The following is a 287,297-nucleotide window of genomic DNA, read 5'->3' on the forward strand; positions in this document are numbered from 1 at the left end:
GGTTTCTAGGCCAACACTATTGCTAAAAGAAAGTTTAACAAACTTTTCCTCTTTCCCACGAGGTTGAGTGGCCAGCTGAACAGCTGTAAAGAGAGTGATCTGACTGGCTGAAGATTCTGATATACCCTAGGCAAAAACAGGCATTTTGGCTTATTTTGGGAGAACAGCTCATTTATTTCTTAATGAAGTGTATACGCTGCAGTGCATTCTGTCATTTAGCAGAGAAGGGATGTTAATCTTTGAATAATGTGAAATGTGGGAAAGATCAATGGTTTTTGACGTCCGGATGTAAACGATAAAATATTTTGCCTTAGAAAAGGGGCAAAACTTGTTCTTTGACGACTTTGGCTTTATGAGGATGGAACGGCAGTGAGGAAAGCCCTGCTGAGATAACCCCTCAGGGGGAAGCGGGCGTCAAAGACGTGGGGTTTCCGCGTTGCCTGTTGCCCCTGCTTTGGAATCGGAGCCGAGCCGAGCCGCGGCGCAGCGTTCGTGCGTGTCTGGGGCGCTGGATCAGCCCTGCACGGGGAATTTCCCTTCGCAGAGTGTCTGCGGGTGGTTTCTGAGAAGGCGGATGAGCGTGGCTTTAGCAATAACGTATACGCTTTCTTGTCTCAAAACCCCAACTGCGGCTGGAAGGCGGCAAGTCTTCCGAACCCTGGTGGAGAGCTTAGGAGTGAAAGCAGTATGTGTCTGAACGAAATAAGGAATTGCACAAGAACGTGAACCTGAATGAATTAAGAAGTTGTTCAGGCTTTGCACGGGGAATGCTTGCTTGTTCCGCACAAATCCGTTGCTCCCGGTCTTCGCTCGCGTGTCTCGTTTCTCCCGCAGTCGGCCTAGTTAGGCCGGGGCCTGCTCCTCAGCAGGGTCCCGCGGCGTGAAACTGCGCGGAAGCAGGCTTCGGGCGCCGATAGGGCGAGCGAGCGCCAGCGCGGGGCCTGAACACCAGCCGATATCGTGCGCCGTCTCCGCACGCCGCGTGTAGTGCAGCAAGAGCGGCCCCCGGAGAGCCCGTGACCCGTCCCGCGGCCCTCGGCGCAGGGAGGGCTTTCCTTCCCTGGGGTCGTGACGCCGCAGAAGGCGGCAGGCCGGCGGGCGCCTGGCGGGGAGGCGTGCGGGTGAGGCGGTGGCGGCCCCCTCGGTGCCCCGCGGGTGAGGTCGTGCGGTCTCCACCTCCTCCCGCAGCATCCGGGCTCGTTCCCCTCCTGTCTCGAACGCCGCAGCCTCTCACCTGCCGAGGGGAGCGCGGTGTTTTACCGGGCTTTGAAATCCGCTTTGCAATGCAGCGCTTCCCGTAACAAAGCAGCGAGGCAGCGGCGCGTAGGTCCAGCCGTAGTAGTTAACTTGGATTTTTAAATTAACAATTTGATCTGCTTTGTGCAATCGCTTCCGATAGCGCTTGGCTTTCTGTACACCACGGCTTTTATGCTTTTAAAGACCTTCCATACCGAGTTGTATCCTATCGATTTTCCATGGTTAACCACCCTGTAACAAGCCTTTTGGGCTGCGTGAGTAGACACAAAGCAGAATTATGTTAACATCGTTTACAACCAGTGGGCATAGAGTTATTTCTGAAACCTAGAAGAAGTTAAAACGCCAAAATATGTGAAAGGTGGTTGAATTTGGAAATGCTATCCGTGAATAGAGTTCTTTGAAATAAATTAAAAAAAAAAAAAAAGGCTGGAGCAACACTGTTAATGGTTAAAAAAAAAAATTCTGTAACTGGTGTTGTATACTTCAGAGGTGATGTTTTGTTTTCAGAAATAAAGTCTGGGACATAAATAACATATTGAAGAAAATCAGCACCATCCTTTTTTTTTTTTTTTTTAATTGCAGTCACAATTTTGTTAGACAACTTTTCACAGAGGAGGGAAAACTGAACGCGAGTCCCAGGGTTTCTGAGATTAAAAGACACCTCAGTGGCAGAAGGCGCGACATCTAACACGCAGGCCAGCAGAAAGCAGGCAAGCCTGGTTTTCCCCTAGTCGTTTAGGTTGCTCATGTTCATAGTGAGACTACAGCTACAGAGTAGAAACATGCTTTAAAGTAAAAATAGGCAAAACCAGCAAACAAAAATTAACGGGAAGTGACACAGCGCGTAAGCCGAAAGCGGTGGCCGCCCGCTGGTGTTGGCGGTCTCCTGAGCAGAACGGGACGGCTCGTCTTGGGGTGCAGGGGCCGGGTTAAGACCTTCACACTTTTCCCTTCCTCACAGCTGCCACACGCAGTTCTCTGAAACCTGATATTTTTCATTAAAAAGTGATTCTTATTTTCCATCTGAGTACACTAATCAATTTTACCGTGCAGAGCTCAGCGCATATTAACTGTCCGTTACTCCTAATTAATACTGAAGGCAGACAAAGAGGGAAAATGAAATAATCGACACTATTCAATGCAGAGTGTCTACCCTCATTTTGTTTCCTTTGCAGAAAATGCTTTTGGTCCTTGTTCAAGATTTCAGCACTGGCCCGTGTTATGTTTTGTTTCAAAAGGTTGCTTGAATGGCATTTTATTATTCAAGACAATAAATTAAACTTCTGAAAGCCGGAGAGTTCTGATAGTGCTGGTACAGTCTATTTTTGCCAGAAGGAACACACTGAAGTCTGATTCATCCCAACTGTTGTTTTTTAATGTAAGAAAAATAAATAAAACCTCCTCTATATCTTTGGAGTTGCATTAAAATTTCTTTAGCATAGAAGTTTGGATACATTCAGGAAAAAGTGAATAACATCCATTGCAAAATAGACGCTGAAAACTTCTAGGTCAAAATGTGCCGCACATTGCTTCCGTGTGACTGTACCCAGATTATGGCTTAGTATTAAAGTCTGATTTCAAAGAGATCGTGAAAAGAGCGTGGTGTTCTTTGATGTTTCATGTTTAAATTAAACATGACCAAAAAGGGACATGGGAGCATTGCTCTTGCTCCACTGAAACCGGGAATGCTTTGCAGCACGCTTTAGCAACAGCGGGATTAGATCTGTGTTTCATAAGATTCATGTATAATGTATGTATACCAGTAATATGTGTGGGTATGTAAACAATAGGAATTTATAACATTTATATACTTTTAAAATATACATTAAAGTAAAACTGAAAAAGAGGCCTAAGTATACAGTTATGTAATGTATGTCATAGGAAAACCACAGCGGTTCTGATTTTCTAATAAAAATTCTGATTAAAAAAAAAAAACAAAGATATTTCTTATTGCTCCAGATTTCTTTCTTTTCTTTTACGTATTTGTGGGAAAGAGAAAATAAATCTTATCGGCTGCCTTTGATAGGAGTTATTCCAGTGTATCTCCTCGTGCGCTGCTGTGCTGCGGTGGTTAGTAGTGCACATCCTTTAAACAACCTTTGGAGGAGGTGGTGACCCTGGATTAGTTACGAAATGATCGTGCTGCTCCTTTGTGACTTCTGGTGCCGAGCCGGCGCTTTTGAGCTGGCCTAGGGTGCAAACAAGAGCTCAGATTTATCTGCGCGATTGGTGCAGCCTGGGCCATTACTGTTACGAACTCTGACTAGTATTCACCTAGAGACTTAAATGACTAATATGATTTTTTTTTTAATTGAACTTTTCAAATATGTCACTGGGATGAATATTCAGAAACAAATGGATAAAAGGCTGGATTGTAATATTTTAGGTTTTTTCCTCGAGCGGCAGTCTTTTCTCTGAGCACAAATGAAACTACTTAGAAATAAAAATCCTTCTTAGCGCTTCAGCCTCTCTACAGTTATGTCATTTTCCTGTCTACAAACCAAAGATATTACCTTTGTAAAAATGCTTTTATACTGTCGTATATTACTGTGAAATAGTAATAGATATGGCTTATTCAAATGAGGAATTATCTGCCTACCACATTATGCTTCCTACTTTCAACATATAAATGACAACTGCGGTGCCTCCAGGCAGCGCCAGACACCGATACGCTCAAGCGTCTTGTTTTCGTAGCGGTTAACAAGGCCATGCGGGAAACGCATTAGCAGAAGGTGCGCTGAGATATTACTGTAATATCTTCTCTAGTAAGTCCTATACATGCCAAGGATTATTTTTCGGTTGGCATTTGTCCTTTGTGACGGCGTAAAAAGCCTTGGACGGGCTTCTGCCTTCGTTCTCGCGTTCCATTTTCCTTGAAGGCTGCAGTTTCCTGTTTTTCCCTAGATTAGGCTGAGGTCTGCAGGCAGCGCTGCTCAGCGCCTGTGCGAGGAGGGCGGCCGGGAGCACGGGGCAGGTGCAGCGCTGCGCCACCCGCCACTGCCCCCGTGCCAAGCCCTGTCCGGCGCCGCCGGTCTTCCCGGAGGGTCGCGTTACCGCCTGCCTGGCTTTTTCTCCCACTTTTGCCCTCCCCGAATGCGTCCCGCGCTCCGGGGCAGGGGCAGCCGGCGGCTGCATGACCACCGGAGCAGACTTAGTGCGTAAGGCATGTTCCCGCGTGGGCTTAATCCGCAGAGACAGCGACCTGCTGTGGCCCCTCATCAGAAACACGCAACGTGTTAAATGTCGTGGAGCAAGATGACAGCTTCCCAGACCTCTGAAAACTATCACCTGTGACCTCGGTTTTAGGTATTATAGTCTTCCTTCGGTAGACTCTGTCCTCTACTTAAGAGGAGTCGAACTTTGCCTGACGAAGTGTTTATGGGGAGATGCATTAAATGAAGAAAAGCAGAAGATAAGCCCAACATACAGCCTGGAATTACATGCAATGCAAGAAGCCTGTTTCCAGGGTAAAAGGTACACTGAATAACAGGGAGAGGAAGCGTGAAGGCCACTGTGGACTTGGGCTACCTGTTTTTGCTGTTCTCGCGTGGTAAACTGGGATTGTCCTCCATGGTACTGGCATCAGCACTTGAAAGTTAGTAAAATAAGAAGAAACAAATGTTGCCATAAAGAACCCAAAACACATAGTTGATTTTAAACAAATAATCCGAAACATCACCTCCCAGAACTGTGTAACAGGAGTCCTTAATAAGAAATCTCACCAGAGAGGATCCAGCCTCTTACTCCTGCAGCTGCAAGCGGGACAGCTGCTTTTTGTTAGCAGAAGTAATTGTCAGGGACAAAAGGATCTGGTCTCTTCGGCTCGAAAATCCAGACCAGCGGGGTGGAAGAGATGTCCTTGGATTACTGGTGTTTTAAGAGACAGTAGAAGGGCATATCATGCACCCCTTCTTGGGAACTGTCTTAAATCTATTTGGCATTTTCATTGATGACTTGGGTGAATGAAGCATCCATTAGCTCTGCAGATAGTGCCAAGAGGAGAGGATTTACAAGTGCTTTGGAGGCAGCATAGGAATCCAGAGTAATCCTGACAAACTGGATCCGAAATAACTTGGATGCACCCTTGATGAGGCCAATATGCAACAGTGGTTAAAAATCCATTGGGCAGTCAACGTGAGAAAGGACCGTGCCAGCCTGTGCTGTGGGAAGTCAGAGGAGACGACCTCCAGGGATCCCTCCCAGGTGCCCTCTCTGTGGTTCTCAGGTGGGCAATAGCTCTTCAGGAAAGGGGCTGGATGTAATGGTGGACCTCAGGGTTGTGCTGCTATGGAAGAAGAAATCGCAGGGGGCATTATGGGCAAGTGCAATGCATGAGACATGCAGAAAGGAGGACTGAAGGAGCTGGGATGGTTTTAGAGAAGACATGGTAGCAGCTGCAGGAGGACAGGAGGAGCGGGTCTCAGTGTGCACTGAGAGGATGGCACAAGGCAAACGGCTTAAACTGTTAGCAGAGATCAGGAATAGATGTTAGGAACAACTTTCTAAGAGCCAGGAGAGCTGAGCAATGAATTGTCCCTGGAGGGCGCGAAATCTCCACCCAGGAGGGTCTAAAGAGCCGATGACGCAAATACGTCAGGAATGGCCGAGTTCTGCTTCATCCGGCCCCAGGAGCTGCTCCAACCATCCTCCTGAGATCACTTCTGATTTTATTTGTGTGATCACAGCCACGACCCGACACGGAGCTGCTGTGTTCGCCTCTTCCCCTTGTCCCTTTACCAGTGGCAATCGCCTGGCGTCTCCGCGTATAAACAACGGCAGAGAGCAGTTTGGCTGGAAGTCTCGAAGGAGCAGAAAGGACTCTCGGTAGGAGTCAAGCACTTCACTCTTTCATCAGCTTGGTCAACCTCGCGCTTAGCAGCTTTGTGGTAACATTTTACATTTCATCTTCCTGCTGACTCTCAGGTTGGATGATTGTCCAGATAATAGAGTTTATCATTACCAAGCATATGCAAAACTCTCTTGGCAAAGTACATGTGTACATTGGCTGGGGTTTTGTTTCACTCCCTCAGTAGTATAATGGAGGACTTTAAAAAACATTATTTGGGAAAAGAAGGGTTTTACTTCTAGTTTATAAATGTATTAAGTAGCTTAAGATTTTTAGTGCTCCCCATCATTAGCTGAATTTACTGTGAGACATGATCTTATTTTTTTTTAAATCTATTCTAGTCAGAACTCAGCAAAGAAAAAGTTCTGCTGCAGATGATTTCAGAGCTTAAATTATAAAGGTTATAATTTATATAATTATATAAAATATAAAGGTATATTTTCCTCCTTTCAGCAGACTTTCCAAGCTTTTCTGACCCAGAAAGTCATTTCACTACACCCAAAGAAAATATTTTTTGTGGAGCCGCAGAGAAAGAGAATACTGATTTTAGTATCAGCCGGATACAGTCTAGCAGTATAGGAAAGGGTTCCTACGTTCATTTTGTAACCAATGAACAATCTTTATTGACCTAAGTGCTGATTTTATTCAACAAGCAAAAATGGATTTTAAAGCCTATATTCTTACTGGGATCAGCAAAACAGCGCAACTTAAAATATCGTTCCAATAATTAGTCTATTCTAACAAAGACATATGTTGTTGAGATTGCTGAATTTTGTGTCTTTACTTACACCAGTGTTTGAAATGCAGCTTTGCAGCTCCCTTAATTCAAGAGGCCAAATTCTGTCCTTACATACAAACAGTTAACCCTACTGGAGTAAAATAGTGCATTTTTATTTGAAGGCTAGGTTTACCCCTGGTATCTTACTAGCTTCATCTGTATAACAATTGATATATTTTTACATTTTTGATTTGCTCTTTTAGTACCGCAGCAATTGTTCTGAATGAGTTTAGAGAACGCAGCCCCATGTGTTTTGAATAAATATGTGTTACAGGGAAGGGCTGTTCACACTTCTGCATAACAGAATATGACCGAGTTTGTGCTTGGATAATTAGAAAATGGTTCTCTTTGATGTGTTCAAGAGTCCTGAAATAAAAATTCAAAGTTTTCTAACTGTGTTAGATAAACTGATTTAGAAAAGGTTTGAATGGATGAAAACCAGCATGCAAACAAATACAGTGTCATAAATCTAATAGGAATAGTATGCTAATGCAGAGTAGTCATACCTTTAGAATACTGAAGTATCTCAAAAGCCTTGGCCATTTTAATTAAAAAATGGGCAGTGTAATAGAGATATCTTGGAAAAAAAGTGTGCATTTTGAAACTTTTCAGAATGAAAAATATTAAAAGATTTATCTTTCAAAGATTTGGACGGGAAGATGTAGTTAAATGTGAAGCCAAATGTGTAATATGTGGGGGAGGGAATGCAAAATCTTGGAAGCCATGCAAGCTTCATGCAGGAAGCAAAACCACAAAATCTGCACAGCTTTGAATTAGTCTGTTTTTTTGATGTATTCAAACTCATACTCTATACAGCATTTCAAATATTTGTGTATATAAAAACTTCCTGAATAACTAGTAGCAGCTAAGATCATATCTTTCTTAGTTGTTTTTTTATTTCTTGATTTCAGAAGGTGCCAGGCAACACTTTAAAATCCTTAATTTTGTCCATTGAAACTCAGGCTCCAGGTTATTTGTCTGCTCTAATAGACATGTTCTGTGTTCAGCCTTTTCATCACTCTCGTAGAAGGATTACTCCAATAATCCGGCAGTCTAGATGCTTTACTTTGGACGCTGCGTGTTGCTCGCTGTGCTTGGATGCTAAAAGCATAATAAGGATTACAGGGGGAGCAGATGGGCTCCACTGATTTATGGCGATAGAGCTCTGCCAGTGCTTGCCTTTTCCTTTTGAGCGTCGCGATCTTGGATGTATTTCTTCAACCGTTCGCTCCCGGAGCCGTGCAAAAATGTGTGTGGTTGGTGCAATTCCTCATGGAAACGGCACATGAGCCACCCGGGCTGTTGCTGGTTTTTTTAGGAGGGAAGGAGCATCCTGTCCTTGCCGGCCGTGCAGAGGTGCCCGCTGGGGTAGCCCAAGTGCTAAATAAATAAACAAGCCAAGGGGGCGCTTGCGAGCGCAAACCCTTCTGGGTGCGCGAGGGAGACGGTGCGGGAAGCGCGGGGGTCCTCAGCGCGGCAGCGCGCTGGTCTCGGCTCGGGGGCTGGCGGGGACCCCCGTCGGGGCATGGGCATGCGGTTGTCCAAACGGCATTTTGTATTTCTGGAGACAGATGCGCCGTGCAGTTGCTAGTGGAAGTTAAACGTTAAATATGAAACCCATTCATTTTCTCTTAGTCATACTTGGGAGTTAAGCAGATGTTTCTCTAATTTGTGGTTTTCCAGTGTAGCATGCTGACAAGACATTTATCACTAACTGCAACTTCACCCGTGCAGTTTAGCAAATTGGCCAATTATTAACAGGGAGTGTGGCATGGCCGTTGATGCCCAGCTCCTGCTGCTCGGAAAGGCCTAAATTGAAACTTAATACGTTTTTACAGGACAAATTAATTGAGCTTTGGACCACATCCCTGTTATTCAGCAGTACTCTTGCTCTCATTTTAACGACAAGCGGCCGTTTGTAACGTGTTGAGTAGCTGTGCCGCCTGTTAGCAGAGGCTGCTGGCGACGGCGAAAGCCACGGCTGACGTTTCTCCGGTGGGGCGTGAAGACGGCCGGTGGGATGCGCAGGGGGGGCTGCGTGAGCCCCGGAGGGGGCCTCCGAGGGTGCAGCGCCGCCAGCGCGGGCAGGGTGGCTGCAGCTGCCTGGAGCGGCGGTTGCCTAACGTTTTCCATTATAAGATTTCACTCGCTTATAACTTTGCTAGACTTTACCCATTTGGGATGATCTTTTCTTCTGTTATAGGTCCACAGGCAGCTTTTTCTTTTCTTTTTTTTTTGGGGGGGGGTGAACTGGGGAGATATCCCTGCTATTCCCAGGGGCTCTTCCCAAAGCTGGGAACCACTGTATGCCGGAAACCGTCGTCTCCTATTTTCCTGGTTCAGGAATTGAAGCAGGCATTGCAGTCCTTATATATTCGTCCCATTTAAGAGCCTTAAAGAAGAACACTCAATGCACCTCTGGTTTCTAGAAAGACCTTGATTTTGTCCAGCTGACCCTGTAGAAATTTTGTCTTACGTCCCAGCTGAACTGTGAAAACTTTTCAAGATGGTTTGTTCATCATTCTAGTTGCTGCCATTTCTGTTTCTGAAATAGCTTCTGAAATAGCTGAACAAGTCTCTGATACAAATATTTTTCTTCGTGCTTCTAACATTAGTTTTTGCTCTAGCTTCTGCCAAATCGTTTGCTTTTTTTCCTCCTCTGTATTGCCCTCCACATAATAGGGAGGCTGTTTACTTTTTTACAGAATGGGCTGCTGTGAGCATTAATTAAATGAGAATTGTAAACAGTTAAAATAATTACGAGTGTGATGGTATCGTAGCCTCCTAAATATGTAAGGTGTGAAGTACTTATTGGGTTGGCTTTATAGTCCCATTTTGTGTTTCTTTCTTCTGTGGGAAAAGGGTGACCCTTGTTCTTAGTGGACATGATGGTAACCTCACAAAATCAGGCGTCTCAGCAGGGAGATCAAAGGCTGCATAAGTCAGAAACAGAGCAAAAACCTTAGATGTGGGGGTGGTCTGGGAGGGCTTGTGTTGCCCCTGTCGTTCTGCGTTTTAGGCCTGAATCCTACAGATATTTTAAATGAGCTGAAGGCCAATCCAGAGCTCTCAAGGGGTGGGGAAGGATGAAATGGGGACTTCAAGAGATCCTTTTAAATCAAATTGTTATAGGAAGACAAATAAGTCAAAGATACGGCAGCGGATGCTTAAGCAAAGAGGATGGGTTAAGGCTCTGCTTTTAATCACCATCTTGCTTTTCCTGGGTTTAGGTAAGCTAGATCTCCAAAAGTGGCTGTTTATCCCATGCCACGCTTTAGGAAGAAGCAACCACAGTTAAAATTTAGGTTGATTTAGCTAACCCCTGTCCCGATCCGTTCCAGCGCTGCCAAGCTCCTGGAGAAGACGCCGTTCTCTGTCAGCACCCCGAACCCGCTGCTTCCTTCCCCTGCAAGTCTTCAGCTCGCCCAGCTCCAGGCTCAGCTTACGCTGCACAGGCTAAAGCTGGCCCAGACAGCGGTGACCAGCAACCCAGCGGCTGCCACCGTTCTCAACCAGGTCCTCTCCAAAGTGGCTATGTCTCAGCCGCTCTTTAACCAGCTCAGGCACCCTTCCGTGATGAACGCCCCTCAGGGGCACGCCGCGGGACCGCCGCAGGGGCCTGGCATCGCTAACGCCAGGTTCCCGTCCGGCGGGCTGGCTTTCCCCGCGCAGGGTCCGGCGCTGGCAGCGCCAGGAGGGGGGAGCCTGGGGCCCGTCGGGAGCGCCCCGGCCCAAACCCCGAGCGCTCTCGTCGTGAGCCCCTTCGGGGGCGTGATGGCTGCCGCTCCCCGCCAGCAGGCCGCGGTCGTGGGCCTGAGCAAGGCTGGCCGTTCCTCCGCGGCGGGCGGGTTTTATGAGTACGGCAAGCAAAACGTCCCTGCCCCTCAGGCGTACGCTGCGGACGCGGATCAGTCCAGCCAGCACGGCTTCCTGGCCGGCGGGCCGCATCCCGCCGCCTCCTCCGCCGGCGTCCGCTACGAGGGTCAGTTCGGCCCTTCGAGCCAGCCCGAGCGCGACGGCCAGCCCGGCTTCCAGGAGGACGTCTACGGCGCGGGCGCGAAGGGCCAGCACGCGGCGGCGCTGGCTTTCCCCAGCGAACTGCACGCCAACTCCCATCAGAAGGGAGATCCAGGCCCCGGTACAAACAACCAGTGGGAAAATATCCCTAATTTCGCCAGCCAAAACAAGCCTGACCTCGTGCCCGGCGACAGCGTGTGGCCATCAACAAGTCAGCAGTACGAAATAAGAAACGAGCTGTACAACCCCGAGGAGCCGACGCCTGACACAAAGTTCGGTGCCGTCGCTCCCCCCGCTTTTAACAGGCTCAACAGCGGTAAACAGAGTTTCGGCAGCCCTCGCATGAGGCGGAGCGAGGAGCTGGGCAGCGACGCACCCGCTTTGCCCCCGCGGTCGCTCCAGCCTCACGAGCTGAACGACTTCCACGGCGTAGCCCCGCTTCACTTCCCGCACGTCTGCGCCATATGCGACAAAAAAACCTTTGACCCGAAGGTGAGTGATTTTCCCGGGCTCAGAAGCGTGACCTGAAAAGCGATTCGGTTAATGGGCTTGGAAGGGGCGTTACCCAGGTGTGTGTGTGGCAGTCCGTGGCTGAGAGGTTTTGGTCCTGGCGTGAGAAATGCGAGATCCGGGCTCGAGTCGTTACTCAGCTCTGATCGCTCCGAGTCAGGCAGGGAGGAGCCTGGACTCGATCCCGCGCTTCTCAAGCCAGCGCTGCGACTGCACATCTGCGGCGTCAGCTGGTTCCCCCTTTGCCCTTGTGTTCCTAATCCCAAAGCCTTCCTAATAAAAGCCTCGCGGAAACGGTTTGCTTCAACAAAATAGCACGTTTTGATAAAACGACTCTGCTGGGATGTCCTCCTGCGGAAGCAGGAGGAGCAGCCCTGAGAAAAATGCAGGATTCAGGGGTCCCCAGTAACTTGCCAGGGAAGCCAGAAGCTGCTGAGGACGTGTAGCACAAACCGTGATCCCGATTCTTCCCCATCGCTGGCCCCTTCTGCTTTTTGTGGCCATGTTCACGCCATCGCAGGAGCTCCAAATTCAAGCTTACGCTTGAGAAGAAACTTCCTGATCGTCTGGAGAGCCTGTGCGTAGGATCCCGTCGTAGGTCGGGTCTGGAGAGAGCCGGTGGCCCTTCGAGCCCCGCTGCTGTCGTGGGCTCTGGGGTGGCTCTGCCCTCCCGGGGAGCCCGGCTGAACACGACTTATATCACACTTTTTATATTGCACCGCAGGACCGGTACCTCATGGCACAGGCATGTGTTTTCGTGCTGATGGTGGCCTGACAGAAGTGTGTTATAAAAGCCTGTGTATAGGAAGGGAGAAGGCCAGCAAATGGAATAGTGCCTGATGCTTAAAATCCAATATCTTCTATTGGAACCGGATATTTATTAGCTGGGCTGTGCGCACACCTTCTAGCTGTGGGGTGTTTGAATGTATTTGGCTCTTGCGTGTTTCCCTTTTGCTCTTTGAGCGGCTGCTTGCAAAATTGTCTGTCGTGGTGACTGCTGCAGCGGTGTGAGATAGCCCTGCTTGGGGCAGGCTGGCCTCTCTTGTCATTAGGCCTTTAAAAGTGGGAGGAACGTCACGGTGAGGCTCGGTTGCTCTGTTTGTTGGTGTTTGATACACTGACTCATTTGGTTCATAGAAATGTAAAAAAAAAAAAAAAAAAGAAAAAAAAGAAAAGCTAAATGCATTTCCTTTACTTCCTAATTTCCTAAGCTTTCCTTATCAATCGAAATGAATAGGGGATATCCTGCGTGCTGAGCACCCTTTCTATGGACATTAAAGGAGCTGAGGATGCTCAGTGCCTTGCAGGATGAGCTCTTCAGCTAGCATAAATTAACTGATTTAATAGAAATAAACATTGGTTTAACAGCCAATAGAGAGAAGATCTCCTTTTGTAAAGTAACTGACAGTTTAACCTACAAATAACGTATTTGTAAATGTACTGGGTGAAAGCGTACTTGGCTCCAGTACCTTTCAGTTTGATCTTCAACATGTCAGTATGCTTTTTAGAATAAGGTAAGCTGCATGGAGAAGCAGTCGCTTGTAAATTTGTCTCAGGGTTTTTTCCTGTGCTCATCATCTCTTTGTTTCAACGTAGGACTGGGATCAGCACACTAAGGGAAGTCTTCACATCCAAAAATGTATGGCTTTTTCAGATAAGTAAGTATTATTTTAGAGGCAATCTTCCAACTGAATTTCTAATGGAGCATCCCTTATTTCATTGGCTTTACACCAGGAATTTACTGTCTAATAATTAAGTTTCTGATATTTATGGCACATAATGCATGTTCCTAAAGTTCTTCTTTTTCTTTTTCAGCACTGGTATCCGGTGCGTATTAAGTTCAGGAGATGGAACATTGCATTTATCTCCAAATAATGCATCAGTTTTCAACCCATCTAGTATTGAAGGTGAATGGTTGTGTGTGCAATAACTAAAAATACTTTTTTTAATTAAAAGGAAAGTCAGTCTTTGGGGGAAAAGTGGACATATTTATTAAATAAAATATGATAAAAGCTTTCAAGGTAAACAATTAATAGAAGATGTGCACGGAGAGACTAAAAGGCAAGATTGTGCCTTTAAAGTGTGAATTTATCTTTCTTTCAAACAACAAAGCAGTGTATAATTTAGTACCAAAACTAGAAAATGAGATCTTATATAAATGGAGCATTTCCTACTGAGCACATTAATGCAGCTAATACGAGTCAAGATTTTCATGAAATGTGTGTAATCCATTATTTAGATTATCCACCAAATGTCGGCTCATCTTTTATCACTACGTCAGCAAGATCCTTTGGCCAGCCAGGTCCTACATTTTCTTCTCTTCCATCAGGGGTAAGAGTGAGTATCTAAGCTGATTGACCTCCCTGTTTACATCCTTGTAGAAACCACTTTCTGCTTGCTTGAATTAAAAATATATCAGTTTTAGGCTTCCTTTTAGACAATAATCTAAACATTAGGGTTATTATTTAAATTTACCTGCAGCTCTTTTATGCTTTTGGTTTGGGTCATATAAGAACTTCGTTGTGGATTTTTTTCCATGCTGAAAAGGGGGATAGATTGCTGTGTGTTTACCCATAGAGCTTTATTCCTCATTTTGTGGGACTTTTTGACCCAGGGGGGTCAGCTTCAGCTTGAAATTAAGATTTGGGTTAGTTTTTACTTTTTCAGAGTACTGCTCCCAGGGAGCAACCCGTCGTCTCTCCAGTTATTTACCTTGTAGCAATTGTTTTCTGCCTCCCCCACGCTGGGATCCTTCTCCCAGGTAGCAATAACGGCAGAGGCAGCGGCTGCAGCTCGCTAACCGTTACTCGCTTGGGGCTCCCAGTTCAGTTAAGGGTGATTCATTATGTTGGACTAGCTTTTTCTTTTTTCTTTTCTTTTTTTTAGCGTGTTATTTATGTCATCTGCTGCCACTTTGGTTTGCTTCGGTGCACAGCCTTCGTGTTCTCAGTTTATAAGTCCCCCCAGCATTCGACCCAGGTCCCCAGTGGTGCGTCCCTTCTAGTGCGTGCTTGAATTGCTACCCCAGCGAGCAAAAAGTGCCAGACTGAAGCGAACATTAAAAGTGGTTCTTACACTGAGGAAGCAGAGGGATTATAAAAGAACAGAAATCACAAGAATAAGAACTCCTCATGCACATAATGCAAGTACGAAGGCGTTAGGGTTAAAATGAAGCTCAGCATATTTTGGAAATCTACAGTTAGTGCTGGAGACGTCCAGGGCTCACGTTAGCGTGTCTGTGGAACAGCAGCCGTAATCCAGCGGTTCACATTTTCACCTCGTTGCTTTTGTGTGTATCTTGCCGTGGTCTCCGACATGCCGGAAACCTGGGCTGGCTCGTGACCTCGTGTCGCTGCAGTTTGCCCCAGGCAACATTGACAGAAATGTCACCCAGATTTGTTTAATCGGGTCAGTTCTGCTCCCCGCTGCTTTGCTGCGACGGGGTGTTTGCGGGGGCTTTCGCGCCCGCCTGGCGCAGAAGGCAGGAGCGTGGGGGGGCGCAGAGCCGAGCAGCCGCCTCCGAGGTCAGAGGTGCAGTGGCGGCGGCGGCTGCGGAGGAAGGCTCCTTTTCATCATGTCTGTCAAGCCAGCAGCAAATGAAATTACTGCTAACACCAGTATCATTTCTCCTTAGAATCTGTCGCTATTTGTCATTTAAGCTGCCTGCAGAAGTCCTCCTTCTGAATGATCTGCCCTACTATGAGAGAGAGAAGAACTAATAGCTTTTGGTTTTTCTGGGCTATGTAAATCCCTTTTTTCTTCAGAAGCTCATTGGGGAGACAGGGAGCTATATTAGAGGTGTTAAGACTGAGTTTACCAGCTGTTATTCACCCCACAACCCAGGTGGTTTATAATTTATCACACCTTTGCACGGTAGTATTCACTTTCAGCTAAGCTGCTGCCATTTAACTGAGCAGTGGGAGATTGTACTTGACCCTGCAGGTATCATAAACAAAGTATTCAGATTTCTGGAAGAGCTTGCTACATGCCATCTGTTTGCAAATAACTCTATCCCTCCACAAAAGGCAATTAGAGTGCTACAAGCCTTCACTCAGGCGTGGAGGGCCACTGGCAGCGCAGGGATGGGACTCTCAATTTTCTTATTACCTGTAGAAAAGATTCATGCAAAGATCAAGAAAGGGATAAAGAGTTTGAATAGCAAGAAAGCAAGAAATGGTAAAAAAAAAAAAAAAAAAAAAAAAAATTGTAGGGGGGAAATAATATGGCAAACTGTATGAGGTGCATTTCCATGTTATGCATCAAATAATTTGTTCAACAGATTATCTTTGTAGTAGCTGCCCAAGTGCACTAGCAAGACCCTGTAGAAACTGATTGCAGGGAAAGTTAACTTATAAACTTGTTAAAAATTACGCTCAGTACCCAACACGTAACAGCTCCTTTCAGTTACCGAGTGCAGCTATGGAAGGTGGCTATTCCTTTCCTGGCTGTCATTTACAGCTGTAATTAATGAATGGAGCCAGTTTAACTTCAATCAGCTGACAAGGTTTTTTTGCCTGGTACAGCTCATCCCTTCCTGTAGTATGAGTGTCTGACCGCTTCCTAAGCATGAATTATTGCAGTTTTACAGCACAGCATTTTAATTTAAGTCATTGCAAATTTTGGGGAGGTGGTAACATCTTCCAGTGATCTGATTTAATGCACTGCTGAGTATTTGTCAGAACAGCAGCTAAATCTTTCCAATCCTATATGTGCTTAACATACCATCTCTTAACAAGTGTAACAAAACAAAGAAAAGGAAATATATTTAGGTAGAGAACAGCAGAAGGACTTGAATTCAGCCCCTGGTACCCTGAATACCCCTGTAGTTACCTTTTGTGGAAATATCATTAAACCTGTTGGAACTAGAGCCTCTCTCCTAGAAATCCTGTCTGGACTTTGTCATGTCCTGGCAGGGAGACTCCATTGCGAGCTGTGCTTCAGTTAAAGATACAAATGGAAATGTGGAATGGATGTGTTTAAACTAGGATGTTAAACTATAAGATTTTAAAGAAGGATATTTGTCCTTAATAACAAGTACACAGAGCAGAACAGAACATTTCATTTTTTGCAGAAATGCAAGGTCTTACTGAGTAGCTGGAATATCTAAGATAAAAATGTATTTTGTTTTTTTTTTCAGTTTCCCCAGAGGAAATCTACACTGGGTCGAGTGGTTCACATCTGCAACCTGCCCGAGGGAAGCTGCACAGAGAACGATGTCATTAATCTGGGACTTCCATTTGGGAAAGTCACCAACTATATCCTCATGAAGTCTACTAACCAGGTACGGCACCTTTGGGGCCACTGGTACTGACATATAAATCTGTGGGGAAGAGCTCTTTGTAACAGAAACGTAAGTATATGAAGCCTGCTCTTGAAGTTATAAAAAAGCTGTTCTCTGAAAGACATGATGGCATAAACATGCCCACTGTCCTGCTAGGCATGCTTAAAAAAAATCTCTGAATTAAGAAGAGAAATGTTGTAAAAATATACTTTTTTTTTTCTTTTAATTTGAAAAATATGAATAACTCTGCCGCCTTCTCCCAGTGACTTGTTAGGGTTATTTTCAAACTTCTGTGGTTCTGTTTTGGAGTATTTCTTGCTTTCTCACCCATCGTTGTAGAGCTGCACGAGGCAGGGAAGAGTCACTTACACCCTGTTCTGATTCAGCTGCCCTCCCGAGGCTGAACTGTTGCTCCAGCAAAGGCAGGTCGGGCAGTGGTGCAAGCAGGGGCGAGCAGCAGAGCCCCCAAGGCAGGGCTGCGCTGCGCGACCTGGAGCACGGTGCTGGAGGAGGCTGCTGCCCGCTCACCCCTTTAATCTGCACCAGGTTGTGGCAGAGCTCAACCTTCAAGGTGGTTTTAGACCCCAGGAGGTTAAGCCTACTAGCGGTGGCAGTGGGCAAATCTTCTCTCACATACTCGCAGCAGGCAGAACGGATGGATGTGGAATTCACTCCAGTGGGAGATGTGTGAGATCCCAGCACGTTTCCAAATGCAGTCAACACACAGCTGTGAGTTTTCGTCGGTCAGTTGAACCAAAGTCACATCAAACACAATTTTCCTGTAAATAAAAGTGCTGGTTAACAGCATTCAGATTTTTTATTCTTTTTGGCTTTTGTTGCTCTGGCTCCTCACGTCCTGGTATTCTGCTTTTTTCTGAATACTGGGTGGTTCTGCGGCCGGCAGCCTCGGGAGCAGCGCGTGCTGCAGCGTGGCAGCTCTGCACCCTGGCAGCAGCTCGCCACGAGCGCAAGGACCAGTGGCGAAGCTGGGAAAAGGTGATGTTTTCATCTATCAAGAAAGATTAGATTCCAGTCATTTAGATTTTAACTGAACTGGCTTCTTCAATCTGTGCTTTTAAGTTGCATATCAGCTTTCATAGTTGGGCTGAAACCATTATTTTTAGTTAAAAGGAGGGTGAGCAGAGGATCATGTGTTATTATTTTAGTTCCAGGACTTAAAAGCTACCCAGTTCTGTACTACCAGCAAATTTTACATAAGAAGAATCCAAATGAAAATTATTGAGCTGCCTTTTCTCTCTTATACTCTGTAGTTTTAATATGTAGTAGATTTTAAAGCTCTCCCCTTTTGTGCTAGGCCTTTCTGGAAATGGCTTACAGTGAAGCAGCACAAGCCATGGTGCAGTACTACAAAGAAAAACCTGCTATGATAAATGATGACAAATTACTTATTAGGATGTCTAAAAGATACAAGGAATTGCAGCTGAAGGTAAGAGCAGATTCCTGAGTTACCATGGCATGTCCATAAGAATACATCTAAAAATCTTTGCTGAACACTGATTTCTAATTAATGCTTTGATATTTTGGAAAAAGAAATGAAGAAAGATAAATTAATCAATGTATGTTAATGATCTTATATACTTAGCTGCTTGCTGTTGTTCTGCATTTTAACCATTTGAAGAGATCCCATTTTCTCTGGTTTTCTCATACCATTACTTCAAATTCCCTTCCAAGCCTCCTTCTGAGCAGGCTCCCCCAATTGCTTGTCTAGCAAAGGTCTAAAACACAGCCAAGTGCGAAGTGCTATAGCTCAGCAAAAGTAAGAGGGTCCCATCCTTCTAGGCAGGCATCAAGCCTGGTGCAGTGCTTTCCACTGCTTGCGTGCTCGAGCTGTTAATGCAATCTCCATGCCTGGCAGAGGAGGCAGCGCTAAGCACCACACTGAGTATTTGGGTTTTGTTTTTCCTGTGACTGAGCAAGAAGTAACTGAACTACCTGAAAAGCGAGACGTTTTACAGAGATTCAGGGCAGAGGAATATTTGGTCTTTGGACGTTCTGTAGGGAGTGTGACACTTGTGATGTGAACACCTGAGTGATCTCCAAAAATCAGTGCTCTTGAGAGCTTATTTATGGGAGCTTATGTACTGTCATATATAATGCTATGGAAATAACGTTTCTTATGAAGACCTGGACTGGAACTGGTGATGCAGAGCTGAAAGGCTTCATATTATCTTACCCAACACAGCATAAGGTTATTTTATAAAATAACTCTGTAGTGCTCCAAGTTAAGAGGTTAAGAGCCCTTTCATGAGCTTTGAGGAAAAATAAATAACTCAGATGATCTGCTTTCACCTTTGGAAAAAATCTCTGTCTCTCCTGTATGCATATAAGAGTTTAAGGAGACTTAAAGGAGTTGCCAGAAGTCCATGAACTGGGACAGTCTTTCTTATTGTGGTATTGTGAGGCATTCAGGGGTAAGGTAGTGGAGACTGTACATCTTAGCGTAGGGGCTGAACAGGAATTGCCTAGCCGAGTGCAACAGTTTGGCTATACTTCAGGAAGATTTTCAGCAGTTCCAGTGACAGTTTTTCAGGTCATGGAATTATTTTTCTCTGCCTTAGCAAAAGCTGTTTTTCTTTCTTTTTTCTTTTTTTTTTTTTAAAGGACAGCAACATGAAAGAGGGAACATGCATGAACTATTTACTGCTACAGCCTGCTCTGAGTTCTTGCATGATAATGTTGCTCAGCTGCGTATACTCCAAGTGCCTGATGAATTGCATGCACTCCGGTCTGGAGTAGTGCATCTTTTGTAAATGATCTTCAGTCTAAAGTAATCAACATTTCCTGTGCGCATCTTTCTTGCACCTTGTTTTTCTGAAGCTTCTGTGTCTATACATACTCTTTTAGTGCCATACTCCAGAATGAGCTAAACCCTGAAATGAGGTGAAGGCAGTTCATTCCTAGGGGCAGAGAGAGGCTGATATATCTATTTTATTCAGGTATTAGAATGATGGTCTGATTCATTTCCTCTTGCATCCAATTCCTAGAAAACATACTGTAGTGAATGCCTAACAGAGATGTACAAGCTAGTTTTCACAGCCTATTATAGAAGCCTTTCTTCTATTATAGAAATATATGGAGACAGTGCTACAGTGTAACAGAGCAATTTTTCCATTTGTACCATTTTACTGCTTTGATTATTTTATTGAGATACCAGTTGTAGAAAAGACTGTAACAAGAACACCGAATCCAAACATTTCTCAATGGTAGTATAATGAAATGATGCATGAATGCTGTTTCTTACAGGATGCATCACCTAAAATAGCTTGGAGAGTAGTGCAGCATGCTAAACAGTGCCTTTGTCTTGCTTAGAAACCAGGTAAGAACGTGGCTGCTATCATCCAGGACATCCATTCGCAGAGGGAGAGGGACCTGCTCCGGGAAGCAGACAGGTAACTCTCGGCAGTGGCAGCCCTGCCTGCTGGCTTGACCTGGGGTATTCCCTGCTCTCCGGACAGGGGGCCGCAAGTCTGGGCAATGCAGAAAGTTTCTGCATGGTTTGGGATTGGGACTCGCATAAGTCTGTAGCCTGAAAGTAGAATAAGAATAAGCCTTGTCTGTGTGCTTCCCTCTCCATCTCATTTTCTTTATTTTGGATTTCATTTTCAATCACTGAAAAGATACAAGTGGGTACAATAGTAGGTGCAGGACCTAGGTAATAAGATGAGATTGAAACTGTGCATGTTATGAAAACAAATTAAATATTTTACTCACTGCTCTTTACCAGTTACTGCTACCGATGATGATTATTATTATTCAGAAAATTCACTTGGCATTTGAAGAACACACAAATCAAGCTATTCCCCTCTCCTCCCCCTTGAATGAGAAACGTAAAGGCTAGGGGTGCTGGAAGACCTAGAGAGACAGTTCAGATTAAAATGTATTTGGGTGTATTTCTGATCAGACTGGCTTCCATTAGTAGTTTCCGGACCTTCCAGCAGAAATGGAGAGAAATCACAATCTTACAACGTCTCCTTTTAAACAGGTGACCTGTGTCACTTTTGCCTCAGAGACGCTCTAGATGGTTGAGCAGGCTGTCGTTGTAAGGCTACTCACATATTACAAGCTTTTAATGCTAAACCCCTATGAGAGGTTTTTAGGAATGAATGAATATATATCTGTGGGGATTTGGTTAAGCTCTGTGGATATGAGCATGGCACTGCCTTTTCTCCTGCTCACTATGCCTGCGGCTGTGCAGTGCATGTATGCGAAAGGCCTGGGGTGTTAAAGGGGTTGTCCCCGATGGTCTCAGGTGCACACGTATCAGTGTAGTTCCCGGTGTGTTCCCAGCGTACAAGGACTCAGTGTGGATCACAGTGGGTCAGACAGAGTCACAGCTGCCTTCTCCCTCTCCAACAGGTACGGCACGGAGAGGCCCCGCTCTCGCAGCCCCATAAGCCGCTCCCTGTCGCCCAGATCCCACACTCCCAGCTTTACCTCCTGCAGTTCACCCCACAGCCCACTGGGAACCAGCAGGACAGACTGGGGGAACGGCAGAGAGTCATGGGATCAGTCCCCGTATTTGAGAAGGGAAGAGGAAAGAGACAGCAGAGAATGGCGAGAAAATGGGGACGAGAAGAGGGATAGGACTGACACATGGGTACATGAGAGGAAACATTATTCCCGACAGCTGGACAAGTTTGATTTGGATGAACGGATTGAGGGAAGCAGAGGGCACAGGGAAAAATATTCAAGGAGTGGTTCTCCTGGCTCCCTTCACCCTTTATCTGGCTACAAGAGCAGGGAAGATGACTATTACAGAAAAACCTCTAAGTCAAAATCCGACAAGTTTCAAAGGCAGCTGCAGGAGTTACCTGGGAGATCTAAGAGAAAGGAAGAGGCAAAGTTAAGGGAGCGGAGACATTCTTACAGTGAGGACGCTGCGAGGGAGGAGACGGCTGAACAGAAGCACAGCAAAGCATCTGAGGGCTCCAGGCAAAAACTCAGCGATAAGAATAAAGTTAAGAAAGCTGACAGAGACCAAGAGGAAGATGCTGCTGCTGAAGGCAGTGACGTGAAGGAAACCAAGCCTCCTGAGAATGAGGTAAATAGAGATCCCAAACTGTACGTACAAAGAAGGTAAATGATGAAATAGTGTATTTTCTGAAGTATTTTAGACCAGTTGTTATTGGTGTGGTGCTGGGGACATGCAAGGTTTTACCATTATGTAATCAGGGAATATATTCCTAAAAGAGACCTTGTGAGGCCATCTCATCCACCTCTTTGCGCCCATCTGTGCAGATCTCTTACGGCATTCCTATCTTGGGTACCTGGATGTCATCTTTCCATTTCATGCACCGAGCCTCCAGGTAACCAGTAAGAAAATGGGGACGGACAACTGAAAACAAAACCAAATGAAAATCTACTGCTTGCATGCAGGTTGTACATGTAGGGACAAGTTGGCTCACAGCTCTCTCTTCCAAGCCTGTGTGTTTCCCCGCTCCAGCTGCTCTCTCTGCATCTGTCACCTCCTTTCCCCTGCCTGTGATGTGGAGCAAGTTATCTGGGAATTTAGTGGTACTTTACAGGGATAGGAAATATTTGTAGGAAAATACAGGGAATTGGTCGTTATACTGCCAAAATGGGGAATGAACTTTTAAATCCAATGTGACACTTTTTTTCCGTCAGCTCAGCAGAGCAGCTGGTATCTAGTAATTGTATGTTCCTACCCTCAACAGCAGAGTGAAGGGAGTGGTGGAAGAGACCCCTTGGCAGAAGCATTGAATCAGCTTTCCCATAAAGTTATGAGATGTCTGGGATAAAACTCCCAGTTGGTGAAGTAACAGTGTCCTCTGAGAAGGAGTGGAGAGGGAATGGTTCAGGGATGCCTCATTCACTCAGTCCCAGCACAGCTCATGCTCATGTCCCCACCTTACGGGGATCTTGTTACTGGCTTATGGCCACCTTGCCTCCCCCAGGCCTTCCTGGGGATACGCTCCCTCCATCCGCCCACAGGGACGCTGGCACCAGAGGCTGCAGAGCTGCTATGCTGACTGGGGTCCATCTGTCGCTTGCGACTTTGTGTTGCCAGGGCTGTCTTTAGTTGACCTTGCATTCTTTCTTCTCATGCAGGGGAAAGCTTGGTAGAGATCTCTAGATCATGTAACTCAGCTAGTCTCTGTAACAGGCAGCAACACTATCTCATGCCGTAGACGTGTGTCCGTACCAGCTTTTGTCATCTTTCTCTTTTGGTTGGTATTTCACTGTGATGGATGGCTCCTTGGGAGGATATTTCTCTCTTATGTACAGAAATGTCAGACCAAGCTTCCCGAATCACCAGTGTCGCACACTCCTCTGTATATTTTTCAAGTCATTTTGAATTGGCACTGTTAAAGGCACACCTCTCTGGGGACTACTGCTAACAATTTAATAGGGAGTAATAGAGCTGGCTGCTCTTGAACTCACACTTTTGCTCCATCCCTCTTTTACCAAGTGTTAGGTAATACTGTGATTTTTTGTTCTTCCAAAGTATGAACTGTGCAAGCAGTTGCATTCTCGACTGATCCAACATTAATAAACAAAACAGTTGAGGTCTTTGCAGAGTTTTAACAGTGCTGCTCTCCTAACCAAGTCTGAGCCAACATAACAGATGTGGGTAGAGAACAGAAGAGAGGAGGCTGGAAATTTTAATGAATTCACATTCTTCCCCACCTGTCTTCCAGCCAATTCTATGATATAAATTACATCTCTCTAATTTTGTTTCAATTTCTTTTTCTTAATTCTTATTTGTGCAGCTTTGCTAATGGAATCCAATTCTTGGGTCTTTTCCCACAGTCCAGTTGACTTGCATAAACTTTAGAAATAAAGAATGTGACCGTGTGAGTGACTTTGCTTCTGTAGACCCAGAATAGAAACATAATAGAAGAATAGAAACATAATAGAAACACCACTGTGTGTTGCTATATGTGTATATAATGTATTTATTTTAGCTTGGAAAAAAGGAGCAAGTTCCAGAGAAGAGCTCGCCTTCAGCTAATAAACAAGGAAAAGAATCTGGAGAGATTCTGGAAAACACAAGAAAAGAGAAGGTTAGTTGCACATTGTTGGTTTACCTTCCACGATAAAGTGAGTGAAAACCCAGATTTGGTAGCACATTTTCCTAATTGAATTATTAAACCCCCAAAGAAAGTCATGTAGACAGTTTACAGAAGAGGGTTGTCTAAATTAACTTGCCTTATCTTGACCTCTGCTTTAAGGAGTAGCTTCTTCTGAACTCCCAGAGCTCTTTTTTTAGTTGCTCTTTGCCCATGTACATTGCTTCACATGCATAGCCCTTGGCACTGGCAACTGTAAGTAACGTATGCCCAAATGAACTGTGTAACTTTGCAAACTGTGCCCAAAAGTAGGAGACATGGTCACTTAGTAGAGAAAGAGGAGATTAACAATGAAAACTTTTCAGAATATCAGCCCTAAATAGACTATAGATAGTAGCCTCTTTTGATTGTTTCTGTTTTTAATTAGATGATGTCTTTATAGCACCCCTGCTGCAGCATCGCAGTAGGGTACAGCAATGTCCTTGGAATTCCTCCAGCTTCATATCTCTAGGGTCATGGATTGATGGTCAGATATGGAAGCTATTGATATCTGTTGCTGTAGAAAACTGATCTCCTGGCAAGAATGGTGTCGACTCCCAGAGTTTTTGTGCTGTTTTAGGATTCTAGGAGGGGAAGTGTGGGAATGGCTACACAGAAGGGGAATACAGATTATTAATAGATTATGTGCACACGATGATTCTGGGACTTGAAATCTAAGTTGCACCAAGTGTGTATTGAAAGTCATATATACCTTATAATTCTAATTCTTCTGAAATCCAATATTAGTGTCTGAGAATCCTAAGTCTATAACTGCATGTATGAGGTATTTCAGATTATAAACCTTTGAGTATAACTGTAAAACTGATTTTTCTCAAGGTCTAGGCCAACCTCTACCAACACAGTCCCTGGCAGAGGGCTCTTGCTGGTGGAAGGAAATGACTACAGAAGGTAGCCACATTTTCTCAGTCGTTGTAGGAAATTAAAGGACCTAATCCAGCAAAGTAAAAGCTACAATGGCTAGATTGGGGTTCAGTATATTCTCGTTGTGGTGCCTATTTCTGGTCATCTTGGGATGGAGGTAGAGAAAGGGGAGAGGATAATTTCCTTGGGGTCACACAGCGGAGTATGACTAGTGTGACAGGTTGTGCCTTGTTCTGCTGTTTACAGGAAAGCAGGAAGTGGGAGACGGAAGAGTCATTCTTCCCCAGGGCAGTTACAGGATCTCCCTAAAGTGAAGCTTATATGATTATTTTTAAAAGATTGCTTGTTCTTGTAAGGTTTAAAATCATAGCACCAAGGCATGTTGTTCTTTGGATCTAGAATAGAAGAGGGGTTAGGCATGGCCAGTTCAAAATTTTCCCTGGTTACTGATGTTCAAAGCCCACTTTTAACAATGATGATCTGTAATCACTGATTTCTCAAATTTTTTTACATCTTCGTGACAGGAAAGAGACTGGGAGAGTGGAAGTGAGATAGAAGGTGAGACCTGGTATCCTGCTAACATGGAGGAGTTAGTGACAGTAGATGAAGTGGGAGAAGATGATCTAATTATGGAGCCTGATATAACTGAGCTTGAAGAAATAGTACCCGTTGATCAAAAAAATAAAGCCATCTCAGAAACATGTCCCTGTATGTCAACCATGTTAGAACTGAAAAATGATCATAGCCACTTAACCAGGAGTGAAGACAAATTTGCCCATAAAGCTTTAGAAACAAACTTCAGATCAGCAAAGGGCAGTGTAGCTTCTTCCGGTGGCTGTCAGGATGATGAGGATGATGAGGATGATGATGCGGTTACTGAAGCATCAAGTCTAAAACTGGACCCTGAGCAGAAGCCAGAGGAATCACAAGAAGACCAACCTGCTAAGGAGTCTGATCACCAGCAGAAGAAAGGAAAAATTGATAAAAGCTCTGACGTTCATTTAGAGCCTGAAGATCACCATATACCTTCTGTTCAGTTGAAAGAAGAGACTCTCCAGCTCCCTGACACATTTATAGATGATTACAAACAGATGGGATCACAAGGAGCTGAGAGTAGAGAAGTCATGGAAATGCTTGTTAAAAACGCGGGTGAAGAAACAAGACATGGAAGCCAAGAGAGTTCAGAGGCCAAGGGTAACTATCGTTTTTTTTCTTTTCAGCCTGCAGAGAGCTTTGCATGTTTTCTCTGACAGTAGATTGAAATTTATTGCTAACCAGAATAAATGTTGCTAATAGAATCAAGACTTGTCCTTGGAGCAGCTCAATAAAAGAACCCCACTGCCTTTCGCCAAGCTAAATCATTAGAGGCTTTTAGCTGAATAGTGTAAAGGAAACATGATAAGCAGCTTGCAAGCTTTCTTCAAGGCATAAGATGCTATAATTGTCAACTCAAGGTTCACATGAGTTTAGCTGAAGTCTTTCAGTGCCCTGCTAAATTTACTTTGAATTGTCAATGAAATGAGTGACAGTCTCTGAAGGTCAGCAGAGAGGTCTCTCTCATGTCTGGCTGGCTCCTAGTCAAGGTGGGTATTCTTACGTGCTGTACAGAAGTGTTAGTAACATGGAAATCATTTGTAGATTGTTACTTCTTGGTCCCTCTTCACACAAATACATGCCTTTTGTCAGGACTTGCCCTATCATCTTCTGTTATCTACCGCATGCTGCCTTTAATATAACTGATATGACATGCTGTGAGATAGTGCCAATAAATGTAATCATAGCTGCCTATTAGTATTTTTGCTGTCAGAAAAAAAGTCTTGAGTGTCTAAAATTCACTTCAGTTCCCTGTCACTCCTTCAAATGAAACACAAGTGAATGGACTGGGCATAATGAAAGGAAGTGGAAAACAGCATATATCATGTTTGCCAGGAATGCTCTTTTTTGGTTGTTACTGTAGCCTGTGTGATGGAGAAGAATTTGTGAACAGAAGTTGCTGGAAATTTCCTGAGTGTGCCATTTTTCCACCAGAAAATGCAGAAACATTTAATGTAAATGTCTCACTTTGAACAAACTTCTTCCACCAGGACAGGTTTGAAACTCACTTGGTTTTCAAAACTCATCTGCCTGGCCTGAAGACAGCTTGCCAAGCTTTGCACCTTTGGAGATAACACTGCCTTGCGAATTCCTCGGGACTGGGGACCACAAAGTTTCCAGGCTTTTGGGCCAGCTGGCTCTCCTGGGCTGCCCACTTCACGGGCAGTCAGCTGACATGAGAGTTGGGTATCCCAAGAGACAGTGACTTGGGCGTTTTCAGCATCTAAGCTTCCAACTTCTTGGAAGGGAACCTGGAAACTCCAGGGGAGCTTGTGCTTCCCAGGCTTCTGCCTGGACTTGATGTCTGGGATCCTTGGTGCAAGGCAGGGTCTTCGGGCTCTAGGCTCTCTGCTAATGCAGCTGCCAGTTCAGGAGGCCTAGAAATCAACTTAGGCAGGACTTAAGTTGCAGCAAAGGCCCTGGGTGTCCTGCAAACACCCATCTGACACTCACGGGTTTTCCAGGATCTGTTCTGCAGAGCTGGAAACCTGCGATGGGCTTAAAGTTAACTTGAAAGCCAACCAGTCAGGATTTTATATTATTTTCTTTTAAATCATGTACTAGGCGTATTTAAAACAATGGAGAGAATTTCATTCTCATAGCCAGAAATTGCAGATCTTTGAACTACAGGCTTGAAAGGCAGGAAGGGTTTGGTTTGGGCAAAAATATATTTGTTTTATGAGAAAACATATCCCTCATCTAGGTGAAATTTGCAATGCAAGAGGAATTTTGTCAGGGTAAGGAAACCAGTTCTTTGATGTAAGAACTGAAGAATGGGAATCAGACCAGTTTATTTGTAATTCTGTTGCTCTGTGATAGCGACTTTCTCTTTTTTTTTAATAAAAGAAATTCACATATTGGGAAGGGAGAATGTCCATCATTCTAACTGGCTTTATCCTCCTCAGCAAATCAATTCACTGTTTTCCATACCTTGAATCTCCTGCCTGTCTGTTAATTTTGATCAGCAGTGACCAAACATCCCATCCCTGCTGGCCACAAAGCAAAATCTTTGAGGGGCCAGGAGCCATAAAGCAGAACCCATCCCTTAGGGAGCTGAGGATGGGAGCAGAGTGCTCCATGGCAGCGGTCCCTGGGGGTCCTGCTAGAGGAAGGTTTGCTCTGCATATGCAGCTAGCTCCTGAGGCACTTTGGTGATTTGCGCTCAGCAGGTCCTGCTGGCTCCCCGCTTTCTCAGCAGCCCTGTGTTAGGGCAGCTCCGGCTCTGGTCGTAAAGCACAGCCCTGCCACAGGGCCCTGTTTGAGCCACATGTGGCTGCAGAGCTGCGGTCTGACCATGCTTGTGCCAGAGGCCTGTATAATATTGTAGATCCACTGAGAGTTTAAAATGTGCAAAGAAAAAAACATAATGAGCGTGCAGTTAGGAACAGAAAAATGATCTACTGGGAGAAAGAGGGGTGTGTGCATCAGTGTAGTCTTGCTGTTGTGAGTTGCACTGAGTAGGCATCCTGTTTGAATAGAAAAGCATTTTTCCAGATTTTACTTAATTTATGGCTCCACCCAGAAAGTATTTCCAAGAAGTTTACGAATGTCTCTTTAAATGAATAAACTGTTTTCATTCAATACATTTGTTCATTTGTTAAGCAAATTCTAGGTACCTGGAAATGAGATCTCTTGAATACCCGGAGGTAGACTCTAAGCGAACCCATTCTCCGCCAGGCTGGGAACAAGAGGACGTGTTCACAGAACTCAGCATTCCCCTAGGTAGGGTCCCTCTCCATCCGCAGGAGATGCCGCCCACTGCAATACCTAGAAGTTACAACAAGATGTCACTTTAAGGCTACTTGCTGTGTTTATTTCTCAGCTCACATGTGAGGAGAATGAAGGGACAGTGTGTATAAAAGAGCAGTGGCTGTTGAAAGAACCGGGCTCTCAATTCTAGATCATTATTAATTTCATTCCAGATAAACGGCATAAGGTAGCATTAATATCAGTAATGAGGTGAAATAAGCTCCCTTGGACTGAACTTTGTCTCTGACCTGAGCCTGATGCAGGGAATATCTGCAGTAACAAAGCAGCAGGATCAATCAGCCTGGGGAGCCCTGGGGAGCCCCAGTTGCTTTGGCTGCTGTTAACACTTTTGAGACCGCAGGGCAGGCACATGCACATCCCTACGGTGACACAAGTCTAAGACATATGGTATGAACAATACTTAGTAATTCAAAAGTCTTTGTCATAAAAGTGTTGGTTATACTTTTTAGTATAACCAAAAGTATTGGTTATACTGTGTGAACACTGGTCATGAGTGAAACACCTGGGAGAACTACATCTTTAAGGATAATTTGCCTAACTTAAGCATGAATTTGCCACTAATAAGTACTGTAGCTATTCCAGCCCTTGAAGTTACACAGTGAAGTTTCCAGTCAATATTATGTGAGAGAAGGTACATTTTAAAATATATATATTATCTGAGAAAGGAGATGTGCGAGGTGTATTTGCAATGCACATGATTTTAAACTGCGGGTCAGTATTGCAAAATTAGGTAAATCAAAGAAGAGAATTCAGTATTCACAGTCTTCAAATCTATGTCACTTAACTAAATAGCATCTTTTTTCTTTAAAAGCAAGTTTACTGTTGGGGGAAGGGTTTCAACTGACATCCTAATGTAATTCAAAATCTCTCTATAGGTGTGGAATTTGTGGTGCCCAGAACGGGGTTTTACTGTAAGCTCTGTGGACTCTTCTACACAAATGAAGAGACAGCAAAGACAAGTCACTGCAGAAGTACTGTTCACTACAAAAATCTTCAGGTAAAAACAGTCTTGAAACTAGCTGACAACTAGCTATTGGGGTGGATTGCGTTCAAGTTCCACAGTGCTGTAAAAAATTACTTTTTATGGTGTGGACAGAATTCAGAAGAAGTTAAGTATACATAAGCAAGACATTGCAGTAGTTGTGAATATTAGCACACTAATCTCTCACTCCTGGGTCCTTGAAATCAACTTATGAATCATAAATAAAATGGGTCCAGGAGATCATTTTCTTATTTCATTTATATTTGGTCCTTGTCACCAGCACAGCGTGCAACTCAGACCATTTAATTCTCTGTTCTTGAGAGTTCCAGACGTTGGTGTCGCTGGGAATGAGCCCAGCAGCCTTTCTTATTTCTTAATTTCATTAGCATTAAACATGCCACTTCTTTAATAAGGATGCTAGTTTTATTTTTGCATTAATGTGAATTTCTGTAGTATGTTTCATCACACAATATTACATGATGCACAGGTATCCAGGGCATTTCCTGTGACCCACAGAAATCTCTCTCTTCTACAGAACAGCACAGAGCACCACTAGTGAATAATTTCTATTAGGATATGCAGATGAGTGTAATTTCTTGTGTAATTACTTGTATGGTTTCAGTAAACCTATACCACTATATTTGATAATAGCACACAGAGACCCCGGGCACTTGCAGTTAAAGCAAAAAACCCTACCTTGGTCACTTTTCAGATGTCCAGTTGCTAGTATAAGTCATTGCAGTTCATGACAGCATGAGCATTAACTGCCCAGTGTGGTGGACTCCTCAGAAGAGGCAGCGTTGCCCCTCATCTCGTTGAGTCTCTGCCTGTGTGCAGTGGTGCAGACACTGCAGAAGACACATTTGCTAGCAATGCCTTTGGCATTTGCACACTTTCAGCAAAAGGCATAAAAGAACAAGGTTGCCTCTTCTTTCTCTGCTCCTTCCCCCTGCGCATCGTAAACACTGGAGCTCTGCTTCTCTTCAAGCAATAGCCATCCTTCCCTAGCTGACTAATAGGTATTAACTTTTCTGTGAATAGTTTTCTTTAAGTGACAGGAAGTCAAATCATTTCCCTGGGAGAATTTTCTTCTTGGCTTTCCTGAAGTTACTTGGCTCTAATCATACAAAGGCCTCTGGCTTTTAAAGATTTTGCCTGCAGAGCAGCTGTTTGCTAGTAATGCATCTTCCAAGTGTAAGCCTGAAGAACAGGTGCCCAGTTTGCATGTCTTTTTTGTGTTTCATACAAGAAAATCCAGAGGGATTCAACAAAGGTAGCACCACTTGGTGCAGGCCACATGTCCCATGTGAGTCTGTCCCAAAGAAACTTATGGTGCTTAGGGAAGGATTGCCCGTCTACCCCCTGCCCCGGCAACTGGCACTGTAGAAGAGGCATTTTTTCCATTTTCTAAATTATTTTGTCAAAGTCATGGAAAACATGTCCAATTAAAACAAAGTCAGCATGAAGAAAATTTTTTTTCTCACCTTTAAGACATTTCCCATGAGCACTGTGGTAGATTTCTAAAACTGACTTGAGATAAAAGCACAAAGACTGCAAGACCAGTTAAAATTAAATCTGTCAAAGATGGTAATGAAAACACTCTGTTCTGTGGAGCCGTAGCTCTTATCTTACTAAATTGAGGAAGTTAAATGTCTGATAAATAACCATACAACATTTGTCCATTCAAGTGGAAACACAGCAAATTTAAAATAATTGTTCTGCATTACTAGAACCCTTTTTGTTGTAGTATGGCTCATTTATGCACTCTGCAAGAAACTTCAGTCTTCTCCTATGATGAAGCAATTTAATGAGTGTACCTACCAATTTAAGAGCTATGGAATCTAACTTTCACCATATCTTAACCTATGGGAGTACTACTGCAGCCTGTGTCTTCCTGTTGTCATGTCTACATTACAAATATCATTGCCCAGTGACAACAACATTGTCCCAGGTGCTCTCATGGCTATGCGTCTTTCTGTTTGATTTGCTACATGTTGTCTTTCACATGATCTCCTTGGAACCATATCCAAAATATAAGACCAGTGTTTGGAATTTTACACAAGCTGAACAGTTTATTTGCCAAATTTCTTCCAAAAGCCTCATTTCCATAAAGATGAGGATTTTGTCTTGAAGTAGAACAGTCAACTTCATCTGTGTATGGTGCCTCCTGAAGAATAACAATCACTGGAAAAAACTTCAACTGTTTCTTCACCAGCCTGGTAGACTTTTTGCAATTTTCCATCCTCTTCAGCATAACAAATAATTTCCCAGGTGGTATTTGTATTTACAGATCCACTGCATTTTCAATATCCAAAAAACCCACCATTTGGCCATCCCTCCCACCACTACTACAAAAAGCTTTCAGATTCATCTAGTGTAAGCTACCATTGGGCAAATCAGTGCAGCATTTTATTTTGTTTTCCTCTGTTTTTTTGCAGTATTCATCAAAAACTTGTATTTAAAAGAAAAATATTTCTTCCTTTACTGCCATTTTATTATAATCTGAATTTCTGGTTTGTGAACTTCAAAACTGGTGATTGTGTTACTCATGATAGCTGACATTAAGATCCACCAAAGGTGGTGGCTAAGCCCTTTATTATCTTTGAAAACCTCAGTCTTAATTTGGTGGGTAATTATTAAAAAACAAAAAGCATGGTTTATCTGATCCAATGACAAGTGTTAGTGATTTATTACAGTTCATGGAGTACGGAACACTCCTCCCAACCTTTACAGTTTTTATATCTCTGTATGCTACAGTAGCATTTACTCTGGCCTTCAGCCATGTGGAATTTTGTACTCTAGGATCAAGATTAAGAGTTGTGTAATTTCCATAGCCAAATCTCTCTATTCAGAGTAACAGGGGTGTAGTCATCGTTTTGTCAAAGGTATGCCTACCTTGAACCTTTACTGAGTCCCTTTCAGATGTACCTCTTACCTCCAAAACTTGTATTTACCTGAGACAACCTGTTCTAGCACACCCAGAAAGTCCCTAGTTTCTTTACACCTGTTTCTCATTCCACCTCTTCTCCATGGATGTCAAAGAGTAAACTCCGCTTGGGGGAGTCCTGCAACTAGACAGTGTTTTGCAGTGACTTGAAATGGCCTTTTCAAAACAAACCAGAATGCTTAAACAGTTCGAAAGGAGAGTTTTAGGATCCTAATAACACTCAGGTCAGTTATTCTTGCATGTGGTGTGTGTCTGTAACAATGGGTATAAGTCATTAATAAGACCATCTCTACATCATTGTATGGGTATTTCCCATGAGTCTCTCAAAACTAGGTGCTGGTGAAGAAGCTTCTTTCCATTCTGTTCCTACGTCAGTTGACCTTGAATAAACGCTTTGTGCACCACTTTCAGGCACACATCAGTTCATCTTCCATTTTGTGTGCATCTCTGCCAACTAAGAATACTGCCAGAAGGTTCAAGGCCTCACTGGCCACTTCTGTATTTTCAAATCACCCTGGGTATTTAGAGCTCTGAAATGCTTTATCTTAAAGCAGCACAATATATGTAAATGCTCGAGCCAGATTGCTAAATTGCGTTAATTGTTACTGAGTTTGATTCTTCCCTTAAAATGCTCTCATGAACATGGTATATGTCTGAAAATGTAATGTATATGCTTTAAATTATGACTCAGAAACTCCATCTACTCTGTCACACCAGTTTTATCCTAGCATAATTCAGCTGACTTAATGGTGTTAGTCCTTGCCCTATAGTTTATGGGAGTAGTAAGTAGTCAGTTTATGTTTGCCAGGAGAAAAGGTGAGGTCTAGCTACACAGACTGATGAGGAATCATGGTCGTTGTCCTCCTGGTTCTGTCACCAATTCGCCTTATGGCACAGAGTTAATCACTGAACTTCTTAGGCTCCCTGTGTGTTAAAGTAGTTTGTCTGACACAGCTATATTACCTGGCTTGAAATTTCACCAAAATAGGGCTTCTATGTGTTTTCTTCCCCTGTGAGGTGTTGGGAGAGTGTAAGAGCTCTGAAGAGGTGTAAGCATCCTGTGTCGAGTTTCTTCAGCTTTTGTACAGATGCTTTGTTTTTGATGTGATTGCAGAAGTATCTATCCCAGCTTGCAGAAGAGAGTCTGAAAATGAACGAAGAAGGCAGCAGTCTGCGGCAGGATGACGCTGGAATTGTTCCTCACTTTGAGAAGAAAAAACTATGATGTGGATGAACTGGAAGAGCTATAATGAGTGAATGCTGATACTTCTTTTTTTATTTCTATGATAAAACTGTCAATTTGCACTGTACAGAGGAGGGGAAATAAAGAGCATGTTCCATGCATCTATGCCCAGAGTGCCATTAAAAACCAAAATGCCTGAAACAGTTTCCCACGGTGAAGCAATGCTGGCATATCTGTAACAAGTGGAGCAATTCTTTCTCACACTGTGAGCTGGGAGTGGTTTCCTAGATTAAATCAGAATTCTCAGGGATTCTTAAAGTTTTAATTCTGATGTGACACATCAGATCAGGCAGAGTATTTAGAAAGACTCAGCATCCTCCAGTGGATGCTGGAAGGAAAGGAAATGTGACTATAAATAGTCTTTAATGTTGCTTAAAATATTTTCAGCCACTCATTACCCCAGTGAGAAGTAGGATTTGCATAGGACATCTAAAACCATTGTGCTAAACCTAATCAGTAGATGGCGTAATATAAACCCCATTGGCATCCATCTCCATGTGTCTCAAGAGCTTGGAGGAATGATAAATATCTGTGTCATTGGGCATTGACTGTACTTCATGTTAAATGAATGCAGAGGGAGCCACAGTCTCTGTCCCAGCGAGCTTATAGCCTGAACCCAGCACAGCGAGAACAGTTCACATGCATGTGCTGACAGCTAACTTGCTCCAGTTCTCAACATCTTCCGTGGTGTGATCAAGATGTTCTCCATTTGTCCTTGTGTTTAGAACTCTTCCTGATCATTCTAGAGGGTGCTAACTTTGAGTGTTACAGACTTGAAACTCCCACAAGAGGCTTTTAAAGCGCCACATGTTTGGACCACGTTACTTGTAGACATATTTAGTCAAGATGCTTGCTTTTGGGGTCATCTTTGGTTTTTTTTCAAACCTGTTTTTCCTCAGTTTGGCAACCTTGAATTTTCCTGGTCTGCATGGAAAGACGCCAGACTTTTAATATTGTTGTTATATTTTACTTCCCTGAATTTTTTAGGCAAATACAACTGATGGCTCCCAGAGTACTGCACTGAGAACACAGGATGCACCAGCAGCTCTGGCATTATTACGAGCTATTGTTTCTGCACAGTTGTTGCTTAGTATTTTGCAAAGTCCCTTTGAAATGCACTGTACAAGTTTCTGGTTCACTTCAATAGGGCTTTGTGTAGTAAAGTGAATACGTATGCAAACCATTGCCAGAATTGATCCTGGAGTTATGCTTTTATAAAATGCACCGTGCAATCTAGACAGATGGGGATTTGCAGACGTTTTTCTATTCTTTGCCTGACTCTAATATTCATCACAATATGTTCTGCACAAACGGTTGGTGTTAGATGTCCTGTTTAGATGTTGTGCGGAGGAAATAGTTTTTCAGAAGGTTCTAGCCATCCCTAAGAATGACATGGGGGTCAAAAAATATTGCACAGTGACTAAATTGCCAAAATTGCTTTCACCGAAGTATTTGGTCCATGATTACCTGTGCTAGCAGCCATACTCTTTTTCTGAAATACCTCTTAGCCGGGCAGTGTCTCCCCTGGGTAACTGGTGTTGTTGTGTTGGGCTCTGTTCCATGTCATGGCCTGTGTTTTCCATTCATTTTTACCAGAGGTGGGTTCAGATTTCATAGCTGGAATTCATATTTCTCACAAGTTCAGGGATTCTTTGCATCCCAAATTTAGACATGGCCCATTTCAAAGAAAGTGGGAAATTAAAAACATTACAGCATAAATCCTCCTTTGTCCAGACTTGAAATACATTAAAATTTGGGTCCATCTGTCATTTAAAACAGCTTTTTTTGGTTTTCCCTATGTAAAAAAATATTGCAAAACAAGTTAATTTTCCTTCAAGGGTTGGGTTTTTCTTTGACTGTTTTTTTTTCACATTGCAGTGAAATTTGAGCACAAAGCAAGAGCTCGTATTGCAAGGTGTAAGATTACAAAAATGGCAGTAAAGATTGTGCAATTGTCTTTTAAAGCACAGCTCTCAAGGTGGTCATGTATCATCTGAATATGAAGTTCCCTTCATGCCCGTCAGCACAATCTGAGCATAAGGAAAGGAAATCACTCCAAATGCAAGCATCCAATCTTTGAAGCCTACCCTGCTATCAAACTGGGTCTCTCAGTGGCCTAATGGGAGCTTGTTAGACCACGTGGTTAGGCTTAATTGGAACTGAGACATGGCTGACTGTATATCAAAGTCATATGCCTCCAGCAACTTTATCCCTAGGTAACCTCAAATGAGAAAAGTATCACTGTTATTATTCTTTATTTGTATTGCAGTAGAAGCTACGGGTCCACGGCCTTTATTATAGGCACAGCGCAAATCCACAACAAAGACTTTCCCAGGCCAAAGAGCTTTAAATCAGCCTTTTAGAAAACAGACAACAGGTGGATACAAGCAGGCAGGGAAAGCAATAGGTAACCATGAGATTTTGACTGGCAGCAGCAGAATTATTAAAAGGAGTGTTTGCCCAGGGGCTCATTTTTGGATTTAAGGGAGATGATTCAAACTACTTCCCTCCTCCTCAAATTCTGACACCAGGTTCACTCCCATCATTCACAACTTGCATATTTAACCTCCTTTTTTTCCTGACCAGTTGCATTAGACATGCCAAAATCTCTTCTTTACAGTGTGGGCCTTGGTATCCTACAGACCCTGGCTGAGATGTGCTCACCTCAGTTTCGGCCTCCATCCCGGTCTCCAAAAGCTGGAGTCTTGACCAAGCTCACCAGGAATTGTCCAGGCTCCATACGACTTGTTTGGGTCACTGGTCCCTTGCTTGCCACTGAGGAAGCCAGAAGCTCCAGGTGGCATCTCTTCTGTATGTAGAGTCCTCTTCTGGAAGCAGGTGACTCAAGTGGGTGATGCAGGTGCAGTGCCCAGCCCCACAAATGTGATCAAATCCAGGTATTTGTAGAGGAGATTTGGATTCCTCACTCCTTTGGGCTCTCTCCTGCATGACAGCATTCTGTAAAATCTTGGGTACAGCCACACAGGCAGCTCTCCTTCTGAGAAGGTCCTTTCTCCCCTTAAAATCCAACATTTTTAAGCAGTTAAAAGCAATTCCAAGTCTTGACTAACTCCTAACAATCCCTATGGTCTGTTTTCAGCCTGATGCACTTTGAGATCTCAGAGAAAATCTCCTTCCCCCCCTCCAATGAGGCGTCATACAATGCTGACAGGCACTCAGCTCCTCAGCTTCTCTCTATTACCCATTCTGCTGAGGAAGAACACTGTGGGCAGCCACTTAACTTTCTCAGCTTGTGTAAAAATGCATTGTTTCTTTCAATTTATTATATTCAAAATCTTTACTTTTCCTAGCTGGCATAATTCATCATCACTATAATACATGCTGTTTATTAATACATATATATATATATAGCACAAAGCAGGCTCAGGTCTAGCCAAAAAAGTATTGATATTTTAAAAAGAGCTTCCTTAATATATACAGATCATTTCAACACATCTCAACCAAAGATTGCACTTTTTGAATAGGGGCTATGTTTTTCATCATCTGTGTAAAATCTGTATTGATCTCAAATAGTCTTTAATGTCAATTTGCAACTTACTTTCTTTGAGGTAAAAATAAAAAAAAATAAACACTTGCCCGATAAGATTTGACAAAGTTTCATATTGGCTTTAACACTAAATTAGTGTTAGGCTGGTTATATTCAGGGTTTTTCTATTCTCTGAGGATTAAGGCTGTGATTTGTTCAATTATACTTGAACTGGACCAGATATACTATTTATTGAGCTTATATAATCTCTTTAATTTAAGTTTTGGCTTGTAAACAGTTGGAATTTGTAGTACTTGTTTAATTATATAGGATCTGTCACCAATATAAACTGATCTGTGTAACTGATTGCAAAGTGTTTCAATTTGTGTTTCTTAAAAAGAAAGATTTTAATAAAGAGAATTATAAAGCATATCGGCAGGCGACTGTCCCAACAACAACATGCTTCTAGCTTTCCAGGGGAGCTATTAAAAAACAAAACGAATAAAAGACCGTTTGGGGGGTAGGATGGAAGCAGGAGGCCAAAATGTTCGGTTTTAAATATAATTTCTTGAAGTTGTGATTCTTACCATGTAATTCCTGCTGTAAGGGTGAGTGCAGCCTTCTGGTGCAGAAGTTGGAATGAACGCAGTCAGCGTTTGACTCAGTAATTATTAATAATTGTTGCTACCCCTCCCTGTCCCTCTGCTATGTCCTCAGTTCCCTTTTTATTCCCAAATGTCCTAGGCAAGCTGTCTGTCCCCACTGGCTCTAGCTTTTCTTTTCATCCTTCTGAAACCACCATAAAGTGTTACCAAAATTATTGTCCCCAGCAGAGCCCACGTACCCCTTGCCCACCGGAGCTCAACCTAAGTTCTCCTGTTTGACCCCATGCGCCGCTTCCCCTCTCGCCCTTGCCCTTCCTGACACGCTCTCCCTTGCGCTTTGCTGATTTTTCCTCTTTTCGTCGGACCGTCCTCCCTGTTTCCCTCCCGGCTCCTCTCTCACGGGCAGTCCTTCCCTCCGGCTCCCCTAAAACACTCGCGATCGGAGCTCCCTGCGAGTAAATACCCAGCCCCGGGTAGGGCCGTGTAAAGAAGGATCCGTATGAAATATTTAAAGAACGCCACGAGGACAAAAGCAGAGAGGAAACTTAGCCACGAGCTTCGGTGAAGTCACCCAGTGGAAAACCCTAGGAGGAAAATTTCCTGCGACAAGGCAGACTGGCGTGGGGAGGCCAGAAAGGGGAACTGAGGCAGCTCTGCCCTCTCCCGGGCAGCGGGTCGTCCCTCGGCTCGCTGCGCGCACCGCGCGGCTCCGGCTTGGGAAGGAAGCGCCTGAAAGGATGTGAAAAGGAGAGAGCTTGACTTTCAGGCCTGATTTCTGTGCAAGCAGCACAGCGATGTCAGCTAGTGTAAACACGGGCTTGGCAAGCAAAAGACTTCTGTCGGTCCAGTTTATTTGTTACTGGGTTGGCGCTAACTACGCTGGCAGTGGAAACATTTTGCCGCTCTAATGAGATTTGGCCAGCCAAAGGCTTCTGCAAAGGCTTCCAAGTTTAAGCAAGGCCTGAGCTGGCAAAATGAGCTGGTGCAGCGGCTGGATTCCTTCTCACCTGTGCCAGCCGCTGTCATCAGAGAAACGGCCCCGTCGCCGCTAGAAATGAGTTAATTCGTGGCTTTCCGTGCTGCCCCCAGTGCTCCCAGCAGACGTGGCTGCCCGGGACGCTTGTGGGCAGCTCGGTCCGTCCTGCTGCAGGCAGGAGCTCCAGAAACAGCTCCTGAGCTGTGCTGCGGTCCGGCAGCTGGAAAAGTAGAAATCCGACTCCAGGTATGGAAACTAGTGACAGCAAGGTCAGCTCTGGGAAGAAGGCGAGAGTATGTTTGCGTGCAAGAGAGGGGAAAGGCTGCTGTCAAAGAATGCATTAAGCTTCCTACCATGAGCTGAGGGAGTGAAAGGCTGTCATCCCTCACTGAATGGCTGGGGAAATGAGTCACAGGCGAGAAAAAAATGGAACTCATGTTTTCTGACTCCTCAGGTCTTTAAATCAGTGCTTTAGCCTCTTTCAAATAAGTGTTTTGCAGCTGAGGTGCACGTGTAATGTATTTTAAGCACAAATGGTTTCAGTTCTTCTGCCCCGGATGTTGTGAAACCTTCATATGTGCGATTCTGTTATGATCTCATTGCAGCTAGGAATCTGTCTTGCTCTAAAAATTAGGAAAATTCATTTTATAAGTGTTACCTTTGCATCATATATCTATAATAAAAAAATCCAAATTGTGTTGTTCAAAGTGTAATGAGCTTTCCAATCAGGATTTTGCCAGTTTTATTGGCAGAAAGGGAAACTCTCAGGTTTGAAAGACTTCAAAAGTGAACACAAGTCCACATCCAAATATCAGCTTTGCCATTTTACATAAAGCTGTGACTGACCTCTTTTTAGTAGCCACATTATCACCGAGTGATCCTGTCTGATCTGGCACTGCGAGCAAGGTCAAGCCTGTCCAAAAATGGGAGACCTCCATGGGAAAGGTGACCAGCGAGGGCAGGCCCGTTCAGGAAACCCGGGATGGTGCTGTCTCCTCTGAAGCAATACTACGGTGGTGCTCGGCCTGCAGCTCAGCTGTCCTCGCACAAACCAGGCTGGGCTGGCTGGAGGCTCATTGCAGCAGGCCCTGGTTGATACTGCTGCAAAGGTGGTTACGGCCGGCTGGACCAATCTCGTTTTGAGAGGATGTAAAGGTGGGATCTGGGTTAGCTAGCCTGGCTAAGGGGGGGCTATCAGCAGATCAGCTTCCCTTCATCTGCTTTTTAGTGTTGATTAAGTCTGGGACTCTGCAGTGTTTGTCCAGGTGGCAGTGAAGGGTTGCCTGAAAGAACAGGTTTGACTTCGCTTACTTTTCTATGCCTGTCTCCACCAATCTCTGCTTATCTGTGTCAATATGTTGAGCACTCCTCATGTGTTTGGCCTGTCTGATGCAATGCTGCAACTTTAAGCCACGGGAATACATGGTACTTATTTTTGGAGACAAGATTCCCATTTTGTCGAGAACAGTGGGGAATGGACAAGACCCAGGGATTTTTCACACACCATCTAGGCAGTCCTGTAGTTGAACTGGGTATTGCAGTGGTGAAACAGCAAGTATCCTTTCACCCTTGCAGAAAAGAAATATCCGTAAGAATTAGCCTCCTCGCTGCAGGGCAAAACTTTCACGTGAGAGCCTGGCCTTATGGGCACGGATGGCAGAAACGCCTGGGTTTCTCCGCAGCTGGGAATCCGCTCCTCCTTACGTGATATTTCACACGTCCCCTTTGCCCGACTTCAGCGGCACTAAGGTGATTTACAGCACTGAAAATCTGCCCCTAACCTTTCTGAAACGCGCTGTCTCGTGGTAACCTAATATATTCATAGCACCATGGAGACACGGTGCTTGTGAGCTGCTCCCCAGATGATGAAGTGAAACAAGCAGAGGTCGTTTTCATCGCTCTCTTCCTCTCTCTCCCCTTTCGCTGCCGACACCGCTGAGGCGCAGGAGGACCTGTCAGAAGCCACAGGGGCTGGGAAGCGGGCAGGGGCACTGCTGGGCCAGCAAGGCCCATTCCGTACGTTAGGAAGACGTTTTTTTCTTAGGGCTCGTCTGCACACAATTGCATCAGACTACTTAAGGGTGAGATTTTTGAATCAGATAGATACTCAAGCTGATTAAAGCTGATGAGCTCTTGTTTCAGCTTACACCACACTTATTCTGGTTTAAACAACAGTCTGCCAGGAGCAAGGTTTAGCCACCCGAAGAAAACTTATTTTAAACAGAAATAGGAGTGTACATCAGTTTTTAATTAGCTGGTTCAAATTTGAACAAGTGAATTGCTCATAGTGGGCATGTCCAGAAGCTTTTTGTGAACTAGAGAGCTCCACAGGGCAGGCTGAATCCAGCCCATTAAATGTTTAAATAATTACCAGGCAGCATTCATGGGCCAATATTCCTTAAGCTAAGACCATAAGTGTTAGCAGGACAACCTTGGGTTGGGAGGCAGCTTTCCTATCTCGATTTCTTCCCAGAGCCTCAGAAACCAAGGTTCCCAATTATAAGCTGTCTTCCCCTTACTCCTGAGACTTGTTTGAGGACATGTATATTAGTTCCACCTTCTTCAAACACAGTCTTTGTGTCTTCAGAGGGCACAGGAAGCCTGCTTTGTTTGTGGGTTTTTTCTTTGGCTTGGCTGTGTTTGCACTGCAGCTAGTTTATCTTAGGCAGATAGCAACGTGTTCTTGGCAGCAAACTTTCACCTTGAGCTCAGGGGGTGTTGCCATGCAATGTTTTGCACACCTGTGATGGGAAGTTAGAAAAAATTTGCCTGTTTGTATCACTGTTGAGATGTTAAAACTGGTTTCCCAACAGTGCTACTGGTGAGTGCTTAACAGACCTCCTGACTCTCAAGACCCGGGCATGTTGGAAGGCAGCATGCGTGCGTGTGTGTGTGTGCATGTGCGTGCCTGAGCAAAACTTGCACTGCCTTGCATGCATTTTATCATTAAGCAGCTGGCAATCTGACATACTTCACCAGCATTACAATCCTTACAATTACAATAATAAATTTTTTGGTGTGTGCCCAGGTTGAGTTTCTAACCTCTTTACCTGCCCTGTTCACTCTTCCTTCCCCTCCCACTGTACCTGTAGATACCAACTGCAGCAGCAAGCTTGCTGATCCAGACAGTGGGTGCATTGAGATGTATAAGGGGCTGGCACCTGTGTTCCCAGATGTGCCCTTGCCAGAAAGTGCAAGGTCTCTGGAAACAAGGCAGACCCCAAACAAGCGTTAATATTAATGCTATGTGAGTTGTCATAGGCTGCTAAAACAATCTTTTCCCACAGCTTTTCTCATGTCAGCATTTCTAGAGCTCCAACGCACTGCAGCTGCTATTGTTATGGAAGACTTCGGGAATGGCTGCAGAGCTCAAAGGCATCCTGGCAACCCCTGGGACCGAAAAGACAGGAGTCAGCCCAAGCCCTGCTCCCGTTCCCAAGTTTGCCAGCTATTTCTTTTCCAACTTTTTGTTGCTGTTGTTGTTAGGCAGTAAACTTTGGGATCTTTTTATTCATCTCCCAGTATTTCAGCATTTAGGTTGCACTAGTTTCACGTTTTCAAATCTTTCATCCACCACCTTGAGGGCTAGCAACATACTTTGTTTATAAATGAAAGCTACAATTCCCATGTTCCAAGGATCTGGGATTTTAGGATATATTTCCCAAAGCACAAAAGTCCTGATAAAATCACGAATGTTGCCAGCAGTGCACAGAGTATCCTCTGTTTTGGAAGAGGAGGCTTTGGACTGCAGTCAGCTGCAGGCATCAGCTCTAGCTACTGTTGTTTTAGTGAGTCAAATAAAAATAACATCGTGGTTAAACACAGGCTCTCCAGGCCTAACTAAAGATGACAACCTCATCTTTTTCTAGCTGCAGTGCTACACAAAAGAGCTCCCTTTGTAATCCTCCAGATTAATTTTCACATTCAAGTTTTTTGCCCCCACAAGGACCCTGCACCCCTGGGAATGCACTTTTTGGAGTGTAAAGCCCTCCCTGACACGCAGAGCTGACTGGTTCCAGCCAGGCACTTCCTGCGACGTGTGTCTGCCTGTTTCCAACGGGGAGCATTTCAGCCTAAGAGATCTTCACTTTTTCTCTCTCTTTTCTCTTAACTGTTGCTTTAATTGCAGCTTCATGGTGCCTTTCACGTAGCCCCCCTCAGCTTGCATCAGATTCCTATTGTCTGTGTTGTAAACACAGCTGTTTAAAACCCTTCCCCCAAATGCCCCTGCAGCCCAGAAAGCGCCTATCTGCAAGGACCAGGTGCCGTTCAGTTTGCAGCTTCTTGTCAGGTCACAGGCTCAGGTCTCCATGGACCAGGATGAGGTCAAAACGGAGGCAAACTCAGGAAAATCCTCCACTTCAGCAGAGCTGACTGCATGCTTGTGACTTTGCAGTGCTCCAGCCTCCCTGAGACTGAAGGGCAATGCAGAGCAGAGCAAATGATTAGCATTATTAAAAATGCTTTGCAATTATGCAGCGTCTTTTCATCTAAAGATTTCAAAGCTTCGTAGCACTCACACAAAGTTAGTTATTATCCCGGGTGTTTAGCAGAGTCAGGAAATGAAGGAAAGCAGCTAAGTGACTTGCCTTAGGTCATGCGTCAGAGGTGGGAACTCTGCTGACTCTTCGGCTCATGCCCTAGCGCAAGTCCACACCTCTGCTTTTGCTGTGCCAAGCCATCTCCTTGGGGAGCGCAGAGGAAGCGGCCGCCCTGCTCGGAGGGTCAGTTCAGCCTGGGCAACGCTCAGGAGGCACCTGGTACTGCTGCCCGGGAGCTGCCCTGCGGCTCAGAGCAGCACCAGCGGTTCCCAAGCCCGTCTCCCCCCAAGGAGCCCCACACAGGCAGCGGAGGCGTCCCTGCAGGCTTTGTCATGCCTGAGGTTTTAATGCACCTTGGCAGATGGCGCTGCGTGGCCAGTGGCCGCTGCTCGTAGGGCAGACCCCTGAGGGCAGCCCCGGTGCGGTCGGTCTGCTGCGGGTGCATTTAGCACAGCCTTGCAGCCGCCAGGCCGAACACCGCTGCTTCAGCCCCCGGTTTCCAGCGTGCTCCCTGCAGCCCGCCGGCCCTATGCACATGGGGAGGCTACAAAGACCTTCCTTTACAGGAGACATTTCCAGAAAGCCACTTCAACGTTCGTACCCCAGAACCAGCTATACAGGGAAGGACTAGGAGTGGTTTTGCCTGTATCACTGCAGCCAGACAGCAGAATATGCAGGAATAGCCAGGCTGCTACTCACCTGCTAGCCACGTCCCAACAGCAGTGAGGGTGCAGCAACGCAGACTCCAGTCCAGGTGGTCCAAGCCTTCCGAGGCACCTAGGGATACACGCGGACACCTGCAAGGAGATCAGAAATACACTTCTAAAATGTTATGCTCTTTGGCTGGCCCAGCTGGCTGTGCTGAGATGGATGCGCAAGGTGCCAAATCTACGTGACTTGCAGCAATAGAGCTGAGAAATCGAAGCCCTTCAACGCTGTCACGTCTCTAACTTCCAGTTGAGTTTGGGGACTTTGAGGCATTGTGTCAGCATGGAGGAAGGCAAGAAGGAGGGATTGAAGAGGAAAAGACATAAGAGAGTGAGAGAGCCGAGCAGAAGAGAAAGAGGGTGAAGAGAGATGTGTAGACAAAAATGATGAGTAAAATGTTCACAAAAATGTGAATAACCACAAAAGGTGACCTGCGCAGTTATATTTTTACAGTAATAATTTGTTTCTAAAAAGAGCAACTAATTACATCTGCTCGTTCATTCTGTTTTGCCTATTTTTACCCTAGAAGTACCGGGAAAGTCCACTTTTGTCTTCTCAACTTTTTTTCTGGAAAACTCAAGATCCTTTTGTTTTTCTAAAGATAAACCCTTCTTAAAACATTATAGCCCTGTGATCGAGGCAGGTGTGACTGACACAGCTTCAGACTTCCAAGGGGCACATTTAAATAAATAACAGGAACTAATCAATATAGTCAGCTTTCCTTAAGAGCTAGGGGATTTATACATAGAAGAGGCTGTCTAAATTTTATTGGGATAAAACTCCAGGACTGGCAATAAACTGCCAGTTAATTAAGCCTAAGTTCCCTCTGGATAAAACACAAGCAAGGGGAAAATCTTGAAGGAAGAGGCTGCAGTTGAATCAATTGCAACCTCAGAAATGATATTGCGAATAAAAAGTGATTAAAAGGAGCAGTTTTAAAAAAGCAAAATGATCGATCGTTTAAAAAAGCTATGTTTCATAAGTCAGGCAGATTTCAGTCTTCTAAATGATATTAATACGAATGGGAAAATACTTTTCCTGGATGAATATAGCCGAAGAAAACAGGGAAAGAAAAAGAGCGGTTACTATACAGTAAGGATGGAATAGAGGCTAGTGTTAAATTCGGTATGTGCAAAATCCAAATTCCTACTTTGCCTTAACTTTCACTGAGGGTGAGGATGTTAATCACAAGGCTGAAGATGAGAGGGATAAGGGGATGGGGATATGGAAACAAGCACAACCAGGATAGAAGCAAATCTCAGGGAGGCTTCCTGCACTGCAGGCAGAGGAACGGGATAATCCGCATGCCAGAGCTCTGGAAGAACTAGCCCTAATGCCTTTACCAGATCCCTCCGTTCAGGGACAGAATAGCAAGCATGGGCCTTACACGTAAGAAGCGAGAAGGAACTGATCTGGACAAGAACAGGCATGAAAGTTTCAACTTATTAGTATATGGAAGGCTTCACAACAAATTGTGAAGGAAAGGATGGTTACAGAGAGAGAGGTAAATGGCATGAGATTAAATGGGTTTATCAAATCCATTTATCTTCTTGGATAAGGTAAGTGATTTGCTTAGTGAAGGAAATGGGGTGGATCTCACCTATCTGGACTTTAGTTACACATTTCATGTGGTGCCATGTGAAAGTTCTTAGGTAAAGGGAGAAGTGATTTAGCACAAGGGTTAAATTCAGTGAAGACTTGCTGTGAGAGCAGTGCAGGAAAGACTATTAGGTTAGAGGGAAGTTATTGGGTGAGTGTTGAAAGATCACTCTTGGAGATATAGCATAGTGTTTTTGTAAATGAGCTTGGCAGAAATGTTAGTGGAGAACTGGTGAAATTGCTGATGACAGAAAATATGAGGCATCATCAGGACAAAGCAGTCCTGAGATGCTATACGGAAAAAAACAGCCAACCGCAAGAGAGAAATCAGCAGAGAGGCACAAAATGGAAGGTCAAAGGCACAAATGATCAAACCCTTTGACAGACGCTGGTTGGCAGCTCACTGCGTTGCCAACAGGATGGAAACAAGAAAAAAGCTAAACGCAGTCCTAGCAGGCGACAGGAAGGGCCTGCGGTGATGGCTGGGGGACGGAAGGAGAGGCTACCTTGTGGGATTTTGCAAAGTGAACACTGAGAGCAACAGGATTTCTGTAAATACATCATGGAAGGATCTCCCAGGAAGGGAGAGGGAAGAGCTAATGATGCTAAAGGCCAGTGCTGGTACAGAATAAAGGGTCGAAAAGGGGTATCAGACATTTTGACTGGACGATTGTTACTAACTGTTTGACTATCTGGTTCAGGAACAAGCCTCCCAATTGTACTCATGTCTGCAAAATACTAAATCACTTTGAGGACAGAACTTGGTAAGTTTATAAAAAGGATTATATCACATGGAGCCTGTGATAGGAGACCCAGTGGCCCAGAAGTTCCTGCCAGTCCTATGCACATAGGTAAATATTTTGTAACCCTCCGTGAATATAGAGGTGTGCTTGTACACACACAGAAAAGCAGGCACATGATTTATTAATTACATATATATCACAGGACCTCAGCTTGTCAAACAGTAATTACAAGGCAATAACACACCTTGTTATAATAAATGACTCCCTAAGATTTTCTCCCACAGTAAACCAGGTAAAAAGGACAATTATTCTGAGGTTAAGACAGTATTACGTGTATCTGATTATTAGCTTTTAAATGAACTCACTGTCTGGAATTCTATACAGCCAAATGAAGCACTCCATTTTCCTGCACATTGGACAAGTTCAGCCCTTTCCAGAAAATGTCTTTTCGAATGCATGACTGCCTTTTGTTAAGGCAAGAATGAACACATGACAACTGTAACGCAATGGAGACATGCCTGTATCAGTTTTACAAAGCAAACCCAATTCTAAACTTTCTGCCAGGAGGGTGTACTCCGAAATATGAAGAGGGAAGGGGTTTTGTGCACTCTCAGTAGCAAGTCTGGGAAAGACAAGCAAGAGACAGACATAGCGACAAGCAAGCTGTGGTCTGGGAAAGGTTTTTGTCCAAAGCCATTTCAGTGAGTGGCGCTTCGGTTCTCCCACTCAGGCAAACCTGAGCCTTCCATCGCATGCAGATGCCCACCCTCGGCAGGCGCCGCACGCGCAGGTCTGCAGTGCAGCCCAGTCCGAAGTCTGTGGAGGGAACCGCGGGAAGATGTTCAAAAGCAACTCAAATTACTGAGCACTAAAAAAGCAAAGGCAGATTTTAGTATCCTTTCAACCTGGAGCTGACGCTGATTGATGGGATTGCTGTGCTTGCAGTTCATTTTATGAATGCACCTTGAAGCCAGTGCAGAAGATGCAAAATAGAAGTACTTTGAAGGAAAAGAAACCAGAAGGCCAAGAGACAGGCAACTGAACAGAGCAGATTGATTTAACAGATATGATACGTTTTTTTGCTGTCTGCATTATGTGTGGAAATGTATACTCTAAGTGACATAGTAACAGACTAGATGGTAATCAAACAGAACTGCTGAGATGTCAGGATCACAGATGCTGCCTTTTGAAAATATCTAAAACAGAAAGTAAAATGTTGAAAAAATCCACCGTGGGGAGTACAATGAAAATGCTCTATGACATTTCTAACCATTTCTTTCTGCTTTTTACTGGTCTCTCTGGTGCTGGAGGTCTGATGACCTAAGCGAGTAACAACAGCTACAGTTCAAATAAACCTTGATGAAAAGCAAAGGCTGGTAGCGAACTGGCCAGGGCAGCCCGGAGCCACACGGTGTCTATTGTGCACTAGACACTGGACGGGGGGAAGGGCTGCTCCACGCGTTTTGGGGAACTTCAGCCAATGGATTCCTCCCCTGGGTGTTACGGGAGGGCTTGGCCAGCATGTGAGAAAGGGAGGGGAGAGTTTGAAAACAACCCAGCAGGCTCTACGGAAGGAAGAAGGCTAGAAAGTGACCCGCTTGCCTCTGCTCGAGCACTTTGCTCCAGGAGCTCAGCGGCGTTAGGGGTGGGAGCGCAGGAGGAGCCCGCTGGCGTGGGTCAGCGCGGTGGAGGTCCTGGGTGCAGGTAACCCCCGAGCCGCAGGTGTCGGGGAGCTGGTGGAGAGCAGCGCGGCTCACGCAGGGCGCGCTGAACTGCGAATCGGCTAGAAGCTGTCGGAAGAGGGTTTTTTTTCTAAGAATAACTGAACTTGGTCTGAATGATAAATGGGAGGGGAGGAGGGAAATTCTGCTGTTCTGTTTTTATGGGGAATTTGGCAGTATGCTTGCTATTAAGATAGCTGGAGGAGGGAGGGAGAGAGACAGGGAGGGAGGGAGCAGCTCTGTACAGCTCAGGGATTGATGTGTGATTTGGCTGTGTCCTTTAAACGTTACAGGTCATTTTGAGGCTAGAAAGGCAGAAAGAAGTGGTATCTTTTATTAGATTGGCTGATAGAGTGGGAAAATACAAATGAGCTTTCGTGCACATCAGCCCTTTTTCAGGTCACAGTGTTTTAGAAATCAGAAAGCACATACAGTCAAAGCTAAATGAGATTTTCAGTGGTTGATACCCAAGCCGCTAAGAGGCATTTAGCAGAAGAAAGAAAAAAAACGCAACTTTTTCTTGTCTGGAGGTGCACTGGATGGCTCAGGGAGTTTCATCTTTTTTTGATTAATGACCCCACTTTTGGGCCTCTTGGAAGTGGTCCCGTCCTCAATTTTACCAGAAAATCCTCCAGCAATTTTACGCAGTGCTTTAAAATATTTAGTAACAATTGGCATGATGCACGGATGTGGTACTTTGTTGTGTATTCTCTTGTGCAGATTCTTTTTACTGTTTCAGTCTGGTATCTCTGCCATCTCTCCCCTCCTCACTGCAAAATCCCTTTAAGCCTTATCTTCTTTCTTACAGGGGGAAAGTTAATTCCATTATATTTGTTAATAGCCAGAATTTACTTTTCAAATTTCAGTAATGTCACTGTGGTGTTTTGCCTTGCACATGCTAATCAGTGGAGGTGCAAAGAGCAAACTGGAAATTATTTTTTGATTGATGGGAAAGCAACATCTTTGGAGGGTGCCTCTAGGTTGCATGTGAAAATAGTCTTGTATGAACATGCTGAACTTCCCCGACTAGAAAATGTCTGGAACTTAGTGTCTTCATGAACAAGAAAGATTTTCCATTATTTGTCTGATGGGGGAAGTGTTTTTTTCATCACTAAAATATAGCAGTCAAAGAGGATGGCTGAGTAAAAATATTGTGCTGCACAGTCTTTTTAGTAGAATATCATTTGTTGTTTTAATTCTTAAACCTGCTTATGATGATTCATGCAAAGCCAGGCCAATAAATGAGTTTAGAGGCTCTAATACAAGGAAAGTTTGGCTCTTAATTCAGTCAAATCTACACTGATTCAGAGTAGAAATACAGTGGAGTAATATGTAAAGATACTATAAAAGTCAAGTCATAATGAATCAACTGAGGGGGATTCTCTTGCTGGTAGCTGAAAAATCCTGCAATGCAGAAGCACTAAAGCAGAATTGAGGTATATTTTATTCCCTCATAGCACTGAACTGCTATTGCTTAGGCTCTCAGAAGTGAGAAATTAGAGGGAAAACAAGGGATTAGCTGAGGTTTTAGGAGACACTGTGAATGGGGGCAAAATATTTGACAATGAAATGGGACCATCATTTCTAATTAGGTCTCCTTAGGCAGTGTACATAGAATAAACAGGGTAAGTGTAAAGTAATATAAAGTAGAAAATTTGGAGGGCTTTGGATGGACACACATGGTTCAGCTACCAACCCTAAATGTGTGCTGTGTTAAAGAATTTTAGCAATGGAGAAGACTGGCTGCAGCATCTTTTACCTGTCAGCTTCCCTGAAATGAATGAGTCCTATCTGCCGACTTTGAGGCAGTTGTGGTGTCCTCCTGCCAGAATCCCTAAACTGCTGTCCTGTAACACCGAATACAGCAGACAGGGAGCAGGTACGTGGGTCCTGCATGAAGAGGGAACAAAAAAGATCTGAAACCCTGGTGTTAGTCTAGAATAACATAAAGAAGAAGTTTTATATATATATAATATATATTTTGCCTACAAAAATGTAATGGTTTCTAAGTAAAGGAGTAGGACACAGTGCTGAATGGCAGTCAGGAAGAGCTGTCAAAGGCCCCACAGCTATCTTGGTCGTTAGTTTTTGCGCAGGACTCCATCCTCCTTGGTGAGCTTTTGTAGCTCAACCTGCAAAACACCCGTTCATCCCTTCCCGTTTGCTCAGGGAGCAGCTGCTCTCCCACATTCCAGGTTTTGCCATTTCAGATCTAATCTAAAACCTGTTAAAGGCATTGCTAATTGACACTAATGAGCCCCTGAAATGTTAGCAGTCAGGAGATAACGATAAGTGCAGCTTTACCGGTGGGTTGGGGCAGTTAATGGTGTGTTAGATGGGAAAACGTAACTAGCTGGCCTGTGACATGTGCGTTACCCCCCAGGGCACCGCCCCACCCCTGCGCAGGGGATATATATAGCTTTATTCCAGCGTTATTCCAGGTTTGCCTGCGTCCCAGGGCTGCGCACGGGGGGCAGCACAGCCTCCGCGGCTCCCCTGCCCGAGCAGGTACTTCCCTAACCCCCTTCCCCGCCGCCTGCGCCTCCGCGGGCGGGACGAGGCTCAGCGGGAGCCTGCTGCCGGCGAGGCGGCGGCCGTTGCGGCGGCCGGGGGGCCGCGGGGCTGCGCGGCGGCAGGCGAGGCCGTTACCGCCCTGCGCGCCCCGGGGGCGCCTCGCAGCCCCCCGAGGAGCCGCACGTCTCTCCTCGGCGGCCCGGCCGCAGCCCCCCGCGGAGCAAATGGCGCCCCCGGCCTCTCTGTAGCAGGTCGCGCCCCGCTCTCCGGTGGGGCCTCCCCTCCCCCTCCCCGCACGAATGGTTCCTCCCCCCCCGCCGCTCACGCGGCTGAGATGGTTTCGCCCCCCCCCCCCCGCTCTCCCTTCCCTTTCCTGAGGGCTGAGCCCCCCTCCAACCTCCCCGCCGTCCCCACCCACCGGCATCCCCGCCCGCGGATTGGCTGCGCCGGCGGGAGGGAGCCAGCCAATCGGCGGCGGCCGCCCGGGCCCGTGTCGCTGGGGGGAAGAAAACACAAACAAGCAGGGCAGCGGCGGGGCGGGGCGGCACCGCGGGTCGGCGCCGCCGGTAACGGTCCGGCCCGGGGCGGGCGGCGGGCGCGGCGCGAGGCGGCCGGTTGGCGGTTGCCGAGGTGGGGTGGGAGCGGGTCCCCCGGGCGCCCCCCGCGATCACCGCCGCCGGTGCCCCGGGGGTGGCGGCCGCGCTCCGCCGCGCCGGTCGGTGAGAGCGTGAGGCGCCGCGGCGGGCGCTGCTGGGTCGCGGCAGCGCCGAGGGGCCAACGGCCGCGGGCACCTGCGCGCTCGCCATCTTGTCGCGAGCCGCAGCCGCGCCGGGCGCTGCGGCCCCGCCTCGGCCCCCCGCGCTGCATCGCGCCGGCAGCGGCTCTCGGCGGGGCTGCCCGGACCCCGTTTGGCCGCCGTGGGGGTGACGGCCTCTAGCTTGAAGTGATGGGGCAGAGAAAAACCGTGTAAGCGATGCGAGAGTTGCTCCAGGATGTTTCGCACGGGCTAAGGTTGGGGGAAGCTTTGGAGCTTCCCTGAGCCCTCTTGAGGTGCCTCTGCCCCCCCGGTGAGGTAGAAGTGCTCGTGTTGGCTTTCGTGCGTGTGCTCGCGGTGGGTACGGAGACAACGTCTGCGTGTGGCTGTGCGCCTTTCATTGGTGGTTTTCAGTGGCTTCGGAAGTACTCTGGTCTTCTGAACTACTTTAAAGATACTTTTCATATCACCGAGTCATCTTAAGATCTCTTGCATCATTCTCTTTCTCTAGACACTTAAATTTACTTTTTCTTCTGTCCATTTTGGTCCAGTTTTAGCTCTTCTAATGTAAGCTTTGGGTTTATTTATTCTGTTGTTTTTTAATGCGTGTTTTGAGATCTTGTTCTGTGGTTGATCGGTAATAGTGTAGCGCAACTTAGCAAAATATGATTTTTTTGGATACAGAGATAAATACCAGCATTCTGAAGTTTGAGCAGGCCCTCTACCTTGAATTAACAAGAGTCTAGGCTGGGAGAGTGCCTTCCTAAACTGAGGCTATGTCACCTGCTCAGTATAACAGTATGAATTGTAAAGCTCCATTATCCCATCATCCTTGTTATGTGTGAAGCAGGGTACTGATCAGGGTGGATCTCAAAACAGTAGATAAAAGTTGTCTTGTTCTTTGTGTAGCCGTAGGTGGAGAATTACAGCTAGAGCCCTATTTGGAAAAAGCGTTCCCTCACCTGGAAGTTAAACTTGATTACAGATGATGAAATACTTTCTCTTGGTTGTTATTTAATATTTCTTTTTGTTCTTTGTCGTCTTTTTTTTAAAGAAGTGGACAACTGATGGAACATTCCACTGGGAAGAATAAAACTGTTCTTACATGGTAGCTTGCTCAGACTAGACTGAGATCCGTACAAGAAAGCTCTCTAAACAGCAGTGACTTGGAACACTTGGACTCCTGAATGACTGAGGTAATTGAAAGACCTTTGCCTAAAAAATGGTGTGGGGCAGGGAGGACTTTGTATTACACAAAGTCGTTAACTGTTTGGAATTAGGGTTGACATTAGGAAATATAAGATTGTGACAACTTGATACTGTGTCCTAAACCAGAATTTCTTAACTTTCAACCACTTGTGATGAATCATTTGCAGTTAATAGGTCTGTGGTACGGTGGACAGGAGGGGGGAAAACAAGGGAAGAGAAGAAAAGCGGAAGGGAGTGATGTCGTTTGATGTCACAATCTTGCCACTCATCAGTGAGCTGTTTTCAGGGCAGCAGTAGATGAGAAAGGGAAAGGAGAGCTGCTGAATTCTCATATACCAGTAGTATTTACTAGACTACAGAGTGGTTCATGTAAACACTGCAGGTAAGAGTGTGTGATGAATGCTGGAGCCACTTTATTTTTTTTGTGTGCATAAAGGAAAGATGGATGATGCCATCACAGCGTTGACCTGTGCTGGTCTGTAGAACAGCAGCTGCTAGGGAGACAGGGAGAAAGTAGCAGAAAAAGAGGAGTTTCCAACTTTATCCCTTGCTGATTGAATAGTGGGTGTGAAGAGGGTTTGGAGTGTCCAGAAGCACAGATGTGAGAGCTTGACAGCTATATATACATAAGCAGTAAAATGGAACAAAAATGCCTCTTTTGAGGGTTTGTCTGAACTTGATAAAGTAGTACCATATTATCAGTATAGTTAAACCTGAAGAATATTTCTCTTGTGGTTTCAAATATAACATTGATACTGTATGCTTATATAGATAATCCCTTTGCAGAAGGGTTCAGTCTAAGCTGATAGAAGTGACTTTTATCAACTAAAGCTGCCCACAGAGGTCTTTTACCCGTAAAATAACGGCTTTCATCCTGCTGCCTCCTTTATAAGCGACAGAACTGGTACTGCGAAGACATCAAGGTCTCATTCTCGATGTCATAATTTTGTGCTATTAATTATGACATCTAGATAGATGTGTTTAAGGGTGGTGCTGTCTCATGTTACATTTTTTGCTTTCCCAAGGAACTTTTGAGTGATTACAGTTAGTTAATTACATATTTAGTGAGTGAAGCTTTTGCAGCTTTTTACTCATTTAGGATTTAGTCCAGCACTTTTCTTCCTCTAAGCTTCTCTATTTCTGTTTAGGCCTTCAGAGGAAAACGTTAAGACTTTGTGTTTTGTTGTCAATTCAGTTAAGCAACTATGGAAATAGAAAACAAGCACGTTTATGTTAACCCTGCAGGTAAGTGATATATTCAGTATTTTGTATTTAAAATTGCTTGGCTGGCCTGAAGTGTTCTCTGGTTTAAGTTGTATTGCCTGGGGTTTGGTTTGGTTTTAAGAATAAATTCAAAAGTAAAATGTGTAGGTGCATTTGAGAGGGACAAATTCTGCTTTTATGTAGCTGTTTATCTTAAAATTAGAGGAAGAAAATGATGAAAGATTTGACTGGAAGCAGGCTGGAATGGGAAAACTTTACTCAATATGTGTTAGAGACCATCCTGAAATTGACTGTTTTGTCCATATCGCAAATGTATTTTTTAACAGGGTGGTGTTAATGCAGTATCAAGTTTTTATGTCTTCCAAAGGTTGTAATGATTTGCACTGACCTTCTTATACCAAAGAGGAGTTGTGGGCTTCTGATGTTTTTCAGAGGAGGGAGAAAAAAAAGAGATTATGTAATGCAATTGAAGTTGCAACATGCTGTAGATGAACTGTTATTTTAATATTACTACCAGAATTTAATTAAATACTGTGGCAGATGCATTGCCTCTCAACATTTTAGAGTTACATTTGGATAAAGATGTGAGACTGCTAGATATCTAAATTCAGCTAATTTGGCCAAATGAAATTTCTGTGTAGATAAGTATTTGCTGAATGTTCTTTTTGTTATTTAAAGTAGCTCTATATAAGCACAGATCTTAAGTGTGCCTGCTAGGGATTATAGGAGGTTAGTAAGACTGATTTGGATAACTTCAATATATAGCAAGCAAAGCCTTAAAGTTTTTAGAACACTATTCCTGCTTATATGTGCTTACGTGTATGTTATATGATGTAAAAACGTGAAACTGAAAGGAAGATCAGCCTCATTTTATTTGTACTTTTGATTTTATGAAATTACTGATTTTATAAACTCTTCAAAATAAATGCTGTAAAGAAATAATTTGAAGGTCGGCTTAACATCTTGATGTAATTTTGTGGTAGAAGATGGCAGTTTAGAATATACTCATGCATCAGTGGCACACACATCAAAACTAGTATAACCATTTAATCTATTTGTTCATCATAACTTGGTAACTAATAGTGGAGGGTCGGTTGGTCACAGAATTATGTAGAAGGAGTCAGGTTTCAGGTGGAAGTAATAGTGTTATATTAAAAAAAATGATGTTTAGTAATGCAATGAGAAATACTGAGTCTTATGGTTGGGATGTTTCCTGTGGAGGATTTCCTTTAGTCTCAAACCTGAGATCAGGATTGTTTAAGGAGGTTGAACGATAGTCTGCCCCTTTTTTCCTTGGTAGTCAGATTCAGGACTGACTTGTGTTTGTTAATTCTAGAACAGTTTATTTGAAAACAGAGGGAAGTGGTCATTGAGGAATGTAGGTCCTGGACAGCCAGATTGCAGGTCTAAGCTGGAGAAATTAAGATTGGGCATGAAGAAGAATTTTAATTCAGTTGTTCTCTGAGATGAGCTGGTTGTGCTGATGGATGGGTGAAGGAAACCTGTTCTGTTTGGTTTAGCTTCCCCTCTCCCCACTAGGTTTATGCAAATCTATCCTTATTTTATTAAAATATTAGACAAACTGAGAAAGCTTGTTGTGGGAATTTTTTTCCGGACATGATGCATACTTTATTTTGCTTGCTGCATGCATAAAAGGAATGCTTTGTGGGAGTAATGAGTGGAAAGATGAAGCTTAGACTGGAATGACTGCATTATTGTTCAGCTGAAGTATTCCCATCTGTGAACACCGATAGCTACCTGTTACTACTTTGATCATAAAGAAGGCAATTGCATTAAGCTTTCTTCTTTCTGTAGTGTAGTATCCTCTTTGATATTGGTAAGTGCTTTGAGGTTGGAAATGTTTCATTAGTGCACTTTGTTTTCAAAACTTTTCATGAACCTATTTTTAATTGAAAAAAAAATACAGTTTTGAGAAATATGGCCAAGTGAACATTGTTAATCACCATGTATAGAAATGGTGAGGTAAAACATTTCAGGTAAGTTCAAATACAAGTTTAAAATATTCTTCATGTTCTGAGCTGATGCTGTGAACTTTTCTGTAAAGTAGGCTTGGTACAGCTGGAAAAGCATCTTCTGCATGCCTCACCAATGTTCTTCCTAAGACTGGGGCTGTAGGTTTTTCTTAGACTCTAGTGAATCAACAGGAAAAGGGCTTTATAACAGAACTTAAGGCTTTTGCCTTTATGCATGTTTGTTCTAATTTGCAGGACTTTCCAGGGTATTAACTGGAATGTTAAATAGGTCCCCTTTTTTATGGGTTAAGAAAGGGGAGGAAGAAATTCTAAAGGCTGTTTTAATAAAAGTCTGCTTAATAATTGAGTTCATGTGGAGAAGATTATAATTTTGTGAAGTAAGGACCTTAGGTCCAAATATCAAATGTGTATTAGCTTCCTGAAAGAGTGAAAATTACTGCACTTCTGAGTGCCCTGAGATATTCACAGATCCTTAAGTTGAGAGGTGGGTTTTGGGGATGGGGAGAGGGATGATACTTGTACAGTGTAGGAAGAAGGTTTTAATAGGCAATTAGCTTTGTTTCATTTTATTTATGGTAGGGCTGAGGAATAAACAGCAATTTTAGAAACAGGCTTGACATAGCCCACGATAAAAGACGGTGCCTTTTCTGGGCCTGTAAAAGGAATATAGTTGGTGTGGGGAGTGTTTTTGTTTTCTTTTGTTTTTAAGATGATAGCTCCAGTGAAATTGTAGAGTAAGCATTTGTTACAATAATTACTCTAATCTTATTTGTTGTATGAGCTGGTGTTTGGATTTTGCTAGGTAAGTAAGCACTTAGGGTTTGCAAAAAATGGCAGACTGAAAAACACTGGAGGCTTCATCCTGCAGGATACTGGTGTATCATAGGAGGTTAAGGTGGTGGAATTGTTACATCAGGACTTGTAGTCTTGGGCCTTATTTGTTATCCTGTTTAACTCATTCATTTCTCTCCCTCTTTCATCCCCTCTCCTTCTTTTCAAGGCTAGAAAGAATCAATCCTGTTTAATCTCCTGATTTGGAGGGTGGGAACCTAGCAAAGAAAAGGGAATTGATCACATTTTTTCAAAATTCTTTTTTTTTTTTTTAGTGAGTCTTTGTTACCAAACTCTGGGCTTTGTATGGAACTGCATTTTTTTTCATAGCTTCAGTAACAAAAGAAAACAGAGTGAACTTGTGTATGTATTCCTATGAGTCTAAATCATTGCTTTCCCGGCAGGTGGTCTGTGTTAAAAATCCTCAAATGAGAGGAATGTTGGTTGATGATTTAGGAAATTAATTTCACTTTGGTGAATAATCTGTTAACATTAGTGAGTTCTTACAGAATTTACTGCACTGGCAGTTTTGTTTGTTTCTAAATCAAGAGATGAGTGGGTGGCATGATAACTAGGCACTTGGATCTTAAGCACTTAGGAATTCTGATAGACTTTGTTTAACAAGGGTGGAGTTTTACAAACAGTTAAACCACAGAAATGGTTTATTTGCTTTCCCTCTCTTGACCTGTGCTCTATTTAGGTTGTGGATAACCTGTGTTGGGGAGTAAGGAACTCCTTATTACTGTGATGTGTAGACATATTAAAGAAAAAGTCTGTCTTAAAGCTGTTGGAAGTAAAAGAGTTCTATTTAATTTTAGTGTTGTAATCCATTTTAAATACACAATGGTTTTGGTAGTTTGACAGAAAATTGTTTAAAACAATAAATGAGATTTTTACTGTGTCTCTCTTTAAGAACTCAATCTAAGTGATGCACCATTTTCTGGTGATGAAGAAAATGGTGGGTCTGAGGAGCAAAAGAGTGAAATCAATGGAAATTGGATTCCTGCAACTTCAATTACTGAAGCTAAAATAAATGCTAGAGCAAAAAGACGATTGCGGAAGAATTCTTCTCGAGATTCTGGGAGAGGAGACTCTGTTAGTGACAATGGAGAGACACCGAAGACTGGAGTTGTTGTACCAACAAGCCCAAAGGGGAAAGTCCTGGACAGGCGATCCCGGTCTGGAAAGGGAAGGGGTCTACCAAAGAAAGGTAGGTGTAGCCTAGCAAAGAAAGCACCATTAGATTCTGTCCAAAAGCATAGCATTTTTTTCCCATTGGGAATCATTTTTGTAAACAGCGATCTCTGTGCAGGCGCTTGGTTCTTTGTTAGGTACAGCAATAGCAGATAGCAATCTTGGACAGAATTTTGTATCTGTATCATTAAAGAACTTCTGTCTTTAAGGTATGTACCTTTTATGAGTATATTTAATACACAGATTTGAACGGTTGTGGTGGAGGTGATTCACAGGACTATTACTAATGCAAACCTGAAAGCATGGTTATATTTTGAAAGCACAGTTGTTTCAGTTTTCAGTTATTCTTGTGTTGTTTTGCACTGCTAGTATCCTACTGGAAGGAGGTTAAACGCTAATCGCTAAAGTGAGAACATGTCAGACAAACACTTCTGCCCTTTTCAGCATATACCCTGCAAAGTAAGAGATGGGCACAAGCTGTGGTATATTGTCTTTGAGTACAGGATTGTTGTGTTCAGTTAAAAGTATTCTTTGTAAGCTAGCTGTTCTCACTGTCCTGTTTTGCCAGGTGGAGCAGGTGGTAAAGGAGTCTGGGGAACACCAGGTCAAGTGTATGATTTGGAAGAAGTAGATATTAAGGATCCTAATTATGATGATGACCAGGTAGGCAAATACCTTCTTTGCACAATGTGCATTTTGATTTCCTTTATTCATTACAATTGCTGTGATGTTCATACTAATGAAAGTGTGGCCTTGCGAGTTATGTGAACGTTGGCCTGGCCATACTAAGTGCTCATTTTTATGTTCAAGAATGGATTATTGACTAGTTAAAGACGACTGCTGTATAAGTATGGTAGTGTAACATTCACAGATCTTACTTCAAGCTTATTTCCTCTTCCTTTGCCCCACTAGGCAGCACCCTTTTTGAAGGTGTGTTCTTCTAGTGCTGGTCCTCATGGAGGCGAATGTTGCAGTGCTTCCCTAAACTGCAAATCAGCACCACGTTAAAAATGCAGACTTTCTCATGATGGGAGATTTTGGTCTTGGGGGAAAAAGATCTCTTATGGATTTTTCTCTTCCATCTTCTCCCATCCCTCCCCACATCTTACATTTTTGTTGTATAAACACTCTCAATTAGTGCAAGCTAGATAGCCTGGATTTTTTTCGTTATGTATTTATTTAGGATTTGTTGTGGAAGGTTGCCCCTCACAACAATATTGTTGGCAAGGGTCGGGGCGGGGGAGTAAAGCTCACTGGTCAAATGATGCTTAATAAACTTAAGTCATTAAGGAAAGGAGAATTACAAACACTGATTGCTGAAGTCTCTAAGATCAATACATTTGTGAGATCCTAAGTAAATTCTTTATAACTTAAAGCAACCACCATCACTCTGCTTGAGCAGAGACTGTAGCCATAGCTGCTAAGAGGGTGAATGTGGTACATCAGAACCTTGCCTTCAGAATCTTTTTTTCCCAGCAATTCAAAGAATTACCTTAGCAGAGATAGCTATTGAATGAAGCTGCTGATTGCATAAAAGAAAGCTGAATGAATATTGCATGGGACTCCATTCCATGATTAGCTTCACTGAGGTTGTTAACAGAGGCTGGTGTGGTGGAAGAACAGGCATTTTGCCTTCTCCTGTAATTCTTGGTCATGGAAGGCTGCTTTTGAAAAAGCATTAGTTGGAAACTTCTTTGTTTAGATTTCTTTGATCTGTAGTATTGCTCTGAATGTTACTACTGTGCTCTGTGAGGAGTGGGGAGCTGAATTATGGTGGGAGATGTGGCTGTACTGGAAGTCTGGTCTTACACACAGTGCTCTACAGGACCAGGTTGTACAGGGGGCATTTGCTGTGCGATTCTTTTTTTCCCCTTAGGGAATGTTTTCACTCAAATACCCTGAAAATGCCTTTTCTCTGTCACGCAGATGTGTACATGCTAGTGCCTGTCTGGTCACGCAGTCGCTAGGGAAGGGGGAAATGGGCAGGCTTGCTGTCAGGGACTGGAATGCAGCTTGCAGGGAAAGATGCTAGAAGTCAAATCTTGTGCTGTGGCACAGCTACCTCTGCTGCGCTGGTACAGGAGTTTCCGCTGCCCTCCTTTCAGTACGCGGTGCCTAAGTACTTGATCTCTGTGTTCATGCAGCGTCAGCAGAATCCCAGGAGTACTGTGGAGTGCTCACCATTGTGTGACAGTAAATTCAGCTTTCTGGTTGAATTCAGCTAACAGTAAATTCAAACTATAAGGAGCATGACATTTAGCCAGCTTTATTGACTTCCCGCAGTTTAACTGTAGAGACGTAATCTATTAGTTTCTGATAGAATCTTGACTGGCAGGAGCATGCAGAAAGCATTAATGATTTAGAAGATATTTTCATGCTAGCAAAACTGTGTAAGATCTAAGAAGATGCAATATTGTTTACAAAAGTGTATATGTTTTTGTTGCCTTTTAAAATAGGAGAACTGTGTCTATGAAACGGTAGTTTTGCCTCTGGATGAAAGAGCATTTGAGAAAACTTTAACACCAATCATACAGGAATATTTTGAACATGGAGATACTAATGAAGTTTCGGTATGTCACATGTTTATTTGTTTATTTTAGGAGGCAGCCCTGTAGTGTACACAGGAGTCCAACAGCTAGCTATTAATGGATATATAAAGATGTTGGCAAGGAATGTGCAATTAGAATACCTAAATAGTTGCTTCTGCTCATGCAATAAAAATAAAGATGTGTGTATATGTGTGTGTATATACAAAATGTCATAGTTTTTTTATATTATATATAAAAAAATATATATTTTTAAATCTGTTTTATTTTTCAAATCTTATTTAGGAAATGCTAAAGGATTTAAACCTCGGAGAAATGAAATACAGTGTGCCGGTGTTGGCTGTTTCCTTGGCATTAGAGGGGAAGGCTAGTCACAGGGAGATGACATCCAAGCTTCTCTCTGACCTTTGTGGGACAGTAGTAAGCAAAACTGATGTGGAAAAATCATTTGATAGACTACTTAAAGATTTACCTGAATTGGTTTTGGATTCTCCCAAAGCACCACAGGTATATCTGAATTTTTTCCTGCTTGTATTCAAAAGCTTTTTAATTTTGGTTAAAACTGATCAAGTAGACTGAAATAGGCTCTGTGTCTGAAAAATACGCATGCATTGTCTTTGTCTCTAATCCCCTATCTAATTTCGCAGGCTGTGTTTTTACTTTGAGATGACTCATTTAATAAATGAAACCTGAAAACCAAGTGTGTTAGAATTGTCTGTTTAGAACTGCTTTGAAATTCAAGGTTTATTTAAAAAGTGCCTCTGTTTTGTTGCAGTTGATGGGCCAGTTTATTGCTAGAGCTGTTGGAGATGGGATTTTAAGCAGTACTTATATAGATGGCTACAAAGGCACTGTGGATTGCACCCAAGCTCGGTAATTTACTTGCTTTCTATAGTTGCAGTTTTCAGTTTCAAAGGCCAAGCAAATAGATTGAAAATTTAGGACTTTAGGATAAATCATGTGGTTCTTTATTAATTCTTCTTGTTTAATTTAAAATGAACTGAAAGAAATGCACAGAGAGTGTCTGTCACAAAAGAAAAAAAAATCCAGAATGACTCAGATCAGAGGAGAAATATTGCAAGTGCTTGAAGAATAATGTTAATACATTTGAATTCAGTCAGTGAGGTTTGTTGTCCAGCTTATGTTTAATTAAAAAAAAAAGGGCTGAAACAAGAAGTGACTATAGAAGGCTTTGTCTTAGAAAAAGCTTTAATGTGACTAATGAGTAAATATAGCATCAGGACAACTGCTGTAAATATGGTGTGAAATTCTATTCTGTTTGCAGTGATTGTAGTTGGATACTTTAAAAAAGGAGGTCAATGCTTAGTTGCCTAACTTGAGGGTTAAAGTTGTGCAAATTATCAGTAATATAAATGTCTCATGCAGTTTTAAACATTTTAGCCTGCACAGTGCACATCTGGTATGCTTGCCCGTCTCTGCTATTTCTTGGACAGTCTGCTGCTTGGTAATTCTGGCTCTTGCATATAGTAGTTGTTACTGGCTAGCCTTAGTGTGAGCAATGGGACACAACTATTCCTGCTTTAGTTGAATGGTACTTAATTGGATCTGAGATTTTTTTTTTTTCTTGCCCCAATTCCTTTTTTCTTCCTTTTTCTCAGTGAACTGACAAGCTTCCTTAATTTACTGTGTCTCCTTGCAACTACATATTTGCTTTCCAAAGGAGTATTTTGACTTAAATTCCCAAGGTTTCACAGCTCTTTAGACCGAAACAGAAAATAATGTTTCAGCAGAGAAGCCATTCTTTAGCTCAGAAGCAATTCAAGCCTTGTTTGAGATTCACATGCCAAGCTGCATGCTTGGAGGAGCCCAAATAGAATTCATCTCTGCATAAGAAAATATTAAGTTCTCTCATAAAAATGTTGCAGGTTCTGCACTGATGACTGAGATCCGCTATCAGTGCAGGACTACTGTCTGTCCTGAGCATGGTATAACCAGAAGTGTAAAATTTGTGGAAAGAGAAATTGGGGAGCTAGCTTGCTGGCTTTTTGATTGAGATGTCTGCATGGAGTTACTAATGAAGTCTTCCCAGAGATCTGGTCACTGACTTTAGCATGAGCACTGTGCCTAAAAAGGAATGGAAGGGGGAAAGTGTAGATATTACAGATTTTCTGTTAAGTTTTGTAATAACTTCCTAAAACACAAACTTTGCTTTCTAGAGCTGCACTTGACCGAGCTACTGTGTTGCTGAGTATGACGAAGGGTGGAAAGCGTATAGACAACGTGTGGGGGTCAGGAGGTGGCCAGCAGTCTGTGAAACACCTTGTGAAAGAGGTAGCTGACTTGTACAAAACTCTTGAGTTTACTGCTTGTCTAAGCTTATGTTTGGGATGGAGCAGAGAGATGCATATATCCTGTAACAAAATGATGTCAGAGTGGGTTTTTGTAGTTCTTAAACTGATGTTTTGTTGATTGAAATGGATGCCTAATATTAGTCAGTGCTGAGAACATACCGGCAATGCAGAATATGAACTAGGATACATTTATTTTTGCTTACAGCTTTAAGAGTTTACAATGGAAAAGGTAGAGTAATAGAAGAGCCAAGGTAAAAGCTGGCAGTATCAGTTTGTTTTTTGACATCATTGATTAAAAACACAGTAGAAACAAAATTGGAGGAAGAATCAGGAAACTTCAGAGATCCAAACTAAGGAGTAGGGAAAGGTTTAAAGGAAACAGTCATGTTATAATTTCTAGGTTGTGAGCATAACAGATGAGAGGAGGAAGAGTTCAGGGGAGAAAAACTTGATCATAGCCATGTTAAGATTCCCATCACCATGAAAGGTTATCAAGCAGCATTTCTAGTGCTTGTGTGTCTGTATACACTATGGATAAGTATTTGGCTTATTTTGTGTTTCACATTGCTGATAGCACTCAATTTAATGCCATTTATTAGAAGAAAAAAAATAGCTGCAAGTTTTGGGAACTAACTTGCTGCTAGGTGGGTTGCAGATTATCAAAACAGTTAACAGCTTTTAAATTTTTATATCTAATTAGCATTGGTTTTTTGTTTGTTTTAAAATTCAATAGATTGATATGTTACTGAAGGAATATTTGCTTTCTGGAGATGTATTGGAAGCTGAACGTTGCCTTCAGGAGCTGGAAGTACCCCATTTCCACCATGAACTTGTATATGAAGTAAGGAGAAATCAGAGTCCCTCTAATGATTGTCAGTAATAAAAACAGACTTTGTTTTGTTTTGATGTGGGCGTGTAAATAATGTAACTTGAATCTGAAGCTCAGGTTGCATGTTCTGATGTTATTTGAATAACTAAAGTGAAGTTTGTGTACTCATTTGTGTGCACTTTGTACAACAAGTAAACCATTGGTCCCTCTGGGAAGATCCAGAATTAAATTTTGTTTGTTGGGTAAATAGGTGCATTCAGAGAGTTAGAGATTATTGAAATAGAGCTTTTTTTTTTCTACTAAGGAATAGCAGCAAAAAGCATACTTTTGTTTTAGTGTTTCCTTTTAGTTGCAAACTTACTACAACAGATTTCAGACATCTGGATATTCTAAATTGTATGTTTTAAATTACACAGCTTCCTTTGCATGGTGGAATTGTTCCATCTAGTACGTTTGTAAAAGCTTTGAGTATATGAGAGAAAGATCTTCCTCTGCTGCATCTGGAAGATTGTTCTTATTTGTATTCTTTTTACCTGCTAAATCAAGAAGTGCTTGTTTACCATTAAAACTGAACACCCACAATCTAAAACAGTCTGCATTTTCTCTTTTGAGTAACTTGACTCCATTTAGCAAATTTCTTAGGAATAAAAAATAATCTTTTTTGCTTGTTGGAGCTTTTGGAGATTGGCAGATTTTTAAACCTCTTTCAGATTCTTCTAAGATCATAGATAAAAATTTCACAAAATTAATTTCCATCTATAGTGCAGCAACCGTATGAATATGGTCATGTATCTCAAGTCAGGCAATGCTCTTTACTCTGTCTACTCCTTTCTCATTTTTCATCGCTTGTATCTTTATTCGAGTAACTTTCCATCAGTCTTTCTTTTCAAACGATAATATACTGGAATTGTGAGTCCTTACAACAAATGGACTTACCTCCCCAGAAAATGCACAATACTGCATCTATTGTTATTAATTTTTGCACTTTATATGCTTGCACAAGATGTGCTTGAACCACTGTTGTCTTTTTAGTTAAAAGGCTTGCATAATTTGTTTCAGGCAGTGGTGATGGTTTTGGAGTCAACTGGAGAAAAGACTTTTAAAATGATACTGGATTTGTTGAAATCTCTCTGGGGGTCTTCTGTCGTTACTATGGACCAAATGAAGAGGGTAAGTGTGTCATTTGGAGAATATTGGGTAAGGTCTCCCCAAATTTGTGCAGTTTTTACTGCCTCCCTCCTCCCCCCCCGTCCTTCTGTATCCTATGCAAAAACCTGTCACTGATGTATACAATATGTAACAGTGCTTGCCATGTGCCAGAGGAAATACAAATGAATTCTGAGCAGTAGTTCATTGTAGAACTGAGGGGAACTGAATTTTTAAATTTTCTGTTGAAGAATTTCAACTGATCTTATGCAATTAAATGATTAAAAACTAATCATTTAAAATGCTACAATATGGCTTCATTTTTTTAAAAAAATTTCTTTTTAACCAGTAGTTCTTCATAATTGAAGAAGTATAATGAGACCCACTTAATTAGAAATATCAACTAGAACAGTATATAGAAGCCTATATTTTACTAAATTAGCATAATTCGTGACTTTGCTTCCAGCTATGAACACTGGACAGTTGTGCTATCCTGGGGCAAACTGGGTACCAGACTAAGACTCGTGGCAAACTTTCCCCAATCATCCTGCTGGAGGGAAGTGATGAAGTCATCTCTGGTTGGCACAAATATTTCCCTTGCTGCATAGTGGTGGAGATTTGCGGCCTGTATTTTTTTTATTTACCTGGCATAAATAGTAAGTTTTCTTCCATGCGATAGCCACCAGGCTAATACATATGTTCTGTACTGCCTGGTTTTATAATTTTTTTTCGGAGTCTTAAAAATTCTGCTAGTGTTTTTATGTTTGTAGGTAGTTGTGTAATACCATGATATTGACTGGTATTATACCTTGTTTTTCTGCTAACTTGCAGCTCCTCTGGTTTAGGTTTGTTGAAACTGTTTATAGAATACATGAAATTACATGAAAATTTATCCTACAAAAAATTGTAGTGAAATCATAGAATAACCACATCATTTGAATTGTTACACTGCAGGGCTATGAACGAGTTTACTGTGAAATCCCAGATATTAACCTGGATGTGCCACACTCCTATTCTGTGCTTGAGCGGTTTGTAGAGGAATGCTTTCAGGCTGGAATAATTTCCAAACCACTGAGAGACCTCTGTCCTTCAAGGTACTTGTTTTATTATAGATAGGTGAAGGCATAGGAATAGGGGAATAGAGGAATAGGGGTTGGACTGGGAAGGAAAGGAGTTTATTGTAAAGGTGCATTGGTTTGAAGCCTGTTACATGGAGACTGTGATAAATAGTTGAGGAAAGTAAGCCTCTGGAGAGTCTCGGGCAGCGTGCCTGCCTGTCTGCTTTCCAGAGGAGGAAGACCTGCTTCTTCTGTTTTGTTAGTTTGCTTGGCAGAGATCAGCGCAGTCCTGAGATGCAAGATTTGGGTGTCCCAATGACTCACGTAGTGACAGTGGGAAATCAGACAACTATTTGCAATTTGCTTTTAAAAAACTGTTTAAATGAACATACTAAAATGCATTAATAGAGTTCTAAAATCAATCAGATTGATTATGTCAAAGGGAATAGGCCATTTATGTGGTATAAGCTCTGAACGCCTAATCCTTTACGATCTGTGTATCATGTGGTTTGTATAGTGTTGTTTTGTTATTGTTTACTTATTCATAGCATAAATAATCATGTCTGATCTGCAAGTACTCGGTATTCTGTTTTCTCCTTACTGGTCACTATAGATCCATAAATTCTTCTTTCTGTGGAGAATAAACACAGTTTTGTTAAATTTGATGTTAACATTTTTTTTCCCCAATTGTGTGTGTTGGGAATACTATTTGTTAGATGGATCTTTTCCAGTCTGGGTGTGTTGTTAGACTACTTAAACATTATCATCTTCCCAGCTGGCAATTGGTTTAGGTTTTGAAATTTTGGCAACTTTATCAGAGACAGCCCCTACTTGTGGATTCTGGACTTAAAATTGAGCTTGTGTATATCTTTATGATATTAAATGTTTTGCAAGCCTGGGGTGTGGGAGGGTTGAAAGTCATCTCCGCAACAAAAGCGTGATTATACTTCAGTACCAGTAAATATACTGAGATGCATTTTTGACTTGCATACTTCTGCTTTGGTTAGAAAATGCCACTTCTAGGCCTTCAAGCCAGCATTTTTTGCATGTGTTAATGATAATGTTAAATATTTAAAGATCAGCAAAGCAGAAAATAATTGAGAATGCAAGTTTTGAAAAGCTTCTTACAAACACACCTATATGTATTTAAATATTGACAGATTTAAGCAATTTATCAAGTGATGAAGACTTTATTAGCTAATCTTGCTGAACTTGTACATCTCGTATTGACTCCCAAGACCAAGTGAAGATTTTCAGTAATAGATAAGAAAATACAACTGATGCTACTTTGAACTTTCTAAAAAGACACTTTCTATTTTCTTACAGGGGCAGAAAGCGTTTTGTGAGTGAAGGAGATGGAGGTCGTCTTAAACTAGAAAGTTACTGAATGTGAAAACCAACTCCTGAAGCCTTAAAAGTTTAAAGGGAAGAAAGATGTGTATATATATACACATATATATGTGTGTATGTGTACCCATACACACACATAATACACCAAAATTTTAACGAGTTGCTTAGCACAGTTCATATTTTTTTAAAAGCATGTGTTTTGGGAACAAATCATTTTTTAAATAGTTTTATAAATTTCAGGAAGAAAACTCTTTGGGCATGTAGTAAAACAACTGGCCACTCCGCTGTGGTGGTGCCTTCAAATAAGCTATCTTTTTATAAGTGCCATATGTTTATGACCTAATCATTCCATGTTTGCATCGATGTCTAACTGCCGCTCTTTCTTTCAAAGACAGTGTTTTCATCATAAAATCACTGGTTTATACAAAGCTTTACAGAAGGGTCAAGTTATGCTGCTGTGACCCCATTTTCATTGCTGCTGAAGAAATACTGTGCTTTGGGAGGAAAAATAGTTGTTTCTTTGTTTTAAAGAGCCCAGGAAAATGGGGTTGGGTCATAAGATGAATTCATCTGTTCCAGAAGAGAAGACTGGTAGGTTTTAGATTTTCTAGCTACCACTTACCAAACTGGTCTTTTTTTTTTTTATGTAACTGGAAAAGTGAAAAGTTCTGGTAGAACATATTAAAAAAATTTTTTTTGTGAAGCTGTCCTTTCTGCCTCCTGTTTTTTAAACATTTTTTTATGAAGACGGGGTTTCTAAACTCCATGCACTAGAGCTTTGCATCTAACACCACCTTTTTTGTATTACAGCATACAGAAGAGCACTGACTGATTAAGCGAATGGTAAATATTTACTAAAAATGCTTTTGAAACCACCTGTGGCTTGCATAGGAGTATCGGGGAGGGGGGGAGATATTTTGGTATCGCGCACAGTGCTGCTCTGACAAGCCGGTGAACAGGGGCAGGGCTGTTTCACGGCACCGCGCCGTAGCGGCCTCCCCCCGCCGTGTTTCGGTTTTGTTGGGCGACACCGGCTGCCGCGGCGCTGCCCGGGGCCGGGCCGGGCCTAGGGCCGCGCCGCCTCCTGCTGCTGCGCCGCCTCCAGCGCCGCGCGCTGCAGCTTCTCCAGCTTCTCCAGCGACACCGACTTGAGCGGCAGCAGCTTGGGCTTGCACAGCACCATGGCGGGCGCGTCCTCCACCGACAGCTGCCCTGCAGCGGGAGAGAAGCGCTGTCCGTGAGCGCCGCGCCCGCGCCGCCGCCCCTCAGCGCCCGCCGCCGCCGCCCGCCCGCGCCGCCGGTACCTTGCTTGGGCAGCACCTCCCGGAACGCGGCCTTCCCCTCCGGCATGGCGGCGGCGGCGCCCACGGGCATGCGCAGGGCTGAGGGGGCGGGCTGGCTAGCGGGGTGAAAACTACACTTCCCAGCATGCTCTGCGCTGAGTCGGCGCCCTCAAGAGGCTGGCGCCGATTCCCGCGCCCCAGCGCATGCTGGGGGTTGTAGTCCTTGAAAGGGCGGGCCGACGGCGGCCGGGGAGGGGCTTGCCCAGCTGCACGCCCAGCATTGTATTCGCGGCGGCGGAGCCACCCCGGCCGCCGCGGACCTGGGGCGGGTGCAGCCCTTCGGGCCGCCCGCGCTTCTCATCCGCTCTGCTTTTGCGTTTTTTTTAATAAAATCCCAGCAGACACCGTCCAACAGCTGGGCTTTGCCAGGGCTCAAATGCTCTGGGGTTCGTTTTTAGGCAGTGCCTCAGGATTTGCAGGGTGAATTATGCTGGTGTTCAAAGCGTAAACAGCAGCAAAAGGGGGTGTGTTTCAATACGCTGCGGGTGCAAATGCAGCAAAACCAGATTTGCCAGTGCTCCTCTGATGCTTGTGCACATGAGCGGCTCGTCTGCGTTTTGGGAGACTCTTTGCCCTTCCTGGCACCTTCCCGCAGACGGTGGCGATTCCCCGGTAGCACGGGGCTTCGGGCGGCTTTCCTCACGGTGCTGCTTGGGCACTGGCACGGGTAAAAGCAGGGGTGAATAAAGTAAAGGGCAAGCTACGTCCTGCGATGGAAAATGAGAGAGAAAGTGATTTTTGCTCGTCATCCTTCCCCCTTCTGCCCTGCTGTGGCTGGTCGCATGTTTCCCCCTGCAGCCCAGACCCCTGTGGACCATGGACCTGTCGGCTGTGGTATCCAGGGCGTTCTTGGGGTTACAGCGAAGCCTGCGATGAAACGCTCGCTTCCAGTAAGCAGCACCTCTTGATAGCTATTTAAAGCCTGTCCGCATTGTTCCCGGACGGTTTCCTTTTTCCTCTACGGCAACCTACAGTCGGGAGCTGCCGGTCCCTCAGGTAGCCCGCTTCCGTGTCGCCCGAAGCGCTGCCCGCTCGCGACGCTCGAGGCCAGCAGAGCGGCCGGGAGCGTGTCCCCGGCTTCCGGCCTTTTGTGCGCCCGGCCAAAGATAGCACGTGAGTTTGGCCCGGGACGGCACGAAGGTGGGCCCATTTCTGCTGTGATTCACGTATTCCACCTTCGGGTCAGAAGGTGAGGCTATAAAATGGTTGTGCTTTCTTGGGACATCCTTCTCTACCCTTTGAAGTCCGCAGAAGCGTTCCCGCTGATCTCGGTGGAGGCAGCTTCCCCTTTTGCCTGGGGTGCCGGCTGCTGTGCCGGTGAGTGTTTCCTACCGACTGGAGGTGAAGAGGACGGGGCACTGAGTGCGGCTGCTTGTAGATGAGGGCATTTTACACAGTACGTGCGATTTACAAATCAATAATTTGGTAGTTTTTTTTTTTAACTGATCCGGTCAGCATCTTAGCTAAAAATGAACTGTAAAAGACAGCAGTAGTTTTTGCAAGATGCCAATTATGAATGAAAACCTCGCTCCGCGAGACCAGCAGTTATTCCTGTGAAAACATATACGGCTTGCAGAGCAACAGAAGATTAAATGAAAGCAAGACATTGGAATCAAATCCAGGTTAGGCTTTCTTGACAGTGTCCTTCAGAGCGTAGATGACCACCTGGAGTCCAGCCGTACGTGAGGACTGGCATTTACAGCAACCAGAGCCCATCTCAGTCGCGCAGGGAATCACTTTCCAAAACAGTTTTCCTGCCAACAGGGTTTGTTTGCTCGGTGATGAGAAACAATGGTCAATTCAGTTTGTTCCTTGAGCGTTTTAGTGATTGAGAAGTGGCATCTGGCACTGTGCTAAATCCATTTTCTTAGCTAGCCAAATGCCAACTTGGCAGCCTATCTAGAAAGCTGATAGCAGTGAGACGGGTGATTACGGGGATTGTTTTCAGCAGTCTCTAGTAACTCTGTTTTTGCACCTCTTTGACACCTCTTTCCATTGGGAAAAAAAACATAGTTACCATCTGCAGGACTGGAAGGACTGGACGAGAGAGAAGAGAGAGGCATGGACATAGTCTGGAGCTTAATATTGTGCTATTTTGCACCTTCTGTCTGAGGATTTCAGAGTGCCTCAAAGACTGTAATGGGTTCAGCTTTGAGTTAGGCTGGGATTCATTCGCTAGAGCAACGTTAACTGGAGCTGACAAAGGGACAAAGCGTGGCACAGAGAACCTGCCTCCAACCTTGTGTTAGAAGAGCAACAACAAGAGAAGATGAGTTTCCCAATTACATATGAAGGACCCAATCTTTTATTTTGCTAAGAAAGCGGTGTTCTCACAGTGTGAGGGTAGGATACGAGAAGGGGGAAACGCACTTTAGGTTCCATCCTTATTTTACGGATGTCACAAACAAGTTATTCTTGTGCACTGCAGAAAGCCTCACAACCACAAAGCCAGCAATAACTTTATAAATGATAAGCTTGTTTTCCTCCTCCTCTTCCCAGATATTCTCAGTACGGCAGACAGCAAAGAGATGAGCGTTGCTGGAATCCAGAGAGTTTCATAACGTGGCAGCCGCTTGCTGAAAGCCCTGCAGACACAAAACAACACTTATTTTAAGTCTTGAGAAACATCTTCTCCTACCAGGTATAAGAAAAAAAAAGGATTTAGGTGAAGCAATATTGCCAGTCCCATAGGTTTATGAGGCTTGTTTTTTTTTTTTTTGTCTTTGCACATTTTAAGTGCTTTTTATTTTTACTCTGCTTTTTGAGTCTTTCAAGTTCATGTTTTCCATTTTTTTGGGTGGTGGTGGTGTTTGTTTTCATACAAGAAAATCTGGAATCAGGTCATTACTTTAAAAACAAAAACCTTATTGAGAGTACCATATAAACACATAACTCCAGACGTGGGATGTTTAAAAATAAAGCCAGTTTCATGAGAATTGCCCATCTTGAGGGTGATTTTCTGTTCTAAGTAAACACTTTATTGACCGTTTTAAGAAGCTTTTAATAACACTTGATCTGTGTCTGCTTTCCAAGCAGATCTCTCTCTCTTTCTTTCTTTCTTTTCTAAATATCTAGAACTCTTTTCATCTCTATAATTGCTGATGAGGCCAGAAATGCAGTGTTGCAGCATGACTTTGTGACATGTGTTGAATAGCACATACCACACTTTCAAAAATACATGTGGAGGTTTGTTTTTTTCATGCATTTGTCCCCTTAAGCTGCTGACTAGTACCATAGGATACAGGACATGAAGAAGAAGGTCGTTCTGGGTGAGGGAGCAGGGGAGTGGGGACAAAAAGCCTAGGGTGGCTTTCTGAGGTGTTCCTGTGAGGACACCTCACACGTGTCTTCAGAGCCTGAAGACAGCTGAAATTAAAAACAGTCCTTGTTTTTGAAAGGGAGTTGAAAGATGAGTGTATTTCTTTGAGTTCAACTTGATAAATATACTTATCTTAAAATCTTTTGGTATTCTGATGCAGCGGTACTTTCAAGCCGTACACACCAAGGCAAGAATAAAAGGTGGAAGGAGAAGTCCTTATTCAGTGTAAAGATTTGTATTTCACTGCTCCATTTGTGCCAAGTGCCTGGAAATATATTGTCCAAGGGACACAGAAGCAGCTTTTTGACTGGCTGCTCTTTCTGTTCTCCCTCTATCAATAACGTCCGGTAAATGCCGCGATCTGACGGCCTGTCTTAGTGCTACGCGTAAATCCCATTCTGGGCTCCCAAGCCAGATGCTCTAGACTGGCGTTTCTAGGAGGTTACTGCTCTACTTGTGTGGTTCGAATCGCTTAAGTCTTTGGCCTTGTGCCGTAAAGTGCCAGCAGAGGCATGCTGTAATTGCCCGTAAATGCACCGTCTGTCATATTATTGTTTAATTATTCCAGCTTCTCAGCACCACACACTGCTTAGTGTCTCTCTTGCTATCTTTATTTAATTGAGTGGAAAAAATCGGAGACTTGTGCTTCACTCACGTCACTTTGTATTTATCCAGTATCACTGGATCCTACTCTGAGGCCCCAGCTTTCGTATGCAGAAGCCAGCCTTTTATATAGTCAATAATGTCAATATTTAAAGCATATGTTAGAAACAGAATCAATATTTTAACACATGGTAAACTCAGGCCATAAATCTCTTAACACAGTGAAATGATTGTATTATTATCCTTTGAAACACCCCTCCTCCCCCTGGGAAACAAGGAGGGGAAAGAAAACTCTTGAATAACCAAGTCCTTGTTCGTACAATGCAGGACTGTTCCTAGCTTGTCACTTTGTCTGTGTCACTTCTTTCTTTTCTGTCTACCAAACCTCCCTTTTCTTTTGTGTTAAATGCCTTCATCTTCATGAGCCTTCATTTCCTAGCCCATCGCTACTGATGTTTTAGTTTATTACAGGGGTGTCAGCTCTTTCTTGAGATCGCCTTGTGATGACGAGCTCCACTGCCCACTTCTTACCCTTTCAAACACCGCTCTGCTTTCTCCCATGCTTGCAGGGAACCCCTTATTAATGTGTGTTAAAAAAGAAAAAAAAAAGAAAAAAAAGTCTTTCACAGCTCTCTCCAACACTCTCCTTCCCTCTGTGGCTACGCAAAGTTGTCTGCACATCGGCTGCTTTTCTTTCCTCGTGCTTCCCCTGTCTATGACAAGTGCATGTCATTTTTCTGGTCTAACGTTTAGCTTACAGGCTGTTCGAGTCAATCTTCTTGGACATCACCTAGCATATAAGATCAAGATCAGGCTGCTATGCATTACCACAGCAATAATAAATATTGAGGTTGTTAGCACTCACTCTGTCCTAGTTTTCATGTCTCTAGGCTGAAGGAGTTTCATGATGTCCTTTTGGAAAATCATTCCACACCTGAATAGATCTAGTTTTTCAGGACTTTTTTTTTCATGAATCCTCAGCTGAAATGTTCCTTTACAGGTGGACTTTATATAATGCCCTGACTGAGCCAACATCATTGTTGGGGTTGTACTTTTGGCTTCCCGTAAGTGAACTGGAAGATTATTCATTTCGTATTATTTTCTGGTGTGACTGATTTTTCATCCATCTCTTTCCTGCAGGAAAGAGCAATTTATATAATGATTTCACTGTGGAACTGACTGCAGGCCTGACTGCTATTTGTCACCATTCAGGAAATCCATCCCTGGCTCCAGAGGAACACTCAGTCCCTGCTGAGAGCCTGGAAGAGGGGGGGAGAATCGATAGCAGAGCTGCAGCTATTAAGACCAACAGGCAAATGTTTTATTCAAACTTAATTTCCCTTCCCATATACCTTTTACATGAAAATTATCTCTTTAAAAGAATTTGAATTTGGGTTGTTTTGGGTCAATTGTGTGCAATTGATTTTTTTTTTTTTTTTCCTGGGGACTCTCCTGTTCTGCTGAGCTGCATGTTTTCCACATTTCAGACAGTGGAGTTTGCAACACTGACGAGTTGTAATCCTGATTAAAACTGCTTTTGCCGGTGGCCTTGGTTAACCTATTGGCAATGCTACTTGCCTGGGCATGGGGCAGCTGGCTTTTTTACACAGCTCAGCATGGATGTGCTGCCACTCCCAGCCACTTTTAGGACGCAGCTGAGTTGGTTACAGTAACCTTAAGCAAAACATGCAATAAAATTGTTCTGCCGTTCTGGGGCCACCACTCCCAGAGACCTTTCCCCTTTCTTGGCTACTGTGGAAGCCTCTTTCCTTCTGCTTCACACCTTTATCGGCTAAAAATGATAAGAGTGCAGAACTGCTGGCTTCGGACCGCCCTCTTTGCAGGAGAGGCTACCCGGCTACGCCGTCGTGCCTGTTGGGAGATCACAGGGCTGACGGGGAAGTAGGAGCCTGCCCCCTCTTTCGTCTAGAGCAGAGGCAGGATGGAGCCTTTTATGAAGTTCAGCATGGAAAAATTTAGGCTACTTTTATACTAGCGTTCCTACATACCAGTCAGCCTGGCACTAATCTTCACGGACCTTTGAAGGCATGATGCAACATGCTGTGTAAATGAAATCTAAGCCACATCATGGCAGGTTATTGGTGCCAGCCAGTTTGGGAAGCCCGGCGCGGGAGGCACAGGTTCGCTGGCAGGAGAGGCCAGGTCCCACCCGCAGGCATGCAGCCCTACGGCGCTCAGGGAGCGTCGGGGAACGAGAGCAAGTGGGCAGCATGCGGAAAGCCGGTGAACCCAGAGCCGCGTTAGGCTCGAAAGCACTTTCTCGGGGAGCAGGTGGCTTTTCCCGCGGAACGGTCAATTCCCCAGGGTCCCCATGAGGTCACTGGCAAAAGGGATGTCTGCAGAACAGGATTCAGAGTGCCTAAGCACAGGTTTGTCTCTGTGGACTACAGAGGAAGCTTAACACCTCTGTGGGTTTAAACTAGCTTTTGTGAATACCCCGTCTCTCTTGCTCCTTAGTTTTGGCAGTTAATCTAGCCTTGGAGCCACTGCCTAGGAAATTCAGGTGCTGCAGACCCAAGCCAAGAAAAGCTGGTCCACTGGAGAGTTTTGTGTTGGATCCTGCTTTGTGCTTTTGGGTTATCCTGGGACGTCAGCAAGTATCAGAAGAATGAAATTAAGCTGAGAAAGGTTGGTTTCTCTACAGATAGCCTGACTGGAGTTGGAAAAATCGGCATCTGTTTCTGTTTAACTCAGTTTTCATTCCGTCTTTCCCCTTTCGAAGTACAGATAACTGAATCCTTTAATTTGTCCTGTCTTCCACTGTAGAGAAAAGGAGGAGTTCATAACAGCTGATACTATCCTGTCTAGAATAACTACACTAAAAACATATACATTTATTTTCTGTTGTAAATAAAAATCTCTTGCTCATTTCTATTGTTTGTAATGTTGACTTTGAAAGATAAACTGTTTGAACTGGTTGACTCTCAGATTGTATAACTGAAGATTAACTTTCTGCTAACCTATGGATTTGCAGTTTTCTTTTGCACTGAATAAACTGAAGGACTACTAACCCTGAGGCAGTTAGGACACAGCACAGACTTGAAAAAGTTTATGTGCATGATAATAAATAAGAAAAACTAATATCTCATGCATGGCGTTTTGGATGTGCTATTTCAGAGCTGATGCGTCCTGTTTTTCCACCTGGAAGAGCCCCTGTAGACCTAGGAAGCATGTTTAAAAACACGCCAAGGGCCTGACGCACACAGATATGTCGCTAATGAGTTGAAAGCTAAAGCTGGAAGGACCAGATTTTTTTTTTTACATGATAGTTTTACAACTCTTAACTCATACTGCCCAGTTTTTGAGAGCGCAGGCACCTTCAACAAACTCTGTCTCATATGTATATTTGCGTGGTAGAACCAACAGGAGGAAAAAACAAAAAGAATTTCTTGTCGCTCAAGTAAGCAGATCAGACTCTGAACATACACAAGGAACAGATGGTAAAAATAGCAACATCTTACTATACCATAGTCCTTCAACAGAGAACCACATTTTGAGGTTCCCCTTCTTTGTATCCTTCTTCGTATTGCAACAGCATCTCACCCTCAGCAGAAGTTTTCATGATGGTGGGTTAGTCTCTGTTTTCAGTGTGGCAAATCTTCTTGTCGGCCGCTCGCTTGGAGTATTAGCTCCTGGAAGCTGCCATGGCTCTGAACATCTATCTGCATCCTCAAGATACGGTTTCTCTGCCCACCCCAGCTCAGTACCAACTCTCGCCAGCCTCCCTGGGAGTTTTTGTACGCCTGTGACCAAAGCAGTGGAGCCGAGATTACATGCAAGGTGAAGACAGAAAAGCAGCGACAAAGGCACAGGCTCTTTTCAGGTTTGGTGTGATGCCTGCAAAATGAAATGGGCTTTGTTGTGCCACCCGCCGTCGAAGCGCACTTCCCTTCCACAGAGCAACCGAGCACGCTGCAGCCCTCCGTGCAAGGCTGAAACCAAACTGCTGGTAAAGTGATGATTCAAGAGAAGGGAAGGGGATAAAATAGGGCAGGAAGGTCTGGCTAGACTGAGGGGCAGATGAGAGGAAGATAAAACCTAGGACTGGGAATGTGGATGTTTGAGACCTGATAGCAGGAGCTTGAGGTTCACAAAGAAACTGAAACTGGGAATTAGAGGAGTTTTATGCTGAGACTGGCTGTGCAAGGAACGGGCAGCAGGGGAGGGACAGAAGACACAGCAGAACTGAGGAACTGAGTTCACTGGGATGAAGACACTAGAAAAAAAGAGGCAGGAAAGTCACTGAGAATAGAAGGTCAGACAAAGAACCAGACAAAGAAGATTGAACTTGGACCTGGTGAGGGGAACAGAAGTTGGAGGCACTCTTGGAGGTAAAGAGAGGGGTGACAGAGTGGGTAAGGAGCAGGTGATCGAAGCCTGGAAGCAGAGATTTGGCAGAGGCAAAAAGGAAGGAAACTGAGTACTGTATGAGAGATGTGGGAGGCTGTTCCACGCAGGACTGAGCAAAAGGGAAAACTAGTGGAAAGGGGCACGGTGGGGTGTGCTCCTGAGGACATCCTTACTGCCAGAGCTGGAAGTGGGACAGAGCTTTCCTGAGGCTGACCCCTCACTTCTCCCCAGTGAGTAACCACCAACCCAGCTGGCTCTTGTGCCCCCCACCCTACTCCCTCGTATAGAAATGGCAAGAATTTAGTGTCCTTGGACAAGACGGCAGCTGCTGCATGCCTGAGGGAGGTGAGAGGACTCCCTTCTAGTTAGAGGACAAAAATTTTACAATTTAGAGGAGGTAATGAAAAGGCCAAGTGAGAAGGTCATGAGAAAAAGGGTCAATTCATTAGTCCGTCAGCTGCTAAGCTAAGAAAAGGCAAGGGAGGCTATTATATTAGAGGTATACAAATTCAGCTGAAGATGATTCTGAAGTTGCTGGACTGATCTCATGGTCAGCTTAGGCAAGCTTAACTAATTAATTGTTTTATTTTAGTTCATTGGGTAAGAGCTGGCTCCTAATAAATCACACTGCCTTGTAGAAACATGCTTGAAACAACTGTGTAAATACTAAATAGCCTTAGGAATGGTCTTATGAATCCACTGAATAATCCAGATTCCAACACTCATCCCCCTCCGCTGCTGGTCTAGATAGAAGGTAACAGTCCCCTATTGTTATCGGTTTCTCTTTTAGTAAGAGGGGCAGAGGTCTGGGTCAGCACTGTTGATAACCCATGGAAGTGCTGTGATGCCACGTGATCCTGCACTGATGGTTTTCCTTTTTAACAGCACATAAAACACCACACATATTAAAGGAACATTATTAAGGTTGCAAAGCCAAGCGTTTAAAAGTTAGGCAATGTCCAAATGAAAGTTGCCTGTGAAACCTTAATTCAGATCCTGTATGCATGTAGATTATGAAATGCTCTTTAATTGTTTCCCATGCTGTTCATCTCAGTTTGAATGGCAGTAATTCAAGATCCTCTCACAATTTTATAGGTTTTTCTAAGGAAATGGAGACAAAGAAACTTCTGACTTACTGTCTGTGGATATATCTTTAAGGAAAGGTATGCAGTCACGCTACCACAAGGTTCAAAACATGGGCCTGTCTGTGTAGCCTCCTGAGGCTGACAAGGGGCCATTAACTAATACTTCTAAGAAAAGTGAATATTATACTCGTCTTCTACACTGGATCAGGCATGTGACACAAGATCTGGGGAGAAATGGTGCTGATAGAGGCTGAGATTAGGATGGAACTAAGCTACCCAACATCCAATATGAGGGTATAAAATTAACTACTCCATTTGTGCAGATTAAAAACAAATCCTGCATGTATGAATTCTGCCTTTGCAAAAATGTCTGTTAGTTTTGATTGTTGGCACAGCTATTAGGGTAGTATTGGTCTAATCTCATATGACATATTTAAGGAATTGCAAGAGAAGGGTGGAGTTATCAGTGTGAAATTAGTTGGCTGATTCCCTGCCCAGTAACAGTGGTCCTGCTCTGCTTTATTTCAGCTTTTCAGTTTTGTTTCATCATGCAAAGAGCAAAACAAGCTTCTTGACTATAATATTTTATTAGATTTCCAAACCTGTTTTTGAAAGTGAAGCATGTAGAAACGGAAGTAAAATGTCTAACGGACTCAGAGTACACACAGCATCTCTGCTTTGTACATACTTCTCCAATCCTAAATGCAAAAGGGCTGTGGCACTTTGCACAAAAAGGGCCTTAGAAATGTAAAGGTGCCATATGCAGTCAACAAGACGTACAGATTCTCCTTATGTATGCTGAATACACACTATGATCTTTTAATATAGAAGATAGCACTATATGTAGAAATCTGTGTGTGCTCAAATAAACTGCACAAGAAAAATATTCTTTCAAATTTTAAGCTTTTCAAGGCAAAGAATATATCTGCATTTATCTTGTAGGGGACTGGTGTACTGCTGGCACTCAATTGCTACTGAATCATAACAACAAATAAATATCCACTCATTGTAAGAAATATTGTCCCTAGGAAATTATACCTGGTATATTGGTTTCTAACCTGTGACCCAAGATGCTGAAAAGCTAATTCTGCTTTTAACACCGTCCAGCATTACTAGTGAAAAAGCATGTAACCAGATTGAAATGTCTAATTTGCCAAAGAATCACATAAAAGAAACTGGCAGAACCCAGATAATCGAATGTGAATAGCCTTATTGAACTCAAACTGGCCTCGATGGTTGCCAAAAATTGTGAAAAACTGATGGAAATAGTGGATACCTAGATCTGATAATCTGATGTAGGAAATAGCTCCCAAAGTTATTCCTGGTTTTGATTCTGCTGAGATGGCTGTTGTTCATTTTAAATGCGAGACTTCAGCAGGACCAGTCCAGATCCACAACTACTGTGATCAATTAACAGACTCCCACTAGCTTTAATGTGTTTGAGAAAATTAAAGTTAAGCTACTACTGCCATAAAGAATCCAGCTGGGCTTGAAAGGGGAAGTGATTGCAACTGCCTGAGAATTTAGCAGTATCAACCCTTCTTAACAAAATAACAAAAGATCAGTTATAATATGCCATCAAAGAACTAGCTTTTAAATCCCATCTAAAATCAAATAACTACAGATAGCAGATGCTCTGTCACACTCCAGAGTATTTGTCTACTCCCAGGGATAGTTGCCACTTTCTGAACAGCTACTAGCACTTCTTGCAGCTCCCATATATTCCTTTTAAGGGTAGCCTGATCTTGCTTAGCCTGTGATAAAGAATACAAAGCGCATTGGTGCAAGGTTATAGCAACTGCCAACCAGGGATAGTCCCTGTTTTGTTGCAAAAACAAGGATTAGAACATAGCATTCTTCTGGTCCATCTCTTTCATAATGTTTTCCAGTGCAATATGTCTCAGCAATTAAAAGTGACCAGCAACAAGCAGGTAGTCATCTAATATATGTACAGTATTAAGAAAGTTTCTTGTAATTGTTCATTATATTAGAATTTCTGATCATGTTTATCCTGGGAGGCAAACTCTTCAGTTAAATTGCTGCACTGGCGGGAAAATATTTCCTATTATTTGTTGTAATATTATAATGAACTGCAATCAGCAACTGCCTGAAGCTTAGTTATGGACACTCCTAGTCATTCAGGGAAATCTTAATAAAAGCTTTTTTTTTTTTTTAATCTGTGTCAAAGCAGCTACACAAATGGAAAGTTTCACCAGGTGTGTGGCCTGGGGACCATGTGGTCTCAGGTGTGAATGAGAGAAGGGGTTACGCTCCTCGACTGCTCAAATTGGACTGCGCCGAACAGTTGCAATTGCAAACAGCGAGTGGTTGTTGCTGAGATGGCACGTTCATGACTGCAGTCACTTTTCACCGTGAGGCTGCATGGGACCTTTGGGACAAATGGCAGAGGAAGGCTGCTGCTGCTTTAGAGGGGAGCCCTGCCTAAATGCCGCTCACTGTCACTTCAGCTTTTGAAAAAAACACGCATAGCTTGTGAATAACCATGTGGGGTAAGCAAATGTCTGACGGTGTCATCCGTTTTGGACAAGAAACGAGTCAGAAAAGTGGTTAAAAACTCTGAAAAGGCGGCATCTCTTGGAGGAGTGATGACGACTGTGTTCCCCTTGCCAGCACTAGCAGCTGTGACGCCCGAGCGAAGGCCCGGGGCCCCTGCAGGGCAGGGAGGGCAGGAGCGGGGCCCTCCCTGACGGCCTGGCGGGGCCACCCAGGGCAGCGGGCCCTGCCGGGCACGAGCCGTTCGGCCCCGAGCAGCGGGCCGCCGCGGCAGTAAGGCCTGTCGGCTCCGCCGCCCGGGCCAGACCTGGAGGTTGGCCTGGAAACGGCGGGGTCCGGGCCCTCCCTCGGCTCGCTCGGGCGCCCCGGGCCCCTGCCCGCCCGCGGGGGCGGCGCGCCCAGGCCGCACCGGCCTCCCGGCGGCGTCGCGGCGGGCCCGGCCCGGCCCGGGGCGCTGCGGCCGCGCCCCACCCCCGCCGCCTCGCCGTCGCCCGGGGCAACGGGGCCCACTTCCGCCCGCGGCCAAGATGGCGGCGGCGGCGGCGGCGCGACCCGGAAGCGCTCTCTCGCTCCGTCCCTCCGTCGGCGGCGCCCTCCTCTATGGTGCCGCGGGAGGTCTGTGGGCGGGGAGTCCCGTGACGGCTCGGTGCGCAGAGACGGTGGCCGGCAGGGGCGGCGGGCGGACGGGCGGGGGCCGAGCGCGGCGGCGGAGGATGGCGGAGCCCGCACGGTACGGTACGAGGCCGCCGGGGCCGGGGCGGAGGCCAGGGCCGGGGCCGGGGCGGGCCGGCGGCGGCGGCGGCGGGCTCGCCGCAGGCGGGCGGCGGCTGACAGCGGGCGGGCCCGGCGGCGGGAGGCCGCGGCACAAAGGCGGGGAGGGCCCGGCGGGCAGGTGGCGGCGCGGGGGGCGCCCGGCCCCGGGGAGGCCCGGGCCCGCGGCGGGTTGGGGCTGGGGCCGGGGCCGGGGCGGCGGTGGCGGGGCGCCCCCCGGGGCCGGGGCAGCGGCGGCGCCCGGAGGAGGAAGCGGCGTCGTGCGGCCGCGGCGCGGCCCCGCCGGCTGCGGGGACTTCGCGTGCGTGTGAGTGCGTGTGAGTGCGTGTGCGTGTGCCGCTGACGCGCGGGCACCGAGCGCCTTGGCGCCGGTGCGGGTGAGCGCGCTGCCCCCCGACGAGCGGCTCCTTTCCCCTTCCCCCTCGCTAGTCGCGGCGGAGCCGGGGAGCCTCCCCGTGCCCAGGTCGTCGCCTTCCCCCGTAGCCGAGCGGTTTCCCTGGCGTTTGAAACGTAGAGGTGTCGCAGGGAAGGCTGAGTGACAGCTTCCCACACGTGTTTGTGCTCCAGGCTGGGCTCTCCCCGAGTTGTGCCCGTCTCTCCGTAGGGGATGGCTAAAAAACAGCGGCAGCCCTGAGTGAGGTGAGCGGTTATGTGTATTTGGCTTAGGCTGTGTTTGTGGATGAGCTGTACAGTAACTCAGCAGCACTGAACTTTAGTGAAACTACTGCTTTCTGACTTTACGGGTTTATTTAAGGATAGGTACAGAAATGGCATAAAAGTCATGATGTGTCACAAAACAGTTAAAAAGTGCTACAAATATTAATTCTAATTTTTAATCCGTGTATTTGAGATGGGGCAGTGAAGGCATGCGTTTTATGCAATTCCACACATGTGCGTACACAAAGGCACTTTCAGTGCAGAATGTTAATGATGATGGAGTTTTAATTGTGTGTATTGCAATTTCTGCAGTACTTACTTTTTTTTTTGGAACTATCAAAATATGGATTAAACAGTGTTTCTAATAATTAGATTCAGAGTCATAATTTTCTACCATTTACTTGTTTGTATGTGACAAATGTTTGATTTACTACTACTTATTTCCCCTTTTTACCTTCTAAGCAGTAGGTTTTTATCATTAGACATTATTGGATGCTTCTATTTATAAAATCAAGGGCTTAAAAGTAGGTGGTGGTCAAATTAAGTCACACTTATTTACAGCCATATTTCAGGCATATGTTGTATGATGATCTTGATATAATCCTAGCCTGGTTTTGGGGAAGATTTACTGTATCCTATGAATTTGTTAATACACTGTTGTGCATGCATTTTAATTTTAGTAACACCCTTATCTTGTTTGTTAATTCCTCTTGAATGATTTGGGCTTGACTATTTTGGTTTTCTGTGTAATTTTTCTTTGCTCCGGATGACTAAAATGGAAGATTATTTTAGTAATTTGAAGGTGGATTCCTTTTAATTTAGGCTAATGTTTGCCAGCCGTCAGGGTTTCTGTACGTGTGGCAAGGCAAAACACGTACATCGGACAAAACTGATTTTTATATATAATCTTGTAATACCGAAAGGTGATTCCAGACAAAGCTTTCCTTGCATCCGCAGCCCTCCTTTGAGGAATACGGAGGAATTCTGTCTTCTGCCGTGCCCTTTTTGTCCTGCTGTTCTTTATTCTGCTCTTTCCAGGGACCTTAAACAATCCCCCAACACTATTTCCTGAAGGGTAATAGCAAGGGTAGGGCTGATAAACAGTGTTGGCCGTGAGTAGCTGCTGTCGCCGGTGTAGTTTCTCCTTCCCGGAGTGACACGGGGGCAAGGCAGGAGGCGCTGGCAGGGGCGTTCCTTTGTTGTGTTGACACTCAAATCGCGCTGACACCCGTATTGTCCTCCAAGAACTGTGGAGGGGGGAGAGGATTCCGGCAGACGAGGAGGTATTTTCTTTAGCTGCCGTCGTGCACTCCTAGTTTAAAGGCAGACATGAATTTCTCGGAAGCCTGCGCTGCGTGTTCCTTTTAGGAAGCCCTGGATTTATTGTTGCTTGGCTGTGGCTTTCTAGAAAAGAGTGTTTCTGCTGAAGCAATGTGCCGTGATCCTTGCTTGTCACCGTGAGGCCCAACTGGGATTAATTTGTGTATAACACCCATGAAATAGGTGGATGTTTGTGTTTGTATGTGTGTCTGCATGCACGCTGCTCATGCATATTAATTGGATTAAGACTGTGAAAGTATCTTCTATTTGTTATGAATGAGAAGGATCAAATTTGATCTTTTCCTGATCAGGCTGGGGAAGCTATGCAGATAACTGTCTCAGTGCGACGATAAGGAAATCAAACTGCATTAAGAGATTTCAGACGCTTCTAAAGCTTCATCACCGGGGATCGGGGTAGGTACGAGAAATGCAGCTTCTCTCTGGCAGCGGCTTTTCCTTCGCGTCCGAGGAAAGGTGGAAACTTGTGCGGGGAAGGGAAGGCGGCGAGTGCGGCGCCCGCAGCAGCCCCCGGCGCTGCCCCCCCGGCGCTGCCCCCCCGGCAAGTCCTGCTGCCCCGGGGCCGGGGCCGGGGCCGCAGGGCTCCGCGCTGCTCCGCGCTGCTCCGCCTGCGGCGAGCGGCCTGCGCGGGGCGACCCGCCACCGGCACCGGCAGCGCCGCCAGCCCGGCCCCGGGCGCCTCGGGGCTCCTCGTCCTTATTTTATTATTATTATTATTATTTCCCCCCCCCCCCCCCGGGGTGGCTCTGTGGCTGCTCTTTCAGTTGAGCCCCTTCTCGCTTTCCTCGCTGTTCTTGGAAAACCTCCTATTTGTTTTCATTGCCTGCAGCTCTGCCTCGCCGAGGGGTGTTTCTGCCCCTTCTCCGGGTGGGTTTGTGCGTGTGGGTGGGAGGGCTGGGAGCACACGGGGGGGGGGGAGGATTAAACAGCCACTTGTAGCTGGATTGTGCAGATAGAAAGAAGCCGTGTTTACGTTAAGATTGTACCGGCTGACATATTTCAGGCTGTTTGATACAGTTGTCTGGGTATGTTACAAAATGTACTGAGATAAAATGTAACAGGTTGTATAATAAGAAGGTAATGTTTGCGGTATTAGCCGTTGACCTTAATTTGCTCGGGTTTTTTTTGCTTCATCGCTTGGGCTTGACCGTATTGTGAAATACAAATAACCTGCTATTAAATCTGGGCATTCCCCGGCACTAAATTTTGTTCAGCAAAGGCATTTTCAATACAGCAAAACAATAATCGCTTGGTGAAAAGGGGATTTTAATTACTAAAAATGTTTGCATTTTAAACCTCTAGGTAATGGATGTGCTTTGTACTGAAATTATGCAGTGTTTATGCATATGTGTATATATATATATATTTAAACATAACTTTATGCCACATAGTTAATTTTGGCCTGTGTAAAGATCGTTGCAGTTTAAGAAGTACTTAATCTGTATTGTACTACAAGAGAAATACATTTGAGTACACAGTCTATCATATAATTGTAGACATGCTGATTAGCCTGAGAGTATGTTAAGAGGCTGTGAATTAGTGTAGATAAATACTATGATGCGTGGTCAAGGAACTTTCTGTAACAGTCTGGCATGCCTATATACTTGGGTCTTTTAGTATTGTTTTACTCTTAACGTGGACACGTTACAAAAAAGAAAAAGGAAGACTTGAACATATTTCTTTGCTTTTTGGTTTCCCTACCAAAAGGTAGCCTGTGTTCTCAAAGTGGCTGTACATTAGATCTTAATTTGGACCCTGCCCCCCTTTTTTGTTACAAAAATCCTGCTGGAGAGCATTTTTTGCCACAGGAAAGTATGTAGCTCTGTGTGCGTGTGGTTTGTGTGCGTGTGTTTTAACATAGTTGAAAGTTTGCTGCTTGTCTGGTAGTGGTGTCAGGGTTTTGCAGCGCTGGTGGTGCGAGCTGTGCTCCAGCCCAGTGCTTCATCTGGAGAAACATTTGACCGTGGTCACAGTAACGTGGACGTGGCTCGCTCTTACCTTGGCCACGCTAATCCCATATGTGCTTTTTGCTTGTATCTTTAACTGATTCATATTCTAAGTGCGAGCAGGAGATATGGAGTGATCCAAAAGGCTATTTCCACGGAGCCCTGGTGATCGCATGGATGCTGCATGTGGCTGGGTGGACCTGGATGCCCCCGCTGGCTGCTCTGCATGTCTCCTGGTTGTCTTTCCTGCTGGCTTCGTGCGGGACTGGAGGGGCTGCGCACCAATGCAAATGGCCTTTCCAATACCTCCCGCATTTGCATTATAATGGCTACATAAATATTGCAGCACATCTCAGTTCTTGCTCGCACTGCTTTGACTGCTGGGGTTTAAAATAGTTTCTTTCTGTAGCGTAGATCTTGTTCGTGGCTGGCACTGCTTTAGAGAGGGCTTCTGAAGCGCATCTTTATTAAATAGTGAAGCCTGTTTGCCATGAGGTGCAATTTTAACTTATCCATGTTCTAGTCTCCCACTCCTTCAGCCCACAGGTTGATACAGGCAATTGGAGGAAAAAAAATTAAAGCATGAGCATTTTTTCCACCAACTATTTCTAAACTGACTTTATATTTGGGGCTGCAAAGCATGTTTGCTCGAGACTTAGTTCTGCATTTCTTCCATTTCAAAAACTCCTATAGGTATCTAGGAGAATATTTTATGTGTAAGAAATGCAAAATATGGTGCCACCATTGTTGTGGTGCTGAAATATTCAATGATTTATGACTAACTCTACCAAATGCACTCTGAATTCCCTTTAAAAGTGTAAATACAGTGATGTGACTGGAACTAGGCACTCTTTTTGAGAACTGGCAACAGATTGCCATTGCCTATCTGTCATAAGATTGCTTTTCAAAGTTGTTAAACGGCACAATGATTGACGATACTCACCTGACTCTTACCAGTTAGTAGATGCATAGTGGCTTTTTTCAACTAACATGGAATGCCAGATTTTAAAGATTTGAACTCATTTCATGTAGCTAGAACCTTGTTATTGATGTATTATTTGTCAAATTTTGGGATGGGTAAGGTGTTAAGCTGTAATTTATTTATTTTTTTGCTAAGCAGTTATAATCTTAGAGTTCACTCTGTCTTACGTGGTTCATGAAAGCAGCACCAAGAAAGGTATATTAAATCAAATTTATTTTTTCCACCTGATGTTAGTAGATTGCCACCCTTTCATATGTTTACACATTTCAAAGAGGTAGTAATTGTTCAGGTTAATGGTATGATGAATGACCCTGTTATTAAAGCTGTGAAAACACAATTTTCTGAAACAGTGAGTGATAGTATTTCAAGAAACCATAATTTTGCTTTGAACTTACATGTGGTCATAGATCTCTTAAGCATTCTGCACAGTGCTGCAAACAGTATATTACAGTATATTACTAAAATACCGCATTTTTAACACTTATGTGTATGTCGTGACAACTTGAGGTGTAGAAGAAGTATTCTTAGTGGCAGACGTGGAAACATAAGGTTAAAGAATGTTAAATGAAAGAAGAATCATGAAACCCTTACACCTGAGAAACTTTGGATGTAGTATGTTTGTACTATACATGTGCATGGATTTTAATCATCCATTGGGTATTAATGATAATGTTGGTTTTAGTACCTTGAGCAGCACTGCAAAACCACTTTAGGGTTTGCCATTGGATTTAGGTCTGTACTTGCAGTGTTTCCATTCTAATGGGAATTAATACTAATCCTACTAATTGAAGAGGTGGTTCTTGAAATTTTGAATGGTCAGAAAGATCCATTGGTCTTTCACGTTGTGTTGACTGGAGAGAAAAATTAACACGTTTGTTTATTACTCTTAGTGATGAAGAGTTACCTTCCTGACAACCCAAAAGACCAAGGTCCTTTATTTATTCTTAGACTAGGGGCAGCATCAGTCAGACATCTCTCTTTCTCTTTTCCTTTTTCTTGTCTGCGCCCAGTCATCTAAACCTTGGCAAATAGAGGGTTTTGCTCTGTTCTGTTCAGTATAAGGCTTCTGTCCTGTGTCTGGCAGTAATGGCAACCTGTGTAATTGTGGTACGTGAGCTGTCCAGTCTTTTGTATAATAAGATTTTTTTACTGTTGTATTTTTTTTTTGATGCTGAAAGTTAGGTTGTAAACTATGTTGTAATAATTTTATGTTGTAAAATTAATCATGCTTATTGATTATTGTTCTGGAAGGAAATAGTCATGTTGTATCAAAATGCTTGGAGTAAAAAAAAAAAAAAATATATATATATATTTGTTTAACTGCCTTGGGGTGGGGGGAGGAGAAAGGAGCTTACATGGAACAGTGTTTTTTATTTTTATTTTTTTAGCCAAGAGAAAGCAATTCAGTATGTCATTGTAATTTCAAGGTTGGTATGGTAAAGCAGTGAAGTTCCTAGTAGGTTTGTAAATAATTGGCTGAATCTATACGTACGGTAACTGCAGGTAACTGAGTAATGTGCAGGTTCAGGTTCTTCCCTGAGCTTCAGTTTTTTTTTCCTTCATGTTACATGTAATCCAGTAAAATACTGAAGTTTGTTCAATTCTCATTTAAAAAAAAATCCTTTAACCACAAAAAAAAAAAAAAAACCGCAAACACCCACCCCTCAGTTGTCCAAGGAAAATAACTGAACAGTCCTCGTTTTCTTCTTTCTATGTTGTATTTCTGAAATTGTAACTGTAGAGTTTTGTGCTTTTTGGACAGTGCTTTTATATAACCCCCTCCCACCCCCCCCTCCGGCTTGAGTCAGCTGCTGCAGAAAAGCAGAACTATGCTTTTCTTTTCAGTCTAAGGGATGCCCGTGCAGAGGAGTCATCCATAAATTTTAAGTTCTGTTTAGAAGCTTTTAGTAACATGGAGTTCACTGAGTGTAGCAGAGAGAAGATGACTTCACTGGCAAACTATATGGCTCCTGGAGGCATCAGGTGGCTTAGTGTGTAAACAAAAGCCCATAGCAGTCCAAAATAGGTCTTCATAAAAATAAACAGTGCAAAAAGTGACCTCCTAAACAAGGAAGTGAAGGGCTACCAGAGGATCCATCTATTAGTCCTGCAAAATGCCGATCACAGCAGCATATGGAGGACTTGTCATGAAAATCTATTTTGCTGTTGCCTCTGGCATAGCACTTAATTACATATATTTTTTACTCTGTTTATTGTAGACAAATGGTTGTACAATCAAAAAGTTGAAAAGCAGGAAAAATCCTATAAAATACAAATTTTGGAGTGATTTACGTGATTTTCTTGCTGAAGGGATAGATAGGTCAAATGAAGCCTAAGTTCAAATGTCCCTGTTAATGCGTTAAATCTGTAACAGTTACTTTTCTAGTAGACTCTAAATTCTAACGACTATGCGTAATATACAGTATTTGCAAAACCTAAAATATTTCTAATCAAAGAGAATTTTATAATACTGACAGGTTATGTGAATTATAGTGAAGATTATTGATAGTTTATCTCTTTTCATGAGAAAAGAAATGTGTCAGTATGTAGTATGCATTAAGGTACCTGAGAACTTGCGTTTGTGCGGCCAGTTTTGTTCTGGCGAGTCCCTCTGACTCTTGAGCTCTCGTACGGTGCTGCGCGTTAAGGGACATTTCAGACTATCCTACTCTTTTTCATAGTGGGCTACGCATTTGCTTTTTGGAATATCTGAACAATTGCTTGGCAGCTTTCTCGAGAACATATTGTGTGTGGCAGGCCTAGCTAGGAGAGAAACAAAAGTTTTAGTGTTACTGTGAGTGGTGATTCGTATAATAAATAAAACAACCTGGATTTTTTTCATGACTTCAGCTGTAATTTTTTTTCCTGTGTTTTAGCTTATCATTAGTCATTATTTCTCCCCTCCCTTCCCCAGAAGTCTTCAGAGAACTGTTGGTAGTTATTTCTTGCACATAAGCTGTATACTGTCTTGCCTTTTAAAATGGCTTTTTGCAATCTGCTCTTTCGAGAAGCTCCAAGTCATATCCAAACAGATATCGAGGTTTCAGTTACATGCTTAACTGTAATATTATATGTTTTATTCTTCTTCTAAATGAAGATTCTGTTTATTGAACCAATTAGCTGTTGGGTGTAAGCCAGAACTTTCCCCTGAAATCAGAATTAATGAATAAACAAATTACACTGGAAAGATTTTTATTCTCAAAGGACAGTGACAGTTGCTGTGTGGCAAGGATGTGGTTCATACCCTGCCGCCTGCGTGTGCGCGCAGTCGGCCCTGCTGAAATCAGTGGGGTAAACTTAGAGTATGGATCGCACGTCTGCATCGTATAGCTGGTGGTGCGTCTATCTCGGCGTGCTTCTGAACCCCTTCCAGCTCTCCCGTAGCAAGCAGATGGGATGCACACGCCTTCATTAGCAAGCAGTTAGCTCGGCTGGTAGGGCTGAGCTTTCCTCACGCTCCGGGTCTCTGACTTGGCTCTTTCTGCTTGCCAGCTCCCACTGCTGCTTCTGCTCTCTCTAAGAAGAAATCGGTAATGCCGTTACATACTCCTGCCCTCCTGTGGTAATGAAAACCTAAACGTTCTTCTCGAAAACCAGGCTGTGTAAAAATAAAAGGGAAAGAGGTGAGAATAAGGAACAACTACTTCTCTTCTGCAACGGCCGCTTGCATCTCTCAAACTGTATGTTTGCTTTTGGCTGCGTTCTGCTTCAGAAGCACTATAGAAAACCCGAGTCATTTCTAAACTTGCTTTTATGGTATCTGCCATCAAAAATATCTTGTAGACAGTAATAGCTTTGAATTAACCTTCTGACCTTTTTTTCTGAAATGTGCTGTCCCTTTTGTGTTAAAATAGAGAAGCTAAGGCACAGAAATTATAGGGAAGATTTTTAAAAGCAGAAATGGGACTTAACTGCTCTGCTTTTGGTGCTGTGAGTCAGTGGGAGTCGAATACCCGACTCTAACGTGTGCCCGCAGCCCGGCCTGGCTGGCGACCTGCTCCACGGGAGGAAGGAGCGGAGGTGGATCGCAGCCCAGGGCTCCGTGCTGCTTGCTAACAAGGGAAAGGCAGAGCAAGGCAAATGGGTGCAAAACGTTTACTGCTGTGAAATTCATGTCAAGAATTAAAGCCAGGCAGAGTAACACATGAGGTATTTGGCATGGTACAATATGTGGCATGAGAACAGGTAGTAATGGTGCCTGAAAGGCTCCTGAAGCAGTAGTGGTATGTACGTAACCTCTTGTTCTTTAATGTGAAAAGGCTCTTTTTCTGTTTTTTTTCTATCCTACCTCTTTGTGTTGCAGAAATACTTTCTGCCAAGATTGGTTGGTCTCAAATGTGACCTGCCTATTCTTTAAAAATAATTTCTATTCATAAACATGTGAGTCTGAGAGAATGTATTGATCATCTTTACTAATAATACTAAAAGAAGGGTAGCTTTTTAACTTCTTAGTTTCGTATTAGTTTCAGAGTTAATGGTGTGTGTAAACTGTGGATACACAACTTAGTTTCTTTAGGCAAATGTTTATGCATTATTTGCATCATGTAAAGTTGTGTAATGAGAAATCTATGTCCTGTGACTTCAGTGTCTACTAAAACTATATACATACATACATATAGATCTAAAATTACTTAAACCTGCTTTGTGTAAGCAGGCAGACTTTAACAATTTGCACACTGCTACTTCTCTTGGGCCAGCTTGTTGGCTCTTTGAGGTATGGTTTCAAGAATATGTAATGTAAAGTGGTCAATTTTATACAACTGTAATCTAAAAATGTATTTCTAGAGCTGCATCTACTGATTTTTTTCCCATCACATTTTGTAGTTTTACAGTGCCCTTTTTTTGTCACTCTTTATCTTTGAAGCCTTTCCACAACAGTGAAAATATACTGCACAAAGCTCTGACAAATAAGAATGCTCCAAAATAAGTTTCCATAATTTTTGTTGTAAATATCCATTTTTTGGCACATGAACAACTTAAAGCAAGGTAAGGCAGCATGACGTCAGAGCGTGAAAGCCACTCGCCAAAACTGCTTGTCTGCATTCTCCTGTCGCAGGGTAGTGTGAGGTGTATTGCCTCCGTTCGCCTTCCCCAAGAGTAAGCGTGTGCATGCCCGAACTTTCTGCGAGTAACTGCTACGGAGGAGCCGCCGACCCTGCGGTAGCTCTGCTTGTGAGCCTCTCGGAGGAGCAGGGGCTTTCAGACAAGAGCAGGGGCGGGGAGAGCGGAAGGTTTGTACGCGAGTGGTAGCTTTAAAATGCTGCTGGCTGTTATGTAGTGCTTTTTCTAAAAAGAAGTCTTAAGAATGGTTTGAACTTTTCACTTGCTTTTTCTCAGTAACGCACGCGTGACTTGCGCGGCGTTTCGAGAGGCTGAGCGGAGGATGCTGCGCGGCAGAGTTGACTCCTGCGCGGGTTGGGTTTGGCTTGTAGAAGCTCGTGCGCCGAGTTTCGGGTCACTGCCTAAGCGCAGGGTGTGAAGCGACTGCTCAGACCTTTGCATCCTGATAGAGAGTAAGTTTTCTTTCCTCCTAAGCAGCTTTCTCGAGCAGCGGGGGTGAGACGGGTGAAAGCCTTGGTTATCTATTTTAATTAAATTTTTTGTATAAGTTCTGTGTGGTGTAAATAGTTTTATGAACTAACGGAGGGACGAACGGACTGGTTAACAAGTTTACATTTTTGCAGATCGTACTGTGGCTCTTCCAGATGTACTGCAGGTGTGTGTGTATACTCATTCAGTACAAGTGCACACCGCTGTTCAGTAACCAAAAGTAAATGGTCAGAACTTGATTAATGCTGGAAATGTTCCTTTAGGCCCCGTTTTTGATCACTTATAAAGTGGCCACTCAATATGAAGTATACGTTGATCAATTATAGAGATGATAATTTCAGATTTCCAAAATGTAGCAGTTGGCTGGATTCTGATTTTCCTTGCTTCCAGCTTGCTGGTTAGTAGCTAGTGAGCAATATAAATCCTGTTACCAGTCAGATCCTGGGGGGCTGGTTGGATCATCCATTTTTTTCATCTAATGTGACCGTGGGCACTTTAAATCTGAGCGTACTGTTTGGTTTCTGATTATTATTAATATGCAGCTTCTAGCACTGCCTAGTATTTGCAGCCGAATGTAAATAAAATATCCAGACTTTACAAATAGTGACAACTTGAAATGATTTTTTCTGACATGAAAGCTTAAACGTGTGATCGCAGGGCAGACTGATCAGCCAGCGGAATTTGATTCTTTTAACTCACGTTTTTCGTTTGCCTGTAAAGCTTGCTCTTCGGTGTGAGGTGTTGGAAGCTTGTGTCTGAGATGCTGATATTCCTGTAGTTGTACCATGACCTTTTTTTTTTTAATTTCTTTTTAAAGCTTATTTCACACAGTGGTTTGCAGAGTTTGCTACATTCTTTGCTGGGTGACTCACAGTTCTCTTTTGATACTTCTGATGATGTGTAGTGGTTCTTGAAGTAGTAGTGTGCATTTTATGCAAGTCTTCTAATATATGAAACAATATATAGAAATAATAACTAGCAAACTGAGAACTCCTGACACTAATATAGGCAACGAAGAGATTTTAACTGGAACAAATGGTAATTTTTTTTTCAACTTGTTTTGACTTTGCTGTTTACTTATTTATTTATTTTTTAAAGTAAAACTTTAAGACTTCAGCATGCTCATTGTAATAGTCTTGCTCTCTGGAGACGCCTGAAGTTTTGCCCTGTATTTTTAATTTTTCTTTGAGCTTGATACATCCTTTAAGTTAAGCAGTTCTGCTGATTCGGTGTTTGAAAAACTATTTAAAAGGAAAATCCAGGTAATGCTGAGTTGATTTGGGGATACAGTCACAGCTTCTACTTCTTGTTGAAGTGTTTATGCTACTTTTCCTAAGAAGATATTTTAGTTATTAGGTCCCTAATAGCTAAAATCCAGTTAAAGCACAGATTTTAAGGTCTAAAAAAGCCACTTAGCCAAGTATGATTTCATTTTCTTGCAGTAGTCTCAAACTTCAGTATTTTTCTTGAGATAACCATGGCAAACAGCTAGGCTTCCTAACATAGTTTGTTTAGTGAAAAGATTTAGGTGTTCTCTGTTTGCTTAATGACTCTAGGGGCATGTGCAAGTTTTTGAATCTTCTCATAAAAGATGACAGAAAAGTACTATGTCATGCGAAATAGTAAAATTTTCTCATTTTACTTTAGCATTACAGTAAATAATGATTTTGTTGAAAGCAAGCCTATTTCACTGTTGACTGAGTGGTGCTTTTTTCTGGGAGTTGTTTCCCTAGTTCTGCATCTGCATTTAGGAACTTTTTGTTGATATATAAATCCAGGTCCCCAAAATAGTGATCAAATGCAATTATTATTTGCAAATATTTTTTATTCCAGTGGGGAGCCCAAATAGGTGCAACCTGTAGGTTTCTTTCTTGTCCTAGGAGCCTGTACTAGTTGCAGTTTTATAGCAAACTGGATGTGTACTGGTATTTGAGCTGGTTGCTGATAGTCGATAACTGAAATCCAAATTCAGAGAAAGGTCAAAATATAATTAATATATACTTTTTTTCTTTTTGTAGATGCTGATTTTCTTGTTGTTGATCTAATGTAGGATAGAAAGTGAAATGGACACTTTTTTTCCCCCTTTTTTTCTGGTTTCTTCCAGCCATTCAAAATATTGCATTCATGGTGCCATCCCAAGACATCCAAGGTCTGATGTAGGGCCATATGAACTCTGTCAGGTTTTTCTGCTTAAACAAACAAAATTTCAAACCTTTTAAGCATAATTTAAAAACTGCTAGTTTTTCAGTTTCACTTCTGCTGAAGTTATTTTATGGATATCTTTCATTTCTTCATCTTGCTCTCATTCATCTTGAAAAATGTCATCTACTAAATGGTGAAAGTAAGTTCTGTTGCATTTTAGAGGTTTTGATTTCAGTGTTTAAAGCTCAAGCCTGTGTTTCTCTTTTCGCAACTTAATGTATTGTGTATGCAAGCATGAATATCATGTTCTAGTGCACAGGGCAGAATAGCTCAGTAGCATCCACAGGTCAGAACTGGCCTGCAGGATACAAATAATTTGCTTCCTTTTTCTGAAGGAGAGGTGGCAGAGCTATTTGGACAACAGATACTTCACAAGCACTGAACTTTTCCTTAGATACCTCTTTGTAGCCTCATCCAGGTTGCTGCATGTGTTCCTACCATGGTCAAAGGACAGAAGGGCCAGGGCATCTTCTAGCAGCTTCCGGCAGATTATGGTGTGACTGTAAATGTAAGAGAGGAAGTGGACCCACAAAATATCTCATTAAGATATCACAGTCTTCTGGGGAGAGATTAAGAGCTCTTGAATTACAAGTTTATTAATAAATGGTAGAAAGTAGGAAAGTGACATGGTTATATACTGTAAAAAAAAAAAAAAAATTAAGTATGCTGAATACAGCCTGCAGTAGTGAGCCTGGTGATGGTAGGGATCTTCTGGCCTGCATTTAGTGGTAACATTATTTGCTCTGTAGAGTAAACTAGAGGTTGTTCGTGAGGAGAAGAGAGCAGTGAAAGAATGTCATTTGCACAGATCTGATATGAGGAATCATACGAGGAGTTAGAGGACAACACAAAAAGTGTCAAATAATAGAGGATGTGGTGGAAAACTTCTCCCACTTAAACTTCCAACTGCCAGTCCCTACTACCGCAGAGAAAACGTAGCCTTGACCTGCAAGAATGTTTAGTTTAAAATTTCTTTGTACACATTATGTCTGAATTTGATCCCCATAGGATACTGATTTCATATAAGCTGATTTTATGTATACATCTTCATTTTTTTATTTAAGGCATATGTTTATAGCATTTAATTATACTTTAATGCCAAGCTAATGCCAACAGTCGTCAGAGCAGTTGTGTTGCTCATTGTCTCTGTAAGAATGACAGAAGCTTTGTGTGATGCACATGGGGGATGCTCAGCTCTCTGGACTGTAGCCACTTCTCCACCTTCTGTTTGAAGAGTTGTTGTCGGAGAATGGAAGAAGGGGAGAAAGGAGGAGTCATCGGGTAGAGAAGTTGCCACGATTTGCACAAGCTCCTGCCCAAGGATCGGGGGAGCTGGAGGCTGGCAGGGAGGGGAAGGTTTCAAGGGACACGTGCCAATCCTTCAGTCCCATGGAGGAATGAGAGGCTTCACATGATCTGGCTGTTTCTTGTCTTGCAGCGAAGAGAGGGATCAGGAAAGGTCTGGGGCAGGGTGGAGGCACTCAGCAGCGGCACTTTGCACCTCGCTGCGGAGGGCATTTAGGCTGAGGAGGTGGCCTTGGCCCTCTCCTGAGGCAGGGGACGTCCTGAGGAAAGATGTGTGCCGTGCCTGGCCGCTCGGCTTTGCCCTCCCACCTGGCTCCCCAGGTCTTCCCTGCTTCTGTTGTCCCGCCTGCCTGTCTTCCACCGCGCTCTGATGGTTACTGCTGCAGGTTGTCTCACCTGTAGTTCCTTGGGGTTTGCACCGAGCCCTCCTGCCCTTGCCTTGGGGAGACGGCGGTGGCTGCTGCCTATCTTCTACCTGTGCTCCTGCTCCCTTTTCTGGTGCTGTTTTCCTAGGAAGCGCCGTTCTTTGTCTTTTCTTCCCTTCCCACTGTTTTGAGAATGGTTGAGTAAAAAAGGAACAAATAGGTAGGAAGTAGATGTAATAACTAGTGTATCAACTTCCTTGTTAAACTTAAAAAAAAAAAAAATTTTTTTCCAGAGGTTTATGAATCTCTCCAGTGCTTTTAGTTTTTTCTTCCCCCTTCTGTTTGGGAGCTCTTTTCTCCCTTCCTCAGATATTCGCCTTGTATCCTTGCGGTGCTCTTATATAATTATAGTGCCCTGATTTTGAACATGTTGTTCTGGGGAATATTGCCATACTGAAAGCTGTTCAGTCCTCCGAGTAGGCTTGTGAGTCTGTATACTGTTTCTGAATCCTCTCTGCATATATCGCGTACGGTTTTGGATTGCGCTTGTTCTGAGAAGGGCTAATTCTCTTTTAACCTGGTTTACTTCACCTTCGTCGCCGCTAGCTTGAGCGCCGCTCAGGCGGTTGAAATACTCGGGTCCGTCTGCCCAAGGTGCCTCGAAGCAGAGATCCGCCGGCAGGGCGCTGTGCGGGGAGCCGCGGCGCGGGCGCGGGGGGCTCGCAGCGGCGCTCGCCTCCGTGCCGTTCGGGGAGTGGACGTGGGTGATCCGCCAGCAGTGACTCATGTTCTCGGCGTGCTCGGTCCCTCTGACCCCTTCCTTTGATGCGGGCAGATACCGCGTGATACGAGTGTCTGGAGACAAGTGCCTCTGATGAGGCGCTGTCTTGCGTTACGCTGCACCGAGGAAACGCGTTACGCTGGGATGTGTTTTGTACCGCTCGCGAGTCTCTCAGACCCAAATACATCTGCTCTTTGAATGCGTGTCAGTCAATCTCGCGTCCTCTGTTTCTGACTTAATTGCTGTTGAAAATGTGCTGAGCTAGTGTAAAGGTTGCATTTTTCTTTGTTAGTCACTTGTTTTATTATAACTTTTAAGTGCTCATGAACAGATCAGATGATTCTTTGCTGAGTTACTTAAGTATTTCCAAATGACATGTTTTTTGTCTTACGTGAAGGGCAGCAAGGTGCAAGAATATGTTATTCATTACAAATATGCACCCAGCAAAATTTTCCTGTTCTTATTTTGCCTAAGTAGTGGTATGAGCTTCCATGTTGCACTGAGCTATCCTGCTTTATTTATCAGTCTTTCAGATTTCCATTATCTTATTTAAGTTATGAGAAAGCGATAAGTTAAAAGGCTTGTTATTGTGTGGCAGGTGTACGGTATTGTTCAGTTCAGTTTGTGCCTGAATTTTTTTCCGTGACCTTTTTCTCGATTAAACAGCTAAGAATTTTTCAGTCCTATGTTTTTGCTACTATATTCTCTTACAATACGCAAACCTTTCAAGCACCCTAAGAGTGTATTGTGCAGTTGGTTTTTGGCAAGCAGAAATCATATGTTTTTCACTATTTCTAGTAAAAATGTCATTGAAGGCATTTGTTTCAAAAAAAAAAAAAAAAAAAGCAGCCTCATCTGAACAGATTTTGAAGAGTCTGTTTGGAAAGGATCATAGTCTTTTTTTTTTTTTTTTTGTCTTTTGAAAGAAAACATCTTGTTCCTGTGAAGATACCCAATTTATCATGCGTTTTCCAAAACTGTTATTGTATGTGAAATAATCTTTTAATCAGGCTCCTAGTTACGAGCAGAATAGCGTTCACACTGCTGTTAACTTGTTAATTTGCAGTCATTTTTTACTTTAAAGTGTTTTGGTGCTCGTTGCTGTATTTCAAATAACTCTTCTTGTTTAGCTGTGGGATCAGCAACACGAAAAATAACATAAGAACGTAAATCTTGCAAAACCTTTTTCTTTATTTTTCATATTTAGAAAGACTAGTAGTTTAGGCTAAAAATTTGACCTCTCTTAGACTTCTGTAATCTTTTAGCTAACGTTTGAAAGGAGTACTCTACAAGATTGTATATATATATTATTTTTTTTAACAAGCTAATGTAGAAATGCAGAGGTGCATAAAGGAAGCATAAGGTGACCTAAGATTTCTTCCTTTCCCTGTGTGACACTAAGTTAATTTGCATTTAATCAGTAAAATCACATTTGCATGTTGCTTCTGCGGAGCGGCTGGTGTGCAGGAAGTTCAAATTCTAGCTTGTTTGTTTTCTTATCCCTGAAATTACGTCTCGTTCTGTTTTTGAAAATGCTGGTGGAAATGGAGTCCCCATTTAATATTCCCCCCTCTAAGACAGTGAACGTCATCTTTAGCCATATGAATGTCCATATCTGTGGGTTTTTTTGTTTTTTTGTTTTTTTTTTTTTAAAGAAACCACCGTGGCTGGTCTCGTGCCTTACTGCAGCTAGTTAGCATGTGGTGATGGTTGCCTAAAGAAGTGAAGGTTTCAGCCTGGGCCTTAAAACGTCGTGTGGCTGAGGCTCTTCTGTAGCACGAATGAGCACGAGGAGCGGTGGCTGCAGGTCTGGGCTTCTCCTGGTTCTTCATGGAAAGGTGAACAGGGTTCTCTTGCTCTTCTGTGTTTATTTTGATTTTTGTCCTCTGTACTGGGAAAGAAATCTCTGTGATCCTGGCTGGAATCCCTAAGAGCATGAATGAACTTGCAGGAAACTCAGATGTTGTCATTCTTGTTTTTTAGTGCTAAAGCATTAAACATTGATTTGGAAAAAAACATGTCAAAACTAAATAAGGTAAAGATACTGTATCTAAGGAGTTACAAAAATTGTTTGCCATATGAAGCAGTCAAAACTAGACAAGCTTGAATAAGATTGCCTCTAGTGCTTTGCGTGACCCACACTTTTCAGACTGTCTTTAATAAATCTTTAATTACTTCATACTTATGTCTTTCCTCTCGGACCTCTACTTCATTTAGCGTGCAGGAGGAATGGTGCTCACCGAATGTGTACTGTCTCAATACTTTTGTATCTGTGAGATTACTTGGACTTCCTACCAACTCCCTCGTCCGCCACCCGTGCCTTCAGCCTCCTGTCCCCGTTCCTTTTCAGCTCCTGCCCACTTCTTGCTTCCCGGTGTTTCGCAGCTTGCTGTGCTCCAGGCAGGCTGCTGGCTCTTTTCTCCTCGCTTGGCCCCAGTGACCCCGTGGAGAGGGTGGAGGAGTGTAGGAGAAAGTTTCCCAGCCAGGTGGGAGAGGCCTGTTCAGCCACCGCGCGTTTGACTCGCTCTGTGGGAATACCTTCTATCAAAAGACGCGGGCGTGTAGGAGTTGAGGAGGTGAAACGGGCTCAGGGCTTATGAAATAGTCGGTTCTGAGTTGCTGGACTAAGAATTCTTTACTGAGCACCTATAAATAAATTACAGGGCTTTCTTAGAGGTTTCAGAGCGGCCAAAAGTGAGTATCTGGTGACATTCACCGTGACACCGGCACAACTTCTTAAGAGACTTCAGGCCCCTAATCCGAAACAAAATTATGCCATAGCTTTTTATGAAATCAGTGTAAGAATTACCTTCAAGATGAACAAAGCAACATACTTCTGCTGGCTCTCAGTCTTATAAACAGCCGAGCCTTTTAAATTCAGTTCTTATCTTGCCTCCTCTCTCTTCTCGCAGCCCCCAACCCCAAGTGTTGGCAGACAGCTGCAGGTAAATATCAGGCTTGAGAAGTGAAGTCTGGAAAAGTTCAACATGATTAAAGAAGCTTTTACCACAGATAGCACTGCTTGAGTATGGCTATATGCGGTGCCACCTGAATCACCTGTAATATGAATCTATTTGCTTAAATAATGTTTCACTGCTTTATGTCATTATGTTTAAAACTGTTTTGCTCTTGGGAGAAAACATCTGAAAGCTTTGAAAAAGGCTTGGGAGCAATTTTATTCTGCATCACCTTATCGTGGTGTATCATGAGCCCGCATTTCTGTGGTGCCATTAATTTACAAAGTTCCCAGAGGTATTTCTAAGTTGCATTTGTTTCTCGAGCTGTGTTTAAGCGTGTTTTCCAGCAGCGCTGCAGGACACCGTCTTTTCAGTGGAACATGGAGGCAGTTTAACAACGCGCAGCAAGGTAGCACGAGGGGTAAGGACGACAAGTGAATAATACAATATCCCGCTGAAGCTGCAGGGAGAATTTGGGCAGGCAGAATGCAGTTGACCTTAGAAATATATGTAGCAGTTAATGATTAGTTTGGCTGGAGTGAACCAACGTATTGCAGGAAAAATATTTCTCTTTGGCAATTTGTTGTTAGCGTACTGGTTCTTGCATCTGAATAAGGGTACCCGTAAGGCAGGGTGGTCCATCTCATCATGTTTCAGCAAATATTTGCTGAACAAAAAGAGACTAGAGTGTTATAATTTACATTCGATTATCTGAAACATGACAGTTTCTTTGTACTCTTACTCTATGCATATACTAACTTGGCCTGAATCAGTTTGATTTCAGCAGGTATAATATATTTATCTGAAATGATCAGATTACAAAAATAAACAAAAAAAGACTCCATCCAAACATTAGTTAGGCAGTAATGGGGGCAAATGTGTATATCTTTTTTAAATTAAATTTTATTTAGAATATTCTAAATTTGCTAAGTTTTGGTTTCCTGTAGCCCTTAATATTTAAGCATATAATGTAAACTCATGGAAAGTATGATATCCTGAAGAAAACAGCCTTAGCTGATCGTTGTGCTGTTTTCAAATGTTTTTTTCTTTTTTTTAAATGTAATTGTAATGAAGCTAAAATGTACATTTCAGTTGGGGAAAATTTGAATATGATTATGGTTGTTATGCTTTCTCTGTGAAAAATGCTAATCTTTTCTAGGAGGAGTTTGTTTTCTCAGAGAGGTTAGATGCATAATGTGTTAATGATTACAAAAAGAGGATAGATTTATAATTGGAAACTTCTAAATAAGTATGTATTTTGGGGGGCTTTATCAGCCATTTATGTGTCTTCCAAACACACCTGTATGGGTTGGAAAGTAAATCTTACTGTGTATGTCCTCTTCTATATGTTAATCATTTAAACTAGCTGCTTAGTGAAATGACTAAATCAAAGCTTTTGTCTTCCAAGCTGAAGATCAAGAACTACAAATAATCTTAGCTAGAAAAAAACTTAACAGGGGGCAGATATTGCGCACTGACAAGCTGCTCTATATTGTGGCGTAGGTTCTTTACATCGTATATTCTACCAATCACCCCTTCTTCTCTTGTTGTTCAGACTTCTGTTCGAAGCATGTTTTAAGCTGATTTTCAGATAGGCTGTTTTCTTAGCAGAGTAACCCTCTGTGAAGGGATCTCGTGACTTCCACAGTCATTAATTATGGTCGGAAAATTCAAGGGACTGAAAGTCATCCAGCACTGAACTTTGTGAAATGGGTCAAAATTATTGTATAAAAGCATTTTGAAGATGGCAAGCGAACTTAGTGGATCAAATTTAGAGACAAAGAAATAAGGAGAAATGCTGCAGTAAACAGTATTCTTGTTTTTTTGCTAGGTAGTTTTGTGTTGTTGGTAGAAACTAAGATGGGATGCTGCCTTGGATATTAATAGAGCAATGTTTTATTTAGCTGAATTGGGATTTAGCATGTGGTTAGTTCCTATTTCTGTAGGATCAGCATAACAAGGTAGTTGGTAAATATATTGCCCCGTTGTTGCTGTGTGTGTGTTACTTTCTCTCCTACCCATCGTTCTCTTTTCATCTCTTGTTTGGTTGGTTTTGTTTTGATATGTTGTTTTTAATTGTTGAGAGGAAACGATGAACAAAAGAAAAATACTTGATAGTGGTTTAAAATCTCGCGCTGTCACCCCAGCAGTGAGAGCGATGACATTTTGTATCAGGTTTGTAACCACGGGGGGTGGTGGGTTTGCTGCCGCGTTCAAGGGACTTGTCAGGGGACCGGAGCGGCGGCGCTGGGCGCTGCGCGGGGCTAACGGCGAAGTTTCTTTTGCTGCGGGAAGAAGTCAGCTCTTGCTGCAGCGAGGTGATCTGTGATCCGAGGAGGGTAAAGGGTGGCTTGTGCCACTTGTTTTTGTGGAAGACAATTTACTGCTGTTGATGCAGAATTTGCGTATTAACAAAATGAGATAACAAAATATTAACAAAAATGAGATAACATGCAGGTAAAGCAGATGCTATTTTTTTTCCTTGTTCTTAAATGTATCTCAGTCCTAGTCTCCACTAATGTAATTTGTACCTATTTTGTTCTTGGACTTTCCTAAACCAAGATGTCTGTTTTGGGTAATGTATTTTTTTAGACATACCTAGTTATTAGGTCCTGTACTAAGACACAGAAATCTGTCTAGCAAGTTAAGATTTTTGGATTTCATGTATTATGCAGGATTGCGCTGCCTGCTGCTACTACAGGTTGCCATGGCACCAAGACGTGCCACCAGGAGGGACGCGCTGAGGGACCACACGTGCGGGGGCTCCCTGGTCACGTTTTAAAATCGGCTGCCTCGTGGCATTAGCAGAAGTCTTCCTGCCTGCTCTTAGAGCCTCTTTCTGCAAAAACATGAAATGGCATTTTATAATTTGGCCAACAAATAGTGTTCTTTTTTTCTGTAAAAAAGAAGGCCAAAATGCTTCATAAAATAGTATTGGAGCACGTATAAAATGAATCATGGATCATGGTCAGTATATATTTTTGTACTTTGTGGTCAGTCAGAGTTATACTATGCTAGATGAGTTCATGAGGGCACAAAAGATTACTTCTACCCCCTAAGGACTTAAAGCATAGGCGATTCTCTATTTACTAGTGTGTAACCTTCTTGTCATGACAGATTTGGACTTTGGTACGTGACCTGGCATACAGTGCAAGCGAGGACTTCCAGCAAGTGGCAAATCTGGTGACCAGTGAATGAAAAGACAAACTCTGAAGCTCAGTTATGGACAGCAGCGTCTGTGTACGGGCTGCGTAATTGAGTGGTTGCGTAGGGATCTGCAGTAAGATGCGCTGTATGATGTGCCTGACTTTTGAAGTACAAAGTGATCAACCTACAAACACCTCTTGAAACTGATCTGCTTATTTATAGTAATTTCAGCTTTAATTGCACATACGTTTGTAATTACATATTCACAGTTACAGATTTGTCTGCAGATTTAAGAAACTACAAGTAAAAACATATGCAAGCCTTAAAATGGTATATTTGTCAGCACTCTTCTAATGTTTGTCCAGTCCTTCCCTCTACCTCCAGGTTTTGCTTTAAAGCAAGATCAGGTTGTGCTTGGCTGCCCTGCATCCTCGGGAGTAGCAGGGGGCCGGGAATAGTCTTGGCTGCCATCCTTTAGCAGATGAAGATATCCGAAAGGGCTTAGCGGGCTGTCATGGTTTGTGCCTACTCGCTTCCCCAGCTCCACCGCCTCGGGCCCGGCGTGCGCAGGGGGAGCTTGCTCCCCCTGTGCGAGGGGACTGGGAGCGAGTGCGGCCGCAGGCAGATCTGCTGAAATCGGACTGGACCGGTAGTCTGCGAACTACCGTCTGCTGGCCGTTCCCTTACGGGACTGAGATGAATTTAACAGTCTTGTCTTCTCTACTGAATAAACCAACCGTTGCAGTTGGCACTGAAGACCGTCGCAGTATTGTGCTGCTGCCATTGACAGTCCTATACCCTGAAATAAAGGATTTTTCTTTCCAAAGAAGAAAAAAAATGTGGCTGGCTGGCATATTTCAGGAGCACTGCATTTGTCAACATAGATGAGGCTACTTTTTTGATCTACGGCTTTGTGATGGCTGGTTATTCTCATGCTGTCTCCATACCTTCTCAGTGAGGTTTTGTGTTTAAAGGAGTAATGCAACCACTTGGTGACTGATTCAGCAATTTGCTGCCAGCTGGGCTGGTGGTGGCTGCAGCAGCAGAAGCTCAAATGCACTTATGCAGATGAAAACTCTGTAGGTCAGATGTTTGCAGCTGGTAAATTGTGGGAGAGAATTTGCTTTGTTTGCAAGTGACTAGCTGAATTAAGCTTTTTGGGTTTTGAAATGAAAGTAGTGACAATCTTTTTTTTGCATATGTGGTATTGAGAATGGAAAGTCTTTGTAGCCACTTTGGCTAAGCTTGAAATCTCATCCATTGCTTATTGATGTGTTCTAGTTTGTGGTGTAGTGGAATATTTTTGATATATCCCATGCTCTTCCATGTAAATGGTAAATACTTTTAAGAAGGTTTTTTTTTAATCTGCTATTTGTTTGTGAACAGGCATTGCTGAAATTACTAGAGAGCATTTGAACTCTGCCTTGTTGTTAAAAACCACTTAGGTCTGACTAATTAGAATTTACTAGATCAGAATTGCCACCTCAAAACACTTATTTTTAACCTATGTAATGGAATCATTGCTTGCTTACTCTGGAGTGTCAAGTATGAGGTGATTTCTTATTGTTTCCTTTGACGTGTTTAATATTCTGGATGATCCTCCTCTATTATTTGTTTTGAAGAGTCCAAGCCATGGTGTGCCCCCCATTGGGTTAAGTTTAGTACAAAAATAGAACCAAGAGAAAAATCATTCCTATTCCATGATACAAAATTACGCGTGTAATGAAGTATTCTTCTTTTCTATGCTGGTTTATAGACTTGCTGCTACGTTATAGAAGGAGTCCTGTTTTATTTGAGTTTAATGTATTAAACTTTAGTGAAAATGGTGCCTTAAATTTTGAATATGCTGAGCATGTAATATATTTGGGTTTGAAAGTGTTTTGTCTTGTGAAAGGTACAGCAGGAACCTGTAAACGTTAAAGCAGAGCTGTAAAGGGACTGTTTGAAAGATGTGCCGTGGTGATTTTCCTTTTGCAGCAAGGACTGCTGGTGGTTGCGGTCTCACCAGCCAAGAAAGAGGGGATATGTAAGCGGTGGGGGAACACTTTATTTTAGTTAAAGACTTCTGCCAGCCCCCTCTCTGCACATACAGGACATGTCCATCTCGCTGAAAGCCACAAGATAGGTAGAGCGTCCTCCAAGGATGGCGACTGCTGGGAGCAACTCTCGCACAGGGGCCCCTTCCTGAGGGGCCGCCGCCACAGCCGGGCGGCAGCGGGGAGACTTGGGGGCCCCAGTGCGGCTCAGCGCGGTGGCCTTGGCCGTCCTGGCTGGCTTGCCTCTGCCCGCGGCGGCTCCGGGGCGGCCCTGCCACTAGCCGCGACACGGCGCTTCGTTAGGGAGCTGTGCTCACGCTGCTCGGGAGCTCCTTGTGGCTCCAGCTCTAGGTTGGCCACCCTCAGCCCATATCTGAGAATCAAAACATCATTTTAAGTAACTAAATATCTCTTAATTGAATGGTCAAATTCTTCTCCAAGACCTGTGTATCAATTCCCCCCCTAACGCGCTGTGCTCGGCTTTTGTAATGAATGACTGCAAGCCCTTGGAGCTCTGCAAAGCCCAAGGGGTTACCGAGAGGTCTGCTGTGAATCTTGAGGCAGAACTGTGCCTTTAGACACTTTGTACACTTTTTTAAAAAATTCACATAAAACCATCTTTAAAAGTCTTTTAAAGTCTTTACTGAGCTGTGAGGTAATACTGGCGGTGATTTTTGTTGTAGAATTACTTTATCGCAGTGGGTAGGAGACAGTTAAGTCTTTCACAGCCTTCCTTGCGTAGCAATTGGGTGAAATCCTTTATCTCAGGGCTCATATTGTATTAGATAATGACCAGGAAACATGAGTATTTATATGACCAAGATGCAGGTGATTAGTTTAATATTATTCTTAGAATTGCAGACATTATTGTTCCTACTTTATCAAGTTTTTTATAATGTAATTACTACATGGATGTTTTGGGTTATATTGCTCAGAGTAAGAGAAATCTCTTTTCAATTACTCATGCATATTAAAATAATGAGCAAAACTATGCAAGAATGATGTGTCATTCTTTTTCAAGCAGCTAAAGAAGTGATACAGTTTAGTTTGAAATTGTTTGTTTCTAAAGTTTCCTCAGTTACAACTGACAGAAACAAATAAATAAATAAATCTGGGTTATACCAACCATAAGAATGAGCGAATCAAAATTCCGATGCTGGTTGTTTATAGCTATTTAAAAATTTTACTTTAAAAAAAAATTATTCAGAACAGGAAAGAGATTTTTTCCTTAACTTTTCTAAGACTTTTATTTTCCTTTATACACTGCACCAAGCAAGAGTCTTATTCAGTTTTCCAAGTTCTTCAGCACATAATAGTTAAATGTTTTTATGTCAATTAATATTGACAGGAAGTCAGTTTGAACAGCATTGGAAAATGGAAGTAGTTGGCAGAACTGGCTAATTTCACTGAATTTCCTTTTGCTAAAAATAACTCTAAAAGAAGCTCTCCTTTTGAGATACAATGAGCGCTTGTTGGAGTAAAGTTTAGAATTGATGGTGACTCTTGTCCTTTAATCAAAAGGGCTTGAAAAATATGAATAACCTTTTGAAAAATATTCAGCTTCCTCTGTAGTATATGTAATTAAGCTCATGTCCTCCAAAAGTTTACATACATGTATGTGAGTAACCCCAGTAGCTTGAGTGAACTGCCGTGGAAATGAAAGCTCTCTAGAAATATAAGGTATATTCTCATTTATCTCGTATGTGAATATGCTAAAATAATTCTAGGCAGTTTGCAATGCCCAGTGCTACAAGTTACGAAGCAGTAGCCATGAAATTATTTTCACGTTCTTGGGTCCTTTTGTGCCCCTGCAGCGTGGCGCGGGAACACCTCGCGGCCCTGGCGGGAATGCCCACGGTGTTAGTGCCCACGGTGTTAGTGCCCCAGCTGGGCCCGCTCGGGCCGAAAGTCGGCGTTGGTGAGCTAGGAAGAGCTGCGCTCGCCCACCTCTTGCCCGTTGTGGAAGGCAGCGTATGGCGCCTGGGAGGGCCGTGGGGAGAGAAAGGGCTGAAGGGCTCCCCCGAACCCCGTGTCCCCCCCCCGTGCCCTGCTCCCTTGCTTTCGGGACGCCCCCGAGATAAAGCCGCGCGCGAGGGAGCCGGCCCAGGTGCGTCGGCGGTGACGCCGCGCTGCGGCAGAGGCGTTTGCCGCTTCACGGGACGAGCGGGTGCGAGCCAGGCGCTGGCGCGGCGCGGCACCCGAGTCGTGGCCCTGGGGCCGGCGGGGAGCGGGGCCTCGGCCCCGGAGCGGAGGCGCGCAGGTATATTTAGCTGTTACCTTTTTTGTCATTCTCAACAGGGTATGTGTTTTGAATAGCTGCTGCTTGGCTCTAGTTTGTGCGTGTTAGAAAACCGCGGCCGCCTGTTGCTTGCACGCGAGTTGGCTGCCTCCTGCTATCTCCAACTTTGAAGAAAGTGGAAGTGTCTGGTAGTGACCCTTCATATCGCTCTGATTTTGTGCCAGGAATTTTCTTTATGTGTTTCAGATGATGTTTTAACTCTTCTTATTTTTTTTCCCTTATTTTTATCCTTTTATATAGGCAGAAGTATATTTTTATTCCTTCCTGGAATATAAATGTTAATCTGGAGTATTGTAATGGGGGAGGGCTTCTCTCCCCCTTTTTAGGTACCAGTACGAGTAATTGCTAACTAAGACACTGACATGTGTGAAGATTATCTGGAATATTTGCATTACTGAGCTCCTTTCACCAGTACTAATCTCCAACTGACTTTCCTTTCTGAGTCTCCTTCAAAACCGATGTCTGCTGTACTGCATACAAGAAATTAGCCAAATCTCTTCTGGTATGTCTTAAATTTGATTAAACTGAAAGCTCATGAGAACAGCGACTTCTTGGGTTTTTTGCTCTTTAGGTATTGGATTAGTGATAGTAGCTGTTTGGCACTGCTGCATTACTACAGTTTTCTCTGTATTTATCAGAATGGCGAAACCGCGTGTGTTGGTACTCGGCTGTGTTTGTGGCACCTTCCAAATGCAGCGAAGCCGAGCTGGCAGGCAGTGGAGGCTCTTACCCTTTAGGCGGGTGCTATCCCCCTGCGTTCTTGCATTTCAGGGTAATTACATTTGCTGCTGCTGGAGTTTTGCAAGTATATAGCTTATACAGTGCTGAAAACACAGTTTCAAATACAACGCAGAGAGGTTGGTAATCCTGAGAATAGCAGAGGTTGGTGGATGGTGTGAGAGCTGGACGGAAATCTGAAGTATGCATCAAGAAACTGGCTTGGATTTGGAGAGCTCTGCGCTGGAGAAGATTTCAAAGTTGAAAGCTGTCTGCGCTGGGCTGCTGCTAGCAAGCTGCTCTTGTCCTTTACAGCCAAGTCCTTTGAAACCTCGCAACTGGAGGCAGTGGGGTTATTTGATGTTACGGGTTTTGTAGCGTGCACTTTGCGATGCTGCCACAGTAATGAACCCGAGCAAAGGCCTGGAAGTTACCTCCTGGGGTTTCCTTTTCTGAGCTTTGGTCCTGAGCAGCTTGAAATGCGGCTGAGGCGAAGTGGCTTGCCTTTCTTACGCTATTCCTAAATAGATTCTTCTTAGGTTTGGTTTTTAAATGGATGAATATCCTGAGCGAAATGTGTGCCCGTGTGCTTTTTGAGCACATGTGCACACTTGAAGGTAAGCATAGATAGGTAACTGTGCAATTAAGAATACAGGTATTTGAGCTTTGCTAAAAGATGTTTGTATCTCCTGTTCTTGCTGGTGGCTTACTTAAGTATACAAAATATTATTTCACTGATTTTGACTGGGAACTTTATGAACTGATGTGGAAAAGGGAGTGTCTGAAGAGGGGCAGAGTTCCTGTGGTGGTTTTAAGAGGATTTTTACATATATCTTGTGGCTGGGTGCTTTTCTTAAATGCAAATAAAATTTTCGTCATCAGTGAATACTGCATAACAAAGCAAAACTGATTTTAGGCTAAAAGGTGGACTAACATGGGAACACAAAATTACTGTTGCCATTGATTGACCATTTATTTTCTTCCACGAAAATGCATTCACAAACCTCTTCAGAGTATTCTGAATCTTGAAGTTCTTGCGTGTTTCATGGGTTCTGAATTGAAACAGGAATCAAAACTGACTTTCTGTGATGCCTGATGATTTTATAAGAGTGTGGAAAGGACTCTAGGTTTCAGCCCATCCCTTCAGTAATTAGCGTGCATCATATTCCTTGGGGAAAGACTCAAGATACTGTTTGCTTTTACGATATGTTGTATCCTACTCTCATGAGAAATTCCTTCCTAATTTTGCTTGTCTTGAAGCGTAATGTATTATATTCCTTCTGAGCTTTCAGTTGACTTTTTGGTAGGATTATTCCAAAATGGACTACTTCGAATTTTTAAAATTCTTTGTGTTTGCATCTTCAAAGTGTACAAACCTGGTGATCGCTGGCCAGCGCTCTGCTTCATGTTAAAGGCAGAGAACTGTGATTCAGAACAGGCCAGAAGAGAGGTCTTGCAGTGACGTGTTCACATTACAGTACCATATATTATGTCACTGTAGATCGAGTTGAGGACCTTTGGTGCCAAAAGAATGAGGCTCTACAGGTTTGCTTGAAGAGACAGGCACTTAAAGTTGTAGCAGATCCTTACTGACTGATGGGGCGTGGAGGGGAGAGGGAATATTTATGTTGATGCCCAGGGTGTTACACTAAGACATCGCTAACACATAAGACTAGTGACAGAAGCTAGTCACTAAAGCGTACCAATGAAGGCAATATTTTGTTTCAGAATTGTATTTTTTCTTTCCTTCTGTATGCTAGTAAGTATAGCTTCTTTACCGCATTGGGTCTCCTGATCAATATGCACAGTATTTTTGTATTAGCACTGGGTTTTTCGTTGGCATTTGAAGACAAGCAAATTATTAACGTGAGTCAGCAAGCGCAGGCTTGGTGTAGAAACATTCAACATCTAATTGGAAGATAAGTTTTATATTTACACTAACTTTGGCTTCTTTTCTCTCCTGTGTTACAGAAATACTAATATGGAGCGTTTGACCTTCTAATCTCCAACAGTTGAATCTTCTGATATCAGGATTAGGAAAGAGTGCCTTCAGAACCAATATGTAGCAAATGGGTATCGCACCTCCGACGCTCCTCCCTTGGTTCAACACTTGTACGTTTTAAGGATCCTTGTAGCCTCAGCAGTGAATTGTTAACGTCAGAAACGGATTTCATGTGGTGCTTGCTAAACACGGAGTCACCATGAGTAGTAATCTAGGAAAAGAAAAAGACTGCAAAGAGAAGGATCCAAAAGTCCCATCGTCAAAAGAAAGGGAGAAGGAGGCCAAAGCCTCTGGAGGGTTTGGGAAAGAGGGCAAAGAAAAGGAGCCTAAGACCAAAGGGAAAGATGCCAAAGATGGAAAGAAGGACTCCAGTAGCACGCAGCCTGGGGTAGCCTTTTCAGTGGACAATACGATAAAACGACCTAATCCAGCCACAGGTACCCGCAAAAAATCCAGCAATGCTGAAGTGATCAAAGAGCTAAATAAATGCCGGGAAGAGAATTCAATGCGCTTGGACTTGTCCAAGAGGTCTATACACATGCTTCCATCAGCTGTCAAAGAGTTAACGCAATTAACGGAACTTTATTTATACAGTAACAAATTGCAGTCTCTGCCAGCGGAGGTGGGCTGTCTTGTGAACCTGGTGACACTGGCCCTGAGTGAAAACTCACTCACCAGTTTGCCTGACTCTCTCGATAACTTGAAGAAACTGCGCATGCTTGACCTGCGGCATAACAAACTTAGAGAAATTCCCTCGGTGGTGTATAGGCTAAACTCTCTCGCCACTCTTTACCTACGCTTTAATCGTATAACTACTGTGGAAAAGGATATCAAAAACTTGTCAAAACTCACCATGCTTAGCATACGAGAGAACAAAATCAAGCAACTACCTGCTGAAATTGGTAAGCGATTACACTGATTGAAAGTTTAATTTTTTGCTTAAGTTCATCTAGCGATTCAGTTAAGTATGCATAAACTACCGCTTCTTGAGGTGCCTTTCTGCATTTAAAACTTGCATAAAATTGTGCTCTTGATCGCACTGTTGCAATGTTAGCTTATACTGAGAATAGTCAATATATATTTCTTAATATATTTCTTAAACAAAACCCCTTTCTCCTCATCTGTGATCATAAAAATCAGCTATAACTTTTACCGTGTTTGCCTTGTTCTATCACATGTTGTGTCTTCAGAGACCAAATAGTTTTAAAGAACAAAGATACAGAGTCAGATTTTATTTTAAGATTTCTTTAGGAATCATTTATGAACTGTTGTAAATTATTAAAAGTTATAAACGCATTATGGGCATGAGTAATATGGTACAGAGGGGTATGACCATGGTAATAGAAGGCAGAATAGGTAGCTACATGCTATTGTCGTGAGTAAGCTGTTGGAAGCCAAAGCAGTTGATAATGTAGGTTAATGATTCATGAAAGCAACTACCTTTTATAAGTCATGAATATATTATGTTAATACGTGGAATCTTAATATAAAGTGACCAAAAGTTGTATGTGTTGTTGATGATTCTTATTTTTTCTTAAGAAATTATGTCTATTTTTTTCCAAAAACTGTTACAAAATTTTGACGGATAAATGTGAAATGGTGTAAAAGTGGCTTATTGATTTAAATAGTGTATCTCCAAAGTTGCATCTAGTGGGTTCTGATGCATGAAAACTTCTCCTTATTAGACTGTTCTCATGCAATATTCCGGTACTATTTATGTTCCTCATAAAAAGGAGATTATATCACAAACTTTTTTTCTATCTCCAGATTTTCAAATAAAAGCATAGCTTAGTGCATTTAGGGGGAGGAGGAAGAGAAACTTCATGCATTTAAGAAACTGCTTTAAGTGTAGAAAAAAACCTTGCAAAAGATGCTTAGACCATGCTGCACTGCTAGTAATAATTCCTGTGTCCTATTTTTAAAAACTGGTACGGGACTTTTTCCTGTTAATGTACTCTTGCATGGCTGGGTTAAGCATCACTGAAATTTGTCCCTATATTCAATAATTTTTGCAAAGTTTGGGAAATGCACTTTGGATCCCTTACTGATCTTTCATACCAGCAGTGCTGGCTTCTTTCTCCTGCACCTTGATATATAAGAGATATAAGATAACATGTTCTTGATGGCAGGAAATGCTGGGGACTTCTCAAACTGCTAGTCAAGTTACCAGCCATGTCCTGCACAGCCAGCTTCTGCAGGATGACAGGCCCTGAAGATGTGTAATGAAACTGTCAATTCTTAGTCTCAGTCTCTGGTTCCCTGCAGGTATATTTGTAACATATTCTATCGTAGCCACAGAAACATTTTTTCTCTAGGCAAGAATTAAACAGTTAACTTGGTATGCCTTCTGGTAAAAATGATTTTCCAGTTGGCACTAGCATCTCGGCAATCCTGGGAATTTCCCCTGGGAGAACTAAGGAATTGTAAGCTTGACCTATTATTTTGACATTTCAGTTTAAATCTAACAGTCTCTTTGAATCTTTCACTGATCAGAAAACCATTCTGGAAACCATGGGGCTGGCATTTGCAACAAAAAACATCCTCTCTGATTCTAGCTGTGTGGAAAAAATGCTTACCGATACAGCCAGCTGAGTTGCATCACATGTTATTGTCAGTACTTTACCTGGGTCTGTTTTGTGACTCAGTTATTAAATATAATCTAGCAAAGAGTCAGCCTCTGAAGTTCAACCGGGGATAGTTCTGCCTAAATTCAAATTAATACTAGTGCGTGAAGAAAAAACTTTTGTGAGATGTTGCAGTCCAGTGTTCAATGTTGCCCTATAAAGCCTTTTTTTGGTGTGTTTGATACTGCAGACATTATTTGCCTTGGAGCATTATATCTCATGGAGCAACTTTGTTTCTCACCTATTTGTTTATTGAATTCTTACAGTTAAGTTTCCATTAAAATACATATTTTCTATATGTATTGGTTCTCAATAGTCTTGGAAGAAATTGTGTATAATTGTTTAATGGAGAAATAGCAGATATATGTATTGCTTCCATCTTTCATATTCCATTTTTTTTAATTCTTATTGTGACCTGTTTACTGGCAGTATTCTCAGCTCTTTATTAAACCCTAGCTTGAGAACGGTAAGTGATTCACTTTTGTCCCTGTATCCAAAAGTTAGTTATTTGTATTTGTTTTTGTGTTGTGATAATGCCTTTATTTCTTGTTATGGATCAGCACCTCCTGTGGTAATCGTTTTACAAGCACAAAGCAAAAAGACTGTCACTCTTCTGAAGAATTTCAAAGGGGTTTTGCTGTGTTTAACAGCACTTTTTAAATGTAAAATGAATTTCTTTGACTAGGTTGCTTGCAAATGAATCGACTTGAAAAATCAATTTATTTAAAGGATTTCTAAGTTCAAGTAACACGTAATTTTACCCTGCCAAAATATGCAAAACAGATATTTGAAAACCTTTTTCTTCAAATAATAAAAACAGACAAGATGGTTTCACTTTTGTACTTGATTTCTGCTCCCTTGCATGTAACAGCGTTCTGGTACAAAAATGGAATGTTTGAGTTGGAAATGCAGCTGAGAAATGAAACTGCTGAGAAATGTAGTTTTTACTTTCCAAAGGAATTTTTGTCAGTTTCTTTAAACATTTGTTTTATCTGTTTTGCATGCGCGTGGTTTAAAAAAAAAAAAAAAAGTCTTTTAAGTCAGAATGATTTAAATCCCTTTTTGCATTTATAATACAGTTCCTAAATACTATATACAAAGCTGAACTTAAAAGTAAACAGTCTTGTATTATCAGCTGGTAAATAACAGAAAGTTCTGTTGCTGCAAAGCAGGAAGTAAAATGAGGCCATTATCTTTTATAAAGCGCTATCAGGCGGAGCATTTCAGATTCTTTTTTAGAAGTGCTCCATTGTTCTGAGGCCCAAGGCTCACGTATCTGTTGGGAAGCTCTGGTGGGCCTGTTCGTATCTTCAAAAATTCAAAGCTTGTGTAACCCACTGACTTGTTCAGCGAGGAAAAGTCTTCCAGCTATTAGCTAGGACTTGTTCATTTAGCTATTCAGGAAGGCAACTGCGCTAAAAAACCTTGGTTTTCATTACTTTGTCTTTTGGTAGCAGACGGGCTACAAAAAGTTGCCTGGGACAAAAGAGAAACTTCAGCTTGAGAGGTGGGATGTTGCTGCCGCTCCTTAGCGAGAAGGAGCAACCATTTAAGATCTGGGCTTGAGTGTGATGAAATGAAAGTTTAATGAGTGCTCTTATCCTGCTGCAAGAGAGTTGCTGATGGCCTTCACTCCTGCTGAACGCAAAATATCAGTCGTGTATAATTATAAAAGGTTTTCCACGAGAAAAACTTTAGAAGCTTGCTGACTTAAGAAGAAAGTCACGTGCTTTGCAAGCAGTCATCCCATATAATTATTTTTCTAAAAACCTTTAGTCTACAGCGTTGTCAATAAAGTTTATTTTCCTTCTGCTCTCATTCAAAGGAACTGAAAGTAGGTCCCAGAGTCTAAGTGCTCTGATACTTGAGACCTTTCTTCCAACATCCAGTATGTTTATGGTCGGTTTATTTTTGTGCCAGTGATGTTGCTTTGCTCTTAGATAAAGTGATTTTCCTCTGTTCTTAGCATTTGCTCTCCCGTTGTATTTGTAGACAGCAATTATATCGTCTCTTAGCCATTACTTGGACTGGAATATTTAGTCTTGTGTAAAATCTCCATTCCTACAGTCACCATCTATTTTCTACATCATCTTGTGTTTTGCCTGGTGAGTGTGCGTGCCTAGTTTGCATGTGCTGTTCCAGGTGAGCGTTTCCCTGTTTGGGCTGGAGGTACCTCTATCGATGCAGTCTGATGATCGTATAGCTGGGTCCCGCTGGTGTTGCACAAATACCCTTGTGGTCCTCTAAAACACCTGCATTCTTTGCCTTCTCTGTTCTCCTCCAGTGATCAGCCCTGAGATCTTAGTAGAAATGTAGACTTCAAGTGTACGGCTTTACTTTTTTGTGCTATTGAATTTCATGCGGTGTCTGTTAGTTCAGTTACCTCTTTCTTCCAGTGCCTCCAAGTTCCTGGAAGACCCTCACTTTCTTTACACAGTCATTGCTAAATACTGCACAAGGTTGGTCTTGAGGTGGATTCCTTAAGAATCCTGAAGGGGTGACTCCCACCAATCTGGTATTTTACTTTCAGTCCTGTTATCTGCATAACAACTTGTGGGCAATTCCTTAACTGTCTTGACTTCTTGTAGCAGTTGCTATCTGAGTTTTCTAGTGATTTTCTACATGCTGCTCCATCAGACATCTTTGTGGAGTCTAAATGGACTAGACTGAATAAACCAGATTTTTGTACTATATTTTTTTTGTACAATATTGTTCATATCTTTGTTCATATAGTGCAGAACTAATTTAATATTTTATTGGTTTACTTTTTTTGGAATCCTGTGTTTTGCCTCTGTTTTCTACTTACATTCATGCCTTTTGTATTCTGCAAAATGTGTTGCTTTGTGTAGTGGTCAGGTGAACCTAAGGGCGTTCAGATGCTCCCACTGTTTCTTCTTCTTTCTTAAGCATTGAATTGGTATTCTCCAATCCTGTGGTATTGTTTCTTGTTTGATAGAAGTCTTGCAGAAACTGTACTACTGGTCATGTGATTTGAAAATAGATTTCTAGAAATACTTATCTAGAACATCTACTGCTGCACAAGCGTACAGTATTAGTACTTGTTAGAGATTCCTTTCAGGGAAGCCTGGGATTAACTCTAAAACACTTCTTAAAAGCCTGAGTGAGGGTAAAACATTTTACAAAATGTTGTTTGCAAAACATGTAGTTGATCAGATCTTAAGTGTTGCTGGAAACTGCTTTAAAAAAACTGGAACTGTCACAGTATGTGACACTGTCTTGAAGAAAATCTAGAAGAGGTGAACCCACGCAGCACTAAACTGTTAGAAAGTAACCTAGTATTTGTCTGGTTCCCTTTTGGCTTTTAGACTGCCTTTAGTAGTTAAACGACACAAACTTAAGTGAGGTGAGTACAGTGTGGGGGAAACAGTTGATTTGCATTTAAAACAAACAGTTTTATTAAAGAAGAGGAAGTATCATCTGTAGTTAGTAAGATGGTGTGTTTGCTTCTGGTCGTTGTGTCCTTTAAAGATTTTCTTCCTTTTTCCAGAATGTAATACATCTCATTCCCTTGTGTTTAGTTTGTTTTACTATAGGTAGGATGATGACAATAAGCTTTCCTGTCTTTTCAACATTCAGAAGGTTTCTTAACTTTAAATAACCATTTACTGAACTGAACTTGCTCAATAAACCAAAAATGAAAATGTTTCTGTACTTTGGAAGACAGTAGTCCCTTAGTAGCTCAGTGGGTTCAGGCTCTGGGCACTTAGCAGGTCATTGCTACCAGTCATTTATTGCACCTTCCTTAACACTTTTCCAGTAACATATATATTGCTTATATGTTTTTAATGTGATTGAAATGAATTTAATAGACTGCATAGTAAGCTGAGGTTTTGATGTGCGTTGTTGTAATTTCAGATATAAATAGACTCGTTTGATTAAGAATACATTTAAGAATGCATTTAACTGAAAACATAGTCAGAGGTTTTTTTTTATCCATTCTTTTTTGCATGTTTAGCCAAAAGCTCATTTCAAGAATAGCTGAATTAGGAGAAGTTTTCGTGAAATGGCTGTGCTGCTGTGTAACAGCTTCATGATGCTGTAAGGGGCAGTATCCACTCCCTTCCTCCTAACTTCCCAGCTGCTCAGTCCTCCTGCCTCCTTCATCCGAATTGTTCCTTGGTGAGCTGATTTATCTCACTAAACTGGCAGAAAACTATGCGTGTTTTTGCTGCTTTTATTTTCTATTAATTTAGTGAGTTGAATTCAGTGAGGTTTCAGGTAAGACCAGAACTGCTATAAGAGGAACAGTGGGACAGCATGGATTGGACTGGAATGAGGAAGGAAAGCAGGGCCTCTTTCCCCCTGCCAGCACTGAGCTGTTAAATCAGCTAGGCTTGCTTTAATTCACTTGTGAAATCTCAGTTAGGATTGCTTATGTTGTATCAAAGCGTGTAAAATGCACTGCAACTGGTCTGATGAAGAATGATTTACTGTCTGCAGAAAGCCATTGAAAATGCACCATGTTTCATTTTCAGAATCTCTCTTCTTCTTTCCTGCTGCTTTCCCATCTCTTGTTCCACAAAATCCCGTGCAAGTTATTGGAGTCCTGATAGCATCAACTCACCCCCACCATCCTGAAGCAATTTTTGTTACATTTTTGTGTTTAGTGGTCAGAATTAGTTTATGCAAGTTTCTTGATGGCAAAACTATTCTCTTGTCTAGTCTTTCTTGCATCCTACATTACAATGGCCATGCATTTGCAGACCAGGAGTGCCTCTTGCCAAGTAGCCTGCTTCCAGCAGTAGCCTAAGCAAATGTCTGTAAAAACAGGGTAAGTGTATATGAGGCTTGCCCAGAGTCTTTTCCCAGATCCCAGCTATTTTCAGTTCAGCGATTTGCTGAGTCTGGTGCAGCTTGTCTATTTAGTAGACTTCTCTTCCAAGTACTTGCCTGTTTTTTCCTTTTAAACTCATATAAACTATTCGCATGCTTGGCAAACTCCACAGATTTGCCTTAAGGGTGGCTCTTGATAGCTTCATTTAATGGCCCCTAGCTCTCACATTCAAAGAGATGGTCAGCAGTCATCCTTATCTCTGTGGTGTTCACGATTTTTAAATCTTCCCTCCAAGTCTTGCTTCTGAGTGTTAAGGGGTGGTTTGGAGCACATCACTTCTTATGTGAAGCTAGATTTGGGTTGTCCCTAGTCCCCCACAGTCATTGCTTTACATTATCTGCATTGAATTTCATCCATCATTCTGTCACCCAGGCACTTAGTCTTGTAAAGTTCTGCAGTTTTCACTCTGCCCTAGTGCTTACTGTCATGCAAAGTTTAGTATCAGTCAGCAGAGGACTTCTATTGCTGCTCAGCCCTTTCTCCTAGGTCGTTGCTATGCGCGTGTCAAGTATGTATACATACAAACTGCAAAAGCAGAACTTACCCGTTCAATTGGGTGTTGAATCTGTGGTAGCATCGATGAAGGACAACGTTAATGGAAAGATCCCTATGTGGAAGCTTTGCCAAAAGACAAACTCCAAGGATAACTGTGGCAATTAATTCACAAGGTGGGCTCCAGCTTCATCACCGTATCTGGTAACTTGTCCGTTCCACTGAGATCAGAAAGTTGAAGATTAGAATGGAAGAATGTGAAAGCTACGGTGAGTCAGACGGTGAGCACGAGAACAAGGAAAGCCAGAGGAACTGTCTTGGAACGAGGCCAAGCAAATGCTTCAATTTGCAGTCTGTTACTTCAGCTAACCTTTTGCATTTCTTACATCTAGGTTTTTGTTGCATTCTTCCATATTGTGGTGAAGGAATTGTTTTGCACAAACAATTTGACAATATTTTCTTTACAAAGACAAATACAAGTTTTTCTTTTTGTTGTAACACACAGATCAAGAATAGATTGTCAACACGGTTGAAATTGCATTCGCATAGTTTCTGTAAGTTTCTAAAGACTCCAAATATTGTGTTTTCTGTCTGTGAATGCAACTCTTATTCTATGGAGAATCTGGTCAGGGCTGTTCTGCAAGGGAAATATTTTTAGATTGTAATTCAGGGAATCTGCCTACACCAGACTTGGAATGTCTCTAAGACTTTCTTCTGTTCTTCCCTTCCCCCATCTACCCAATATTTAGATCATTTGTGGTTTCTGTGCTACTTTGAAACTCTTTTTCATAACACTTGCACCTGTTTGGTTTTCAGTAGTGGAAACAGCAAACCAGATGCGTGCAGCTGCGTTAGTGCATGTCTACTCACTCCATCCTGAATGTACTGCCTCCTTATTCAATGACTTTTTAGTTGTGGAGCTTCTTAGTGATACTCTGAATTTAATTTTCCTCTGTTCTAGCAGACCTGATGATACAGAGAAATTTATTTAAGTATATTTTTTGTATCTGAGAACCCTTTCTGTTTCAGCAGTTTGGAAGAAACCAAGTTGTCTCTTGGACTTGGTTGTCACACCAGTATCTGCAAACACAAAGGTTTACAGTATTTTTGTGTATTTGCATTCTAATGTGATTAAAGCCTAAAATCAGGAACAGAAGCATAATAAATACAGGCATTGATAGGTATGTGCTGTTCCCTAGAAATTAGAGAAAATGACTCCATATTGGATCTGGTTCTGGTTGCTTTCTTGAGTTGCAGCAAGAGCCTGACTTTGGGCAGCTGCAGTTTTGATGTCTGGGATCTAATTCCTGTGAAAGCTCAAGTGGGGATTCAGTTTTGTGTCTTGTCAGCTAGTCAAATTCCTCCTCTGATTGCATTTTCTGCAGGCTGGCTTTAGGATAATGACTAAGTAGTCCTGCCTTTTTGATCTACTTGCAAAGCTAATTGGGATGGTGCCCCAAATGTAATTCCAATGAATACTGACAGCTTGTAACAAGTCCAGCGTTTGAGCTTTTTTTAATATCAGTTGTACAGTTATTTTAACTGTTTGAATACTTTTACAAGTGCAAAACAGAGGAGAATGATCACTTCCTTCAGCCTGCTCTTGCTAATGGAGCCCAGTATGTGGTTAGTCTTGGTCATTGCGAGAGCACGCTGTTGACTCACGTTCAACATGGACAGGAGCCAAGATGCGGCCCCAGGTTCAACTCCACCAGGACCCCCAGGTCCTTACCTGCAGAACTGTTCCTTCGCTAGCTGGTCCCCAGGTTATACTGTTTTACGTGGTTACACCATCCTGGGTACAAGACTTTGCATTTGTCCTTGCTGATCTTTGAGGTTTCTGTCAGTTTATTCTACTGCCCATCTCAAATCTTGTCTTGAGCGCTTGCTAAGACTGTTTCTTTTCAGATTTTAAAGTGTTGCTTCAACATGTTTTTAATTTTATTTTTTTAATTTTATTTGTTTATAACTGAAAGTAACAAAAAGTCTTCTGCTTTTGTATGTCTTGTGCAAGTTTGTCTTAAACCAGATTTTTAGTTTTTTCTTTTTGTTGAACTTAGCTTCACTGCTTTTTGAGTGCTTCCCATAACTAGATCCTGCTGTAAGTTGTGCAAGTTTTAAATATTTTACTGCACTTAATGCCTATTTATATGAATATTTTAACTTTGGTAAAGAAAGCTAAATCATTTGTGACCATATAAAAATTATATTCCTTTACTCAGTAACTTTTCTGCATAAGTTGTATTTGTGTAGTGATAATTCAAAATAGCTCTTATTTCTTAATCATTTGTTTGCGCAGTTGGTAATAAGCAGCAAAAAGTTCATCCTGTCTCAATGGCATGAGTACCTCTCAATGATGTACTCAGATCTGATTGAGAGGGAAAAGGTTATTTTGTTCTGAAATTGTAGAATTGTTTTAAATTTTTTCTAAAATCGGGACACTTACCTGAAACAGTTCTTTGGACAGACTGAAAATTCTTTTACCTTATTTTGTTAGCAGATAATCTAGTGAGAGAATAATTACTACCAGAGTTGTGGGAAATACTTGTAATTTGTTGCTAGCATTGCTAATTTTAGATAATTTTTCTTTAGAAAAAAATTAACTTACAAGTAGTGTTCTGACACCCCAGTGAGGTGCCACCAGTACCTGCGCTCTCCTCTTCCTTATACTTTCCAGTAAGAGTCTTTATCCTCTTGCTGTGTCATCTGGCCCAGGGTTTATCACGTTGTAAAGTATTTCACAATATTCAATCTGCTTAAGCAGGCGCAGGCATGCATTTAATCCAGGGGAAAACAGGTTATATTACAAATTGTGTTTGCTATCCAAGATGTTACCCGCTGAGTGAGTTGATGGTAGGAGTCACAGAAGCCTATTTGACATTGGCACATACTCTTTCCCTACATTACTCTTAACTTATGTGTGCTTATATATTTATGTATTTAACAAACCTGTATCTTGTTTTTTAAATGGACAGGAATAATTTTCACAATTTTAGAAGTCAGGGCACGTAACTTGGTCCTCTTGTCCCACCAGGCTTTTGAGGTTAGCTATGTAATGGGACTGTAATTCTGCCTCACTGTGGAGAAAATATTAGTCTCTTCATAATGCTGTGTTTTTCAGCATGTATATTTAGCTTTATCCTACTATAACATTTAATCTTGGTGTGTATGAGAAGAACATCGAGATGATTGTTTTTATTAAAAAAAAAATCTGTAATTCATTTTAAGGACATTGTTAGATGTATACTTCAGGCTGTTTTTAATTGGAAGGTCATTGGGAATCTTCTAGAAATCACTTTCTATGAAAAATACATATAATTATCTAAAATTTTTTACCTTTTAAAATGTTTTAAGATACAAGTTTTTAAACACTACATAGTAGACTTAATTAAGCTTTTTGTGAAGATTATTTTACTTATAGAGAAATTGTTTTGTGTATTTCATGTGGGCATTACTTTTATTTTAACCTCTTTTCCTGTCAAACCAGGTAGTGCATAAATTTTTGTCTGCTTTCTTGACATACCTTAAGCTTCAATAGCTCCCCCCCGTCAATTACAGTGAAAGATATTATTAAAAATAACCTTCAAAACCCAGAAACTTCCTAGTTTATATTGTACTTGTCCTGAGGATGCTCCTCTCTTCCATGCAGCTGGAATAGTCCAGCGAATCCTTTATTCACTACTGTTAGCTTAAGATTCGTATATTTTGTCCATTATTTGGGGCTGAAAGAGTAAGTTCATTTTACCTGTGATTAGTATTTCCCGAAATTACTGCTTGAATTGCTCAGCGATTGCTGGTGTTTGAACAGTCTTTTGGGAGAGTGATTCTGGAATTGCCTATGTGGTAAGGGGAGCGTGTTTTTTGTTAGTAAACCGTTTTCTTGGTAAAGCTTATTTCAAGCTGGGGCAGCACATTTCTAGATAGCATCTTTCTGTTAAGTTGGTTAAGATACAAACATATTTCAGCAAAGTTTGTCAGTGTAGTACACTAGAAAAGAGTCAGCAAGTTTTGATTCTTTTAATATGAATATCATGAGTTCATCGTTCATCAGCCTTTTTTCTTCTCATGACTGTGTAAATCGTTTTTTTTAGGAAAACTTTCATACTGATTTTTGACATATGCTTCTTACCCTGGCTGAGCAAAAAATGCAAGACTGCAGTCTTGGTGAAACTTATTTTCACCTTTTTGAGAAGCTTTTTCTTCAGCACAGTGGCCACCATTCAGGCGAGAGGGACATTTTTCATCGCTGAAACAAGTTGTCTTTATATCTGGTCCTAGGAACAACTCTGTGCAGATGGCAAGATGTTTGGCCTCAAGTTTGGCCTCTTTGTTCTTGCAGCTCATTATTTGTTGTATCGATTGTTTATGCCATGTGTTTATCCTGGCATCGTTTTTGAAAGAACCGCTGTTGTGCAGCAGGGCAGCGGACAGTGTATCCATTCATCGGGTGAATTACTGCTGTCAGTTGGCCATTGAAAGAGCAGTCCGTGTTCTTTAACCGCTGACCTGACAACAGCCTGCTTTCAGTGCATTAAGTGATTATCGTCTGGGGTAGTGGAACGCTTTCCATATTTTTGGTTGCATTAACTGCAGTGTTTTTTGTTAGGGGCTGCTGAATCTGGCAGCCTGGTAGAGGTGAGGCTGCCGCAGCTCCGCAGGTCCAACCGGTGGCGAGGCTGCGCAGGTACTCCCGATAGGTACTCTCACAAACTCACGTATGCAGTGCATGCACAGCTGGGCACACAGATCAACACAGACAGAATCGCAGTCTGTGCAGTAACTGGCCCTGCATCCTTGGTCTCCCCAGCTGCTGATATCTGGACATATGACCCCTGAGGCCCGCAGCCCCACTCCAGCTCCTGGCACAGACCCCCTTGCTCACAGACATGGACACAGGCACATGTACCACCCCCCCCCCCTCCCAAAAAAAAAAATCTCGTGCACATGTGCGCACACACACGTCTCAGTTGAGCTTCAGGCCTTCCAGTCTCTCCAGTAGTTGGCCCGGACCTCCTGGCCCCTCCAGCAGCCAGCTCCTCCAGTTGTCTCACTCAGACACACATGGATCTGGCCTAGACTTATGGCCAGTTTGATACGTGGCTCCCAAGTCACTTAACCTACTTGCTGGCAGGTTCGGCTTGATAATGTGATCACACCCTGACATATGTACCCTCACTTGTTTCAGTTGCTGCTACCCTGGACACATGGGCCCCTACAACCCATGATCTGACTCCAGTTGCTGGCCCTCAGACCTTTGTACTCACATGCACACGGAACAGAGCCCCTCACCCAGGAGAATGGTTAGAAGTGGGGTTTAATGAGAACACAGGCCAGACTGCAGTGATCAGGCACATGACATGGCCGGAAAAACTTAGCAACCAGCATCTAGGTGCAAGAGAGACATGGATTTACTGGAGCGAGTCCAGCAAAGGGCCACAGAGATGATTAAGAAACTGGAGCATCTCTCATACAAGGAAAGGCTGGGAGCTGGGTCTGTTTAGCCTGGAGAAGAGAAGGTTCAGGGAGGATCTTATCAATGTGTATAAATACCTGAGGGGAGGGTGTAAAGAGGATGGGGCCAGAGTCTTCCTAGTGGTGCCCAGTGGCAGGACAAGAGGTGATGGGCACAAGCTGAAACACATGAAATTCCACTTGAACGTAATAAAACACTTCCTTACTGTGAAAGTGGTTGAACACTGGAACAAGTTGCCCAGAGAGGTTGTGGAGTCTCCATCCGTGGAGATATTCAAAGCCTGTGGTCCTGGGCAACCTGCTGTAGGTGGCCCTGTTTGAGCAGGGGGTTGGACCGGATCTCCAGAGATGCCTTCCAACCCCAACTGCTCTATGATTCTGTGATCTGTTTACATGGCACTGGACCCTTTTATTGCCTTATCGCTCTGTCTTCCCATGCTTGTTCCTCCCCAAACCACCTTGATTCTTCCCTGCTCCCCTGCCTTTGGTTTCCCTAAACATCCCATGAGAAGTCAATCCCAAAATGTTCTTCCCTGCATCCCATAGTAAGTCTCTAAGCCCCATAGGTAGTAACACCCATCAGTCTGAAAGATGCCTTTCTGTTTACTCATTGTGGTGAGTCTCACCTCTGGACCATGGGGCTCATGGCTCTCCTGGGAGAGTCCTGGGAGTAACCAGGGCAGGGTATTCGGGTTCACCCCGCCTTATCCTCTGTGCTCCTTTGTGTGTGTGTGTGTGTGTGTGTGTGTGGAGATAAGCCTTTTATCGCATATCACATAAGGTTTTTCACCTTGGAAAGAGGAGCATACCTGATTTAAGATTTTTTCCTTATGCCATAGAGAACAACAGGACAAATTTACCTTATGTGCTTTTTGTTGACTTGCACATTGACTTGGATTGTTGAGACCAAAACAAAGAAAATACTGAAGAGTTTCAGGGCCAACAACAGTTCATCTCCCCTCTTCTCCTTCTCCCCTTCTGCCTTTAGGGGAAAAAGGGTATTAAAATGAAGTTTCACTTCACTTTGGACCATTTTGGTGACATGCTGTCAAACCACAAGCATTATCATGTCTCTTTAGTGAGCAATGTTTGAGTAATGAGCAATGGCTCTATTAGGTATGGCTGTACAAATTAAACCAAAATGTTAGCTTGCCTTTAATTGGCTAAACAAACTTGGGCATCTATTTTTTTTCTTCCAGAATTAGATATTGAGATGTTTGTGGCAAACATGTCTTGTTGTCAGAGTCTTCAGCAGGTGCAAAAAGGAAGTGCAGCAAATGTTACTGCAAAAACCCAAGTGTCTCTTCAACTTCAGCAGATGTAGAGTGGGAAAAGTCAAATAAAAGAGAAATCAGCGTGATGAAATGGAATTTATGCTGTGTTTTGAATTTGACATCATTGGTTTAGGTCTGAAGTGAAAACAAATGAAAAGAAGAATGCCAGGTCTGAACTTAGTCATGAATTGAAAACTGCTGCCCTAAAGTTCTGCAAAAAATATGGGATTATCTTTGTAAAGATTTGTGGATTTTTTGGTTTGTTTCCTTGTTTAAAAAGGGGGGGGGATTTAAAAGTCTTGTTCTAGCTTTTCTTCCACCTCCTATTGCCTTCTACACTTCTCTACAGTTTTGTTATTCATGAAACAAGTGGGCAAACAGACCCTACCACCGCAGAACATTGTGTCTTGCTCAACCTCTTAATTTGCTTTCTTCTGCGTGTTAATGGAATTGCAGCACATGTGGCTTATGCAGTGCTGGATCCAATATGATTGAGACTCGGCTCTGGGATTGCCCAGACTAGACTTGAATTCTGACTGAAGAGAGGGGAGTGCGCTCATTGTGACGGAGCAGCTACTCAAGCACCACCTTTACGTTTTCATCTGCAGATCTTCTGGAAAGTCTATCCTGATTTGGGTCAATAAATGCAGAAAATAAGATCAGTTGTATATAAACAATCTATGAAAAGCAGAATAATGAAGCTGTTGGGTTTTTGTTTTTGTTTTGTTTTTTTGCTGAACTTTCATAATTTTTTAGATGCAGAGTAAGTATTGTGGATATAGGCCATCTGCAACTTAGATACAGAGTATGAGTTCATAAATACATTGCCTTTTAGTAACTCATGATTTGTGCTAGCGGTGATGACCGGCTGATCTGATGGGTAGGCAGTCTCTGCTTCAGAACTTGCCCAACGTAGTTCTATAGGTCTATGGGAAAATCCTTAAAGGGTTGGGTCAAAAATGTAATGTTGGGGTTTAAAATAGACATTCACTCCTCAACAGGAATATGCTGCTTTTCCGAAGTTGTTACTCACTGAGTGATGTGCTTTACACGAATGCAGTGACCTCATCTTTACTGGATAGAGTTGAAGCTATTAAAGTAACTCACATTAATTTCACCTCCACGAGAAGCAAAGAATACAAATGCATACACCCATGAGTACGTGCACCTGCACACACACGTTTAGGTGTTTTCTTTTTCTTCTTTTTTTTTTTTTTTAAAGTAACAAACCCAACAAACTGCTGCTTTGAATGCAGTACGTTTGTCATTAAATCAGTGGAACTAGAGTAGGTAGCAAGTTGTGCCTAGTTCTACTTTTAAACTCATGCATAAAGTTCAGGAATGAAAATGTTTAGTGTAAAGTAGCTTTAAAATCTAAGCAAGTCCAGTCTTTTTTTTTTTTTTTTTTTTTTTTTTTTAAGCCTTTTATTTCAAACTTCTATTAGCTTTAACTGTGCTTGCATATTTAAAGTATAATAATATATAGAAATAGGTTTAGAGTTTAGTTATTATAAATTGCCGTGTGTGTAATGATTAAAAATAGCACTCGGGACTTTGGGGGAGTTTTCTAGGTTGTCAGAAAAATAATTTTGATGTCTCTTAACTGTCGATTGTGTGCCTGAAAGTAATTCATGCTATAAAAAGAGATCTGAATTTCTCCAAATTCAGTACAAACCACTTACTCCATGATGTTTTAAACTTCTGGTCAACCTGAAACAAGTATGAGGTGTAGTTTCTTTTTTACTCTTCGTGTTTCACACCTTAAACTGTCAAAAGAAAATCAGTAAATAGATAAGTGAGATTTCTTCAGAGAATCTATAAAGCTCTATCTGAGCTTTTAAAAATTGTTGTTCAGGTTTTAGATCTGACTGATAAAATTATGATCCTGTAATGCCTTATTTTGTATCTATGATTTTATGGTAGCAGGTTTTTTTTCAGATTATTGCTAACTGTATTGATCCCTATGTGGAAGTTAGTTTATCTCTGTGTGAATACAACTGTTCATTAAAATAAAGAATGTGATGTTTTAACTTTCTTGTGTGCTCTTAGGTGAGTTGTGTAACCTCATAACGCTGGATGTAGCGCACAATCAGCTTGAACATCTTCCAGAAGAGATTGGAAGTTGCACGCAGATCACCAACCTTGACTTGCAGCACAATGAGCTCTTGGACCTGCCGGAAACCATAGGTATGTAAGGAGGTCGGGAAGGGGAAAATAAATCACTATTTCAGTACGCTCAGTAAGAGGAACAAATTTAAGGATGAGTATTTGGTTGGTGACTGTAGAATGAATGGTGTTCTGCTCAGGGCAGCTTCACGCTTGAGATCAAAAGCAAGGTGTGCGTGTGCTGCTTTAAATGTAGCTTCCAGATTTCCGAATTCTGTTATTAAGTCTAGCTGTGATGGGGACTGTGGCATTGTCTGTGCATAGGAGTTACAAGAAAATCCATCACTTCTGACTCTGATTTAAGCTGTTCTGTGATTATATATAAATATCTGCAGCTTGTCTATCCACTCTGTAGTGAAACTGGTCTTTTATAAAGGCTAAAGGCTATTAGTTAATACTTTGGCAGATATTTTTAACTCTCATCTTTAGCTAGAGGAAAACAGAGAAGACTAAGAGGATAAACATTTTAAATGAATTCTTTGTTTTACGCTCTTTAGCAGAACTATTTGAAAACTTTCTTCAGAGTCCGCAAAGTTATCACGCTCTAACGCGGTAAAATACAGGGTTCTCCAACTTAGTTTAGGAATGATAGACTGAAATAAACATATCTTTTCTTAGCTGGTTTCAGAATCTCATATAGGATGAGACAACAAAAGATGACTTTCCTGTTTAATTAAATTCGTTTTGAACAGATAGCAGAAAAAGATGCATGCTATGTATTTAGAGAGACAAAAAACAAGGCAATAATGATTTTAAGCTCTTATTCGTGCCCAAAACATTTATGGGAAACAAAATGTTACCACTTGGACAATACTTATTATTAAACTTTTCATTAATATACTTTAAAGCATAGTGAAGAAGTGAATGAGCAGAAGAGTGAGGAAGCACTTAATAACACTTCTGCTTTTCTTTTAGCAGTAAATTGTTGACTGTGGAGTTACTGTAGCTTTTTATTTAGAAAGTTTGACCTGAACAGAGTTTACACTGATGAAGTATACACTGTAGCTAAATTTCCTTCCTGGATTGATGATATTTTTAAACTCTGAAGATCTCTTTCCATCTGGAATTTGCATTTAACTTACACCATTCATAAGTACAGCCTTATTTTTGTAGCTATTTTTTGTCAATCTTAATGAAAGCTGTTTTTAAATAAAGTCTACACATGCTGTACATGTCATATTTAGGGAGCTGGTTCTCTGGATGAACTACTTCTTATGGAAAAAAATTTCTGATAAGTTGATGATATTCTTCGTCAGAGTTAGTAGACCGCTATTGTTGTTTCTTGCACAGAATATTAGTATAATTTATTGAGATATCTAAGGACTGGCAGTCATTAAGCTTCTCAGAGGAACACAAAAATCTTACTTATAATATGCTGTGAGAGTGCTTACAGAAAAAGGTCTTTGGATAGACGATTGCACAATAGTTACTTAGCCAGTTAAGTCGTTTGAGATAGGAAATTACTGAGAATGCAGTCAAAATGGTTTGAGTCATCTATTTCTTTTCTTTTATTTTTTTTTTAATTTATTGTAACTTTAGGTTGTTTATGGTGAGTCATGTTTGTACCCGGAGAGACTGGATTTCTGCAAATTTTTGCTATTTTGTTTTCCCATTGCATTTTTTAAGGCATTTTCATAATGTTTTGAAGTTACTTATTTTTAAATGTATATAGCTATCTCTTTGCTTTGCTTATCTGAGCAGAACATCAATGCTTTATAGCTGAACAAACTATCAAAGGCAGACAAATAATAATAACGAGACAACAGTGTACTATCCTATCGTTAACTTTATGCTTGTTTTTGCTAAGTTTTTATGCTTTATGCTAAGTTTTTGCACCGCTGGAAAACATCTGTTCTTTGTATTGACCAACATGAGTATTTTTGTTTAAAGTAAAAACTTAAAACCAGAAGTCAGTATTTGTGCCACATAAAATATAGTTCAGAAGCAGCCAGAATTGAATACTTAAGGGGAAAAATTTAAACTCCAGTTTAAATGATAATGATCAACCTACATTTATGCATGTTACAAAAAAGGCAGCCGTAGCCAGTTCAGCAACATTGGCTTTATTTCTTAGTCATCACAGTTTTGGTTCAACATTAAAGCAAGTTGTGGCTTGATTTTTAGATTACAGCTTACTCTGTGGTTAGGATTGTTCAGCCAGAGACTTTTAGTACCGAGAAAAACACCCGGGGTAAATCGCATGTGGCCCCGGGAGCAGAGGCCGGCCTGCGCCCTTCCTAAGCCGTTGTAGCCGTGCCGAGGTGCCGAGGGGCCTCTCCAGCTCCCGAGCTTTCCTCTCTTGAGCGTCTCTGTCCGTCTGTCCGTGGACCGTCCCCCGCTGCTTGGCCTCACGAGCCCTGCCAGGCTCCAGCACGCTTTTGAGGTTCAAGCGCTGTTAATGTTTCCCCAGTTTAGTCGAATGCGGGGGGGGGTCACAGACTGGGTACAAGAGGGACCAAACGCATTTGCTCATTATAAATATTTAATGTACTACGAGCCTCCCGTTATGGAAAAGACTTTCCATTACTGCTGGATCAATCCCCTCCTCCCCCAGCCAAGCCCCCCTGATGGCGAGGGCTGCTCTGCCCAGCCGCTTGGCGAAGCAGCCACCCCCCTGCCTGCCCTACGTCCTCCCCCCGGCCTGCAAAAAAATAAATCCCAGAGCAAAAAACCCCCAGAAAAACAGGTGAAGTGCTGCTTAAATTTGCTGCTGGACTATCTAACCACAGAGATTGCTGGACCTGCTGTAAGATTGCTTAAAAAAAAAAAAAAAAAAAAAAAGGAAAAAGAGGCTTGTTTTCTAACTGCTCATCCAGTACTGAAATGCAGAGGAGCTGTAGGGAAAGGATGTTGGGAGCGACATGCGGGGAGTGCTAGGGACAGGATTAGGCATCCGCAGCGATTGCAGAGCTAGCAGAGCCAATATATCCACTCTGCACAAATCTAAAGTTCTTGTTGCAATTAATACTTTATAAGCACACTCTTTCATACAGTAACTAATGTCAATTTTAGATATTAGTTGTCAGGAAGTGACCTAATGTCTTGCTTTACAGATATTGGCTTAATACATTCATATCTGTATTTCTGTTGATTGAAAATTGCAAGTACTTTGTATATTAGATCACTTCCTGCAAGAAAAATGAGCTTTGTGGAACGGCTTAGCACACTCCTAGAGCCTCAAGTCCAGAATCAAAATCAAAGTGGGATCTCAGTGTTTTAGTTGCAGATCCCCCCCGCCCCGGCTTTTTTTTGGGCGGGGGGGTGCAGGGAGGAAATTATGAACTGCTTTTATTTAAACAATGTCTTATCTCTGTATGCCTAGCTGGCACACTAATAAGAGGGGATATCCAAAAGATACTTAAACGGAGGTAAATAACACACCATTTATATTAAAATTAATACTTGGAATTTTGAGACGGAGAGAAAGCAAGTTTTGGGTGGAGTAAAGCATTTCTGTTAGCTAGCCCATTGGATTACAAGCCAGTTTAAAAATATTGTTCTGCAAATACCACATTGTGAGTGCTCTCTCTTTGAAAATTTAATTAATTTTAGCATTCTGGATAAATGTGCTTGTAATTTCTTATTTAAAAATACAAAACCAGTTATTTGAGAAAGAAATTCAAGAGAAACAAAATTACAACATTAAAAAAATAAGATTCTTCATCTATTTTGTAATTTTCATGCAGTCTGATTATAGTCAAATGTGGCATATTCATGAACATTTAAAGCAACAGACATTTTAGTAGGAAAAATTCAGCTGTAAATGCTCCAAAATGACGCTTTAAAAGCACAAACAATTCCATCACTGGACACACTTTTCAGTGTCTGACATGGCTTCGTTCCTAAAAGATGGTTAGGAAAATCAGAAGACTATTCAGAGCCGGGAATCCCTGCCCTTGGCTGGGACAGACGAGCTCCAAGCTGAACACTTGCATGAAGCGAACGTTACACGGCGAGGCTTTGTCGTTTTTGCTGGCTGAAACCGTGCTGCAAACTGTGCTTCTAACAGCTTTAACCTCAGTGCTTACCTCCCAGATCGCTGTCGTGCTTTTATGAAAAACAGGTGATAAGCATTGTGAACTGAGATAGGAATATGCAACTGATACAGCTCAGATTATACCAATTGCGGTCAAAAGCTTTGAGTCCTTAGAATATTAGTAAAGATCTTTCTGTAGAGAAGGGGAAGCGCTTAAAAATGGCTTTTTAAGTATACCAGGCTTAACAAATGCATCTGTAAGGGACTAACTCCGGGAGAATTTTTGTTCTGAAAGTTGTGACGAGTGTGCTGGTCTCTGTGAAAGCAGCAGAGTGTCTTCGAGGCTTAGGGGTGCTGCTCTGGCTGTCCACAACTGATGGGTTTGATGTTTCTAGTTGCTGGTTGCTCTGACGGAGCCCAGCATATAGGCTTCTGCTCCAATTTTGATGGCACTATTCCTGTTCTTAAAATTGAAGCACATGACCACATCTTTGATCAGTCAGGGTCTACGAGGGTGCAGCACTTTGCAGGACCAAGTCCATCTCCGTAGACTCATGATGAGAGCTCTGGTCAGTGTTTGGTGCTCTACGTAGAGTGCTGTTCTTGGACTGTGCTGTTAATGACATGTTTTGTATTAGATTCTGCTATAATTTGTCAATCACAAGACACTCTACCTTTTCTTTACCTCCTGGAAAGCAGTAGCTCTCACTCTCTTAGTCTAGAGACTCTTGACCGTTGACATTTTGTGTTATTATAAGCCTTTGCTAGTGCTCACTGTATTCTCATAAACAGAATGAAGCTTCTGGTTCTTGGTTTCACTTCTATATTTGGTTAAATATATAGCAGTGAAATTGTCTAGAAAATCATGAGTAACAGGGAGAAGGTAAATGGGAAGTGACTCTTCACTGTCTCGTCTAATGGCAGAACTGGTGGCTATGAAGCAAAGCCGCAAGGTGTCAACCTCAAAACAGTTAAGAGCAGGATGTACTCCTTGCAGTGGGAAGGTAATGCTTGTGTGTCAGGGTTCACGCAGGTTGCTGTAGATGATAAAAGTCCCCGGGCTCACAGGGCAACTTGACAATTTTGCAGAAGAAAAGTGTATCTGTTGCTGCTAAATTTAGGAAGTCCTTGAGCCACGTACTGTTGAATGCTCCTCAGACTCTTGGGGAAGTTTCATGGTGTGCTTTCCCTCTTCTTAGATTCTTCTCTTGGCATCTGCTGCTGGGCATTTTTTCCAGAGAAAAGGTATTTGGCTAGATAGATCTGTGGTCTGAGTGCAATTGGTCTCACTTTCCTTAGTTAGCTAAAAAATTAGACATGTATGTTCACCTATTATATACTTTTATATGCTTTCTCTGTATAGCTGGGCAGACTTAAAAATTACACACATCTATCACGTAAGAAATATTTAACATTTTTCTTCATTGCCAATTAGTTGTAAATTGTTCTTTGGTGAATTATATTGATATAAATCTTTAATTTCACAAAAAAATTTTAATATTCCATTCAAAAGAAAAATATGACTACCAATGAAAAATACAATGAAATAAATTTCAGTTGCTTTGGGTTAGGAAATATGAATTGAGTAAAATTTAATGATTGAGTAAAACATAATGATTTAATTGAAAATCTGAAATAAAAGTCCCAACTGTTGCTTTTGACTCCGTTGCAACGTGCAGTGTTTTGTATGATTTTTGTATCATTTTCAGTTTTGAAATGCAAGCTAATTATAATTTTCCTTTATTGTCTTAATAAATAAATCTATGATCCAACATTACACAGTTAAATATGTACTATTCTTCTGTAAAAAATTAGGCTAGCTTCTCTTGGCTTATTAACTCTCAGTTCATTTATTGGATGTTTCTTTGTGAAACTCTTTCGTGCGTTTTCTATTTTGGCTGTATACTCCTTATGGTAGAATTCTGATGGGGACAGTTTATTTTAGGGAATGTATATACCGTCACACCATATTTAGATATGGAGACCAATAGGTATGGACATGTTATAACTGAAGCTCTGCCTTTTCAGAATGATTTGTATGCTGTAGAAAGAAAAAGAAACCCATAATCTTATTTTGTTTATGTAAGAAGCAGGCATGAGAGAGGAGTGATTCAAAGGAACCCATCAGAATCAAGACAAGCAGGTCTATTACAGTTACATGCATTTTGATGAAAGCGTGTTAAGTGAAGTTAAATTTTCATAGCTTAGAGACCATTTCAGAAATGTGTCACTAAGACTTTGTGCTCCATAACCTGATACAGGCATTGTGTATAGTGCATGTCAGATACTTTAGTCTCTGTCACTCGATTTTTGCCAGCATCTTGCATGCATCTTTCATACATACGCAGTTTGTGATGATTATGGTCTTGAACCAGAACTGAAAAATAAATAACTGCTGAAATAGTCATGCTTTAGTCTTAATCTTGAAATAATGAGGGAAACCTGTGTTTGGCTGAAACTATTAGATTGAAAATAGAGAGGAATTGCATTGCTCTCTTCAAATAGCATTTAAACCGATAAAGGTGTTAGAGATTCATTTTGAAGTGATATTAGTTGTTATTTTTTAATAGATTAAAATTAACCTGTCTTTTAGGAGATTTTCTAGGCTTTGTGCGAGAAGGATAATGCACTTGGGTTTGAACAGGACAAAAATGGTGGACCCTTCTGACCTTGTAATTTGTGAGTCTGAGTCCGCCTTCTACACTAACCTGGTATACCAAGGAGGGATTGGTGGCTGGAAAGAAAAATTAAAATACATTAAAAACATCTAGCTGTTAAGTCAATAAAATCCAGAGTTCCTAAATAAAGTGTTATTTGTGTTGCGCTCAGCACTCTTAAACTTCCTGCACCTTTGCCTTTGGAAGAGTGTAATTACATGTCATGCTTTGGCTTTGGTGGTTGGTAGCACTGATCAGGAGGGATTCCCTCCCCTCCTACAGTTTTCCTGAGTCCTGTCCCCATCCCAACTCTTCCTAAAACATCAGATATTAACCAGAGGATATTAAATGGGATGTTCCAGCCATGCAAGTTACAGAGAGGATTTGCCTGCTCTTAGATGATTGATTGGTAAAAGCTGGTTTAGACCCTTACAAATCTAAAAGCTTTGGTTTAGGAAGGAGTTTCCCCCAGATCAGTTGAGTAAAGATTTAGGATTTTGTTATGCTTTCCTCTGCAACATGATTACTGAGAACATTTTCAGGATATCTTGCCTGACCAGTCATTTCTCACTGTAGCAGTGCTGGACATTGATAGACACTGTCTTTGCTTGCAGAATGCAGTTTAAGATTAGAATGGTTTAATCAGAAGTCTTTCATTTTACTCTATAGCTATCAGGTAAGATGTCTTGATTTCTGCAAAAGGTTAGATTAGGCATGTCAATAGCTTCTTTAACCTAAAAATCTGTGAAGCTGTTCAACGCTTGCCATGGAGCATGGCTGACATCTGGAAAAACTAATATATAATAAGTACAGAGTATCTTCTAACCTGCTTTATGGTTATTTTAGGCTAGGAGCACTGCTGAAATATTTGAATGCAGTATTTAATCTCTATACATCGTTGGCCACCTCTAGACTGTCCAATCTCTACTAGAAAGTTTTCAACTCTTTTAAAGTCTTTAGGTCCCATCTGCTTTGGGTTTTTTTATATTCAGTTGTAACATCTAATACGCACTGAACCTCTTTGACTTTTTCTTCCATATTGTCATCCTTGATATTCTCCTTACTGAATTAAGGTGATGTGCTATATTAAGTTTACTGCGATGTATGTTCGGTTTTTGAAAAATGGCATGAAGTTTGGATTAGATTATTTCTGGATATGCTTCTTGTTTTCTGTCTGTTAGAAATGGCATCTGGTAACTTCTGTAGGCAAAACAGCAATATATGTTCCTTAGGAGATGATCCCTTAGTGAACTGTGCTCTATGAAATATGAAATGTGTAGTAATGTGAAATATGCTCTTTAATAGATGGCTACTTATAACATGCAAAGTTTAATCAAACCAAAATCTAAGAATATTTATAAAAGTTAGAAATTCTGAAATAGAGCCATGTGGTTTGTAGCAAGCAGTTGTAATTTTCTACTGCACGCTAAAGTTTATGTATACTTTTGATTGCAATCTTAAGGGAAGGGTTTTTGGTATCCACAGCTCTTATGAGTCCGCTTTATGTTTGAATGTTATCTGTAGAAAGGATTTTCTCTAATGAACAGATTTTAAGTTGATTTATGTGTTTCTGGTATATTTAAGAAAAAGGAACTGATCCTGATATTAAACTAGCTTGATGAAGTTGAATAAAATGGATTAATTATTCCATGTTTTGTGGTGTAGTAATATTTTGCTATTAAGAAATGACCCTTTATCTAAGGGTAGAGAATTTGAAGGATTATTTGAATTGAGGGAGGGAAGGGGTTGTGTGTGTGGATCTTGGAAAAAGAGAGCATTTGTCAGTCCCTTTAGAAGATGCTAGTAATGACTTTGAATTAGGGATTTGGATTTCTTTGTATTATTCAACACACCTGATTCTGTTTCTCTTGATTTTGAAATATTGGAGAAAGATTTATTGCTCCTAATGACAGAACCACTTCAGGTGGTATTTTTGTGAGCATGGTTTTCTGATGCATTTCCATTCTTCCCTTCTTATTGGGATTGGCAAACACCCATTTTTATTTGACTAATATTTTTGAGATATCTTTAATAAAGAACTTAATTTAAACAATTTATTTAGAGTCCCATTTCTAGTAACAGGATTTGGTGTAATGTGTTTTTTTGGATTTGCCTTCTTACTCATTTCTGTGCAAATTAAACAGCTAACCCCGAGAGACGTGTAATCACAGCAGTGAAGCGATTGCAAATTCTGTGCTTGCGTTGCTTCAAACGCATTCAGGGAAGAGGTGTCGCACTGGGAGGAGTGCGGCCTCCTGATAGGTGTTAATACACTTTGCGTGTAGTGAAATGGGACTGAAACAACTGCTACACAAGTGGCTGTATGAAATCTGATTCCCAAGACTGTTTGACTCTCATGCAAAAAGCTGAACTAAAACAATTTTGCAGTGACTTCCATATGCCTGGCATTTTGTACTAAGAAAAAAATAAGTTTAAGGCTTAGTTATGCTTTAATATCTTATTTTCAGAAGTACCAATGGACTGGGCAATTGAGTTTAAAACACTTTTTTTTATTTTTTATTTTTTATATTTTTTTGTAACGGGCTTCCTAGAGAAAAGAATTGGAAAGGTTTTTGCTTGTCACTTTTGCTGCCCGTAGCTGCTTTTCCGTTGTGGTTATCAAACGGCCACGTTTGGGAACATCTACTAGCACTGCTCTTCTCCGAGTCGTCCTGCCTGAGAGCCTGCGAGGTTATGCTATGGGAGAGCCACTGAGGAGCCGTTTCAGTGACAGCAGCGCGGCTGCAAATGGTCGCGATGATTTTGTGACTGACTGGATTGATCGGGATCAGCCGTTACCTCTAACGGGGCGGATTTAGTCCGGCAGTATGTCGGTGAAGCGCTCGATATGGTGTGGTAGCGGAAATCGGTAGGTAACCCGGAGATCAGTACAGGGCTTGTAGAGCAAGCGAAGACCTGGCTGAGGAAAGGAGACGGCGGGTTGCGCTGCGAGGGGAGGTGTGGGCCCGGGGGAGCTCAGTCGTGCAGCTCTTCCAGGGCTGACTGAGGACAGTCCTGGTAATAATTTCACTAATGCTTTTGACACCAAAAGTAAACACCTGTAAATGAAACTTGCTGATGATGCAAAAAAAAAGGGTGAGGGTGGGGGTGGATGGAACGTGCAGAAGAACTGGATGATGATCCTGAGATCAGAGCGCTGTACGTGGGATCATTTTTATTTGTGCAAATGTGCAAGCTCTGCTGTTTAGGAGCTTGCAGTAATTCCTGTTATAAACTGGAGTTTATCACTTGGACGTCGGAGAGTATAAAAGACCTGTGCGTGTTCGTGAACGGCCCGATGCCTGGGCCGAGGCGCCCAACCGTTCTGCGCCGCAGAGCAGGCGGCCAGAATAGCGCTTGGATAGACTGGGAAATATTTGCGGGATAGTGGGGGCAAGTCTTACCATCATTGGACTGGATCTAAATCTGACCTCCTCCTCCTTAAAAATTCTGGCCTCTCCTTTTAGGGGGAAAAAAAAAAAAAAAAAAAGGAGGGGGTAAATTTTAATAAGCTGAGCATAGGGAAGAGCTATAGCTCTATAGGATCATTTTGTTTTGTGAAGAAGAGCCTAAGCGATCTGGCTTGTCCAGCTTATCAAAATAAAAGCTGATAAAGCACGCAGGTGCTCACCAGCATACGTTCACAGTGATGGATGAATATAAACTCTGAGGTTGAAAAGATATTTAAGTTAAAGTTTAGCATTGGCACAAGAATAAATGACAGTAAATTAGTCATAAATAAATTCCGACTTGGAATTAGCAAGCAGCTGCTCCGGCCTGGATCAGTCGGACTGCAGGATGGCCTTTCCAGGAGCAGCCCTAGAGGCACCGCTACTGCTGATGCTCCCGCTTAAATCTTACTAGTGAAGGAAGTTTTACGGCATATTGCCTGCGATAATGCAGGGCTGGACTCGGAGCACGCAGGAGGTCCAGTCCCCTGTTCCTGGGTGAATTTTACTTAAAGAACTGAATTTTACAGCTGCAGATTTTACACTGCTGCGTTTGCTGCTGCTCTCGGGATGGGCTGCATTTATTGCTGTGGGGCGCAAAGCAGTCGCCAAGCGCGCGGCACACATCGGGCGCGCGTTCTGTTGCACCCGTGGCATGTCTTTCCCACGGAGGACAAAGATCGCTAGGAAAGAGGAATAACGATAAAATCTTCTTGAGAGAAGCTATTTCTACCTGCTTTCCGCCCATGCCAGGAGGATAGCCAGGGTGCATGTTCTCTCCTGGAAAATTATGGTATCCTTTGACTCTCCGCGCTGGCTGCTTTGCTCCGTTTCTCTGCAGTGCCCCGTTGCTGGTGGGAGCAGAGCCGTGTGCTGTGCACAGCCCGGCGTAACAAGCTGGAAGGCAGCAGAGCTGCAGCGTAGCGCTAAGCAGCAGCTGGCGCCGAGCATCGCTCTGCCTGCTCGAGCTGCCTCCTGTTCGCTCTCCGCGAGAGCGCCTGAGGAAAAATCAGGATCGGCATCTCCTTCCAGGTTTTAGCAGTGCAGAACGATGCATTGATATACATACATACACGCTTGTTTGTGTAACATTTGTCTGTCACTCATTTAGTGAGTAAACTGTTAAACACTAATTCAGAGAAGCGCCGTCAACGCGCTTTTCCCGTCCCTGGAGCGCTGAATCCCGATGCTCCTGGTGCCATGGATGTGCATCGTGTGCAGTGCAGCGAGGCCTGTTTCTTGTGCAGCCAGGCCTTACCGAGCATGGCTTCAAGTAACTGTTTTACTTACGAATGTGTAACCTCGGTGTATATTAGTGGAATGTAGGATCAAAATAGTTCGTTACAATTATTCTGTTTAGCCTGTATACGCATTTTAGAATTGCTCCTCAGAAGGCCAACATTTATGCTTCTGAGAGCAATATTGCTAGCTCTGGATTTTAAATGCCTTTTTTTTTTTTTGGATAAAGGAAGACTCACTCTGCTGCTCTGCAAAAGAGAATTGGATACTTGCTCTGAAAGAAAACATTTAAAAATATAAATAAAAATGCCAATGGAAATACTACTAGTTCAGTAGCTCCAGACTGCTACCTGTTGTTTTAACCTGTGTTTTGTTATTGGCAATCAAATGAAAACTCGTTTCAGATTTCAGAATTTCAGATTCAGAATTTCAGATATGCACTGAAAATTTATCTTTGACTCTTTCTTGATTTGTGAGATCTGGATAATTTTGTTCTATGTGGGGTTTTTGTGGTAACTTTTTGCCATTCACTGTTCTTGTGAATCTCCATTTTGGTAACTACTGTTAATCATAAAAATTGAACTTTGGGAATGTTGTATTAGATACACTCACAGTCTAGCTACTCAGTGATTTAGGGTCATTCTTAAAGTTTATTCTGACCAGTCTAGAGAAGCTGAAGAAAGAAGCGTTTTGCCACTCTCCTTGTTGAGACTTCCTCAGCTTAGTAGGTTCCCATTGTATCATCTGCATTAATTTTCATTCTTCATTTCTTTTTTATTTAATTTCATCCATAGCTTCCAAGCATATCTCAAATACTCCAGCTGCTTTTTCCTTTGCTGTTTCAATAACCTTTGTGTATTTCCGTATGTACAGACATTCATATATCTTCCATTTAATGAGTAATTACCCAGACTACACATACTGATCTCCCTTGATGTTTTTGAGTAACTTCTGTGTATTCTTGCCGCTCTTTGTTAAATCTTCTGTCCCTTTTTAATGCATCTTTCTGGTATTTCAATTTGCAGAATGAATGTGTTGTCCTACTAGTGGCTGTAAAATTTAGTATAAAATGGTGAATACTTGCAAGGGCCTAATTGTGTGAATCTGTTCCAAAGCTCCCGCTAGTGCAACGTATGTGTGTGTGCACAGATACGTTTTCTAATCCCCGGGATGAGCCAGGAGACTTAGCACTGCTCTTTATACTATTTGCCGGCTGACTTTTCAGTGAAGTTCAAGGTCTTTTTCCTTGTAGGAGAGTCCTAAATGCCCTTGGTACCATACGGTTCAAAGACATCCTTAAGCAGTTGATTTTGGTCCTGAGTACCTGTTAAGTGTTTAAAGGTTGCGGCTAAAGGCAGTTTCAGATGGGAAATTTTCAAGTCTCAAGTTTTGCAGGGATTTTTTTTTTCCTGACAGAAATGTACGTCAACTGGGACTGTTGGCCTGGCAATATTCAGAAATATTTTTAAATGCACTATTGTCCAGATTTTTGCGGATTTCCTCCAGACTTTTCCTTTGGTATCATTCAGCAAACTTGGAAGAGTATTTTTTCTATCTCTTTTTAAAGACTGTGTTGCTTTTGGAGGATAGTAAAGGGTTTTTTGTCCCTGTAGAGGAAATTGTTTTGCCAGAACCTGAGCTGTGTAAAGTGTGCCCAAGTTTTGGTAATATGAGTCATGCCATGAGTGATGATGTCTGCAATTAAAAAAGTTATTTTGGGGACATCTGGAAAACTAAAGAGTTGTTTGTTGGTAGAAAGATCAGGATAGAAGAGCATCTACAGTGGGACGTAGGCTTTGCTTCCTCACCATATCATGCCAAACTTAAGCATGCGTAATATGCATAATATACTTTTATTGTATGTTGTACCTGAGTATTAGAAAAAACAGTAAACACTATGATTATCCTGTTTTGGGGTGATAGTTCCCTTTCATCATTTGAAAAGCTTGAGGTGTAGAGGGGTTGTGTTTCTTGTCTACTTCCACACAGTGAGACGGCAGAAGATTCAGACATCAAACTTCCTCCTGTTCCTTAGTGTTAATCCAATGATGCATTAATAACTGTTCTGTACTTGTAGGAAATCTGTCCAGTCTAAGTCGTCTTGGCCTAAGGTACAACAGGCTGTCGGCAATTCCCAAGTCCTTAGCAAAATGCAGTGAACTCGATGAACTGAACCTGGAGAACAACAACATTTCTACTTTACCGGAGGTGAGTTGCAGGGAGTTGATGTGGGAGGGAATGTTGTTTTTCGTCTCGTAAGGAATCTCGCAGTTTTGCAGAGGGGTTGGACCATGTAAAAGTATTTCGTCTTGCATCACAACTCTGAGGAATACTCTTCATTTTAATCTACATGTGTGTAATATGAGATAGTGCAATTCTGTAGATATTAGGTATATCTAACCAGCTAGTAGAGAGGAGCCTATGTCTTTCAACTTGTGGTTAATTGAGAACAGTGCATGTTAATGCATTCATTTTCCTGAATCTCTCATGACAGCCTATAACAGGGAGTCCAGGTTCCCATTGTTCAAGCTGGACAAGAGGCTGTCAGTGCTGCTGCTTCATGCAGGTGGAAGAAGTAGAAAAATAAAAATGAAGGAGGGGGATCTTTATCCCCTTCTAACTGAGGCAAGAATGACCTTTAAAGACTGGATAAAGTCTGTCGTAGCTACTTGGCCTTAGCATTCTAATTTTAATGTGAAAAAGACTATGCTGTTGACGCCAATGTGGCATTGTCTAGCAATTCATTGACACATCGTCCATCAGTTATGGGAAAAAAAAAATCAGGTAATTTTTATGTTTCCAAGTGACCCTGTGAGGATCAGGGGAGAAGGAGGAAAAGAAGCAGTTCTCTCACTTTTCCTCTTTTTGTAGTTGCTGCACTTGATTGTCATATTCTCTTCTCTTTTGCTTCAAGCTCAGTTTAGGAGCAAAGAAAATAGCAATAGTTAGAAGTTTTGGAGCCACCTTTTGAGTCTATGGAAGTAACACATTGCCTGAACTGAGTGCTTTGTTGTTAGATCTGAGGTGGACAGACAGAAAGTCCTAGTCACTGGTGCATCTTTACCTTTCTCCATACTCCTCAGCTAGAATTCTCCAAAATGTGCCCCTGTAGTCTCCAATTTCACATTGCTGGGGAGCCGGAGTAGTTGGTTACAGAGCATTTAAAAAAAAAAAAAACAACAACAAAAAACTGTTTAGATATCTGCAGACTTTGAAAATATTTAGACTGCTGGATTATACTTTCTTTTTTTTGTTTTGTTTGTTTTTTTGCAGTTTCTTGAGACTGCTTGGTGCTAAACATATAGAGAAAAATCTTTTCACTGTATTTTTAAGCTTTCCTAACCTGTTCAAAACAAGAGTTGTGTATATATTACTAATATTAAATATTTAAAATGTATGTAACAGGGAATATAGGAAACTATGCATAGAGGGGGGGAAAAAAACCTATATGCATCTGGAGTTAGGCAAAGCATTCATAGCAACCAAGTGCAGTCACTACTTTCCTTCAGATAAATTACTCAACAGGAATGATAGCCTGAAAACATAGAATTTAATAAATGTTCAGGTAAAACTGTCATTTAAGAAAAAAGTATTGAGTGAAAGCTACCAGGCTGCTTTTAAGGCGAGAGCTAAACTCGCCCACCCCACCGAGACATATTATAAAAGCAACTAGGGTGTAATTACAAATGGATACTGTGAGAGGTGATTACTTGCTCTGAAATATGTTCAGTCATAATACAAAACTCCTTGAGATTGTGCTGCCTTCTGCATATATATTTGCCAACAATATGTTAACACTTAAGCTGCTACTTTGCAGCAGTGTATAATTTAGTAGTGCAATCTGTCTAAAAGGAAACATTCTTTGCCATGATAAAAAGAAGTACGTTTGCAGAAGAAACTTCTGAATTTCAAAACATAGCTGAAGCTGCTGACAATGCCTAATAAATATTTCATCTTAGAAGGATGGGCTGGGAGAAGGCAGCACTGCCGCAGTTTTCACAGATACCAAGAGCACTGCTCCCTTTGCACTGCCACTGTTCCATTTCCTCCCTTCAAATGTGTGTGTTTGATTACTCTAGGCTATTAGAGTGTATTAGCTAACATATTTTTCATATTTTTGTATGGATGCAAACTTCAAAAATGAGTTTTAGAAATGCCAAGATCCATTTGAAGCAATAGAGTGTGTTTGTAGCAGAGCTCAGAGACTGCCTAACTCTAGGAAGAAGAGTATCAGTTAAATAAAGAATAGCTAGAAGCAGGATTTCGTAATCAAAGATTATACTAGCTAACGATTAGATTTTAATGACTAGTACTGATTTAAAGATCTATTGTTTGATCCTTAGGGGGAAAATTGCTTCACTAGTATTTGTTGAGATGCCCCAAGAATTTTATTTCAATTCTTTGAAGTTTTAGCCATGACATGTAGTAGACAAGTCCCTACTTAATCCATTTTGTTTATGGTAATGTTAATAAACTATTTAGAAAAGGGAAAGTAACCAAAACTTTCCTGGTAAAAGCCTCAAAACCATGTTCTTAAAGTTTTTAAGGTGAATATAGCACTAAAATTGCAACCCAGGCATACTGACATTAAGAATACAGTTGGAATCATTATCTTGTTACTGCTCTTTCCTGATTGCAGATGTTGCATTATTTATGGCATGTAATGCCATGCATAAATCTCTAATTTCTGTAATACTTAAGCAAATAGGGCTGAATTCTAGTTGGCATCGTGATAAGCAAAGGTGATGCTTCAGCAGTAATTTAGCTCTCATTATTCATCTCCATAGTTCCAGCAAAACTTGCTTGGCACATAACCGACAGATAAACTGAGATCCATGCTGCTGAGATTTTATAAGCTAATAAGATTAGGAAGAAGAATAGAATGAGACTGTGGATTCAACAAATAATGATATCTTGTTTAACTCCAGGATCGTTGCTTTTCGTTTCTTGGGGGGGGGGGGGGGGAAGGTGGAGTAATATCACTTAGGAGTATGTTTGAAAACAGAAAAAAAGCTGGAATTTCTGAAACCGTCACTGAATAACCCTTCTGAACCCTCCCGTTCTTTCACTTTGCCCTGCCCAGTTGCTTGAAACAGTTATGGCCAAAAGGAAACTTCTCATTTGCAATATAGGGTTTTTTTGAATTATTATTGTTAAATTAACAAAGATTTGTGCTGGAAGTATCAAACACACATTTGAAAAAACAGTGCATGCCCTTGATGCTTACTTGAGCCCCAGTCTCACCTGTGAGCAGACACCGATATTAAATGAACTGCAGTTCAGCAGCGCTGGCCACACTTCTTTTAAAACTGGTGTTGGTACTTGGGCGACTGGGCCTGCCAGGGACGAACGGTCTTCAGCGCCGCCCAGGATGCAGCAACGTGTTACGTGAAATTCCTTTTAGAGGAGAAAAGGGTTACAAAACCTCCTAGGACTGTGCTTTTAAATGTGATATGTTTGCTTTCTCATATCTGCCAACATATAAGGAGAAAGGGAGAAATAGCATAAAGTCTAACAATTATGAGGGTGAGATTGTTGCTAATAGGACTTTTATCAAATGTAACTCTGGTTTATGTGCTACAACAGTTTGTATTTAGGGGATGGACTTGGGGGGGGGGCATTTCTAATTAGACCCATGTGGGAAAGGATATGGGTTCAAATAAACCTGTCCTAAGTTCCTGGGTGGTTTTCTTCTCTCTGCAGGGTCTTTTATCCAGTCTTGTCAAATTGACTAGTTTAACACTGGCCAGGAACTGCTTCCAGTCCTATCCTGTGGGTGGCCCGTCCCAGTTCTCCACAATCTACTCTCTCAATATGGAGCACAACCGCATCAATAAAATCCCCTTTGGAATTTTCTCTAGAGCTAAAGTTTTAAGTAAGCTGAACATGAAGGTGAGGCACAGACGCTACTGTTTGTAAAATCAATGAGGAGCAGAGTTTCTTCTTCCATGAATTCCGGAAATCTTAATTATATAAGGAATAAATTTATGACACTGAGATGGACACTGCTGCTGTCAGATACAGAAGCAATTCTGTATGAGTTTTGAGAAGTACTGTTGAAATGTTGATTTGTCTCTATTTTTGTTAATTCAGCTTTTGACACATTTTGCTTGCGTTTGAACAATGAAAGCAACGTAGCTGGTTGCAGAGTTCTCTAATATTCAAATGAGTCACAAGTGTGCAGAAAGTGGCTTATTTCTTTCTCTCCTCTACTCTTGTGGTTTAGATTAAAAATAAAATTATGTAAAATATCTGGTAGGGTTTTTTTGGACATACTCCTTCAAAATCTTAAGTTTGGAGACTTTTGGTGGTAGTTGCAGAGCACACAGAAAGAGGACCTTGGAGTGTGTGCCACATGGAGTGAAGAGCTAGGGAAAAGCAAGGATGTTCTTCTCTGAATGTGTTTAAGTTCTGGTAAACGCAAGTACAGATGATAAAACCTGTTTCAGCAGTAGCCAAGCTCAGCTACTATTTTTGAATGTTTTTGGCACAAATGTGTTCTTAATTTGCATTATGATTGTTGTTGTTATTTAGCATATACTTGTCTGTTATTCTACATGTTTACCGGTTGTTTGAATAACCTATTTTTTTTTAGAGTTTATGGTGTTTGGTCTAAATCAAATTTCACAGCAACATTTTGAACAGTAAGATGTTCAGATTCATTTCAGATGTGTTTACTCTGAGCCATTAAGGTATATTTACTGGTTGCTTTGGGGGATTTTTGTTTTCTAAACCACGTGTACCTGTTGTTTTCAGACCTGAGCTATGAAGCATTGCTGGCTGTTCCCTGTGTCCCAGCTCAGCCAAGCAGCCAGAACCTTGAGTAATGTCTTTGATGCTTATGTTGTTTTGTAACTGTACATGACCTTTTTATTACTGGTTGGGAACAAAGGAGTTGGAGTTCTTTTGTTTTGTTTTTTATAGCAAACTTCATATGTTTTTAGGATTCTAGCATTACTGATAGCACCTGTGCAAGTTATGGTGAATTTTAAGTTTGTTTTTTTGCCTCTGTTGTATTCAACACAGAAAAGACAAAAATATTAACTATTGGGACATCTGAAATCTTGAGAATTATGTACCTCTAATTATTCCACTTCAGTTCAATTAGTAACACAGAGTTGATTCTGTAACTCTAGATTGCTCATTCTGTTTTGAGGAATTTGAAAAATATTTGGCCAATTATAAACATTTATTTAATTTTATTTAATATTATTTAATTATCTCCACCTTTATTATCAATTATTTTATAAGCAGTTTGTTTAATCCCTCAAATACCTTGTTGACCTCTTGTAAATGCAAGCCCTAAATGTTCGATGTGTTAAATCACAGGACAATCAGCTGACCTCACTGCCCTTGGACTTCGGGACTTGGACTAGTATGGTAGAACTGAACCTAGCTACTAACCAGCTCACAAAAATCCCTGAGGATGTATCTGGGCTTGTTTCTCTTGAGGTGAGAAGAGTATAAATGAAGGGCTGACTAGGTGAATCCATGCAAATAGGCATTTTCTACTTTAGGTTTAATTCATGGTGTTTTGGGTCATCTTGGGAAGAATGTCAAATGAATACAAATATGTATGCTATTTAAATATATGCTTATGAGTGTGTTGAATAGCTTTTTGGATGTTGTTCTTTAGCCTTCTGATGTGTATCTCTGCACAAAGGGTTAAGTGTGTGTGTGTGTGTAGTTATGTGTGTGTGTGTATATATCTATATTTAACTAAGTAGACAGAAAATCTTCTCAACAGAAAATGAGTGTTGCAACTGAAATTCAAACTGACTTTGGGGCCCAGAGAGACTGGCATGTAAATGAAGGGGATCAAAAAAATGTAACGAAATGGCGTACAGCGGAGCTGGCTTGACTGTAGCGCTGTGAACCTTGTAGGCAGCCGTGCGGGGAATCAGCTGGACCCTCGAGGGGGAAGAACCCTGTAGGTGGAAACCGTGAACTAATCCTGTCTCGTCCCCTAGTCCTGTTTCCTGAGGCAGCATCAGGAGAGACAGTCCGGGACGTACAGATAGAGGTGCTTTTTTGGACAACTCTGACATACTGTTAAAGGGATTTTATAGCCTCTGTGAGTCACTGGGAAAAATCTGTTGAAGTGCAATAGCAAATGGCATGTTTGAAATTGCAAGTTTCCAGTATGACTACTGCTCTGAATAACTAATAATTTCCTATAGTTTGATGCAAAAATGATATGGCAGATTAATAGCTATTTATTAGCCCAGTTTTCTTTAAGGCTCTTGTTGGTTTGATTGGGAAGCTAGTAACCTCTGACACCTGGAGCTGGTGGGTGTCCTGCAGGCTGCTTGGATTAGAGCTGCACAGAGCGCAAGACCCTGAGCGCTGTTTTTCTCTGTAATTAAAGAATCAAATACAAAGCTCGGTTTGGGCAGTGTTTACACAAAAGCCAAGGTTCCCACAGCAGCACTAAGTCAGCCGCATTGCGTATAGGTAGTATTTTCTGTTCCTGCCTTTGTTTCTTGATACGCGATTAGTGTTACTATTCTTATTGTTGTGTGTCTGTCTTAGAACATAAAGGAAGGCCGCCTTAATAGCGTTCGTGGTAGTGTTGAGTTTCTGGCTTTTATTCATTTTGATTTTTCGCTTTGATTTTAGACTGGCTTTCTATGCTGTCCCTGCCTTTCGTGTTTCCAGGCTAGATGAAGCTAGTTAGAGCCGGGGTTATCAGAATCGAGGCTCTTGCGAGCTTGGCTGGCTCGACGGGGAGTGGCGAGTGGCTCGGAGGAGTGTCTTTGCTGGCGCTCTTTCACATCCTTGGGTTTCAATGCGCCTTATTAAAAAACTAGATAACAACAGTGTTTAAGCAGTAATTACCTTACTACTCACTGGGTTGCTATGAGGCCTGATTATTTCTAAGGACTGGTTGAGCTTCTCTGGAGAAAAATGGTATACTAGTATAAACCCGGCTATTTTATTCACTTGTGTCAAAATGAATAACTTTGTTAATTGACACTGCAAGTAAGGATACATTCCCTGAATCTAGGATGTTTATAATTCAACTTGGAAATGAGCAGAAACATGAGAGGATAGTACTCTAGTGGAGGCTACAGAGCGATAGGAGACCATTCTGGAAAGCCAGTGGATATCTGTGCAGTGTTCTGCTTAGGTGCTTTGCTCTGTAGGTTTATTTGCTGCTCCTTCAAACCAAGGGGACATATGGAGAGATTAGGATTTTCAAGGAGGATTTAGCAAGCACAGCAAAGAGATAGCTGTAAGGAAGGATAACAAAGTGATAGGGAAATCCAGGAAAAAATGTTTTTCTTTCTTCATTTGAAGAAATAAGGTGTTCTTTTGTTCTTTTGTTTTTGTTCCGCATTTATCATCACGTAAATTAGTATTTGAAAGAATTCTATCATAAAGCTATGCTTTTGGATCACTAATTCAGACTGCTTTTTAGTAAAAATCATGTTAATCACTGATTTGATTTTCTTATCTTTTCAGTTTGCTTCAATAATTTGATTGTAGGCTAATCTTGCACTTGATTACTTGAAAAATATAAAAAGATCCTGTCTTAATTCTTATTTAATTATTGTGTTACTGAAATTCTGTCTGTAATTTTTTTTTTAAGGTTCTTATCTTGTCAAACAATCTTCTAAAGAAACTTCCCCATGGAATTGGAAATCTACGGAAACTCCGAGAGTTAGATCTAGAGGAAAACAAACTGGAATCCTTGCCAAATGAAATAGCTTACCTCAAGGATCTGCAGGTGAAACAATAATTGGCAGAGATAAACATCTTATGTCCTTTATTTACACTATGCTGATTTAATTATAGGCTAGTTTAATGAGGGAAACTATTCAGGACTGGAACCAAGAGTTAAGAATCTCACTCAGCTTCCTCCACGGTTTATCCCCACTAATTCTTCTACAGACTCATGAGCTGATTTTGAACAAACAAACTTTAAAGAGCCTAACCATGTTGTCCCATGAGTTCAATACTACGGCAGGAGTAGCCTCTGATTTCAGTAATGTTCATAAAAGCTTTTATATTTTGGGTGGAAGACACTTGTTTTATGCACTTTTTTTCATGCACTACCCTCTTCTTAAGTTTGGTGATGCTTAATAGAGGTCTGAAATGTTGTAGAAGAGTAGAACATCTTTTGTTCAATTGCTGAAGGGTAGAATCCATCAATTATCAGCTGCAGATCTCATTATTTGCTGTTATGTGAAGTCAAAAGTTAAGCTAATTTTTAAAAATGTGTTTTTCCCTTAGAAATTGGTTCTGACTAATAATCAGTTGACCACCCTTCCGAGAGGTATTGGTCACCTTACCAATCTGACGCACCTTGGGCTTGGAGAGAATCTTCTCACACACCTTCCTGAAGAAATTGGTAAGAGTCTTTTTTCTGGTTTCATGCAGTGTGGCTGAGCCAAAGCAGTTCCTGACACAGAAGATAGGCATCTACTGGGCTTGCAATAGAGGCCACAAAATTCATGTGAAATTTCCAGAAATACACAACCTGACGTGAAACATGTGGCACAGGAACAGCGCTATAGTATGTCATCTTTATCATCTTGTTGAACTGTTATGAAATGAATGATCTAGCTTTTTTCAGTTCTTCATGCAAAAAGCTGCCAAACACGCATTAACTTGGAATGGCGAGAGTCCTTTTCTCTCAAAATTCTCCCACAAGACTGTGTATTATCAGTCACTTCATAAACATATTCTTGGAAAGAGCTCAGTGTAAGAAAGGAAATGCACTGGTCCTAGTCACTCTTAATTACATGGTGTAGTCAAAAACCTTGTGTAAGATATAGACAGCTGAAGGAAACGTTTTTGCTGATAGTCCTTCTGCACACACTGCCATTTGTAAAGCCTCATATTGTTTTTCGCCTTGACGAAATAAGAAAAGGAAGTGAAGGGGAGGAGATCTGCAGAAGGAAAGAGATGAGTAAGATTCTTTCCATCTACTTGAGACATCCAGAATGAGCAGGATTCAGAGCACACAAAACTGAGAGGCCAAGCTTCTGAATAGTCAGTTGCAAGCACCTCCAGAGCATGATTCTGAGTACTTAAGTTACAGTGTCAAAGTGTCTAGAAGTTAGAGTTTTTTATAGAGGCAAAAAATGATGGGAGAACCTACGCAAAGCAAAATATGGTCAGAAACATAGCAATGTGCAGATGGGGGAGCTGGGACATGGTCTGTCTCTCCCAGCATCTCTAGTGAAGAACCATTACAGCTTCTGCTTATCGTGTAGGTGTTTCAGTGTGAGAAGGGCCTAAAACAATCTAAATATGGAGCTGTCCTTGTAATTTAGTTCACAAATTAGTGGAGAGAGCTCTTATGCTTTGTAAACTACCTGCAGAATTTAAATCAGTGAGTACCTTTGAAATATTGTAGTGTGTAATAATTGGTTATTAAAGCTGGTATTTTTAACAGATTACAGGTCAGTTGGCTATTCCAGAAACAAATGCTTCATCTAAAATTATCAGCCATCTCTCATTATTTCTTCTATATGCTTTCCATCTTGTTGGTTTTCCATGTCTTGAGCCCTGACTGCTCCTCTTTTTCTTGTGGAAGATTAAATAGTTTATTACATTATAGGAGATGTCTATGATATATAAAAACTTGATGGGGAATGTTGTGAAGAAAGGACTTGCATGTTTGGAGTGTATTTCAAAGACAGGGATTTATTTTGATATGATGTGGAGGAACGGAAGACTTAAGGAGGAAATTACTCTGTTTTCAGCTTCTGGTTAATCTATGTTACAGTATCTGTAGTAAAGACAAATTGTAAAGTTTGAAATTGTGAGGAATTTTTTCACCCAGGTTTGTTCCGTTTAATAAATTCACTGCTGTGTAGAGTTCCCCCTTTCTTCCTGTGGCACATTATAGTTATAGGTCTTTAATATATAGGTTCTAATTACACAAAAAGTATGGTATAGATATTTTTATATAGCAACTGTGTGGTATAAATATTGTCTAGGCCCTTCCAACTAGATAGATATTCAATGTGGCCTGCAATTGCAAAGGGCTAGACTGAATAATTGAGGTGTAATCCCTCTCAGTTCTGTTATTCTGTGTGGTCTCAGCTGTTATCTAAAGGAGATGTTGTAATGGACGTTTTTACAGAAGACTGAAACAAGTGTAGTTCCAAAAGTTGCTGTGCTTGAAAATAGAAGTTTAGATGAGTCACTGAATATAGATATAGTAAAAAAATCTCTAAGCAGAGCAGACTTGATCTTTCAAGTTTTAGAGCTTCAGTCTAAAAGTTGTAAGCTGTGTGAACCAAAAAGATTGTTTCTTTACATTATTTTATTTTAACCAGGTACACTGGAGAATCTGGAAGAACTGTATTTGAATGACAACCCCAATCTGCACAGCCTTCCCTTTGAGCTGGCTCTTTGCAGCAAACTGTCAATAATGAGTATTGAGAACTGCCCGCTCAGCCACCTTCCACCTCAGATTGTTGCGGGAGGACCCTCCTTCATCATCCAGTTCCTAAAAATGCAGGGACCATATCGTGCCATGGTCTGATGCTAATCGGATTGTCCAATACACTGTACAAAATACAAACTGCATTAATGTTGTAATTGTCTGTATATGTATATATAATATAATATGTGGTTATATTATATTATATATATATATAAATATATAAATAATATAAAAAGGCAAATTTAAGACTGCATTATGTGTTTCTGCTAATAGAGGAATCATAGCCATTTAGATTTTTTTTTTTTTATCTGTAAAAATGCTTGTCTAAGTTTTCTTTGCTGAATTGATGGAAGCTGTCTGAGTAATCTGGAAATACCAGTTCATTTAAAGCAATTGCCAATGAACTCAAAGTTTAAATTTAAGGGACAAAAATAGTTTTGCTTAGATTTACTTTCAGTTAAGAAAAATGTATAACCTTTATATAATGAACTTTTCTGTTATCCTCCCTCTCTTTTGTGTCAAAACCTAAAAGGGTCACATGTCCTGAGGTTGGGATTTTCTTTTAACTTATTTTGAGATTTGAAGCAAATGGTGTTTTTTATATTGTTTACAGTCAGAGTAAATCACTGGATTTTGTTTTATTTTGATTTGCTCTGTTTTAATCAATCATATCTACAATTTATATGCCTCTGCTGATGAAATTTTATCAACCGGTTCGTGTACTAAAACCATACTCATCAGAACAACTGGCAGGTGAAAAGGATGCAGTCAAAACAAAAGAAAAAGAAAGAAAAAAAGCTTGAATTCTTTTAAGTCTTGTTTCCCTGAGTTATCAGTTGCAGGCATAACATATCTGAACTGAGCCTTTTGCGGTTGGTCTTTTCTAGCACAAGTAAACCTTTTCAGATTGGTAAAAATGTTGAGTATTCTCAGTGAAGAGCAGTTTTCATTTTGTGAAGTAACAATTCCATGAGGTCTAACAGTACAGTTAAGTGGCAAGGAAATAATATATATGTACATTTTTATTACAATGTTGAGTCATAAACTACCACGGGCAATTTTAAGGATTCCTTATAGTCCTTGTACAATAAGTGAATGTGTCTTACTTTTAAACACTGCAATATATGTAAGTTTTAAGGTTGGTTAACAATGTACTATGGTTTTATATCTTGACTTGCCTTGTACCTCCTTCCATTATGGAACTTCTGTGTCCAAGCACAATATCTTCACACTGTGCTGTTTTGCTGCTGAACTAAATGCACTTTTCCCCACAGCTGGGGCACTTGCTTCAAAATATTCAGTTCAGTATCCTGAGTATTCTTCTTTTAACTTCATCCTATCTGTTTCAGTATTAAACCGATCTATTAAAAAAGAGGCACCTTTTTCATTTGTGCATAGATGTTGATAGCTCAAGAGAAACACTGTAAGTAGTAGACATTCAGTTTTACCTTGACTTTCTTGGTTGCTTAAAAGGCAGAAGATGCTTCAGGGAAACTTACACTATTGCTGCGCTTGTAGGGCCAGTTGACCTCTCTTAGGAGGACAGAAGCTGTAGAGGCGGTTGCATTCCACCCGTATACTGAAGAACTCTCCAGTTGATGCTCGTTGCAATTGCTGCTGGGGTAGTGTGGCTTGGAGGACTGTATCTTTTGAACAAAATCCAATCAACTGATGCCATGAGAAATCTATTTCGCCTGCAGAAGTTTGGGGAATAATATTTCTGGCTTTCAGGCATGCTTAATTATATGTATTGCCTTGATCTAGTTTTTTCCGGCATTGCAATCTGTTTTCTTTAACAAGGAGTAAGTTTAAATGGAAGGCAGGTGGAGATATAAAACTTTAGAGGGCTTAAACATGCTGTAAAACTATTGTAGATGTCACTGGATTTTACTAAGTAATGTCCTTCTCTTTCTCTCTCACACTGTCTCTTTTTTTTTTCCATCTACTGTAGCTTTCAGTTTAGACTTTAGTTTATAAAAGGCTAGTTTCTTACAGTTCTGCCTGAATTTAATCTTTCTCAGCATTAAGTTGTTAAAATATGAAGATGCTGAAATGTGTAATTTCAAGACTGTAATCTAACTTCTGAATTTACTGCTAAACCTGTACTTTGTGCCCTCAGGTTACCAGGGGAAACTGGTTTGATTAATGGTTCCTTAAAGCAAAGGTGGCGACCCCTTGTGTTTTAAAGTATCTTGGTCTTGTTCCCTGTCTGCTCCTCAATCCCATTTTTATGAGTTGACGGGATTAAAGTTGTTAGTTTGTAAATATGTTGATTATTCACCTTGTTAAGGTACACGGTTAATGACTGTATGATTGGAGTTGACACTCTCTCACATAAATCCTTGTGGAGCAGAAGTTGGCTACCAAAGTAGTGCTCGATACACTTGCTTAAAAACAAAGTATTCTTTTCATTACACTTATAGGAATAAATAAAGCTATGTTTTAATTCATTATGATATTAAAAACAGGATATTTTTTCAAACTATCTTTGTGCTAGCATGGTTGTTGCAATGCCAGATACTCCTGAGCCCTCTTTTAGGAATCAATGTTATACATTTTGAGGTGAACACTTGCTTTTTTGGCGTCTCGAGAGATTTGAGTAAAAGCAGTGTGAGAGAAGTTCTGCTACAGGAAAAATTGAATCAGAGAAAGAAATTGAAAAGTTCTTCTTTAAAATTAGCCTGAAGTTTAAGTGTTAAATATGTGTCATGGATTGGGAATAGGTGCATTTAAATCCATATATATACATATCTGGATTTATATCCAGATCCATACAAATCCAGCTTCTGACAGCTTGATTGTTCAAAACAGTTTTACATCCTGACGTAACAGACTTCTGCATTTCCCAGGATGCTGAATTATTAACTGGTGTGGTTTCTAGGCTGTATTTAATGCCTGATGACATTCACTTGGACATATGCTGGTTTATACACATTTAAGAATTTGGTTTGGCGTACTCAATTAAAATATGAATGGAAGGAACTTCATCCTGACCAGAGTGAGTATGTGGATGTATATGTGTATAAATACATACGTACATATATATATGTATGTATGAAATCATAGACAAGGTGGAGAAATTAAATTTTTAGGATGTCTTTGATAAACAGGGTGGATAAACAGGTGATTCCCAGAAACTTGTATTAAAAATGTTATGACCCCCTTGCTGAACTGTTGTCTTTCAAATATCCCTTCTAAATTACTTTGAAGTGTGACAGTCTTTAGTTTGGGTGAAAATCATGACCTTTATGGCTTTCCCATAGACAAAATATTATCAGTTTGGTATGTGTCTGTGCTTGTGTACATATGAGTATATACACATATATGTATATGTGCATATACACATGCTGTATAAAGACACTATCCAGAATCATGCCATGATTTAACAGAAGCTAAATTACTGTACTGAGGACTAAATAGTACTATGAGAATCTGATCAGGTATAAAGCAGATTAGGGATTTACTAAATAATGAAAAGAAGGAATAATTGCCAATGTGACTCAGATTTTGATCACATATTACATTTAAATCTGCTAAATTAGAAAGTTGGTTGCTAATTCTTGGCTGCAAAAATGTTTTCTTTTAGTATAAATAGTATAAAACTATTGAAGTTCTGTTTCTGGGCTACTTAACTTCCTAAACAAAATCGTCTGTAATATAAATGCAGTGGAAATACTGCATGCAAAGTTGGGTCACATGGCTATGTAATCGGCACTCTTTTGTCAGATGCTGTTGGAAACTTTTAAATTCGTACTCCCTTTTTAGAACGAGTTTTGTGTTGTAGAATACTTGCTTCAGTGCCTCTCTTGGATTTAGGTTTTCTCTGCAGTTTGTCCATCTTTTGCTAATGTTGTGTGAGAAAGTGCATGTTCAGACTTTTTGAAGGTTGTGTTTGCCCATGTACATGATTTAGTAAAACATTACTCAAACTGTCTAACTGGTTAGCACTTAAACCCATTCTGTCACCTGAAATTCAAGTACCATCTTTAATCCTGGGAGTTTCAAAGATACCTTTTATTTAAAAATTAGAAAACTTTATCAGAGGTTATTTGTCCTTTTTTTTTTTTTTTTTTAATTTCTGAATCAGTACAAACTCGTATCGGGGAGGATTTGTCTTCATATCTTGATGCAGCTAAGTATTTTTGTACAGTCAATATCACACCTCAGTTGTATCAAATCGGCATGCCAGAATTGCTTTTAATTAGATGCGCAGTTGGCAGTAATTTGCACAACACACAAACTCAAGGCACAGTAAAGATAATTACAAACAAATGATAATATCTACAAATGGTATCCAACAGTTTTTGTTTTTATGCTAGCAAAGATCAGAAAATTATGTTTATTATTCTGATGTTTAGGTCTTAACCAGGACTGCACAGGAATTTGCTGTGGAAAAATACAAGACCACACTAATTTTGTGGTTAAAAGCTAAACAAGAGTGTAAACAGTCTACAAAAATGTACTTTTAATCTGAATTATTGTAATGTTGATTGTTATGTCTATATAAAAGATTGCCTTGCTTTTTTATAAGAGTCATTCTGTATCAATGCATTCATTATAAATAGTATATTTGTAAATGAGCTGCCACTGAGTCTTTTGAAAGTTTTCTAGTGTTTCTAGTCTAACTTAACCTGGGTGTAAGTCATACTCATTCAGTGTCCCAAATTACTGAGAACTGCTTTCTCATGATATACTCTGCACTCTTTAAAAGATGTATTTTCAAGTAAAATACAAATTTTCATGTATAGCAATTACAGGGAACTTCAAAAGTTGCATGACAGTAACTGCTTTATGCATAAAAGACATGTAAATTGCTCACCTTTATAAAGCAAATGTTGGTAAAATCTTTTACTTTCATTTTGTTATAGTACAGTAAGGCATAAAGTAAAAGAAAATAGAATAATCTTTCTCTTTGAAAAGGAAAATTAATCTTGAAGATGGCTTTTAGTGCAAAATGCTTTTCAGCAACAACAACAACAAAATGAAATAGGTATGGAATTGCAGTGCCTCAGCGACAGTCACCTGTATTATTTAATCTTCTGGTTTAATAAAAGATAGTATTTCCAAGCTGACATTTCATAACTGTAAAAGGTTATCTTTTAACTCTGCAAAACTCATTACAATAGACACTGCTTCCAGAAGGTCATGCTTACATCATGTTCTACAAGCAAAAAAAATGCTTGTGTCCTGTGAAATCAGAATAGAAAGGCTTCAGGAGCTCAGATGTGATGGTGACGAGGAGGGCACCAGTGTCAAAATACTTGCGATGGTGCTTGTCTTTGAAATAGGGGACCAGATTCGCAGAGTGTGCAGCAGTCGTTATCGCGATGATCTGAACGTCTGTCCGCGTACACTCATGTCGGATCTTTGCTGATTAAAATCAGCAGAGGGTCTGGTCACGCTGCTGAAGAGTCTGTCTCTGAGCTGAGCATCAGTCCCTGTTACTGTGAGAGATCTAGCGATCTGAACGCAGCCTAAGGGATGCTTCAGGCTCCTCGTGAGAGCGGCTGCCCTGTCCTGCACCGCGCGGCGCCAGGCCATGTGCCAGCCACCTCCCGTCTGACAGCGCTGGACAGCGGGTGTGTAAGGAAAGTGAGAGGGACGTGCATAGATGGATACTTCCTCTGGCATACTTCTCCCAGAGCTCGCCAACTAGGATTCGAAGGATTTCCTAAGAGGGAAGTAGCGTCTGCATCATGGCACGTAGTAGCCCTTGCTAGGTTAGGCAAATTCACAGAAGAAAGTGCTTTTTTTTTTTTTTTTTTAATCTATTGGTATACCTGGCCTCCACAACATCCTGTGTCTAGTAATTCCACAATATAATTACGTGCTGGATTAAAAAGTACTTCCTTTGTGTTTGCTTCAACCCGCAACACCTTATTTCATTTGGTGAACCCTAGTTCTTACATTCTGAGAAACTTATGAACACTTATTTTCCGGTTCATCTGTTCTTTACTGTTCTTGAATTTATTTATTTATTCATTCATTCATTTATTTATAAATGATTCAACTTAAAATCTGGGGAGTGTCTTTTCTCCGGGCCATAGTTGTAGTTATTTCGCTTCTCTTCAGACAGAAGCTCTTCCATTCTGTGATAATCCTTGTAGCCTTCCTCTGCTGTTTTCTAGTCCCATCTCTTAATTTGTTTTCATTCTTTATGGCCTTTGGCAAGTTATTTTGTTCTTTGCATACTTCCTCTAGTTTGTGAGGTAAAAGTACAGCTCTTTTATGAAAATTAAAGTTGAGTGGGTGATGAAGTTTAGTGCTAAATTCCAATGAGGAAATAATTCCACTGTAAAATGATCAAATTGGGGTTTATATCTCAGATGCAAGCCACCCACTACAATCATAAATTGTTTCCTCTGATTAGCTATAATACTGTGACTTTCATTGTCTCTTGCAAGTAGGTTTGAGAGACCAAAATTAAAGTTAAACTTCATATAAATATACTGATTTATACGATGCCAACACTTAAAATACTCTATTCATAGTAGTAAAATACTTTTCTTTTTCTATACATCGGGTTAAGGGTCCATAGTGCTGGAGGAAGTGACTTCTGAAGATTCGAGTTGGCCTTTTTAAACTGTCAAAGCTCGACAGTTTCTGAAAGTATTGAGAGATCACTAGTGTTGCAGTTTATTTATTTTTTTTAATTTGGAGATTGACAGTGCGCTGGTCGAGTTTCATTTTCCTCCTCGGAGCCTCTGCAGAATAGCTCTGTATGTAAGAAATTCCCGTGGTAAAAACATTCCCCCCCCACCCCGTAATGCACTCGCGATAATCAATGCGAGCCAGGCAGCGCTCAGCAGCCACTGAGACCGAGACCGGGGCGAACTCGCCAGTCGTGACCGCTTTCTATTCAAAGGACGGAGCAAACATCCACCAATGAGCCTGGCCTCAGAAGAGCAACACAGTTTGTCTCTGAGCGGGAAATGAAGAAAATATCAGTTTCTGGCATCCAGTGTCCTAACCACTGTAGTAAGGCCTGTAAAAATGTCCAGGTGGGGTCGTGGGTGACTCTGGTGAGACAAAAGGATTGCATTTGTATAACTAATCAGGCATAAAGTGCTTTCAATCAGGTATAAAGTGCTTTGGGGTGGTTAGTCTCACGAGAGGGCTGTCCTGTGCCACCAATTTCCACCGGTGGAAGCTACTGATTTAGGTACCTAGTGTATGCTGAAATGCTTAGCGGCCAAATACTGTCAAAAGTCTGGGCCCCAAGGAGCTTTTTAGATTACAGCTAGTCCTCTGAATTGTATGCGGTGGCAAATGGCAACCCATGTCAGGAAAAAAAGGTGTTAAAGGGCTGGAGATGGTTAGCTCTGATACAGGTAGAAGAGGTTGAGTGCCCTGAAAGCTAATTTGTTTTGGTTTCGAAAGCCATCTCAGTTAGTCAAATAAAATATATCATCTCTTCATACAAGCCTTGCCTCACTTAGGATTGTAGAGTGGGAGATAATTAGATTGCCAGGATCAAATGATGAGGTTTTAGAGGAGGAGCCATCTGGAGTATCTGAGTGAGCAGCTGGCAGCCTGGGCTGCACAGTTAATTAGCTGACTGTATGCCTCGCAACTCTTTTTTCCAGTGAAAAACCTTTTAAGAGTCTTTAGAGATCAATCTACCCCACTGCCTCTGAGTAAGATGCTATCTGCAAAATTGCGCACAAGTGTTCCCTTTTAAAAGCTCTTTTCACAGCATCATCTTTTTCTTTCTATTGGTGTAACATTTTGATGTCAAAACTCAATAACGAATCCTTAATTTGCTGCGTGTTCGCAAGTTACTTCACTTGGCCTAGTGGTTGGCTTTCTTTTCGTCCTGCCTTATTACAATTGTGCTGCCTGAAGTGCTTCCCAAACTTCATGTGAACAATTTTAATGGAAACGTATTCTTTCCATGGAAATCGTAAAACGTTGTTTGAAAACAGCCATGGTAAGAATAGCACAGTAAAACTCTCCTCTCTGTTTCTCTATATGACCCCAGGGTTTTGGACGTCTTTTAGCTCTTCTTGTCCTTGCCTAGTATGTTACCTGAGTGGGAAGTTACAACTGAGAAGTTTGAACCCTCTCTCCCTGCCAGCACGGCAAAGAGCAAGGAGTCGGTAAGGAGCTGATGGTTAGTGAGGCTGCTCTGATTTCAGGCTCGCTCGTCGTCTCTAGGCACCGCGCTACTTCTGGGGCCCTTCCTGCCTCTCGAGAAGCCGTACCACGGAGCACGGCACGGTACGGGCGTGGGAGACGAGGAGAGACTCCCAGCAGAGACAGGCCGTCGGAGGTTTGCCCGGAAGCGGTGAAAGGGACTGGAGGAAATTCCCTGAAAGTCACTTGAGCAAAGTGGTAAGTGGGTCCCCAGCGGCCAGCGTTTCCTGGTTTGCGCCTTTGATAGCTCACAGCCGAGCTTCGTGGCAACGTCAGGCTCCAGGGATAGCCTGTCGGGCAGAATACGCTGGAGCCACCGTTCCTGGGCCTGTGGCTCCGCCGGATGGATGGGCCTGGAGCCGGGCCACCGCTTCTTGTGAAGAAGCTTTTGAAATTTGAGGGAGGCTGGTGTTGCACTAAAATAGAACCATATTTGGAAGCAGCAGAATCTGCCGTGGAAAGGAGGGGCTTTTCCAGCACTGCCTGGTTTTCTTGCAAGCTCCTTCCATGTGACTTCTGATCTCATTCTCCACTTGCCTCCTACCTCCCATCTCTCCTACTTCAGGTTTCCCTCTTTCTGCAAAAAGCCTGGTATCTCCCCCCTGTGCTTTCCATACTGCGCCGGGCTGAAGTAGGTGGAGCAGGACAGAGGGAACAAGTAAGAGATGTGGGACCTGCGGCCTCTGGTCCAGGTACCTGTCGGTGCCAGCTCCTGCTGTGAATTTGCTTCCTATCGGTTACAAACCCCTTTTCTCTAGTTCTGTTGGTGAATGGAGACACCAGGAAAAAAACAGGGTTTGGGAACAGGTGTCTGGGAGGAGGCGAAATAAAAGAAGCATCCGATGATGCCTGGCACAGCTGTGTGTTGTTTTTTGGCTTGCCTTGTTAATCCATTGGACAGCTGGTTTCTAGAGCACAACTGGCTTTTTCACAGGGTCTCGGAGATAACCTAAGTCTCTGCGAAGGGTTTTGATGTCTGAGCACTTACTGAATAGAAGATTTGGTCTGGAGTAGATATCCAGAGTCAGACAAGAATGAACTTTGATTAAGTAACAATTCTATGGCCAATCGGTGTCCCAAACCATTTAGGAATAAGGATGAATGTCTTAGTTCTTGAGATGACACAGAACAATTAACGTTCCTTAAAGAGTTCTTAAGTATGCATAATATTTAATAATACTCATCACTTTTATTTTAGGAGAACCCATGTGCTCCTACAGCTAAATTGTTAGTGAAATATTAATCAGGAAGATGACATTCTCATTTCATACACGCATTTAATTCCCCAGAAATGTTAAAAAATTTAGATTTTTTTTTAAAGCTATTTGTTAAAGTTGCAGCAATTGCTTTTTACCACTCATCCCTTGCTCTGCTTAAGGAAAATTGAGACTGGATTGTAGTGAGGAATCAACGGTGATTTTTCAAACAGTGGCTTCAATGCCAGAGGACTACGTTGGCCGGGGGAGGTGTCCCCGCATTCGGAGACCTGGGAATGCTGTTCCGTTGCACGTGAGTCTGCACGAGGCAGGTTCCTGGGGGGGTGGCTGGTCCCTCCCGCACGGACTGTCCATGGCCAGAGGCTGGTTGCCATGTGGCCTAGGAAGGCGTCCTTAGCAAAACAGTTTTGAGGGGCTGTCAATTAAAGTCAGCTGAAATCTGAAACGAGCTTTCTTCCCGAGGATTTGGGGGATGTTTTTGGCTCAGCTGAACTGAGGGGCTGCTGCAAGTCTTGAGCTTGAGGTTGTCCTGTTTTCCGGTCAATGCACGTGACTGCGTATGGGACCAGGCTTCCCCTGCTGCTTGGGCGCTGCCTGACAGCTGCCACCTCCTCGCAGCCGTGACCCAGCAAACTGCTCGGACTGAACAAGTGGAAAGAAGAGGTCAGGGAGAGTTCAGCTCTGACCATCTGTAGGGAAGTTCAAGCCTTTCTCACAAATTTTATCTTCCCTTCCAACCCTTCTGCTGTTAACTCGCACTGACAGGCTGAGCCGTAATCGAAATAGCAGCGATTTCTCCTTTCCCTCCCGCCCTGCGGCTCCCATCAGTTGCGCAGAGAGGCTAAGGCTGCTAAGGACGTGGGGATTTGTGGTGATGGTGCTCATCCCGTGCTGATGAGAGCACTGACCTGCAGCATCCTTCGTCTGGGCGCAAAGGCAAAACCACGGCAGAATTGGCTGCCGCTGCTCTGTGCCGGGGCGCAAACGACTTCTCGGGAAAGAAGGGAAGGGAGGTTGTAGCAGCAGAGATTAATCCTTGCTGGTATGCGCTTAGTTTTATGCGACACTTCAGGCCAAGATGTGGATTATTTTGCTGCTGAATTTTGTATAGCAGGAATTTCCCTTGCTAACTATGATGTTTCCAGGGAAAAGGGAAATTGGAATCGAAAAAGCACCAGTTGAGATGCATTATAACTCATCTCTCAGCACCCTGTGTATCAGCCTGCCTTCTCTCGCTGCTCGGTCCTGATTATATATTACCCTCGGTGTAGTATTCCCAGACAGGATAAACATTTCCCGGGGAGAGAGCTATTTTGTATTGCTGAAACGCAACTGATAGTGCTGAATAAGTAAATAAATCAAAAGCTGGTGTTTAAACTTAATTTGAGCTTCTCAGAGGAAGAAAAAAAAAAAAGCCGTACCTTGTAATCTACATAGGGCTAATTGCATTGTAGGCAATGAGGGAAGGAGCGCAGTAACGGTGATGGATTTCCCTCTGCAGCACGTTGCATGCAGGATCTGCAAACCCCTGCCTGCAAGGATGGAAACCCCTGGCTTTGGAAAGAAGGATCCTCCCCCCGGTGTGCACCAGATGACGAACGTTTCCGTCCGCTTTCCCCTCGCCTGGCTATTATCAGGCGGGCTGGGAAGGTGCGGGACCACCCGCCGGCCGGAGTTCAGCCGCGGGGCAGCTCGTGGCCCTGCAGCGAGGGCTGCGTGCGCCGTGCGAACCCCCTCTCGGGCGCTTTTTGGGGGGGCCCTCGGCCTTGCAGCAGGCAGCGCTGCGATCTCCGCCAGCGAGGGGCTCGGCGCGGGGCGCGGGCGCTGCGGCAGCCGGGGAGCCCGGGGGCGGCCGGGGGCGGCCGGGGGCGCTGGGCGCCGTGTGCGGCTGCGGCGGCAGCCGGGGGCAGCCGGGGCCGGGAGAAGGCCGCTTCCAGGGCGGGCTGCCGCTCCGGGACGGTTCCTCGGCACTATCTGCTTTTGCCACTAGATGGTGAAGTAAGTGAAATGCGCGGGCAGCCTCCCTGCTTGCAAAATCACGCTGATGCGCTCGCTTTCTGGGAAGCCAGCGATTGCAGGCAATTATCCCGTGGATATTTTACATGGCTCAGCCTTCAAAAAATGCTGCTGCCACCCTAGCTCTTTGATCTTTTTAACTCTGGTGCTGCCACGCTTGATTCATTTAGCTGCATCAAGCTGGGTTAAACAGGGAGCGTAAATCCACCTGATGCAAGCGTGCACCAAAGCTGTCTCCTCCCGAAAGCTCGGTGCAGCAGCTTGCAGAGGTCGGTCTGGTTGTAGAAGGGGATGCGTGATCCACTCCCCTGTTTCTCCCTCTTTTCTCTCGATGACCTGAAACTGCCATGGGATTTACATGGTGCCAGGTGGCAACTGCAGCTTTCAGTCCCCACTTGGCTACTTTGCTTTGTCTCCTGTCTTTTCAGAGCTGTTTGCTCCTGACCCTTTTGCTGGCAGCTTTGCTCCAGCTGTGCCCAAGGACCTTCCCGGAGCATTGTGCAATGAAAAGGGGAGTGATGGAAAGTGACGGGATGTTTCTCCTGGAGCATTTCTGAATTCAAAAGAGGAATTGACGGAATATTGCTGACTGCAGCCCCTGAGCAGAGGTAGTGTCACTGTGCTGAAGTCCTGGACGGAGGAGGTGAAGAACAAGGAGGGAGAGGGCAGAGACATGGCCCTGGGGAGTGAAACTTGAATGAGTTACTGCTTCTCAGCTGAGTAATTAAATGTTGGCCTGTCCCAGTCGTGAAATTAAATGCTTTAAAGTGAAGCAGCCTCGCTTTTGCCTTCCAGCTGGGCCAGCTCTGCGGATGAAAGGTGACTTGTGGAGCTGCGAAAACTTGATGGTTTTCATTTAGGGGAAGGTTGCAGAGAAAGTTAGAGGCAGAGTTCGTCGTCTGTTAGGTTTGTTTCTTGCTGTGCCGCTGCCCTTAGCGGCTGGTCCTAGTGGGATCTGCCTTGTGAGCAGGCGGGATGGGAAGCCCAGAGAGGGGGACGGAGCTGTTCCCCCCTGCTGAAAGGGACGGTCCCACACACGTTGACTTTGGCCATGCTGTAGCACGCAGGGAGGATGGAGGATCCCAGCCGGGAAGCTGGATAGGGAAAGTTGGACTGGGTAAAAACACACACATGCATACGTGCACAAGTGCTGTAGAGAGAAAATGCACATTTTTCTCTCCCTTTGCCCCTAGGCACGAAGCGCCCGAGGGGCGTGATGCCAGCTACAGGCCCGCGGCAGGCAGGCAGCCCGTGAGCTTTCTTGTTGCCCATCGTTTCCTCCGCAGAGCTGAAACGAGCCCTTAACGCTGCAGAGGCCCCCGGCCGCGGGGGAAGCTTTGCCGCTTCCCGAGCCCGGGCGGCCCTGCGGGACGGCCCCGGCACGGCTGTGCAAGGCGGGCACCTCTCCAGGGCGCCGCAGCGAGAGGGGCCCCCGCTGCTCTGCTCCTGCGCGGAGCCGGCTGGTCGTCTGCCGCTCCGGGAGCTAGGCACGCTGGCGTCTCGCCAGCCAAACCAGCGGCAGCGCGAGCCTGGGGTTTGTCGGCAGGGAGGCAGCTGCCCCCATCCGCCACTCCTCACGGACCTCGGGAGCAGACCCGGGGAGAAGCAGAAGAGGGAAAATAATGGATAAATAAAGCCGAGGCGCGCACGAGTGCTATCCCTGCTCCTCAGCCTCACCCCGAACCCTGACACGCTGTAATCCGCAGCGTGGAAGTGTTTCTCTTGGCCAGACAGCTGTTGGTTTAGGGCTGTGCAATCAAACCTGGTAGTTAAAATCCTGCTGAGCAGGGCAGGCAACCTGAACGCCGGCTAACGAGGAAACGCAAGCCGAGCTTTAAAGCGGCTTGCAAAAACACGGGAGGAGCAGGTGGTCACGTTTGATCCATCTTGTGCTGGTGCGAGCCAGCTTTCTGCAAATCGTGGGGACAGTCAAGAACTGCCCCAGTAGGTAATATTCAGCGCGCCTTCTTGTCTGAACATCTGATACCAGCAGCAGCATCCCTGCTCGCGAGGGGATTAGGTGCTAGCACAGAACACTGTCACAGCTATCTCTTTCATACTGATTTATTCAAATGACTGGGAAAAGTACATCCAGCAGCTGAGTCCAGACAAACTCTGTGGAGAAACATGGCTCTGTAGAAGCAATTGCTGCGAGATCTATGAAAAGAGCAAAATCCAAATCTACAAGCGCAGCACTTGGATGGGAAAGGAAGGTCCACAGATTTCAATATGTGTGCAGGAGGGCAGAGCGCCTGAGTTCCCAAAACAGCTGGTGGTGACAGCTGGATGGGCAGTCAGATCAGGCAAGCTTGTGGTTATAAAAAAAATAAAAAAAATAAAATAAAAGAAGATGACTAAACACAACATCTACAACATCTCCCTGGAAATGGATGCTTGTGCTTGCTGACATCTATATCACTTTGTTGTGATACCATGAGTATCCCCAGCTGGGCCAAGTTTGCCTGCAGAGGAGCTGTACCTCTTCCCCGATAGATCCTCTCTCCCTAAGATACTTTTCCTCCAGGGGCTGAAGCAGGAAGAGGGATACGCATTCTTATTTTGTGCCGCTTCGGCGTATCTCAGCCAGCTGCTTGCCTGGAGGAAAAGTGGCCAACTCAAAGCTGCCATGAAGGGCTGCTCAATCATTAGTCTACGGAGAGTTGCAACCCACAGGATTTCACTGTACGGCCCCAGAGGAGCCCAGTTACTAAAGCAAATCTTGCTGAAACACACCCCGTTTCGATTTATTCAAACACGTCCAGCCAGCCCAGGCACCGCAGCTGGGCAGCTCCAGTGAGGGCTTCCTGCCGTGTACGCGCCAGTACTGAGATCAGTGCAAAGGAGCTAAGCGCCGCTCTCCTCGTACAGAGCAACCTGGACCTGCCCTTCCCCTCGGGGCGCAGAGCGCACCTGGCTCCGAAGCGAAGGCTCCCCCGCTCCTTCATGGTTTGTGTCAAGTCAGCACGGAGAGGTTCTTGAAAGCTTCTTCAAAGAAAGTATTTCTGCACCTTGTCTAACGTTTGCCCCTTTGGTATGATCCCCCCGGGAACCCTTACTTAACTGAGGTGCCTTGAGCCGACCTGTCCTTAGGTTTGCCCGGCCTTTGTAACCCTGAACCAGACCGTCCCACCCGTACCAAAACCAAGAACAGCTCTCGGCCCTTTAGTATCTACCGCTGCTTCTTTTCGTGTCAGAATCTCACCGCTGTTCTGGAAGTAAACAATTCCTGGGACTGCTTGTTCAAAACATACATTTTGCAGCCTTATTACCATAATGATTCTTTCCGGAGATTATCTCCCCATATGTGATTTGCTCCACGCTGTGAGCAGCTCTGAGACCCCCTGAGCGTTTCCTAGCTCCCTCTCCCTGCGAGGCACCTGGGAAGGTGGTCCCAGCTCCCCCCGCCTCTGCTGGAAGCAACGCCGGAGCTGGCTGGCAAAGAGCTGTATAAATATGGAAGCAGTGTGCCTAATTAATGACCTGAAACCGTCCGTAAAGGTTATCTTGTTTACGAAGAACGTACTTCAGGTACACGTGCTGAATGAGAACTTCTCAGCGGCACCTCGGAAAGGGCACGGACGCCCGCCCTGGGATGGGAGGCTGGCGGAGGGGAGCTGTCAGCAGGAGGATCGATAACGTTCAGTCTCGCTCATTAGTGCAGAACGAGAACACGGTCAGAAAAGCGGGGCCCCCCTCGCCCGGCGAGCCGGGCTCCGCGCGGGGCTCCGCGGTGAAACCAGCCTGCTTTCCCAGGCAAGCGGCAAGTTCTTGCAGCAGTTCGATGCGTGATGCCGCTAGAGCGGCGGGAGAACAAGCTGTTTCTGGGCTCTCTCATCAGGCACTTGTTGACTGAGTCTGAACTGCAGAATCCTTATGACTTGTATCAATATTGTCAGCAGCGCGCGTTCAAAAATTGAGCATCTGGGTGCAAATGTCAGAAGATGGATACAAAAATCTTATTTACTTTTTTTTTTCCCCTGAAGCTTTTCTCTAGTCTTCCAGAGGCTGCAAATTTGAGATTCTAATCTAACCCCAGGACTCTGAGAGTTGAGGCTTTATGAATATTGCAAATTACCACGCAGCAGGGGATAGACTTGTAAAGATGGCCATCCTGCAGGACAAGGTGCACCAAAGGCTGTCACGTGAGATCTAAGGGTCCTTTCCCTGGCCGTTTCTGACTACCATACATCTCGAGAACTGGGCAGAGCCATGACATGACCTGGAGAGAAAATAAAGGGGAGATTTGACATCACTGAGTCACTTTGCAGACAGCACTGAGTGCTGCTTTAGCTCCAGAGGTGTCAATAAAATCACAAAGATGTCTCGCGCACAAAGATGGTAATGGTGCGAGGAAAGTGCTTTTGCTAACGCAGGTCTCTCTCTCATCTTTTCTCTCTCGGACGTGAGCACAATGAGATCACAGCTGTCCCCAGCTTGCAGAGAGCTCTCTTTGCAGCTGTGCTGCTGGAACAAGCCCTCTTCAGGCTTTTGGCCTCGCGTGTCCCTCTCGCAGTCTTCGTCCCAGCAAAGAGCCTTGATCAAAGCTCTCCTTTCGTGATGTTGTGCCTCGGGAGCAGTGTTGGCCGCGTTTAGCTTCGGGCATACGAATGGCGTTCAGCCATCTACCAACGGGAGACAGCAAAATCCAGGCAGCTGATAACGTTTCATTATTTATACGTGTTCTCTGCTCCTGTCAGGGAATGCAGCTTAGGTTTATAGGGAGCAGGAGTGCAGACTGGGCACATCCAGAAAGGCACCAGCCCAGGTCCAGAGCAAAGGATCTCTGACAGCCTGCGACTGCGCTAGCTTTGGTGCACTGTTACGACTGAGGTCAAGCTGGGCCAGAGTAGGGGTTATGTATTTCAAGCACTGCATAGCCTGCACCCTCTCTTTCCCGGGTCCTTCCACCCCAGCAGTGACCATGGAGGCCTCCTCTGTTGGGGGAGATCACAGAGACCTGCAGATCCCACATCCAAGGGAGAACAAAACTCACTCCAGGATCCAGAGCTACTGCTCCTACAGAGCATGCAGGTCCCCCCTGCAACAAGCAGAAAGCAGAAGATGGCCCAGTTCAGCATCTCCTCGATGCCTTCCCTGGTCTTGCCACAGACTTTGGTGAGTCTCTTCATCCTTTGCGTCTTCACTTGCCCCTAGCAAAGTCTGTGGCTATACCGTGGCCCTGGATCAGTAGTAGAGTCCAGGGCACCTCGTAATACTTTGAAGGGGCTCCCTATGCAGTTGATCTTGTTGTTAATGGCCACTGTAGTTCTTGCCCCTGCTCTTCCGGCCTTGGGAAGATGCCAACGCGCTGCGGTTGTTTTCTTACATGCACACACCCATGCACTTGTGTGTTCACTCTCTGCTAGGGATTTTTACAATGGGCAGTCAAGTGAACGTCAGTCACCTCAAGTTCAATTTCCAGGTTGTAAATCACATCTGTAGATTGCTCTTCTCCCAGGCAAAACAGCACAGTGACTCCTGTGCTCGCTTTCTCAGCCAGTGGGATTCCCCCCTTGCTCTCCCCTCCCTCGGTCCCTGGCCGGCTCTCAGCGGCTGTGCTCTCCAGCTCTCAGACCCAGCCTCTTCCCACCCTGCTCCGTCTCTCCTGGGTGTCATCAGGCAGCCTGGGCCTGGCTTATAACACGGTGTGTGGTGCAGGGACAAGGATGACAGGGCGTCCTCCATCTCGCAAAGGAAATAACATTCATTGGCCCATGCGTTCAGCACGGCAATTAATTGAAGCTGCCTGAATCCGCAGCACCAAGTGAGCGTCATTAAAGCCATCTGAAAATGAGGGAGAAAGAGAAGAGACCATGAGCATGAGGGACCAGGGCTGGAGTCAATGTGCCGTATTGGTGAGTAATCTGTGCATGCTCAGAGCTGACAGCTTTTGAGGCTGGACCGACTTCCAGGTACGTCACTGTTGCTCTTTCTCTATTAAAAAACGTTCTGCGCTGCCGTTCCAGCCGCGACGGCGGGTGATGGTAGCCTCCGTGCGGCTGCTGCTTCCAGGTCAGCGAGGAGCCTGGAGGGGCCCGAGGATGGTCCCCCAGAGCTGGGGCTGGGTAGGGCATTGCGGGCAATCCCCCACCTCGGCCTGCTGCCTGTCTCCCCTCCTCCTTGCGTGGGCCAGCGAGGAGCGCGTCAGCAGCAGGGTGGGGGGAGGCCACACGGCAGGCGATGCTCCACAGAGGGGCTGTGTCTTCTGGTGGCCTGGTGGCCTCTGTCTCCTGCCGCCGTGTGAGGGAGGCAGCCATCTCACGGCGCAGGACTTGTGGGTGCTGTTGGGCTTGAGGCCCGCGTAGCCAAGAGTGTGCAAGGTTTGGGGGCTGACAGCAGGGGCGGCGGCAGGGATGCTGGCCGCAGCCCAGAGGACGGTGCGCCCCGTGGGGTCCTGTCCTTCCTGCTGCCTCGTTTGGCCGCAGGGCCTGCTCAGCTGGGGTGGCAGAAGCGTTTTTATGGGAGATGTGCTGGGGCTCCTTCTGGAGTGACCAACTGGGTGGCTGCCCAGACCCATGTGCGGCGAAGCAGACGCTCCTCTCCCGAACCTCCTTGCTCGAGCGCGGGGGAGCGGATGCTCCTCTCCCAAACCTCCTTGCTCGAGCGCGGGGGAAAGACGCTCCTCTCCCGAACCTCCTTGCTCGAGGGCGGGCATGGGGTTGCCCCGGTCGGGCGAGGGCGAGCGGTGGGGCTGCCCCCCCGCTGGCGGCTGCGGGGTCCCGGGCGGAGGGGCGCAGCCGGCCCTGCGCGGGGGGCTTGGGCGCGGCGGCAGCAGGGACCCGGCTACGGCCCGGGCGCGGAGGGGGAGCGGGGCAGCGAGCACCGCCCCGGCCCGTCCCTTGTCACCGCTCCCCTCCGGCCCGGCGGGACCCGGCGGTTCGGCCCGGCGCGGCACGGCTCGGCGGTGCGTGCAGTGCGGCGCCGCCGCCAGCAGGTGCCACTGCCCCCCCGCGCTGCCCGGGGCCGCGCCGCCGCCGCCGCGCCCGGCCCGGTTCGGTTCGGCTCGGTTCGGCTCGGTTCGGCGCGGCTCCGCCCGGCCCGGCCGCCCTCGCTGCCCGCCCGCGGCGGCGCTGCCGCCTCGGCTCCGCTCCGCTCCCTCGCCCGGCGGTCGGTGCGCGGAGGCTCGGCGCGGGGTTTGGGGAGGGCGATGCCCCTCACCGCTGCCTCGGGCCTCCGCGGCACCCACCGGGCGGCCCCGCACGCGGCGTCGGTGCGGGGCGCTGCCGCCACTCCCGGCGCGCCTGCAGCCGCGCAGCGCTGCTCCCCGCCGGCCTCCTCCAGCCGGCTCCCGGCCTCCCCTTCCCATCGTTTCCCTTCCCGCCGGGCGCTTCCTGCCTGCCGCCTCCCCTGCCGCCCTCCCGGGGTGCCCGGCGCTGCCGGCCCCGGTGCCGAGCCCCGGGCAGAGGCCGCCGCTGGCTGCAGGCCATCCAAAACAGCCACCGGCAGCGGCGGGTGCCGCCCGGCCAGCTGCACTCGCTTGGGCCGAAACCGGTGCCTGCGCGGAGCGGGACCCCGCCGGGGCCGTGGGGCCGGGCAGATGCCACCACCCGCTGCCTTCGAGGGGCGCATGGGGCGCATCCGCACGCGCTTGCACGTGGCGAAGCGGCAGCGCGCAGGGACTGCGGCCGACGCCAGCAGGCAGCCACGTGCCGAGGCGGCGCGTCGACGCCTCCAGCCGCGTGGGAGCGCGGTCAAGCGCGGCCGCTGCTCCCCGGGGCCCAGCTGCGCCCAGCGCGGGCCTGCGCTGACGCGTGCCCTCTCCACGTCCGGGAAGAGCGGGGCTCCCGCGCACCCAAGTTAGCGTGGAGGCGCAGCCCCCTCGCTCTGGCGCGCGGCGCAGGGTTCACGAGCCGGCGCGCGCCCCCACGGGCACCAACGCCGAACATCCTTCCTGGGCCTCTGCCCGCAGCCCCTTCGCTGCACGCACCCATGCGCAACGCGGGTTGTTCAGAGACCGCCAAAAACCCAGGGGATGAAGAGCCACCCCCCCGTGAGCCCCCTCAAACCCCTCTCCACTGCACCCGCCCTCCTTGCGCCCCCATGGGTGCGACCTGCCGTGCACGGCGCTGCTCTTCTCTCACGCAGGCTGGCGCTGCTGGTGCCGCCGCGGCCTTGGCAGGTCCCGGGGGGGCCCGAGCCAGGAGGAGCCACGGGGCCGGCTGGGGAGTGGTGGCGGGCCCAGGTGTCCGGCAGGTAGGGCAGGCGGGGGTGTCTGCGGCGCTGAGCAGCGGCGCGGGCAGGGGCGCGTGTGCGTGCGAGCTGAGCAGGTGGGCATCCACGCTGAGCGGGGTCAGTGTGTGGGGCTGAGCGCGTGGGGCTGAGCGCGTGGGGCTGAGCAGAGCAGGGGTGTGCACGAAGGCAGCGCGACAGGCTGCGTGTGCATGTGAAGTGCGGGAAGGGCTGGGCTGTGTGTGCGTGTGTGTGCGCGTCTGTGTGTGTGTGCACAACACTGTGCCGGTGGGTGCGAACACCGAGCAGGGCGAGTGTGCAACGGGCTGAGGTGAGAGGCTGTGAGTGCCTGTGGGGTGAGCAGGGAAGGGGTGTGGGTGTGTGTGGGTGTGTGCACACTGTGTGCACTGTGTGTGTGCACCGTGTGTGTGTGTGGGTGCGCGCGCGGTGCGTGTGTGCACTGTGTGTGTGTGTGTGTGTGTGAGTGCGCGCAGCGGGGCAGCTCCCCACGTGGGGCTGACGCGGCAGCCCCGGCCCGATCCGGGGCTATAAAGCGGCTCGGCGGCGAGCGAGGCAGAGCAGCCGCCGCCGGCTGCAGCCCCGCCGCCCGCGCCGCTCCGTGCTCCGCTCCGCGCCCCGCGCCCCGCTCCGCGCCCAGGTAAGCGGCGCTGCCGCGGCCGGCCGCGCTCCCCCGCGCTCCCCCGCGCTCCCCCGCGGCGGCGCCCCGGATGCGCCGCGGAGCCCCGCGCCGGCGGGCGGCGGAGTAGCAGCGCGGAGCCCCGCGGAGCCGAGCGCGGCAGCGCGGCAGCGCGGAGCCCGGGCGGGGCAGCGCCGGGGCGGAGGGCGGGGGTTTGCGCGCAGCCGGGGTTGATGTTTAACCTGGAGCGCCCGTTCACGGAGAGGGGCCACTTCTTCCCCTCCATGGAGTACCAGCGGCAGCTGGAGGAGGAGGAGGGCTACCCGCCGCCCGGCGCCAACGGGACCTTCAACGACAGCGGGGCCGGGCCGGGCTGGGGCACGCCGTACCCCCTGCACACCACCGTCACCCTCATCAGCCTGGCGGGCTTGCTCATGCTCTTCACCGTCTTCGGCAATGTCCTGGTCATCATTGCCGTCTTCACCAGCCGGGCGCTCAAAGCCCCCCAGAACCTCTTCCTGGTCTCCTTAGCCTCGGCAGACATCCTGGTGGCCACGCTGGTCATCCCCTTCTCCCTGGCAAACGAGGTCATGGGATACTGGTACTTTGGCAAGGTCTGGTGCGAGATCTACCTGGCCTTGGATGTCCTCTTCTGTACCTCCTCCATTGTGCACTTGTGTGCCATCAGCCTTGACCGCTACTGGTCCATCACGCAAGCCATCGAGTACAACCTCAAGCGTACCCCGCGCCGCATCAAGTGCATCATTTTTATTGTCTGGGTCATCTCGGCTGTCATCTCCTTCCCACCACTCATCTCCATTGAGAAGAAGAGTGGGCAGCAGGCCAACCAGGGGGTGGCAGAGTGCAAGATCAATGATGAGAAGTGGTACATCATCTCTTCCTGCATCGGCTCCTTCTTTGCCCCCTGCCTCATCATGATCCTGGTGTACATGCGCATCTACCAGATAGCCAAGAGGCGGACCAGGGTACCACCGAGCAGACGGGCAGAGTGCCCCGAGAAGAGGCAGAATGGCTTGGCTGACAAGGAGGACCTGCCAGCAACAGCCCAGCTCAACGGGGAGAAGGCAGCAGGAGGCAGCGGTGGGCAGGAGGGAGAGGGAGAGGTCAACGGCATAGACATGGAGGAGACCTCCTCCTCTGAGCACCAGGAGAACAACCAGTGTAAGAAGTCAGACAAACCAGCGAGGGGCAAGGCCAAGACTAAGTTGAGCCAGATTAAGCCTGGGGACAGTTTGCCCAGGAAGGCGGAGGAGGAGAGGAACACCAAAGGATCCCGGTGGAGGGGCAGGCAGAACCGGGAGAAGCGCTTTACCTTCGTGCTGGCGGTGGTGATCGGGGTCTTTGTCATCTGCTGGTTCCCCTTCTTCTTCACCTACACGCTGATGGCCGTCTGCAAGAGCTGCTCCGTGCCCGACACCCTCTTCAAGTTCTTCTTCTGGTTCGGTTACTGCAATAGCTCCTTGAACCCTGTCATCTATACCATTTTCAACCATGACTTCAGACGGGCATTCAAAAGGATCCTCTGCAGGATAGAGAGGAAAAGGATTGTTTGAAAGACCCTTTGCTACCAGCAGGACTAAATGATTCAAGACTTCGTGGGAGAGTAAGGCATGGGTCTCTTGGGCTGTGCTTGCATGGGATGGTTTCCTTCAGCTTGCACGCTGGAAGCCTTTAAAACCTGAGACGAGCCTGTCAAAACGCCGGGCAGCAGCAGCAGCGAGGAGCAGCAGGCAAGTGGAAGTCTGAGCCGTGGCATTCGGCTTTCCAGGGGAGGATGGCTTTTGACTTGCTTGGTTATTTTGTTAGTCTTTCTTTCTTTTTTTTTTTCCTTTTGCCAGAATCTCTCAGTGGATATTTTTGTGACTGCTCAGTTTGACTCTTTAAAGACAAAACAACTGATGTGCAACTCCATGAGATGAACAACAAAGAGGGAGAGCACCACCTCAGAGGTGTTGGCTTTTTTATGTTGCTGTATCTTTTTTTTTTTTTAATGTTGGGTGTGTAATTAATTTTAAACCCCTTGTAAAATACAGTATTGTATCCCTGAATCTGAATGTCTTAATTTTTGTAAGGCAAGCAGCTTTGAAACTGTGAATGCTTTAGTAATCTTTGACACCTTAAAAGTTGCTCTCTTTCTCCTTCCCCCATTCCCCCCCAAACAGTTAGGGTCATTTCCCCTGCCTGGCAGTTTGATAACATTACCAAAATTTCAAATGCCCTGTTGGTTTTTTGGCTATAAAGCTTAGACTCACAGACCACACAATACTCGTGTTTCTTTTTTTTTTTTTAATATCATACCTGATTCTGTTTAATTTTTGTGTTGTCTGTGATACAATACAGTTGAGATAAACTAGCAACAAGAGGAGCGTTACTAAAACAGATGCTAATAGACCGGCGGTTCTGCGCGTAGTCAGGGATGAGCAGGGGGCTGTGACCGGCTGCTTCTCCTGCACCGCGAGGCTTGGGACCTGGCCGAGCTCCAGCGAGTTGATCTCCGCTCGTACTACGCCGCCCTGCAGCACTGAAATGTGCTCGATGCTAACTCGCTTCCCCCACCTCCGACTGTAAATAGATAACGTTTCAGAGCGGGTATCAGGGCTCCGCGTACCGTGTTATCTGATTTGCATTGATTTCTGACGTTTTCACTCCGGCGGGATTTCCTGCGGCGGGGGGTTGTGCACGGAGGCCGTTCTACCTTGCTGAATTACGCGACAAGAGTTAAGTTTTTTATCGGCCGCTCTCATCTTTTGTAGGAGATACTGAACCGTCCCGTCCCTCTTCCAATCTCAGTCTTATACAGGGCAAAACGCTGAAATGGGAAACTCACTGACAGGTTTCCTAGTATTTTATAGTGTAATCATGCTTTAAAAAAAAAAAAGAAATATGTAAATATTATGAGACTGGAGCAGGAGAGAAAGTGTTAATACTGCTCTTTCTTACACTCCTTTCCTGAAATGTCTTTCAGCTCTATCTGCTACAAAAAAAAACACCCCAAACCCCCCCAAACCGAACAGAACAAATCTAACATCCTTGTGCCATGAAGAAGTGTCTGGAGAATATTAGAAGGAAAAACTTTTTTTGTTTGTTACAGTAAATGAGTTGGAAAGCCTTTTAATGTTATAACAACAGCTTTATTGTATACTGACTCACTGAAACTGTTTGGAAAAAGCAAAGTTTATTTAAGTCTCTTGTATAAAGTGAATTTGTCTATACTGGAGTTGTACGGTGCACAGAAAGAGACTTGGAAAAAAATAATACCTTTTTACTTTTGGAAGTGTTTTGTTGATTTTGCTCTCTCTTTGGACTGTGTAATTAACTCCAAGGGTCCCTGGATGCATTTTGGGACCTGGAGAGCAATGTTTACATTCACTTACATTTTCAGAATTGAATCCTCAAGAGGTGAGGAAAGCAAATAAGCTGTGCTTTACTGAAGAAAAAAAAAAAAGGAAATTGCTATAATGGATGATTATTTTTATTAAATAAAAAAAGCATTTACAAATCAAGTGTGAAAACCCTCTGAATAATGTTAGCTGTATTTTTTTTTTTTTCAGCTGCTTGCCAGTTCTCCAGCAGCTGTGGTCTTGACATCTTTTAAAGAACGTACTGGGAAAAGCACTTGTGTTTTCTGAAAGGCATTGTTTTACCGGATAAGAAACAATGGCTCAGTTCATTGCGCAGTGGCATAATAACGAATGAGTCCTTGATATTTCTTTTTTTGTTTTTTCTCCCCCCCCCCCCCCCCTTTCATGCCACAGTAAGTGCATTCTTGTGCTTCTTAGAAAAGAGGAGCTTAGGGTTTCACGGTGCGGTTTGCTCCCTGGAAGCGTAGCCTGGCACCCTTTCTGCCCCTCGGTGGGAACGTCTGGCTGGGGCAGCATTTACAGCTGCTTATTAAGGAGGTTTCTAATAATTATGTCACAGATGGGATTAGAAACGATTCGGCCAGAAGGCAGGCAGGGGGATTTCTTGATATAGGCAAGGGTCTCCATCCGACTAGAGATGTGGGCTTTGTTTCCAGGCCCTGAGAGCAGGATGTCCGGGCTTGCTGTCGTTGAGCCAACGCTGCTGAGACCTGTCCTTGCGGGAGGGTGGTGGGAGGTTGTTCTCCGGCTGAACGTGACGGTGCTGTGTTGACACCTGCCTTGGGATCCGGATCAGCACCCTCTTCTGCTGTGCTCCTTCACTGCCCCAAAAGCCAGGTGGCTCCAAAGGCAGGATCCTGCGGGTGCTTTGTTTTGCCCGGCACCACGCGTAACCGTGTGGCTGAGCTTGTGTGCAGTTGTTTGCAGGTTGAGGACCTCCAGGAGGTAACTTTTTGGAGGTAAATTCCCGCTGTTTCAGCTGGAAGGGGAACGAGGGACGTATTCAAGGGGCTTGCTTCCAAGAGGTGCTACATGCCTTCCCCTTCCACTGGTGTTCAGGAGCTTTCTGGCTCCCAGTCTTCCCACTGCCTTGGCTGTTTGGGCACCTGAAGTCACCCGACATCCACGCTCTGCCTCTGGTTTGGTGGAAAGTAAGTGAACAGAGACTTGTGCTGGAGCTGGTGTGCTGGGGCATGCAGCCACAGGGGCCAGCTCTGCACTGCGGTTGCGGTCGCAGGCGCTTGGGCAAGTCTGGGGACGGGCCAGAGCTGCTGAGCAGCGTTGCTGTTTGGTGTAGGCGCTCTGTGGTGTCCCAGGCTGAACCTCACGAGAGGTGGGGTGAGGATGAGTGGACGGTGACAGAGAGGGCATACCCCAGGGCTCCTGTGGAGGGAAGACCCTGATTTTCGGTTGTGACCTTGTCATCCCCAGAGACGTCTCCATGTCCCAGCTCATCGTCTCTCAGCCCACCTGGATTGTGCAAATGATCCAGGCTCTGAGTCTCTGTGGCCAAAGTGGGAAGGTGTCCGTGAGGGTTCACACTAGTAAACGAACTGGTTTAGGGGTGGGCTGCTGCCGCTGCCCCGGCCTCCTTGTGGGGGCTGTTGCAGGCCAGGAGGGCTTGATCCAGGCACTGTGTCCTACTCTCTGTCTCCCTCATCTCAGCTGGCACCGTTGACCCTGGAGGGTTTTCCGGAGCTGACAGGAGCCCTCCTGGGCACTGTAGGGGATGGTGCACCGGGTGCAGGAGGTCATCCAGCGCCATCGGCTACGCTCGCCCCGTCCCTCTGATGCTCTGTCTTCTTCATGGCCAAATCTCTAGCATGGGCTGGAGAGCGATAGGGTTGAGGGTGGTGATGGGACTTTAATGGACTTGTAGTTAACGAAGCTTTGTGCAACTGAACTGTGTCCAATTGCTCCCGACTTTCCATCAAAGGTGAAAGCAAAGTGGAAATAACCGGAACAGTGCCTTCGGGGTTGTGTCGCTCCCGCTATCAGCATGTTCCTTGCGGTTCAGCCCAGTCAAATAAAGCCTCCAAAGGGCTGTTTCCCTCGGGGGCAGCGACTCCCTGGGTCTGACATGGCGGAGCTGCCTGCCCGTCCTTGTGGCCAGCGTCTGAATTTCCAACTTGTTGCTTCTTTTGCCACTTCTGACAGAGCCTTTATTTTGCTGTCCCTGAATTGCTGGTCCTTGCAGTCTCCGCCGTGTCCGCGGCCCTTTGCTCCTGCTGGGGAAGGGCCCGTCCAGGCTGCGGGGCCCTGCGGGAACCGATTCCTCCCTGCGAGCGGGAGAGCGCCGCCTCGGTGCTCCAAGCTCGTTCCCGTGCCAATGGCACGTTATGGGGCGTAACGAACTTTGGCTGATTTTTATAACCTTTTATTTCGGGGCTCAAAGGTTAACGGCGCACGGGCGGGGAGGGGGGACCTGCCTCCCCGTGCGGCGCGGGCGTCATCCGGGGCGGCACTGCCGACGGCGCAGCCCGGCCCCGGTGCGCGGAGATGCCGTGGCCGGGCCTGGCGGGTTTCCGTGCGGCGCGGGGCAGCCTGCGGCAGCACCCCCGGGTGCAGCCCCGAGGCGCCAGCTCGGCGACACGCGGCGGGTCCCGCCGGGCGCTCTGGCCTGGCGGCGTCCCGAATGTCCCCGGGGAGCGGCAGGGCTGCACCCTGCTTGGGGCTTCCAGGTCGCCGCGGAGGAGAGCAGCGACTGCCTGCGCCCGTCTCCGAATCCCTCGTCCTGCTAAGGCACCCGCTCGTTTCTGCGGGGTTTGGGCCCCCGTTCGCAGAGGGGCGAGAGGCTGCTCGCAGGCGGGAGCCGCTCGGAGGTGTCCCAAGGGCAGCGCGCCTGGGCGAGGAACAACCTTGGCCTGGGACTCTGCTCACATGATGAAATGAGTTTCCCAGGCCTTGGGGCCCCCCACAGGTTTCGGCCCATGTCCGTCACTACGCTGTGCCGTGAGTACCCCCCCCCTTCCCAACCAGCCCCCCTGCTCCTCACCCAGGGCTTGCTGGGCCTCCTGCCCTTGGGGTGTCCCTCGGGGTTTGGTGGTTGGCACAGGTGAGAGGGAGCCGGGTGAGGTTCTCATCCGCTGGAGCATTTTATTTTATATTATATTATATTATATTATATTATATATTTTATTTTATTTTGTTTTGTTTTATTTTATTTTATTTCTTAACGTTGCCTGTTCTTTCACCCCTGGAGGAGTTCAAAGTCTGTGGAGATTAGTTCTTTATTACAGCCAGTGCCCTGGCAAATGGCTACACTTGAGCTCTATTGCTGTTTCTACAGTGAACCTCACTTTGTAGCTGGTTTATAATAACATTTTTGCGACTTGTTAAATATTTGTAGCTGCAATTGCTGTGCCTTATCCCAAGTTGCAGAAGTGGAGTGAAGAGAGACTGTGATCAGCAGAGAGCCCGTCGCTGGCATTAGCTGCTAATGCTCAATCAGTCCACAGACGCTCTGTCGAGGGATACGCAGGGCCAGACCTGGCCGCTCCTTGACCGAAGAGGACTGTAGTCTGAGCCCTGAGGGATGAGCAGAAACACTGTAAAACACCCTGCTCGCGGCTGGAGCAAGGCTCAGGCGGCCTGGCTGGTCCCAGGAGGGGGACGTCCCTCAGCCGGCTGTAGCAGAGCCCCCGTACGGGCTCGGTGGGGGTGCGTCTGCGTGGCCTGGCAAGCCCAGGCAGACATGGTGTTGGACCCCTCTCCGGGAGGTGGGTCGGGTGTCGGATGGAGACGTTGATATTTGAGCTGGTCATTTAACATCCCTTCCTGGTCAAGAGACCTTCTTGGCCACCGGACGGTTCCCCAGGAGTGCCTGTTCCCTCGGGGACCACCAGCATCTGGGGCCATCCAGCCTCGGACCTGGAGGTGCACAGGGAGGCGAGATGGGCTCCGGCACCTGAAATCCAACAGAGAGGTGTGAGGACAAGCCATAGGAGCAGGAAGGCATCTCCCTCACTTGAGTGGAGGCGCAGAAGTGTATCAGTAAAGGAGTAAACGTCTCTGGCTGTGTTTTAGTCTGTTAGTGCAACGGGGCTAAATTCCAGTTTGGTCAAGTTTACGAGAGGTTGTCAGTGCTAGGTCGGGTCTAAGGTCCTGCTCGCCCTCCGTGGCTCGGAGAGTGGCCTGCAGCAGATTTCAGGGAATACAGAGGAACAACGTCCCTTCCCGGGAGGCTCTGGAGTGATTAGACAGTTAGGGATTTCCTGGGGCCAGCGGTGCATTTTGCACTAATAGAGAAATTCTGTTAACATGTGTTTCCTTTCAGCGATGCCCTAGATTGGGAGATCTGGATGGCTTTCAAAAACGTGCTCGAGTCAAACGCCAGTAGCTGACTCTGTGCAAGAGGAATGGGGTGAAACTCGGGCTGGTGAGTGCTGCCAGCGGTGAGACAAACTGACCCAACCGTCCTTGGCTTCCCCGCATGGGAAACAGTGAGCTTCTCGCAGCGTTTGGCCCTTATTGGCGTAAGCACAGCTCGGAGCACGGCGTTTGCAAGAGCAGCCTTGCAGTCCTCCCAGGCTGTGTGACCTGCTGTGGCGTTTGCTCCCAGAGATGAAAAACATTTGCTTTAAATCAGCTGCTACATGAAAGAATTTGATTGCTCCTTTGCTGATTGAAACAGTTGTGCTTTGCCGTACCGTGACTTTATGGCCTTATTCCTGTTTTGTTTTTCAGTTGCTCTCCATTAAAAAAAGAAAAAAAAGAAGAACTTCCCACTGCTGGACATCTCTGGTGAAATAATTCCTGCTCAGGACTGCTTTGCCTTCATCTGCAAGCTTGGAGTTGCTGCAAAGCATTCTTTTGAAGCTGGAAACCCTACGGTGTTACTGAAAAATCCCTGGGTTAAAAAATAAAATAAATGTAAAGATAAATATTTAACACTCTGCAGCCAACCTTCTGCTTTTCAGAATTAACTGAACTTTTTTTGAAGAGTAAAATGCTGAATTCTGGCCTTTTATCACCAGAATGACTTTTGCCACCACCAAAACGCTCACAAACGGTTCCTGTCCCAGACCCAAAAGTGCAGGGTTAGACCCCGAGCGAGGCAGGCCCCCGGAGCTGAACCGGAGCGCTGCTGATTTACACCCGCGGCGCGGCTTCTCCTGCCCCTGCGGTTATCCTGGCATTCGCGATCGCCGGGTAATTGAGCGGTAAGGCGTCTCGGTGCGAAGCTGGGTTTGTTCTTGGTTTTGCGATGCAGACATCTGACCTGAAACGGCTCCCTGAGCGTGCTTTGCCAGGAGGAGCTTCCCGTTAATTTAGGCAGGGCTGCGCTGGCGCTTTGCAGCCTCGCCGCGGCACGGCTCAGCCTCTCCCTGCTCGTAGGCGCTGCTGCAAACTGACAGCACTATTAGCCAGAAAGGCCCATTTCTGCAGGGGGCTCCAGATAAATTACTAAGGATTTCTGTTTCCCAGAGGGGTATCCGAGGCACGGAGCTGTAACGTGACTGTCGTCGGCCGAGGCTGGACAGCCGGCGGCTGACGTGAGGAGAGAGCAGGGTCCCCGGGGCGCCGACCCACCGCTTCCACCCTGCCTGCCGCGAGGCTCGCAGGACTTCATGGTTTTCTTCACACCCCAAATGCAGAAGTCGTAGGGGGAGAGAGGAACCTACTGCAGGTTAAAGGGAAGGAAAAAAAGGGAAAAATTGTTTCTGTATCTCTTGGCTGTGCGTTTGACCAGTAACCTAAGCACAATCCAAAGACTTCAACTTCAGAGAAGTTAGTTAAAATCCTACATTTACTGTTTTCAAAGCACCTTTTTGGCTTTTAAGCCAGTCTAAAATTTTGGGGAGGTCAGAAGAGTTAAAATGGCCAGTTCAAACTGAATAATCCGACTTCCTTACAGTGAAGGATTTATCATCACAGGGCCTCTGCCGTTGCTGTCTCAGGATAATGAAGACACATTCAACACATTCTGAACAGCAGTGTAATTATTTAAAGTACGCTGGTCAACCTTTGGATGAGATGGTTTTAAAACAATGCAGCAAAGAGGAAAAGAAAAGCCGAACGCTGCTCTGCTAAACTGGGCATGCACCGAGGAAAGCAAGGTAGGTAGTGCTGTAGGTAGGGAAATCGTTTGTGACTGGTGGCTCTAGCAGGGCTAATCACCGAAGAGAAAATGTGTTTGGCCAGTGTGACTGGTATGAATGGGCTTTGGTCTGATTAGGGTTTCTTGCAGCAAAACTAGACAATTCTAGCTGCAGGTGCAATGGTGGCAGCTGTCAGTCCAGTCCAGTGTTAATTGGCTTAAGTCCTTTGCAATGGAAACGACCCGCTCCTATGTTAGGTATTGCTTGGCGTCCCCAGAAACGCCCCTTCGTGCCTATGCTGGTGTGTGAGTCTCAGGGAAACGTCTTCTCTGAGACCCGCAGCCGGGTAAGGAGGGTTGCCCAGACACTTCAAGGGCACTGTCGGGAAATGGTTCGCATCAGCCACGTCCATCCGTGGTGCGGATGGATTTTTTTTCCTCTTAGTCAAATAACTTTTCTCATCACCTTAGTTCCATGGATTACTACTGCTGATGATACAACATTGACAGGGAGTGGGAAGAAGGAATGCATTTGTGGGGATACAAATGAAATGCATGGAAAATGAGAGGTGGCAAAGCAGCGTGGGGAAATGCTTGGTGTAAAGCAGATGATATTGCAGTACATCCAGACATGAAAGATCCAGCCTAAAAGGCTAGAAGAGGCCAATGGGATGTTTTTCCCATTTCTCCAAACCGAACCATTTTGAGAATTTAGGACTTAAATGCTTTTACGCTAGTACCCGTGCCAGTGCCTTTCGATATGGGACTCTGTCACGAAGCATTTGCCTAGGCAGTGACGAGGGAAGGTTTGTATCTTGCTCAGCACTAACCACAGCTGAAGCTCAGCCACAGCCAGCTGCAGGAAAGGCCTCCACGTGTGCAGCATATTGCGCAGAAACATTAAGGACGTGATCAGCCACGAGAGCAGTGGCAACCTGGAGCCTTGGGGAGGCAATTCGGGCTTCGCAGAGGAAGAGCAAACAGCCCTGAGCTGTCGAAGATGCAGCAAGAGGGGGGTGGTGCAATCAGTGGCCATGTGTGGGACATGTAAGTACAGTCAGAGGCATCAGAAGACATGAGAAAATGTGACCTCGGTGTGTAACGGATCTCTCCCATGCGTGTGCTGAGTCAGGTCTTCTCTGGCGTTAGCAGTGCCGACAGGCACCAGCTCCTCTCGGCGCTGGTGAGCTAACGTTGATATGGGAGCGGGACGGGGATGCTCAGTGGGCGTTCACAGCACCACAGTGCTGCTGACTGGGGCACAGCGGCAGGGTTTGGTGCAGGAAGTGGGAGACAACCTTCCTTGGCTTTTGCAGGGTGTGAGGAACCTGCCTGCCAGAGCCGCGTGTGCTCAGCCTTGGGGGCCAGTGCCGGGCCTGTGCTTCAGTCGATCGATGCCCTGGAATGACTCTTACGGGGGCGGATCAACCCTTTAATTGCAACTTCCTGCACCTGCAATCAAGCCGCCTCTTTTAGGAGATCCTTGGCCATACCCTGGGCTTCCTTTCCCTTTGCTAGCTGGCGGCTCAGTGCAGGGCTGAGAGCAGGGCATGCGAGCTGCTGCCTGCCGGCAGGAAAGACCTCTGCCTGGGTGCGTAGTGCTTAATTAGCAAAGAAAACAGCTAATAAAACTCAACACAGACAGCTGGCATTTTGCTTTCTGTCAAATCTGAGGAAGAAACCCACAGCAAAACCACCCTCTCAGCCCTCAGCTGTTTGCTTGCAGCACAGTTTGAATAAGCCAGAGATGAACTAGATTATCCGGAAATTCGTTATAAACCTCAGGTAAGGTCTTGTGATTTGGACAAAGCCCACTTGGCTCCTGCCCTGTTACCTCCTTATGCTAGTCAGTTTGTGCTGGTTGGATTATTTATTGTCTACGCATTACCTAACAAAATGAGCTTTGCCTCTCCCCCTGTGGTTTTCCAAAACTCTCCTTTGGGCAGGGTTTGACTTGTTTTGCTTGTGGCTTATTACCTTTGGAAGCGCTAAGGCCTTGCTACACACCTTTGTCGCTCTGTCCCCCCTGCTCAAGGCTTTATATGTAGCTGTCAGAAATCAACTGCTTGGTCTTGGATGTAGATACTTAAATAGAAATCTCATTTGCCTAAATACATCTGCCAGTGAATGAGGAATGAAAAAATAGGTCTACATTTTGATCAGACCAAAGGTCTGCTCAGGACTGAGGGCCCTGCCTGCTGGCAAAGAGTTTGATATAGTTACCTATAGATGAGAGGGGAAATCAAGTCTCATTTATAAAATAAATTCAGGTGTCTTATAAATATTGCAGCATCCTACTTTATCTATAAGAGCCTGACATTGCTTAAAACCTGCAATGGCAAACAAATCCACTCTGTTCCTGCAGGAGTAGATACAATTTCATTTGTTAGCATAAAAAGGCACTTACTTAGGTAAATTATTTAGAGTTTTTCATGTGAATTAAGGCACTTTGGATTATCAGTCATGTGCAATCATGTCCTCTCTCTAGCCACTTAAAGCAGGAGGGAGATATGTAGGTTATGTGTCCCAAGAGCACTTCAATCAGGTTTGCTCACTCTTTTGCTAGGTGTTGTGTTTGATCATGCTTGGCATTGATGGGCAGGGTCATGCCATCTCCACGTGACTGACGCTGAAGTAGTGCCAGACCTGTGAGGTCTCACACATCATCACAGATGGTACAGAAATGTCTCTCCCTGAAGATCTTGCATGCAGGTGGTCAGCACAGACAGGTGTTGGAAAGGCAAATGATGAATAAAAATAATAGGATGTGCATAGCTTGTGGGAGATAGTTGAACCCTTAAGAGGTCTTTGGCTGAGGCTAGTTCCCCAGGGAGAGTAAATTGATGAAGCCCTGTTGAAGTCACCTATCTTTAAGTCTGGTGTCTGCCTTTGGTCCACAATTTGCAGAAGGTGGGATGGCAATGATTTAGAGTTTTCCCCCGAGGGCTAGAAGGTGGATTAGATTATTTCCCAAAGTCCTTTTCAGCCTGATTTTTTGCGGTCTTTATGTGCAGCCCTCTCATGGCTTTGCAGTATTGCAACTCCTGTCATATACCCAGGATGCTGGTAATGGTTGATGATAGACACTAGAAGGAGATGGGCTGGGGATATATGACCCTCACTGCTCAGGTTTTTAGTGCCCCTACCCTAGTACAATTCTATTCTCTCCATCTACCTTGTCCTATGGCAGTATTTTAGCTGATCTGTGTTTGGTTTTAGGTACAGTAAGCTGTGCTTTAAAAGTATGTGCAAGACCTCAGCAGGAGTTTTCTAAATAAAATTATTGTCAGGACACAGCAATATGATCTGTATGTTTAGATAAGCTGCCCATTAAGCATGTGGATAAATACAGTGCTCTAATTATCCAGCAGACCAGTTCCATCTGCTGGCATCTGAAATGCTTCAGAAGCATTAGCAGATTAATGGCTTGTCCCTCTCATCACCTCCTGCGTGGGGATGAAGCTAGCGAAACCCATTCAGAGAGGTGAAGTGACTTGAAAAAGGTCAAGCAAAAAAGCTGTAGCAAAAAAGTGGGGATTCAGAGTCCTTGCTATCACCCGCCTGAAGATGTTGCTCTGCCTTTAAGAGTGGGTCATTCCCTTGGACACAGAGACCGTGGGTAGATGCAATGTTTCAATAAATCAGTGCAGGCCAGTTGATAAAGCTTACCAGCGTGAGTCAGAAAGCCAACATTCAACTTGCTTTTACTGCTCCTGAAAGCAGTGCCGCAGACAGAAATGGGATGAACCCTGTGGCCCTTTCGGCAGAGGGTAGGCCAGACCTCTTGCCAAGGTCCTCTCTGGGGTTTCAGGCTCAGTGGGCACGTTTGCTCGTCCCCTTGCTAATGTGTCCGTGGTTACTGGGAGCAGCACGGGAACAGGGAGTTTGCTGCCTGCCTGCAGGCAGGAGTGTTTAGCATGATGGTGCTTGGCCCCTGTGGCCTCCAGCGTCTTTACGGTCAGGCACGGTTTCTCCTTTGGTTTCCTATCTCTCCTTTCTCGGCAGGTTTTGCAGCCCAGCTGGTTTCTGCTGTCGCAGAGCCCCCAGGCACAGCAAACGGCACTGCTGAAGGGCACCCGCTGGCCTGGGCTGGCTCGTGGGGCCGTGCATGGTCTCCTCCCGCCCGGGGAAGGGAAGATTTGCACCCTGCTGGCAGTGGGGAAGGGAGCCTTGCTACAGGCTTGAGGTGGCCCAGGGGCAACGGTCCTTGCTCCGGGCAGAGGCATCCTTGCAACACTGAGAGAAGAAGTGTCAGATCTGTCATCCTCCCTGTGGCTGCAGGATGCCCTGCGGGCGAACGCTCAAGAAGGAGCCAAACCCCGGGACTCTCTTTGCCTTATTCTGCTTTTCTGTTCCTGTGGCTGCAGATTGCCCGAAGCTCTGCACTGGCCCATCCTCAGAGACACAAGGCTCCCATGTCCTCCTTTCCTCTGGACATCGCTGCAAGACCTCATTAAGCCCAGGCCCCTTTTTTTTCAGGAATCTGCTGAAAAATCTGTCTTTGTTTTTATTGCTTGCTCTCTGTGTTGCTTAATTGCCTCAGGCTTCATTCCTAGCCCACAGTGGAGCCTCCACAGCCAGCAGGGATCTCTTTTCCCTCACCCTGCCAGGCTTTCAGCAGAGCCAAAAATGTAGCCAAGCAGAGGAAACAGTTCCCAAAGTAGATTTCTGAGACCCCCCACAAAAACGGAGCCAGATGGGCAGATCCAGCACCTGGCAAATACCAGCCCTGGCCCCGTGGGCACTGCTGGCAGCTCTCCTTTCCGTTTGATGGATTGCACCAGGCTGTCAATCAGCGTTTTTCAACTAGTGAGGTACTTGCAAGCGTAGGCGATGGTGATGGATCAGTCTTGGGAAGCTGCTCCTCTTGATGCGTGGACATCAGCAGCACGCAGCTAACACTGAATGAATCTGTTGTCACCCATACACGGCTTTCAGATTGGGGCTTCATCCATGGGGTAACAACACTGGGTTATGGCTCAGCTGATCATGCTTTTGCCTTCTGACATAGAGAAAGACATAAGCAACAGGAGCGCAAGGAGAGTCTTTTTAGCGCTCTTCCAGGACTGGATTGTCTAACACAAACAGTTTTAGAAATATGACTATAGTAGGAAAAGAAACTTGGAAAAGACCCCATTTGGGATAAAAACACAGAAGGCTATTTTTTGCAAATACCAATACAGCTTCTTCTAAAAATATTATCTTGAATGTCTGTTAGAAAATGAGAACCAAATGTGATTCTGAATAGTCTAACACAGCTTGTCACTTCAGAGGAGGAGGGATGGAGAGCTCTCACTGGAGGCAAGAGATGTGCTTGTAGGCATGGGAAAAGCTGTCCAGAGAAAGTGTGCACGGACCGTTTTCCGAATGTGATGCCTTCAGCCTTGGAGGGAGCTTGGATACAAGTGAGCAGGGTTTGCCTGCAGGAGAGGCCGATGAATCGCGAGCTCCTACTTTGCCATGTTGGCAACCATCTTTAGTCATAGTTCTGGGATGTTTGTGAGTGTATGCAAGAGTTTCTAAGAATCAGGAGAATGGCGTGTGGACATCTATACCTTCCCATAAGTGATGGTATTTTACATACTCAAGAAAAGGAGTCACATGTTATTAACTTCTCTTCTTTTGGGTTTATTTGTTTTTTTTTTAAAGCAGAAGCAGGAGCAACATTAAGGGATGGGGGACAAGAGGGAATGATCCACACAGGAGAGGCCAGATCAGAGCTATCTTGCTGTTCAATCCCCAGTAGCCTTTTTTGCAGTCCTTTCCCTGTTAACCAAACCTCTCTGGTGCGCTGTTCCCGAGAATCCTGCAAAAGCAGAGAGGTAGGTTTCTCTCCTTTTCTCACATTTCTTTGCCTCAGCTTCTCAAGTGGTTTCTTAAGCCAATAGCTCCAACTGCTGCTGGGAACACTGTGTTCAAAGTGAATTCAGGTTGCAAGCATAGATGCTGGTGCCAGAGCCCTGCAAATGATTGACAACCTGTAGGGTGCTCTTCAGTACTCTTTCAAACAGCTTACAAGTGGTCTTGGAGGGTTTTCCGTTTAAACTTCTCACTAATCTGATATTAATCTCTGCTCCAGCTTTGCTCTTTCCAAGCAGTGATCCAACAGACCTCTAGAACTCCTTCTAAAAGCTTACAGAGGAATTTTTTTCCAGTAGAGCTGATGAACGTGAGCTTGTTTTATTCACAATGTACTGATCAGAGTACTCCACCTCAGGCTGCAGTACAGACACGCGCACCCTACAAAGTGCACACTTCTCCATCCCTGCCTGATGATTTTGCCTTGTCTTTTAGATGTTTGTCAGCAAAGGTCCTGGATACCTTTACAACCAGTGTCTATGGAGAACGCAATGAGGAGAAGACCCTGGATCCGCTGGCCTAAGGAACTTTTACATTGTGCAGAACTGGAGGCTTTCCTAAGCAGCTTGTCTGAAACAGAGTACGTCTCTGGAGGGAAAATTTTATTCTCAGACCTGCTTGCTGGGGTTCAGTTCATCTCCTTCTGCCTGTGTGAAAACGTAAATGATGTCATGATGGGACTGAGAAGTCAAGATCACATCAGGAGTTGGCAATGCATGATCTAATGGAGAAGGTTAGTAAGTGTCAGCTCCATTTCTTGAGGGAGTTTTTAGGGGCCTGAACTATTACCACATTTGTTAGACAATTACACAAATCCTTTAGTACGATGCATAAGTCCAAGAGAGCTGTAAGATGGCACTGGGAGGGCCAGGCGGTCAAGTCCACCAAGTCCCCTGGGTTGGGGGTGGTGAGCAATGCAAGCTCTTCACCTTGCAAGCTCAGAGCATCCTCTGTGCCATTGCCTGGCAGGCTGGTCCCCAAAGATGACTCATCCAGGAACACATTAACACAGGACTTAAATAGACCCTTAACCTTGGTCTTTTAACCCAGAATGTCTTGCATTCTGGGTTAAACTCTGGACTTCTGCAAAAGAATTCCTCACTACTGAGGAGTCATTCCAGCCCAAAAAACAGTCTGATCAATATCGTAGGGAGAAAGCTGCAGTATTTCTTTGAGCTGTTTTAAACAGATCAAATAACTGATGGGAGCATTGGGAGCTTTTCAGAACCCAACTGGGATACCCCTTACAAAATCAACACCAGAAGGCATTTTTCTTGTGACATGTTTTGGCTCTGCCACTGTGTGTAATTTTTGTGATCATTTTTGCTTTGCCCAACTGCTTTGCTCTAGGCATGATGGGGAGGAAAATCCATCTTTCAGTAAATACTCCTCAAGCCACCTGCTGTCACAGCAGATTGCTGCAAGTAACTCCAGAGACGAGTTGCTTGGCTAGGTCTGTATTCCCAGAGAACCAAACCATTGAAAGTCTGAGATTTCAGGCCATGTTGCGTACCTGCTGACAGCCTGATCCACATCACAGCGCAAAATTCTCTGCAGGTTTTGGGTGCAGCTCTTACAGCATTCAAAGGCTAACAAAACCCAGATGGGGAAGAGGTGCAGAACACGAACTTCCCATGCAGACAGCTTATGAGGATGTGGATTTCCCAGGTGCTGGAATAAGAGGAGCATCCTTCAGCAATAATACATCTCCAAAACCTTGTTTTTATATCTCTCAGACACTTTCAGCAGGGGGAGAGACTTTTGCACTTGCCTGGGAAGAACTCACACACCGTGTACTCAGTTCTTAGACATGCACATCTTAAATCTTCTGCCATGGGAGATGAGAAGTGTGCGTGTGTGTGTGTGTGTGCGCGCGTGCTTGCTTAGCTGCATTAATAGCTTTTGAATGCTTTCTATTTGACCTGTGGGTTTTCCCTCTTCCGAGTCCCTACTGTCTAGCTTTGCTCTGCAAATACAGAGACTAGAAACAAGCTCCTGTGTCAAAACTGAAAGCTGAGCTTCTCAGTGGCTGTATCTATGCACAAAGCAGCTGGCTTCTTAGGCAAAGGTTTACCTATGTTTATGCCCGTCACAGCTTATTAGTGTATGGCATGACCACAATGCATCTGGAAATAGCCCAGCTCTAACTGCTCATTTTCTGCCTAGTTACCAAATCCTTTCTGCCAGGACATCTCCACTTCATATCTGCTTTCTTTGGAATGCAATTTTTTTTTTTAAGTGCCAGTAAGGCTACTGGCAAAAGAAAAGGAAAATGGAAAAGTCTTCCTGGCAGAAACTATTCTTTCGATGCAGCAGTTGCTGTGGAGGAGCAGTCGGAGAAGTTTATAGATCAGAGCTTGTGCTTCTCTCCTTGCTTGGTAGCACAGGCTGCCTCCCTGCAGAGAATAGTTATGACCAAACCAAGCCTTAAATTTTACATTCAAAGCTCTAAATTAGACATCCATGGTTTCACTTCATCTCCTGAATCCCAGCCAAGTGGGTGATGTTCTTCTAAGGCCTCCCAAAAGGAGGTCTAGGAATCTCCTCGGTGATGTGAGCAGTCAGTTCAGGGCTTGATGGATGCGATCTGTTTTAAATCCCTGCCTTAAGATGAGTTGAATCACTCTCTGCGCGTTCGCCTTCTCTCGGTTGTCAGCGAAGGGAACCTCCCAGCCAGCTCAGAGGGGAACCCTTGCGCTGTAGAGTGGCAAGTTGGGAGAGAGAAATCCTGTCAAGGAGGGAACAGTCTGCTTTCCTCCTGCTTTTTGTCCTGGTGGACTCCATCCAAATTTAACACAACAGACCAACCATTTACTTTTATTAAGCCTTTACAGAATATTTTAATAAGCAGAGCTATAGTTGAAAAAGGAGTAGCTGGGCTGGTATTTCTTGTGCACCTCATGTTTGGATATATAAGCCTAGAGCAGAGCTTTGGACAAGGACTGGAATATGACTGCAGAAGCTGACAGCAGCTGCCTATGGCATCTGTCTGGATTTTGTGAACTGAGGAAGCTTACAGCCTCTAGTGCAGGCTGCAGCGCCATGCTCCCCTTTGCAATGGGCTGCATCATCTCTACCAAAGCCCCATTTCACGGTGAACTCACCACCTTATTTTCATAACTCCTCAACATTTTGCTCTCTTGCTCCGATGAGCTGAAAGCCGTACTTAACTTTCAAGCAAAGGGCTTCTTCCCCCATCTCCTCACCTTCGTCTGCTCCCCATTGCACCTGCTGTTATTTGCACCGGCAGGATGCCCTCCAGGCTGACACTACTCTAACTGCAGGGCGAGAGGAGGGTGCTGAGAGGGAACAGCGGGCTGTGCGTTTTCCTTCACTAGCCTGATTTGACCGTGATTAGTGCACATGGAAAGTAATCAGCACATTCAGCCTAATTCTCCAGGATTATTAAAGGGACGATAACAAGGGAGAGGAGAGATTTTGCTGCTTTTATTCCATTTTTTGGAAGGGGGCCAGCTGCTGTGTGAACATGGTCAGCTTTGATCAGGCATATCATTTTTAAGGCAGGGAGCAGAATTTGTCATTGTTTTTTTTTTCTTTTTTTTTCTTTTTTTTTTGAGAAGGTGGTTTTAGTGTGAGCTTTGGAGATCTCCTGTTGCTGCCCTAGACAGGATCAAAAGGAACTCATTTGTTGTTAAACCAACACGGCCTGTATGAAAGGGATTCAGTGGAGCAGTTGTAAACCTCAGCAGGAGATGGGCAGGAAGACCGAGGAGCTCGCCGGCTCCATTGCTAGGTCACGAGGCTGCTGGGGGTGATGGCGTAACACTGTGGGTCTGGTACGGGCGTCGCAGCACGGCTGCCGCGGTCGTGCGGACCTGGTGGCCATCGCCCCGCTGGAGCATCCTCCGCTACAAGGCGCGAGGGCAGGGCGCGTACCCGAGGTGGTACCGCCTCCGGGACCGGGGGGAAGGCACGGGGGGTCCCCTCCTGCCCCAGACCTGCCCCGGGCACCCCGAGGTTTGGGGGGAAGGGCCCGGCCCCACGGGCACGCGGCGCTCTGCCGGCGGGCTGGGGTCTGCTCCAGCTCCAGCTCCGGTCGGCGGCTGCGGGGCTGGGTGGACCGGCTGGCTGCCGCGGACCCCGCTGGCATTTCCTTCGGTGCTTTGAAAAGCCAGGCCACCTTCTGCTGTTCCCGCAGGGCACTGGTGGCTTCCTTTGCTCAGCAGGGGTAAATGCCGCTCCGGGGCGAGTGACACCCTGCAGGAGCAGGCACGGATGCAATTTGGGGAGAGCCGCAGGGAATACGCACTGCGCTAAGCTTTACGACAGGCTGGGTGCGCCGGGGTCTGCCGTGCCGCCTGGAGCGTCCTGGTGCCCGTCCGCCCTGCAGCTGCCACCAAAGCTATTCTGCTCAAATCTGAGGCAGATACAGCTACATGTGCTGTGACCACACGTTCGGCAAGGGCATCTTATTGACCATTCCTCATGATGGTAAATTCACAGCTTACAGGCATAAACTTTCTGTACCACATTAGAAAGAAAAGCATTATCTTCTTTTATAAGCTGGAGTTTTTGTAAATCTCTCTTCTCCTCATGTCTTTAAAAATAAATAATAAGACATTGGTTTGCTGGAGGGATGGTAATATTCTCCAGATTTTCTGATGCACAACAAAAAAATGACTGATATGATAAATACGAGAAAAGTCTGTTCTGTGATTATAATTGCATCCCATTCTGATGCAGGAAAGTATGTCAGCTGCTTCTTTTAACTGGTCTTTTTATGACTTTGAATTTGCATTTTTATTTATTTTCCATTTTCCTGTAATTCCCATTTACCAACACTAAATTAACACTTCTTGTTACTGAGCTTATTGTTATTGATTTTTCTCTTTAGTTTTCTAATTTTGTGAACATTAACTAGTTTTTTTTGCCTGTTAGGTTTCTACAAGTGTCCGTGCATGATCAGAGAAATTATTGCTTATAAGTGCTTAATCCCACAGTCCACAGATCTCATTTAAGCCAGAGACAGGAATCTTTTGATCTCTGAATCAAACTGTAAAAAGCAATTAGGTGCCATGGCATTTAACAGCCAGGCTCTTGGTTATTGCCCTATCACAGCCAGAAAGCCTGCAGGTGCCTCTTGCTTTGCAGGACAGGTGGAGGTGGTGTGGGTGCCTGGCCGCCTCGGCGCTGGCGGGGCCCCCGGGGGGTTTTGAGGGCTGGAGCTGGGAGCAGGAGGTGGTGATGGGGCCACGTGGGAGGCTGGTGTTGCCGGCCGGAGATGTGGCAGCCCCTGGGGCACAGCGTGAACCGCTGTCAGGGTTGGGTTTCGGGTGGCAGCCCGGCCACGCGAGACCATACGTCATGTCATGGTTGCATTTCCTCTTTCCGCAGATACTCTGCAGCGGTCCCTTCTGGCTGCAGCATGAGAACTTGCCTTTGCTCTCGCAGAGAGCACCCTCTGCAAGAGAGGTGGGTGCCCTGCCCCGGCCAGGAGGGAGCAGAGGGAGGGGGACAGGGGCTGCAGAGAAACCTCAGTCTGCCGGTATGCTCAGCCGGGCCCAGCTGAGCACTTCTGCAGCGCTCACCCAAGGCATGGCTCTCCAGCACCAACTCCTCCCCAAACTGCTGTCCATCAGGTTGTTGCAGAAAGCTAAGAAAAATAAGGCAGCTGCATTAACTCCACACTTAGCAATAGGAGCCTTTTCCCACTTTAGGGGGCAATTTCAGGGCTCAGCTCTTTAAAACCAATGCCCTGAAACTAGAGTGCGCTGCCCGTGGGGAGCGCTTGCCCCTTGGTGAGAGTGACTGCATAAATTTGGGCTGAAAGGACCAGTAGTGGCTGGATGGAAGAAGGGGATGGTAGGGTCGTGGAAGGAGGGAGTGAGAGAGAGAGAGACCTGCGCGCACCCACACACCGGAAGGGAATGATGTTCTCTTCACTTGCAATTAGCCAGCTCAGACAACAGATCCCAGTGAGCCGCGGCAGCAGGGAGCTCAGCACTGGCCAAGCGTTCGTGCAGCATCTTGCGTGGGCAGTACAGCATCATTATCTCCTTGCCCTGGTGCCAGATGTGCAGCGCCTCAAGTCCCACCTGGGTGACAAATCTGGCAGGAAAGGCAGAGGAAGCATTTCCACGTGTACCGAAGGAAATGAGGGCAGTTCCCGGCCACCATAAAACCTCAGTGCTGTTGGCCTGTGTCCTGCGGGAAGGCAGAAAGTGCTGCATGGCCACCAGGATGTTTGGAGAGGTTCCAGGGCAGGAATAGTATTCCAGTGACAGCTTAGAAATAGGCAGAATATTTTTCTGCTGTCAGGTCAGCTTCAATACCATGCTGGAAGTATGGGAATTGAAATGGAGATTATAACTAAGCATTGGAAGCTTAGGATGTAAGAACTAGTATTACGCCTAAACCTCTGCTTGCCAGATCTAATAACCCAATATCAGTGAACAGGGCAATCTCAGGGGCTCTGCCATGCGAAGAGTCTTTCTCAGGAGGTCAAAGACACTCAGCAGCTCAAGAATGAGGAAAGAGATGTTTTCAGGTGCTCTGCCTCAGGTCTGACCCTCCTTGGAGTCATTTTGCTCAGACTGGCAGCAATTAGCTATCAGGTGGCTCTTCAGTGGCCCAAATGAAGTAGCTCAGCGGTCCTTGCTGGAGACGTGTCTGGGCAGCAGTAGAGCATTCATGTGATCTCCACAAAGAGACCACCTGATGAAGGGACATGGACTCCTTCTGCCCTGACACACAGGAAAAGTGCTGGAGTTGTTTGGGCAGTTGTTTTCTAAATGGGTGAATGTGAACTGTCCCTTCAGGGTATGTTAGCCTGGTACTTTCCCAATGAGATTTGTTTTTTATTGGTGAAACCTTCCCTTGTGGAATAAACCCACTGACACTTTTTTTTGTCTTTCGTGATAAGAATGAGAGTTTGCCATGGTCACAAGATCACTTCAGCAACATCCTGACTCAAACAGCTTGATGTGCTGTTTGTAAAAGTCCAATTTTCTTTTTGAGGAAAATCAATACAGCTCATTACTTAGCTGAGAAAAGATGCCTGTGTCAAGCAGCTATTCATTCCACTGGAAGGCAGCCCCTGAGCAGGCTCAGATGCTTTTCCTAACCTGGACAACAGACTGATAGTCTTTGTCTTAAATTATCCCTGCTGAACTAAAACTGCCCCACTGAGAAGACTGATCAGCTTCCCGCAGACCACCAAAGAGCTGCTCAGCAAGTGAACACCATCAGCCTGGGGCAACATAACCCCTGGAAAGAAAAGAAAGACAATATTGTTACAGCTGGTGTGATGACTGCAAGTCCTCATGCTGCTTCCACATTACATCCTTTCTTCTGTGCTCTGGCTATGTCATTACCATTTTTGACTTGAGTGCTAGGATGTGGCATTTAGTACTAGGAGGCTGGAAGCTAAATCTTCTTTGTCTAGCTTGTCTTGAGTGGTGAGATGGAGCTCAAGTGCTTGGTTCAAACTTTTAGTGAGTTAAAGACCTTTCTGCAAGTGCGCAAGATGTTTTAAAGGAGTTTTAAAGGACCGCTAGCGGTCACTGTGTTTGTGTAGGACCTGGCCTGGGGGCATTCTCACCCACCCTCCCCAATAGATACATACTTTGACTAATCATATAAATATATAACTAGTGAAAATTACTCCCTGCTGCAGATGAGCTTCAGATTCCAAGACTAAGCCCAGTCTATCTGGAAAAGGGTGGGGGGGGGAAGCCAATTTCTGGTGGTAGGCCTACCTAAAGTAAGCGCATTCCTGTGTCAGAAATTGCTAGTTTGAAGAGAAAATGCTCCTGTATAAAATGGAGAAGGAGGGAGAAATGTTGATTGTGATAGCTAGGGGAGTAAAATCAGGGAATAGTCATCTTTTTGTTTTTTGCTTAGATTCTGAGACAAGACTAACAGTCATTTTGACAGATACATTCTGTAAGGTAAGGTAAGTGATAAGATAAGGTCAGTGTGATAACAGAGACAAGTGAATGGAGAATTTCTTGGAAGAAAGTTCTAGCGAGTTACCTAACTGTTAGGGTGAATGTTCAGCTAACCAGGAACAGCTATAAGGAAGGATGCAGGTAAATTCTGTTAAACAGATTATCTGTCTTGCAGAAGGACTGTTTCTTCTAAAACCAGAGTGGGTAACAAAAGGAGTAGAGTGGGATGTATTTTAATGGAGCCATTGGCCAAGAAATCTGTCCTCTCTCTCCAGATTGCTGCCTCAGCCCTTAGCATCGGTTGCTCACCAGGGCAGGATTTGGATGCGCTGAGCACTGATGAGCTTGGCCCTCCTCCCTCCATTCCTTCTCCATCAGGGATGCTCCTCCCTCGCTCAGGTGACCAGGGCACTCGGGGCTGGGGTCTGTGTCCCAGCAGCAGTGAGTGGGTGGAAAAGCTCGGGGCTGTGTTTTGCAGCGCTCAGGCCTCAAGACCAGCTCCTGTCTACACGTGTGAAGCATCGTGTCAGTAGAACCACAGATGAAAGGTATTTACACCCTTATCACCAAGTGCTGCCCATAACTCCTCTTTTAATTTGAAGTTCATTAGAGGCTTGTTTCCAGTTTTTACTCTGTGTTGTGACCTTGATTTCATGAGCTGTTTTTAAGATCTTGTTTCAGATTGTAGATCATTTTGGGCTGTGGAGTTTGTGAAGGGAAGAAATTTGCTTGTATTACTAGACTCCTTTGGTGTTTGACTGTGTAAGGGCGAAGAGACGGAGATAAAAAGGTGCGGGAAGAAGCCCATTTCTTAAAACTTAAATATGACTTTTGGCTCATCAGACCAAGAGTGCAAAATGTTGAGCAGTTATGCTTGTATTGCCAGGCTCCTCTGGTGTTTGATGACAGTTATGATTGCAGTAATGTTATTATTTGACTGCAATTACAATAGCATGGGTGGTGTTATGCCTGACTAGCCGATCAATCATCTGAAGTAATGCGCAAATCTCTCCCTCTGTTGAGATAATTAACATGTAGAACCACATCATAGTTGTGTGCATGTGGAAGCGAGCGAGGCAAATGCTCGGCAGCGTAGGGCTGCCGAAGGATAAACAAGCATGCAGCTCTTGGGGATGTTATTCGCTCCCCGGGCTAAGGCCTGGCTCAAGCCAGCTGTGATCCACCTCGGGGAGCTGCATTTCGGTGGTAGGAGACCGAACTGCTTAGAGACAAGTCGGTCCAGTCAAAGTTACAAGGAGATATATTGGGGTGTCGGGATGCTCAGTGTTCCTTGTCCTCTCTTCCCCTCTTCAGATTCCTTCTAGCTGCTGCTGTTGCTTCCTCTGGCTTTCTCCCACTACAACAAACTGACAGCCCATCTTTTTGGGCCAGACAGCATAAGTAGCAGCCAATGGAGGCTGGGAAGATTTACTGGGGTTTGGTGTGCTGTTTTAGAGGGTTTGCACAGGATGGGCATGCTTGATATTTATATTTATGTATGTCATATACATGCATACATATATGTCTTTAGTTAAGTAGGTGCCCTTGTTTCTAGTCTTCCTCTTGCCCTTCTGTTTGACCTTGGTCCAGAGTCTCCTTTTACCCTCCTGTCTTTTACCTTCTTTTCCTTTTAACATTGTGAACTCTCCTGTTTCTTCCCGTGTGTGTACATTCCCTAAACCGATCATTACTGACACCCAGGCTGTGCTGTCTAAAAGTTCTGGCTTTGAGGATGCAGCTACTTAAGGTTGTGGGATGTAAAGCTCTTTCCTCCTTGTAGTGGTGAACCAAAGAGCCCAGCTTCAGTTCCAGGATGTCAATAGTTACCCAGGAGTGAAGGGCGGAGAGAAATTCATTAGTGTGATTGGATTAAGTACCTGCTGTGCTGGGGACCTGCTATGATGGCTCAGTGCCACTTTTGTCTCCAAGCAGTAGAGAGGATTTTTGGTGTTCCCTGCATTCTGGGTCACATATATTCAAGCAACTGAAATGCAGATTGTCTGAAAGTAACTCCTGGTTTTGCTTGCAGGAATTTACAATTCAAATCAAGAGAAGTTATAGCTCATATTGGGGTTTTTTTTTTTTACTCTCCCAGTGAAGCAAAGATCAAGATGAAATATTAAATGTCCTCCACAATGCAATTATACCTGGCTGGTTGCAATCAATTCTCTCTACCTCATGTAGTTCTCTATTGCTTCTCCCTTTCTTTGCCTTGCTGTAAAAGCCACGGGGCTGATTCTCCTCTTTCCCTTGGGATGGAAAGGAGATATTCCCAGCTCCCAAATAGACTCACCAGCTCAACAGGAACAGCTTACGGAAATGAAGTCTCATCAAAAGCCCCATGAAGTGCACAGCTAGTGTGGCTAATGCAGCTAAACTCAGATTAGGGAATAGAGAGGTCAGAGACCTTCTCTGTTATTTTATAATTCCATCTTTTATGTTTCCATATCACAATATGCAGACCAGAGAAAGCGATAAAGACACAGCTTGCCAAAGATAGTCCGGAGAGTTTGCAACAGAGAGACTGGACTCTAGTTTTTGTAAAGCCCAGAGCAATGTTTTATCTATTAGGCTGCAATTACACAGTGTTTTACAAAGCTTAGTCTATTCTAGGTGAGTGCCTGTCTAAGAATACTATATATTTAAAAATAGTCTATTCCTAGGTCTAGAAGGGCTTTATGAGGCAGAAAGCTTCATACGAATTACTTTTCCCTCCAGTGAAGAGATCAGGAATATTAATATACTCATCAGCCTTTTCATTCTCTCTCTCTCTCTCTCTATGTCAAACAAAATCCAAGACAAATCCCTGTTTTCAGGTGCACAGGCTGGTGTTATCATTAGCAGGTTGCTTTGGGAAATCAGGGCCATTATTCAAGGCGCTGGTGACTACAGGTCAGGCCTGCCGCCTTGCCCGAAGGGAGCAGAGAGAGGTCCCGCGAACCGGCCCCGGTCTCTGCAATGTGGCAGGGGATGGGCACAGGATCGCAGCAGCTGCCGGCCCCTCGGAGCAGCTGGTGGGGAGGGGAAGCTGTCTGCCAGCTCATGGCAAGATGCACGTTTACGGGTTTTATTGGACCAAGGCCTCATTTCTATTGAGTAGTGGCTTCACAGATAAATCCAGAAGCCATTTTTTAACTCTTCCTGGTGCTTCTTGAGTGACAATGTGATCTGGTGATTAGTCCTAAGAGATCTGTTTTTTACCTTGACTAGCAATCAACTATGTTTTAAGGTCAATATTGCAGCACTTAATTTATAAGCACGTCATTGGCTAGTGCTGTTTACAGTCCATTTAATATATATGGAGGATCGGGCACTCAGTCTTGGGAAACACTCCAAGGGATTGCCCAAACTAGCTGAAGGATGATGGAAGAGTGTATCATAAGACCGTCTGCCTTCTCTGATTTGGAAACTATTCTGTATTACATTTTAGAGCTTTGAACCTTCTCATGGTTCCAGGCATTTCCACTTCATTTCCAGGCATTTCTATATAATCAGTGTCTGCATTCGCCCCCAGCATCTTCTCTCTGCCCAAGAAGAGCTGAGCGCCAAGTCTTGGTTTGCACAAACTAAAATGGAGCGAGGCACCAACACCCACCCAGCCCGCTGCTGTCTTCTTCCCTGTCTCCAACCCAGGGGTCTTCAGCCACTCCTGTATTATGAATGTGTTCAAACTGCAGCACATTTCCTGAAAAACTGATCAGACCCTTCACTACATTTTGGTCTTTGCCTTTTCTTACAATCTTTTCTTCTTCTTAAAACCTTACAGTCTTACAGATTGTTATGTTTACAGCTGCTCTCGCTGTTAATGTGGTTTTGTTTATGGCACAGAAGAAAACATGTCATTTTTTATTTTCTGATTGCTAGTATTGCTTCTCCTGTTTTACATTTTTTCCCCATCCATCTAGAAGATCAGAGATAACTCAGATGAAAAGGAGTCAATTATGTGGTGCCTGTGATACTAGAAGTCTGGACTTTATGACCCAGGAAGTTTTTCTCTGCACCATGCTCCTGATCTGTTTGTTTGTTTTTTTTTTTCTTTAATATCAACATCAAGTAAAATAAAATATCCTGGATACTGTGCAGTCAGCAACACTCGCTATTGGCAGCCTTTGACTAGGAAGCGATTATATCTCCAGATATAATTGGGATTATATCTCATTTTAAATATGATTTTTTTTTTCTTTTCATAAGCTAGGAAATCTTTTTTTTTGGCTTTTAGTCAGGAATTGAGAGCTAGCTGACATCATGCTTTTGGACAGCTTCTGAAATGAACATGAGCTAGGAATTTTCCACCTGCAAGGAGCATGGTGGCATTTTCAAAAAGGCACCCATGCCCTTCCCAGTCTCACTTCATCCTTGACTGGCATGTTATTACTGGTGTGAACAGGAGAATTCCTGCCAGTGGCTGCTAACAGTGTCAAACTTCTGATCCAATAGATTAAATTTATCCATGATATACTGCTGCTGGCTTCAGGGAGCTCTACACCTTGGACAAATACGTCCTGTTATGATCAAGTCTTCCCTCCTGAACAATGTTCAGTCGTCTAAAATGGCAAACAGCCAAGCAATCTTCTAATAATGGCTGTGCTTAAGAAACTTTCAAATATTATTAGTGTTTCCAAGATGAAGAGAAGCTTATAAATTTCAGTATTTTGACCAATTCAGAAGCACCAGGGCTTGCAGTAAAGTCACCATCGTTTTTGATCAAGTCTTAGGACACTAGGTGTGGAAGACCTCAGAAGGGCGAGAACGTGACTCACTGGAAAAAACTGAAAAACTGTTCTCCTTCTGTTGAAGTTTTGTCTCCAGACACCGAAAACCCTATATCCTAATATCCTGTGTATCATCCAGTGTAAGACTACACACAGTATTATTTCAGTACCGTACAAGATGATACACAAATACTGATCACTCTCCAGTATGCTGGAGGGGATTCTTCGTTCCTTGCCCTGTCTCTGGCAGAGGTCTCATTCCGAATTTCCCTGGCAGTCCCAGCGCTCGGGGAGCTGACTCGGGCGCGTCTTTGCCCGTGCCTGGCACTTCCCACGGGTCTGTAATTCAGTCCCGGCCCTGGGGAAGCACCTCGCCTCGTTACACAGGCTGCATCCCCGGGCAGTCGCCCTTCCCAGCCCCGAAACTGGTCCCGTGCTGGGAATCAGGGGGCTACGGTCTGGGGGAGGCAGAAAGTGCTGGTTCCCAGGGGAGACCTGGTCTGCAGACTGCAGGGCTGTTACCTTCCCTAGAAGGAAACTACTTAAGGCAAAAAAAAAAAAAAAAAAAAAAAAATCAGGATACAACAGGAAGAGTAGCCTGGTTAAGGTAATTAAGGGGTTTTCAAGTCCTTCTGCTGCACCTCCACATTTTAAGCAGAGTTGTTATTATCAATCTTCTTTCAATAAATAACTATAATTAAAGAAAACGCAACACAACCCATACGTCTCTTGCTGGCATGTATCCAGGCGACAGAGTGGTTCTAAAGTAAGGTGATCTCTGTAACCTGGCAGAAGGAAAATCCTGAAGGCAGGAATTTATCAATGCGGAGTGTGGCAGGTAAAAGTAGAATAAATGTCTGCTCCGAAGGCACTGGATACAGTAACCCCGACAGGCATCAGCAAGCTGTTAGCTAATCAGACAGAGATGCACCATATGGTTCAATGTCTAGATTAAATAAAAAAAAAAAGAGAGAGCTAAAGAGAAAAAAACTAAGCATACGGTCAGCAAGCGACAAATGTCCGTGCTGGGGCTCTCTGGAAGAGAGGAAAGCCAGGGCCTGGCTCATTTCTGAATTAGCAGGGCTAACCGCATGAAGGAAGCGGCAGGCTGGATTTCACAATCCCTCGGAGCACGTGGCTTTGGCATTCACACACCACTAGCCTGGCGCTGCTGGACACTTTGTGCTCGGCAGCACGAGCGTGTCGAGCTGGTTTTGAACAGCCAGGCTCTTTTCCCGTGCATGTCTTCGAGCCAGCTTTCTGCTGCTCTCGGTAAGCGCGGGGAGAGCGTTTCCAGAGGGCTCTGCCAGCCCGTCTCTTTGCGAGACAAGAGACCAGACTCGGTGCGATTTTGCCAGGTGCTGAGCAGGTCCCGGGAGACGCCAGGCGCCTTCGCTGAGTGCCCTGACGGCTGGAGGAGCTCTGTGCCCGGGAGACTCGGCTGTAACCAAAGCGGCAGAAAACGGCAATTGTTTGTATTTCTGCTGCAGCTAGCGACAGCCCGCCAAAGCTCAGCGTTGCACAGACTGCCGCTGAAAAAAGCCATGTGCCATCCGTAACAAGGATCGCTGGTTCTGTAGGAACCAGGAACTCTTGTATATGCCTTCAGTCACCATTTTTCACACATGCACACACCTATATATAACACCAATATTTTATATAAATTATATTATACTCCTGTGTAAAGACTGTATTATATAGACCATAGTATGTAGATTACATTTCATTCAGGCTGTATTATAAATTCTGTTCTCTGCAGACGTAGGTACAGATCAAGAAGTGCACTGAAGTGTAAAAGCACAGTCCCTGTCCCCAGAGTCTTACGGGCTAAGGATATCACAAGATGAGGTAAGCTGATCTCATTGCTGGCTGCTGCTCGCTAATCTGCCATCTTCCTCGGTCCTGCCCTTAAGTTCCTGCCATTTATCTGCACAAGCCCTGGCACCTGCATGACCCTCTCTAAATTGATTCAACTCACTAATCTGGCAGAAAAATGACTTTAGTGGAATGGAAAAAAAAAAAAAAAAGGTTTGTTTTAGGCTGGGTTAATGAGCTGAACTGGCCCCGGGAAGGTCAGACGTGGACCAGAGCTGGCACAGGGAATGGTGAGATGGGAAGCAGGTGTGACACGGTCTTTGCTGGGCAGCGGAGGGGCAGTAGCTGGGCTCAGCTGTCTCGGCGGGAGAGGAGAGCTGAGCAGAGGGACGGTGCAGGCAGCGGCAGCCCCCAGAGAGCTCGCAGCACCCACCGTGCCGGGGGCAGGACTCGGTGCCGGGGCGGCCGGTCCTGCATCTCCCCGCAGCCTCTCCCAGCCGAGGAGGAAACAGGCGGCTCCAGCCCGCCCTGGGTCATTGCGCCGACAGCATCTCCTGCCAACAGCAGAGCCCAAGCTACCTGTTTTTTTCCCTTCCCCCTGTTAAAGAAGTCTTTCTGCTGAGCAGGGTACTGCTCCCCTGTCTCAGAGAAGGTCTCACACCACAAAAATTGGCACAGCCTGATGTCACTGAGGCGGCTCAGAACAAGTTCTTTTTTTGTTGTTGTTTTGCATAGGTGAATTGGAAATCTTCTCCTCCCTGCACAGTGGAGTGGCGGCTAATTCTCACCTCAAATTTTAGCTCATCTCCTGCATCGCTCCCTTCCAGATTTCCTTTTGACACGGGTAAGTGACCTGCAAAATGGGCCTCGTGCCTTCTGCCTCCTCTGCCTAGAGAGGGTTTGCTGTCACCACACCGCACATTTCCTCTCCAGCAGCATGCGGAGTTGGGCTGCGGGAACACAGGCTGCTCAGAAAGCAGATGAAATGCACAGCTGTAAGTGCTGGGAAGGGCAAAACAGTGGTTAAATAAAAGAGGTTTCTTTTGTGCATGTGATAACAGGGGACCCGCTCTCTGTCAGGCTGGGCACCAGTGGGTTGTTCTATCTTCTTCAGATTTGTGTGTCCCTGAGCAGGTTTGTTAAGTTTTTCCTCTAAAGAATTATTTGTCGGTGCGTGGTGTTTTAAATACACCTCCTGCATGAGTGCTGGGCTGGTTTAGCAGTGCAGGGAAAGCCTTCGCTGCAGGACAGATCCTCTGCTCCATGCCCCGGGCTGCCGCAGCCTGCCCCGGTGAGGAGGCAGGACCCCCGGAGAGTGAAAGGGCTCTGTCAGTGCACAGCCACCACTGCTTCTGCCAGGGCTGTCTTGGGAGCACTACCGATGGTTGCTGGGACTCCACGCTAGAAGGACACTGATTTCTAGCCATGGAAGTGTTCCCAACAGAGCTTTCTTTCTCTTTGCCCAGTCCTCCGCTGTTCTTGTTCTTTGCTACCAAACCTTCTCCTTCCTTCTGCCCAAAGTCTCTCTGAAAACCTTCCCATATGCCCTTTTCCCATATTTGGCTTCCTGCTCCATCTCTCTGCAGAGATGTCTGGAGGAAACTGGTTCTCTTGGACTTCAGCCCATGAACCCACCTACGGTTAGATTCAAGTGCAATCACTAAAGGCTAATGATGCTCCATCGTCTTGAATTATATCTGTATTGCACAATGTAGTGTAGGGCTATTAAACTAACCATGAATGAATTTAGTCAGCACCAGAAACAGTTTAGCTAAGCTACCATGGGGCTACTAAAGGGCTAATTTACCCTCCCTGGAAGCAGATCAGCAGAGACAAATCTTAATCCGGTGGGCACAGTCTAGATGTTTGTCCAGAACTCAAGCTGAGTTACACTTCGCAGAAGAAATTGAAACAAATAGGCTGGATAAATCTGTAGAGTAGGGGAAAGAAGAAAAGTGTGAAGTGATGAGAAGGCTATGAGAAAAGCTCTTGTTTTCTAATTGCTTTTTTTTAAATCCTGGTGCTGAAAGGATACTTTGCATCTGTGTTTAATCAGCAGGTGCTATTCAACGGTGAGACAAAGATGGAATAGCTAGAGCCATTGGCAGGGAATATGTCCGGTCTGATATTGGAAATAGAAATCTTGCCCTTGGAGGAGACGAGATGTGAAGCAGCTTTGCTCAAGGAAAGGTGTGTGTGGGGAAGAAGCACTGAGTGGGATAGGAGTGAACATGTGATCAGTTTGTGGAAAGAACTGTTTGCAGTCATGGCTGCAAAAGCAAGCAACTGCTGTTCAATCGCCCAAGAGCTACCTGGGGTGAAGGATAGCTGAGAGGTCAAGCATTCCCAGCAGTAGAGGCACTGATCTCCTCCTGTCCTATGTCATTAGTATTCCCCACAGTTTTTCCATCTGTCTTTGTCTGCATTAGACACAGAAGGATGAAATCACCCTGATCTTTCCCCCTCCCACTCTAAATGAGAACCGTTAGTGCTTTGTTTAATTAAAATATGCTGTGGTTGATTTCAGGATTCATTAATACCAGGATGAATCTGAAGCTATTGTACAAATAGCACATTCTGGCCTCTTTGACAACAGGTTTAATGTGACACTGCTTTCCCGGTCTCAGGAAGTCCAGGCTAGAGGATTATGCTGTAGACTTGCACCAGTGCATGAGAGTGCTCTCCTCATTAGAAGAAACAAAGGCTTGGCTTAGTTTAAATTTTCCCCTGGAAGAAAGAGAAGCTGAAGCACTGACTCATGTGAGGGAGTCATCTTAGAGGTCAGCTTATGAACATTTGTGGATTTTAGGAAAAGCTTCTCCAAGACCGGAAGGGTTAGGAAGGTGAGAACCACAGAGCAAAAGACTGACTCACTGCTACCTCATGTAGGAGCTGTAGATTTTGAAATAAGAGCAAAAATATTACAAATACAACAAATTTCCTTTGCCAGCCAGCTTGGTATCATGAGCAGCAGACAGACAACACGACTTTTCTCCAGATACATACAACTGGGCAGCATGACGAAAGCAGTAGATAAAGGACCATTGGTTGACATTGTCCGAGCCTATTCTACCCTTGGGCAATGGCGAAGACTATGTTTGGTCATGAAATGTGGAGAGGTCACCGCATTCCAAATGCTGACTACAATTAGAGATGCTGTGGGTCTATTGCTAAGATGTGTGCAAGGGGAAATGTTTTCCATAGCTGGAGACATTCCCATGTTGTAAAGACTCCTTCTTGTCTTACGTGCTGCGCCAAGGAAAACAGAGCACTTGGGGCAAGGAAATCTCAGAGCAGAAAGAAATGAGCCCATGAATGAAGGCACTCCACTGTAGCACCCGTAATGGGCATGAATGCATGCTGGCCTTTAGCGTTGGCAGGGAAACTGGAAAAAGGCACTGGACATAGCCCTGCTCTGCAGTTGGCTGGTGTTGGTCCCATTTCAAAATAGAAGATGGAGAAAGCTGCTAGGCTTGATGATACTGGAACAAAGAAGGGAAAGGAAGGAAGGGCGAAAGGAAGCAAGGAAGGATGGAAGGAGAGCACTCTTTATAACAAGGCTTACATCAGCTCCCAGTATTAGCAAACCAAGAAAAAGTGTCTGGGTGAGAAAGTCAAGATGAGAGTTCATTATGCCTGGTAACCTGTGGCGATTAGTTCTCTCTGGCAGCAATACATAAGCTTGTAGCAATATCCAGCCTGTGCCTGGGGCTCTGTGTGCTTCAGTGTACAAATACAGATGCAAAGAGTAAAAATACTTGCCTCATAGACATTAAGAAAGTTGAAGGAGATAAAACGGAGTGTCATGGGAAACATAGTTAAGTGGGAAAGGTGAAACAGCAAATCATTTGCAGAGATTGCTGTTCCTGACACCAATGTTGTGCTGTATCCACAGGAGAAAACACCTCTTCCAAGGATGACAAATACTCTTCTGTTTTTTCATAGCTCTTCATCTTCCCTTCATTGCCACAGTAACTCTCAGTCATGAAACACTTTCTTAGCTTAGTCCTTAAATACTCCAGGAAGAAAATCAGTCAGGCTGTCTGAGCTCTCTTTCCTGTACTGAAATAGTTCAAGAATTGCTGAGCCTGGTTTAGACCAACATTTCAATAAGTTTTTCCTCACTACTGCCAAGCTGGATGGTGGTATTTATGTAGCAGCCTGAAAAGGGGATTTTTCTCACCAAGTTTCCTCACCCTTAGCTGTCTTCCTGGGAAAAAAGCAATGAAAATATCATGCCACCCACAAATAGCAACCCCAGTCTTTCAAATCCTTCTCTACACTTAGAAGGTCATAATACTGTGAACCCTGTGGCTCAGATTCTTAGGACCAAATTGGGGGCCAAAATCTAGATTTCAGCAACAAAGGATCTTCAAAGGGAATGCCTGATCTTTCATGGAGATCCATTTAAGGGCCCCTGATACTCAGCTCTGGCTATTAAGGCAGAGAGAGAGAGAGAGAGAGAGGAATGCTCCCTCAGAGACTGCACCCTTTAGCCACTCTTGATCAAAGCCTGGATCAAAGCCTGGCAGCTGGTATCTGTCCAGAAGTAAATAAGCAAGTGCACAGGTGAAGAAATTAGGCCCTGAAATTTGCTCTTAGGTAGCCAGCCTCCTATATCAACACTGTGAGTATTCTCAGCCATTAAGTAAAAGCTGAGAAGATAAATCCAAAATATCAGAAATTAAAATCAATAAACTCACTGAGTCCTCCTTGCCACAGTTAAGACTCATAAAGAGATACAACCACTAAATCCCTACAGTGCTGCTCTTTTACAATTGTACACATTAAGAAAGGGAGGAAAGAGTTATATGAAATGTTTGGCTGGGTGTAGGAATCAGTTATCTTAATGATGCAATATCAAAAGGAAATATGGTCTCATTTAGAGATCCACCAGCTATAGTCACTATAATACTCCCAAAAGAATGGTAACTATTCTTACAGATGCCTAGAAATTAAGAATTATACTCTCACTACATTTAATATCCTAGCTGTACCTTCCAGGACCATCTATCTCAGTAAAGCTTTGGGGATCTAATTCAATTGCTTTCTGTCTACTATTGGCTATTTATAAAACACATGTCCTTCTGGTGATACTGTGTTCCACTGGATCTCCCAGAAGCCTGGAAGTGGAATTAGGGTTATTCACTCTCCTGACTGATGAAAAAGAAAGATCTGATCTGCTTACCACACCTCTATGGCTGCATCCTGTCTCCAACTGTCTTGTTTTGCAGAGCAAAGAACATGCCTAAAAAAATGCATCTGCTTCATGTTGATCAAGCCACGTGGTAGGACAGAGACATATCTGCCTTTTGTTACTCAGTGCTGATGGTTCTGCTAAAAACAGACTAAGTTTTCCAGCACAACTAGTAAGATCTGCTGTGTGTGAGACATCTCTCTACCTACGTGCAGAATAAATTAAATTGAATCTCACCTTTATGGGACAACTTTACTTGGAATCCCAGAGTAACATCAAAATTGATAAGCAGGGCAAAGACTGCTGAAATGTAGCCATTCCTTAAGTGAGGCATTTTAAGTGCTTGAGGACATCATGTGCTTATCGTAAGGCAAATCAGTGTAATGTTTGGGGGCAGAAAAAAAGAAGGACTCAAGATAAAACTTCTCAGCCAAGTTTTGGAGTGATGGTGGCCACCAAGGGTTTTTTTTTTGGATTGTCAATGAAGTCATCTAATTTGGGTTCCAGTTGTGTCCAAGGAACCTTCACCAGCTTTGTGGTCAGTAATGTCACGGTTCATTTTGCTTTAGAGGAAACAGAAATGGAATAAACTGAATCTTCTCGCACCTTATTCATTTCTTAATGGCACCGATTTGTTACTCATTCAAACCCGTCCATGTGCAGTTTGGGACTGAAAAGTGCTCCAACCACAGTGGTTTAAATTAAGCATCAGTTTGTGCTGAGCAAGTATACTGCTGGGTGAGGTGTGCAATGCTGATGGGGAGGTATGGAGTAGAGCACAAGGTAAAAGCTAAAGTGGGCTCTTTTGCTTGGGTTTTGCCTGTATCCAGTGTGTCCAGCAGTGCTGTAAGGAAACAATGTTGGGAGCAAGTCCAAGGATGCAGTGTTGTGAGGAGACTGCAATGCGGGAAGGTAGCATCTTGGAAAGCTGGATGGTGGCAGTGGAGGAGTCCAAGGGAGAAGGGCATGTCAGGGGTCCTGGGGGTGGACCAAGTGGGGATGCAGAGCAAGGAGGTGGTGGAGAGGAGGAGAAGCACTGAGCCCCCTTCAGCTCCTAAGACAGTAAGCATATTTCTCACAAAGGAATTAAAAATGGACTTAACTTGAAGGCCACAAGCAGTCATCTTGAATTTAATGTCACTGCTTATATGCTTAAAGTTAAATGTATGCTTAAGGCCTTTTCTGGATGGGAATGTTAACCGACAACTAGCATCAAATGTCAGTCTAACAAATGCATGTAGAGTCTTATCAACTTCCTAGAGAAAATCATTGGCAGTGCTTTTCAGCCTTGAAAGCCACTTCTCTCAATAGTCTGTGGAGTATATTGTTCTCCTGATTAACAAACCACAAGATGGATTTCTTCCCAAACATCTGACGCCTGATGAATAATTTTCTTAATCAAAATGCATAAGCAGGGAGCACGTATTTTGCCATTGTTGCTATGCTACTGTAAATTATTTCATTTTTTACTCAACTGCTCTTGTGGTTTTGTTTAGTTCTAGGAAATATATGAAGAAATCATTCTGGAGAAGGATTTAATATGATGTTAAAGAAGTTTGGATTCAGCCAACTATTAGATGTCGAGTCATAAAGAAAGAGAAGCATGTTTTAGAGGTAATGGATTATGGATAGAGTTTGTGGGATTCAGTAGTTATTTTGTTATTAAAAATCGTTGATTTAAATCCATGTTGATTCTTGCTTGTCCATTGCTTGCTTGTCCAGATTACTGCCAGTTAAAATTTCTGGTCGATGTGGGGAGAGCATCTGACCCTGGCACAGCAGCAGCACCAGCTGCATGTGCAGGTCCCAGGGCGGGAGGGAGAGTGGCTGAACAGCCAGCAAGTGCATGCAGGAGGGAAACATGTGCTGCCAGTCTGGGGAGTGAGTAAGGGGAAAAAAATGGATATTTTTTAATATTTATTGATAAGTCCTGCTCAGTCTTTTCATGGAGCACAGCAATCTGCCCTGCAAGTTAGAAACCGGCACAGACCAACAGCAGGACCGTGCAGGGGGGAGTGCGGCTGTCCAGCTCCACTAAATCCGGTGGTGAATGTGGTGTGAGTCAAAGCACCGAGCTCCAGGTACTCCCAGACGCTCCCTGCTATTAACAGCATTCCCGGGACTGAGTCTGCTCTTTGCAGCCCTGCTATGGCTGTCAGTCACTGGGGTAGCAGCTGCTGCAAGGGGAGATACAAGTGTTTCACTCCACCTCCCAATTAGCGTGAGATTCAAGCCCTGTCGCTCCTCTGGCTGGGTTGCTCTCTCTTTCTCACGCACATGCATGCATGCATGCACACAAACGGGCTGGTGATGACCACAAAACACAAGGTGGGAAGTGGAGCTGTCAGGAATTTCTTGGCTAACGCATGGCAGATGGGGAACGGCCAAGACAAAGGAGAGGAGGAGGGCAAATCCCTTGTAAAGAAAAACAAATTAGACAGAACAACAAAAACAAAGGCTCTTCCAAGGCTTAAGAAAGGGATAGGAAAAGACAACAGTGTGGAGGGGGAGGAGGAGAAAGAAGACAGACGAGCCAGAGGAAAGCTGGGGAGATACTGATACTGCAGGATCGCAGACTTGTTTGCTGTGTGCTGATTGTGCTAGTGTTATTAATAAGCATCAAACTTCAGGCCCGGTTTCATTCAAATGAGCCGAGAGCATGTTCCAGAGCACTTGTCGTTAGGGAATGTTATTTTCCTAGTGATGTTTAATGATAGATAGCAAATGAGCCAGTGGTCTTTGCTCATTCTCTAACAGAAGTGAGCTGGACACAAAACCAGAAGCAGTGAGAATCCAGGCGAGGATTCCCGGCTGAACTGCTCTGCTCAAGCTCATTTTCAGTTTCGGCTGGAGAATGGTGAAGCCAAGCCCTCAAACTGGTAAAAGATGAGAGTGAATGTAGGTGAGGCAATTAGCTGGGGCAACTGGAAAGGGGAATAAGAAAGTGGATGGGGAAAATCACCCTGACTGCTAACTCAGTCTGTGTGCAAGCAGAGAGAATCGTTTATAGTTATGAAGCATAGTAGTGGCCTCTAAAATATGTCTAACAAGAAAGCTATTTAAACTAAAAGGAATTTGTTAATTCTAGAGCAAAACAGCAATGTAACTTCAGAGAAAACCCTGGGGAGAACAGAAGGTTTTCCTTGCTATGCTTCCATTTTGCAATGCACACTCCAGGAAGAGAGGACTGGGGGCAGTGCAGGCACCCTTGCTATATAGGGTTGCTGGAACTGCGTTCACAAAGGGAAAAATGTCCAAGAGAACTCAGGAGTGAAGGAGGGCAGTCTGTCTTGAGCAAAAGGATGAAGAAGGTGCCAACACTGAGGGAGCCCTACAGATCCCGGCCCCACTTGGTCCTTGGCTTTGTGGTTCGGTCTGAAGGTCACTCAGTGGGAGGAGGATGCTGAGTTACCACTGCAGCTTCGCAGCTGAGAATTGCCTCAGAAATCCTATGTGGGATCTGTGGACAGAGAGGTCAGTGCCAGGCACATGCTTTTGAATGTTCCTCTTTTTCTCTTTTGTAATTTTCCAGTTTGATGGTTGAAAACTTAACACTTTGCTCTGCTAAAATACCTGGGCTTTTGTCTCTAAGCTCACATAGGCACAAGGCTGAGTTCATATAAGTCCAAGGCTTGCTGTCTCTCTGGAAGCAATGAATCCAAGCAAAGCAGTGCGTGTAGACCGCACAACCTTTGAGTGCTTGCAAGCCGGGATGTGTCAGGGCATGGCCAAAATATGGTTCCAGCCATAAGCGCACGCCAGGGTGAACCCACCAGCCTGAAAGCCAGCCTCAGGTAGTAGCACCAGTGACATTTCACAGACAGAAATGACTTACCCACCAGCTCCCCCACGCTAGAAATAAGCTGTAGGGAGCTAGCTCAGTACACCTTTCTGTACCAAACTGTCTCACCTAATAGAGACAGCATCAATAGCTAAATCAGATGGCATCATTATTGGGAAAAAAATGTAGATGGGAGATTTTGAAATGGGACCTTACTCCAGTCTGGTATTTTGAGATCAGATTTGAGCAGTAAAATGTGTCCAAACTTGTCCTCTTCGAGGCTAGCTACTTCCATCCCTGCCTTGTGCATGAATATGATAATTGCAGCTCCTTATCTGTACTGGAGCACAGCCTGTCTCCCTCCTGTCCTCCCTTTCTCTCCTGACTTCTTAGTCCCAGATGCGGAGTTCTTTCAGCCACTTATCTGGCAGGTACATTCAAATGCAGTGTTAGTTCAAGGACATGTACTAATAAAATAAACATATCACAAAAGGCACCACCTGGTCAATATGCTTAATGATTCATGCAACAGATAAAACCAGAAGGAGCTGATGAAGCAACAGCAATGTTTACAGAATAGTTACATGTTATTGAGCAACTCTGAAGAACAGGATTCATCCCCGGTGAGTCCTCCCCTGCTGTTATATTGCTCCAGTGAAGTTTGTTTTATTCATCTATCTGCCTGTGGAGTCTGGCTATTACTAGGGGTCTAAAGTGCACCAAATTGGCCATTGGCTGTCCCATTAAGATGCGTAAGTGCATATTACTCATTTTATGGTTTGTGTGTAATTTGAGCCTTTCAAATCTCCCATGAAAGTCTTACTTAGTTACTTATCATCACCTGAAGCAAAGGTGAAGAAGTTGTTCAAGGGAGTTATGCTGGGGAACTGTCTGCTCTAGGGTGCTGTGGGGGTTGAAAGTCTATGTGTGTTCAGGACACAAACTATTAGAGGCAGCAAAAGTGTGCTGGGGAATACCATGGCTGTTGCTGGTGTCAGGAAACTGTGTTAGATGGATCATTTGTTCAGCCCAGTTCAGCTGTGCTCATGGTCTGTGCTGTATCACTGCCGACAGCCCGGGGGACAAGATATGGTAGCTTTGATTTGTACTTTTAATAGGGCAGTTGGAGAGGTCTCCAGGCTAATCTAGGCTATTTCGAGGGCTTGCTGACAACCCTCAGCCCTTGTGCTAAAAATATAACCCTATCAACCACAACTCCATCTCATCAAATATTGCTGGTTTAAGAAAGGACCATCAGAAGACAACTTGCCTAACTGTCTTCTGCCATACCTGAACACACTGGCACTGTCCAGACCCCTGGGTGGCTCAGTGTTTTCCCCAGTGGAGGAGCTGGTGATACAAAAACCATTCTTCTGAATAAGACTATGTCTTCAGAAAGGGGAAAGCATGGTTTTTCACTGGGGCATAAGCAACCCATATATATACTTGCATCATGAGATCAGATAGTACATGCCAGAATTTCCCTCCTTTCTGACTGCAAATTCTGAGGACCCTAATCAGCTTCACATGAATTATTGAGAGAAACAGAATGAAAGTTTAAAACCAAGAAAATGTGTTTGCGGTCCAAGATGCTTTTTAAGCATCTCTGATTCCTTCTTCACCTTATTGCCTGCTTCCTTCTAAACACTGCAGATATTCCTTCCTTATCTCCATTAGCTCTGCACTTGAATGCATAAGCTGATAACTAACATCCTGTCGCTAGGAAGAGACTTTCCTTAAGGAGAATAATTACATAATTATGGAATTTTTGTAACCTTTTCTGAGGCATCCAGCGTTGGCCACTCAGTGCAGACAGGACTTCGGGTGATAGGGACTATTGGCATGGCAACATGAAAAAGAATCTTCTCTCGGAGCTGTCTTGAAGGGGATCTGAATAGTGAGAGTCTGAATACTTCTGTTGAAAGTAACAGTAGTACTAACTACAGTCATTACAGGAACAAAGCCAGAGGTTCCCCTTTTTTCTTGAAGTGGTTGCAGTCTAATTTCAACTGGGATGTAGAGCAGGAAAGTAATGAAGAGTTCAGAGACAGCAATATGAATAGAACAAGGCTGGAGCACCAAGGCGTTGGACAAATTGTTTTCCTTTTCTCCGGTGAGTGTGTAACATGTCAGATAACCTGTTTTATGCTTCATAGCAGTACTGTGATCGATATTACTGATGCTATGATTGTGTATATTATGTTTGGGGCCAATAGGAAGAAAAGTGATCTCCTGTAATAATAGGTATATACCAGGCTAGAAAACTTGTGGACCAACACTAATAAACATTTTGACTCTCATATTTATCCCATTATTTATATTATTTATACCTATATTTTTTAACCCATCATGTTGCAACTCTTGTTACATAAAATATCATAAAGCTCTTCTTTAAGGGGGTTATGAAATTTAGGAAAGGGAGTGACTTTGGTACAGAAGAGAGAGTTGCAGATCGTGAGGCCTTGCTGAATTATTGGGGATATAGACATGTCTCTACAGCACCTTGCTTCCCCAAAGTGATGGATAAACTACAGCTTATCATCAGGGATCACTTTATTTACTAAATACAGCAGCTTCCAAGGTGGAAAACTGCACCTGCTTAATGGAGCACAGCAAAACAAAACCGCCTCTTGGAGCTAGAGGAGTGCAGCATTCATCTGAAGCCACAGGGGGATGTTAGCAGTGAGCGTGTAATTACAGTGAGGTGGCTCCCAAGGGCTAAACAAACTCCTGCAAAAGGGCTGTCAGACTCCTGTGACCATAAAGGCTTGTGGACTTTGGTTAGGATTTGGTTCTGACGTGCAATCTCTCCAAGGATATTGGGCCACCTAAAAGCATGGAGACTAGTCAAAAATGACATAACAGTAATATTTTTTTGTGTATGAATCTGGTCCCTGACAATTAAGTATATGAAGAAAATCTGCAAGGATCCTAGTAACAGTCTGGTGGGCAATATCTGGACTTGCAGTTGAAGCAATTAACGTTACAAAAGAGAAGGAGTGAAGCAGCAGTCAAGGGTTTCTCCTGCCCTACTTTAACTTACATTTCTGTGCATTATCTTGTCCTGTGTACAGCTAATGCAGAAAAAAATACAGCCTTCTTTTCTCTTGAATGGAAGCAAAATAGCTCAAAGGGAATCTGGAGTCTGATCTATAGGAGGAACAAAGGACAGCATATCCAAATTCAGTAAAATTCAGAACTACATACGTCTGAATCTAACTACCTCATTTCCAAAACAATATGTTAAGTTCAGTGTGTCAAGAGTATACTGTTTCTGAACAAAAATGTTTACACAAGTTGTTAACGTGGTTTAATTCATCCACTTTAAAAATTAAACCTAAGTAAGGTTCTTGGATATTTAGATGAGCCCCAAGGAAGTGTAAGAGGATGGCTTGAGGGTTTCCCTTTGAATAATACAAATCTCTCAGTTTAGCCTGGCATGTGGATCTGTTCGAGAGTATTGACTTCAACAGAGATTAGGTATCAATAAATCACCTTGCCAGGCATCTCTCTGACAACATGAATGCTTGGTGGACAAAACTGGGGAGGAGGGGAGAGGAAGACCAGGAAGAAAATATTAATGAAAGAAAAGTCCATGAAAAAGTGTAACAGGTCTAATTTAATAAGGAAGCAGACTTCACAGATCCTTCGCGTAGGAAGAAACAGAAGTCCTGAACAGTTTTAATCTTTATTTCATATTATTGAGGTGCTACCCCTGCAGCTACTGGCAAATACCCAATGCACTGAGACACAGGTCATCCTCCGTTATCAAGCTGGCAGTGGAGCAGAAATCTGCATGGGAAACTTCATGGAAGGCAGCCAGTCAAATCTGGTTTGCATTTGACCATGGTGAGAATTTCCTTTGTTACTTACTGGCGTCTGCCTAACATGAGCGAGATGAGGGAGGGAGGCTGTCTGCAATGAACCAGACTCACTCTGGACAGATAAAACAGAAAGGCAACAGCAGGGACTTTAGTGTTGCATTCTGGAAAACATAATAATAATAAGAAAAGGATTAAAGTGATAATTTTTAGTTGACAGTCTTTTTTGAAAAGCTACAGCTGTCTAATGGGGAAACTGAATTTCCTGGATAGCATATTTTTGTTGCCCTGGAATCACTTGATTAAATAATTGATGGGAAATGAAAACACATCTGCATGTAGGATGCTGAAGTACACGGTCTGTTTCTGGCACCCCATTTTTTGTTGTGAATTGCTCTAGTCCCATCAACACATTTCTGAGGGGAGTTTTGTCCTCATCCCTCACTCCTCCAGGAGAGTAGGCTGTCTTGGGATGGGCAGGGCAGCCCTGACAGAGATGCCTCCCTTTTTTATGTCCTCAACTTGACATATGGGTACCAAAATAGCCTAGTGGCCACTGGTTTAAATAATTGGTGCTTTGACACGAAGCGGGTCTGGAGAAGCGCAGAAGCAAGACACAGAGCTCATGGCCATCAGTGCAGAGATGTAACCAGGTGGTCCTCCACATTGTAATGTGAGAAGTGAGTGCCATAAGAAGGGACAGAAGAAGAACTTCCCCAAGAGACAGGAGGGATAGGAGGGGACTGCAGGTGGGACCCTGAAGTACACTGTAGGCTTTCAGGGATGATGAGCCTTAAGGAGGAATAAGAACTAAGGTCTTTATGAGAAATAGTCAATGTTCATCACAGCAACAATAACCTGGATCGTGGCCTAGTTTGTTTAATGGAAAGCAAAAGCTTCTGCTGAGTGGTCCATTACATCTTGAGCAGTTCTTGCCAAAATCTATAGATGATGGAGCTTAGTAAAGACAGGGCTGCTTTTCTATTGGACGCGGTGAGAGCTGAGGTCTTTGAAGGGGAAATATTTTCAGAGTGTGAGCCAGATTTTCAGTGTGAACTCCTTACCTGGTAAATCAGCCTGGATCAGGGATGGCGCAAAGTAAACCTACTGGGCCTGGAGCACAGATCTGTCTAGAGGATACAGCTAACCAAAAGAGATATGGCCATTCTGGTCAAGAAACACATTAATTCTTCATCTTTCCAGGCATCACCTCATGGAGCTCTTACGAAGACTGCGCTGGATTCCAGGCAACCTACTCATGAAGGAACTCAAGGAGACACGGCAATTATGTCCTCTTCTGAGCAGGAAAAAGCTCTCTCTGACTCTTACAGCCCAGGTTAGTCCAACAAATATACAGATGCTTTGTGGAGCCCTTTACTGCATATATGTGGGCACTTACAAATGATACAACGAGACAGGTGGGGTCAAATGGGCAGACACTGGTGTCTGCCTGAAATCTGGGCTGGAAGCCACATCAGCATGAAGACCACAGCCAAAGACAGAGCTTACATTTTGCATGTCTCCCCATTCCTGCAGCCTAAGCTGACCCCTCCTAGACAGAGAGCTCTGCATCACAGAAGCAGCAGAATTTTTGGCATTTGAGATGTCATGCAAGCCATACTGAAAGAAAATGATAACAAGGACATAGTACAGGATGAGCTTCAGCACAGCAGCAGACTTCATGCATTATGATGTTCTGTGATCTTATTTTGTAAGCAGACCTTCCAAGGCAGCTATGGTTTACTTGACATTATTATTATAATAACACTCATTTAGGGTACAGCTTGTTAATGAAGGATCCTCAGGTATTTGGCATTCAAGTCAATATTCCATACACAGATTTTCCCTAACACAGCACAATGCTCATTAGTGTCACTCTCAGAAATGGACTAATGTTGTATGAATAAATTCAGCAGGGCAAGATCATTTAGATCTACTCACCCCCAAACTTGCATTATTTTTAAGAGCCATATTTAAATTCACAGGAGGCAGAGAAGACCGATCATATGAAAGGCTGCCTCATAGCAATCTGCGCTGTTTTAATGAAATCAACCCTTTGGAAGAGTCTAACTTGGTTTATGATTTCGTTGCCTCCAGCTCAGTAGAGCATGAAAAAGATCTGCTCCCTCCCCCAAACCCAACCCAAGTACTTATGTGAAAGCTAACAGAGAAAAGCAACACATAAAAGTCTCACAGGCCCAGAAACTGAAATATATGGTCTCATCTCTGTGCCCACATTAATAATCTATAGCACTTTTGTTCCAAGAATCTCATACCTTACTCAGTGCTGGTCACAGTTATGTTTATAGAGCCATGGGGACTCGAAACAGGTCCATAAATACCTTTCCCTAAGTAGCTGTTAAAAATGTAATTAGTTAGGAAATTATTTGGCTTTTCTCTTTTAGGCCTCAGTCACTAGGATCATACAATTTTTCATTGCTTTTATAAAGAAAATAAGGAGTTCTATGTCATCATCATCATCTTCAGCAATAAACTTACAGAAGGACAGTTTCTCCTCCTAAAATATTTTCCATTTTTCCACAAAAGGCATTTCTGTTTTTTTGGCAAAAACAATTGAATGGAAGATTTTTTCTTATTTTGTAAGAGGCAATTATAACATTGTAATTTTTACACAAAGAAAAACCAGACAAGGATGAGGTTAAATGATTTATTTTTTGTTTCCAGTGGGGTAGTGAGGAGAGAGAGGTGTGTGTTGGATGGACTTGGCCTTGCAGGCCGACATTCTGGGCACCCCAGCGTTCCCCTGGCCAAAAAAGAGTAGGACCAAGCATGAGAGAATAGATTGTCCTTTACACAGTGCTTGACTGTCTTAGGTCACAGGCTCACACACACTTGCAAGGTGCTGTGTACACTAGAATATGCTTAAATATTGACAGCTCTCAGGTTGCAGGGTAATGTAACCTCTTAGTGCCTCGGCTTCTTCTTTGTCAGTTAGAACCCCTTTCCAGAAAGATGCCGTGAAATTGAATTTGCTTATGGTGGGAGGAGACAAGAAATTGTAGAAGTGCAATCACCTATGTATATTATCTACTGTAGAGAGAGTATCTTCCAGGTTTTAGGGGAGAGAACCAGGATTTTCCTCTATAACACTCCCACTAAAATATAGCTATGGGATGTATTGAGTGAATACCTAAACATGTGCCCTGAGACAATCAAAAGCCATGTTGTTGTTGTTATTATTTAATGTTAATTTATCTTGGTTAGCTGGTTTATTTGGCTGATTTCTTCAAAGGATATTTTCTGACTGGTCCATTCCACTGTAGGTGTCTCCGTCAGATCAGGGCATGGGTGGAGGATTGCTGCTTGACAGTCCATGAATATAAAAAGATCAGAAGTTTGGTGGGTGATGAACAAGCAATAAGAAGTCAAGGTAAATACTTTGCCACTCTGTAAGGTCCTTATTGAAAATTTGCTGAAGGCGACACCTATCTTTCTATTGTCTATGGTGAAGACTTTATCAAACGGCAGATAACCACCATTATACTTGTTTTCAAAACATGATAGTGCTTCAGGATTTTCAGCTCCTCTTAAATGAGCATATAATGAGCTGATTATTTCCAGTGATTTGAATGATTCTTTTGAGATACTTGGGACTGAAAGCTTTGCCAGTGTTTCCTTCTGTTATGGACCTGGTTACTGCACTCCATGGTCTGTCAAGATTAGTCTAATAGCCTCTTATCTACTTTAAATCAGCCAGTAAGAAGACTGAACTAAGGGATACAAAGACTTCCTCACTGTGCAAGATCCTAGATGGGAGCCTAACATATCCTCATTCCTGGTTTGCATTAGCTTGTTTGCATTTTCAATATGGAACAAAGGTGCTTCTGTATTTTTAATGTTTTGTATAGATCTTAACTCTATTAGTGAGAAGGAAGGTTTTAAGATGTGGACTTATAACCGTTTTTATAGCAGTAGTCTGGTAGGAGTTCACAGTTACTAGCTAGGACTGTTCAAACACAGTGAACTATGGGTAGAAACTGGGAAAGGAAGTGACAGTAATACTTGCTCTCTCTGCCATTCCAAATATAAGGACCATACAAAAACTTTCACATTCACTGTGATAGGATATAGGCTTAATTTGCTGAGATGCCCATTAGATTGTAACAGTCTCTGTGTCTCCACTGCAATGGCAAACTTTCATTTGATTTCTGAGGGGCTTGACTTTGGGTTCCTACTAAATTAAGTTGTTCATGTATTAGTGACTCCACAAACCATCGCTGAACTCCTCCATTCTCCAACATTCAACTTCATGCTTCTAATTTCTATGCTTCTAATGAAAGGGTTGTTTACTACCAGGCAGCTATCTTGAACTTATCTAGCAAGTCACTGAGAAATGTAGGTGCAAAACATTTGATGTGAATGAGGGTTTCTCCATCAAAAAGGTCTTATGTCAAAGAGTGAAGACAAGTCTCCACTTTTCCTCCTTTAAAGCACTGGATATGAGACATTAATCAGTGAACTGAAAATCTAATTATATGATTATTAATCATCAGCTGCATTTTCTTCAACTTGAAGAAAAAGGCCAAGTAAAACATGAAAGTCCCCTGGGAAATACTGGCAATTAAAGCAATTAAAAGAGGATGTGGAATTCTTAATTCTTACACTTGGCTAGAAAGATGATTGACTAGGCTTGACTGTCTTGGGGATGGGTGTTCTGGGAAGTCATTTATTTATTTGCTTCTTAAGATCAAACACTTCTGTTTCCATTATGAAGCATAATTAATTTTCTTTGTAGCAAACTTTACTTATTATGATATGGGTAGCTGATCAAATTTAAAATGTTTGATCAGGTTAAGTGATGCCTATCATTTAACATTCCCACTCACGGAAAGAAGCACTTATTCCTTCCACTTTCATAACATTCTGCAGACAGACTTTCTGACAGTTGAAGTGTAGCCAGTAAATTTCTTTTCCATTAGTTGCAAATTGTACCATAATATACTAAGGTAATTACACCATAAATCTTCTTGCCATGAAGTTAGGCTCTGCGGTATACACTCATAAAATAGTGCAGTAGCAAATAAAATCCTTGCATCTGTATATATTATTCTTTCAATAACATTTTTTGAGGGTGGTCTAGAATATTGGCAAGAGTGAATCAGGAGGAGCCTTGAGAAATTCAATGCTTCTGTTTTTTATAAGAGAGGCTATATTTCTTCATTAATCAGGACTACCTTGTAGCCGCTTGTGGGTCAGAGCAAGGATTATTGCCGACAATCTCCTCAAAAGTGCAGTGTGAACTAGAATATGATATTCTCTGGACCATCTAGGATGTGGTGAGTCTTAGCTGAAGATCTGAGTCCAAGATAGACTGTGTCAAAGTACCTAAGGGGTCTACCTGACCCAGGCAGAATACTTCTGGTCTGAAACTATCTGTTGAATGTCTCTAAAATGCTTTGAAGATGAGGGAAACACAAGTGAAAGAATATTTGCACTAAAAGAAGTAGTCACCAATACATCTGGTTTTCTTGTTTCCTACAGCTCATGTAGGTCCCTAGAGAAGAACAGGCAGGTACTCTAGCTAAAATACTCTTTCAGCACCTGAGTGTGAAGTGTCATCATTCACCATCCACCACTGTCTTGCAAACTGTGGCAATAAAATCCTGGTTTCTAAGCAGTTTTGTTCCCAAAGTAAAGGGCCACCCTGGAGACGAAGCAACGTCTAACCCTTTGGGGCATTCCTTGAATTTTGCAATAGAAAAGCTCCTTCCTTTTTTGGAAGAGGAGGGCAGCAGCCTTGCCTTGCCTTGCCTTGCCTTGCCTTCTCTTCCCCTCCCTTCCCTTTGTTGTCTCCTGATGAGCTGGTTGTACTACAGCTGCTTGTAGTGTCAAAAGGGAGGATCTCTGGCATGTGTCTAAAATGAAATTGGTCGTGAGTGCAGCTGGAGTGATCAGGCCCTTCTGGCTGGCTCTGATAAAAGTGACTGTTGAGATGGACTTGGGACAGACTGCAAAACCCTGCAGTGTCTCCAGAACTCCTCAGATAGGTCACAGCACCCAAGCTAGTTTCGCAAAGACGCAGTGCTGCTTTCACTGGAGCATTAGGTGTGCTCACAGAGCTCTAGGGACTCCTTTTCAGCTGAGCACATGGGGGATGTGAAAAGGACCGTACCTGCTCTACAGCATCAAGATCAAAGGGTTCACTCCAAGGAACAACTCATGGACTTGCCTCCTTGGTGCTATTTAAACTTGGATACTTGGATGAGAGCTGCTCTGGCTGTATATGCCATGCTACGGTGCTCACCCAGCTCTGGCTGTGGGAAAGGGAAGACCTCTTGGGAGGAGCCCCATGTCCCACGCGGAGGAGGAAGATGCTTGTCTCTGTCCATCACTAAGAAAAGTGGGTTGCTGTGGACTTACAGGTTAAGAAACTCACTCCTGCTTCTGTTGCAATTGATTTCTTATTTCATCTGTTTAAATTCTACGTTAAAATGTCAAATGCATTGAATTTCCTTATCAATAATGAAGCTACTAGATGCCGCAGCTTTCTTGAACTGTTAACCCTTTAGCTGGGTCTTTTTTCTCTGCAATTCTTTTCTTCTGTGAATAATACCCTCACATGGACACCATCTTAGACTGCGTCAGGAATGCTTGAGTAGTGTGAAAGGGGCATTTGACCTGGATTTATCTGGCAAGTTGCACTGGGCATGTACAGGAGCCCTGAAGAGATATTATTCCTGCACATCAAGGTCCAGGAAATACATTTGATTATATTCACTATATTTGGTGTGATTTGCTTCACTCAGATATTCAGCTGTGATTAGGTGGTGAGAAACTCATCATTAATCTCTGGCTCTGTGCTGCCTATCATTCTGTTACTTCACTTATCTTAACTTATGGCCTGTTCTGAATATTTTGATTAGTAAATATTGTTGCCTTGAAGGTGTTGCTGGTGGCAGGATTTCTGTGTACATGTCCTGTCAGTGTCTAAATCTCCTTCTTCTCAAGGCTCTTTAGAGCTCTCAAATGATAATTATTGTGTCTCTTGTCTGATTCAGAGATCTCTCAAATCCCTGCTGAGTTGGTGCTCTGACATTAGACCTCAAGAAATTGCTTATTCCCAGATACATGAGCATTTTCCCTGGTGACCTTTCTGATTTTTGTTTTCCATTAAGAGTTTCTTAGGATGTTCAGATTTATCTAAGTTATCTCCTTTTGCTTTCCTGCTTCCTAAAAATGGTCACATTCTTGGTGCCTGTATTTTATTTAAAATGCTTTGCTTTTGATTCTACAGTCACAGACCTTCTCACTTTTCCACTCACTCTTTTATTTTCTCTTATCTAATAATTTAGAAGAGACATTTAATTGTGCCTGTGATGGGGAAAGGATGTATTAGAAAACCCACTATGGGGACAACACCATCCTGGAGTTAACCTCCAGTTCCTGAGGGAGCTCTCTCCCAGGTCAGGACCCTTAAAGGCAGCTCTCACTTCATGAGGCCTCAGGTCTCAATTCTCTTCTACTTTATCAGCTAAAAATCAGTGCTCAGTTTCACCCTAATTCCTCTTGCTATGCACATTCCTGACAGCCCTACTTCTCAGCCCTGGCAGCCCATCTTTCTGGTCTTTGCCTCCCTGTCTCGAGGGACCCAACCTAGTCTCTCTAGGATCTGCTTTTTTGCACAGCTTGTCCCTCTTGAGCTCAGGACACCCACAGATTTCATACAGCATCACCCAGCTGGGCCAATTTTAACTCATGAGGGAGGCCAGTAAGCAGATGGACTTTTCCCTGCCTGTCTGCTTCTCTCTGGAAGCTTTTGTCCTGTTTAGGCTTGGTCTGATGATATGAACATATGGCTCACACACCTCCTACCAGGGGAGGAGACACAAAAGGATGCAGGTAAAAGTGAGTCTTTATCCATTTAGTCCTCAATCATCCTGTAGGAAGTCACACTCTACAGTTTTATAGTGAACATTATCTTACATTTTACATATTTCTAATCACCTTGTTGCATTCTATATCATAGCTGCCATTCCCTATGAAATCCCCAGAACAGTTTCAGATAACTATGATGAGGCTTCTGTTACCAATTCAGTTATACTACGTTTATCTTGCAGCTTTGTCTGTTTTTCTAAAAGACTTCTTTTTTCTTGTTAAGCGGTCTTCATGGGAATATTGTCCTTGGCTTTATTTTCTCTTGGCTGTTCACAGTCTTTCCAGTACAAGGGACTAGAGGGCATCAGATGAAATCAGTTCTAAACAAACAAGAAAATGGGTCTTCATAAAATGTGTAGCTTAGCTGTGGCACTCCCTGCTACGGGATGTTGTGGATGTGATGGTTTTGTTTACAGAAGTTCAAGGGGAACTATTCTGGTAAAGAGAGATCCACTGAGAGCTATAAGGCACAAAGGCATCATCTTTGGCACGGAAAATTCATGAGTGGCAAACTATGGGAGGCTGGACAACCACTGGGGGAAAGTATTGTTTTGTGCTGGCCCTGTCCTTGCACTCTTCCCTCGTCATCCACTCTTGGCCATAGTGCCTGGCAAGATTGTGTATCGGATAAATCTTAAGGCTGACTGGTATGGTTTTTCTTATGTTCTCATTGTCCTTTGGCATGACTTTAGGTTTGTTTCCAAGTATGAGCAAGAATGGATTCATCCAGAATAGCAACTCTAAACCAGTTCTTATGCTTTACCATGCAGAAGAACACTGTGAAAAAGATTGAGGAAGCAATGGACAGCATACAAGCAAGTCATTTGTTTCTGTCCATAAACAAATCACAAATAAATCTCAATTTGAAGTAATTTTTCCTTTAAAACCCAGTCTTCTCCCTCTCTAGAGTCAGTATGTATTTTGCCTGCTAATAGAGCTGTTCCATTCACTGGAGATGCTAATATCACTCCTCCACTTTGGATATTCCAAGATTAAAGACCTTTCTTTTTTTTTTTTTTTAAAGTCATTATTCAGCCAGACTTTTGGGTATGGTGAAGAAACTATAATAAGGATGGAGCTATGAAGAGATCAGACTTGACAATCACAGCATTTTTGAAATCTGTGGAAATACTGCTCATTTACACCCTCCTGCTGATGAAAAAGGGCTGAATGAAACTGTAAAACTGGGCATTTTATGGATTTTAGTATAAATGAGCATTTTTTTTTCTACAGTCTTCTTTACCTGGGATGGTCCCTAGTATATCCCTTAGGCTTCCTTGAAGTTCAGACTTTTTCGGGTCTCTGTTTAAACAAGAGTGGGTGATTATGCTCTGTTGTGTCTGTGTCACAGGTATATAAGTGGAGGGAAACTGAGCTGAGTTTTTCGATACTTTTCCTCTACTTTTTTGATGAGATATTGTATCAGATTAGTTTGGTTATATTTTGGTTATTGCCCCCTATATATTAAAGTTGCAAAATGTCCATTTTAATAGCTCCAGTCACCTACACATCCCTCCCCCCCGCCCCCAACTCTTAACCAACAAGCCAAATGGCTTGTTGTGGATATCTATTATATGAGGAATAAGAGCAAAAAGGAAAAAAAAAGGAAGAAACTCATCAGACAAACAGACAAATAAGTGCCTGTGAAATTCCTCTGATAGGCATTTTCAGTTACTTTAGCAATAGCCAGATTTCTTACAAATACGGTAACTATACTATTGAAATTAACATAGTAGGAAAAGAACGACACAAAACTAGCTATTAATCTTTGTGCATCCAAAAATGTCCTGAGAAAAAAGGAGTTTCGAGAAAGAAAAATTGCTCTCTGTTTTTGTTCCAGAGGCTCAGCAAAAACTCCTCAGTGACTAACGTCCCTTCTACACGTTACTCTCCACAGCTGGATCTAGAGAAGCAAAACTAAATCATACACTGCATATCTTGCCTTGCTCTCCTTTACATTTGGTGTCAGGATGCAGCTGTACTGCCTCTTCCCAAGTAAGACAAGGACGTATACATCATTCCATGTTTAAACAATCCATGTGTTTTCAGTATCTTGTAGTACATATTCTATTAGACCTTTAAACCATCATCTCTGTTGGGTTTCTATGAAATTTTTCACTTTTCCTGCAGTTTATAAAATGAAGGATGATGATTTACTTCTTACCAAAAAGGATCTATCATTTAAACTCCCAAACTTCCCCTGAGTCTACAGAACTTTTTGAAGTCAATTTAAGGCTTTTATCATCAGTTCAATGAAGACTGAAAATTGTTTTATATGTAGTCCAAAGGGTCCAGCCATGTATGTGTTATTGGGGTTAAAATCTGGACTGCTTTGTCAGAAGTCCAATTTCGTCTAGTGTCCAGTCTTTATGGTAATCTAGGTCCATTCTGTGCAATCACGGAAGATCAGATAAAAGTTTTTTTCTATTAGCTCCTAGGAAAAAATGCTTTGTGGGCAAGGGAGCTGGGAAATTTATCTTTATGAAATTATGTTTTTTCTGTCTAGCCCTCTTTCTGGGAATTGCAGATACATAAAATATGAGGCTCAATTTGTTTTCTAATTCCATGGTGGAATTTACCTCACTCACTGAATGAATATTAAGCAAGTTTAGATTGGCCAATTTTTTAAAAAATGACTAAGAGATGCAATAGCATTAAATGTTGGAATAAACACATTCAGCTTGTATTGTGCCCTGGTGCAAAGGATGTGCTTGTCCATTCCTTGCCTGAGGCAGGGTACCAGGATTTTTGAAACACTGGATGGATGTGGCAAGCACTGAGTGTCATTCAGGGAGCACAGAGGCAGGTGCTGTTTTTCCAGAGCAGACTCCCCCATCTTGACTGGCTCTTGGCAGTGGCAATCTTAGCACAAAACAGAAAGCCAGGAAAACACACGTCAGTCCAAAAGAAAGATAGAAAAAAAAAAAAAAAGGAGTGAGACCGTGGCTGAGAGATCAGTCTGGTCCATGCATCTACAAAATGATGCAGTCATCCACTTCACCAAACAGCTCCACTGGTGCAGGTGTAAAAGGGGCCGGCATATAACGTAGTCTGCATGTGCAGTGCAGCATTTGGCAGGTTTAGCAGAAGGCTATGCCGGGTAGCACTGGGATTTCATGCTAACGAAATGTCAACATACACCACTACGTTTAAAATCTCACAACTGCTTGATTCAACATATTTTGTACAGTCACACTGAGTGTGTGCATGTGTGTTTCTTATGCTTTTGAGTATATTAGCCAATTCCAACTAAATCAGATGAAGGGATCCAGGACAGTAAGCCTTGGGATAATTCAATTCCCATGAGGTTTTTGGAACACAGCAACTACAGACTGTGCCAAAGTGAAACTAAGCACTCTGAGAAATTGTATTTGCTCCTTGGTTGTACATCACTTACATGATATTCTCAAAAGAAATGAGGAGACCACAGGAAATGCTTTTAAGCTGATATGCCGGAGGCTTAGAACCAAGTTAGATTTCTGATATGGGGAAAGCCACTTCAGAGTGCTTTGAGGATGTAGCAATGCTACTGATGAGGTGACTTGAATCCAAACTTTTCTACATCGCCTAAATTTTGCCTGATAAAATTTCACAAGCACAGAGCAGAGCAGGAGAGCAGTCTCCACTGAAGACATGTACCTAACAGCAGAAACTGAGTACAGATAGAGTAAAACCCTCTATGCAACGTTAAAATGAAATGGAGTGCTGCCTAAGCAGGATGAGTCATATACCTCAGTTGTTACACTGAAAACAGGGAAATGTGTTGGTCAAAGAGCAGTTGCAGTATTTCTCCAGTCATCGTTATCTGCATGGTTTCTGTATGTAGAAGCTCAGTCACAGCCCAGTATCCCTCCAGTGTGCAGTGTGCAGATCCGAAACAAAAATCATAGCGGTCACTACATTCTGATATATTTTTACGTTTGTTGTATATGTCATTGTTTCCTCATCTTTTAGTCTACTGCCTCCAAGGAAAAGATTAAATGTTTCATCTCAGGCAAGAGAGAAGAATTCAGAGATCTTTCCACCTCAGTACAAGACTTCAGAGTTCATTCTCTGCCGGTAAATAGTAACACTTGCCTCTGGGGATGGGAAAAGACAGTGGGAGACTTCAACTGCTGATTGAAAAATTGAACAAAGAGTTCCTTCTCCAAGATGGGTGGATTTCAGAGGAGCCATGGGGTTAAAACCAAACCAAAGAGTGAAGCGAACTTTGGTGGTCTCTGTAAGGAAATGGATTAGGAATAAGAGAAGTTCTGGAGTTGAGCTTTCTACTGACTCTCTCGCGCAGGCTGTGAAACTCTGATCTCCAGAAATGGAAAGGCAAACCAGGCTCCTTGAAATTGCAGCTAACCTGCAATAATGGCTGCATGCTGAAGGCTTCCCATAATGAATGATGTCTTTATTTTGCCACAGAAAAAATGCTTTAGAAAGGCTGTGGAGTGTGACTGAAGGATAACCGGAGCCTCTAACAGAATTGCAGATTTTCTGGCTATCTGAAGAACACAAAGGGAGTGGCCAACAGCAAGACTTGAGGGAGCAAAGTTTGCTTGTCCCTCCTACTTCATGACATGAGATGTCCTGATTGAGAAAAGTTCTGGCATGCTGGGAGGTACCTGATTTTTTTCTAGACCATCGTCATAATTAGTTTAGTTGTTGTCTGCCAAGACCTGGAATGCTGCTGCTGAAATTGTCTTGGAGTTTCTTATGCTCTTTAGTACAAGAAACCACAAGCAATGACGAATCCAGCCATCAGCCAGTCTTTTATCGTTATGCAGCATTATGAAAAGCATCCTTCCATCTGGTTAGGCCAATGGTGCCATTGGTTGTATTATTCTCTGACAGTCGGCGCCAGACTTATGATCCTTTAAACCGTGTGAAGATTTTCTTGGTTTGCTTTCAGCTGCGTAATTTGTCTGTTGCCTTTCCTTCCAAGAATGCATTTGGGACTACCTGGCTTTATACCCTGGAGTATTCCATCAGGCTTTCTTTCTTGTAGGGACTCAAGACATCTCTTTCTCTCAGTGGTCCCCAAGGACCCACACTCCTCTTTGCTGTTGGCCTCAGAGATTTGCCAGGATCTTACAGCAGCAGCAGCAGCAGAAGGACCTGACTCTGGTCCTCCCATGTTGTTGACTAACAGCGTAGCCACCAGCCTATGGATGACCGGAGTAGTATCACTGCTCACTGCATCTTGGCTGTGACACCTCAAACGGATGATGAGGCAAGGAGTATAATTCATATGCATGTCAGGATGGTACAGTCTGAACACTGTGACAGAAATAAAGGCAGGGAGAGGGGAGTCTGCTGGGAGACTCCATGGGTCCTTTGGCCAAGCTAGGAAATGAGGAAAACTGCCTTAGAGAATAAGGACATGGCAGAGAAGCAAAGAGATGCCCTCTCTTCAATCTCCCTTGTAGAGGATATTGTGAAAAGACTGATTACAAACCTGAAAAAATGGGCCCATCTTTGCTCAAGATAAACGGAAAAGGCACTTGGAAAAGAAGGCATGATTTAAAAATGTTCAAGCAAAGAAGTTATGAAGACAATGTCTGCGCTGGGGGCCAGTGACTATAAAGTCCCTTAGGTTTTCTGAGCTGCATATTACAATGTCCTGCCCATGGGTTTTGGGGGAAGCGTGGCACTGTGACTTGAACATATTTGGTGACAGGTGGCTGTTTCAGGCAGTCGCCACACTGAGGAGTGTCACTAATATACAGCATCTCCTCTCTTCTGTGCTGACATAAATCAGGAATGTCACTTCTGAGGTCAGAGGGGGTGAAGAGCAAAACTGGCCAAACTGAAGGAGAGATCCTAACACTGGCTACAGAGATGAGCGGATGTTAAATTGGAGGCTGCCCTCTCCTTGGGCAGATGGACCTGGATCTTCATGAGATGAGAAGCTTGACCGGCTTCAGGGAAACTCTGCTCTGCAGAGAGTAGGGCTGAGCTTATTGAAGGGCCTGATGGGGGACAAGGACTGGACCAACACTGTCACTATTCCCAGTCTGGGGATATTCACCCACCAGGTGAGTGGCTGTGCTGCGAGAGCTGTAACAGTTCATTGCAGACAAGTGGAAATAACTAATCAAATCTATTCTCAGTTGTGTGCATTGTATTTAATACCACGTAAGGGCAGGAAGCATCACGGTCTAAGGTAAGAGAAAAAAATCGTAATAACACAGAGCCAGCGAGACAGGCTACTTGAGAGGGGATGAGGCCTGACCTGATTTAAAGAGATAAGCAGCTGAATATTTTAGGCCCTGTTCTGGTTTTGTGAACTACCATACAGAAAGGACGAGAAGGCCTAACTTTGAAGCTTTTGTGCAGCTTTTCTTTGTGCATGGGGATACTGACTTTGGGTAATGTGGCATTTAAATATCTTGCCACCATGCTCAGTGGTCTGGACCTTTCAGCAGACTGCAGTCACCAGCCAAGAAGATAAGATGATTGCTGCATGAATAGAGAGGAAAAAGGAGCTAAGGTACATCTAAGGGTTTTTTGCCTATCTTTTAGTACTCAGTATGTGTTTTATATTCAGTACATGGGAAAGTTTTATATAACTATATAGTTATACAGTTATATATATATATATACGCTTAGGGAGGTATTCTCACATCATTGCCATGTTCTCTTGAGCCTCTGTCCTGTTCTCATGGTTGCTTCTGCCCCTCCTGTGGGATGTGCCTTGGGGGTCAGGGTGTCTGAGCGTCCCAGTGACAAACGTACAGTAGTTCTGCACTACAGGTGGCCGCAACAACATTCAGGGCAATCTCGACTCAGCAAGGACTCTCCTTTCCCAGGAGAGCCTTCACTTGGAGTAAGTAGTGAGGCAGAGAACTGGGTTTTCTGCTGCTCATCACAGCTCCTCTCTCTAGACTGTCTCTGATACAGAGGATCAGAAGCCAATACTTTCCCAGGGTAACATTTATCCAGTATTAAGAATCTGGAAGACTTCATGTAATGATGTCATCTTGCATTGTCTGGCAGACTATTATGAGTAAAAATAATTAAAGTGTGTTTTGTGGCACACCAATGTAAAATGTAACGACAGATCTGTGGAAATATCATGACTCATTTGGGGTGAAACTTTGAGTCTTTATATAACATCATTTGTAAGAAACCAGCAATGATGAAATCAGCTTGCAATAATAACACAACGATTTCCTTTGTCCACCAGATTTGATCTCTCTCTCTCTCTCTCTCTCTCTCTCTTTTATATATATATTCTTGGGCCTTTGAAAAACTTCTGGCAACTTTCTTGCATCTTGTAGTTAAGCAGTTGCATTTTCTGCCAGAGGGCAGTAAAATTAAAGAAGTCGATAGAAAACGAAGGCAACTGCTTATCTTATTTGGCATCTACAAAGCAATCAAAACAGAAAGTGACTTTACAATGGACACAAAATGCAGCTTGTGTGGTAAAGCTCCTTGTGGATGCTGAAATGACCTAGGGTCTCTTCCTAATTAGAATAGCATGAATCTGGATTTCACTTGGTTATGTGGTGTAATATACAAGATTTATAATCACGTGGTCTGGTTTAGAATATGGTCAAACACACTCTGCAAAGCACTTAAAAATATGGTTAAAACCAAGGATTTAAAACCTGTCCTTAAAGTTAGGCATATTGCAGAATTGTTAGGAATTTGGGGCTTCCTTTGTTCTAGCTGCTGGGTGCTGAAAACTTGTAAATATCTGACAATGACAGATAGTGAATAAGACAATTTTCTTGAATCTGTGCCTGAAACTACTAAGTCTGTGAGCACTCCCAGGAAACCCATCCAAGGGTTTATTTGAGAATCAGCACATCAGGAGACGCTCTGGGAACGTTCCCTCATTCCTTCATAGATTGGAAGGCTCTAGCCAGCTGGATGTAGCTCATTAAAGCTCCTTGTTCTGTCCATTAGTACATTCATTAATATTTCTCGGTAACTTGGGACACAACATTTCTTATGCCAAGCTTAGAAAAGTTCTCTCTTCCATCTCATTTTGACCTAGAGACAATTATAAGCACCAAAAGTTCAGCAGTTTCATGAAATTTATGTTTGCAGAACCTGTCATTTTGGGCAAAGCAGTAGAGGGATTTTGCTTTGGAGATTAAACTCTTCCATGAAGTTTTTGACTGTAGGGGTATTTAACTCTTGTCATTGGGATCAGTGTTTCTATCTGAAGTTATTGATCTACTAACAGTAAAACAATGAACTTTTCACAGCAGGTCTTTCCAACTACTCAAAAGAAATACAAAGAAATATTCCATCTGGGACCTTAGGAACTGGATTGCTAAATTGTGGGAATGGATGCTAAACATGGTGCTAAATTGTTCAGATACTCCAGAGATGGATATCATCAGAATATAGCCAACTTAAGCACAAATAATTGCTTTTAGATAGAAAAACACAGTCCAGTTTTTATTCTACTGCATGCACATATTCGTACACACACAAACACATATACATGTATATATACACATATATGTGATAATCTATTTTAACAGTAAAATCTCAGTGCTCTGAAGGAATTCCAGGACTTGCATTTGCAGAGATTTCCTGTAAACTTGAAGGAAGAAAACCACAAACTGTTTGATTCCACCACCAAAACCCACTTCAGTGCTAAACTCAGCAGGAGTGCTAATTGCTCTCTGAAATAGTGATAGTGTTATTGTTCTTAAAGCAAATAGTAAGAAGTGGCTTATCATCACTTACCAAGCTGTAATTTAGCCTTGAGGTCAGAGGTTAAATATTTACTTTTTTCTCTTGAAACAACAGGAGAAAACTCATTAAGCTGATCTTTTCTTTTAATAAAGTTTCTTCATTCCTAAGAGAATTTATGGAAGAAGAAGAGAACTGGGGGCAGTGGAAAGAGAGTCAGAGTCCTGTGGGGTGTATACCACGCTGCCAAAGTCAATATTGCCTTTTTGTACGCAAAACAAGGAGCCCTCAGGCTCCAAAGATAAGTAGAAAACTCACTTTCTGAAGGTCGCATTAGCTTTTCACTTGGGATGTAGAGTTTTTTTTTTTCTTGTGTGCCCAGCGAGAGTGCTGGAATTTGACTCCCTCTCAGTGCTTTCTACCAACTTGGATGTTTGTGGCACGTCTCCACTGATTTGATGTTTTTTCCTCCTCTCTCTGGTGCCCTTGTTCTGGAACACATGTTGAAAGCTCAGTAGCCCTCTGTTTCTTGGTGAAGTCTGTCTGGACAGCGAAGGGTTGGAGCAGTGGTGTGGTGTACCTGCTAAATGGATGGAGATAGATGGAGATAGAGCAATATGGCCAGAGAGGCTGAAGTAAGGATGTGATGGAAGGTGGCCCACGGTGACAGACCAGGCAGGTGGGCAGTGTGTTGAATTCCACGTATTTTGAGCTTTGGTGGTCAAAGGACTCTCTTGGGGCACCGTGGGGCTGTGCTGTTGGAGGCGTGGATTTATGGGAGGGATGCTAGGCCTCTGGCACCTTGCCTAGCAATAGCTGGTGCAGAGGGTGCATGGCACCTTCAGCTGTGCAACTGATACCACTGACATTTAGATTGCAGCCACATTTCCTCCTGTGCGCAGTGGAACTGGGAATCACGGGTAGAGGCTGTTCTGTTTGTCTTCTCCCTGCCTGCTACTTCCAGGGCCTTTCAGCCCTGGTGAGCTGGGTTCTTGCCAGATGAGTTTGACCTAAGCGTGAGGCAAACAGAGGCTGTCCGAGAGGCTTGTGACAATGCTACTGAGCTGGGACAGGGACATTCCTAGCCCTTCATGCCAAATTCCACCTATATATTCAATGCTACTCTTGGTACAATGAAAATTCAGAAGATTAAAATACACATCTCCTCTATCTGGGACTCCTTGCTTCTCTTGTTCCTTCTCCATCCCTGCAGACAGCTTTCCTCCCTCTGACTCAGCTCAGAACTCCTTGTTCTGCCGGGACTTCTGCATCACCACGGACTTCAAAGCCTCTGCTTAATTTGTGTTTGCGCTTCTAAGTACTGAACGAAGATGTTAGGCAGAGGCAGGTTCTTTCAGAGTATTTGTGTACAAACATGAAAGTTACAACCTTCTGCTCCTTGGTCCTTTCATGTTTTCAGGCACACAGATAAAATGAGGTTGAATTTTTGAACTTTGTAGAAAGTTTTATTAGAAGAATGACTCAGATTCAGGAGTCCTGATGAGCTCCTTTTCTCTTTCTCCATTTCTTTCCTTTTGTTTTTCCTTCCTTTTTCTTCTACTTCCCTTGCTACTTTCTTCTGCTTTTTACTTTTCAGTGTGGCAATAGTTTCAGTCCATTTTGGTGGGCATCTTATTGGATGTCTCTTCATTGAGAACAGAGAGCACAGAAGACTAATTTAAATACCCAATTTTAATTTTCCCCCCAGATTTTTGGCAGTATTCAAGCTCAAGAAATCTTTCAACAGAAAGATGGAAATTAGGAGCAGGAATGGCAATGATCTATCCATATGCAAAGAGCGATGCCTTTGAATGATACCATACCATCTAGCAATACAGAAATGACTTCTACTCCCTCAGGTTTCCAGCTTCCTTTTCTCAGTCACCTTCAGGTAGGTTTGTCCATTTACCCCAAGTTTCACTGCTTATATTGATGCCAACTGTAAAGTAGCATTGACATGTTAAATAGCAACAATAATTTTAGCTTTTGGTACTTATGTGCCTAAGTTACAGTGTCCAAGTAACTGTAATGAAGATGTTAATAATAAAACCAGAGGTAGAATCAAGGGCTCCCAAGCTTTAGTCCTTTTGTTCTTTACCCACTAGATCACAGATCTAGAACAGTTGTAAATATGTAAGTCAGTGACATATGATACTTATTTTGTTGAGTGTTGCATTACTTCTGATTTTCTTTTCATCGCCTGACTGAAAACTGAGCAGTGAACACACTAGTTACAAATATCTTCTCTTTGGGAAAAGAGGTAATTATCAGGCATCAAGATTTTCATGAATGAATCACTCTAATGACTTGCTAGCATGAACCTCATATGCATATGGCTGCTTTTGGAAATTTGCTTTACTTGTTGACTTGACTTCTGTGTCAGCTGGAATCTGATAATTTAACAGATAATGATCAGTACTGGTGCATCTGTTATTCTTCCAGTACTCGCACTTTATGAAGCATTGTCAAAAATTTTCTGCTTCAAAGGTTAGGCAGAGGTTAGGTCCTTGAGGTATGCTTTTTCTTTTTTTTTAATGTTGCCAACAGTAGCTATAATTTAACCTTTCTGTGCCTGAAAAAAGCTTACTGAATTCCATTACAGTGACTTCAATGGCTTGACTTCAAACTTTAGTTTGTATGTGGAGGCAAAAATTATTCTAACACCCTGCAAAGTGATTAGCTCTTTTAGGTCATTGCAATGTGACATTCACCCACAGATCTTTATAGTTTCCTGAAATTAAGACACTGACTGACCACACTGATTAGATTGGACCAAGAATCTTGGATATCAGGTGGAATTTGCATCTTTTTCCTTTTAATGAGTATTTTAATGAGGTTTTTCCTTGTTCTTCAAATTCTATCCACAGCCTTGACATAAAAGTGCAATGCAAGCTTTCTTTTGAAATCCGCTAGGATTTCCTTAAAACTATGGTCAGATAGTTGCAAGCAATTAAAGTTATCACCTCCCAGGTGAGAAGAGGCAACTTCTTGCATACATTTTTGTAGATCATTTCCAGCAAAGGTTGTTTAAGATAACCCATTTTATTTTGCACTGTAAGAAGCTGAAAGCACAGCAGCCTTCAATTTCTGCAGTTCAGATGAGGATAGGCAAGTTCTTTAAATATTTATTAATATCAGTATAAATTCAATATACATTAATATAAAAAATGATTACTGGTTACTTCTGACTTGTGATCCTCCCTTTGCTAACCAGTGATAGAGAAAACTTAGAAATCTGAGTTTGTTGCTTAAAGGAAAGTTCTTCAGATGCTTTTTTTCTATTTAGTCTTCTGAATTCCTCACACTGCACTCTGCAGAAAATGTCTGTGGGGTTTGGTGCAGGGAGGATCTATAAGTCTTTAAGCCAATATGATGCTCAGTTGAAGCACTCTGACCCCTCATGAAGCCCACCTCCTCCTCAGCCTCACTTGGCATCTGGACAGGAAGCCATCCACGTGCAGCATATTAAAGGATTAAGGCCTTAATGGCAATTTTTAAATGGCATTATTAAATGGGAACTTCCATCCTGCAGAACACTTGAAAAATAACACTTGTAACACTGCTTCCTGAGCAGTATATTCCCTTTTCCATTATCTCATCTATTTGTATGCTAACAAGAATTCTTCTTCCTTTCTAATCAGTCTCTGCTTGAGCAGTTCAACAGTGAATTCTTGATTCTGTATTTTGTGCTGTCAAGATTTTATTTATATATCAGAAAACGCTATCTCAATAATTAATTAGAGATAAATTATTGACAAAGCAACAGCAGATGTGAAAGAGTGCCCTGTATCTAAGAGAAGTTTTTCAAACAGATATCTTTGCAATATCACAGACATATATACTTTAAATATTCAGTTATCAGAGATAAATCCATGCTTGTCTAGCATTTGATGCTTCATGTGATACTAAGAACTACAGGAACAAATTGGCAGTTCCTCTTGAAGTATATCCATGACTAAAATGCATGTCTATTAAAAATATCTCCCAAGAGAAAAATATTCTAGTGTATCCAAACTACACCTCAGTGAAAAAAGTCCTGCATGTCTAGGAAGCACAGCTTTGTCATCAGAGATAGTATCAAGCCAGCCAGGTTAACAACAGATGCAGATTACTCCCACCAAGTTCCTACGTATCCTCTAAAGCTCAGTAACTGCTCAGATGCACACTATTGGCCTGAGGAGATGTGAGTTATGCTGAATCCCTTGTGAGCCATGGACTCCAGGAACCACTCAGGCTGAAAGGGACCTCTGGAGGCCATCGAGGCCAACCTCCTGCCCAAGGCAGGGCAACTTCAAAGGCAGGTCAGGTTGCTCAAGCCTGGGGATGGAGAGTCCACAGACCTTTTTAGTCCTCTGTGCCAGTGCTTAGCCTCTCTCACAGTGAAGAATTTTTTCCCTATGTCTCTGTGATTGTTGCCTTTCATCCTTTCATTGTGCATCTACAGGAAGAGTCTGGCTGCTTTTCCATAATCCCCTTTTAGGTAGTGGAAGACAGCAACTAAACTCCTCCTTAGGAGGAGTTTACATATGTGTAATGTTTGGTAATCTGTGGTAACCTGATTGCAAATCTGAGCCCTGAGCAACTTTGGCTAGATCCTGAAATGTATGTACTTTTCTTTCCAGCTCTCTGATTAAATCTGTATCAATATAATCTGTTCTCTGCTCTTTCACATCTTTGCAGAGAACTAGCTTTGAAGGGCTAAGTGTGACAGAGAAAGTCTTCCTCTTTAATATGAATGTAAAATATTTAAGAGCTTAGACTAGTGAAGTAATTTCAGGGCATAGTTCAGCATTACAGCTCTCCATGAAAATCCATCTTCAAAGACCTGCTCCAAGGACCAGGGATGCCAAAAGGAATATTTCCACTCACTTTTGTCTACTTTGCTTTCCATTCTAAAGAAAATACAGTTGTTCAACTAAGCTAAGCATTCAGCATAAAACATGGGCCAATTTCACATCTCAACTACCTTGAGGAGAGATGACTGCAAGGCTGGGCTTCTGTTTTTATGAAGCACAGCATAAAAGCCAGGCTCCTTGTTAGCAGCACCAAAAACTCTGCATGGGGAAATGAGTTGCCTTTGGAAAGGCACAACTGATGTTTTAGCCTCAGGACCCTTTTATCTTCTAAAAGTCACAGTACAGTTTTAAACTCAGAATACTGCAATGCATTTAAATATCTGAAATCTCGGGTAAACAAGATTTACTAATGTAAAACAGAAGTGAAGAAATCACACATACCTTCCTCATGCCAGAACTGATTCAGTCTGGCAGTATCAATTCCAACCACTGGGAAAATAAAGCTGGCATTTCAGAGCCATGGCCGTGGACTTGAGACCTTCTTACTCACAGAGAGGGATGATAACCTTCCATGATGAGATGACTGACTTGGTGGATGAGGGTAGAGACGTGAAAGCTGTTTATCTCGCCTTTAATAAAGCTTTCAACACTGTCTCCCACAACATCCTCATAGACAAACTGATGAAGTACAGGCTAGATAAGTGGACAGTGAGGTGGACTGAAAACTGCCTGAACTACTAGACTTAAAGAGTTGTGATCAGTCACGCTAAGTCCAGCTGGAGACTAGATGCTGCTGGCATGCCTTGTGCTTGATACTGGGACCATTACTGTTTAACATCTTCATTAATGATCTAGACCAAGGGACAAAGTGCTCCCTCAGCAAGTTTGCAGGTGATACAAAATTGGAGGGAGTGGCTGATACACCAGGTAGTTGTGCTGCTATTGAGAGGGACCTTGTCAGGCTGCAGAAATAGGATGACAGGAACCTCATGAAGTTCAACAAAAGAAAGTGAGAAGTCCTGCACCTGGGGAAGAATAAACCCCTGCAGCAGTATAGGCTGGGGGCTGACCACCTGGAAAGCAGCTTTGCGGAAAAAGCTGGGAGTCCTGGTGGACACCAAATTGAACATGAGCCAGCAATGTGCCCTTGAAGCAAAGAAGACCAACAGCATCCTGGGCTGCATTAGGAAGAGCTTGCCAGCAGGTCAAGGGAGGTGATCCTTCCCCTCTAGTCAGCCGTGATGAGGCACATCTGGAGTGCTGTGTCCAGTGCTGGGCTCCCCAGTACAAGAGAAACGTGGACATACTGGAGCAAGTCCAGTGTCAGGACGCAAAGATGATCAAGGGACTGGAGCATCTCTCATACAAGGAGAGGCTGAGAGAGATGGGACTGTTGAGCTTGGAAAAGAGAAGGCTCATGGGGGATTTTATCAATATCTATAAACACCTAATGGGAAGGAATAAAGAAGACAGAGCCAAACTCTTCTCAGTGGTATCCAGTGACAGAACATGAGGCGATGGGCACAAACTGGAATACAGGAAATCCCATTTAAATGTAAGAAAAAACTTCTTTACTGTGAGGGTGGTCAAACACTCAAACAGTTGTGCAGAGAGATTGTGTAGTTTCCATCCCTGAAGGTATTCAAAACCTGATTGGACATGGCCTTGAGCAATCTGCTCTAGTTGACCCTGCTTTGAACACGGGGATTGGACTAGATGATCTTCAGAGGTCCCTTCCAACCTCAGAGATGCTATGATTCTTTGATTCTATGATTTGAATGTAAAAAGGATATTTGCAAGACATACTGAAGAAAGCAGAGCGTTATGTAGTATCAGATATTACTGAGGCCATTAGGAACTGATAAATCCTGAATACTATTCCTGAGGGAAATTCAGCCCAAGATGCCACAGTAGCTGAGAGGGTTTGTTCATAACACAAAATTATAATGGGCACACAGTAATTGTTCTCCACCAAAATACAGCTTTTTTTACAAACTTTTTTTTCCTGAGCAAAAATTTTCATTAAAGTATTTGAATCTTCAAGACATGCTGGTCATTCTATAAGATGGTAAGAAAGAGCAAATTACTCTCCTGACTATTTCCTTATCAACAAAATCAATGAATTTGAAATTGTCTCAGTATGTGTTTATTGAAGTTTATTCCTAACACTGATTTAACTGCAAAGGCCTGTTAAAATACAGATCAAAACACCTACCAAAGAGTTCATGTAGCTCCGTAAAAGCATACAGTACTTATAAGAGGATATAAGAAAATGGCAGAAAATACGAGTTTACAATGGAATTTGTGACAGAAGTGTAACGGGAGCTCATTCTACTAAATCCTATATATGAGAAAATACCTTGGACTTTGTCTGCAGAGAGAATAGGCTGAAAGAAAGGAAGTTTTATTGCATTTTTGGCTAAATAGAAGTTGAATAACTGAGTGACTCCAGCAACTTGAATCAGAACTGAAAATGAAAGTCAGATCTGAGTCCTAATCTGATGTCTTCATGATAAAACAGTCTTTTCTACTGCTATACAGAAAGGGCGGATGAGATATATTCCAGATAAGCCCCAGAGTTTGCACTCAAATTAAGGAACTGAAATGAGTGACCACTACCACAGAGGCAGCCGTGGAGTTGTGTGAAGATGTGTGGCATTTTGGATGAGAAGTGGCTAGAAGAAGAGAAGCAGCAGTAGGGTTTTTTCCATTGCAGTGAGTCACGTAAAGCAGGAATACACATATAAACTGAAGATTTTTTTTCCTTTTACCCTGCCACAAAGAAGCCAGCTCAGCAGCCTTGCAATTAAAGCAACCTATGACTTTTTCTTGTGCACAGGGAGGGATTGTTTCTTGCTTGCAGAAGGAAATGCACACGTATGTGTGTGCACACAAGATGTTAAAAAAAAATGTCAAATTTGACTTCCTGGCTAGTTTGACAATTGTCTTCAAAAATAACTCTCGTGGCTGCAGGCTGGCAGAACTGTTCCTGCCTTGGTTTAAATGGGAAAACTCAATTAGAGTTTGAATCTGTTGTACTGAAATGGAATTGCCTCTTGCAGGCAGAGTGCAGTCACGGATACCGAGCAGTTAAGGGCCTGATGAGAGCCTGAGCGAGAGGGGTCAGGAGTTGAGGTGGCCATGTGTGCGCGGAGGAGGGCAGCTTGCGGGGGCACCGGGTTAGCTGGCGCAGGAATTTCCTCGCAGTTCAGCAGAGCTCATGGGGGGAGCTTATGGCCGAGTCATGTCGCCTTGCCGAAGCCTTCCTTGGTCACTTGCGCAAAAAGAAGACCACAGTCTAACACCCTCAGCAGGTGTAGGCACAGGAACCAGTCCAAATTTTTCCCTAGAAACATTTTTGGCTATTTTTCCGGACACTTAAATATTGCAGAAATATGTAATTTTTGGATGAAATTTAGAGAAAAATGCATCATATAATAATAATGAAGTGGGACAGGGTGCTGACAGGAGGGCAGAAGCTAGCGAGGCGAGGGTCTGGGGCTTCTGGGGTCTTCCCTGAAGACACAATTACTCAGGCACCATTTTTACCCCTCAATTTTTCTCACCTCCCTCCACATCCCATATCCTGTCATCTGGAAAGGGAACTTCGTTGCTGTTCTCCAAATATGCACAAGGAACTGCTGTTTATTCCTGGCTTTTGCTTTCCCAAACCTCTCCATGCCTTAGGAGCCCTGCTGGGTCATCGCTTTTGGGAGCCCTGAGCTGGCCTCGGCATTTGTCTTATCCCCTTGCATTGAGGTAGACGTCTAGAGATCACAAACTCTTCCCCACCCCTCTTATCTGGGATCTCAGCCTGAGACTTAGTTTCCATTTGCTAAGTCATTTGTGTTAAACCGCTTCTCAGCAACAGCAGCTTCCAGCACGACTTCTTTCATCTGTGGCTTGTATGTGAGTGTGAGATGGAGAAAACAGGCCTAATTTACATCCACGCAGCTGGCTCCTGTGATCTGCCACCTGGAGACTTGGGCGACAGGGAATGTGTGTCTGCAAACGGGGCAGACCTTCGCCTCCGCAGCCTGAGACAGCAGCGCCTGTCTCTGCGCTTGTCACTCTGCTGGCGTGGGGCAAACGCACCCCTTGACCCAAACCTTTAGGACTTGCCAGAGGACTTTGGTGGATGCTGTGGGCTGCAAAGAGGATGCACAAGTCCTAGCGGTACAGCAGGCTCCAGCGATCCCCTTGCAGAACTTGCAGTGCAGAGATTCGAGTGTGTTTTAGAGGCAAACCAGGAAAATGGCTTGTGCATGGTTAGGAGGGGGCAGTGGGCAGGTAGGGCTCCGACCTGCCTGGATCCCTTGCCCTTGCCCTGACTATGCTACCTGTGCTCCTGCACCTTTAGCAGCCAGACCAGGAGACCTGGCTTGTGCTATATATTATATTGCTCTTTGTCCAGGGGAGATAGGGATCAAACATTTTCGCTGAATAACTGTTATCCTTGGAGAACCTGCTGCAGAAGAGCTGGTTACGTCTTCCCTTGGGGTTGCTTGTGTGCAGATGAGTCCAGCTGGGGATGACTGAATTTTGGCAGCGAGGCCTTGGCCACACGATCAGGAGAGCGCAGTGCAAGAGTTAGTGCCCTGTGCTGAATTGCAGTTATAGTGTGCGTACTTTGAGCAAATGCGGGTTAAGGCTTTAAATCTCTTCACTGCGGACTTTTGCTGTTCTTGCGTGAATGGACAGACAGTTGTGTGTGGTCTGAATTGAGATGTTGCATGCATTCAGATTATCTCGTTATTTAAATAGGGCTGTTCATTTGCTCACACTTGGGCAGGCCAGAAGCTGATGACAAACTTTGACAGTTGCTGTAATAGCACTCTTTAGTCCATCATCCAAGGAGATACGCCAGGGAAGCTGTGGCTAATTTTTTTTTGTGTGTGTGTTTTTTTTGAAATTGGTTTCCAAAGAGCAGTCAATAAAGCAGAGAGTTTGACAAAAATGCACTATATGAAAATTGAAATTGTTAAAAAAAAAAAAAAAAAAAGACGGTGTGGCCTGCTCTGCCTGAAGCCTGAGCTTTAAGTAGTGAAAAGAGAAAGAGTAAAAATGAAATTATGAGCTTCACCTGCTCACAGGGTCCCTAGGAAGCGCTGTATATGACTCAGAAGATGAGGGGAAACACTTAGCCTCATGCTGCTCTATCTCTAAGGCCTGTCTGCCCCCCTAGGCAGGGCTGGCTGCCTGCTCCGCTGCCCCGTGCCTGCAAATTTCCCCTGCCAACATCGTCGGAGGGGCCAAGCTGGTTACGAGGTGGGAGCCGCAATGGAAGGGAGATTTCATGCCCTCGCTGGGCCAGGGGAGAGGGGATGGCACCAGTCAGCGGCAGCGGCTGCCTCAGAGGAAATGGGCCAGGAGAAATCCAGGCGAGCGAGCGAGCGTGCGGTTTATGCGGTAGGACTGTCTGTGTGCAGCCACAGAGCCCTCTTGTGTTGCCTGCCGGGCTGCAGACCAGCCAGAAAAGCATCTTTTCCTTTCACAAGACAAAAGAGTGAAAAACTAGTGGTGTGGTTTTCTGCCCCCCCCCCCCGGGGGGTTTCACTTTGTGGGTGTTTCTAGAAGGCAAGGAGGGAAGGAATGAAATGATCCAAGTTCACCTCATCTGTGGGAGTGGGGAAAGTGTTCTGCACATCTTCTAAACAGCCGTGCACCAGGTGGATGGATTTGCACTGTGGCTGTTCCTGGGGTTATTAATTGTTTGATTTCACAGGCAACACTTTGGCTTCTCGCTAGAAACTCAAGCCTCGAGAGCTTACTGTTTCAGTTAAAAAAAAAAATCTAAAAAGTGTTGGTTTTTCTCCCAAAAGATGTTAGTATTTTTCTGTGGAAAACAGAAACTTTTTTTTTCTGAAAGGAAGGTGAAAAAACACCCTTTGGTTGAACTGTCAGATCTCTGAAGACTAGCAGTGCCTGCAGCCTTCCTTTGGGCACTATTGGAGCTGCAATGGGCTGTTCTGCCCCACTTTCTGTATTCTGACCTATGCAGTCATTGCTACAAAAGAAAAAAATGATTAGTGGAGAAGAGGAAAGCAGAGAAGGTTTCACCAGCCACTCTTTTCTTTTATAAAATAGAGATTGTTTATTCCCTGCTGTAGTGCTCTCAGCTTTCCTCCTGCTCCTGCAAAGCACCTAAATCTTTGCCTGTGTTTAAGGCTGCAAATAATCCTCCTTATTGCAATATCCCTTTATGGAAAGCCATCTCTAGGCACAAGGGCTTTGTGCGATGGAGGCTGATGAAGCACAGGGAGCCCTTCTCCAGTGGAGTCCCCAGGGAGACAATACTGCCCTCCCCTCACATTCAGACATCCTTGGACAGATCCCTGGAAATCACAGCTTTTCCTTAAAATGGCACAGGTTTGCTTCTCTCTTTTTTTTAAAGGTTTTAAAAAAATGTAAACCCAGGAAAGGCTTTTAATCACTTAATTTGCTCTCTGATGGTCTCATGTAAAGTCTTCTATTAACTAGGCATTAATCTCCAGTGGGTACCACTGGTAATGAAAGAAGATACCATCAAAACAAAGAATGTCTTAAAAATACTGCCAAGGTGGGGGTGGTGGTGGGAGGATGGGGAGCAGGTAAAAAATGCTTATGAAAATATTTCACATGCTGAAGGGGGGAGGAGGAAGGCAAACATTGACCTTCCCTCTGTCTGTGCTTAATTACAGTGAATCTGAGCAGGAGAAAATTCTTTCCTGCATTCAAATTCAGTGGTTTCCAAGACCCTGAGAATACAAACAAGGGTCATACGACTCAATCATCCAAGCACTGTGCAAGTGAGGTCTTGTTTTCAGTTACGTCCATGAACAGTGAACAGAGCTGTGTGTCAGAATCTGTTCTTTTCCTATTTACAATCTGTTGAATAGACTCTTCTTGTACATGTCTAGTATGTTCATCTGAGAGATTAGGAAGCAGATATCCATCTGGGAATTTCCTATCCATTGAACTAGCTTTTTCTAATAATTCAAGATGTTGTCAAGTGAAATAAAACCATTCCAATTATGATGCTACATATGTGTCAGCTTCTATTTGAATACGGTATCCTGAATTTTGACTGCTTAGGATTGCATTTTTGATACCAATTTCTTTTTTTCCAAGTGGCTGCCAGCATGATGCTGTCTCTGGTCTCAGTGTTGGCTTTAGAAATGTAAGAATGGAAATCTGTTTTAGCAATTTTTTTTAATTTACACTGGTGTCACATTTGACCTGGGGTTTTGCATTAGCTACCAAAATATTTGGGTTGCAATTACTTTATTTTTTAAAGATCTGCCCTTCAAAATGTAAGTAATTTAGGTCATGAGGATATTTCGACTTATTGTAGATTTGGGAAAATACTGCCTTTTTTCAGAACAAAACCTCTGGTCTTTTTCTTCCCCATCCTCAGAATGCCTGTTCATAAAAGGCTGGAAAGCTTATAGATTTGGAAAACAATCAAAATAGCTATGTATTACTGCATGACGTTCTGGAGTTGCATTGTTGTGCCAAGGCAAACAGACTGCTGCCTAAAGCGTTCCCTGGCATAGCTCGAGATATACCTTTTGGTAGGAGACAGAGCCTTAGTCTGGCCCACATTAAATATAGTTAATATATCATCTGTTTATTGAATGCCTCTCTTATTGTCTTCTTGCGAAGCCACACCTTCTCCTGCTGACCATAATTGAGTTGACTGCCTGTCTTAGGTTCTTAGACTCACCATATGCTCTCCGTCTAATATTATTTACTTGAGATTAATGGAAAGAACACAAAGAAAGAGCAAATGCAAAGCCTAAGGGAGAGGTCACAGCATTTTGCTGTGCCAGATGGTGTTGCAGCCATTCTGAATCCTCTCAGGTGGGTGTTTCAGACCCTTGCATATTCTTCACCTTTTGAAACCAAGGAAAACTTAAAGAATTGCTGAGTGATGTCATCTCTAAATCTTGTCCAGAGAGAGAAGCGTCATTTAAATGGAGAGTCGGTGAAAGAAGTCAAAGTGCCTACAGTGTGATTCTCAGACGAAAGGTAGGTCTATAAAAATGACAAAGATTTTCAGGACTTATGTTGCTTCCACAGTCTGAACATGTATTTTGCTTCTCTGATCCTACACATTTCTGTCTTGGGTGTGTATTTATGGGTTACGTAAAAAAAGAAAAGTATTATTTGCAAGTCATCTCTGTTTGTTCCATGTTACCCTTGCCAGAAGGTGTCTCACTTGCATGGTCATTGCAAGAACCTGTAGGTACATTTACTCCGTATGAGATATCCTCAGGTGCACTGTATATTGCTGGTTTGGTTTAAGACGATGTATTGCAGCAGGTCAGCAACATGATTAAGAGAATGTGTTAACTTAAGACAGCCAATGTGCATGGAAGGCTTGAATAAAACAGCACACCTCACAAATGCTAGTTAGCAGTGGACATATTTTTCAAGGTAGGTTATGTTGAAAAGAGGAAGTCATAAAAGAAAAGAGGAAAGAGAAGAGGAGGAAGGAATAGAGAACTGACTAAGGAATAGGGAGAAGGTGCTCAAGTACTGCAGCAGTCCTCAGGATTGACGGAAGAGGGACAAGGTGGGAGAGTGTGTCAGAGAGACCCAGAGCAAGGGGGGAATGCAAAATGGGTGAGAGAGGAGATGCCTGTGGAGAAAGGAGATCTCTGATCAGAGATCAAGCTCAACCTGGAGAGAGGGAACAAGCACGGCAGGCTGCTGCTAGAAGCTCTGCCCCTGTGACAGGTCACCTCTCTTGGTAGCGCTGTTCCCTTACCCAGCTGGGCCACGTCTTCCTTCCCACTCGCATGGGATGTTCTTCCACAGCAGAGCCCTGACCCGGCAGGAGGCTCTGTAGCACTGGTTGCCTTACAAATTAATTAACTCAGTCAAGAACGAGAGATATGATGGAATGAGAGGGGGAGAGAAAAGCACAGCTGGGATGTTGCTTTGATGAATTTGGCTTTCCTCGGCGAAGGTTTGAAGATATGAAAGATGTTTTCAAGGAAAGCAAGAGATTGCTTAAGGAATGGATTATTTGGAGCTTGAAAAGTGCTGATTACAAATTGCTCTGTGTATGCTTCAGGTTGTTAAGTGTAAAGAGCTCTTAATAACTAAGCTAATAAACTCCTCAGTGTTTCACTTTGATATTTTTATTTATGTCTTCAAAAATATGTTATTTTGCTGCATGAGTAGCAAGATTTTTTGTCTTGGGGCCATCAACAAACTTACTCAAAGATTTCTTCAGTATAGCAAGAAATGAGGATTTTTTTATTAATTTATTTTATTGGCATCTGGTATCTTCAGTGCTTCAAACCATCCACCAGTGAAGTAGCTACAGGCTTTATCTAAATGGAGAACTGAGTGCAGTATCTGGCAGATCTTTAATTACATCCAAGAGACACATGAAATCCATCACCATCAATTGGGGGGGGGGGCAGATTTTAAATGTGGTTATTTTCAAATGCTTTAAAATTCAGACTTTTTAAAAAAAAATCTTACCAGTTTAACTTGATACCTTAATTTCAAATGAAAGCTGTTGTTGTCTTCTGGTTGAAAATCATTCAAGAACTGAATTGCAAATAAGATTTTTCCCAAGAAGATGAAAGTTTAAAGTGAGATCCCTTTGTCTGGTGGGCAGATAGATCTGTTGAAAAAGCTCTTACCCAGTTATTCTTAATGCCTGTCTCCTGAGGCAGGCAGGGTCTGTTTAACCATATTTATTGGTCTGTGTTACGAAAACAATTAAAAACCATTCATGAGCCTTGAGAACAATAAGCAAAGATAAAGTGCATGCTTCACTTAAGTTTGGTGCATGGTATAGTGTACCTCTTGAAGCGTGGATAAGAAATTATCTTGGTTTACACTGCTTGATAAGGATGTAAGAATATATTTAATAATGCTGACAATAAAAATAAGGCTGGGCAAACTACCTGGTTCACTGCATGCTCAGAGCAGACCGGGGAGCAAAGGCAAGGCTGCAGCATGGGGATTTATGGGGGCAGGTTTCCTGCAGGTGGCACATGGTACAGCTTCTCCCAAGCCCGTCAAAACCACGGTCAGATCTTTCCTCCCTGCTTTCCTCGCCTCCACCAAGGAGGCTGTCCAGACGCTCATGGTCAGGTCTCCTGATCCTCAGGATGCTGGGGTGGGGTGGGCAGCAGTGGGAGGACACTGCCGGAGGATGGCAACTCATTCCCTGTCAGGCTAGCGGAGAGGTGAGCACGCAGAGGTTTACTGGGAGAGAGGAGCGGAGTGCGCTGCATCCCTTGCAGCCTTAGCGTAGCCTTCCCTGAATGCCCCGTCTCTTTACCTGGAGAATTTGGGCAGAAAACACCCTTCCCTCAGTCCCCTGCTTTTAATAAACTGTCACCCAGCCCTGGCAGACCCTCACTCGGGTCCTTTGTGCTGGGATAACGCAGATTCGCTAAAACTGGTGGGTGGCCGACAGGGTGCAGAGCTGGAGGTGAGGCCACGCGTGCTGCCAGGAGAGGGGCTTTGGGAGCAGCAGGCTGGGACCCTCGCTGGGGAGAGCGGCGCAGCCAGCGCAGCATGCTTCAGCCCCCCGCCGGCTGCACCTGCAGCCCTTGCTCCCCCTGGGTGCGGACTAGTGGGTGCCGCATCTCTGCTCATCCTCCCCCTTCGAGCCCTGCTAGCAGCCCCGGGACTGGCGCTGGGTAGCCACGAGGTCCAGACACCTCCTGCCTGATCGCTCTGGGCAGTTCTTCTGTGAGAAGGTTTTCTGCCTTTTTCTTCCCTCAGCTCCCCCACAAAAGCACCAGGAAGGCTATGGTGTAGTCCTGACCTCAGCTGGTCGTCCCAGATCCTAAAAAGTATTTCTCTGACTTTGGTAAGAGATCAGCACCTTTTCGAAAGCCTCTTCCCCCTTTGCCTTCCTGCTATCTTTCTGTTTAGGTGGCAAATACTTCAGGCAGGGACTGGCTTTGTACAGTACCTGGTTCCCTTTCAGCTGGGGCTCCCAAGCACTGCAGTAATACAAATAATTTTATATAATGATTTCATTTTATTTCCAGTCCCAGGCTTTGTCCAGATACTCGCAGTGGAACTATTAGGCATGTCTGGAATTGTTATGAACCTCGTCTCCCCAGAAGTGATTTATCTGACTGATGGTAATATTGTATAATTGTATGCCAGCCTCTGACTATTCTTCTAAGACTCTAGGACAGCTAAACTCCTTCTGCCTCTTTGAAAACCATCTCGAGATGAATAAAAACTGGACTGCTCTGAAACGGTTGCTGTCCTCTCATGCTGGGCTGGTGTTGTAGAAGGCAAAGGCCAGTTGCCCAGATGCATATGTTGTATACCTGCCTCTAGTACTAACCTTCTTGAACTCCTCCTATTTGCTCAGGGCATTTGGCATATTTTCAGATTTTAACAGCATGTCATGTCAAAAATGAAATGCTCAAGGGATCAAAACTCCCCCAAATGTCAGAAGCAGTGGCAAATTTAAGCATTTGTATGTTCATCATGTTCCATTTTCCTCAGCTTTATAACAAAGTTCCCCTTCCCTTTAGAAAGGGCTTTGAGCCACAAGCATGGGGAATCTCTTGGGTTTGGGTATGAATGTACTGCACGGAGTGAACTGCATTGGGAAGCATGATGAGGTCTTACAGAGCCAGCGTGGCTGATAAACAGATGAGTGGCCTTGTAGGATCCACAGCCCAACTCCCAATAGCAAAAGTGAGGTTGCTTTAGCCATTGTAAATGAGTAATTGCAAATTATTATTCTTTGTATATATACTGTGAATCCCGAACTGCCATTGGCAGTACTTGGTTCCTGCCAGACAGAATTAAGACAAGCATGACAGTGATCAGAAATGCATTTGTGGACAGAAATCAGTCATCAGATGAACTCCTGCTGTAACTGGTACTCTTGAAATCCCCTAACTCCAGTGAATTTTAAATCAGGACTTTTCAGGGCATCCTCAGAATAATGATCTCTGCAAGGAAAGGACCTCATTTGCTGAAATGCCCAATGCTTGGCATATGCCAGCCTCAGCAACCCCAAACTCTCCCTGCTTGATATGCAGTAGCAGTACCCTTCTCCAGTATGTGCTCATCAGCATGGCCTGTCCAACCTGGTCAAAACCCATGTGTATGTCCTGCCAAAGCACGTGAATAAATGTGATAAAAATGGACATTCAGGCAGGGCTCAAGAGTGCTTAAACATTTTAGTGAAATCCCAGATGGAAAACATGAATTTTTGCTTTTTCAGTCATTTTGAAAAATCTCGGCTTGATAGTCTCCTACTTTCTTCCTTGCATATTATACAGCTTGGTCCTCACTGCTCCTATGAAGAGCCTGCTGGGCTTTTACCCAGTATTCAGCAAGGGGATGTCTGCATTGACTTCTGTCCCTACTGGCACTGAGAGATAGGGCCTGGGCTGGGTGGCACAGGGGCGTGAGGATGAGGAGAAGAGAGACAGTATGCAGAGTGCCCACAAAAAGACATTCATACTGGGAAGCACTGAGAGCTTGGAGAATCCTTTTTCCCTTTGCTCCAGGCCCTATGCTGAAAGAATGTAATGCCCTGCAAAATAGCCTGGTAGTTCTGGGGTTCTGTTTCATACAAGAAATGGCAGTGAGTTGGTCCTCACAGTCCTACTTACATATTGGCAATACCACACTTGCTCTCTTTCCTGTTGTTTTCTTTCTTCTTGGCTTGGGAGATTTCTGATATCTGGGATCTAGATATCTAGGACCATGAAAAGCAGAAGAAAACTTAAAAAATGTGATTGGATGCTCAAAATTTAAAATCCTAAGCTTGTTCAAGGAAGGAAGTCTGGGCAATTAGTGAACACCAATGATCTGGTCTTTTGCAATTAGGAGCTGTCTTAGTGGAACAGACTCTGTGTTAAAGAAGGTAAACCGTACCATATCAGAAACGCTGCGCGCTGACAGACATGAGCTCTGTGCAGATTGGTAAAGTCTGTCTATGTTTCCCCTGGTGTTTTTCCCGAGCGCAAGCTTTTGTTCTGGTTTTGCTTTAATTAGTCCCTCATAGTACCACTCTGACAGACTAAATTAGGTGTCACTAATAATAATACTTTGTAAATGCAATCGTTTTGTCTGGCTACAAATTCTCCATGCGCAGGCTGTGATTATTTTCCATGTCTGTTCACCAGGCATTATTATATAATCATCTTCTAGAAATAAATGAGAAATAGTGGCTAGATCTTTAATTGCTCCATTTCTCAGTTACTCATGGGGTGTGACTGGCCAGCTAGTTCACAGGACAGTGAGTCTGCTTCTCAATTGACTGATAGAATTATTTAAAACGGGGATAAGGAATAGTAATTAGCAATGCAGTCTATTTAGAGTTGATCTATTTATTTGGCAGAGCTCATCATAAAGTGCAGGCACTGAGATTTTTTGCAAACCTTTTTTTAGCTGCTGGGTTTCTTAAGCTGTGTTCTTCATCATGGTATCTGAACCCTCTATACTTTCCGTGTACCCCGTTAGGAGGCAAGTTCAATTCAAGACATTTCCTCTGTTTGTGTGGCCACTGGGTGAGCTACTGGGCACTGTTCAGACCAGAGCCATCATGTGAATGTTTGGGGCCTGAGCTCCAGTGTGAGTATGTCCCAAGCTAACACAATAGTGCAGGTGTAAGTGCAGATCTTAAGACCAAAATGGACCTTTAAGACCTTTCTAATATCAACCTCAAAATTTCTTCTGTTTTGAGTCCAGAAGATCAACTGTTAATTAGCACACAGCTTCTAGATCTGCTCCTGTGTTAACTAGAAGACATCAAGAGACAGGGAACCCATCAAATCCCTTTCCTGGTTGTTTTTATCCTAGATCAGCCTTACTGTTAAAAAATGGTGTATATTTTTACTTATGAGACAATGAAAACCACTAGAAAACAGAGCAACGTTTGATCTATATTTGTAGCTTGTAAAAGGCAAGCCCCTTCCCTTCTTACCGAGGAAAGGATGTAATTTCTTCAGCAGATGTTTTGTGGGAGGATGAGGAAAAGGCCTATGTTCTTAACCAAGGTCCTCTCTCTATTTAGATTTTCTGTTTAGTTGACACTGCGAAATGTGGACTGACCACCATGTGCTGAGACTTTACTATGCCATTTCAGTGAGATATATAACATAATAAGAAGAGTACCATGTGCTTTTGATCAACAGTGTTCATTAGAAAGCATTCTTCTCTCTTTCTGTTCATGCTGGCTATATCTAGAATTTGGAAAATTCTGGGTAAATATCAAGTCAAATCATAAGTATTTATCTGTTGCCTTTTATTTTTAATCTTCCTAGGAAGCAGAGCTATACCTTTTTCTCTGTGCATGGGGTTTTTTTTGCTTGAAAAACAAAATCAATGCTGCAGTGTAATAACACAGGAGTCTTATTTTTTGCCATATTTTGTAATGCCTTGTTCTGAAACTTGCTGCTTATGAGACTATTTGAAAATATTCCATAGTAATGGGAACTCTGTAGAAATAATACTTAAATTTGTCTAGTGGGCTGTGGCCTGAATAGAGAGAAAATCTTATTGTGGCTTCTCAGTGGTGGACACATTCTCAATAATGAAAAATGGAGAACAATTTTCTTACCTTGCATTCATACAAACCTTAACCGTAGAAAAGTGAGAAACTTAAAAAACTCCCCAAACAAGAAGACTTCTAAACCTTTTCAGGCATCCCAGGCATCCGTGGGCTCTGCAGATCAATATCATTACTGTATGAATGAGGGAGATTTTAGAAAACCATTAGATAGTGGTGGCGGGGGTGGCAGTTGTTTGCTTCAGATGCTATGAGCATCCCTTTTCCCTGAGTGATTTCCCCATGCTTTTGCAAGGATGCAGCCTGCGAGGTGTTTGGATTCTGCAGTTATGATGCAATCTATAACAAAACCCAGCATGGGAACTGCAAGGAGGTATTTAAGTACTTTGAGTGAGAGTCGGAAACTGGTTTAAAAAGCATTTCCTGAAGGTACAATCACTTCTGGCACCAGAGTAAAAACACTTATGCATATTTCTTCACCCTGGGGCAATTTTCAAGAATGTTGCTAATGTTAAATCTGAACTCAAAGGGCTTTAATTTTTCTGTTTGATGGGGAGCACTCATTATGCAAATAAGATAGCCTTTGGGCAGCTGTCTATTTTCCAATGGTTCTTTTTTTTTGGAGGGATGCTAATTTATAATGGAAATTTCCATGCTGAAGTTACCTACTCAGTCACAGCTTTTAGTGTGCCTGGAATACATGAAGTGGAACATTATCAGATTCGAGTGTGATAGGTAAACCCACATCCTGGCATGAAAGGAGCCTTGTTTCAGTTCGGCATTGTCAGTATTGTAACTCCTCCTAGAGAGGGAAATAGAATCGCAGCAACCTCCACCTGTCCTTGATCTCATGGCGTAGGTAAAAGTCCTCGGTTATCTCTATGGACGGGCTTTGGTGGCCAGGCTATGAAACCTGCTAAATCCCATCACTCTTCTTGATCTATCTCCATACTCTTGGTTTGTAGGGTAGGGACGGCTTGGCTCAGGACACCCTTGGTCTTGTAAGGGTAGCTGATCTCAGGCTGTCTGCAGTACTCTCTCTAGCTGCACTCTTGGTGTTTGGTGTTATAGGGGGAAACTTTGATCCAGCGTGCCTGGCCAGCACTGACCATGCAATGCTGCCACAAGCAGTGGTGGCAGAGGTGGCCTTGCTAGCGGTGGGTGGATGTGCAGGCCTGTACCGGAGGATAGCACAGGTCACAAGTTTTCCTATCTGGTGGATCCCAGGCTGCCCCGAATGCGGGCATGCATCCAGGAATATATTGTCTGTGTGATTACATTAAGTAACAGCACAATGTTTGGTAAGCAAGGGCCTTATTCATCACTAGCAAAGTCAACAAATTAGTCAGAAGAGAATCTGAAGACGCATCCTGAGCTTGTATTACTGCATGACATGACAGAAGCCGAAGGAGTGACAATATTTTATATCTGCAGAGGTTTTTTTTCTCCCTCCTGCTATTACTTTTCTTCGTCCACGACTTCAGAGGCAGAATGATATGGAGGATTCTGGGGCATGGGACCCATCACTGCCTGCAAGTCTGGCAGTGGAGGCCCTTAAGAACCAGGCTTTAACCTCTGGGCAAAAGACAGAGCACATGGAGTTTGAAAAATTGGAAAACAAGAAAACCTTTTCAGTAACTTATTTTAACTTATTCCCTATTGACTGGTCTATCTTAGCAGTACTTCACAAGAGACTTAGTGTGTGAGGTAGAACCAGCTGATGTGGATCAGTCAGGAAAGGGGCAGACATGACTGTGGGGTTTTTGGAGGGAAGCGTTTCCAGCAGCAGTGGAAGAATAGTAGTATCGCCCTGCATAGTCATGGGAAGGCATCATCCGCTGTGTACCATTTATGGCCACCCACCTCCTCCCCACCCCGTTTAAATAGGAGTGGTTGCAGCAGAAATTCTCTGAAAATGCCCAGGAGAGGAGAGAGCCCTTTACCAAAGGGGAAGTTCTCTGGTCTGGCACTTTGAACGCTGGGAGGGGACATCACTCTGACGGTACCTAGGGTGAGGGCAACTTCAGGAGAGGAAAGACAGCTATCTAAGAATCAATGCTGACCCAGGAACAATAGATGTGGCAGCAAACACATTCAGGCAAGAATTGGATGCTCATCCCAGGAACCTCACCCCAGTGAGGGTCTGGAGCAGCCCCTCCATGGGAGCAGTGAAGGGAAAGAACCAGCTTCCCTTTTAAGCTGCTGCTTGTTTTGATAAAATCATAGATTATCTGACGTGGTAACTGTGATAGTCTCAGATATTTCTTCTCAGTCTCAGTTTTCTTACTAATAACCCTCATTTCTTGTGCTGGGCCAGTGGCAAAACATCTGCTTCCCAACATCCAAAAGGGATTTACTGTACAGTGGTGAGGAAAGCTTTCCTTGCTGAGTTTGGTTTGCTTAATTAAGTAACAGTTTGCAAAATGCTTTGGATCCATCTGGAAGGAGGATCCTGCTGAAGTGGAGCTCATTATCCTGACAATGCAAACCTACCTGGGTGAGCAAGAGCTGAGGGAAGAAACCCCTTCTGTAAAGGAGACACTTTACAGAAGTCAGGCAGCTTGCTGAGGGGAAAGCAGGTGGCTCCTGTAGGTTGAGTGGGAGCTCTGCTCTCCTGGGAAGGGCAGCAACAGCAGTGTAAGTGCTGAGACTGACAGGAAAAGTTAGTGGAAGTGCTTTCCTACATTGCTGGGCACAGCTGCAGCACAGAGCTTTGTCGCACTTGAAGACTTAGTGCTACTGAGCTTGCAGTTGGAGGTGGAGATTTGCAGATACAGGCAGGGAAAGTTGTACGAAGCGAGCTGTGCTTTTCAACCATCACTGTAAACTAATCATGAAGGTGGATGGTATCAGGATCCCAGGCCTTCCAGGGGTTTGACATGAAGTAAAACAACCCTTGGGACATTTTTAGATGAAGACCACAGAATTAGTTGCTGGGCAGCCTGACACAGGGATGAGTCTTGGTCTCCGTCCTTCCCAAGCACTCTGTTTGTCAGATGTTTGTCATTTTTGTGCTATGAACTCCTGCTCACCTCTCCTTAATCACTGTGTGATTAAGGGACATAAGGCCAGGCCCCCCAGAAAAGTGCCAGGCAGCTCCCAGCGCGATGAGCCATGGAGTTTGCTTCACCATCACGGTTGCTTTCTGCCTGGGGTGAGCACGGCCACAGCCCACCTCTGCTCAGGGGGCACCCGCTCCCCCCCATCCTAATGCCAACCTGCCGGGAGCCACCAGAGCACAGGGAGCAGAACGGCTTTCTGTGTTGCCGAGGCCCTGAGAGAGATTTTGGAAGGAAGAAGTGTTATTACCCCATCTGCAAGTCATTTCCCAAGGGCATTTATCTATCTACTGCAGAGGACAAAGTGAGCTACTGAGGAGACTGCTCAGGCAGATGCGGTTGGGAGAACCAAAGCTGGACATTTCACATTATGGATGTTTTCTTCTGTCAGGCATCTGGATCATGTTTGGTACAGTTATAGGATCCTTTGAACCCCATCTGGTATTTAATTTTTCTAACACTTGGAAAAAAATAGAGCCTAAATGAGAGACAACAAGCAAACTAAATCAAAACACGTTTTCCCAAAGTACACAGAAACTTCCCCTTCCAGTAAGTAAGAAAATACCCTAAGGACATTGGATCTAAATCCAAGCCTTTGGAAACAGCCTGTGTTAGACAAACAAGAAAAGAAATGAACCATGTTGTCCTGCCAAGGGCAGCCACGCTTTTCCGGTTCCCCTGTTCTAGGAGGGAACGCTGCAGTCACCCGGAGGAGCTACGTTTCTGTGACATTTCAAACACTCTCAGAGAAGGAGGAAAGCAAGAAAAGATGTTTTGACTGAGTGCCACCCACCCCACAGTCTCTGCAGCTGAACAGGTGCAAATTCTATACGAGCTGTGTCTTTTTTATTTTTGTTTAAACAAGGGTAGAGGCTGTTTACTGAGTTCGGATGCATTATTATCCTAGTTCAAATAGAAATAAAGCTGTGCTTTCCCTCTTTCAGCACAAACAGCAGGCCTTGTTCCCACCTCCTGGGAATTTTACTCTAAGGGAATTCCAGTGACTTTAAGGCATTTCCCGGTATCATCATAGATTCAGACATTAATGCTGTCAATTTACACAGGAAAGGGGCAAGTACTGACCTAAGATGCCATATAAGGAATTTTTAGGTTGATATAAGGGTTGGTATTTTTCTTCCTTTCTTTTCAGAAATGAGTTGACGTAATGTTAACGTTGGTGACCAGGCATCTCACAAATGTGCCCCAGCTTCCATGGCGCATCCACAGCCTGCTCGGAGGAATTTCCTTCTCTCTGATCACTAGCAACGAAAGAGCGTTTGTAGACATAAAGACTCCATTTTTAAGAGGCAGCAGAGATGTCCAGAAACCATCTTTATGATTTCAAAAAGTTTCGAAAGAGCCTGGTGCTTAATTAAAGGCCCAACAGAAGGCATTTCAAAAACTGCGGGAGAATGATCCTGACCTATTCACAAAGTACAATGAACGAGAGAAGACAGGTTACCAGGGAATGACTTCATTTTTCCCTTATGCCGGGAAAATACACTGGTGCGATGCGTTTTACAAGGCTATTGGAAAAGGTCCTTGATGAGGTGAGGTGGATGGCAGTGTGATAGGAGGAGGCGCTGTCCTTGTGCCCGCTCTGGACTTTACAGAACCAGGAACATATCCACAGAGGTACCCAACGGCATTTGCCATGAGCATCCATCACTCCTCTGGGAGCTACAGACCTACTTGAGGGATTTAAAGAAAGGGGTCACATTTCTCTCAGGTGGATGAAATAGGCCTATAACAGCTGGATAGAAATTGCACAGGTTTAGTTTTCCAGATAAATCAGTAGTTAGCAACATTCATGGTGCTGAGACCTTATGAAGTACTTCACATGTGATAACAACACACAGGTCTTATATCACCTTCTGCATAACGATCAAGAGCTATGGGCAGTTATCTCAGCTGAAAATCAGTGCCATGCTGAGACGGGGGGATAGATAAGCCCGTTTCACCAAGGACAGAAATGAAACCCCCAAACTTGGTTGTTGAAGGGAATTGAACTGCATCTGCAGTGAGACATAGAGGGATATGTGAGATAGCTGGGCACTCTCAGTGCTCTGCCAGCTGGAGCAGGCTGGTAGGTACAGTTTCCCTTCTTGGATTTTGTTCCTCTTCCAAGTGTCCTCACACGACTTTTTAAAGTTACTGAACTGGCAAATTCTGCTTCCTTGGGTATTTCTGACTGTCTCCATAGTCATAGATGTGAAAAGACTGTAACTGCTGCAGGATGGGCCCATATGCTGTAGAGCAGATATCACTCCAAGGCAGCTGGGACGGGTTGCTTATATACTGTGAAGGTTTCTATCCTTTGCCAGGAAATGTCAATTGGTGCTTAGGATTAGTTAAACTAAAAATTCAGGAGAAAATTCAGTGAAGGAAATAAAATAATATTTGGTGAGTAGTTTGAACATCAGCTATAATAGAATGTGCTGCTTTTAAACTGAAAGATCAGCTCCTTTCATCTATTTGCTATCAGTCTCAATTTCCTGAGATTTTGGAACTGCAGATCTTAAAAAAAAAAAAAAGAAAAAAGAAAAGTTTCCTTTTAATACTTTGGAAAGCCCAGGGAAAATGTTGAGTTGAAAATGTAAAGTAATTCTATTGACATTACTCCAGATTTAAAGCTGAGTTCACAATCTCGCCTCAATTTCTGTTTCCTTTTAAGGCATATCTGCTATATGCCATGCCAAGAAACTTTTAAAAATATGTAAATCTTTTCACTCTTTTCTTCAGTTTCAGACAGAATTTAGTATTTTAAGCTAAATTGCTGGCAGTTTGGAAAAGGTAGGTAGGAATTCAAATGGTTATTAGATTTCAAAATCCAGCCAATTTTTGTGTAAACAACATAATTTCAACATAATATATTCAAATCCCATTGCTGTTCATAAGTCGAGCAATTAGTGGATGGGCCAAAACTGAGGTAAAGTGTAACAACTTCATTGAAGTCAATGGAATTTGGGCCAATTTACCTTAGGCCCATGACTCCCCTTAGCATTATATTGTCCTGTTTTCTTTTCCATGAAACTTTTCAGGATGGCCTCCTAATCTCTTCACAAACAATGGGTTTTTGTCTGCATATTCTTTAATATGCATTTCCGCAGTAGTTGTTATTTGTATTAGGCATGAATTCACAATTTGTCTCATCATTAAAAATGCTAGGAAAGCTGCACCTTCACTTGCTCTCTCCTCTCCTCTCCTCTCCTCGCGTTAAATACAAGGTATTGCAAACTGAATACTGGTCAAATATTAAATATCGTGCAGCAGAAAAATAGTGACATGAGTGGTGTTTGCATTTTAGGAGCTGAAAATTGCATTCATGCTTTGTGTAAAAGATTAAGTGCTTGATCCTTGTTTTCTTGGCTGTCAGTGGGAGTTCTGAATAGTGATTTGACAGGAGAGTGATCAGATCCGTAAGATATTTATTGAAATGGCTCAGTCAAGCATGGTAACTCTGAATAGATATAAGCACACAAAAACTGTGGCCAAAATAAACTCAGAATAAAATACATGTCTCTGATGGCCAAACAATGTGTAAGATCCTGTTTTGAAACCGGGGCTGTCCTGTGTAAATTGAGTAGGTTCAGTAGAGAGGGCGCAGAATGACTTTTCTCCAGAAATATTTAATGAAACATGTTCAAATTTTGTGATGCAGAACAGACTGACCTATAAAGAGCGTGATAACAGTAAGGGGACATTCAAAGCCAAGGGACTTAACTTGGATCTCAAGACTTGTCCTAGACAAGACCTGGACTCCAGCTGCACGGGGAAGTCCTGATGCTTTTCATTTCACATCTTTTCTTTTCAGGCTCTTTGATACTCTCTGGATTTTTTCCTGTGGGACAGGTGAAATAAACTTCCAAGTTAGTAGCCATGCATATTTTTAAACAGAGAAATGTATAAAGCACAAAGAAAGTCCTACGCTTCAGCAAAAAGGATGTTTGCTGCGTTCTGATTGTAAGATCTACCAAGGACTACATTCAGCCAAGGTAACATCTCCTCAGTCCCTCAGCTTCGTATTTCTTAGTGATGAAAGAGGGATGATTTCCCTCGCTTACCTAAAGAGGCAAAACACTTCAGGTATTAGTCTTTTCACGGCTCTTTCCCAAGAGTCTGGGTAAGAGGATAGGGTAGATGCAGGTGTGAGGTTGTGTGGATCCATCACCACCAAAAGACACATCCGTCACACCGTGGCCAATGTGACAGGACTTGTCACCTCTCCGCCTTGCTGCAACAACATGTATCCCCAGCGGGTTCCTGATTGTTTTCTTCTCACAGACAAGACTGAGCTGAGCTGGCTGAAAATATACTTCCCTGCTTTGGTTCTTAGTAGAGTGGACAGTCATGAAGTAGCAGATAAAAACCCCAGAACCTGGCAGGTATTTCCCCTTGCTGACCTCTCCTCAGGGTAGAGGCAGGAGTTTTTTCCATACATTTCCTTACCTGACTATGGAGCCGAAAGAAATTAATATTCTGCCTCTCACGTAGGATTTGAGGCCATGGTTCCACAAGCACTTCCTCAGCAGCAATACCACTTTGGCAACCTTTGGCTTTTCCTGGCTGTCCCTGAATGATCTCTCTGTTTCACTGGCAGGAATAATTTTTTCCTGAATTATTTTTCAGCCAAATCATTTTCCTAATGTTGTGCCTCGCGTGGCTGAACAAACAGCTGTTCTGGCACAACCGAAGGGGGTTCGTGAGGAAAGGAATGAGCAGCCAAAAAGGTTTCAAGGGGCAGCTTTAATCGATATAGGCAGCACTGCCCTCAAATGCAAAACTGTAGTCAGGATTGGGCAACTAAAAATATGACAGCAAAGGACCTTGTGAGATCTCTGAGTGTATTTCCCTGTCACAGAACAGGGTTAGTTATACCAAACCCTTCCTGACAGATGGCTATAGAAACACCCCCAATGATGCTCTAGGCCTCATAAGCAATGCGAAGTGGAACTAGATCCACAGCCCAGCAGCTCAGGGCTATTTGCACGAAGAGGAAAAAAGTGTCTGGAGATGATGCCTCAAAGGCCAGCCAAAGAGAAAGCTTGTGCTGACCTCTCTGGCTGACTATACTCTCTCTGATTTCAAATGAGCTGTTTGCAGACCTATATGGCCTATTTCCAAAGAGACCATGAGAGCTGACTAAAAGAAAGTCAGCTCACATATGCGTGTATCTCAGCCCAGCAATCTACTGCATCTTGATCTGCAGCAAACTTTCAAAATGAGTTTGAAAACTCCTTCTCTAAGTGTTCAAACCTCGCCTGTGGCAGTGAGCAGAGGTATCCTGACCTCTGCTTTGTCCCGGGAGTTTCATGTCAATATTGCCCTATTACTCTTACCACTCCTCCTAACCTGTCTGTCCCTTACTCCTTCAAGGCCCACAGAGACTGTAGGACGAAGCACGCTGCCTCTCTCATCCGGAAATCCACAGCAGAAGCTCTCCAACCACGGGGAAGGATTATAAAGTGGAGAATCAGTCTCTCTTATAGCTATTTGCTGGCTATCAAACTGGACAAGCCCTATTCAGTCTATTGTTCCCCAGACCATCAGAACATGCAAACAATGAAAAAACAATGGATGGTTTTCTCCGGAAACTTTCCTGCCTCATATCTCCCTTCCATCCCATGCTCAGCTTCCCCTTCTGCCCTGATTTTGTGAAAGGTCGCAAAATCAATGGCTGGGCTCTCTGTCCCTCTGGGTGGGTGGGTGGGCTCTAAGAGTCCAGCTGGCTGAAGTCTCTCAGCCCTACAAAGAGACAAGAAAGGGTTAAGACTGCTTTGGTCTCACTTGTCTCTTCCCGTTGCCTTTCCTCATCTATAACAGGGAAATTCAGATTCTTCTGGGTAGTGACCATTAGCAAATGCTAGCATTTGTATGGTAATGTCTGCTATTCACTGTGACAGCTGATGGTCTTGTATTTCCTCAAGGTGTTTGCCTACTGTAGCGTCACTGTTATAAGGAAGAAAGTGTTTACAGCGAAACTTTGGCACATCGTTCTCAAATTTCCTTCTCTCTAAACTCTACCCCTCTCATGAAGTACATAAGCACTGCTTGGCAGTGCTGTTCTTTGCTTTCTCCAGGTCTCAGTGTGCTCTGCACTGGCTCAGTGCTACCAGAGGAGCTCGGTGCCACAGTGACCGTAACTTTGAGAAACTCAGAGAATCCCAGTTCTTGGGCCATGTGAATCTCGGAGCTCAGATCTGCAGTCAAAAATTACCTTGGCCTATGGCATGTCAGCTATAGTCACCAGAGTTTACAGCATGTCAGCTAAACTCTGGGCTGCTGCTTCTCAGTAGGGTTAGTTTTATGCCAGTTCAGCTTGCAGAGTTGACTTGCTACAGGGTCAAAGGAGCACCAGAGCTAGAGTGGAGGGATCAAGAGCACCACTTCTGGCAGCCAGCATCCATGAGAGTGGGTCCTGCACCCTCCCATGAAAGGGGTTATCACTAGGAAAATCCCTGGTGCTTAGGGGACAGAGCAGAGTAACTAACTAATAGGCCTTTTCTAACTCTGTGCATTTGTATTCTATATGTGTTTGTGTTAAAAGTTCAGATGACATAATATTTTATTTATTGCCCATAAGACAGTATGTAATGAGCAGTCTCAGCAATGCAGAAACAGCAGCCTATCTTTTCAGGTTATAAGTAGGAAATGGAGGATTTTTCTATCTGTATTTAATCTATTTAATTTATGTATGTATTATTTATTATTAATCATTTATTATTGTTTAATAATAATTATTATATTAAATTAATTTTATTAATTTAATTAATCTAACTAATTCAATTTATTTAATTTACTTAATTTAGTGTTAGGTGAAAAAAAACTTAAATGGAAAAATAATTGTTGCACAGACTAATACACACACTGGCAGTGAACTTCTGCTTCTCCTTCACATGTTGAAACTAATTGATTCCTATGGGAAGAAGGTATCAGGTTTTCTATAGTTCATTAAGTAGGAGATACTGCATATAGGTTATTACTGAAGCTAAAGGTGAGGAAAATATAGAACTAATCTTATTCAGAAAAAATATACTAGAATTCTAATACATGTAGATAAATGCAGAGAAAAGGTATTTCAGTCAAAAACATAACTTTCCGAATAAGCTGGAGAAATACTGTTTATATTTTTGTTTCTCATTAAGTACAAGTACTTTTTTTCATGACTTTTTAAAATTTCCTTCTACCACTTGGATTGGAAGCAAAACTGCTTTGTGGGCAAACTGGATTCACAGCAGGACCATTAGCACGACTGCGGTCTTGTTAAACAGATGATAAGAGAATTGTCAAATATTTTGAGCAATCACAGATGTAGGACATGCCTGGCTCAGGTGCATAGAAACAAGTGATGAACTGTCCCCCTGCTTTTGCGTGGAAATTCAGTTCCAGTGTGGGCTTGCAGCAGTATGGCTGGATCATGAAAGATACCGAGCGCTCTCTCGAGATGCTGCCTTTAGCAGCAGAAATTTTTTTGAGCACATTGCCTAGGGGAGCTAGACCTTTAGCCACTACTTCCTAATTTGATGAGTGGTTTTGCGTTGAGGTTAGCGGTGTTTTTCTGGTTACTTGTGACCAAAGGTCTGTCCATATCACAGAAGCTTCCGGCACAGTTGGAAGATGTGTTGTCAGTCTTTGCAGGAAAGTCAAAAATGGAAAGGCTCCTAAGGTTCGCTCAGACCTGGTGTGTTAGGCCCTTATAGCTAGTGGCACATTGCTAATAGATGCAAATATATAAAGCTCATAACACTGCTAAGTTTGTCCTTTGGACAGAGTATTTCATTTTCCACATTTGCTGGTTGTACATCTCTTGAAAATTACATTTGCTTGGAGAGAAAATATAGTAAAGGTTGGAAAAAATTGACAGCAGTGTAACAGAGTTAGGAGAAAGAGAATGTAAAGAATTTCAGACAGCCAGCTCTTGCAAATCAATCTTCTCCTTCTTTTGGAGCTGTCAGTAGCTTAGAGCGGAGGGAGTGACTACAGGAACAGAACTGGGTAAAGCTGCCACAGCCAGAGCTTTTGGCAGGCAGGAATGATTCTTGTTTAACCCTTGACAGTGGCAAATACAGAATCTGAAAGAAAAGCACAAACCCTGAACAACACAGAAAATGATATCTGTATTTTCATCTACTTCTCAAAGGAAAGAGTTACTGGGTTAAAACAATCCAAAAGGAGCAATCCCAGAAGCAAACTGTATTGTGTCAGCTGTAATTCCCACTTCCTCCCACTAAGATTAGAACTTAGATGTGACAGGAACTTTACAGATACATTGAAAACAGTCTCTTTCTCAAAGATCTTCTAGACTAAGCTTCTCAATTAATTAGATGATAAATAATTATATGCATCACTTTAAGCCCATAAGTAGATGTCCATACTACTACTTATGCCTGAAGTAAAGCACATGCTTAAGTACTTATTAAACATGGATCTAAATCTCAAGATGGACCAGGAAAGGGATAATTGGAGAGATATTTTACATAATTTAAGCTATTCCCCTTGTTTCTGACATGAAGCTGAATGATTTCTAAGAGTCCAGTAGATTTACATGGCCCACTCCAGTGCGCCAGTGTTTCATATGCAGTGGCTTTACTAATCTCATATACGCAAGTAATGTGAGGATGACAGTGAATGAAGGCACTATAATGGCACTTAAATGAAAAACAGATTTTGAAAATCTGTTACTTTGGATCTCAGCTTTTGCACTATTATCTTTAAATTTCCATTTTACGTCATCTGGTATATTATTGTACAAGGTGTCCCATGCTCCATTTCCATTTTTGTTGCTCAATTTCACTGAATTCAGTGTGTTCCCACAGAAGAAATTTAATCTGGCACATTTTCTGACAGAAAGATGTGTTTCCTCAGGAAATCTCTGGCTTTAGACATCAGCATAAAATTGTAATTAATCAAAAAAGCAATCCAAAAGATGGCTCTTTGTAATGCCAGCAAGGCTACTAAACAGTGTGTGTGTGCGTGTGTGTGTGTGCGTGTGTGTGCGTGTGTGTGTATGCTGCAATTACAATCAAGTAGAGCAATTACACTGGAAAATACTAAAGGGAATTACCTGTGCGAAATTGAAATCTTGATCTTCCACTATGTGCTCCTTCATACAGGATTCAGAGCAACCCGGATTCCAAGAAAATCCAGATCATGTGTGTTAAACGATCTGGAAAACTGTCAGGGGAAAGGCATTCCCATCACGCTGTTGCCTTGTGGCTCAGGAATAAATCTCTGTGAGGTGTGGTGTAACAAACAGGGCAATCAGAAGTTTTCTGGGAAGCAGATTCTGAAAACTGAGTAAAGTTTTTCTGATTTGCCTTAGCCTGAAAAGGAGAGACACGTGAAATCCAAAATTTCAGATGTATCTTGGAGAACTGTAGGCTGCTTGACCGGAATTGACTTTGACATGAAAAATCTTGGAATTTATATCTTGAAGTTTATACCAGGTTTAATGCTAGTTGGGTGCACAGCTTCTTAGTTACATCTCCTAAAAGAGATGGACACTAATGAAATCTATATTTTTATTCCTCATGTATCAGTAGGAATGAAAAAGAACAGATGGGATGACTTTCCTCAGGGCTCCCTAGACAAATTTCAGGAGTGCACCAGTTGTCTTCTTTCTGTCCAGAAAAATCTCTTCTGCAAAGATTTTGGCTTCTAAACATCATTATGTGCTGTGTCTTCTTGTTCACTTCTGAGCCCCTCTGTTGTATTTTTGCTAATTTATGCTTCTCCTCTATGTTGTAAACAAATTGTAGCAGGGACCTTTTATTCATGTGTAGCACTGAACAAGTTCCCTGTTTGTCGTTAACAATGGTAATCACTGTTTATAATAAGGTGTTTGATTTCTTTTCTATTTCTTGGGGCTGAGCATCAGGGAAAGATAATGAGAGAATGAAGTCACACATTGGAAGGGATACTCCTCACATTTTGAAGACACAGAAAGGTAAAGAAATAATACTGAAAATAATAATAATTAAAACCACAGCATCTTTTCCCTTTGCTCTTCAAAATTTATTACAAATCAGTCAAGATACTTGTTGCAAAGAAGGAAGTTTCCTGGATAATTGCTGGTCAGTACAGACACACACCTGTAGATTTCTGCAGGAAGCCCTCCCGCCAACATACAAACCAGGGTCCGTATAGCTCTGTACCCTGTCTCTGACGAGGGCCAGTGAAGGACACTTAGGGGAAGGAGTATAAGACAAGCACCTGTAAGGACTGATACATCTCTGCATTTATTCTCATTTCTTTTCCAAGCTGAAAAGTCCCTGGGCCAGTCATTCTCTCCTTGTACAGAAATCATCCATCCTTCTCATCCTTTCCTGTTCATTTTCTAGGGCTACCACACAGCGTGTGAGATAGGTGACTACACCACTTGCTGTGCTGAAGGCATCAGAGAATCAATTAAATTCAGTGAAAAGGAACTAGTGACTTGAGTGAGGTTTTGGATCCAGCTCTGCTTTTATGTAATGAAATAGAAAGATGCAGCTGATTTTCAGAGAGGTGATTAACTTTAATCAGGTAGATAAGCAATCCTATTAAATCAACAATGTCCTCAAGTGCCCCTATGAATCAATTTAAAAGTTATTAATTATTACTTTTTTAATTTCTAGTTTACTTAGGCTGTAGAAAATATACCATGATTAACAGCTAGCTAGTCAAGTGCCCATAAAAATGTATTAATCCCCTTGAGGATGATAAATCTTTAAATGAATAGGGCTGACAATCAAAGATCACACGTTCTCCAGACCTTTTAATAAATGTTCTTCCTATTATTTTCAATAGACTTTGATAAATGAAACTGGATAATTTATTCCCAATAAGTTATCTTTGTATTCATGGGCATCAGCTCCTCTCTTTCCATATTTACTTCTTAGAGAAACTCAGTGGAGGTTAGATCAAGCATCAGAAATAATCAGCATAATAAACATCAACTGGAAGATGTGAGGTAAGTTCAAATTAATAGACTGGCAACTTCTAGATTACATTAGAAAAAGAGTGGTAAAGCACCATGAGTTATATCTTCTATACTATGGAAATAGTGATAACAATTGCGCTTCATTCTTAATTCACATGATGCCTCAGTAGCAGAGTATATTGCTATGGGTAGGAATGAGTCATGTCATATTATACCTGCTCAACATACCAAGAACAAAAGCGCATGTTCTGGATGCATGGATTTTATTTGGAATTTCTGCTGCATGGAACATGGATTAGGAAACTATTAGAACAAGAGACAAATCTGTGTTTTTTTTTGTTTAGGTAGATTTTCAAAAGTTCACAGTTTATTGCATGATATTATTCATCCATCCATCCTACCATCCACTCGCTAATTAAAAAAAAAAAAAAGCTTTCTAGAAATATGCCCAGGTCAGAGAGTTTAAAGTAATTCTCATCTGCAGATTATTCTGCATTTTGTATAAAATTAATTGATTCCAGTCCAGTCCCAACAAGTAAGGCTTAAAATCCTGAATTGTACTTTTTTGATTTTGCAAGTCCTGAGACGATTAGCAATCAGCAGCAGGCATCTCAGACCTGGCATTCTTTTCCAGTAGTGAAGCTTTCTCCTTCACAAAATGTGAGTTGTGAGAAAAAGCCAGTGTATCACTTCACTATAGAAAATAGCACAGAAAACTAGGTGTGATACAAGGAGAAATCTGCTCTGATGCCAGGTGCCACGGGTGTGGTTATGAATAGAGATACAGGGCATTTCCAAAGCAGATGCCATCCCTGCATATACAGATGTAGGACTAAAAAGAGGAGCCCTTTTGTCTGGTCCTCTTCTGCAAGTCTCTATAGCTGTCGAGAGCCTCATTTCCAAGAGGTGGTTCGGTGCCTTGCAAGGCTGAGGATCGCGTCTGCTTTTTGCTGGCCACCATTCATGTGAGGGGATTCTTCAGACAAAAGAGCTCAAAATGCATGTTAAAGGTGGGAGGGGAGCTTAAGTGCTCACCAGGATGAGAGAAATCTGCAGAGTTTCCTGCAGATTTTTGAGTTTTCTCAAAAAAACCCAAGAAGTGACTTCCCTGGGGAACTGGAGGAGAGAGAGGAGGGTTGATTAATGTAAAAAGGATCTGTTCGGGTTGGTAGGTCAAAATACAAAGGATCTGAGGCAATGAAGATGGATCAATCCTCTATTAAAATCAAACCGAAGGTCAATTCTTTTCCCAGCCTATGTGTCCTTTCAGAGGGAAAAAGCTTGCAATGCACTGTGAGCAGGGTGTGCACTGCACTGCTGGGAAAATCCCTCCGTGATATTCAAATAGCAGAAGCTGCTGTTGATTCCCAGTTTTCACCCACGCTGTTTCAGATAAGTATACTGCAAGACTGTAAGAAAGTCTATGGTAAAATATAAACTTTTTTTTTTACAGAGTTAATGGGACAGTTTTAAGTGAATTTTCACTCTAAAGAACTAAATTTCTTTAGGGATTAATAACTTTTTGGTTAGGTAGAACATTTATTCCCAAATGAAGGTCTGCTTTGATCATTAGAATAAGCTGCCACTGAGCTGTTTTCATGATGTCTACTATTTATTCAAGGTTATTGAAAGAAGACTATATCTCTTGTGAATATTAAGTAGGCAGATAAGATGTTTTACTACCTTCAAACTATTTCTTGTAAGGAAAAGTGGGGAAACAATGACCTTGTTCTAGTCGATCCTTCTACGTGTAAAAGTGGACATCACCATTTCACTCTCATCTCTGATGCCAAAGCCCAGAGCAGTAGAAATGGAAGATGCCATGGTCATTTATAACATGTGGGATCTCTTGCTGACTCATTCACAGGTGAATATCAGCAGGTCAATCCATCAGCAAAGAGGAGGGGAAAGAGAAGAAATATCTCTGGGCTTCTCTGACCAATGCCATCAGGGCAAATGCGTGCTGCTGCAGAGACTATGGTAAAGCATAGCCACATGGAAAGGCCAGTGCAGGGCCAGGGCCAAGATAATCCGCTCTGGTTTTATCGATGGCCCTGTATTTACCAGGGAGAATGAATATTGTGTTCAGTCCTGGTCAGAAGAGGACAATTTATGCACATAAAAATGATGATTGCTTCAAAGTACAATAGATCAGTAATTTATTGTCAGGCAATGAGCTGTACACGATGAGTGCTGTGCAGAGAAATCCCTCTGAGAACTGCTCCTAGTTCTTGTGCGAATGTATATATATATATATTTACATATAGAGTATTCCATTCTCCTTTCACTGCACATTGTGCAGTGATCATTCCTTTAGCACCTGCTGACAGTTTCTCATATATTGAGAAATACTGTGGCCATGAGATGAAGGAAGAGAGCTCCACTGGGGCTCTTGAACCAGAAGTTTTGCGTAACTGAAATCACGTTATCTGTGAGGTCTTGGCAGATCCGCTACCCGCAGAGCAGTGGCTGGTTGTCACACGCCGAGAGCTGCGAATGGCTCGTCGGCACGTGCGCTCGGCTGTGGCAATGCTGTGCTGCTACGGCCATGGCAAGAGCGCGCTGCGAGACCCCAGTGTGCCCAGCCCTGGCGTGGCAGCCCTGCGCAGCGAGCGCTGCCTTGCGTATCTGTCAGTGGTTCAGTTTTCAGGTGTACCTACGTCTAAATGGTGATGCAAAACCAGGCGACTGCGGGGCAGATGCAGAAGGGGCACGATTTGGCCCATAGCTGAGCCGATATTGTGCTATTTCCAAACTGCGTTGAAACTCCTTTGAGACAGCATGTGCCTAAATGATTATTTTACATGTTAAACTTCCGTACAATAACATCCTCACTATGAAAAGGACTCGGGAGAAGAAAACAGTCTTTGGCTGCTGCAGTCTCTCCTCACTATGGTTAATAATTAATCCTTGAAAAAAAGTGATTCCTGATTTTTTGTCATCTGTCCAAGTAACTCTGGCACCATTTCATCTCTCATCCTGCAAAAATTTGGGAAAACAGGATTTGGAGATGGGATTCTAGGCTGTTCCATATTTATATTGCACACTGGGCTGTCAGATCTGTTTAAATTTTTCATGGAAATGCATGAACATTCCTTTCTTTATAATACTATGTTCTTGGACACCCATTTGTTTCTTTGGAAGGTTGATTTCTGAAGCCTGGATCTTTTCCCCGCTCCGTGTGCAGCGTAGCCCCCAGTGTGTGCGAGGTGAGCTGAAGGTAAGCCGTCAGGGCTACGTGCCTTGCGCTGGTTGCTCCAGCAACTGCTCTTTCGGAGTAGTGGAGGCAGAGCTTGCGCTCAGAGCGGAGCTGCTGTTCCGGCAGGCGTTTCTCGGCAGGGTGCGTTCACCCGGCGCAGCAGAGACATGTCCTCCGCTTGCCTGGCATCCCCGCACCTCCCGCGGGGAGGCTGTGGGTTTGTGCCTTCGCTTCCCGCCTCTCCTGTTGGCAGAAGTTTCGCCGCTGCTGGCACGCGGCTTCACTTCACAAAAGTGATGCTGGAGATGATTCCTCCATGGACCCACTCCTGTGCCCACGTGAAGTTACTGGTGAATGATGAACTGACCAAATCTAGGGCTTGGGACTGAATTCACAAGGGTTTGTCCCAAGTTATATTTCTAGCTTGGATTTGTTGCTACAAACTTCCCGCTCGTGTTTTCCCCCCACATAACGGATATAATGTCAGTGCTGCCTTCAAAGTGTGCCATTTGCTCACTAACAGTCCCAATTACTTTCGGGTTACTGATTTTGGACCTTTAAAATGCACTAGCTACAGGAAGTACCGTGACCCCAATTACCACAGATATGTTCATGGATCAAAGACTTACAGTCAGACATCTCCTCCTGACGAATCATTAACCAGGAGGAACATTGTGAAACTGCCGCTGGCTTTTCTTGAGTCGCTTTAACAGTTTGACCATATGGCATATACCTTGGTACTTTCATCTTTAGAGGACTTCAGAAGATTAACAAGTTCAACCTGACAGGATTTCTGGAAGAAACTTGGACCAACCTAACAGGAATTAAACTTGAAAATACCATAGGATGCAACATCTATCTCATTTTCCCCACCTTTATTGCTTGTTCTATTGGCTCAAATGTAGTGATGAGCAATTTTTTCATATCTATTCACTGGAAGCCCCAGAGGCATGACACCATAGCTAAGAGTGGGAGAGGAAAGAACCACAGATCAGTTTTTGGTTGGGCTGTGGTCTTTGCAACAGCTTTCTAGATGCATTTGCATAGAGAGGAGGAGGGAGAGAGAGAAATAGACTGTGCATATTTTCTAAGGCCAAAGTAAAAGGTATTTGGGATGCATGGTTGAAGAGAAACCAGATGATGGTTTTAGCTGGTGCATGAATAAGAAGAGTAGCAGTTTTAAAGAACATGGTGAACAAGCAGAGATGAAGGGATGGTGGAGCAGTTGGAGAGGGAGGGGTGGGTACGTTTAAAGAAGAGAGAGAGACTAAGAACATCTCCCTGGTCTGTGAGTCCTTTCTGCCACTCTGACTGTCTTCTGAGAGGACAAACTTAAGGGGAACCTGAACTCCCAGGACCTCTTACATGAGCTGTCCCTAGGAGTTCAAGGTGAATGGAGGTTACTTCAGGGAACAAGCAATTGGAGTGCTGAGGTGGTATTTAGATAGATTATTGCACATGATATTCATGGCAAACAGAGCCTCAGCGGAATTTCTAGCGGGAAAAATCATGTCCAGAATGCTATGTATTTTCTGTAAATGGAGGAGCTTTCTGATGTGATCAGATAACATTTATCACAGGAGAAGAGAGCCCTGGCTGCATTTGTAGTCAGATCCTATTTTGCATCACCAGGAAATGCATTCCTTTATCTATGCAGTAAATTAAGAAACCATACACACATCTACAGATTCATTTATATAAGCACTACAAAATTGAGACTGTCAGGAAGCCTTGCATTAAAACCTTCATCCCTGATTAGAAGGCAGCATGCTGAGTACTTCAACCCATTTTACACTTCAAAACAAGCTATTATTAGGGCATCTGTCCCTTCACACTTTCACTTAATGAGAGCTGTTCTTCAGAGATGCAACAATGATGTACTGAATATAAACTTTCAGCAAAAAGCATGATTTGTTAAACAATTCCTTGCAAAATAAAAGGCTGAATCCTGCTTTTATAAGGCTGGAATAACACTGAGTATGAATCTGGATAATGTCATTTTCCCCTCAGTGTAACTTCATAACTCCCACATAGAATTTGGCTTGTTTTATCCCTATAGGGTTAGTGTAATGCTGCAATGTCCCCGTACTTTGTGCTCATTTAGACTACAGCATATAGCCTTTGGGATACTACGGGACCATTATCTTATGATTTAGCAGGAGGGACCAGGAAATGTGGGGTCCCAGGGCTGGAAAGCCTGTAGGATTTCTTCATCCCCTTCCTTCTCAGTGCTGAGAAAACTAATTCTGGCCAAAGGAGCTACAGTAAAATCCCCTTCCAAAATGAACAGGAGCAGCTTGATGTCAGGAGGACAATGCAGACAGCAGGGCATGGAGACAGGACTGCTCCTGAGGGACGGGTTGGCGAAAGCAGCCAGGACCACTGGAGGTCACTTGCACAAGGCCGCTTGGGAGCCATCAGACAGGTTGGACAGAGCCTTCTCCACAGCAGCCCTGGGACAACCAGGCTTCGGTTTGATGCAGTGGTCACTGATTTCAAAGGGAGCTTTTCCGAGAGCTCCAGAACCCCACACTGCTGTACTGCAGATCCCCCAGGAAGAAAACAGCTATTTACTAGTGCTCTCAGTACATTTCATCAGCATTCACTGTAGCAAAGGCTGCTCTCACCCCCACCATATCAAAACCCTGCAGCTGTCTGTGATGTTACATTTCTTTACAAAGAGTATCTGCTCTGCTTGTTGGTGGTAACACTCCCTACCCATTTGTTATGCTTGGCTAAGAATTTTGACTGGTTTCTCCTACCTCAGCTTCATCAAATATTGCTTATGTGATAGCTAGCAAACTACAGGAGCAAGAATGTGTTACAGGAACAGTACTTTTGTTTCTTTTATCTCTTAATCTGAAGTGGTTTTAAATTTAGAAAAATGCAGGATAAAAAAATGCATGAACTGTATCTAGAGCCTACCATGACTAATGTATTATAAATACTCAGATGGAGACAGACAGATTGAAAAATTGCTGGAGTCGTACCTATCACCATTAGGCAACTTCTTGTACATGCTCTTGGATTTTTCTTGAATGTGATATAGTTAAGGGAAAAACATACCATCTCTTCGTTGCAGACCTGAAAGATAATGTTGCATAAATGAGAAATCATTAAATAATATTTACTTTAAATAAGTTTCTACAGAAATTCATGCAGATAATGCTCATGAAAAAAGGTGAAGAGAGAATTTTTTTACTGCAGCCTGTTCTTCAGCCATGAGTTATTCGATTTTATGTTACTCATATTTGAGGGGTAATTTGTTCTGAGTCTTTTGCAACACCATGTGTTTTACATTTACAATGTCAATGAAAGCTGAGGTGCCTTCTGTGAAATGTCAATACAATGAAATGCAGAGAGCCATCGGTGTAAGCCATCAGTGAGACCAGATTATGGTATGGCCTGCTGTGGGTTCAGCTGCAAAAGGTAATATGTACGGGAAGGTCTGTATCAGGGTGGAGGCCACTGCGTCGTTGACAGGGGAAACTACTCGCTAGCGCAGCCCCTTCCTTGTTATGTGACTCCAAGCACACGCTGCGTTAAGGAGCGCTAATATGGAGAACATTGTCCTGCTTGTGCCTCTGGCTGCCTGCTCTCTCCTGGTAAATCTGGGTTTGCTTATTACAGAAATCAGCGGTCCAAAGCTGCAAACTGCCTATGTGCAAAATTTCATTAACTTCCAGGCAGTAAGATAGAGTCCCCCAGGCAAAACTGCAGATCTGCAAATCACTCACTGTAATATTAAGGTGAATAATAAAGCAATAACAAAGGTGAACAGAAGAAACAGTACCGAAAATTTGCATTATTCCTTGCTGAGGCTGCTCCAAGTCCCAGCTGAAATACCTGGCAATACAGCTTTGATCTTTTGAGAACAGGGACACACAGGAGCCGGCTTCCCCAGGCCTCCCTCCACACCAGAGGCATGTGACCATTGTCACAACTACAGCCCGAAGCAAGAAAGCTGCAACCAGGAAGAAAAAGTCTCTTAACAGCATTAAGGATTGAAAAAGTGTGGCTGCTACCTAGTCTAGTGTGTATACCTCTGCTCTGCTGCTTTGGAAAGGCAAAATCATACGAACAGTAACTGAGTTTTTAGTACTTTGAATACTAACTAATGATCTGACAATGTGGTTTTCCTAATGGTTATGTTGCTTTTTACATCTTTTTAATATTAATGATTTATTCTGTTAGGGAATTCTCTAGGCTTTAAGAAAGGAGGAAAATGCAAATAATCTTCTGTGGTTTGCAAGCTCTGTTAGTCGCGCTCTACTAAAGCTGCTATGGAAGTATAAGGACTCAAACTTGCATGTTCTAAAAGCTGAGGGAAAAGCCTATATAGGTTCCTGAAAAACAACACTGGCACTCGCACTGCTTCACACATTTGCCAGCTTGCGTAATGTTTTCCAGTCAGTGTGAAATAAATGATAACGGAGCAAGTCACTGAGAGATAACTTAGCTTGCCAAAAGAGTACAGATATAACCAAATTAAGGCACTGTGCATCCTTAAGTTTTCTGGCTACCATGGCAACGCTAATGTAGTTGTAATGTCTGAAGAGTCTAAAACAGTTTAAGTTTTTTTTAAAACAAACTTTCAGCAACCTTCCCTTGAAGTAAACACAGTCCTCTGCCTCTTTTACTTTTGCAATAGACGATTTTTCCTGGGCTGGACAGAATAATGAATTATATCCTCTGATCCATAGGTAGAGAACACTTCTTCAAGTCTCTTTTTCAGTCTGACACTGAAAATGAACCCACAGAGTGGAAATCCAGGCTGAGTCAGCCTTGACATCAGCTTTCTGTAGAAGAATCACCCTTATTTCCAATTATCCAACCCAGTGGCTGTTAAAGTATTGACACTTCTAAGCTACAGACATGAGAAATTAATTACTGAGGCAAATTGCCTTGCTGTGCTTCCATTTCCAAGTGTAATTCCATTGAAGGGACACTTGATTTTCTCATCGGGTCCTTTATTCAAAGGTCGGATCATCATGGAGAACTGTCTTGGACCTGCAGTTCTATTGTACAGTGATGATTTATGGGGGAGGAATTAAAGAAGTTAAAACTATTGTGATCCTGCCTATGAGCCCACTATTTGGTCTCTCTCTGAACAGGTCTTGTGCAAGGATCTCGGCTTAAGAAGATGAGTTGGCAGACCTTGATGAGAACAGATTTTCAGCTCTGCTCAGGATCAGTACGGAGAAGTGCTGTGGTTGTACAAACTAGGGACATGATTTGTGCACGAACTCCAGAGCTTCTGCCTCAAAGCCAGCCCATTTCTGTTGCTTTTAAAACCTTTCAGGAGGGAAATGAATGAAGGATTTGTAGGTAGAGACCCATAAATGACTTTCTTTAGCCTTATTGTGCTCTTGGTTTCCTGAATTAGGCACCTAATTGTCTGCAAAATCTATTAGGGAAATAATTAGAGTTACAAAACAACACCTCATTGGAGAGCTGCCATATACTGGCTGGTAGGAGATCCTGAACAGATAGGCATAGCCTCAGCCTTATCTGTCAGGTGCTCAGAAGTCTATGATGTGTGGTCTAAAAAGGAGGTGCCTCCCCCTACTCAGCACGTGTAGCCCCTTGAAGAGAGGTGTCTGAACACAGCCTCTTCCCTTCTCAGGTGAAATGCAGTGAACAGGGGAGAGCACTTCCCATCCCGTATTCATGTCCAGGAATATAAAGTCACCTGGGCTCAGATTCAGCATTTCTCCCTGCCTGCTCTAATTAGAGCACTTCTCATGTCTGAGCCCAGCTCTGGGCGAGAGCTGTAGGGAATGTGACAGCTTGGGTGAGGTATCCAGGTTGCGAGTCCTGATCTGCGATTGCCTCCTAGGCTGTACGGGTTGCCTGGACAGGACTGTGCTGATTTTGTTAGTCCTGTTAAGCAGATCACATGTGCTGCACCAGCATTTAGGAAAGCTGAAGAACTTCATTTTTCAAAACTTTAGACAGACAGGAAATAAGAAACCTTCTGGGTTAGGCAGCATCGCAGAGATGTCTTGGAGGACCCAACTCCTTACATCTCTCTGTACATTAGCCGTAGGTCATGCACTTTGTTCAACAGCTGCTCTCAAATGTAATAACTTCACCAGCGTAATCAGATAGCATCCCTGGCACTGTTTATATCCCACTGCATGAACATAAACGTGCACCTGCACTTCCTCATTGCACTTACCCAGATAAATAACATCCTCACATTTGCAAACTGGTAATGAGTTGCCCAGATGGCCACTTTGCTTGCAGATACCATGCCTGTTTCCGGCATGTATATGTAATTGGGCCACTGTTCTTCCAGAAGTGGCTCAGAAAGTAGCCAAGACCCAGAATCCCATCAGCATTTAAGGAGCCAATGGGAACCAAATGCATTAAAGTCTTTGAGCTAGTCATCTAGGGTCCCCATAATGGCAACTTGATGGTTTTGCTCATCCCATCCTAAAATGGATGCCTAAGAAAAGGGGAGAAATGGTCCTCTGGAGGTATCTACTTCCTGGTGATTGTGGAAAGAGTCAAGAGGATAAGCTTAGACTAAACATTTAAGATGACAAGAGCTTCTATCATAGTTTTAGCACAATTTGAATGGGAAGCTCTAACAATAATAATAGCAATGCTGACAAAATAACAAGGATTTTGGGTCAATCTCAGGCCAGCTAATTATTCAACATCCCTTTCCTAGACACTTTCCTTGATTTAATTTCTTATTTTCCATTTAATGTGAGACATTTTCTTTCAGTGCCTTAATTGGTCCATCCATAAATATGGATTGACTCAAATTACACTTCTCACATATTGAAGGAATATCACAGTAATCCTTGTTTCATTAATTTTCTCCTTAAGAGAAGCCATTTCCCTTTTTTGAATCAATTCTTTGTTTATTAAAGTTTTTTTTTATCTTTGTTTATTAAAAAGGCTTTGAAGTTTTACCTGTAATATACAGTTCAAAAAATGACTGCTTTTTATTTTTTGGCCCTGCTTTTTCAAAAGTACTTTTAAATTTCTCTTAAGTTATGAAACATTTCCACATCAATTTTTCCTTAATGCTTAAGGGAAAACCAATTTTGCTGTAACTCAAGCTCTCCCACATTTTCTTTTAAAAAACATCTTGTGTTAAAAAGAAACAACTGGATCACAAACTTCATGAGGGCTGGAAGCCCTCTACTTAACTGAGGAGGTGATAACTTTCTTGAAAAAAGCTGAAGATGGAATCATAGAAGGTACCCTATCTCTTACTTCAGCCAGGTTAGTTGTACATGTATATAGCTAACATGCTCTAATGTACATGTTACATCTTTCTCACTGCAAGCTGTGCTTCCTTCTGAAAATATGACTGAGGATGTTCTCTAAGGTGAGAGCTCAAGAGGGAGGAAAGCCGGACCTGTGCAAAACATGCAGGATGGGAGGTGGGAGACTAGTGTCTGCAAACAAACTGCCTATAATGTGTGCATCTTGTATTTAATATCTAAGAGATGTGGTATCTATTAATACCTTATCTAATATAAGACAGTGTGCAAATCCTGGTATGACGAAGTAGATGTGCCTTCCCCCCACCGATGTTGCCTTCCTTTCAGTTCTCTGAACCCTTCAGACAATTTAAATTAATGAACAGCTTTCCCAATGGACAGAGACAGAATAAAGCACAGAATCGTGCATCTCTCTAGCACATATTCCCAGGGGGAGCTGTGACCCAAACTCTGGGAATAATATGCCAGAGAAAGAATCACAGCCTAGTTTCTTATGCTCTTTCACCAAGGATCTGCTACTGTTACTGCTACTGTTACTGCTGTTACTGTCGCATACAGAATAACAGATAAAAGAAGTTCTGGTTTGCTAAGGATTCTTTGTTTTTAGGTTCTACCTTTGTGCAAGTTAAGCAAACCTATTAACAATATATATTTTTAAAGACACTTTTATTTTAACCTTAACAAAATAAATAAAAGCAGTACAATTTAATCTTTAAGAAGAACTGCATAAAGGAACTGTTAGTATCCTGGAAGCTTTTTAATGCATCTGGTAAAGTATGCTAGGAGAAGAGAGCTTTGCTTCAAGGCATTTCATAAACAAAGAAGTGCTTTGAAAACTTTAAAGAAACAAGACACGCACACAAAAAAAAGAGAAAAAAGGCCTCTAAACAACCTTATTCTGAGATTTCAATTCAGAACCTTTCTGCAAGTATCCCAAAGTCCTACAATAATAATGAGCAGAATTCAAAACTAATGCAAACCATTGAAATCAAGGGAAAATGTTGGAAGATATAACTCTCTACACTTTTTTTATCAGTTGGGTTTGTATGTTGTAATATACTGGCAAAAGGTAAATAAATAAATATGTTTCTTTGTTTTATTATGAGGGAAAAATGAAACAAATTACCTTGCATTTCTGCTGCCAGTCCCTGCCTCCATTAAGCAAACTGTACAGGAAGGATGCATATTTTCTCAGGCATCAGTTATTATTTAAGTTCAATATCTTGCACCTTGCCAGTTGTGGCCACACCTAAAATTGGTACCAGGGCTGGTGGGAATTAGTGGACCTTTTGATACGTGGCAAAAGGAGGAATGATACCAGATACAGACAACAGGGGAAACATCATTGTAATTAAATCCAGCCATAAACATCAAGAACTGCCTTTCATTTTCACATGCTAACTTTTAGAGCATTTTTTTAAAGCATCATTCTTTCTGGGTATGAACCGTTAAAGCCAATTGCTGCTGGTTTGCTGTTCTCTCCAGGAACGTGCTCTGTAGAGACTCCTGATTCATTGTTTTAGCTAGCTCCTTCCACTGGAAAAGACATCTATTCATTTAACTGCCCTGAACAGTGCACAAAACTGGAAGCAAAGCAGTATTATTTTACTGTGATGTTTTCTTCTTTTAGCCAGCAGCCGAGGTTCTGCATTGTTCAAGCCTTCCTATGGATTCAGCACAAGTGAGACCATTCCTAGCCTTAAGTTAAAGTCTGGTTCTGAATGAGATCAGCTCAACCTGTGGATTTAAGCTATGAACTAAGGAGGAGTAGCAGACAGAGTGAGATCTGAGTGGAAACACCTCCTTCAGACACCATGTCTCCTTTCCCCTTCCTATCACTGAGTTCTTGATTTTGGCTATGACATTGTGAAGAAGCACTGGATTGGAGCAATAAAGACTCTTTGGCAATCAAAATAAGGGGATATAGCAGCTATGACCAGGAAATCCTCAGTCCTGAAATTTTCCTCTCGGGGAAAGGTACGTAGACTGAAATTAGATTGAAACAATCATACAGATGTTGAGAGCAGGTGCTTTCTAACAGGCGCTTTCTAACCTTTAGAGGACTGGCTTTTTATGGGTTGCTGCAACATGGCAAAGTATCACACGAGTTATTTTGGGAGACAAAGGTGAGCAGCTTTGAGAGGACAGATGGAGCACATCTCACAGCCTAATTGATAGTCTATGATTGGGTCCACACTGCCTTCATTGGCTATGTGAGACCAGGGGCTTGTACTTGTTACCCCATGCCTCAGCCCCACTGCGGTTGTGTTGGCTGTGGAGCAGGAGAGAACATGCCTGCTCCCGGGCTGAGGTCCCTGGACTTCTAGGCCATGTGGTTTTGCAATGGTCTGCAGCCAGTGTGAGAGATCTTCTCTAGTCAGTGTGGGGACCTGGGGGCGGAGGGATTGCAGGTACCAGACCATTAAATTTGATTCCTTTCACTGATGGATTATTTGGTCCTGGTTAAAAATAAAACCTGAGTTAGCAGGAGAAAACTGATGACAAAAAAGTCATCCATGTATGTAATAAATGTAATTGCCAGAGCTCCTTGCATTCTCTTCAAGGTAGATTGCACCACTTTTGGGGAAGACGATTGGCTAGATTTTATTTAAAAATAGGTTTGAAGACTTTCAGAGTCAAAAGCATTTGCAATTGCTCATTTCTAATTTTTTTTCCATTCTTGTTAGTTTGAGAGCCTATCAAAAGATTTTTGTTTAAATGTAATTAAAAAAATATCCAAACAACCTCAGGTTGGAATTTGAAAGCCTGGATTCAACTCAGATGAAATTTAAAGGTCAGTTCATAGTGCCTTAAAACATGTGTGCATGAGGAATGCTTTTAGTTTTTTTCGCAAACTTTCCAAGAATGTATGCATTCTTTTCCTTTAGACTCAGAGCCTGTTTTCTCCCTGATATATCTGCAATTTAGAATTCTAAAGCTAATCATTTTTTTCTCATGCTAACAAAGAGAATAAGACTCAACACTTTGTGCTCTTTTACATTTTTGAATCTCAAGCAAATCTGAAAACTAGAAGAGACCTCTTTAAAAGAGTTACGTTAAATAAATGCTGTAGCAAGACTAAGTCCTTCTCCCTGTAGAAAAGCAAAATAAAAATGAAAAAAAGACTCTCCAAATAGCCTCGAATTTCCCCAGGTAGAAATGAAACAGTGACTGTTCTCTCCAAGGCTGTTTATATTGGTGCAAGTGTTGAGCCTTAAGAACCTGAATGTCTTAGTTTCTAGAGATCAAATGTGGGGCCTCAGTTCTACCACGTGTCTAACCAACAGTATTATAAGTTACCCAGAATGCTAGCAGGTGCCTATTCAAGCAAGATGCATAGCACTGGAAAAGACCTCTCACGCCACTGACTCCAGTTCCTCCTATTCACAGGTAACCGTATACTGTATATACATCCTCTCCTCATATTCAGTCACAAACATTTACCCACACCATCTAACAAATCTATGTTCTTTGCTAGACAAAGCCCTAACTCACAAAAAGCAATGTGAATGACTTCCTTGTGACGCTCCTGCTTAACACGTGCAAGCATCCTCTTCCAATATTTCCTTGGCTTTGTTTTTGTCATTGCAACTGTTACTAGCAGAAACCGCTGAAATGAAGGTTCATATCAATTTCCTTTATAACCTCTTGTGTTTTTTTTCACACACACACAACTTTCCCAAACTCCCCACCATCAAGAGAAAATTTCCCAGGCTTGGTTATGTTCAAAAGCAGAATTACTTGGAAAGTTTGAGTAAAGTCTCACAAGTGGCTTTTAATTGAAGCGAAAATGAGGAGCATAGGAAACTTGGTGAGGTCACAGGACTTGATCCTACTCCCACGGACATCAATAACTATGTTCCCAAAGTCCTCCCAGAGGATCTAGAACCAGGGACAGTGATTGTTGTTCTGCATTCCTTGTATAGACAGAGTTGCCAATGAGTCTTAGTGTAACACTGGTGGAAAGGCCAAATCCCAAACCCAACAATGCAGCATGACTCTTGACCAGACCATTGGGTTCTGGATGAACCACTTAACTAACCACAAGACCCATTAGCCCAAAGTTTCTTAGATGTTTCTCACTCAGCAAAGCACTACCAAGAAAACTTGCCTGATGAACACAGTTGACAGAAAGCTGAACATGTGACAAGAGCTGATTTTGAGGTTCTCCATAATTTTGCTCTTTCCTGATAACACCTTCATGAAAAAAAATAAAAATCTTGTGTTTCCTTTGCAGAGACCAACACTCTCTTGGTCTTGGAGCTGGAACTCAACTTTGTGGGAGATAAGCTTCTTTTTGTGTATATCTGTGTTATGACAAGAGCCTGCTGCAAAGCTGGTTTCATGGTCTGTGTAAGAACCATCAAGTGTAGATACAGTAAAAATGGTCAATGTTTGAAAGTTTTTGCAGATTTCATAGGCCACTTTTGCTAATGCTGTTGTAACCTTCTCTATTTTTCTGCACCATTTTCTTCTTCCAGAAGAGAGTTGCTTCTGCCGCACTGTGTGTTGGAATTCACAACTGGCACATCCACCAGAAGTAGGGAAGATAATCACTGGGCCAAGACTGCAAAGGTACCAATGTATATATGCATATAGATATTACAGGACTATGTATCCAAGATACAGTTCAAGCAAGCATGTACCTGATCAGGATTTTGAAAGCCTAACTGTCTTCAGATCTGTGAAAATCCCTATTAAAAATATGAAAAGTGTGTTGCATCCTAAACTGACTATGAGCATCATGACAGACAAATTACTACAGCATCCAGAAGCATGGCTGGAAGGTAGAATAAGTATGATGTTAGACTCCTGTTTTAAGAGGAATTGCTTTAAGTTCCCTACAGGCAGCTAATTTAGCAGCTACTGGTTAACACTGAGACAATGAAAGTACTGTAGACAGTGTGATCCAGGGCATCCTAAAAGTACTGCATAAAAATCTCTGCCTTTCGATCCACTGTGTTTGAAAGGACACTGCAATCTGCAATGTAACTAGCAACCAACTACCCCTGAACTGCTGTGTCTGCTATATCAGTAGAAGACGAAGAAGAATTCAGGATGGAAATTGAACAGCCTGAGCTGTTATGGTTCAGCACACACATCTCCCTTTTTTCTGGTTGATCCTACAGTCTCTTAATAACATCTGGACATAGAACAGTAACATCCCACAGCTAGGTGCCCTTGGATTTTTGTAAGAGCTATCAACACTGGGATTTGAATCCATGAACTCCAGCACGTAAATCATGTGCCGTGCCAGAGGGGAGCTGAAATAGACACATATCTAGCTCCTGCCAGAAGATATATAACGCATGATGATCACTGAATTACATAATCTTCCCGGGTCTTTCTGAGTTCTTGCTCCAGACAAAAGGCAAGATTGATGACCTCTCTTTTGTATCTTGTTAGGTGGAAAAATTAAGTGATGACCCTTGGGGATGGTCATGTGAGAAGCAAAGTTAGAGACGGAGGCTTTCTGGTCCATCAGGACTCAGAACCTTGGTCTGAGAGAGGAATCTGCTTAGGGTTAGCAGAAGCTGGTGGAGAATGGCTTGCGGAAGGTGTATCTGCACTCCCACTCTTCCCTGGAGCTTAGGTGTTTGACTGATTAATGTCAATTAATGGTTATAAACACTTGTCAAGTATTAAATATCATATTATCCCCCTGACAGTCAGGATTTTTCCACTGATGTGTGAGCTCAGTTCCTAAGGCTGCAAATGTATATGACAGAGAATCCTATCACCTGTAAATTTCGTCTGCAGTTTTCATCATAGCTAATAGTTTTCTGCACTTTCAGTCCTAAAGCCTCATTTGCAGTACATGAGTGAAATCAGACTGCTGCATTTCATCGGCAGGCAAAAGTATCCTTGTGCACAGACGGTATTTAAACTTGTAAAGAGATTAGCAGTCCTTCAGACTAAAAGGCACTAATGAACCAAATGCTTTCATCAAAACTAACCAGTATTCCTTTGGAATAATACCGCACTTTCAGTCTGGCTTTTCCCTTGCAGCTTCCTCCTTTAAGTCACTTACAAAGCAATTTCTGAGAGTGTTTTTCATCCCTGCAAGTTGCTCAGAGGGACTACATTTCTGAGGAAGGAGTTAATGAGGTTCTCAGTCCATCCACACAGCTCTCCCACCTCAACTTCTACAGAACAACATAGCTCAGACCAGTGTCAACTTTTATTATCGTCACAGGGAGCTGGAACAGGCCTCCTCTCCTGGAAGCAGAACAGGTGATGAAATATTTATTCAGTCAAATTATCTAAGCTGGAGATCAGCGTGCAGCTGATGAGTACACGGAAAGCAGAGTGTGTGTATGTTCATGCGTGTGTGTGTGTGTGTGTGTGTGCACGTGCAGTTCTTATAAGGACAGACAAATGCTTCCTTGGGTCACAAGGCTGCATCTAGCCGATCTCCCAGTGCTGAGTTAGAGTAGCCATCAAGGGCGCTTTCGCTTAGGCCAGTCACTGAGAATTGAGATTCAGAGCCGAGCTGGGATTTCAATCACTAATCTGTGTTGGCCACAAGGATGGCAACACCTCTCTGCCACCATGTGATTCCTCTTACCTAGTGGAGGTTAGGTGGCAGACTGGCTGTGGTGACACCCCAGCAGGGTGATAAGCATAACCATCAAACTGAGGGGCAGAGCTCTCTTTGTTGCATATGCTCAAAGTAGATGCACTCTTCAAGCTTTTTGCAGTCACCGGCAGTCACTGAGAACATCTGAAGGACCCAGATGCTGCTCTCCTCTTACAAAACCTTGCATATCCTCCTGGAGATAAATCTAGTTGACTCCAGTTTAGATCATGGGACATGAGAACTGGTGGAAAAGATGAACTTTCTTATGCTGGCTGTTCTCCACCATTGTTATAAAAATGTCTATAAACAAGCCAGCCTTCTCTGGCTAAAAATGGCAACTTTCATTTGTCAGTAAACATGGTGTCTTGAAGTGTTGGCAATATTCTCCCAAAAAGCATTTAAATGAAAAAATAATGAAATCCTTGCTGTTTCCAAGGGCATGATAATAAGAGGGTAGATGTCCACTGTAGGTAAATCTTCGAAACTGCACTGATTTGGGAACTGTCCTACTCAGTAGCTCCTTCCTGGTATGCAATTAAATATGTGGGAGAGGGAGATTCATACCGCTGCTTGCCTCTGCTGCCTTGTGCAGGTGATTGGACCTTCCACCTTTGTCTCATTCATTGAGCAATACTAGCAGATTATCCAGAGGTAGAAGACCTTCCTTCTGGTGGCATTATGCATGAGGGAACTTCTGTTCTCTGTTTTCTCTTTTGTCCTTGTCTTCCATGTCATGTATCCTGAGAAATGGAAAAGGAATTCCTAACATCTCTAATTCCAATAAAACAATTTCTTCTCTTAGTGGTGGTTTAGATTTCTGTCTTGGCTTGCATCCAGGGAGATTAACCACATCCTGCTTTTGGGAACCAGAACTTGTGTTTTCGACAGATAACTCTGCTTAAGAAGGCACAGTGGCAGTGTTTGCAGTGCTCATTCTTTCAGGCTTCAGGAGATGAACACACCTCAGACATCACAGTCCTTTTAAAACAAGTTCTAATTCAGCAAAAGCCCATTTGACCTGTGGTTTCTAAGCAGGGAATAAGAGGAAGCTCTCCTTTGTTAATGTACTGCTTCAAATGAGCAACTGTTTGGAGGTGGGTGGGTGGGGGTCCTCAGGGCCAATTCTCCTTTCCTTTACGCCCATTTTACACCATAGTAGAACCTTTTACTGTCCTGGATTGGCTTTGAATTTGCACATGGAAGGGTGCAAGGATTCACGTCAAACATGCTAATGTGACCCTACAGGTCAGGTCCACAACGCTTAAATTCCATAGACTTCATTGCAGTTAAGTGCCTGAATAATTGTGAGCCTGGGCCTAAACACCTAAGAAAGATTTCAGCTGATGTTAACCTCCACCCTTCATTTTCACTTTCTTTTATTAATCCAACTGGACAGATTATAGAAATGTGTAATGCACTATTTCAGGCCCCGTGAACAAGGGTCATGTTAGCTTCTTGCAATGATTTACCACCAAGTGGTGACCGTGTTATTGTTCTGCAAGCCAAGCCTTTATTTTATGCAGCACTCAGAAACTCAGTCCTGACAAAACTGTACCACATCTCCTGGAGACCTACATTCTGTTCTCCTCAACACAGGTTTAAAACAGCAAGAACTGTGTGCAGCCAGAAGTCATGTAAGTCGAACTGGATTTAGGCTTGAAATTTTACTTGTGAACAGGGTACCTCCAAAAATTCAGTCAAACCAAGGGTCAAGTCTACTTCAAAACCCGCTTTCCAAAGGCTGTGAAATACAGAAAACCAAACTACAGGCATCTCAGCCCACCAACAGACGGATCATGTGCCACCAGATGATGGCATGTGCTTTCTGATGCTAGGCTTGCTGCAGCCTAGAGTCCCTGCTGCTCTCCCTCCGCTCAAAAAGGAGTCCTGCTGGGCTGGTGATATTTGTTAGCTCACCAAAATCACAGTGTTGATCCTTGGCTGCACTAGACCTGCTGCCGAGAGCTGCCTTCTGCTAGCAGAGTGCCACAGGGTGTGTTGCAAGCTTTCCGTATTAATGGCATAGCATGAGGCGAGCAGCAGGAGCTGCTGTCTGAGAACCTCTCACAGACACCATCACTTTTATTTATTTATTTATTTATTTATCTATCTGTTTATTTATTTATTTATTTTTACCTGATTATGTTATACGATCATCAAGGCTGTTTCCACTTGTACCAAGAGCCTTAGCTTTGCCTGCTCTTATGAAGGAGGAGTTGGCAGCCCGTCAGAGTACCACCTACTGTCTCCACCACTCTACTGCAGTCACATCACCAGCATACAAGCCATCCCCTTCAATCACCTTTTTCACTATCTGTGCAGCTAAACAGCAAAGGAGCAGCTTCAGTACTCCTGCCTTCATCCTGCCCCAGGAGGAACTGAACTGCCACTGAGGCTGAGGAACCATTTCTCTCAACCCAAAGCTGAAGGGCAACCTGGACTAGAACAGTTGGCACCTAGTATGCCCTGCCCTCTATTGCCTTGTGCAAGGGCAGAATTAACTCTAAGCGTAGTCCCCAGAGCAAAGATATAAATATATTTGAGAATACCCCTAACATGGGGAGAACTGAGAGGGTAAACCTGTCATAAATATTTCTTCATCCTGCTAAAGTGGAAAACCTGTTTGCTCGTGTGTGTGTGTGTGTGTGTGTGTGTTTGGCCATTATAAATGCCTCCACTGAGTGTAGGAGAATTATGGCTGTGCAAAGGAGTTGGACCTGCTACACCATCTCCCCACTGGGCTTTTCGGTTGGTTAAGCACTGTCTGTAGCAGTGGGTAGTAATAACTGCCTTCTGAGGAAATGTGAGTTTCTATCAATAATGCTGTGTTTCTGGAGTTTTCTGCCTGATTTGCTTCAGCTCTGGGGTCAGGCTGAACTCTTCTGTTCTGCCAAGCAAGAGAAGCTGGTTGTACTTCAATCACAGTATAAACTCTGTTGGCTGCTGCCCTGCATGAAGGCATGAAGGAAATCAGTGCAAAAGAAGGGGAATAATGGAAATTCAAAGCTGTTCTTCCTTCCCAAGCTGTGTTCTCTCCTTGCATGGTGCCTACAACTGCAGTGAGGCAGCACTGCTACACAGAGCTTTCTTAGTGAACAGCCTAACTGATTATTGTGGTACTCCATCAGGGGTTGTACAAATAAATAATTTAAGGACAGTCCTTACAGTTTATGTTTTACACAAGGTGCATGAGGTAGGCATGTGGAGTGGTGGTGGGGTTGAAAGGTTGGTGCATTTTCTAAATATTTGAAATGCCATCCAAACTTCTGTCTTCAGATTTGACCCTGGGGTAGGACCCTGATCCCTCTCTACTTTTTGAAGTCACTGAATTAAAAACCAAGATCCAAACACTTCCCAAACACTTGTTGTGCAGAAGGGAGAAAGATTCACATTGGTGTGATTTGTGGCCAACAGCAATTCAGAGTAGAGATTATCATTGAAGAGAGAATAAAGATCTAGGGGATTTCATAGAAGGAGAAAGAACATCAGTTTACAAGCTGTGGGTTGGACTCAGTGGCGAAGACTATGATATATGTGGAGTAAGTGTCAAGTAGAATTCTACATTTATTTGTTTTCTTCATCTATTAATCAAATGGAAAAAAGCTGCAGTGACCAGAAGATATAGCTCCTGGGAAGTGGGCCTGTTTTATTTTTACAGAACACCTTCCACTGTAGTATCAGTCCTCAGAAACAACCCAGAGAAAAAGCCTCTCAGAACCAGGCAATTTAAATTCAGTAGATGTGATTTGGCTTGCACTCAGTTCCTGAGGAAGTAATGAAAGAGGTAATTAAAGACTGGACAACTACCTTGAGTAAAACATTATTCATTACAACAAAAACATTTTGGAGAAACAGTTCTGAGGCCATGAAAGCCAGCTCCATGCCTGCCCATGCTTCACTACGGCTGGCCATTTACAGAGCAGGGAAAGAGGCTCCTTTCGTAAGGTCTCACCACAGCCAGCTTGTCCCAGACGCCTATGGCGAAGCAGACCTGCATCAGCAGATGTCCAGGAAAAAGCAAGGATGGGGTAGGATTTTCCTGCTCTCAATCCACTCCAACATTACTCCCTGACCTCAAGCTGCAGTTTTGAGAGGCTGACCTCACTCATCTAGCCACCTTCACCATCCCCAGAGACCTGTCCTGAACCGTCTTCTGGCAAAACCATGGCTTAAAAGCAAGCAATGCCTTTCAAGGAAGAGGTCTCTCCCCTGAAGAAAGTGGATTCTCCTGGGTAAAAGAGCTGGAGGATGCTAGAAGGATGCAGTGAAGGTGGAAAGGGGCCATCCAGGGAGAGTTTCAGACAAGAGAGTTAGATTAGCACCTTATTTTTGAGAAAGCAAAAAATATCAAGGAAAGTAAGTCCCAGCCTTTTAATGGACACTGCTCCAGTGATAACAACAGAGCAAATGATAGTAAATTGCATCTCTGAATTGAAGTGGAACAACACTTGGAGTTGTTCAGTCAAAGAATTGTACCCTGTATCAGCTCGTAAAAGAAATTTCTCAGAAAAAAAAATTAAAAATGTCCAAAAGCACTTTAAGTAAATTTACCAAGATGAAAATAAATAGTAGCATAACAACGTCTATACACCCACTCACCCACCCACATCAATAGTATTACTGAAGCCTATAGGAAGTATCTAACCATATCTCTATAGTGCATTTTAATATATCCTTGCTTACATGACGTTTACCCCTGAACAACAGGTTTCATGTCTGAGCTGAGGTGAACAGCTCTAATACTAGCTATTGACGATAGGACAATATTCAGTTTTAAACACGCTAGCTAGTTTTACAACACAATGAAATCAACACTATCATCTGCCAATTTTACTATCCTATAGCACGTGCTAGTTATAATGGCGACTTGGCACCACATTGTGTTTTGTTCTGCCACTAAGAATTATTTCTGTCCTTATTGCTTGCCTTCTTGCTATCTGCACATGAAGCCTAAGGGACCCATGAAACCTCCCAAGTAGCAAACATCACACTAAACCGTTGTAAACAAATATATATAGCTATAAACTAAACCAGTGCAATCAGCCTGCATGCCAAATATTTTTTTCAATCTTCCATTCTTACTAGCAGAAGGTAAACCATATCTTTTTAACTTGCAAATACTGATTCTAAGTTAAGATAAAATAATCTGACCATGGAAACATCACGCACACTGGATGCCCCAGTGAACGACATGAAAGTGAATACTTGCTGCATTATCCTGTGCAAAGGTAGAAGGGTAAGCAGTGCTCCCTTGCTGACAACGTACCTTAAAAGATATTTTGTTGTGGCGTTGATTCGGTACCCTGCTCAACGTGAATGGCACTGCTGATGTGTATAGGGGATACAAGGACAACACAGGTTTTGCAGAGAGTGATTGCTATTACTCACTTTCATAGCATTTGTTGGATGCAACCCTGGTGGTTACAGGTTCTTGGGTGTGGGCCCGGTGTGGACAAGCATGGTTCTTGGTCTTTCCCTTGACTTGAGGCTGATTGCAATGATGAAAAGGGAGGGCATGTAGGGTAGGAGGAGGCAAGGTTAGTGCTTCACTATGACATGTTGCAGATATCTCCCCACAGGCTCTGGGTAGCTTTGCTATGACTGATAGTGCCTTGGGAAGGAATGGCCTGTCAGCCATCACACTGTGCTTTTAATATCACCAAGAGGCATCATGTCTAATTAGGAAGCAGATTGGGTTTTCAGCCTTGTAACTTCAAGACTGTTTCCCAATTGCAAATCAGTCTAATGGTTAGTGCAGTGAAAACACACTTAATATCTTCTAGCAATTCCCAGGTGTCTTTTCCATCAAGATTATATGTTGTTACACTGAGAAATTGCTATATATGAAAATTGTGAAAAAGGAAGAAAAGACGAGAAAATGATTAATGCTTCAATGCAATAAAGTAATAAGGAAAACTGGTAACCTTTTCCAATTCTTTCACCTTTACTGCTGACTGATTCCATCACTAGAGATTTTTTTAAGAACAAGCAGGACAAACGTCAGCAAGGAATAATTTAGGAAGAGCTGATCCTGTCTTGGGGTAGGAGGAAGGACCAGATGACACCTCGAGATCCCTTCCAGGCCAGTTTTTCTTCTAGAAGATTCTGAAAAGCTCTTCTCTCAGATCAGCAATGATTTACATTCATTTTGCATGGGTGAAAACGAATACACCAGCTTCTTGCAATAGGGAAACCCGTCTCTAGTGCATTCAGATCAGGCTCATTTTTAGCTACTAGCACTCAAGATATTAAAACACCTGAAAAATATCTGACTTTGATGTACTGCATGCTGCTTTGCAGATTTTTAATGAGACTCATGTCTGATATATTCTGGATCTGAAAAACTAACTGATGAATAAGATTAAAAGACACACTAAAATGTTTCTCCTATAGCTCAATGTTCCTTTCATTCTGCTTATTTAAATTCTTTCTTCTTCCACCTTTCTTACCATTCAGTTACAGTTCAGGCCAGATACCAGGCCAATAGTATCCTGGGGTGCATTAAGAAGAGTGTTGCCAGCAGGTGGAGGGAGGTGATTCTCCCCCTCTACTCAGCCCTGGTGAGGCCACATCTGGAGTACTGCGTCCAGTTCTGGGCTCCCCAGTACAAGAGGGATGTGGCACTACTGGAGCAAGTCCAGCGAAGGGCTACAAAGATGATTAGGGGACTGGAGCATCTCTCTTATGAGGAAAGGCTGAGAGAGCTGGGCCTGTTTAGCCTGGAGAAGAGAAGGCTGAGAGGAGATCTTATCAATGTGCACAAGTATCTGAAGGGAGGGTGTCGAGAGGATGGGACCAGACTCTTTTCAGTGGTGCCCAGCGACAGGACACGAGGCAACGGGCACAAACTGAAACACAGACAATTCCATGTGAACATGAGGAAATACTTTTTCACTGTGAGGGTGACAGAGCACTGGAACAGGTTGCCCAGAGAGGTGGTGGAGTCTCCTTCTCTGGAGATATTCAAAAGCTGCCTGGACACGATCCTGTGCAACGTGCTCTAGGTGACCCTGCTTGAGCAGGGGGGTTGGCCTAGATGATCTCCAGAGGTCCCTTCCAACCTCAGCCATTCTGTGATTCTGTGATTCTGTGATTTTGGATGACTAAGAGGGAAATATTTTTGCAAAATAACATCATTTCCCTGTTGTAAATTCATTTTTCTTTTCCTAATCAAACACAAGCCTAGCAAAACGCCACACAAGATCTTTGTTATTTTTTCCCTTATTCTGTCTGGCAAGATGATTTTTTTTTGGATTAACTTCCATTAAGTTTTTACATAAACAGAAAAGGAACGTATCCAACTGTATAAAAATTCTTCCTAAGCTGTTAATCATTTACAATCTGACCTTAAACACTCTTGAAAACATTTCTACTTGTGAACAGTAGGAAAGGTTAGCATACAAAACAGTACAAAACAGCAGTAATGATTTATAACAAGTTGACTAGCTTTAGGTTTTGTCTTTCATTGTGTGAGACTTTCTTCCCTGTTTTCTGGGTCTTGATATTGCCATCTTGGACCTTGATTTTGAAAAAAGCCATAATCCATCCATGGCTGAGTAAATGGTATGACTCCAGACTGGCTCATAATGCTCATGTGCAATATGAAGTGGTTCTTGAGATCATTAGACAGTGTTTTTGGATATGGAATCAGTGACATATAGACAAGCTGCCAGATTTTCAGAGAAGAATTGAACAACAGGAACATGTTTCCTGAGAGTAGGTTAATTGGTGGTGTGTGTGTGTGTGTGTGTCAGAAAATCAGCTGCTGAATGTGAAGGCTGGTGCAGCTATATAGAGACATATGGACCCACTGCCTCAGGAATG

General features: G+C 43.6%; 4 protein-coding genes and 2 long non-coding RNA genes across 10 annotated transcripts; 5 read left to right on the plus strand and 1 right to left on the minus strand.

Moving 5' to 3' along the window:
- The first annotated feature begins 5,836 nt into the window (after nucleotides 1–5,836).
- Nucleotides 5,837–33,769, plus strand: RBM20 (RNA binding motif protein 20). The gene is made up of 15 exons (XM_067299613.1): nucleotides 5,837–6,081; nucleotides 10,223–11,390; nucleotides 13,005–13,066; nucleotides 13,224–13,315; nucleotides 13,648–13,739; nucleotides 16,546–16,689; nucleotides 18,005–18,136; nucleotides 20,020–20,099; nucleotides 20,347–20,349; nucleotides 21,067–21,751; nucleotides 23,637–23,735; nucleotides 25,187–25,856; nucleotides 28,359–28,478; nucleotides 29,402–29,523; nucleotides 33,570–33,769. Exons 1-15 carry the CDS (start codon nucleotides 5,837–5,839, stop codon nucleotides 33,678–33,680), a joined length of 3,825 nt encoding a protein of 1,274 aa, XP_067155714.1. The 3' UTR covers nucleotides 33,681–33,769.
- Nucleotides 33,770–47,946: 14,177 nt separating this feature from the next.
- PDCD4 (programmed cell death 4) lies at nucleotides 47,947–67,742 on the plus strand. 3 transcript variants are annotated; one of them, XM_013955863.2, is made up of 13 exons: nucleotides 47,947–48,061; nucleotides 52,401–52,542; nucleotides 53,704–53,800; nucleotides 57,518–57,814; nucleotides 58,367–58,461; nucleotides 60,255–60,368; nucleotides 60,630–60,851; nucleotides 61,120–61,217; nucleotides 62,522–62,636; nucleotides 63,390–63,497; nucleotides 64,545–64,655; nucleotides 65,586–65,725; nucleotides 67,016–67,742. In XM_013955863.2, the coding sequence occupies exons 3-13, from the start codon at nucleotides 53,761–53,763 to the stop codon at nucleotides 67,074–67,076; spliced, it is 1,401 nt and encodes a 466-aa protein (XP_013811317.1). In that variant the 5' UTR covers nucleotides 47,947–48,061; nucleotides 52,401–52,542; nucleotides 53,704–53,760; the 3' UTR covers nucleotides 67,077–67,742. The 3 variants fall into 3 exon arrangements, with proteins under 3 accessions (XP_013811317.1, XP_067156334.1, XP_067156336.1); XM_067300233.1 differs by lacking the exon at nucleotides 47,947–48,061 and adding an exon at nucleotides 51,102–51,158; XM_067300235.1 differs by lacking the exon at nucleotides 47,947–48,061 and adding an exon at nucleotides 51,473–51,556.
- On the minus strand, nucleotides 65,720–68,110 carry LOC106495401 (uncharacterized). Its single transcript, XR_001294441.2, has 2 exons — nucleotides 67,916–68,110; nucleotides 65,720–66,320 (listed from the first exon to the last, which is right to left on the minus strand). It is a non-coding gene; the product is annotated as an uncharacterized lncRNA (long non-coding RNA).
- Nucleotides 68,111–80,968: 12,858 nt separating this feature from the next.
- Nucleotides 80,969–152,923, plus strand: SHOC2 (SHOC2 leucine rich repeat scaffold protein). Of its 3 annotated transcripts, none has more exons than XM_067300236.1 (9): nucleotides 80,969–81,004; nucleotides 109,299–110,231; nucleotides 126,096–126,233; nucleotides 139,611–139,741; nucleotides 143,237–143,425; nucleotides 144,863–144,985; nucleotides 147,126–147,263; nucleotides 147,770–147,887; nucleotides 149,827–152,923. In XM_067300236.1, the coding sequence occupies exons 2-9, from the start codon at nucleotides 109,529–109,531 to the stop codon at nucleotides 150,033–150,035; spliced, it is 1,749 nt and encodes a 582-aa protein (XP_067156337.1). In that variant the 5' UTR covers nucleotides 80,969–81,004; nucleotides 109,299–109,528; the 3' UTR covers nucleotides 150,036–152,923. The 3 variants fall into 3 exon arrangements, with proteins under 3 accessions (XP_067156337.1, XP_067156338.1, XP_067156339.1); XM_067300237.1 differs by having other exon boundaries at nucleotides 80,986–81,009; XM_067300238.1 differs by lacking the exon at nucleotides 80,969–81,004 and adding an exon at nucleotides 83,388–83,436.
- A 17,400-nt stretch (nucleotides 152,924–170,323) lies between these two features.
- ADRA2A (adrenoceptor alpha 2A) lies at nucleotides 170,324–173,614 on the plus strand. The gene has a single exon (XM_013947231.2). It carries the CDS (start codon nucleotides 170,345–170,347, stop codon nucleotides 171,683–171,685), a length of 1,341 nt encoding a protein of 446 aa, XP_013802685.1. The 5' UTR covers nucleotides 170,324–170,344; the 3' UTR covers nucleotides 171,686–173,614.
- Nucleotides 173,615–176,002: 2,388 nt separating this feature from the next.
- Nucleotides 176,003–178,342, plus strand: LOC106488370 (uncharacterized). The gene is made up of 3 exons (XR_010884660.1): nucleotides 176,003–176,446; nucleotides 176,844–177,872; nucleotides 178,181–178,342. It is a non-coding gene; the product is annotated as an uncharacterized lncRNA (long non-coding RNA).
- Nucleotides 178,343–287,297: the final 108,955 nt, after the last annotated feature.

This window comes from Apteryx mantelli, chromosome 7 (genome assembly GCF_036417845.1).
Source record: "Apteryx mantelli isolate bAptMan1 chromosome 7, bAptMan1.hap1, whole genome shotgun sequence".
NCBI classification, from domain to species: Eukaryota; Metazoa; Chordata; class Aves; order Apterygiformes; family Apterygidae; genus Apteryx; species Apteryx mantelli.

Bases quoted from the DNA above. Each gene is read 5' to 3' on its own strand.
- RBM20 (XM_067299613.1), top strand. From the start codon at position 5,837: ATGACGCAAATACGTCAGGAATGGCCGAGTTCTGCTTCATCCGGCCCC. The intron at 16,690-18,004 runs GTACGGCACCTT...CTTTTGTGCTAG, and splicing joins TCATGAAGTCTACTAACCAG to GCCTTTCTGGAAATGGCTTA. The intron at 23,736-25,186 runs GTTAGTTGCACA...TCTTCGTGACAG, and splicing joins AAAACACAAGAAAAGAGAAG to GAAAGAGACTGGGAGAGTGG.
- SHOC2 (XM_067300236.1), top strand. From the start codon at position 109,529: ATGAGTAGTAATCTAGGAAAAGAAAAAGACTGCAAAGAGAAGGATCCA. The intron at 126,234-139,610 runs GTATGTAAGGAG...CTGTACTTGTAG, and splicing joins GGACCTGCCGGAAACCATAG to GAAATCTGTCCAGTCTAAGT. The intron at 147,264-147,769 runs GTGAAACAATAA...TTTTTCCCTTAG, and splicing joins CTTACCTCAAGGATCTGCAG to AAATTGGTTCTGACTAATAA.
- ADRA2A (XM_013947231.2), top strand. From the start codon at position 170,345: ATGTTTAACCTGGAGCGCCCGTTCACGGAGAGGGGCCACTTCTTCCCC.
- PDCD4 (XM_013955863.2), top strand. From the start codon at position 53,761: ATGGAAATAGAAAACAAGCACGTTTATGTTAACCCTGCAG. The intron at 60,852-61,119 runs GTATATCTGAAT...GTTTTGTTGCAG, and splicing joins ATTCTCCCAAAGCACCACAG to TTGATGGGCCAGTTTATTGC. The intron at 61,218-62,521 runs GTAATTTACTTG...TTTGCTTTCTAG, and splicing joins GTGGATTGCACCCAAGCTCG to AGCTGCACTTGACCGAGCTA.